This window comes from Pristis pectinata, chromosome 4 (genome assembly GCF_009764475.1).
Source record: "Pristis pectinata isolate sPriPec2 chromosome 4, sPriPec2.1.pri, whole genome shotgun sequence".
In the NCBI taxonomy this organism is placed as follows: domain Eukaryota; kingdom Metazoa; phylum Chordata; class Chondrichthyes; order Rhinopristiformes; family Pristidae; genus Pristis; species Pristis pectinata.
Genome location: NC_067408.1, coordinates 94,736,282 through 94,964,446, shown reverse-complemented (window position 1 = coordinate 94,964,446; position 228,165 = coordinate 94,736,282). Strand labels below are relative to the sequence as shown.

Genomic DNA, 228,165 nt, shown 5'->3' with positions numbered 1-228,165 from the left:
ATGAGGAGAGGCTTAAGGTGCTAGGGCTTTATTCACTGGAAAGGAGGAGGATGAGAGGAGACATGATAGAGGTATATAAAATATTGAGAGGAATAGATAGAGTAGACAGTCAGTGCCTCCTTCCCAGGGCACCAATGCTCAAGACGAGAGGTCATGGCTTTAAGGTTATGGGTGTGAGGTTCAGGGGAGATGTCAGAGGGAGGTTTTTCACCCAAAGAGTGGTTGGTGCATGGAATGCACTGCTTGGGGTGGTGGTGGAGGCAGATACATTGAACAGGTTCAAGAGCTTGTTGGATAGGCATATGGAGGAATGTGAGATAGAGGGATATGCGGGAGGAAGGGGTTAGGTAGTGTGAGGGTGGTCTGATGGACAGCACAACATGGTGGGCTGAAGGGCCTGTTTTGTGCTGTATGGTTCTATGGTTCTATGGTTTATTCTTAAAAAGTCAAAAGGGAACCTCATAAAGATCTTAAAAAGCCCCATAAAGCTAGAAAGACAATACCACCATATGTCACAGAGCATTTCATTACACCTTTGCCAGGTATTCATAGCAGAAATCTTGAACATTTATTAACTTTTTGTTCCACTTTGAAATTAAAAATTGGCAATAGATAGGATTTCACTTAAAGTTTGTGTCATCAAATTCTACTTTGATTACTTGATTCATTTAGCAGTTGATAGCAAAGCAGGCATGAGATGGGGGTAATGATACCTGGCTGTACAAGTCTTCCCAATAAGTTGAATTCATTAAACAAGAACACATTTACTGCTCAAATTTGAAAAAGGCTCAATCCAGAAGGCCTAATCTAACTATTTTTAATTTAATCAGGATGATTCATAATTTTAATGTAACCAATTATCTTCAAATAAAAACATAATAATACCAAATGAAATTTCACAAATGGTTCAAAAGTAGATACTCCTGTAAAAATTTTCTGTCAAGGGTTTGAGTATCTGTTTTCACTACTATGCACATAAACAGTCATTCTGCTGCTTGTAGTTGCAGCTTATATGATGAAAAATGGGATCCAAAACTAGTTAACACTGCCCTGTTTAGAAATAAAAAAAATCTACAACTATGCAAAAAAAAGAGTATCAAAGGTAAATGTAGGTGTCATAGACATAATGATATGAGAAATTGTAGAGGGGAATGAAGAAATGGTTGAGTCATTAAATAAGTACTCTGCATTGATCTTCATTCCAGAAGATAATAAATGGTAGGGGCTGAGGTTGGGGGCTGGAGGGGAAAGGAAATTCTAATTAAAGTAACTTAAAGTAATTAGTATCATTAAGGAGGAAATAATAGAAAATTAAGGGGACTAAAACTGAACAAATCCCCTGGAGCTTAAAACCTGGATCCTGGCACCCTGAAAAAAAAAGAGAACTTGGAAGGTATCAGTGTTGACCTTCCAAGTTCTCTTGACTCTAGTGCAGTCCTGGCAAGTTGAAAGCGGTAAATGCAACACTGGTGGGAGTAAAAGATAGGAAGAGAAACATCATTGGCAGTAAAATGCTGGAATCTATCACTAGGACAAGTAAACTGGGCAAGGCAGGATCAACATGATTTTACAATGGAAAATAATACCTGATGAATCTAATACAGTTTTTTAAGGATGTAACTACCAGGGTAGGTAAGGGAGAACTAATCAATATGGCACATCAAGAATTTCAAAAAAGGGTTGTTAGATAAAAGAAGGGCTCACTGGGTTGGAATCACTGAAAAATGAAGCAACAAACAATGTGCCGGAGGAACTCAGCGGGTTGAGCAGCATCTGTGGGAGAAAAGGAATTGTCAATGTCCTGTCAGTCCTGATGCAGGGTTTTGACCTGAAACGTCAACAATTCCTTTCCTCCCACAGATGCTGCTCAACCTGCTGAGTTTCTCTAGCAGATTGTTGCTTCAGATTCCAGCATCTGCAGGTTCTTGTGTCTCCACTGAAAAATGAAGGATTATTAATATACTTGTATACATGCTCTGGGTGATTTCTTAAATAAATGCAACTGTTTAGCTCTGATGTGACCACTGACCCTAACAGATGCATTCAGCAATATGTGAAACACTCAGTCAGCTGAACCAGAATAGTTTTTGCAAACTGCAGTTAATGATTCGTATTTTATTCCTGCAGAACTGGTGATATGATCAATATGAAGACAATGGGGTTTGCAGCTTGACAGACTGTTACTGTTGGGATACCACAGGGATCAGCACTGAGCCTCAGTTAATCAATATTTTTTAATGACAGATAAGAAGACTAAGTTTGCTAATAATATGTTAGGAGGGAAAGTGAGTGATGAGGAGGACACAGAAATCCTGTAATGGAATATAGACTTCAAGTGAGTTGGAAATAGGGCAGCAGATGGACAGTAATGTGGGAAAATGTGATGTCTGCACTTTGGTAAGAAGAATAAAATGTAATAAAATATATGCTTCTAAGGATGCTGAAAGCAGAATCAATCAGGGCTTTCAAAAGAGAATTGGATGGACATGGGGAAAAATAATTCACAGGGCTCTGGAGAAGTGGGGAATTGGAACTGATTGGGTTGCTCCACAAGGAGCTGCCTCAGACTCGATCTCTGAATGGTCTCCCTCTGTGTCATTACTATACCATACCATGTTCAAATGATGGCAATCTCTGGCTAAAAAATGTCCAATTTTTTTTGATTGTTACAATTAATTATCTCTGATGAGCTGGTATTTCTATTGTTGAAATGTTCCATTTCCTTACAAAAAGCCTGGTGGTCATCTGTTTTCTGCAAAGCGATTGGTTTCATTTGTGGAGGAAATGCAGTAAGATATATATGAACTTTTTTTGCTGAACTTTTAATTCTAATACTGGTGCCAACATTAGTGGGGATACACAGGATAATACTTAGTGACTTTCTCTTTAGCCAAACACAGTGCTCCTCTTGTCTTATCTACTACATCTAATTACATTTGTATTATTGAGATCGTCATATCTAACTTCCTCTAGATGGCGCACATGGAAGCTAGCATGTCAGTAGGCATGAAATATTTATAATCCTATCTTGTGGCGGCCTGCACACGCGGAACTCGAACCGCCGTCGGGAGCCGCAGGCACAGAAGCGCGTTTTGAACTACCCATTCGGGGTGGACCTTCTGGGAATGTTCTGACGTTACGTCCGCCCTGCGGGTCGCGTGGGCGCTTGGGTAGAGAGTTTTGGCGCGCTTTGGGAGTTGGAGTAAAGATTCTGAGTTCGGCACTCCCTGCCTCCGTGTCATTCTTCCGTAGTGCGTCGCGTTCAGCTACAAGCCATCTAAAAAGGATAAATAGCTTTAGCCTTTACTTAGTTACCCTAGACACATTACTTGCACATTGCCCTAGTCGGTCTACGTTAAGTGAACCCTACGACTTTGGATGTAATGGGTCATTGTTGAAGAGCGAGGGAAAATTTGGCTTGCATTTTCTTGCAATTAGACCTATACTGTAAATGTGGCAAGAAACTTTCATTTTAATACTGAAACTCTCATCATGTGATACATACTTACTCATATTTAGCTTAATATTATAATTTGTACTTATACAATGGGCTGTGATTTTCCCATCTAATTTCTGATACGGAATTTTACCCAATGTTCTAAGGACATATATGCTCTCTTTCTCTTTCAAAACAAAATAGCTGTATCAGATTACAACATATTTTTCACAAATTCACGTTGATCCTCTGTGGTCATTCAGTGACCTTTAAAAGTTACTTTAAATTTTAAATACATTTTACATTTTTTACTTTATTATATTTATTGTACCTGTTTTACTGATGATTGATAGCTCATTTTATTTCACTTTCCTTGTAAATACAATATTTTTAATGGAGAAATTTATTGCTCTTCACTATACACTAATAAGATTTTTTAGATGTTCATCTGAACAATCAGAATCATAACTAATGCCTCATTGAAAAGCAGTACCCTCAACAATGTACAATTCACTGTTGGTTCTGATTATTTCAAGGAAACTGAAATTTTCAGGAAAGATATATCAGAATTACTGATATGTTCTGCTCACCTTGTCCAATAGCAATTAAATAAATTTCACCTTGAGTCCAAACAATGTTACGTTTGTTGTTTAAGTTAATGTTGTTTATAATAATGGAACCATATTTCCTAAATAATGTAATTTTGAAACTGAGGTTCAGTTACAGGAAGAGCTTCTCCAATTAAATATTGGAAAATTCTTTACAAAGGAGAAAATAAATGAAAATGTTTTGAAAAAGCCATGATTAATCTATTATCTTGTCAATGGGTCTGAGTTTAGCCTGTCTTGTAATCTCATCAGGTTCTGAATTTCATTCTGAGTCAGCCAGCAACTTCAGCACAAGGAAGGTTTGGATGCTACAAGAATCTTCAGCACCCCCAGGCTGGAGCAGGGTATAAAGAATGGCCGGCACCCAGTTTTAATTACTATTCAGCAACTCCTGATGAAATGTTCAGATGGAAACCAGCATGTTCATTCAAAAGCAAAAAACAGGAACTCAGTGGGTTGAGCAGCATCTGTGGAGAGAAAGGTTTGCATAGTGTTACGGATTACATTGCTATTTGGTGAATGTCCCTTTAAGACATAGTACAGTTGTGTGTGTGTGTGTGTGTGTGTGTGTGTGTGTGTGTGTGTGTGTGGCGTTATTATGACAACAACAGGAGATAATGACGTGCTGACATTTTGGTTCAGTCAGAGTCAGAAGGAGAGGGAGGAGAAAGAGAGACACTGACTGCTGGTCTCTGTATCGATGGCTGAAAAACGATAACTTTGTCTGTCACTACAATCCACGTATGGATTTTTGGAATAATCCAGTGGAGTCCACTTTGTCATTAACCTGTAGAAGGAGACAGGTATTTCTGTGGACGGCCACCTCTCGAATGCCTTTCTTTGGAGTAAAGCAGTGGAGATCATCAGTGACTGAGGTGTCGTATGGGTTCCATTGTGGAACATTTGGATTTCATAATATCTCTATTCTCTCTCTACATTTTCTCTTCAGTCAACTGTGGTTTTGCAAAAGCCTTTGCTCACGTTTCACCTTATGGCTTGCTGAACTGAACTTTGAGAACTATTCCTGGACTTGGAGTTTGGGAATTTGCCACACACACACACTTTGAGTTTAGTTTTGGGGGTTAATGTTTAATATCTAACATTTTTACTTTTAACATTCTAACATTTTTACTTTTATTTTTCTTACTATCAGAAGTAGTTATTGATAAAATAGTTTCTAACACTTATACATGACTCGGTGTGTTTCTTTTGTTGCTGGTATGTAACAATAGCCAGACCTGATGACTATATGCCCATGTAATTGTTTCTCAATAAGTCAGAGGTACTTTGAGCAAAGAATGAAACAAAAATGAGAGCTGAGCCTAATTATTGCTTAGTTTTTAAATATTTTCAAATTTATTAAACTCCCACTTCTTTCCAGATGATTGACATTGAAACCCAGATGATGTTTTTCTGTGATATCCTTTGTTGGGGTGGAGGTAGATGTGAGGCCACTCCCCATCTCAGGATAGCACACAGCCAAGTGATGCCATCAGTGGTTTCTATTGTCTGTGAAACAAAGGAAGTGATTCCTCTGTGTGTGTGTGTGTGTGTGTGAGTGTGTGTGTGTGTGTGTGTGTGAGAGAGAGAGAGAAAGAGAGAGAGAGAGAGCGAGAGAGAGAGAGAGAGAGAGAGGCCTAACCATGTGACCTCCATACATGCCCATGAGGATTGAGTGGTGCACAGTTTACTGCAGAGTTAGTCTGCCATACTCAGCCAGGAGTTCAGCAGGCTTGTCTATAGATGGAATAGGGTACACATTGCAGCTCTAACTATCAGAGTCATAGGGAGACATCCAATTTGGCAGTCCCGTCTACAGGACAATATCGTGGTATACCTTTAAAGAGTGACACCTGGACCATCATAGTCTTTTAAAGAATTCTCAGACTATCTTAACTCTACACGAATGTTCAATCCTGAGCCACAGGCTCGGTACAATAGCTGTATTTGTTGAAAAAGTGCTTAGAACACAAATATTAAGGTCTAGGAAGCAACATAGTGTTGTACGTGGGAAAAGAAAGCAATTGCAACAGGTAGTTTGCAAACAACAATCCCCCCCCCCCCCCCGATACACACACAAATGTGATGATGATCAGGTAATATATTTTTGTGAGGTGACAGAAGTCCAAGTATTGTCTAGGACAATGAAGATAAAAAATAACCTGCATTTAAGCAAAATAGCCATGAGATTTTTTTATTTGTCTTTGAAAGGGGAGATCAGGCTTTGGGTTAACTCTGCTTTGAAGGACTGCACCTTTCAACATTGCAACACTTCCTTCAGAGTATGTGGATTTTGGAGCTTATTTCTCTGGAGTGGAACACAACTTTTGACTTGGAGATGAGGGTGCTGCCAACTGAATCAATGCCAACTTTAAGCCTTCAGGTACTAAGCTGCACAGCTGCAATATTCAATAAAGCAAGGGTTAATACTAATACATAGATAAACCAACGGCAAGCACTTCCATTATCAGTATACATAGCTTTAACAAATTCACTTCAACAGCATATCCCAGCTCTGCAGTCTCTACTTCATCAGTTCTCAGTTCCCATCAAATCATTCTGAATTAGAGACTCTGAGTGATAAAGCTGAAATCCCCTGCTTTGCACCATTGTGCACCACTGTCAGAGAGCTATCAGTACGAAGAACACAATGGTTCGAGAACTCTTGCCATCTCAGGGTCATCCTCATTCTGAGACAAATGTAGAGATAAGTGATTACAAAAGCAAAGAACTATGGATGCGGGAAAGCTAAATTAAAACAGAAAATCCTAGAAATATTCAGCAAGTCAGGCAGCATTTGTGGCAAGATAATCAGAGTTACTGTTTCAGGTCAATTAACTCTCATATGAAAATCTCATGCTCCACCATACTCCAGTACTCTGGCATTATTGGAGACTGACAAGCACTCCAGCTCCTCGATAATACTGGGAGGAGCTGAGCTAACACAGGGAATCAGAATCAAGTTTACTATCAGACATATATGACGTGAAATTTGTTGTTTTGTGGCAGCAGTACAGTGCAAAGACATAAAAATCACTACACATTACAAAATAAATATTGCAAAAAAAAGGAATAACAAGTTAGTGTTCATGGGTTCATGAACCATTCAGAAATCTGATGGCAGAAGGGAAGAAGCTGTTCCTAAATCGCTGAGTGTGAGTCTTCAGGCTCCTGTATCTCCTTCCCGAGGGTAGTAATGAGAAGAGGGCACGTCCCAGATGGTGAGGGTCCTTAGTGATGGATGCCACCCTCTTGAGACACTGCTTCTTGAAGATGTCACTGGCATGCCTTCTTTATGTTGGGCCCAGGATAAATCCTCTGAGATGTAGATGTCCAGGAACTTGAAGCTGCTCATCCTTTCCACTGCTGACCCCTCAATGAAGACTAGTGTGTGTTCTCCCGACTTCCCCTTCCTGAAGTCCACAATCAATTCCTTGGTCTTGCTGACATTGAGTGCGAGGTTGTTATTGTGACACCACTCAACCAGCCAAACTATCTCACTCCTGTATGTCTCCTCGTCACCATGTGAAATTTTACCAACAACAGTGGTGTCATCTGCAAATTTATAGATGGCATTTGAGCTGTGCTTAGCCACACAGTCATGAGTGTAGAGAAAGTGGAACAATGGGCTAATCACACATCCTTGAAGTGTGCCTGTGTTATCAGTGAAGTGGAGATGTTATTACCAACCTGCACTGACTGTGGTCTCCCGGTAAGCAAGTCAAGGGTCTAGTTGCAGAGGGAAGTAGGGAGGCCCAGGTTTTGAAGCTTGGTGATTAATACTGAGGGGATGACAGTGTTGAATGCCGAGCTGTAATCCATAAACGGCTGCCTAAATTCTTCAAAAAGGAAGATGGTTCTAACTGGACAAGCAGAGAGAAGGTTACTGAGTGTTATGTGCTGATAATTAGCATGGTTGGCTAGTGAGGTACTTACATACACAATTTTGCCTCAACTCGTGTTGCAGAATATGCAAACTGTAACCAGGAAAATGTAACTGCACAGCTGGACGTTTCCTAGTGATTCGTTTTGTAATCTTTTAAACATAGAAATGGGTTCTGCACATGACATGCCAGATATACAAAATAACAATTTAAAAGGATCGCTTGTTACCATGAACTATCATGAAGGCTGTGTAAAATATTCAGAATAAAATGGACTACTTGAGGAATAATGCTACAGTATATTTAATAAGTAAACATTTGCAAGAATAAAGTCAATGATTTTGAACTGGATGCACATTGTGAGGATCAATAATACGAATGAGAATTGCTAATAATTGACATTTGCAATACTGAAAATGGTACTGAATTTGCAAATAGTAATACTATCGCGCAGCGCTGACTGGGTGTTATTGTTCTAAAGGGTAACGCTCGGCTGCTGACCATACGGCTCGTTGGTCTAGGGGTATGATTCTCGCTTAGGGTGCGAGAGGTCCCGGGTTCAAATCCCGGACGAGCCCGATTTTATATCAAGTTTCACCGCCGCACTTTTTTTGCTTTTCAGAATAAAAAGGACGAATCAGTGCAGAAAATGACAGCGATAGAACGACAACGTCATGCACAAATGAATTAAAATGTTCAAAACACCTTTTGAAAATAAAATCGGGCTCGTCCGGGATTTGAACCCGGGACCTCTCGCACCCGAAGCGAGAATCATACCCCTAGACCAACGAGCCAGCTGCCATCTTAACCACCGCCAAGCCCTTTCTCCAGCTGCTCCACCTTATTGTTGTGTCTGCATTGTTTGTTCTGTCGTTCAGTCTTTGCTGTGAGACTGACCGGAACCTTATTCTGCGCCCCAGCTCCGATTAATCAGCTTCGGCGGGGTATCGGCAGCGCGGAACCTGGATGGCGGCAGCGCGGCAGGGCCTCGCCCACGCCGTCACGGCGACACCCTGAGGCACTCGGCAGCATTGCAGCCTCAGAGCAACATCTCCAGGCGGTGACGCGCGGTATTACAACAATGGCACTCGGACGCCGCCCAGTGGCCGAGCATAGTACGGCGACTTTGGCGGCACAATGTGGCCGAGTGGCTTCGCCAGCTATGACAATCTTATCATCGCAGAATCACAGCAACAAAGTGTGAATCGAATTTTGCTGCGCTTCAATCCCTAACACTCAAACCGAAACTACCCGCTGCAAAACCCTGAAGTCCAATCAGATAAAAATGGAAAAGCAGAGTTGAGATTACAATCAATGCTGATCTTATTAAATAGCAGAACAGGCTTGAAGCCAATTCCTGTTCCTAATTTGCATGTTCATATGAGTCATAGAACCGCAGAGATGTACAGCACAGAAACCGGCCCATCTGCCCACCATGTCCATTTTGCCCATCTGCAGCTCATCCAACTTGCCTGCATTAGGGAATCCAGGGAAAATAAGCACAGACCTAACCAGCCTGGTGAATCTTCTTTAAAGCCCAAAGATTCTCCACGCTTTGAGTGAAGAAATGTTTTTCTGTTTTCAGTGCCAAATGGCTTACCTCTCATGGTGAGAGTGTGAATCCTGGGTCTCTGCTCGTTAGCCAGGGGAAACATTCCATTTCTACCTTGTCAATCACATTTACCCTGTACATTTGGATGAGCCAGTCTTCCAAACTCTAGAGATTTACTCAATCTCTCCTCATCCATCAGACTTGCCATTGTTACGAGCCAGGTTGCTCTTTGGTGAGTGTCCATTTAAGGCAGTGGTTTTCAACCTTTTTCATGCTGCAGCCCCCCAGAATATGTCCTTGTTAGATGGCAGACCCCCAAAGCCCACAAAATCAAACAATTCATGCATACAACACTTGAATTACTGCACAAAATCACAAAGCCCACAAAATCAAACAATTCATGCATACAACACTTAAATTACTGCACATAGGCCCTATTGAAATAGTGACTATTTCGACTATTTCAATCACCAATTATTACCAGCGGTGTCTTTCAGTTCAAGGTGAAGGTTGTGCCTGTTTTGCACTGCAGAGTTTGTCCAAACATGGTGGTATGTGTGACAAACATACGCGTATGTCATCCTCAATATTACGTCTTGATCTGTATTTGGTTTTCATGGCAGTGACTGCAGAAAATGCTATTTCGCACAAGTAAGTGTTGCAAATGGTAACAGAACATTGACAGCTTTGCTGGACAGCAGTGGATACTCCTGGGAACATGCTATCCAGAACGACAACAGTGACATTCAGTTGAACTGCAAGCGCAAAGTCCTGTCAGATGACAGTTCAGCCAATTCTTCTTGTTTGCGTCCAGTTAAATCAGTCAGCATGCATTCAAATGGATTTCGAATCCAATCAAACATGCTCGTTTCAACGTCGCCGAAATACTCATGGAAATAATATGACAGCTGTTGAATATGGTTCAAAACAGAGCTTGCAATGGCCTCTGTCTTAGTCTCTTTCACTGTCAGAAAGTCAGCCAGCAATGGAAACATATCATAGATGCCTCGCTCGCATCTTCCCTTCCAGATACGGAGTTTTTCCTGGAAGGCATTGATTTTGTCATGCGTTTTCAGAACATTTGAGCCAGGTTCTTGCAATGATAGATTTAAGCTGTTAAAAATGTTGAAAATATCTGCAAGATAAACTAATCTGGCAACCCACGTCTCATCTGTCAAGAACTGTGCCACTGATCCGTTATGCTCATTTAGAAAAATGAGCAGTTCATCTCACAATTCATATACGCGCTGTACAACGCGGCCTCGTGACAGCCATCTGACTTCTGTATGTAGCAACAAAAGCTTATGCTCGGCTTCCATTTCACGGCATATGTCTTCAAACAAATGATGATTGAGCGGCCTGGCTTTGATAAAGTTAATGATTTTAATTCATGTGGAAAACACATCCGCAAGATTTTCATCCATATCCTTTGCAGCCAAAGCCTCACGGTGAATCATGCAGTGGGTTGCTGCTACATGTGGAGCTACTTCTTTCGCTCATGCGACTAGACCCGACTTCCGTCCCGTCATTGCGGCAGCACCATCCGTGCATACTCCAATACACTGTGTCCACGCCAATGCCAATCGGACAAAAAAAGTGTCAAGCACATGGAAAAGTTCTTCACCGGTTGTACGCCCTGGGGCCGCCTTGCAAAACAAAAAATGATCCAAAGCCTCTCCTTCCCAGAAATATCGAACATAAACCAACAACCGCGCAGCACTGGCAACATCAGTACTTTCATCGAGCTGAATCGCAAATCTGACTTGCTGAAGACGTGCTGTCAGCTGGCTCTGTATATCTTCCGCCATATCACCAATTCTGCTTACTGTGTTATCAGACAGGCTTTCAGTTTTTGACTGGGTTCTTTTCCCAGTACAACTTCGCACATATCTACTGCTGTAGGTAGTATAAGCTCTTCTCCAATTGCGTGAGGCTTTCTAGAATGTGCTATTCGTAATGCTACCAAATATGATGCACGAAGAGCCTTCTCATTTACAGTGGCGCAGGCTGTCATTTTGCCTTTCTGCTTGAGGTACAGCTCCTTTTGCCGCTCAAGATATTCCTTCGGCTTACTGGCAATATCTGGCTGCACTGTTGTTAAATGGTGCATCAATTTTGCTGGTTTCATTGCATCGTTGGACAGTGTTTGCAAACACACAACACAGAGAGGTTGGTCCGTATTCGTTCCCACTGCGATGAAGCCATATGAAATGTATTCTGGATCGTACTTGCGTTGTTTTCTCCTTCGGTCACCCTTATCCCCCTCGTCATCAGAATCTTCCGGTTTCTGGTCAGCTTTTCTCTTCAGAAATTTCTCCATACTCAGTAATACACGCTGGACAGTTTAATTACTATTACTGAAAAACAAAATTATCAAAACTAATCTAAAATTTACACGCTTGTGCACTTTTTGTTTAACAGTGACGTCACTGTGGCGTAAATGCACGGTAAGTAAGCAATATTATTAAGGCACACCAGCAACGTCACTCAGTCTCGCTAACACTACAGTGCACGACAGAATAGTAGTGAGTAGTGAACACTACTGTCTACTCTGACTACACAAATCGAATATTAAGCAGCAGCTTACCAGAAGGGAACACCGTCTAAGTCTCTAAGGTTGTCGCCTATAACAGATAGAATAGATATGGCCAATTTTCTGAATAGTGGAAAACTGGAGCAAGCAAGTAAACTACGTCTTTGTAACAGGTCGCTTTTCCATTTTTTTCTTGGCTTGCTCGCGGACCCCCTGGCAACCCGCCGTGGACCCCCAGGGGTCCACGGACCACAGGTTGAAAACCTCTGCTTTAAGGCACCTGGATGGTAGTGCGGTAGTGCGTGTGGCTTTATCTGACTGCTACGAGTGGGAGCGATTAAGCGTCTATAACTGGAATGATGTACGAGTCTGAAGGCGGATTCACTAACGTGCTGGCAACTGCACAGACTGAGGGAGAGAGACGGGAAAGTTGGTGGCACTGACTGCCAGTCTCTGTGTCTACCAGTGAAGCACAATCGTTGTGACTGTTACTTTACAAATCCATGTATGGATTTTTGGAGTAATCCGAGGAGTCCACCTTGTCGGTAACCTGTACCAGGGATCAGGTATATCTGTGGGCGGCCACGTATTGAGCGCCCTCGGAGTGGCAGATATCTCTAACTAAAAGCAACAGCGTTCTTTGGTGAGTGTGGCGTCGTATTGGTTCCATCGTGGAACTTGTGGAATTCGTAAACTCCTGCTCTCTACATTCTCTCTACATTCTAACGTGGTTTTCAAAAGCCTTTGCTCATCGTTTTGCTTCATGACTTGCTGAACTGAACTTTAAGAACTGTTCTTAGACTTGGGGTTTGGGAACTTGCCACACACACGCACTTCGGGTTATTTTGGTCAGTGTTTGATAGCTAACGTTTTTATTTCTCTTATTATTACAAGTAGTTATTGATAAAAAGATTCTAACATTTAAACATGGCTCATTGTGTTTCTATTGTTGCTGGTATGTAACACCATCCAAGAACTTATCCAACAAATCTTTGCTACAGCCCCTTTTCAGCAACTATATCCTTTTTTGTTAAGGTAAAAAGACTACATTTGTACACAATACACCAATATGGTCTCACCAAAGCTCTTCAATAAGAATCTTTATTCTTCTACTTGATTGCACTCTGCACCAGTGTTTCTGCTTTCAACAGCTCGAGTACAAGAATTCTCAGGTCCCACTGAACATTTATATTTCCCAATTTCTAACCATTTTAGCATTTCTGTTTTGTTTCCTCCTAAGTGGATAACTTCACCCTTTTCCACATTGTCCTTTTCTTTTTGACTGAACTTGCAATATCTCTTGTCATCCAAGGTCCTGAACCTTTTCATCCTCACAGAAACATGCTGGTCCTGAATGCTAATCAACTGGCCTTTAAAAGACTCATACATGTCAGATCTAGATTTGCCCTCAAACAGCCGTTCCCAATCTACTTTCTCTAGTTCCTGCCTAATATTGTTGTAAGTAGCCTTTCCCCAGTTTAGCACTTTCACCCGAGCACAAGTCCTATCCTTATCCATAACTATCTTAAAACTTACAGAATTATAGTCACTCACTGTTCACAAAATGTTCCTTCACTGAAACTTCAGTCACCTGGCCAGGCCCCTTCCCTGGTTGGACTATCTACATATTGTTTCAAGACACCTTCCTGGATGAACCTAACAAATTCTGCCCCATCTAAGCCCTTGGCACTAAGGGAGTCCCAGTCAATATGGGAAGTTAAAATCACCCACTACAACAACCCTGTCATTATTACAGCTTTCCATGATCTGCCCGCATACCTGTTCCTCCAGCTCCCATTGGCTGTTGGGAGGCTTATAGTATAACCTCGAGCATAATGATTGCACCTTCCTTATTATGGCCTCATTGGATGAGCCCTTCAAGATGTCCTCTCTAAGCTCAGCTGTAACATTCTGTGATAATCAATAAAGCAACCCCCTCACCTCTTTTATGTCCCACCCTATCACATCTGAAACATCTAAACCCTGAGCTGCCAGTTCCTGCCTTCTCTCAACCATGTTTCTGTAATGGTGGCAACATCACAGTTCCATGTAAAAATCCAGGCTCTAAGCTTATCTGTCGTACCCATTATACTCCTTGCATTAAAATAAAGACACTTGAGACCATTATTCCTGTCATACTCATTATCCTGGCACTGACTGTTCTTCCTATTAGACTTACTTGACTTAACCTGTACCTTCTCCCCAATCACACCATCTACTGACCTACTGCACTGGTTCCCACAGCCCTCTGCCACATTAGTTTAAACCCTTCTGAGCAACACTAGCAAACCTGCAAGGATATTGGTGCCCCTCCAGTTTAGATGTAACCCGTCCTTCTTGTACAGGTCCCACCTGCCCTGGAAGAGAGTCCAATGATACAGGTATCTGAAGCCCTTCTTCCTCTTTAGTCAGGCATTCAATGGTACTATCTTCCAACTCCTTCCCTTGCTAGCACGTGATATAGGAAGTAATCCCGAGATTATAATACTGGAGGTTTTTTAACTTTCTAACCTAACTCCCTCAATCCCCTTTGCAGGACCTTGCCTCTCTTCCTGCCTGTGTTGTTGGTACTGGTATGGACCACCGTCTCTGGCTGCTCACCCTCCCCTTTCAGAATGTCCTGTAGTTGCTCAGAGACATCCTTGATCCTGGCACCAGGGAGGCAATACATCATCCTGGAGTCTCACTCACGGCCACAGAAATGGCTGTCTGCGCCCTTCCATCACTACTGCTTGTCTAGTCCTGCTGTACAACCGAGCCAGTTGTGGCGCCACTGATCTTGCTGCTGTTGCTTTCCCCAGAGAGGCCATATCTCCCACATCTCACAGGAGGAGCGTATCACTCCACTGCCTGCCATTACTGCCCCTCTAGTAACATTAGATTCAAAGGAAGACCTTATTTTACTTTATCTTAATGCTGCTCATCTTCCTCACTGAAGCCCAACGTTCACCAAAGCCCACACTTTGACTTCAACATAGCCCCTCTCAGAGTGGCTGCTCCTGCTATGATTGTCGCTCTGTCACCTGCTGCCAGTAGGAAATAAACCTCAATCTCACTTGGTACCTGCCTTTTTAAACAGTGGCTACTGCTCCTCCACTGCTGCTGGGCCTGCCGGTAGGTAAAACTCACATTCCCACTTAGTTTCACATCTCAGCAAACTTGTTGATGTAACATTCGGTTCCCCGGCCAAACCGTCAATGTGGATTGTGAATAGATGGGGCCCAAGCACTGATCACAGCCTCATGAGCCACAGCCTGTCAACCTGAGAATAAACTTTTAACTTTCTCAATTTTCTAGCTGTTAACCAGCCCTCAATCCGTGCTCTAACTTTGTTCAGCACCCTCCGTTCGGGGACCTTAATAAAGGTCTTCTCGTATTCAAATGCACCACACTACCTTTACTAGGTACGTCCTCAAATGGATCAATTATCACCATCTTGAAATGGTTCATTTCCATGTTTTAGTAAGTACCCAGTGTCTTGTGACACTGTCTTATGCTGAATCCAATCTGGCAAGTGGAAGGTCTTCCATCAAGCTCCTTGTTTGTGCCTTGTAGGTAGTGGAAAGGCCTTGGAATGTCAGGAAGTGAATCACTCGCCAGAGATGTTTTACAGAGATGTTTACTGTTATGAGGGGTTTTGATAGGACAGATGAGGAGAAATTGCATCTAGTGGTGAAGAGTCAGGAACTGCAGACACCAATTTAAAATTTTTACCAGAAGTTTCTCCCGGGAAATTCATTTCATGTGGCAGTGCCTTTTGTGATTTGGGAAGTGCACTTGCTGAGAAGTTGAGGGAAGCAGATCTAGTAAGAAGGGGAATCAGATCAATTCACGAAGGAAAGTGGAAGTCCCCTACAGCCGTGTTCAAGCAGGTTGACTCCCACTGCCACAGGTGAGTGCAGAGGAACCCGAGCCACACACCAGCCCACAGTTCCCCAATGCTGCGCCTGAGTGCACATACCCCAACCACTGTGTGTGAGTGCACAGTTCCACAAATAACATGTGCCACCCGTTTTCCCCACTGGTGCATGTGAGCACACCTACCACCAACACTGCATGCGATTTCACAGATTCCCACCAAGTAAAAGCTCACAATCCCCACTGCTGCAGGAAAATGCACAGCTGCCCACCACACGTGAGCGCACAGACCTCCTTTGCTGCTTGTCACTCCACAGTTCTCCAACCAACACATGCAGTCAAGCAAACCCCTTCCCATCACCACATGCAAGTGCACAGATCCCCACCACTGCATGTGTTCACACTGTCCCCCACTGCTGCATGCCAATGCACAGACTCTACCACCATGTGTAAGTGCACAGATCCCCACAGACTTCCAAGACTGCATGCTGAGCTACAGATTCTACCACTGTCTGCAAACACACAGACCCTCTACCATTGCATGCACGTGTGTAACTCAGAGCTGGCAAGCTGGAAACCCAAAATTAAACGACTCAGAGTTTCCCGCCAGGTACGCAGAGCCCCAGTCATTTTCAGAAATTATTTGAGACTGAGTCACCCAGAGAGTTCCTGAGCACCCTTCCAGTAACAGAATCCAATATCTGATTCTAAGGTGGGTGGAAGTTTGGCAGTTTTAACTTACATGAAAAAAAATTCAAAACAACTTGTTTTTACTTTAGAACTTTTCCATGCAGTTTGCAGATAAACTATATGGTTAAATCCACACCCAGGCTGAGCTGTATACATAGTTGCATAGGCCCAATACAGCTGGGCTGGAAAACAGCGATGAACAGGCCATTGCAGATTCACAGACAGATCACCAGAGGGCAGTACTGTGCTCTCTACGCGACAATCCTTTTAAATTGAGAGAGGCCATACCTGTAGTGCAAGCACCAGTGCAGGTTGCAGCCAATCAGGTTGATGCCACAAATCAGCTGACACAAAGCACCTGACCCAAGGATATAAAACCTTGAGAGTGCAAAAGGCAGTGGGAGTGGAGTGGTTTTGTACTATGTGTGAGTTTGCTTTGTTAGGAGACTTGATATTGCTGGAAAAAAAACAGCAGATACAGGAAATCTGAAATAAAAGCAGAAAATACTGGAAATACTGAGGAGGTCAGACAATATCTATGGATAAGGAAACAGAGTTAATGTTTCAGGTTGAAGGCCTTTCATCAAAACCGGATAAAGTGGGAAAACAGCATGGTTTAGGGTGTGGAAGGTGGTGGTGGTGAGAACAACAGGAATGTCTGCAATAGGGTGGAGACCTGAGGAAAATGGAGAACACGTCATTGAGGTGGTAGCTGAGTGTGGTGAAGGGTGGTTGATTGCAGCTAATCTGTCTTGAGGAGGTGTAAATAGGGCGAGTTGAGTGAGAATAAAAAAGAGTGCTGGAACTGAGAGAAACAGCATAGCTGTTGCTGTAAATCAGAAATATAGTAGAGTGCTGGAAAAGCCCAGCAGGTCAGGTACAAGTGGGGAAAGAGAAAATCTGAGTTAATCCCATCAAGGAAACACATAGGTCCAAGGTATATTGTCTTTTGAGGTGTATGTGGAAGTCCTTATTTCAGTCCTAATTGTTCCCCCTCTCTCCTGCTTGTAAGAACTTTGTTCCATTCTCCTTGTTTCTCCAGCTACTTGCAACCGTTATATGTCACCTTTCTGGGATGTCTTCCTTTTTCCTCAATCCTCTATGCCAGTCAGCAGTGTGCTAAAATGCATCTGTCCCGTATCGTGTGTGTCTGCTCTCCTCCCGCCTGGAAAGATAGGACCCTTCTCCACACTTTCCATCCCATTCAATGGATCATTCATTGTAGTCTTCATCGCCTTCTACAAGATGCCACTACTGGAGACATTTTACCTGCGCCACCCCTCTAAGCATTCCAAAGGGAATTTTCCCTCTGTGACTCCCTGCTTCACTCTTCCATCTCCACTGACACCCAGAAATAGAAGCTGGAAGCTGATTTGTTCTCTCCTGGCTCACCACCATTCAATGAGATCATGGCTGATCCTTCACCTCAGTGCCTCTTTCCTGCTTTAATTGTGCATCCCTTGATCCTCTGAATATCTAATCTATCAATCTCTTTTTTGAATATACTCAGCAACTGTACCTGCATGGCCCTCCTGGGTAGAGAATTTAAAGATTCACCATGCTCTGAGTGAAGGAATTTCTTCTTGCTCCCGTTCTGAATGGCTGATCCCTTTTTTGAGAATATGAACCCTGGCTTTAGAAGCATGAACCCTACATTTATCCTACCAAACCCCTGTACAATTCAATGAGATCAACTCTTAATTTTCTAAACTCAGAGATCATAGACCAGTTTGCTTAACTTCTTCTTGTATGACAAACCTGCCCTCCCAGGAATCAAATCTGGTGAACCTTCACTGCACTCCCTCAATCACAACTATGTCCTTCCTTAGATAGAGGTCAAACCTGTTCAGACTACTCCAAATAGGCTCACAAGCACCCCATGAGATGCCTATGTACCTGTACATAAATCCTCTTGCAATAAAGACCCATGTACCTCTTACCTTCCTAAATGCTCACTGAATCTAGATGTTAACTTTCAGCACCTTCTCATGCAACACCTACCCTTTTATCTCTCCTTTCGCACCACTCAGGGACCTAAACAATCAGTTCAGGTGAAGCAACAATTCAACTGTGATTCTTCCAAATTAGTTCAGTGTTCACTCAAATTTGGAGGAACCAAAGACAGATTGAGTGACTAGAATCCCTCCATTCAGTCTGCAAGGGTGATTCTGAACTTCCATTTGCCTGTTATTTTAATGCTGTATCCCATTTTCACTTGCCTTGGACCTCTTGAAGCTCAAGGCACTTATGAGGAAAAACAACTGGCCAGTTCTGATGTGAGGCCGGCAATCTGCAATGTTAACGGCTGCCTGGCCTGCTGAGCTTTTCCAGCATTCTCTTTTATTTCAGATTTCCAGCAATTGCCACGTTTTGCACTTTACAGACCCAGCATGGTTCTTTTATTTTAACTCTCCTCTATTTTCACTCATCTCCTTCCAAATACACCTCCTTCAGACAAATTGGCACCAATTAACAAACCTTCACCACCCTGTCTCATCCAACACCAGTAACGTGTGTCATCCAATTTCTCTTGGTCTCCACCCTATAACACACATTCCTTTTCCTCTCCCCACCCCTACCCTTCCTTTGCAACTAAGAAAAGCAGCATGGTTTAAATTTTTCCTAATTCTGGTCATCGACCTGAAATGTTACGTGTTTCTGTTTCCACAGATGCTGCCTGACCTGCTGCTTATTTCCCCACTGTTTCTGTTTTTATTGCCAACTCATTTGCAGCTTCAGTTGAGATTGTTATTTCCTCTTTCTCCCTCCCTCAACAATCTCAAGTATATACAATGCACCAGTGATTCCCAACATTTATTTCCAGAGGAAGTCCATGGAGCAGAAAGACCATCTGTCCACTCTGACTATGCACACTCAGTGCTAGAGAAATCCAAACTGAGTTTACACCATACTCACCCTCAGAACCTGAGAATTAAAGTGTACATCACTGACAAGATAGTGGATGAAAAAAATTAAAACTACAGATTTTGGAAAACTTAAAAACAAAAATTGCTAGGAACACTCAGTAGGTCAGGCAGCAGCAGTGATGGAGAAACAGTTAATATTTCAGCTCAAAAACCCTTCATCAGACCTGGGATGGAGAGAAAATAAGCTAGTTTTAAAGTTGCAGAGAAGTGGACAGGTCAAAGAAAATATATCTGAAGCAATGCCAGGGTTTCCAGAGTGAAAAGTTGTTGATGAAGCTAGATAAACATTTGAACTACTGAGGCACAGAGGGCAAGAGCAAGCGCTGGAAAATGGGATTAATATAAATGGGTGATGATGGGCCAAAGGGCCCATTTGTGCTATATGACCTTATGATAGTGAGAGCGAGAGAGAGAGCACAAGTGGGAGCACCTGAGAGAATAAACAAAGGAACATTAAGCTGTGAAATGCAGACCTTTAAGAAACTGGTCAGGCTATGTTAATGAAGACAGAAAAACTGAGTGACTATTACAGATGAATGGTTCTGATACAAAGAGATGGAGAGATACCCAAAATTGTCACAACTCAAAAACAACTTCTTTTCAGTTTTCCAGTTCTGATGAAGGGTATTTTACCTGAAATGTTAACAGTTTCTCCTTCAACAGATGCTGCCTGACCTGAGTGTTTCCAGCTTTTCATAGTTCTGTTTCAGGGATAATGGAATTAAAGATATTGGTAGATTGGGATGCTCTTCAGCTTTTCCCCTATGACCTTCTTCTCACCCACTATTATGTGACCTCGGGTAGAGTTTGAAAAAGCTGAGCAACAAAATGGGAAGGTATGTTGAAGACATGACATTTATTTTGTTGTTTTTTTAAAATCATTTCTGCTTTGGCCAGTGTTAGTCATTTATGATGAAAATTACTGATACAAACTGATCAACTTTTATCATGTTTTTTTTAAAAAAAGCTAGTAATATTCAGTTCTTTTGGAAAAGCAGATCAAAACCTGAAATTTAATTTCCTACAGCCCCGAATGTTGACTAGAAATGGCATATAGAAAACATGGCATACTGGATCCTGTGTTAATACAGCTGAAGGATTAGGCAAAGGCTCTTCTCCGTTACAATTTGCATTTGTTGAAGTTCTACCTCAAAAAGGGCAGATTTTTCTTTAGCAGGTGGATCGTTGCAAGTTGCATAATAGAACATCTGTAGAAATGGATATTGCAAAACCTGGTGGAAGTTGGGTGGCAACATTTGAAAAGCAGGCTGTGCAGACTCACCCAGTTTAAAGTAGATCCAATATTCTACTAAAATTTATAGGCATCAGAAACTGCTAGTTTCAACTTCCACATGTTCTACCTTACTCAACAACAGTGGAAGATGTAAGTCTTGGATTTCACAATGAAATGTCTTATTGTCATTATAAAGTAAGCAGCAGGCATACATTTATAAATCATATTTTATGAAAGATGAGAAAATGCAAATACAAAAACATTTTCTCCTGAAATACATTTATTTCAGTAGGGACAGAAGAAATATTTGCCTTGAAAAGAAGGTTGAAATCTGGATTCACACTTTTTCATAATGCTTTTATTTTAAGTTAAAAGTGTACAAAAGCAGTTGTCATAAATTTTATCAAAAGAGTAGAAAGCACTCACTTTTGCATACATCTCACTCCATGGAAAGTTCCACATACAGCAATATATAAACACTTCATATAAATCCATGACTTGAAACTCTTATACAATACAGTATTAATTGCAAAGTATTGCAATAATTGGTGCAGTAGTAAATCTAATGTTCTGATTGTGAGTCACCATCTGAATAAAAGCACATTATCTGGCATGATCAAGGGACGTATTTCCTTTGGACGATGGTGCAAGAACATGTTGTTAGTTGTTCTGATTATTTCCATTAATCAGGCCACCGCTGCAGTAATCTAATAACACCAATATCCTACTGGAGCCAGATGACATGCCCTTTACAAGGAATATCTAAATAACAATGTCCTATTTAAGTGACAACGAGAAAGAGCCTCAAGTTTATATACACAAGTAGTTGTGCATGATTCACTATATTCTATTTTTCAATAATCTGCTTTGAAAATGTGCAAATTACCAAGGTGAGTTTTATAGAACATAAGTAAATAGTTCATGTTAGGCTATCAGATAAAATGCAGGTTTTCAATTCCAGCTTGTGACAAATTGTAAAACAAAATTTTTCATTAAATCAGTATCCATACCCATCAGTAAATTTAGAATAGCTAGGTTTTCTGCTGCTTAAACAGTTACCCAACTGTCTAGATAAAATCACTCTTTCCTGCTGATAGTTTCTCACTTTTTCTCAAACTTACTGTTATTGATAACAAACTCAAGAATCTAGTTGGGAAGACATATTATTTATTTAGACCAACGTGTGAAACACTGACCAAAATGTCTTGCCACAATAAATTAAAACCATCATTTTGGAAGACAGTGATATAGAGATTATTTAGTGAAAGACAAAACTGGTTAATTTAGTTATGATAATTCACAATGATACTGTACATTACTTGTAGACACCAATGTAAAAAGTCTTCCAAATAGGAATAATATCTTGTGGTTTGGTTACACTTTAGTGGCAAAATTGGAGGATAATTTTATTCGACCGAATATTTTAGTTGAAATACTGGAATAAGTTCAAATTTCAGATTTTGGCATTGATGCTGCAGTCCAGGCAATCATATATTGGCACAATTAATAGACTATTAAGCAGTTTTACATTTCTACAGCACATTTCTCAAGTCACATTCACAGGATTGGGGGGGTCTATGTTACTTGACCTCTTAAGCAAAAGAAAGGTTACACTGAAGCTGCCGCTAGTGGCTTGTAATAACGTCAATTTATATTTGCTAGTTTATTTTACTTGCTACACAATTATCTCATCTCTCCACTTAATGATTTAAAAACCATTGACAGGATTTGGAACTGCATCACACTCCTTGTGTTATGGGAAACAGAAAAGATCATTTAGAATCAGTAATGATGTTAATAAATATCTTGTATCCTTGGTCATTGTGACAGAACTCAGGATGATGAGCAGTGCACAACTGCAATATTAGGTACAAGTTCAAGGTAGTCATCACAGTGGAAAAAACAAATGGAAATACTAACATGCTCATTACATCCAGATTTTGCTTTTGCATAGGTAACATTTCTGAAATCAGTAGAACAAGCCCCATCATAGGCACTGTAAAGGAAGACAGTGAACTAAGAGGAACATAAAATACAAGCAGCAGCCACATGCCAGGGGAGCAAATCAGGATCAATTCATAGTGGTGTAATAAACGCAGCATCAAGCAATTAACATGCAGATTTGAGCGTGGGATCATACTCCCAAGTGCTGTGGAAAGAGGTAGGTGCTATGGGGTTAAAAAGGTACATCAGCTGCAAAGTAAACTTTGTGATTTTCATTACATTTATAAAATCAATTATGTCATAAAACGTTTGAGAGAGGCAGAATTTTGATGTAACGTTCTTAATCCCCTTTCCCAATTGCAGACTTTCAACAAGTTTTAGAAAATACCTTACCAGGATGATAATTTGAATTTCTAAGTTAGGCCAAATTAGGCCAGACTTGTGTTGTTTTGTTTTTTTACACAAACGAAAGAACTAATTCAGCAATGAAGTATAACCACATCATCATCTTAGTCATCTGCTGACGTGCTGTTGGAAGATAATGAACTGCTGAATGGCCCCTTTCATTGGGAGGGTATCAAAATTCTGCCTTTTGATATCAGGCTGACAATAAGACCCCACAACATTAATTACAATCATCAAAGAATTAAGCCTTCATTCAATGTTACCATGAGTAACCTCTTGAGTGCCTTCCTTGTTTTTTTTATACACACATTGCCCCAGTTAAAGATGCACAAATACTTCTGTTAGTGGTGAGCACATAGACAGAGACTGAAACTTTAAGGAGAATGGGAAACATTCCGAGGGATTGGAACAATATTGATGTCACATTCATGCAGAAGTCTGCTCATCCTCTTGAAACAAAGACAACACTGAAGGGGAAATAACAAAGTACCTCTCAGAACACGTGAAGTTACACATTTATTAAACTAATTTGAATGATAGCTTAGTAAATGCTGAACTTAGAAAAATATACTTTGTGGTTTATAGTAGAGGTAGCTTTCAAACAGCAATCTAGGTAGATTTTGAAAGCTTTGTTTTCAATAATGGGGCATTTAAAGATAATCATCTTGTTAACTAAACATTTAGTAACTGAACCCTTGCCTTCATCTCTCACTGCCTGACTAATTATGCCAGGTGGACAATTGGAAGGGCTTGCCCATTCCTTCCCAGTCTCAATTTGACAACAGGCATGATCCAGAAAACTTTTAACCAGAAAGACAAGTTATGGAGCATTGATGGTTCTCCCTGCTGGATCTAACTGCAGTGGTCAGGCAGTGGTTGCTGTCATGTTTGAGTGAGAGTCTAACAAACAGGGAAAACAAATTCCAGGATCTAAAACCTCATCAGGTCTCAGCAAGAAACTGTCCTGTCCTTATTTTTTCCATCCCAAGTCAAAATAGTTGTCAATATGTCAAGTTGATAGGAGAACTGTCATTTAAACATGTTTTGCATTAAAAAGTCATCTTCTCATTTTTATATGTAGTAATGAGCCAGTAGTACCTAGCACATGTACACACGTTTCCAACACATTTATCTTTAAGACTCAAACTTTTCACAAAATGGCAATTCAATTTTATTTTGTTGGATGGCACCCCCTATAAATTAAATATTGGAATCTTGCTTTGCTGAGCAGATATGCAGAACAAACTGTGATGGCAGGTGAACAAGTACAACCCTTAGCCACCAGAATAAGCATGGATGTGCAGCTAAATCGATACAGGAATGCAAACAAACCCTAGCAGATAAACAAATGGAAAGTTCTGCAAGACAAGAGTAATCTGTTCTCTTCCACCTGTCATCTGGAAGGGTGATAAAGAAATCGATTTGCTTCAAAGCTCAGAAGTCTCCAATAAATGCTGACTTGGTGGAATCTATTTGGCACATCCTTATTATTCAATTGCTTCAGAAGGTTTTTCCTGAAAGATACAAAAGGTGACTGTATTAAATACACATGGGACATTGAATCCCTCAGGGTTATCCCAGATACAAGGACAGTTTACCCTTCCCAAAGTCACTATGCACACTTGAAGTCTGATTTTCTTTTTCACATGGAACTTGCCTTTTTGGATTTATGCTGTTACTCACAGGAAAATCCTTCCAACAGAGAAAGCAACATAACTCTGCAGCAATGGGTTTAAACGCTCAGTTATACTGCACTATGCCAACCCTTGCATAACATTACCAAGCTAGGCTCTAATTGCTCATTGTGAACTGGCCCCCTTTACAGAAATTAGCTGTTCGGCTTACTTCCTGTTGTGTCATTGAGCAGAAGAGGACTGTAGGTCTGCAAAGAGCACTCTGAAGGCACTTATAGAAGGTAAGCAGCATCACAACATACAAGTCACAGAAGCAATGTCCTATTTGTTTAGATGTCTGTTGCCCTGTTTGCATCCTAAAACATTCAAGGAAGTTGCCACGAGGCCAGGAACTATAGCAACATGTCAGGTAAGAAGGGGATTAACAGTTTCCCTCAACTCACTCGTCCTTCCTGTGGAGGAGCAGGACCAAGAAGTTACAAATTTCTTGCCTTCAATTCACGGGCAGCACCACAACACAGCCACACAACTCACCCAACTGGTTCCATCTACCCATCATCTCCCTCCTCACCTGGTTCCACCTACTACCCACTAGTACCTGCCTCACCCTCCCTCTCATCTCTGGATACTGGCCATCTCCCCTCTACACTCCCAGTCCGGAGGCAGGCAGGGTCTCGACTATCCCTCTGCCTCCACAGATGATGCCTGAGACCTGCTGAGCTCCTCCAGCAGTTTGTTCTTTGCTCCAGTCAGTGGAGTTGCTGCCTCACAGCTCCAATGTCCCACATTCGATCCCGACTTCTGGTTACTGCTTGTGTGGAATTTGCACACACCGTGTCCGTGTGGGTTTCCTCCAGGTGATCCGATTTCCTCCCACACCCAAAAAGACGTGGGTCTGTAGGTCAATTGGCCACTAAGTTGCCCCTATTGTATTTGTGAATAGTAGAATCTGAGGTGGAGCTGATGAAATGTGGGGAGAATAAGTAACAAGGGAAATAACTGGGGGGGGGGGAATGGGATTGATCTGTGAGCCCCCCTAGACGATGGGCTAAAATTCCCTCCTTCTATGTTGTATGGAAATGTAGGAAATCCTCACAAAGACCTATGGTAACATCTGTGTGGAGTTTGCACATCCTCCACTTTGCACACTTGGAATATCGTGTGCAGTTCTGGTCACCATGCTATAGGGAGGATGTGATTAGAGAGGGTTCAGAAAAGATTCACAGCAATGTTGCCTGGACTGGAGGGCTTGAGTTACAAGAGAGATTGGATGGGCTGGGACTATTTTCTTCAGAGCAAAGGAGGCCAAGGGGTGACCTTATAGAAATTTATAAAGTTACGAGGGCCATCGATAGGGTAGATAGTCAGTCTTTTCTCCCCCCCAGGTTAATGGAATCTGAAATTAGAAGGCACAGGTGTAAGGTGAGAGAGGAAAGACATAAAGGGTTCCTAAGTGGCAAGTTTCTCCCCCACACACTGGGGCGGTGAGTTTACGGAGAGAGCTACCAGAGGCAGGTTCAATTACGATATTTAAAAGACATTTGGGCAGGTACATGGATATGGGCCAAGCACAGGCAAATGGGACTTGCTCAAGGCAACACATTGGTCGGCATGGACAAGTTGGGCCTTAGGGTATGTTTCTGCACTGTATAACTATGAATCCAAATTCTCCCTATGAACACATGGATTTCCCCCAGTCATCAATTTCTTCCCACATCCTAGTGATGTGCTGATGGGTTAATAGGTTGTTGTAAATCGCCCCTAGTTTAGAGTAGCAAGAGAATTGGGGGGGGGGCATTTCTGGGGGCTGTACTTGGTGTTTCTGGTAGGAACAGTCCCACATTCCTCAGAGCCTCATTGACCGTGAGTTGATGGGAGAGAGAGCGCACGCGAGAAAACAGGGGAAATAAGTACAAGAATGGGACTGATGCAAACACACTGAGAGCTGGCACAGACCTGACGGCTGAATGGCCTCTTTCTCTGTTGTAAGAAAATATGGAAATGAGATAAAAGCAGCCCAATATGATGTGATTAGACTATAAAAGTAAGGGGTGATTTTAATAGCCTTTTGTTCTCTAATTTACAATTAAAATAAAAAAAACTCTCCAAGATACTGGGAATCTCAATCTTAAGAGAGGACAGGAAATTTACTAAAAAGTGCACACCCAAAGTAAAAGGATGAACCTTTCTGATGAAAGTTGAAGAACTGCAAGAAAACCTAGAAGATTCAGCTGTCCTGCACCAAGTCAGATATTCAGACTTTTGCTGAAGATCTGAATTTGCTGTTCCCCTTTTGGAATCCCCCTATCAGAACAGTACTAAGAGTTCTTGAACTAAAAGATTTGGATTGTTGCTGGCACAGATTCTTAGTGAGTTAAGAACTTGATCAATACAAACATTGGAGTGATGTGACTTGGTTCACAAAACCCTTTCACCTACCTCTGCATTGACAATCTGCTGCTCATTGTCTGTTGCCTTTACTTCTTCAGTTTTCAGTTCTTGATTAGACATCTCAGTAACAACTGTTTCACTTCCTGCTGGGTTATGAACAATATTATCAGAGCTCTCATTGTCCTTGTCTGCAGATTCCAGAATCATCTTTGAAGCAATATTATTGTCTTCGGCATACTCATCTTGGTTAGCAGTACATGTTTCAGATTCCTGGCTTTGAGAAGACAAGGGGTCACTGGGCATCTTTTGTGCTGGTTCTCCGGGTGAAAGGTCAGCCGAGGAGCGAGGTGTAGACTGGGCCTCCCCCTCAGCCGAGGAGCGAGGTGAAGAGTGGGCCTCCCCCTCAGCCGAGGAGCGAGGTGTAGAGTGGGCCTCCCCCTCAGCCGAGGAGCGAGGTGTAGAGTGGGCCTCCCCCTCAGCCGAGGAGCGAGGTGAAGAGTGGGCCTCCCCCTCAGCTGAGGAGTGGGCATCTCCATTATCAATTTGAACCTGGTCAGTAAAAACCTCATCATTTCCTTCCTCTGCTGCTCCCCTTTGTTTGGGCTCCACTTCCTTGGCAGAGTTGTCCGACTGCTCCGTTTCTGGAGAGTCAGCATCAGTGGCGGATCTTCTAAATCGCCTGCTGGGTGGGCGGCGCTTCATTGATAGACGAGCTCGATTCTAAAGGAGGTCAAACCAAAAACAACTGAAATGCATCCATGCAAAATCTAGGATATGAAAAATATATGTTTATCTTGCGTGATGGGAATAAACAAGGTTGATAAATGCTTATTTATTATTTTGCAGTCTGTCCTGAATCAAGTCTATGCCTCTCACCTCCAAGTTAGGTCTGGTGCAGATTCAGTTCCTATTAATGGAGAGATTTGGCTTCCAAGGAGTTTCAGGTAATTTAAATTTTTAAAAAATTAATTAACCTATGTATTTAAATGTTAATTAAAAAACAATTACATTTAAAAATGTTTTCTAATATTAAGCACGAATTATCTTTAAACTTTAAGACAATTTTTACAATACAAATATTTTTATTGTTTCTGAATGCAGAGGTTATGACATTCACCATTCTGAGACCTGGTTGGCCAAGTGTCAAAGCATTTCTGGGGGCAGCACTTGGTGCTTCTGGCAGGCAATGGCCCCGTACTCCTCGTAGCCTCAATGAACAAGAGCTGGTTTCATAGACCCAGATGCAGCTTCAGGTAAAACCTGGTAGCAGAATGGCAAGTACGGGCAACTCACTGTTTATGAGGCAGGCTGACTAAAACCAATCACTTACTGCATGTTTTGCTCTATGGAAAAACATCACTTCCCCAATTCTGCAACACAGCCCCCTCAGAGTCAACGTCCCCTTAGTTGTTCATCTTTTACTGATCTATATATGTGAACATCCAGATCCTTTTCCTCCTCACACTGCTAGTCTCAGGCACAAGTTTAGTCAAATCTACCAAGATCACCTCAATTAATTCAGGGCAGCACCAGAGGGGACGACAGGGCTATTATCATCTGTGTAGTCTTGAATTCTTTTTTTTAAAGATATGTTGCTAGTCCTGCTCAATATTTTCTGCACATTCAATTTTTGTTTCACAGTTCAGTGGCCCTGCACATTCACAGCTCCAGGGTTGACAGCTTTGGCTTTGAAAACAATGGATTGTGCTTGGCCTGACCAACTGGTAATACCAATTACAGAATGTACCATGGATAATTAAGTGGATTCCAGACACATCTAATATGTTTCAAAGAAATTATATCAGCTCTCAGACATAGGATGGAAGTAATTGAAACTCTGCTGTGAACAGCAACAGATACCAGGTCAATGATTAATTTTAAAATGGAGATGGATTTTTATATTCCTTAATATTTTTGGTTTACAAGACAAAGGGGGGTATACCAACCTGTGCACTGAATAGCAGCTATTGAATAGCACAGACTGCATGAGGAGTTAATTAGCCAACTTCTATTCCCAAGTATAATCAAAAAAAGTCTAAGATAAGTTCACATACTCAAACAACACTTTAAACTGGTGCTCTGAATTTACCTTGTGCAAACTCTGCAAAGGTTCTGCTTCTCTGGGTTGGTCAATTGTAACTACACTTCCATCTGATTCACTGGAAAGCGAGTGCATTCCAGGGCTTTCAGGAGTAGAAGCAGGACTAGCAAAAGGCGAGAAGGAAGATTTTAATGGGCTCTTTGGACCAACTCCAGGCACGAGAGCAGTCGGAGACAGAAGCAAGGTAGCCTATATATTGAAAGAGAAAAAGGTTATAGTGCATTTTCTCTCCAAGTTCTTTTTTGAACCTATCCACCAGCAACACCTGTACATGGCCCTCCAAATCTCTCTGCTCCTCTTAGCAGCTAGCTCCTCACCAGTGAGAAAAAGCACTTCCAAAAAAAAGTTCAACTCACATTGAATGGGATTGGAACATTTTTTTTAAAAACCTGAATCATCAATATTAGGAAAGTTCATGCTGCTGTTGGTTTTCTTACTCAATTTAAAAATTTTAAGAGATGTGCAGTTGAAACCAAGTCTGCTTGTTAGACATCACATAGCAGTTCATAATCTGAAGGGATGTAACATATTTCCTTAGTTCTCAATATTTGCAAAGTATAACATCAAGTGTAAGTATTCATTATATAATTATATATTTAGCAAGTAGTTAAGTCAAAGGGCATAAACTTAAGGCTGCAAATAAGCATATACAATTCAATTTTTGTTTTTAATGCAGTTCCTACTGCTTTTGGAAAAGAATAATTTTCAGAACGTCTTCTCCTCATGGATATTCTGGCCCTGTTTGGATGGCATATCCCATAGCTCTCCTCCATTAAAAGGATCTAGCACTCAAAAGGTCAACCTACTTTTCTCGATTGATCCTGATGAACCCATTATAAGTCAGCTCAAGTTTCTAATGCTGCTTGGTATTTTACTGTGTAACTGTGCTACATATCCATTACCCTACAGACAACATACAACAGTTGCAAATATTCTCAGAAACACACCTGGAGCTTTTCAATGAGAGGAGAGGAATTTTTCAATTTCAGCTTTGGAGGACGAGAGGCTTCATTAATTGGTGGCTTCTGTGTACATAAAATTTAAGAAATACGTTGAGATGCACTTAATACTTTGACAATTTCAATTCCTTTTGGAGCATTTTTGGCAAATAAAGCAGTTCATGCAGTAAGACCTTGACAGTATTTGGGCATGGGTCAATAAGTAGCAAGTCACATTCATGCCATTGAAGTGCCAAATAATGACTTTTTCAGAATAATGAGAGTCAATCCACCTATTTGCCATCACTGAGACCCATCGCCAATGTCTTTGGGGTTACCATTGAACCAGAAACTCAACTGGATCAGCCACATACATACTGTGGCTACAAGAGGAGGTTGGGAGACTCAGTAACATGTGATGAATAATTCACCTCCTGGCACTCCAAAGCCTTACCACCATTTACAAGGCCCAGGTCAGGGATATGATGGAATACTTTCCACTTGCCTGGATAAGTGCAGTTCCAACACTCAAAGTACCATCCAGGACAAAACGGAATGCTTGATCATGTTTGATCAGCTCCCATCTACACGTCCACTGCTAATGCAATATGCACCATTTACAAAATGCAGCACAGTTATTTATTTACCCAGGCTACTCTGGAATTTCCCAAACTCTTGTCCTTTTTTTGTTTACAGGTCAAGGACAGCAGGGGCATGGGACACAAGATGCTGCATATTCCCCTCCAAGTTGCACACCATCCTGATTGAAAATATACCACACGTCATCCCTGGGTTTAAATCCCGAAACTCCCTATACAACACCATTTTGGGACCATCTTCAACAGAAGGACTGCAATGGTAGCACACTCCCAGAACTGTCTTCTCAAGGACAGTGAAGGATGGGCAATAAAGATTGGGCTTGCCAGCCATGCCCATATCCCAGAAAATGAGCCAGATTTCACAAATGCATGGGCTTCAAGTCTAAGGGATAAAGTCATTTACGGGCTATACTTTATATGGTAGTTTAATTAGATACATATTAAAATATTAATGTTTTACCTCATCTCCATTGTGGTCTGTTTCAGTTTTCACATTATTTTTATTACCATACAAAGGAAGAGAGCAAGGAGGCTTTCTACGAATTGGTCCCCTGGGGCATTTCTGTAGAAAGAATGAACAAACATATTTTTAAAAGCACATTTCAAAACTTTCACCACGTCTTAAAGGGCTTCATAAGAAATACTTCCAGGTAGAGTGGCATAATAATTGAGATAATGGACTAGAGGTCATTATTCCAAATTATGAATTGAATAAGAATCATTTGATAATTTTTTTGGGGGGGGGAAAGAGGAAGGAACTGTAAAAATACTATTAAAAATGCCATTTCTTTTTTAAAATCAAATTAGTTCACCGATACTAAATACTTCAATTTTAATTATCTCAGAATGTCAGACATATATAGCTCACCCTCAGATTTTCTGGCTTTCAAAAGGGGTGGTTAGGGGACAGGGCCCCACTGCATTCTGGAGGTTCCACTGTTGACAGCACAAATATGGGACTCTGGGATGCAGAGCGTCAGGAAGAGATTACCCTTTGTGCCCGGACAAGGTAGGTGTGGGCATGGGACCAAAATGGGTCTGGTCCTTCATACATTTGTAGAGTAGGCTTAAACAATTTAAACTTTTAGTAATTGCGTCACTATTAACATCAACTTTTTTTTAAACTGGTAATTCATTAAACCATTATAAACTTATTCTTGTAAGATGATTTGAATACATGCCTCATCCTTTTCCAAGGTGTCACTTGTTTTGTGATTGAATTTTGAAGCTAATGCAGCAACTGACATGGGTTTTTCTTCCATGGTTTGGATTGGTTAGGAGTCTCCTAAAATGGAAAAGAGCAGAAATACAAATGAAGAACTCACTTTTTATTCAATGGCTCCTGGTCAAATTAAGGGGCAGTATAATCATAGGCATCCAAAAGCCTGCGTTTTCATGGAATGTGAAACATTAATTTTAATTAGCCAAAGTTCAATGGACCTTAACAACAGTTTCCCTATAATCAATTCCACAATTTAATTCAATCAGGAAATGCTGAAGACACTTGGCAGACCAGGCAGTATCTGTAGAAAGGGAAAAAGAATTGCCATTTTAGAGTCAACCCTTGTGAGTTCTCAAGAAGGATCTTTGACCTGAAACATCACCTTTATCCCTGTCTACAGGTACTGCCTGGCCTGCGGAGCCTTTCCAACATGTTCTGCTTTCATTTTAAATTTCCAGCATCTGTAGTTTCTTTGAATTTCAGTTAAGTTCAATGCATTCTTTTGGCCTTGGACTGCTGAAACTTCCAAATTAGTGTCACTTGGAAAGTCAATTAAACATCAATTAGGATTTCCCATAAAAGCCAGTTGTACAAAACCCTCATACCAATTGAATGATACATTTTTAAGCTCAGTTTAAAGGTTTTTAATCAGGAGGTTCTCCTCCGCCCCCCCCCCCCCCACCCAGCCATGTAATCAAGTTGAAAATGTAGACACAGTGTGCAAGGGTGGCTTTTATTCCCCTCCTTTTGTTATGTTTAAAAAGTGATTGTGGGGATTTTCAGACCACTGACAAATGCAAGCAAGTAACTTAGTTGTTTTATTGTGCCAACTTGAAATATTATTTGCAAAGGCATATTTTAATCACAGCTCTAAAGAAATATGAACGGGAAATAACTATCATAAACATTCTACCTCAACCTATCAATATAAAGCCTCAATAACAGTAGTGATAATTAAATACATTTCTCTCAGTTGTTCATTGTTAGATTTCTGAACCCATCTGTGATTTTCTAATATTTGATTTCTTGGCGAATTGGCTGCTGCTATTAATAACATACGGCAAAGATATTAGCCTAGAAACTCTGGTCAGCGGAGGAGGGATGGCACGTGTCACGGACCTCAATGAAGCTACCTGCATTGATTTAAGGAGTCTATGGCAAGGACTTTTCTTTTTCAGACACTGACAGTTGCATTTTAAATCAGGGATTTGCACAGTTCAGTAACAACGATATCATCAAGCAGTCCATCAGATTGAAGAATTTTCAATGAATTAAGGTTTGGTGCATATACCTGAGATTAAGGAATCTATTAAAACAAACTTCAAAATTAAAAATCTCAAAAATTATGGAATTTTCAAAATGATATTCTGAGGGAATAATACCTCACATTTACAATTAGTTTCTCAGGGGAATAGGTTGTTGAGAAGTAATTATGACCTTGTAAGTTGTCTAAAACTCCATCACACTTTATTCAACAAATTTTCCACAGTGAGAATAGTATGTAATAAGTACATATCAAAATGCTTATTCCAAGTAATGTCTGGATTTTGTTGCACATGTGTGGACTCCAGAGTAATGCTCACATGTGCTGATGAAACTAACACCAATTTGGGGCCAGTATGTCATTAGCCATGAAGCAGGCCCTTCTTCCTTTGCTTCCCAACTTAAATGTGGCAGAGTACCATGGTAACAAACTCATGCCCATACCCCTCCATAGTATTAGTATTCATAATCCACACGACTACATTTTCCACTGACTGCAACATAATCCTAACAAAGTTTGTGATACTGAAGCCCTATAGTGCCTGACATTAAATTAAAGCAGTGGCTCTCAGAGCAAGATTTTAGAAGATACCAGGATGCAAGTTGTTAGTTTCAATATGTTTGAGATGTATTATAACGACATGCCTCTGCCCACTGCGTGCTTCTTGCGAATTTCCTGAGCCTTGTTTGGGGAAACAGCTACCCAAAGAATGGCCAAGGAAATTAAGTAAGATTAATGACCAACACAAGCTCAGTCCACATGTTCAGGGGGAGCCAGTGTCCATCTGTGATCACAGGAAATTCACTTCTCCTTTGAGAGTGCACCCTAGGAGGGTTGAAAGCCACTAAACTGCTGACAGGTCAGTGTACTTCCAGGAAAGAAGAAAAGGTGATTGATGATGCAACAAAAGATGATTAGACTTCAGGAAACTCTGCAGTGAAATCCCAGGGTTATGACTATCGGCCTTTGACAATCACAATCTTCTTTATAAGCATTTGGAAAACCTTCTTTGTGCTATGCTTGCTTGATTGGTAATTTGATGGGAATGACTGTCATCGGGCATCCACTTCAACTGTCAGGCTTGGGTCAAAGCTGTGTCAAAATGGAAGGGTTCTTTTTCAACTCAAATTGAGCAGTCAAAAGCTACCCATGAAAAATGTTATTGATAGTGATGTTAAGAATTCATTGCTTTGCTGATAACTGGAAAAGATGAGAGGGGAATGAATCCCATTTTATTGGATAGGAAATAGCTCGGCAATTAGCACTTTGGCTAGAGCCGGTAGCTCAGATACAGTGGACCAAACTTGGCAGGGAAGTGTGGAAACTATGCTAACTACAATATGATATTGGGTAAAAATGGATTATGACCACACTTATGCAGCAAGTTTGTAACCTACTCCTTCACCATAGAGGCATGGGTCAAAATTCAGCCGAAACAGATAGGGCAACTCTCATCTCTGGTGGAATTCAGATTTGGAGTGTCAACCTTGTTCTAGCAAGTGTGCTTCCTGCTACAAAATTTCCCAGAATGTTAACAAATTACATTAGATGCAGAGGTATCACAAGAAATGAAGACATGTACATTAACACGTCAGGAATAATGATAGCACATGGCATCACAAGCATTGCTTAGTCAGCAGGCCAAGGTATGGTTAACACCGGGTTTAGGTCTCTCAATGGAGAAGAGTGCATTGTTTCCTCATTAGTGGTTTTCTTCATGTTACTCATAAAAAAACTCTGATCAAAAATAAACATTTTGTACAGTTCACAGTATGATATGATCATCAGACAGATATCCAAACTACTTCTCAAAATAGACTGAATCATGGCACAAAGGATTAAAAAAAATTGAGCTGTAACTGAATGGTCAGACAAAAGGCTAATCATTAATATTTCAGTCCTCATTTCATCTGTTTGCAATGTGTTTTCTTTGGAAGCCAACATTCTGTCTAGTGACACTCCCACCTGATGCATCCTGTTCACACTTTTAAGCGTATTTTTCCTTCCATGTATGGGGGATATAAATAGAAAAGTTCTGGTTTAAATATACATCCAGCTGTAAATACACTGAAGGAGCTTTAGGTTCACATGACCTACAGATAAAAAGAACTCGTGGCTGAAAATATCTTAGCAATTCATGGACGGTCGCAGCAGCAATGTCTTTAAATAAGCACCATTAAATTCAGTTTTCACATAACCATCTGCATTGTCTCTCACAATCATTTCTGAAGTTCAACCAGAAAGCAACAACGGGAAGCCCAGCCTCTGCGATGGCACTCTGCCAGAAAAGCCATTATCAGCATTGTCGAGACTGCAGAACTATCTCAGAGCTTGGTTAGAATGTCATGCTGTACTTTTTCCCAATGCACTAGGAATAAAATAATACAACTTTGCAAAAATCTGATGCAAAATTGGTTCTCAAACTTCAACACATCTTCAATCCTCTTAAATACTTACAACTAACATTGCAAGACACTCGTCAGTTTGACAAAACAGTTTACAAGGGAAGGAATTGAATATGGGCAAATGTTGCAAAACAAAGTATTTCATTAGTTGCCCAATGGAATGCCCAGCTTGATATTTGGTTTTGTTAACCTCAGCCATATTGAAAACTGTGTGCGTCATATAAAGCTTTAAATAACAGCACGGCTTTTGAATAAAATGTCATCAAGTCACAAACATTAATTCTGATTTTTTTCCTCTGCAGTGCAGCCCAACCCACTGAGTATTTCAGATTTTGAACATGTCTTTTATGTGCTGCAAGAGTTCTGCTGCAGTCTACCCATCAATACAGAGTCGTTTCTTCATACAATTAATTGCTCACGAGATTTTGTAAAATTATATTCAGTGTTACTAACCACATTAAGCAGAATGAAATGTGAATTTATCCTCTAAAAATAAAACTACTGTGAATATTTTGTTTATTCTATAAAATTTCACATGGTACTGGAGAAAGTAATTGCTTCAACCAGTGGGTTACCTTTAATTTGCAGAAGTGGTGGGATTTGGATGGTTTGGACAAAAGGAACATCTTTTATAGACTTGGGCCAGAATTGCTGTAGTGAAAAGCTGCTTATGAAGCCATCTAGTTTATAGGTTAATGAGGGAAGTTAGAGAGAGACAAGATAAAAAGGAACATGTAAAAGCTGCGAACTGCAGGACAAACTATAGGATATGCCCAACAGATCAGGCAGCATCAGTGGACAGAGAATAACTGAGTTAATAGTACAGATTACTGATGTATCACGGCTTGGTACGACAACAGCTCTGCCCAGGACTGCAAGAAACTGCAGAGTTGTGGACACAGCCCAGTGCATCACGGACACCAGCCTCCCCTCCTTGACCTCTGTCTTTACCTGTCATTGTCTTGGTGAAGCAGCCAGCATAATCAAAGACCCCACCCACCCGGGACATTCTCTCTTCTCTCCTCTTCCATCGGGTAGAAGATACAGGAGCCTGAGGGCACGTACCACCAGACTTAAGGACAGCTTCTACCCCACTGTGATAAGACTATTGAACGATTCCCTTATACAATGAGATGGACTATGACTTCACTAACTACCTTGCTGTGACTTTACACATTATTGCACTGCACTTTCTCTGTAGCTGTGACACTTTACTCTGCACTGTTATTGTGTTTACCTGTACTACATCAATGGACTCTGTACTAACTCAATGTAACTGCACTGTGTAATGAACTGACCTGTATGATCGGTATGCAAGACAAAGTTTTTCCACTGTACCTTGGTACAAGTGACAATAATAAACCAATACCAGATAGGTAACCTATACCAGAACAGGGCAGTTCTGCTACAAGTAATGAAAGCAAATTACCCGAAATTGTTGAATTTGATAGTAAGTCACAAAGGCTGCAACATGCCTAGACAGAAGATGAGGTGCTTTTCCTCATGTTTATTTTGGGCCTCATTATACAGCAAGTCTCAAACATATGGAACAGAGTGGGAGTTGGAGAATTAATACAGCAGGCAACAGGAAGCTCAGGATCACCCCTGCAACTGAATGCAAGTGCTTGCAAAGCAGTCATCCAATGTACATTTGGTTTCTCCAATAAATAGAGGTCACTAGAGGCATCAAAAATGTTTGTGTCAGATTGGAATAATGACTGGAAGCTGACACAATAAAGTGGATGGCTTTCATGAGCTCCTAACTCAGTTGTTCTCATATTATGTTTATTCACAAAGATAAATGCAAATTAATTATTCAATTAATGTGGCTGAAGGCAAGATATATTGCTACACTTTTTAAAATGTCACCTAGTCTTTAGTTGGAAGAAGTCAGATTAGAATTCTCCTGCTTCCCAAAAAAAATCAGATTATTTTAAACCATTATTGTTTTAATTTAAAAATATTCCAGAAGACAGCAAACAAACTGTTGCAGCATCTTAGATATTGCAATCAATTCCTTAAAGAAATGATGGTGAAAGGTTGTTTCCTCAGACTGCAGCCCATGACTACTGGCGTGCCTCGGGGTAAAGTGCTGGGCCCATTGTTGTTTGTCATCTATATCAACAATTTGGATAAAATGTACAAGGCATGATTAGTAAGTTTGCAGATGATACTAAAATAGGTGGTATAGTGGTCAGTGAAGAAGGTTATCAAAAATTACAGGAGTATCTTAATCAGCTGAGTAAGTGGGCCAAGGAATGGCAAATGAAGTTTAATTTGGATAAGTGCGAGGTGTTGCATTTTGCAAAGTCAGATCCAGGTAGGACTTTCACAGTAAACAGCAGGGCCCTGGGGATTGTTGGAGTACAAGTACATGGTTCACTGAAAGTGGAGTCACAAGTAGACAAGGTGGTGAAGAAGGCTTTTGGCACGCTGGCCTTCATAAGTCAGGGCATTGAGTATAAAAATTGGGAGGTCATGGTGTGGCTGCACTTAGAACATAGAACAATTACAGCACAATTCAGGCCCTTCGGCTCACAAAGCTGTGCCGAACATGTCCCTACCCTAGAAGTTACTAGGCTTACCCATAGCCCTCTATTTTACTCAGCTCCATATACCAATCTAACAGTCTCTTGAAAGACCCTATCGTATCAGTCTCCACCACCATTTCCGGCAGCCCATTCCACGCACTCACCACTCTGAGTAAAAAACTTACCCCTGACATCTCCTCTAAAACTTCTCCCCAGCCCCAGCACCTTAAACCTATGTCCTCTCGTGGCCACCAATTCAGCCCTGGGGAAAAGCCTCTGACTCTGACCTCTGACTCATCATCTTATACACTTCTATCAGGTCCCCCCTCATCCTCCATCTCTCCAAGGAGAAAAGGCCGAGTTCCCTCAACCCGCTTTCATAAGGCGTGCTCCGCATCCCAGGCAGCATCCTTGTAAATCTCTTCTGCACCCTCTCTATGGCTTCCACATCTTTCCTGTAGTGAGGCGACCAGAACTGAGCACAGTACTCCAAGTGGGGTCTGACCAGGGACCTATATAGCTGCAACAATACCTCATGGCTCCTAAATTCAATTCCCCGATTGATGAAGGACAATACACCATATGCCTTCTTAACCACAGAGTCAACCTGCGCAGCCACTTTGAGCGTCCTATGGACTCGGACCCCAAGATCCCCCCGATCCTCTACACTGCCAAGAGTCCTACCATTAAGACTATATTCCACCAACATATTTGACCTACCAAAATGAACCACTTCACACTTATCTGGGTTGAACTGCATCTGCCACTTCTCAGCCCAACTCTGCATCCTATCTATGTCCCTCTGTAACCTCTGACAGCCCTCCAAACTATCCACGACACCTCCAACCTTCGTGTCATCCGCAAACTTACTAACCCACCCCTCCACTTCCTCATCCAGGTTATTTACAAAAATCACAAAGAGTAAGGGTCCCAGTACAGATCCCTGAGGTACACCACTGGTCACCGACCTCCACTCAGAATACGACGCCTCAACAACCACTCTTTGCCTTCTGTGGGCCAGCCAGTTCTGGATCCACACTGCAATATCCCCTTGGATCCCACGTCTCCTCACCTTCTCCATAAGCCTCGCATGGGGTACCTTATCAAACGCCTTGCTGAAATCCATATACACTACATCAACTGCTCTCCCTTCATCGATGTGCTTAGTCACATCCTCAAAAAATTCAATCAGGCTCATAAGGCAGGACCTGCCCTTAACAAAGCCATGCTGACTATTCCTAATCATATTATACCTCTCCAAATGTTCATAAATCCTGCATCTCAGGATCTTCTCCATCAGCTTACCAACCACTGAGGTAAGACTTACCGGTCTATAATTTCCTGGGCTATCCCTACTCCCCTTCTTGAATAAGGGAACAACATCTGCAACCCTCCAATCTTCCGGAACTTCTCCCGTCTCTATGGATGACACAAAGATCGTCGTCAGAGTTTCCGCAATCTCCTCTCTCGCCTCCCACAGCAACCTAGGGTACATCTCATCCAGTCCCAGCGACTTATCTAACTTGATGCTTTCCAGAAGTTTCAGCACCACCTCTTTTCTAATATCTACATGCTCAAGCTTTTCAGGCCGCTGCAAGTCCCCACTACAATCTCCCAGATCTTTTCCTGTGGTGAGTACTGACATAAGGTATTAATTAAGTACCTCCGCTATTTCTTCCGGATCCATACACACTTTCCCACTGCTGCACTTGATAGGCCCTATCCTTTTGCATTTCATCCTCTTACTCTTCACACACTTGTAGAACGTCTTGGGGTTTTCCTTGATCCTGCCCGCCAAGGCCTTCTCATGTCCCCTTCTGGCTCTCCTAATCTCTTTCTTAAGTTCCTTCCTTTTAGCCTTGTACTCCTCCAGATCTCTAACATTACCTAGCTCTCTGTACCTTTTGTAAGCTTTTCTTTTCCTTTTGACTAGATTTATTATAGCCTTCGTACACCACGGTTCCTATATCCTATCATGACTCCCCGTCTCATCGGAACATGTCTGTTCAGAGCTCCACACAAATATATCCTGAATATTTGCCACATATCTTCCGTACTTTTCCCAGAGAACATCTGTTCCCAATTTAATCTTCCAATTTCCTGTCTGAGAGCCTCATAATTCCCTTTACTCCAAGTAAACACCTTGCTAGCCTGTCTGTTCCTATCGCTCTCTAATGCTAACGTAAAGGAGATAGAATTATGATCACTATCACCAAAATGTTCACCCACTGAGAGATCTGACACCTGACCAGGTTCATTTCACAGTACTTGGGAGTACTGTGTTCAGTTTTGGTCACCCTGCTATAGGAAAGATGTTATTAAAGTGCAGAAAAGACTTACAAGAATGTTGCTGGGGCTGGAGGGCCTGAGTTATAAGGTTGGACAGGCTAGGGGTCCTTGGAGTGTAGGAGACTGAGAGTGATCTTATAGAGGTGTACAAGATCATGAGGGGCTTAGAAAGGGTGAATGAACTCAGTCTTTTTCCCAGGGGTGGGGAATCAAGAACGAGAGGGCATAGGTTTGTGACAGGAGAAAGATTTAATAGGAACTAGAGGGGTAACTTTTCTTTTAAAATGTATACACAAAGATTGGTATCTATATGGGGGGAATGAGCTGCCAGAGGAAGTGGTTGAGGCAGGTACAATAACAACTTTTAAAAGACAGTTGGACAGGTACATGGATTGGAAAGGTTTAGAAGGTTATGGGCCAAACACTGGCATATGGGACAAGCTTGGTCAGCCTGGACCAGTTGGGCCGAAGGGCCTGTTTCCATGCTGTATAACTCTATGACTCTATAAATCTTACTTTTAAAAAAATGGGCACTAGAAATAACTGAAACATTTTACATTTGGGAGATTTTATAGTAGATTTATTTACATAATATACTATTAGCACTGTGAAGAGGAAAGAAATGCTGCAAGGTCCATTGAGCAAAGAGAGTTAAAATAAATAATATTCCTTGGGTCATGACTAAGTGATACATCAGATAAATGTGTGCCATCGCCTTTGTGGTACACCACAAAATAGATGATGTACAACTAGAGAGGTGGGGTAGAGGTGGAATTGAATGCAACTTTTTTCCCCTGTTTGCATTTCAAAGATATTTTTACTTGAAATACAGTAAATATTGAAGTAGATAGTAACAGACTGGTAAAATAAGCAGATACACAAGGATGAAATTTCAGGCAGAAAACTATAATCTGATGTATTGACTGGGAAGAATGAGGATTGGCAGTTTAACCTAAAAATGGCACAAAATTAAGGGCATGTTGGAAGTGAGAGTAACTGCCCCTGACATCCAGCGTGGCATCAAGGAGCCATAGCTAAACTGGAGTTAATGGGAATCAATGGGTAAACCCTCCGCTGTTTGGAATCATACTTAGCGCAAAGGATGCTTCTGGTGACACAAGAGACCACAGATGCTGGAAGCTGGAGCAACAAACAGGAAGCTGGAGGAATTCATTGGGTCAGGCAGCATCTGTAGAAGGAAATGGACAGCCTGTTTCAGGTTGAGACCCTTCATCTGGACTGTAAGATAGAGGGGAGATGGCCAGTATAAAGAGGTGAGGGTGTGGTTGGGGGGGTGGGGGGAGAAAGAAAGAGCTGGCAAGCGATAGGCATTGTAGTGTTTGGGGGTCAATCGTCTCAGCCACAGGACACCTCTGTAGTAGTTCCTCAGGGTAGGGTCTGAGGCCCAACCATTTTCAACTGCTTCAATCGCCAGGACAGAAGTAGGCTCCTATGTAGCTCCTATGTAGCTCCTTAGCATGTAGCAAGGCCTGAGTAACATTCAGACACAAGCCAATAAATGGAAATAACATTTGCACACAGAAATGCAGGCAATAACCATCTCCACATACTCTTGACATTCAATAGCATAACTATCACCAAGTCTCTTGCCATCAATATCCTGCAGTACAAGAGCAGGTCAGAGGCTGGGTATCCTGTGGTAAGTACTCACCTCCTGACACCACATAGCTTTTCCACCATCGACAAGGCACAAGTCAGGAGTAGAATGGAATCCTCTACACTTGCATAGATAAGAGTAGCATCAGTAACTATTAAGAAACTCTACACCATCCAGGACAAAGCAGACCTCTGGATTGGCATTCAATCCACCAACCTAAATATTATTTCCCTCCATGTCCAGCACACAAGCAGTATGTACCATCTACAAAATGCTGAGGCTCCTCTAACAGCACCTCCCAAGTCAGCGACTCCTACCATCAAGAAGGTCAAAGCTGTAGGCACATGGGAACACTACCATCTGCAGGTTCTTCTCCAAGTTCATGCCATTCTGATTTGGAAAAATATCATCCGTTCCTCATTATCGCTGGGTTTACTTGATGAGGTATACAAAATTATAACCATAGATAGCATAGGTAGTATGAAACATCCCTATAGCAGAGATGTCAAAAACCAGAGTAGAGGTTTAGGGTAAGGGGTTGGAAGCTTAGAATGGACCTGAGGTGTTGGGAATCTGGAACACGCCTTGAATGGCCAAGGTATAGAAGGCTATGGGCCAAGTACAGGTGGATACTTGATGGTCAGTGTGGACCTGGTGAGTCAAAGGACCCACTTCTCTGCTGTTTGACTGTAGCTCATTACTCTAAAATCCAGAATTCCATCCCCAAATGGAAAGTGGGAGATTGCAATCCTCATGGTGAACAATGTCAAGATGGCAGCTCGTTACCACTTTCAAGAGCAATTAGGGATGCACAGTAAATGCCGCCCTTGCTGGCGGTGGCCAGATCCTGAAAATTAATTAAAAAAAAAGAAAATTTAAAAACAGCTATGCATACCATTTGACATCATAGCACATGCCAGTGACCTCCACGCCTATGTACATCAGACGCATGGAGGACTCAGATTTAATTCCAGGAAATGAGCTCAGTGCAAAGTAGCCAAACACATTTTCTCAAAACAAAGTGTCCCATCATTGAGCACAAGTATAATCGCACTACATAGACTGTCTAAGCCTCCCTGCTTTGTAAACAGAGGCTTAAAAAAATACAAAGGAAGGATGAATATCAAATCTTATTAAGCACTGCTCAAGTTTTGTATCCAGTTTGGGAAACCACATGCAAAGAATAATGTCAATACTGAGAAGCAGAGATTGTTCTTACAGACAACAGAAGTTCAATGGAGGCATTTCAAACTATAAGGAATTTAACTGAAGAAAACTGTTCCCAATGGTAAAAGGGTAATTAAACAAAGAACATAAATTTAAAGGTACTTAATAAAAAGGACCAAGGTACAAAATATTTAGAAAGATTGTTGCGATAGTCTTTGAATGCTTATTTTACCAGTTTTAAAAATAAATAAATAAATTATTCTTGATAGTTTTGTTCAGTCTTTGATATCTGCAGCGAGCATATTTGTAAAACAGATCATCAGTTATGAATAATTGATGCATTTCACCTTGCATGGGTTGCAGCTTTACTATAGAACCCTGGTAGATCCAGTACTAGAGGTGGCAGCTTGGAAGCTCCGATTTATGCAATAAACACTTTACTTGTGCTTTTTCCTCTTTAACTATTTATCCTTTTCCATTTTGAACATTCCTCCAGAACCTCCTCCCAGTGTCCCCAGTCAATATATTCTAAATTGCAGTATGCGATGCAAAACAAAATATTTCTTTTTGTTGCTTCTGGTTCTGTGGCTAATGACCTCCAGTCCTCATGCTCTGGCTCCCAATCCTTCCAATCACTTCAAACCAGTTTTACTTGTACTATCAAAACCATTGTAAATTATGAATGCCAGAAAATTCCAAGTTTCCAGCTGTTGAAGTCCTAGCTTCTCCGATCTGTCCACATCAAAAGAAACCTTCCAGACCTTATTCAAGTACATCTCTTTTGAACCTTTTCCAAAAGCTCAATAACCTTTCCAAGATGTGGTGCCTAGAACCAAAAGGCCATGATCCAACCTAGGTTCAGTCAATTTTAAGTTATTTAACCCAACTTCCTTCCTTGTTTTTCAAAACTCTTCCAAGTTCTAGGTAAAGATCATTGACCCAAAACATTAACTGTTTTTCTTTCTCCACACATTAGTCTGATCTGCAAAGTATCTCCAGCACTTTTTGTTTTTTTATTTCAGATTTCTACCATATAATGCTTTGGAAAGTCCTGTGTTCTCCTCTCAGATTTCCAGCAATGGCTGTGGTCTATATCCTCACAGTTCTAGCATAGTTTCCATCTCCTCCAGACTAGCTGTCATTTATAAGCCTTCACCACCCTCTCATAGTTGACAATAATCAAAGTCATCCATTTTCTCTTAATTCTCCCTATTTTACCCCTCTCTGCCATATCAAACATGCCTGTTTTCTAACTTTCTGATGAAAGGCCTTCAACCTGAATCATTAACTTCTCTGTCTACACAGATCCTGCCTGAACTGCTAGACATTCCTAGCATTTTCTGTTTTTATTTCAGATTTCTAGCATCTGCAGTTCTTCACTTTTTGATTTCTTACTTTTGTAATCAATTGTATCCTATGTGACCTTTTTAACCCGTCAACTTGTCTGACCACCCTCCAGAAATATTATACAAATACACCCTCAGGGCTCATCATCTGCTTTCCCTTTGAAATCATACCACAGATTGGCAGAGGATGTTCCTATTGTAGGAGAATCTAGAACTATAGTTTACCCTCTTAAGACAGAAATGAATGAAAATACCTCACACAGAGGTTCCCAAGACTTTGGTACTCTTCCTCAAAGGGCAGTTAAAGAAATCTTTTTTGGGGGAACTCTGCATTCCCGTTTACCCTCAGCAACCTTTAACACCTTTGCTGCTTGGTTATAGGTTACTGGGGATAGAGAGCAATACAGAGTTGAGATTACAATTAGATCCATCATGATCTTACTGAATCACTGAGCTGGATTGAAGGGATCAAGTGGCCTACTAAGTCATACTTCACATGATAATTCATTTCCTTATTCTTCCTACTGCTTCATACTTCTTGCCATTAAATATCATCTACCAAATAAACAATAATTTCACCAGTCTAAGTCCTCTGGAAGTCTGCTTCTAGGGTCTTCATTATTTCCAATGCAAATTAATTATATGCCATACTAAACAAAACGTCACAACTCTCAGGTACAGTAAGCACAATGACTTACCATGACTGATTAAACACATTCTTGCTGTTTCTAATTTTCAAGTATTTCAAAAAGTGAAATGTAAGAGAAATAGAGCTCATTGCTAAAGTCAGTAACATTTCTGTCAATTGCGAGTGATATCACACAGATGTTATCATCAATTGTTTTCTCCAGTGGAACAACACTTTTCTTCACACAACCATGCAAAATTAATCAATTGAGAGTATTATAAAAGCAATACATTTTCTTTAGAACTGCAAATTTTACTTGCATTTCTAGTCTGGGGTAGTTCTGTATACTCATTTAATTCTCAAGCTAAATAGGTGGAATAAAGTGATAAAAAGTTGCTTTATGAAGGCAAAATAAATGCAGATTCCAGAATTAGATCGATTGAAGGAAATAACAATAATCAGATAATAAGAGGAGACAGATTATACAAAGCAGAAGCTACTGATTTCAGCTTCCTGTTCTACTAAATTTGACGTAGGACTCTGAACAGAGGAAATTCAGTTTCTATTCCTATTTTTGCATTTTGTTTTCAAACATTTTTTTGGTAAGAGTCTTATTCCTACTTTGTGAAACAATAGACAACATTTGTTTTCCTACTGTATAGCTCAACATTGTCTGATGGCAAATATGTAAAAGGATTTTTGGATTCCCTTTTCAAATTGTTCCCTTTTTAACATGAATGATCTGTGATATGTTCTACAAGAGAAAATAGTTCTTACTTTAGGTAATTATGTTCAGATGATTACCTAGAAAAGAATATTTTACATTTTCTGCAAATTCCTTAATAAATATCTTTTATCGTGCACTTATGGTGACAATTCTTTCAAAGTTGAAACTCAAATACAGTGATCAAAGCTAAGCCACACAAAAAAATACATTAAGTCCTACTGACAACATAAATGTGAAAACTATGCAGTTTGTGGCTTACTAGGTGTTACAAGCATACATTTAAAGAGCTAGATTCAAGAGCTAAATCTTCAGTTGTGGAGGCACATAAAGGACAATACCCACTCTGATGCAAGAGACCACTGTCGCAGCAAACAGGGCTATTTGTTTGTAACCTATGCTCAGAAAGTAGGCCTCATTGAATTAATTTTCTTCCCATTGGGCAGAGAATTATTGGTGTAGTTCCTCATTTCTAGGCAAGTAATAGTCTCTGAACGGTGGACACCTTACTTTGATCTTAATGACGTAATGGTCAAGTTATTCTGTGTCCATACTTGAAGCACCCAAAAGCTAATGATACCTCGACCAGAAGCTCAGCTGAGAATTGACAAATCTTCCCAATGATAGATCTGAATACAACCAAAAGCTGGTATTCAGAGTCACAAATTTGTGCTTGCAGGTTTACATTGTCATGATTACACATCAATTTAAGAGCTGTGAATATCCTGAAGACTTGTCCAGCTTAAGAAGGAGGAAACAGTAATATTTTACAATCAGAGCCATCACACTTAAAGTACTTCAAGATTATCTTTATTACCATTTGATAACTATTCACTATCAGTATAATTTTATAATATTTAGTTAACTCTTATATAGAATCCTCTGACAGCAGTGTTACAAGCACCTTGAGTGAATACTTATTAGTTCAAAATAGAATGCTTATTTATTTCATGAAAACTTTCTTAAGAAAGTCAAACTACTTTCATTAAAAATTTAATCCTTCAGTACATGTTATGTGCTGAAAGTAGATGCATTTAAATGCAGATTACATTCTTAATCAAAAGGTGCAATAGGCATCCAAACAACCCACTAACCAAGCAGCTCAGAGATAACCCAACAGACTAAGAGTTTACTGAAACTAAGTAAGTTGTGTGAATTACTGCAGTTTTAAATATCAAGTCATGTTCTTTCCATAAGGCCATTGCTATTCTGTAGATGGCAGAGAATGAACCCCAAGAGAGCGGGAGTGATCAATTGTGCTTCTGAACATTGTTCAATCTGCATCTCCCTACAATAATGCTCTACCACAATTCTAAGGGACCTGTTGACAAACAACTCAAATAATTAAATCTGTAATCCAACTGAAGGGTTCACAAAGTTTAGTTAAAAGTGCCCAATGATTCTTTACCAATTTCTTGGTTGGTGACAATTCCAACCAAGCTCCTGGCAGTTACTCAATCTAACCAAACTCCCATTAAGCATATCACAACCTCCATCCACCTGGTAGCTTATGCACTCAAACACAGATCATTTCATATAGAGTGAATGGACATGAACACAAGAGGACATCAAAGAAGTCCATATTTGCAAAATTTAAATGAAATTAATAAAATGCTCACATATACAAAAAGGAATAAATTTATGACAGATACAGGGTATGTGATAGATTAGTTGGCTGGAAGTGTTTGCACTGTCACCTGGAGTTGGGCATGTGGAGATGAACACATTTATTGGAGCAAAGAGAAGTTACATCCTTATATTCCCCCAAAATCCACCATTGCCTGAGTTATTGCTTAATTTAAGTAGGGACAAAGTCATAGAACTGTACAGCACAGAAACAGGCCCTTCAGCCCAACTCACCCACGCCAACTGTGATGTCTGTCAATGTGAATCTCATTTGCCTGCATTAGACCCTTATCCTGTTAATCCATCCTTGTCCAAGTGTCTTTCAAACAATGTAAATGTATCTGCCTCTACTGGCAGCTCATTCCACATAACCACCACCTTGTGTGTGGAAAAACTTGACATTGTATCCGTCATTTCCAAGCTAACATAATAGGTACTACCACAAATTAAGATAAATCTTGGATTTAATTGACCCATGTCAATTAAATACTTCAATTCAGTTTTAACAAGCTTTTAATGTTATTCTTTCTGAAAGATGAACTTCCTAACATTTTGGATGCAACAATGGAAACTAGAACAAAATACAACTTAGCTAAGCCTTTGCCTTCCAACTATTGGCCTAATTCTAAAAACGTGTTCCAAATACACGCACAGAGCAGATTAAAGGGAGAATTAGTGTTTTTTCCCCTTTATGTTAGCCGATCTGTTGTGTAGGAGTTATGGGCCAAATGTCAACCAATAGATTCAAAAGGGTACAATTGGAAATATTTAAATTATTGTTGAAAGACTTGATAAAATGAATGGTTTACTTCTGTGCTATAGCATTGTGAAGCTGTTTTCTAAATGATAAATTATCACTTCCATTGTCGATCCAGTCATGAATTACAGTCTAATTTTGGCAATTTATAGTTTTCCTTTTTGTACAATATAAACTGAATTAATCAGTACAATATTTTGCCTTTATATGTGAAAATTATGAAAGAACTCATTGCTTAAAGGGGGAAATGTGTTTTAATTTTACCCCATTGTTAAAACTCAAGTAGCATTTCACATTTTTATTTTTAAAAAATTTAACATTGTTATATAATCCAGCAGTCTATATTGAAAGAGCCTGGGACTACTAATCAGAACAACACAAATCAGAATCCCACAGTGACCAAACACTTAAGCACCACCACTCTCATTCCCAACATTCCTTCAGTTCTTGGCTAGGCTGTTAAACATATGAGCAACTGACGGAAAAAGTTTGATTCTAAAGGGATTGAGGGGAAACAAGTTGTCGGAAATGGAATATGCAGTCCAGGTCAAACCATTCTCCCAGTGGAACATCCTGAACTGGGAGTGTTTTGGTAAGACTGATAAATTGGGATCAAGTTATTCTTTTATACAGTTTTGTATGGCCAAGTTAGTTCTCAAAACCATAGCAATGTTACATAGCAAGTATTGCTAGGTCTGTGATTGTTTCATACAAATTGCTGTATCCACCCAGTTAACAGCTGTTTCTACATTTAGTCTCTTACATAGAGTTGGTGGAAGTGAAGAGCCTTGGAACAGAATGCAATTGTGCAAGATACTATGACTTCAGTTTGAGGTCTTGCAATCTACTTAGCTCAGAGTAGTGGTAACTTGTTATCTTGGAAAAATCTGAACAAAAAAAGTGTTGAGCAAACAAAAAAAAACAGAAGTCTGCCCTACTCAAAAATGTTGTCCCTTCCTCTAAATGTGCTAAAAGAATTGCATCACAACTCTCTAGGTCTGAGATCATATGGCAAATTTTAGAAGAACTAGGGTACAAACATTCTTATCAAATGTGTTACTGCATAAAGAACATAATTTCCTGAAGGCAAATGCCAGGTAGCATTCTACCCTGCAGCTGAACTTAAAAATGCAAATTGGTTCAAGTTAGAATGATTTCTCAAGTATGATGGCAGAAACTTTAACAAATGATTTTTAGGCACAAAAAAAACCACACACATTTACAGGAGAGAACCTGATGAATGGATATGCACAAAAAACCCGAAAAAATCATTCAAGTGCCACTTTATTTAAAAAAAAACTACAGATGCTGGAAGACAAAAAAAAACAGAAAATGCTAGAAATACTCAGGTCAGGCAGCATCTGTGGAAAGAGAAAAGGTGTTAACATTTCCTGATTGAAGACCCTTTATCAGAACTGGGAAAGTGAGAAAACAAATTAGCTTTATGCTATAGAGGGTGGGGAGGGACAGATATGACAAGGGCAAGGCTAGGCTGTCTGAGGTGATTGCATGTAGACTCAGCCAGCTTCATCACAGGCACAACCCTCCCCGCCATAGAGGTCATCTTCAAGAGGCAGTGTCTCAAGAAGGCGACAGCCATCATTAAGGACCTTCACCACCCTGGACATGCCCTCTTCACGTTACTGCCATCAGGGAGAAGGTACAGGAGCCTGAAGACCCACACTCAGTGTTTCAGGAATAGCTTCTTCCCCTCCACCTTCAGATTTCTGAACGGCCCATGAATACTACCTTGTTATTCCTCTTTTGCACAACTTATTTACTTTTGTAACTTATAGTAATTTTTATATCTTGCACTATACTGTTGTCATGAAACAACAAATTTCACAACATATGTCAGTGATAATAAACCTGATTCTGAGCAGTCTAGTTGATAGATTAATGAGGGAAGTTAGAGATAACCTGGGATCAAATGATTCTTTTGTACAACTTTAGTATTTGACTGCTTCTTATGTTTCATATTGGCATTAATGAGTTATATCATTATGTACTAAGTATAGCAAAATAACGTTTTGCAGTCTCAAAGCCATTCTGCTCAAGCACAGTGCACTGAGTATCAGCACATCGCCATGTCCTCTTTGAGCACTTTTTTTTCCAGGAAATAACAAATATCGTGTATTAAACACACAAACTGTGTTCAATTTTGACATTTTATTAGTGTGGTCTTTATCCCCTGCAGCATTTACAACTTAGGAACCAAAGACCAGGCCCATAGGGCATGAGGGAAGTAGTAGGATGGTAAACATTCACATCACTGTCCAAACATACCTGGATCCATCACTGATAGCATTCAAGTTATAAAAAAAATTGCCTTCAGCACCTTCTGATTCAGACCAAAATCAGAAGTCTAGATTTGAACTTGGAAGATAAACAAATATTCAATAACAGAGCCACTCTTATTAGTGGAGCAATGACAGAATTAGTTTGCAGCATTAAGTAACAGCTCAGAGCTCTGTTCTTAATTTAAGTATTGCACACATAGGGAGGAAGTATCATGTTGAATGCTCTGGGGCAGAAGATACAAATGATATGATACCCGGGGTGGGAAAATAACAATCAGGATTTTGCCATATATACTTACAGGTGAATATGGAAAGAGTGACAATCGGATCAAGTTTGTAGTTCTTTCGAGGAGCTGGCAAGGACTTGATAGGGTGAAAGGACACCTCCTGAGCTATAAGATTCTGTGATTCTAAGACATTATTTGTACCAGTGTGAAAGAAGATGATTAAATATCCATGGTTGATTTTAAAAAGAATATGCAGGACTTCATTGATAGTGGTCTGTGGACTTATCTTGCCCCATCATTTTTTTTTTAAATGATATGCTTACATTGATAACAAACAAGACACATTTGCTTTATTGTACCTTGGTTCAATCATTCCAAAAGCTTTCATCCCAGCAATATGAATCTATTCTGCCTTTATACTTATGATATTAGCATGAGGGATCAAACACTACAGCCTCATTCTTGCTCACAATAGCATCACTCTGGTTTCAGTGCCACTTATTTGTGCATCTGTGTAGAGGATGGTGCATTTAAGCAAAAAGGCATAAAACCAGTTTCTTCATATGTACAAGTCATATATTGTTCTAGTTTTGTGCTGGTACAATTTCATCACCTCATTCTCACACAGCCAGCAGCAACACCATAGATAGGCTTGGAAAATTTCACAGAGGAAGACTGTTGGGGAAGGTCTATTTATAAAAGGCAGCACATCTATAATAAGTGTAATTTAAAAACTGGAGGGCAGTTGATGCCAATTTAAACAACACATCTGGCCTCATGTGGTCTATATCCTCAATACCCTGCCTGTTCGTGTGCCTGTCTAAATGCCTCTTAAACATTGCTATCATATCTGCTTCCACCACCTCCCCTGGCAGCGCATTCCAGGCACCTACCACTCTGTGTAAAAAGAAACTTGCCTTGTAAATCTCCTTAAAACTATGCCCTCTAGTATTTGACATTTCCATCCTGGGAAAAAGACTCTGACTATCTACCCTGTCTATGCCTCTCATAATTTTATATACTTTGATCAGGTCACTCCTCAGCCTCTGACCCTCCAGAGAAAACACTCTCTCCTTAATGCTAATACTGTCTTATCCAGGCAAAATCCTGGTGAACCTCTTCTACACCCTCTCCAAAGCCTGCACATTTTCCCCATAACATGGGGACTAGAACTGCACACAAGACTTCAAAATGTGGCCTGACCAAAGTATTATACAACTGCTTCATGACTTTCTGATATTTATACTCAGCACCCGGACTGATGAAGGCAAGCATACTTTACCACCCTATCTACCTGTGTTACCACTTTCAGGGAGCTATGGACTTGCACCTCAAGTTCCCTTTGAACATGTACAAAAAATCAAATTAAATGCCGTAACTTCAAGAAAGCCCAATAATTATCAATCACAGTCAAGTTTTGAAAGCAAGTTTAAAGATAAATTTTCTTAGATAGATACTTGTTTTCCCTTTCCATCCAGGGATGCCCTGACTGCTTGTTGCTTGGCCAAGTTCAGCTGGCCCAACGTAAATTGGAAACTGAAATTGCATAAACAAGTAGACTGGAGAATATTTCTGGCTGAAATCCTGAAACAGACTTGAACACATGGCACTTCACTGAAATATCACCTCAGGTTAAGGATGTGGCGCCATTGTTTGTATGAGATATTAAGCTAAAGCTCCAAAAGCCTGCTTAGAAAGAGACATTTTGGAATGCCAACATAAACCAATCATCCATTTTCTCCCCCCACTGCTTGTGATACGTAGCTTCACATAAAGTTTCCATCGCCAACAATGTTTACCTAGATTACAGAATTAAGTTCAAAAATAACCCATTGATGAAAAAGTACATTAGGAAGTGACAAAGTATTATTGACTTTTTAAAACCAAATTGTCCTCAATGTTGCACATGCCACCATTCATTGTGGCCTCATTAGGGACAAAATTAACACTTTCCCTCCCAGCATTTTCATAATTCTGGTTCCGATCACCAGTTCCAGCAGCAGCTGTTCATGAACTCATCCCCCTGATCACCAACCTAACTCCTGGAGTTACTCAAATCCCCCACTCCCCAAATAAAGCTTCAACTCTCAATCCTCTTTCTTCTGTGACCTCCCTCCCCCAACAATGCTCAAATCTACCCAAGCTCCTCTGCTCACTTCACAATGGCAGAGTGAAGAAAATATTTTGTGTGCACGAACTATGCAAGGCCAAATCATTGCCTCCAACAATAACACAGGCCTTTGATGCTACAGAATTTTATAACAGAGGTGATCTGTGCACAAAAACACCAGCAGTTTTCTTGACATAAGAGTTTCCAGGCCAATTTTTTGTGTCCATCACAATGAGTTACTCAATGATCTAGTCATTTATACACAAAAACTAATCGATGCACCTACACAACTTTTACGTAAATAATTCATGAAGATATAGCTTCAGGTACTCCAACAGGTTCACTCAAGTTATATTGTTCCAGTAATACAATCTTAACTGATGTAATTGTTCTTATCCTACATTAAAGAAGTTACTATATATAAAGTTTTCCTTCTCTCTGATCACCACTGTTCTTATACTTACTGGACAAGATTCACACTCATAGATTTGTTCTCAAGTGAGTTAAAAAATTATGTACTGCTCTGCAGCACAGCATGTATAAACTCCAAAGCAAGATTACATCTGTCCAAAAGGCGGGTCAAAACGTGACTTGGAAATTAAAATCTGTGGTGTCACACTCTTTTAGCAAAAGGAAGAAAAAGTAGCTGACCTGAAAAGGGAATAATTATGAACAATGTTCCATTTTCCTGTTTCAGAATAAATGTACCTAAAATGTTGTTTTGGAAAGGAATGTGTTGTTACATGATGTCAATAAATATTTAATACCAGATGTATAAAATGGGAAAGTGCAATTTTTGGCAAGTATCTGGAAATCCAGCACAAACTGGAACTATTTCATAATTCACTTTGCAAGAAATTAAATCATGCTGCAAGGCTCAAAAGTTGAAGTATGTGGCAATTTTGAAATTAAACACGAGAATTGAATCCTATTGAGTACTTTAAAGCAATACCCGGTACAACTTACTTTTAGATAGAACAAATCCAAGATATGGAAACTTGAAACTAATTACACTCTATATTTCCAATGGACACATGAAAGTCCCCAGCAGATTAAGAAATTACAGTGCAGGACTGAAATAACAGGCCTCTTTGTATTGTGGTTTTGGAAATACTTTGCATATTATCATATTCCACAAGACGGAAATTAAGCAAACATTTGTTTCCCTTATAACACAGGTAGCTTTTAACATGGATGTCAAGGAATAAATTTAACACCTGCATTACATGCAATGAATAACTATATAAAACTGGCAAACATGGACCAGATGGCACGTTAGTCTAGAAACCAGCCTGTGCAACTGGACATCAAGAACATTTCCAATTAAGAAGGAGGGAAGGAAGTGATCAGGAGGATTCGTTTTCAGCATTCAAGTAACTCTAACCAATGAGGCGTTTGATGACATTTTCACCATTATCTTGATTTTAGTCCATGTAGACCACATTTTCTTGAAACCTAGCACAAAGCTCATGGTCTACTGTATTGTAGTGATCCCTGCCCTCCTATATGCTTCCAAGACTTGCACTGCATAGAACAGGCACTTCAAGTGCTGAAAAGATACTAAAACCATCATCTCCCCAAAATACTCCAAATCCACTGGAAGAATAAATGCACCAATGACAGCATCCTTTCACCAGCAAACATCTCCAGTAACAAGGCCCAAATTACATCCAATCAGCTCTTTTGGGCAAACCATGTTGTTTGCATGCCCAATACCAGACTCCTGAAAAAAGATTCAATTCCAACCCCTATCAGGGAAAGACATTACCAAGCTGACATAGGAAAATGTTCAAAGATGTGCTCAAAGCCTCCATGTGAAAATACAACCACCCCACTGACTCCTAGACATCCCTAGCCCATGATTGCTCAAAGTGGAGAAGAAGCACTGAGAACACGTTAGGAGCATAGGCAAGCTCCATGTAAATGGCAGTAGTGCACCACTTTTCTAACAACCCACACACAGTCTCATCAGGAATTTCCTGCCCAATCTGTGAAAGAGTCTGCCATTCCCACTTTGGCCTCAGTGATTTCAGAACCGGAATGGATACTCATCACCATTGGTCCAGAGGGAGTGCCCAAGAGGGAAGCTGACAATGACACTTCTTTACCTATAATATTTTGTTGCAACTACATTCAAGAAAAATCAAATTTGCAAAAGGTTCCTAAAACATGCATTAGGCTCCTGTCAGCATATCTAAAATTGCTTTAGATCTGTTTTGAACATGGGTCCTATACGTCTCTTTAACTGCTTTTAGTTATGTAGCAAGATGGCAAGAGCTACAGCTCTGACATGGAACGTGTGTGTATATTCAGACTGCCATTCTGCACTTGCAGGCACCTGCTTTCATGCCGACAACACAGGTGTGCCAAAATCTAGGTATTTAGGTCAGTCTGTTCATGATTTGTTTTTATTGGTGTTTTTAAAGTCATAAATTTCCAAACAAAACCAAGATATTATAAAGTTTTAAAACTATTCTTAAAATGTTCAAACATTTAACATATTACTTGGAAATATTGCACTATATTCTTCATACACTCCACAGATACCTTTCTGATCATTATACCAGTCAATTGTTACATTTAAGAAAGATTATCACTTTTACTTTCAAACGTAGTGTATTTATATATTATGTATACTTTCAAAAAGTTAAGTATTCTAATTTAGAACCAAGAAATGCTATGCCTTTTTTTATTGCTTAATTTATTATCCAGAAAGGATTGGACTCATTATTTACAAATATTTAAAGGCAGACTGATTTCAAGAAAAGCCTCTGGAAATCTTTTATCTTTACAAGGGAGTGGAGTCAGAATAATGGTGCAGTTGACATGAACAAGTGATAGTGATCCCGAGATAAACTTCATTTTACATATACACACACAACATACAGACAGAAAATTGTTCCCAATCAAGAAAAATGTACTTCTTTAAAAGTGCAAATAGTAAATTGTTTAATTTCTTTTGTATGTAGTTAAATGTTGGATAAAATGACAAACAACAAGAAATGTTATAAAATAAACTACGCAACATTCCCTTTACTCTGTTCAAGAGTAGCACAACATTAGAAAATAGCTAGCAATTTAGTAACAAAAAAATTTGAAATCATTATGATCACAAACTGCAGTAGCTTCTCCATATATAAAAAAACACTATTTTTTAGAGAGACTTACAACAATATTCATTTCCCCAGAGGCTTGTCAGTAGATTTAACATGCTTGTGACTGAAGGCAAGATGTTTCAGCTGTAAACTAATCACTAAATGCCATCAGTCCTTATTTGATGAACTAACAGGAAACACACTTACTTCAAATAAAAGGTCAGCACCCTGAACTATTACTCTAATTCTCTTTCTCTTTGCAAATACTGTTTGGTGAGTATTTCCATTATATTTTTATTCTTGACCTCACATTGATTCAAATTGCCTACAACAGGTATTTTTTTACATTTCATGAAACTACCTTTTTTGTTTGGAGATCTTATTGACCACCAGCCAAAATAGCAGATTGAAGCAATTTCATGCAATTTAGTTTCATTTGTAGAATGATAGCAAAACAGCCAAACATGCTTCATAATCAAAGAGAAAATCCTTAACCACTGTGTGATAAATATGACAGTTATTTCGTGTTTGATTGTATCAAACACAAAACAACAGTCATATATATTAAGATGGCATACTTAAACAAAAGAAAAGCTTTTCCAGAGAACAAGATATAAGGTAATTTGAGAAAGAACGGAGGGAGATGATAAGAAATTCATTTTATCATGCTGTGAACAGCTAAAATCTAATATACATTTGCTTAACAGGTATTGGATACAGACATATTTAGTAACTTTCAAAAGGAAATTGAATATACATTTGAGAAGGGGAAAAATAAAGGGCTGTGGGAAAAGAGCAGAGTAACAGATTTAAGTTTACAAAAAACCTGCACAGACATAATGGTTTGAATGGCCCTATCTTAAGCAAGCAGTGGATAAATGGCAGAACAGATGGACTACTGACATCATGGACTTCACTAATTTGTTTTGAAGAGGTGAGATCATGAGTTAAAACAGAAAATGCTGGAAACATTCAGTAGATCAGGCAGTAATTTTCTATTTGACCTGCTGTTTCCAAGACTTCATGGTTTTGTTGCAGAATTTCCAGCATCTGCAGGTTTTTTAAAAAATATTTTACATCCTGAATTAATAAGACTAATTATGTCAAGCTGATGCAATTCACTCATCTAAAAATAATGCTATAGTCCTTGACCTATGACTTCATTAGCTAAGGGTCTTGAGGGAGATGAGTGGACTTTTCAGAGGGGTGAGCAAGAACATAAATGAGACAGAAAAAGTAAACTAGAGCAAAGTTTTTACACAGGATAGGACTGTACATCCAATCTGGAGTTGTTGTGGTCAAGATTTAAACAGACATCAAGGAATATTTCTTTGCACCATGGAGTTAGGAAGTAGACAAAGTCAGGTCATTGGACTGATTTACAGAGAAAAAAGACAAAATTGCATAAGATGAAAATAGTAAAATTTGTATCTTGAGACATTTTGTCTGAACGTATTGTGAGAGTTGTGTAAAGTAATAATCCAAAAGCAAAATACTGCTAATAGTAGAAATCTGAAATTAAATTGGAAAAACCTGGAAACACTCAGTAGGTCAGACAACATCTGTGGGAGAAAATACGTCAAAGGTATGAGATCTGAAGAGATTGAGCATATCTGCAGACCACTTAAGAGGTACTAAGTTGCTCTAATGTAATGATTTGCACCATACCTTACAATGATTTGTTCATGCCTGCAGATTATGTACAAATACTGAACTGCATTATAATATATACATTTAGAAATGTGCTTAGTATTTATAATGTCCATTCTGTCCTATTCAGACAAAAAGAATCTTCAAGTAGACCACAATTTCATAGTTAAGAGAGCCCTATTATTTGAATGAAATTAATATTTAAGTGCTAAGGTGGCTGATTATAAGTTCAGGGTGACTAAAACGAGGATCAATCTGCTTGCTATTCCTTCTGAGTTGTCGATTGATACTAACCTGTGGAAGCCTATATTCCATTGAAAATATTACACTATGTTGAGCAGATTCTTTTCTCTGTACACACCCAGTGAAAGTGTTTGTAGTTAGGTTGGAACAAGAAGCCAAGGCTGGTTTCAACTTGTTTGCAGAATCCTTCTTTCTCATCATCTTTGGTTCTACATCCCTGACTACAGTAGCTGTTTTTCTGCTGTACAGACTTTTCCCTGAACTTTCATGGCACCACTAGTTTTTCTGAAAAGCCCAAGTTGAGGCAGAGTCCATGGAACAGTTAAGAATGCAGCACATTTACTAATTTTCCTAAAATCTACTGTAGTGCTCCCATCTTGATTGCTACAAGAATCCGAAGCATTGCTATACCACCTGATTCCTTCTCAGTAAGACCCTCATTTGTCTATATGCTTTCTTGTAGTAATCTATCTTGGAAAATTTAAGGTTGTACAGAACAAATGTAGGTTATCATTCCACTTGGATACCATAGCTCTAATAAGTCAATTATCTTCAAATTGCTGAATAATGTTTCATTCATTCAAATGTCTTCTAAAGAAAACTTGTACTCCTCAGGAAGCTGTCATTTATATAATTATTTCAGTTAGAATTAAACTCTGTAATATAAGCAGATGCAACTGAGGTACACCATAGTGTCTAGAGGTGAACAAATGGCACCATACACATAATCAATTATGTTCTCCACCCTGACAGGACAACAATGTGGTAAAATTAGAGCAGGTTTAAATTTTGTGCTCACCAATGATTGTTGAAACAAGTCTTCAGTCCCCTGCCTAATATGGCTGTGGGCAAATGGGTGCAATGAAGCCTCCTCTGAATGCTTGAGAGATTTGTACAGTGATGCTATGCTCAGATACTCATCGTACAGAATCCTATAATGATAAAGCATAGAAGGAGGCCATTCAGTTTATCATGTTGAACATAGCCCCCAAAGGTTTGCCATCTTCTGATCCTCCATATTTAACTATTGCTGTAAGGTTTTTGTGTACCATGAAACACACAACCTCATCAGGCACCTGAGTTTCAAATAATGTGAACTATATACTATATTCCATTGCACTCCCAGGCTGTGCTCCCAACACTGTACCAAAGGAACTGCACCCATACTTTTTTACATCTTTAACTTTTAAATGGTGTTCACCTATAACTTCCTAATTCAGAGTTTATGTTCAAGGTTTACTTTTAGGTTTTTGTACCAATTTCTTTGCCATATGTTTTACATGATTTCAGCAATCGCATATTGGAATGGAAGCAAGATTTAAAGCGATAGTGCAGATAGACAGAAACACTATTACTATATTCAATTGTGCTGGATGTTCTGCCCTGAGATGCGAGTCTGTTTTCTGCTATAATTTTTTTGTCTATCCATTAAATTTGATGCTGATAAGTGATGCACAAGGAGCGCATTTTAGAAATACTGGAGTACCATGTACAGTATTAGTCTCCTTGTTTAAGGAAGAGCGTTAATGTATTGGAATCAGTTTAGAGAAGGTTTACTACAAAAATATCTGGAATGGGCTGCTAATCTTATGAGGAAAGGTTGAAAAGACTAGGTCTGTAGATCCTGTGCTTTATCATTTTATAATTCCTTGAGATTTAGTCTCTGAGATGTGTGTGGGATGGAATTGAATTAATATTCCTTTAGGAGATGTGTACCCTGTAGGGAGAATTACAGAATGGCTCCATAAGGCTTAATATTAATTAATGCCTGAAATAATGAAATATTCCTAAGTTTTGTATATTTTTAATTGTATGTTAAAATATGCTAAAAGAATAAAATGTGTCTTCTGTGAATGAAGTGGTTGTTGGACCACAGGAATGTAGAAAATTGTCTCAATTGAATTTTGGTAACAGGAGTCAGGAATTCACAAATGGAACAAGTGGTCTTTACACAGCAGATACTAACTCAATGTGATTCTGTGGTTATGTGAAGAAAGATTGGTTATGTACAGGGACACTGATCTCTCACATTTTCAGTAAAAGCAAAAGCTACAACCTAACAAATCACAACTGAACTTCAAATGTTGCTAACCCCAAACAAAGTCAGAACATTGTTGTTTACTCTCCTAACCAATCCTTTCTAACTGCAGATGGAATTATTATTAGCTATATTTACAGCTTTATTCCTATTAACTGTGTACAGAATAGTACCAAAGTTATGATGAAATAACCAAAATCATTGTTACTATAATTTCTGGGCCGCTTAAGTGTTAAACTCCCAGTATGTGCTGTGAATAAATTTGACTGTCACAGTTAAAGGTTTGATAATAACAAAATTAAATAATCTTAATACAGATGTATTTTGCACAGCATATCTTGGTTTTCTTCATAAGCATTCTTATTGTTATGAATGATTTGTTTATATACAAGAGCTTTGTACCTGCCAGTTCCACAGTATAGTACTGTACAATGATAAAATTTAAGATTTCCTGAAATGTCACACAGCCTATTCAGGCCAACTTTTATCTGCTTTTAAACTTGTTGAAACGTGTAGATGATTAAGAGCAAGAAAAATAACAAGTAAGGCAAACAGCGTTGCTTTATAATGACAGTAACAAGCTGGAATTCCATTCCACTCCATTCCATTCCACTGCTAACAGCAGCTCTCCCAAATGACCATTCCTCATGCCCAAGTAATCAATGCCAACAAACGATTTATCAACATGCAGCATTCCTGACATGTCCAATCGTATGCTTATGCAATGTTCATGTACATGCACTTTCCAGCAGGAGTCACTCGGTAATAACTAGGAATGGGGATCCCCGGCTGCCATTAGTGTCTCCAGCCAGAACAACCCTTTGCTGACCCTGCTGAGATTTGCGCATTCAACACAGGCCCAAGAATGAATCTCAGATCAAACCGATTTGAATGGGCTGTATCACACCAATGTTGCAACCGAGCAATTAAGCCACTGAAAGCACAACTCAGCACAGGCCAATAGATCTCTCACTTCTCCTTCAACAGTATATTGATGGAATGCGATGAATTATTCAATAGTTGGGATCTCACCGTTAACGTTTTTGTTAATTCCTTCTCCAATCAGTGGAAGGAATATTCAGCATTAAGCGCATGCACAGAATGAGATTTTAAAACTAACAGGGAATAGATGACCAGGAAGAGACCTCAACATTATTGGGCAGTATGGAACAATATCCGCGGTATCACATTTGATGACAAAACATATCTAATTATGTAAGAAGCAAATCGAAAATATGGACAGAATTACTTTCCTTCATAAACTTTTATGTAAATATATGCTCTAATTGTTTTCTATGATATTTTAATTGCAAATTATTTTCGCGTATTATGAATATTTTAATTGCAATATGTATGATTTCCCCCTTAGATCTGCGGGATCATTAAACACATTGTACATTAGTAATACACCCTAGCCTGCATACCAGTTCATACATGTTTTTTATCCGTGTCAATTTAAAGGGAGAAGAATAAATCTTAAAGTATCACATTTCAGTCAACCAATCTACCTGACTCCTAACATCGCATTCACTTCTAAATATGATAGGGGAAAAGTTATCCAAAATTGCACTGAAGATTTGCATTTACCAACGTCAACTGAACCCAAATGTCTATTAAAATTATGGTTTCACGTGCAACTTATACTAAGGGCAGTTTAAAATAAACAATTTGCCGAGTGGAACACGATCACTTATTTCGACAGGCATGAGCGACATGGAATTCACAAGAAATTGAACCAACAGAGTCTCCGAGCAATGAAACGGAGACATTTCTCGGCAACAGGGATCTTGCAATACTGCTGCTAGTTTGACCTTACCTCCGTATCCCCCAGTCCTTACAAACAAATTGTCTTTGCGTAGGGTTGCCCGAGAGAACTTGCTGTGGTGTTCTATCTCAGATCACAAGCTCATAGTCTGTCAGGACACCCACTCTCTCAGAGCCACACTCATCCCAATGACACAACACTGTGGTCAGAGTTTGATCAGATCCAGCAGGCAAGTCTACCATCGGACACGAGGGGGGCCTTGAGTATTTTAAATCAGAGTCAACTCCCAAACAGCTTGGCTATATAAATATCTCTAATCTGCAAAATTAACTTCGTGTTTGTGGGATAGCGCAGTACTTTACTCTTAGCTGTCGCTCCCGTGGAGTATAAACCAGTAAGCATGCAGTCAGAGAAGTCTTCCTCAAAGAGACAGTTGCTGGTCTCCTCTGAACAGCGTGTACATGTCAGATTCTTAGCGAGGCGTTTTTCCCTATCAGAGTAAAGTGGCCACAGTTTTGGCTTTTGATCAAAGTTTGTCCCTAACAGTTACACTACCCGCGGCAAAGTATGCAATTATTAATTCATGAAATGTACACCATTAAAAGTTAAGAGAAAAATGTTTTAAATTTTTTCGACCTCACCTGATAACGATGTAAGCTATATTTACCAGCCGCTGCAGTTAGGAGTACATAACCGAGGCTCTATTTTTAAAATATTAGAATTAAGTATTTGCGAATCAATTTCATTCGTGGTACTTTCGCATTAGTAATTTTGGTTTATCTGCTCAAACAGTAAATTGTAACGCTTGATGTCACTGGTCTTTCTCAAAGTTTCAACGCTCTCTGCACCGTTGAGCACTTCCTCTTTTCGTTTTTGACACGAGAAGTTCGGTTGTTTGTTTTGCTGGAAGGAAGCCATTGAACGGAAACTACTCAGCATTTAGGCCAATCGAAGGAAACGCACTGCTGTGAAGATATGATCGGCAAACTGAGATGACCCATAGGCAGGAGTTAGTAGGTTTTGGTCACTGTTGAAGGCAGGGTAGCACAGAGGCGATTACGGAGTTTATTAGAAATGCCGTTGGCAAAAGAAGGGAAAATATATTAGTGTAATAATAGAACCAAATCCCAGAGAAACAGAGAAAAAATCTGAAGACTGTAAACTTTTAGGGTATTTCTACCTTTGTTGATTTGGATCTTTTTTTTACTTCTATTCCAGCCACTCATTGTTCCTTTTGACTTGGTTATATTTGCCCTGGGAATGGAAGGCATTTTGAGACCAAACACTAAATAGAAATTTGAGGCGCAAGAGACTGCAGATGCTGGATGGATGCAGTCCTGATGCAGGGTCTCGACCCGAAATGTCGACAATTTCTCCCCCCACCCCCCGCCACAGTTGTTACTCAACCCACTGAGTTCCTCCAGCAGATTTGTTTTTGCATTAAATGGAATTCTTTTCTTTATTGGACGCTCCCCAACAAATATTTGTGCAGATGAAATTCATGTTAATATATCGCTTGCGCACATTTTTGAACGAGTTAGCACCAGAGGTTAATAAGGATGGACTTACTGGAGTCAGATTTATGTGAAGCCCAGTGCTACTTTTCGTTCAGTTCACCCAATTGATGCCAACAGTAGTGGAACACCCAGAATTAGTTTCTGGCAAAATTGTCAACATATTGATCGGAGTCATGACTGGTGCTGGATAAAACAGCTTTAAATAACACTGAAGACTCAAACTCAACATTATTTAAATACTCAGACACATCTTTGATGAACTCATAGGCAGAGTGCTGCACAGGTCTCTGGTGAACCACAAATAGGCAGGCCCACAATGGGATCACAGTCATCATGCCCCTAGATAGTTTCTGCAGGCTGCCCCTCAAAATGAAATAGCTAGAATTGCTTGAAGAAATCCTGCAAAAAACAGAGGAGGTTCCATATTCACCATATCAAAATGGCTAAAAGACTGGAGCACACATCTGACAAAAGAGATGGCATTCATAGCACACACAAGAGACTGCAGATGCTGGAATCTGGAGCAACAAACAATCTACTGGAGGAACTCAGCGAGTCGAACAGCGTCTGTACAAGAAAAGTAATTGTCGACATTTCAGGTGGAAACCCTGCATCAGGACTAAGATGGGGAGGGAAGATAGCCAGTATAAAGAGGAGGGGGGAGTGGTGAGACAGGGGCCAGAGGTGATTTGTGAAGTTTAGGAGGGGGCGGGGGGCTGTGAAGGATGACAGGCAGATCGAGCCAGCTTCCCTCCATCAGCTGTCTCCACCTTCACCCTCCACTCCCCCCTCCTGGCTCCATCTTCCTCTTTTTTTCTGTCTGCCTCCATCTGGCATTCATAGCTGGAAGTGTGTGGCAGGTGTCTCTTAGACTAAGAGTGCCCTCTAATGGAAAACAGTACAGGCAATTATGCTTAAGAACATAAGAGAAGGTGCCAGCTATGTAACACTTCAAGCCTACTCCACCATTTATCAAGATCATTAGATGATCTTCCACCTCAGTACTATATTCATAACTCTTGATTCCCTTAATGTCCAGAAATCTATCAACCTGTGCTTGAATGAACACAATTTCTGAGCCTCTACAGCCCTCCAGGGTGGAGAATTACAAAGGTTCACCAACCTCCAAGTAAAGAGATTTCTCCTCACCTCAGTTATAAACTGCCTTCATCTGTGCCCCTGGTCTTAAGACTCCTCAGTCAAGGAAACCATCCTATCTTTATCAATACCTTTAGGAATTTTGTAAGTTTCGATAAGATCTCCTCTCATTCTTCTAAACTTGTAGAAAATACAGGTCCCTGTTGATTCAGTCTTTCTTCTTGCAATTTGAGATTTTGCTGATTTACCTAATGTCAGACAATACAGCACTGATGGGTGTCAGAGAAAAATAAAGCTGGGTTCCGGAGTCTTACTGGTGTCAAATGTTATCTGCTAAAATGTCTGTTAAGTGAGGACAGTCAAAAAGGCAGTCTGAAGCATGCTGTCGCTCTCATACATGAAGAATATCCAATAATGTGAGCCCAATACAGAGACAAACAAAATAGTACAAATCTATGACCTTTGAGCCCAGAGTGAAACAAAATAACCAAATTATATGAATATTGGCTCAAAGTTCATCTCAGATGGAAACAGCCATGGAAAGGATGATTAATTAAAGTTTTTAACAAAACTAAACTCTGACATATGGACTTATCCAAATACCTCAATAACAGCCATGTCTCACCATAACGAAGCAGATTTACTTATCCTCATCCTGATAGAATATCTGGTAAAAAGAGAATTTAGGAATTCACTGGATCTTATCCTGGTAAACCATGAATCAAAGGTAACAAGATATAGTTGGGTCAAAAGATTTGGGAGGGAGAAGGAATGATTTTACTTTGCAATAACAACTCAGTTTTTGGACAATCATCTGATCTGAATCAAAGACAGAAACAATCATTGCAATGTTTTCAACATGTAAGTAAAATAAGTTCCTTGTGTTGCTTTTTGGTTTAATTAATGCCTAGAAATGTTTACAGCTTTGAGTCACATTTTCCATTTTCGGGATCCATGTGCACTATGTACTTAGATAAGATCTTGATGTATTGCTGTATTGATGTAATGCAACAATGAAATTGACTGTGTAAGCTATTGCAGCATTAGAAAGGTATGACGTTAAATGTATGAGCTTACAACTACTGGACATTTTATCTCTGTCAGAGGTCAAGGTATAGACCTTGCAGATTAAAGGTGTTCAGGAATTAATACTGGTGTGTAATGTGAAGTTAATTTATGCTAATAAATGACCACCATGATCATTAAAAAAAATTGGATGAACAAATGTATGTAGTATTCACTGAGTTGGTGTCATAAGAATTCAGTTTCCATAATAAGGTGAACATCTTAATATAGTTGACCATTTTAAATATACTGTATGTTTGTGGAACGTAGATGCAGTGCAATTTTTTTTAACATAGTGAGAAATGGCAATTAAAGTCATATTTATCCAGCTGCCTTGGAGGTGGAGTGTCAAAAAATCACTGAAACGCAAACAGTTTGATGGGAAGAAAGAGAAACTTTTCCTGGTTGGAAGAAAAATGATCGAAAGCAGAAAATATCTGTAAAACTTGGGAACACTTTGATATTTATATAACTAAAAATGAAAGGAAAAATAACATGAAGTGCAATACAAAATAAAGGATTGCCACTGACACAGGAACAGGAATGACAGTTTAACAAAAGTGTGCTATTATCTTCTCTTATTAGTGGCCTTCTGTAGGTGGGAAAGATTAACTTCCATGAGTAATATCAATATTACTTACCCCTTTAGCTTTAGGTATACTTTGCTCCAGGGTAATAGATTAAACTGGAAAATGTTTATGCTGCATACCAGTAAAAATGTAGAGGAAAAACTTTCTTTAAATTGATTTGACTGCAGGTTTGATCACATGCCTGCAGGGGTTCTTTTTTGTCTTCAGAAATTAGAAGAGTGATTCTGTACCTGAGCTCAGATTAGACCTTAACTGGTGAAATGTAACAGCCATGAATGAGTGAATAAATAAGAATCTTCACATGCATTTGCGCAGTCATTGATAAACTTTTTTAAACACATTAGTTATAATAGAAAATAAAAAGTTTATAACACCTTGCTAAAATGCAGATAGTCAATTTCCTTATTTAGTAAGTAACCCTTGATCTCTGCCACAAACTCCACATTATTACCAATGATTCTATTCCCTTCTTCAGCTTCACCAGACCAGCAATAATTTCAATTTGCTGCTCTGTCCTGAGCTGAATTTTAACACATCATTAACATCTGTACTTCAGCTCTAGTAATCTGCCTTTTCTCCATATTGCTTAAGACTCTTACCTAACAAAAACTCTCATTCTTAACTCTGGCTTTCTGTGCATCTCCTCCTCACTTTGCCCAACCTCTATTCACAACGCCATTAGTCAATGCACCCTACTGAATGGAAATTGATCCCTACTTTCCTCAAACAACTTCATTTTTTTAATGGCCTCCTTAAAACCATTGAACTAAAAATCAAGAAATTGGGTCTAAAAATAATTTTAAAGATTAGAATTCAAAACCCAACACAGGAAATTGAAAATTTGAATTTAATTTAAAAATACTGGGAATAATACATTGGTTTTAGTAAAAGTTAGCAAAAAGCTATCAAATTATAGTAAATATCAAACAAATGCCCCTTAATAAATGAAAACTGTTGCCCCTGTCCAGCTTCGTCCACATGTAACTCCAGTCCCTCACCAACATTGTTTTTGTTTTTTTTCCATTGCTTTTTCCATTATAGCCAGTCAGTCATATCAAACTGCTGCAATGTTTCAAGAAGGCCCACCTTCACCTTCTCTTGGGGACTAGGCATAAGCAATACATGCCTGTCTTTCCAGTGAAACCTGCATCACAAGCCAACTTTATTAATAATGGCATAGACTTGGAAGCTTTTGTTTTTTAAAACAGCAGGATTCAATGCAAGAAATGTGCATAGCTAATAATGTACAGCTTCTGAGAACTAAGCATAAATTCAAAATGCTGGGAACCTGAAGTTTAGTTTGTTGTAGGAGTAAGTTATAATACTCTGGAATATGTTACCTCCTAGCCTTAATATGTATATGTTCTGATAACAAAGCTTAATTATGGCTACAATAAAGAAGTTTTTTTCATTGATATTTAATAATTCAAGCCCATTTTTGGCATTTACTTTGGAATAAAGAAGTTTTTTTCATTGATATTTAATAATTCAAGCCCATTTTTGGCATTTACTTTGGAATGTTCCATCTAATACTTCCTGTGAAATCGACTGGTGACATTTCTTTCCTTTTATAAATACTTAGTAACCATTTTTACTTTACTACATCAATACTAAAATTTGTCATAGAGGTATTTCGATTTGAATCTCCATCCATTTGGATCACTAAGTTTCCTGTTGAAATTAATCAGAAAAATATCATTGTGTGTTGTGATTTATTAATAGTATAATGCTATCAGCAAATCAGGCTGCAGGCTTAGGGTACTTGAGCAGTAAAAAATAAGGCAATAAATATTGCTGTAATTGTGGCCAAAATGCAAAGCTGCCTTATGTCCAAAGCATACATCCTGTGGCAGAAAACATGTATTTATGAACTGTACGTTTTCCTTCAGGAGGAATTATAAACTGACCTAAGTGTGAAGAATGAACTTGGGGAAGGTAAAATACCCCAATGTACCTTAATGGGTATGTATGAATTATACACTGTCATGTGTGATTTCCAAAATAACCCCAACTTGCCATTCATTAATTTGTGCCAACTCATTTCAACTACTGAAAAGCATATATACTAAGTTTTTGTGGGTCACTGATTGAAAGTGTTTTATTCAGTTATAATTTTTCACAATTTAAAACAATAATAAGCACTATTTTGTGACTTGAGGGACTGAGTTATAGGGAGAGGTTGGACAGACTAGGACTTTATTCCTTAGAGCGTAGGAGACTGAGAGAGAGATGATCTTATAGAGGTGTATAAAATCATGAGGGGTAGAGATAGGGTGAATGCACTTGGTCTTTTTCCCAGGGTTGGGGAATCAAGAACTAGAGGGCATAGGTTTAAGGTGAATGATTTAATAGGAATTTGAGGGTCAACTTTCTTTTACACAAAGAGTGGTATTTATGTGGAATGAGCTACCAGAGGAGGTGGTTGAAGCAGGTACAATAACAACTTTTAAAAGACAGTTGGACAGGTACATGGATTGGAAAGGTTTGGAAAGTTATGGTCCAAATGCTGGCAAATGGGATTAGCTTGGATGGGGCATCTTGGTCAGCATGGACCAGTTAGGCTGAAAGACCTGTTTCCATGCTGTAAACTCTATGACTCTAATTATTATTAACCCAACTCTGTACTGCCTATTGGTTACAAGTGTTCTTGTAATTGATTGACCAACAGGCATCTGCTTCAGAATCAGGCCCTGAAAACACAAGTCCACATTGCCATTGTCATGTAGGGGCCCTGCAAAAATGGTTAGAAGGTAACACTGAGTCTTGATGATGTGAGATAATTTACTTCAGGCAGTGCCATTGAAAGCAGTGCTATTGTAGTTGAGGTTGTTCCCAAGGTAGCTACTACATTTACTTTCCCATTTCAATAATAACATTTCAAAAGCATTAATACTGTGCCAAAACAAGTGAGTCATATGGATATGGATACAGAGTAACTATTCTGTAGCCTGTTTATCACCGTGAATCCTTCTCTCTGTGTGCTGGATAAAATGAAGTTGGCTTGATGTAGTTCAGATTCAGATTTCAGAATCAGATTTAGATTTATTATCACTGACATATGATGTGAAATTTGTTCTATTGTGTCAGCAGTAGAGTGCAAAGGTATAAAAATCTCTAAATTACAAAAATAAATAAATAGTGCAAGAAACAAAAGGAATAATGAGGTAGTGTTAGTGGGTTCATGGCTCATTCAGAAATCTGATGGCGGAGGGGAACAAGTTGTTCCTGAATTGTTGAGAGTGGGTCTTCAGGCTCCTGTACCTCCTCCCTGATGGTAGTAATGAGAAGGGGGCATGTCCCAGATGGTGAGGGTCCTTAATGATGGATGCTGCCTTCTGAGGCACCACCTCTTGAAGCTGTCCTTGATGGTGGGGAGGATTGTACCCGTGATGGAGTTGGTTGACTCTATAACCCTCTGCAGCCCCTTGCGATCCTGTGCAAGTGTAGAGAGAGTAGAGCAGTGGGCTAAGGACTCATCCTTGAGGTGTGCCTGTGCTGATAGTCAGCAAGGAGGAGATGTTATTATTGATCCACACTGACTGTGGTCTCCCAATAAGGAAGTCAAGGATCCAGTTGCAGAGGGAGGTACAGAGGCCCAGGCTTTGAAGCTTGGTTATTAGTACTGAAAGAATAATGGTGTTGAATGCCGAGCTATAATCGATAAACAGCAGCCTGACGCATGTCTTGTGGTTGTCTAGGTGCTCCAAAGCTGAGAGATTGCCAGTGAGATTGCATCTGCTGTAGACCTGTTCTGGTGGTAGGCAAATTGTAGCAGATCCAGGCCCTTGCTCAGACAGGGGTTAATTCTAGCCATAACGAACCTCTCGAAGCACTTCATCACAGTAGATGTAAGTGCCATCGGGCAATAGTCATTAACGCAGCTCACCCTCCTCTTCTTGGGCACTGGAATGATTGCTGCCCATTTGAAGCAGGTGGGAACCTCAGACCACAGCAGTGAGAGATTGAAGATGTCCTTGAACACTCCAGCCAGTTGGTTGGCACATTTTTCCAGTACCCGGCCAAGTACATTGTCAGGGCCTGATGCCTTGCAAGGGTTCACCCTCTTGAAGGATGTTCTGACATCGGCCTCTGAGACAGAGATCACAGGGTCACCAAATGCTGTGGGGATTTGCACAGATGTGGTGTTATTCTCCCTTTCAAAGCATGCATAAAAGGCGTTGAGCTCATCAGGGAGTGAAGCATCACTGCCATTTATGCTTAGGTTTTGCCTTATAGGAAGTAATGGCATGCAAACCCTGCCACAGCTGTCATGTATTTGATTGTGTCTCTAGCTTCACTCAGAATTGCCTTTTCGCTCTCACGATGGCCTTCTTTAGGTCGTACCTGGACTTTTTGTAGGGTTCTGGATCGCCGATCTTGAACGCCACAGATCTAGCCCTCAGTAGACTGCGTATTTCCTGGTTCATTCAGGGCTTCTGCTTTGAGAAGAGTCGGTATGTTCTCGAAGGCACACACTCGTCCACATAGCTCCTGATGAAGTCAGTGACAGTCATGGCATATTCTTTCAGATCTGAAGATGAATCCCTGAATATGGTCCAGTCCACCAATTCAAAGCAGTCCTGTAAACAATCCTCTGCCTTCCTTGACCATACCTTCATGGTCCTCACCAGTGGTGCTGCAGTCCATAGTCTCTGCCTATGTGCTGGGAGTAGAAGTACAGGCAGGTGATCGGACTTGCCAAAGTGCGGGTGTGGGATGGCATGGTAAGTGTTCTTAATGGTGGTGTAACAGTGACTGAGTGTGTTGGCTTCTCTGGTTCTGCAGGTGACGTGTCGGTGGTAGTTGGTCAGAGACTTATTCAAGTTAGCCTGGTATTGAGAACAGGGAAGAAAAGTACATAACTTATATTAATTGTCATAAACCACCTAGAAGAAACAAATGGGAGGACTTCTGCCACTTTTTCTTACTTAACCTGCCATAATATCACCTACAAATCAGACACAAGAAGAGTACAAAATCCAGGCTGTTAACACTTGAATTGACAATTCTTTGAATCCAATGAAAGGAGACAGACAGACAGACACAGACACAGACACACAGACACAGACACAGACACACACACACACACACACTCTAAAGTTGGGGTCTCATATTTTGGAAATGCTGCCTTAATTTCAAACCTGTGGCATTAATTTGTTTTCAACATTTTCAACTGTTTTCATTTCTAACTGCTGGAATCCATTAAGCATGATGTGCATGACAAGACAAAATATCTGACTAAAAGCAGAACAATCCTAAAGCAAACACGTTACTTTTGAACTGTTATAATCTGTGACAACAGGGTGGTAAATTGCCATATAGCAAAGATCCACAGAGTGAGATAAATATCTAGATGATCTCTTCTGGACGTTCGTGGAAGGTGAGATATTGACGACGCCAGCAGTGGAACTTCCCTGCTCTACAGCTTTAACAACACCTGTGAGGTGACATAATCTTATTAAAATGCACTGCCTGAAAGACAGTATATGAAAAATGGGTGCAATGATGTAGAATTTAAAACCATCTGTTGTGTCAGATAGAACATAAAACATAGAACAGTACAGCACAGGAACAGGCCTTTGGCTCATGTTGTGCTGAACTAATTAAGCCAATGATGCCTAATTACATTAATCCCTTCTGCCTGCACATGGTCTATATCCCTCCATTCTCTGCATATTCATGTGCCTATCTAAGAGACCCTTAAATGCCTCTATCAAATGTGTTTCCACCATAACCCCTGGCAGCACATTCCAGGCACCCACCACTCTCTATGTAAAAAAAAAACTTGTTCCGCATGTCTCCTTTGAACTTCCCCCTCTTGCCTTAAATGCATGCCCTCTAGTATTAGACATTTCAATCTTGGGAAAAAGACACTGGCTGTCTACCCTACCTAATCCTCTCATATTTTTAAAAGTTTCTATCAGGTTCCCCCTCAGCCTCTGCCACCAGAGAAAACAACCCTAGTTTGTCTAACCTCACCTGATAGCACGTGTCCTCTAATCCATATAGCATCCTGGTAAACCTCTTCTGCACCCTTTCCAAAGCCTCCACATCTTCCCTAATAATGGGGGCGACCAGAATTGAATGCAATATTCCAGATGTGGCTTTACCAAAGTTTCATAAAGCTGCAGCATAACTTCCTGACTCCTGAACTCAATGCCCCAACTAATAAAGGCAAGCATGTCATATGCCTTCTTAACCACCCTATCAACGTGCAGCCACTATCAGGGAGCAATGGACTTGGACCCCAAGATCCCTCTGTACATCAACGCTGTTAAGGGTTCTGCCATTAACTGTGTACTTTCCCTTTACATTTGATCTCACAAAGTGCAATACCTCACACTTGCAGATAAGGAATATAAAAACTAATTATATGGTTCCAAAAATTCCCATGACTGTCCAAGATAACAATGTCTGCAAGTGAACCCTGCAGGGATAGGGGTTTTTAAGGATGTCCACCACAATCATTTTTTTTGTTACAATTTACTTACAGGCTGTGGTTTCACTGGCAAAAGATTGGTTATCCCAGGAATCCTCAAAGGACATTAAACGAGTTTTCATCACCTTGCTCTAGTCACTGGGGATACACCTCAGATGAACACAAAAATAGTAAATGAGCAAAAAAGATATATATTAGGAATGTGCACAATTGTGTGTTTCAGTTTTCCATGTTCAACAAAAATGATTGTTAAATGAAAAATATTGAACTGTCTTGGCGTAGTAAATAATGACAACATTTGCTGCAGAAAGTATGCAGTATTTGCCATGATTACCCATAAAACCTGAGTGCAAACCCAGGATTTTATGTGCAGCTTAACCCTATAGTTGCTGTCAGTGACCCAGTGGGCTTTCATCACATCTGTAACTTCCTTGACTGGTGATCTCACAAGCTGGATGTTGATGACAGCTTGGTGTTCAGGATTTCAGTAACTTTCCATAGCTATTAGGCATACTATGGATGTCCTGATGCAATGCATAGTTTAACTCATTCATTTCCACCTTGGAGAAAAGAATTGTCTGGCACACTGATTCTATTAAAACTGAGGTAGTATATCCAGTCCCTGAATCTTCCTATTGTACAAGGCCTTTTCTGACTTACTTTCTACTATTGTTGATTGTGCAGCAATCTACACCCACTCTTTGGCAAAAATCTATTATAAAAAATCAATATAACATTCTCCAGTTGAAACACAGAGCCATATTAATGAAACAAAACCAGAAAATGCTGGAAACAACCAGCAGGTCAGGCAGCATCTGTGGAGAGAGAAACAGAGTCAAAGTTTCAGGTCAATGACCCTTCAATTCCCTTGTACTTCATCCAATTTAGTAAACTGCATTTGGTGTTCACAATGGGGCCCCTCGACATTGGAGGAAGCAACATTTTCTGTTTTTGTTTCCAACTTCCAACCAATCAGATTTTTGTTTGAATTCATATTAAGGGAGATGGGCAAACTTTTGAATACCACTGCTTCGCTATAACTTCTGAATGTTAGGTTAATGAAGTCCTGGTTGAAATTAAGATCCAGAGAATTAGTCCTTAATCAGACACTGGATCTTTAGTTTGCTATAAAATTGTCCCTGTGCTTCCTACGGATGCCTAACAGGGCCACTTTAAAAAAATTCTCAAGGAGAATTTAACAGTGAAAAAGTGGTCTCTGGCTATCACACTGCTAAGTTGGTCATTGGTCCAATGAAGCTGAACTTAGCACTGACTGTTAAATCAGAGAAGTATTAATTGTTCCAAAGGTGTATAATGTAAAGGCTACAAATACTGAATTAATTAAGGTTACTTTAAAGCATCAGATATTTAAGTTATAAGAAAAGTTATGAGAAAATTAGAGTCATGGAGATCATACAGCTCAGAAACAGGCCTTTTAGCCCACCACATCATCCATTTTACTCATCTACACCAATCCCATTTACCCATATTAGGTTCATAGCCTTCTATGTTTTGACGATTCAAGTGCTTGTCCAGATGCTTCTTAAATGTTGTGAGAGTATATGCCTCCACCATCTTGTCAGGCAGTCCATTCCAGATTCTCATCACTTACTGTGTGAAGGAAATCCTCCTCAGATCCTCTCTAAACCTCCTACTTTCTACTTTTAATCTATGCCTTCTTGGCTTGTACACCCCAACCAAAGGTAAAAGCTTCTTACTGCCTGCCTTATCTATTCTCCTCATAATTTTGCATACCTCTATCAAGTCATCCCCCAGCCTCCTCCACTGCAGGGAAACCAAAACTAGCCTATCCAATCTCTCCTTACAACTGAAATGTTGCAAACCAGGAAACATCCTGGTGAATCTTTGCTGCACCCTCACCTATAGTGTGGTGACCAGAACGCAATACTCCAAGTGTGGCCCAACCAATGTTTTATAAAGTTGTAACATGACATCCCAGCTCTTACCTTTTATGTCACAGCTGATGAAGGCAGGCATCCCTTTCTTCGCCACCCTTCCACCTGTACTGCCACTTTCAGGAATTTTTGGGTTTGTGCCCCAAGGTCCCTCTGTTCATCAATGCTCCCTAGAGCCTTACCATTTACTGTGTATGTCCAATCCTTGTTTGGCCTACCAAAATGCATCACCTAAGTTGGGAATTTTCTTTGGAGTTTCTGTGTACCCTTATTTTCAAGATCATGAAGAGGATAAATAAGGAAAATAGTTCATTGTGGCAAGGGATTTAAATACCCAAGGAAAAGAAAATATGGTGAATTTTCATGCACTATTTTTACTCATAAAACCATAAATGTGCATATCAACTTCTCTGAGAAATGCAAATGAAAGCAATGGTTGAAATGCAAGAGTAGTCTTCTTCCTGGGCCTAAGTATTCCTGAGCTCTTGCATTTTAATTTTAAAGTCAATGTTGCAAATAAGATGAAATGTATATTAAGTGCATAAAGCATTTTTCATCTGTTACTTGTTTTCTTTACAATAAAGATTGCTAACCATTTGTTGTAATATTCTTATTAATATTTGGGTTAACATTTTTTTTAAGAATAGAAATGAGTCTGCAAATGCAATGACTCATTGACTTAATTTGAACAATTTCCTGCCTTAGTTTTCTCAAGGGAAGGAAATAGAAGTCACATGCAATTCAATATTGAAAAAAGCAAGCTGTTGTGTTGTAAATGCACACATCCTGTTGGCTTGGTGGAGGGGTGGGTTGGTGGATCTGTTTGGAGACAGCTACAGCAAAACAGCACATCAGTTGAGAGTTGAAGTGGAATGCTTACTTAAATCAAAAAAGGAGGAAAAACTTTCTGGAGGTTACTGATCTGTTCTAACACTGATTTGATGTGTTGAAGTACAGGAATATGAGGGAACTGAAAAGTGTAGTTGATTAGATATTGACCTCTTACCTTTGATTAGAGAGATTGAAAATAAAGGGGAAGATCTTGCTGATCCAAGTCTGCCTGTCCAAGGTCCCTCATAACGTCCTTGACTGGTCCAGATGAGGAAGGCCTATTTTGCTCATCCAAAGTCTCCCAGATTCCAGTAGTGCAGTGAGGAAGCCTTGCTCTCAAATTGCCTTTGAAGATGGCAACAGCTGACAAAGTCCCATCACCATCTTTATCAGCTATAAGAGCCGTGAGTAACTTTTAACATTTTTAAATACCTCTGACATTCAGAGACACTTAAAATGATTAAAGTTGAAAAATTAATTTTAAATATTAAAACTATTTAAAATTAAAATAAAGAAAGAACTTTAAAAATTTAACCTACCTTTTGTTTTGCCTCCTAATTCACAGCCCTACAATCTCCATTTGAATCAATGAGTTCTCAGACCAGGCACAGGATCCAAGAGGGTTATGCTGGGGAGTTTCAGCAAGATCTTGTTCTGCTGCTGGACTCCATGTAGAGTTAGGTGGGAGAGTGAGCTTAGGGATTCAGTGCTGCTGAACAACTCTCGCCTATAAAATTCCTGAATAAAATGTTGGCTAATGGACAAACCTTGCCCTCTTAACAGCTGTCAAGCCTGGTAAAAACACATTGAATAATTTATAATGTTTCTGACATTCAGAAACAATTAAACTTTAAAACAATTAAACATTACTGCAAATTTAAAAAATGAAAAATAAAACTTAAGGGCACTTAAAAACAATTATGAATAATCATAAAAGGTTTTTAATACATATTTCTTTTTCCCATTGGGATTTATTTTTGCCATTGGACTGCATAGTAACGTGAACTGATTTTGACAAATTTCTAACCAATTTTTCTCTTAGGAATTTTAAACTGGCTGGGTTATGCTGGCAGTGAAGCTGTAGATTGACCTCTGATTCTAAACCAAACATTACTTTTTATCTTAGATAACGAGGGCTTCCTGAATCATTCCTCAATCACCATCCGCACAACCCCACTAGACCTCTTCCCATAGCAATAGCAAGAGAAGATGGCTGTTCTTTTACCTCCTCGATTCCCACCACTTAGGGCGCTAACACTCTTTTTAGGTGAAACAGGAATTTGCTTGGTACACTTTGGTACACTGCATTTTAGATAGTCAGAGTCTCTTTCCCAGGGTAGAAATGTCAAATACTAGAGGTCTTAGCTTCAAGGTGAGAGGTGGAAAGTTTAAAGGAGAGTTGTAGGGGCAATTTTTTTTTACACAGCGTGGGGTAGGTCCCTGGAACGCACTCCTGGGGCGGTGGTGGAAGCAGACACAAAAGTGATGTTTAAGAGGCATTTAGATAGACACATGAACATGAAGAATGGAAGGATATGGCAGGCAGATGGGACTAGTTTAATTTGGCATCACGTTTGGCACAGACATCATAGGCAAAGGACCTGTTCCTGTGCTGTACTGTTCTATGTTCTACTGCTGTCTCCCTTACATTGGGAGATGAAATGCAAATTGGTTCACTGCTTTGCAGAAAACTTCTGCTTGTTCTGCAGATGTGACCCAAAACTTATGATTTGTCAATCACTTTGATTTACTGTCTCATTGCCACCCCAAGCTCTTGGTCCTTAGCCTTGTACACTTTTCCAATGAAGCTAAATATAAACTCAGGGAACAGCATATCATCCTCTAATTAGAAATTTCGTAACTTGCAGTTTCTGGTTAGGCATCCTTTAGACATATGTCTAGTTCCTTTGCTTGCCCCATTACCAGCCCCTTTGCTAGCATCCTTTTTATCATTTGCCTTCCACCTTTTCATGGATCTTCCCTTGTGTTCTCCCCTTCTTCTGTATCTTAAGTCTTGCTATTTTACAGGGAGACTATTGGAAGTACCTGAAATGTTTATCAGTTTAGCTGATTTGCTTTTATTCGAATGCAAAAGTTGTGAAACTGTGCAATTTGTGACGGTGTGCTGAGGTCACGTGACAGTAAATTCAGGCTTTTCACATAAAGCTGTGCAGAAATCTGGAAGATGCTGACAGTTTTATGGTGTAATGATAATGAAAGCTAACAGTTTTGCCCCCCATTATGAATACAACATTTGGGTCTAAATGTTTACATTAATATTACATGCTTTTTTTTACAATATTACTTCAACATATAATGGTTTTACTTTTAATGTCTAAATCCAATAGGCTGTCAATTTAACAATTCTTGATCATGTATTAGATGATAATAAGTTCCTTTGTGAATGAACACTAAACATTGTAAGACCCACACTTTGTAAGAATACTACTGCTTTACTTTTTTCAAATGAGTCTTTAACACTGCTCCGGTTTATGTTTGCAAAGCTTGCTGTGCCAAATACTAGAAGCCTTGGACACAAAAACAGAAGAAAATAGGAAGAGGAGTAGGCCATCTGCCCCCTCAAGTCTGCGCTACCATTCAATATGATAACGGTGGGTTTACTCCAGGCATCAACTCCTCCTCTGTGCCAGCTCCTGAAAGCTCTCAATTCCCCAAAGTTTCAAAAATGTATGTACATCCACTTTAAATACTTATATTGGTGTGCTGTTTTTAATATGAACAATGTTTATTGCACTGTATTTATTGTACATTTAAAGTACTTCAAATTAATCCCTTGAACCAGTTTCCTGTTTGCATTCATATTATCTTTGGGTATCCTCTCAGCATTTTATCCATCATCATGAGTTCAAAGAATGTATAAAACTGATGGTTATGTATTACTTTTTTCACTCTGCAGATTGAAAAGATAATAATGGAGTAATAACAGATTGCTATAAATAAAGTGCAAGATAATAAAGTGTTACCTTTTAAAACCAACATTTCCAGCAGCAGGCTGCAGCCAGGGAATCTTGTAACAGGCAACTGCTAGAACGGAAGTCAACATTTGGAGCTGAAGGCATAGAAGGGGACAAGAGAATTTTTGGGGTTGGAGGGAGAGAATCATGGCAAAATTGTTGTACTTTTCAATCGCTTTCTGTATTATGAATGCAATCAAAAGGTTTGAAATTATTGTATAAATATATTATACAGCTAACAATACTGAGTGGCAATATTGCAAGGCAGTAACATTGTACAGGGACCATAGCAGGAGCGTCCACACAATCCGAGAGACTTTCTGATTGCTGATCCGGGAATGATTATTCACCAGGTAAACCAACACTTTGATCTGTCGGTTGAAATACCTCTCACTTTGGTAAAAAAAGACATGACACGGGCAACGTACATTTGATTAAACGGTTAGCAAAAAAAAATCAAACCCCTAATCTGATAGGTTTGTTTTGGATATTTGGCTCTTATTCACAATATACCAGAAATCTTCGGTAACTTAAAGTAACAATAAAGGTACTTTTATTCATGAAAGTGCTTACAGAGCAAGGAGGAAACTTTCCATCCCGCAATGCTCTTGCGGCAACAGAAGCGGCTAGTCACATGTCACGGTCCTGAGAGGGGGACAGTGTTGGAAAACAAATTATCACCCCAGCTCCAACGTTACATGTGGCACATGTGTTGGGGAAAGACTGAAGTACTTCAAGGAACAGGCAAATGTCGCTATCGCGGGCAGGTTTTGAAAATACTGACAATTCCGTATGCTGCCATTCACTGCGTAAACTCCAGCGGGTGACCAGGTCGTTGGGGAACTCCATCCCGCCTGCAGTAATAGTTTTAATTCGGGGATGGCGGGCAGAGAGACGAGTGGGAGACTAACTTGTGCGGAGAGAACCGACATGAAACCGCCACCAACTAGTGTCCCGTCGCATCAACGGTTCGGGTCAGGTGACGTTCCCGGTCAGGTGACGTAGCAGGCCGGGTCATGTGTCGCAGCTGGTCGAAGCGTGTGATGTTGTAGTTAGCCTGGCAACTTGCACGTAGGTGAGCCATGGCGTTGGGCGCACTCGGTCCGTTCCTGCTCCCGCTGGCTTTCCTGAGCTGTGTGGGCGCCATCCCCCCTCATGACGAGGTGGCGCGAATGGCGCGTTACGTGGTCAATAGTTGTGACTGGGCGTCGATGGCCACCATCTCCACGCATAAGCCGGTGGTCGGACGGGCTTTCTCTAACGTCTTCTCGATCAGCGACGGGCCGCCGCAGAGGGGCAGCGGGGTGCCGTACCTCTACCTGACCCCGCTGGAGATCTCGGTGCAGGACATAAAGGTGAGAGGAGGGGAGGCTAGAACTGGGTCCCCCTGCAGCACTCCCCTCTGTTTAAAGCATGCATGCAACCACTTCAACTTACTTTCGGGCGCACTTGACAGTTCTCGAAGGCGTTGTGTTACCTGCAGTGTTACCTGTTTATCACAGATGTTGTACTTCGTTTTTAATCAGGAATTATGAACTGTAATCACTATTGTAATATAACAATGCCATGATAATGACCAATAATTTTTAAAATATTAATTTTTTGAGGGTGAAATATTGGACAGGGCAATGGGGATTACTCACAGCAGAAGAAAAACCTGCAGATTCTGGAAATCTCAAGTAAAACAAAATGCTGGTCATGCTCACCAGGTCAGGCATCTTTGGGGAGGGAAACAGTAAACATTAACTCTGTTTATCTCTGTGTAGTAGCCTCCGGACGTTTTGAATATTTTTATTATTTTCCAATATCATAATGAGGATAGTTTTCTTTCTCCTAATTTGTACCATTGGATTTTGTTGTTATGCCCAGCTGGGAGGGCATATGGGGTCTTTGGTTTAATAGCTTATCTGAAAGACAGCATTGCTGCTTGTCACGCACACCCTCAGTATAAATTTTTGTACTTGAGGCTCTGTTGTTTGACTTGAACCCACAATCTTCTAATTTGGAGACGAGACTGCTACCTCTTCAGTTATTTGTTGTTTTACTTCAAATATGACATGAATGGAGCTTTGGTCAGTGAACAGCCTTTTAAATGTACCATTTTTTTTCTCTCTGCCATCAGTGATTATTGGATACATCATTAAAATGTTGTCTTTGACAGATTAGCTTAATTTTGCTGTTAATTTGTTATACTTTTAAGATTACAGCAAGCTTCATCCTCACAATGATCAAATGAATAATGTATTTGGTACAAATCACATTTATCAGTGGGGTAATGTCAGTTACGAGCTATTACGTATTGGTATAATGCAGAAGGAGGTCGTTCAGCCCACTGCGTGTGTGCAAACTCCCTGCAGAGCTATTCCATCAGTCTCATTCCCCTTTTGTTTTTTTATATAGCCCTGTAACTTATTCTCTCAAGTTCTTCAACTTTCTTTTCTTTTAAATTGTTACATATGTCAAAATAACTTACAGTGTCCAGTCTTTGGGAGGAAACCAGGGCACCCTGTAGAGACCCACATGGCAACGAGGAGAATGTTCAGACTCCACACAGGGCAGGATTGACCATAGGTCCCTGGAGCTGTGAAGCAGCAGCGCTAACTGCTGTGCCACTCTCCCGACTTACACTGTCAATGTTACTGATGGAGTTAGATGTGTTATGCTTGCTGTCATTACCTTTAACCTTGCTGAAGTCCCTTTCTCCTGAAACTTGCAAGCTTTTAATGTCTCAGGCTTTATGGAAAGAGAAAAACAGAAGTGAGGAAAATATCGGATGCATAATAAATAAGATTTGAAATATTAAAAACTACAAATTTTATGAGAAAGGGGGAATTAGATTAAAGGTTTCTTGCTTTCAAAGTCCCATGAAATAAAGCTTAAGTTGCTGACCCTAGACCCAACAAAATGTGGTAATTCAGCTCTGTACTTTACGAAACTCTGTTTGATCTGGTGTCAGTGGGATAAACACTTGACCAGGACTTCAACAGGATCCTTTTTCAAATGGTTAGGTCTTTAAAAATTACAAAAGCGCTGCTGTCATAGTTTATTATCACCAGCAAAAAAAGCAGACTGCCAGAGGAATTCAGCGGGTCAGGCAGCATCTGTGGAAGGAGGTTTAGACTTATAGATGAAGGGTCTCGACCTGAAACGTCGACTTTCTATTTCCCTCCAAAGATGTTGCGTGACCCACTGAGTTCCTCCAGCAGTTTGTTTTTTTTTGCTCCAGATTCCAGCATCTGTAATCTCTTTTGGCTCCCATAAGATCACCAGAATGGGTGTAACCCGCTGATATGAATGTTGACGTAAATTTAAAGACTAAGCAGCGATTGTAGAAGTTTTGCTGAGTCAGGGTGAGCCACATTTTCTGAGTATAGTTTTTAATTTGATTATTGCCCCACACTGTTAAATTTTACTAAATGAACCCAAACGCAGCTGAAAAGTCTTAACTGAATTGTACGTCTTGTTTTGAAAATTTCAAGTGATTAACATTTGTTGTTTTCACTCCAAGTATGTTTTTGGGTAACTATCAGAAGATACTAAATGCTTACCTGTATTTTTTTTTAATGAGACTATAGTTCAGGGTACATACAATGATATGTAACCCGAACAACTTCACATTTTTCACAGTTTAATTCCTGTGTGTGTTTTTTAAAGCTGGTGCAATCAGTTCATTGAAGAATGACTTCATGTTCATCCAACATTATTGCCTTGTAATACCCAATGTGGATGATAAACTGAATTGAGGATAACTGATAATGAAAGTCTTGAAAGTTTACTTCAGAGCAGGTGAATGATGTAAGATCAAATAAATAATGAAAAGCAATGTCTTACCAGCCAAGAATAAAGCAGGAAAACAATTTGAAGGAGATTTGAGTAAAAAGTATAATTTTTACTTTACAAACTTGATAGGTTTCTTCAGTGAAATAGAGGAATGAAGACAGTGCAACTGATGCTATAACATGTGCTTTCAAAAAGTATTTGATAAAGTCCCATATTACAAAACTTGTAGCAAATTTGAAACACACAGTATTAAAGGGACTTGAACTGTGGATATAAAATTGGCTAAGACAATTTTAATGGTGAATGTTTTCTTTCAAAATGGAGAGAACTATAAAATAGTGTCCCAAGGAACTGGTATTTACAGCCACTGCTTACTTGGATACGTATAAGTGACCTAAACTTGGATGAGGGAGCACAACTGCAAAGTCTGAGGATGACACAAAACTTAGAAATGGCGTTAATGTGGATTGTTTGCAGAATTTCACACACAATGAGTAGCAGACTTCAGGAGGACATAAGTTTGTGAAATGGCATTGAATGTAGAGAATGGTGAAGTATAAAGAAACAATATATGCTAAAGAGTATATTTCAAAATTGGAGCAGAAGTAGTGATCTAGGATTGACATTAATGTGTTCGAAGGTGGGAAAATGAGTTGAAAATCTGTCAGTAAAGATTGAGCTGTAGAATAAAAGCAAATAATAAGTGTAGAATAATGTATGCATAATGTTGGGGATGTTATTGAACTACTAAAAAGTTCTGGCTTAGGCTTTAGTTGGACTAATGTGTCCAGCTCTAGGCACATTCTTTGGAAGACTTGCAAAGAAACTTTACCAGGGATTATTTTTACCAGTTCAATTATTTAAAGAGATTGGAGCAGTTAGAATTGTTCTCCTACATGAACAAAGTATACTGGATATTAAAGACTCCTAATTTTGGGGCGGCACGGTAGCGTAGCGGTTAGCGCGACGCTATTACAGCGCCAGCGATGGGGTTTCGATTCCTGTCGCTGTCTGTAAGGAGTTTGTACATTCTCCTGTGTCTGCGTGGGTTTCCTCCGGGTGCTCCGGTTTCTTCCCACATTGCAAAGACGTACAGGTAGGTTAATTTGGGTTTAAAATGGGCGGCACGGACTCGTTGGGCCGGAAGGGCCTTTTACCACGCTGTAAATAAAATCTTAAAAAAAAATTGAGTGCAGGAGACACTGCATCTTCTTGCAGTGTGATTAATAACCAGAGCACGAGTATTAATAATAACTATCAAAGGAATTAAGTGAAGTGAGATGTTTGAAGTCGACACTCTTCATAAGAGCATGTGTGGACGAGTGTGTACCCACAAAGACATTCTGACATTCCCCAACCAGAAGCCCTGGATGAACCAGGAAATTCATAATGTGCTGAGGGCTAGATCTGTGGCACTTAGGGCTGTCGACCCAGAGTCATGTAAGAAATCTAGGTATGACCTCTGGAAGACCATTGCAAACAGGCAATTTCAGACTAAACTAGATTCACAGATGGATGCTCAACAGCTATGGCAGGGCTTGCACAATATAACTTGCTGCAAGGCGAGATCGGGTAGCGTAACTGGCAACAACCCATCACTCCCAATGAGCTCAATGCCTTTTATGCACGCTTTGATAGGGAGAACTATGACACACCCATGCGAGCCCCCATCTCTGGATGACCCTGTAATTTCAGTCTGTGAGGCTGATGTCCAGGCATCCTTCAAGAGGGTGAATTCATGAAAGGCGTCCGGTCCAGACGGCGTACCTTGCCGAGTACTAAATCTCTGTGTGGACCAACTGGCTGGAGTATTTACAGACGTATTCAACCTCTTGCTTCTGTGGCCTGAGGTTCCCACCTGCTTCAAAATGGTATCTATTGAACTGGAGCCCAAGAAGGGCATGATGACTTGCTGCAATGACTACTGTCCAGTAGCACTTACGTCAATTGTAATGAAGTACTTTGAGGTTGGTTATGGCACGAATCCACTCCTGCTTCAGATGACCTGGACCCGCTCCAATTTGCCTACTGCTACAACAAGTCACAGCAGATGTGTACGTCAGGCTGTTATTCCTCGACTACAGCTTGGCATTCAACACAACCAGCCCATCCAAACTTATCAAGCATCAAGACCTGGGCCTTTATGCCTCCCTCTGCAACTGAATACTCAACTTCCTCATTGGCAGACCTCAGTGAGGAATGGTAACAATATCTCCTCCTCGCTGATCATCAACACAGGTGCACCTCAAGCCTGTGTGCTTGGCTCCCTGCTCTACTCTTTATACACACATGCCATCTTCAAATTTGCCAATAACACTACTGTCGTTGGACGAATAACAGGTGGTGACGAGCGAGAGAGGACACCTGGTTGAGTGGTACCGCAACAACAACCTCTCTCAATGTCAGCAAAACTAAAAAGCTCATTGTTGACTTCAGGAAGGGAGAGGAGGGTGAACGTGTACCAGTCTACATTGTGGGATTGGCAGTTGAGAGAGTTAGCAGCTCTAAATTCTTGAGTGTTAACATATTGGATGACCTATCCTGGGCCTAGCACATAGATGTAATCATAAGGAAAGCACGCCAGTGTCTTCACTTTCTTTAGGAGGTTTGGCTTGTCACTGAACACTCTGACAGACTTCTACAGATGTACTGTTGAAAATATCCTGATTGGTTGCATCATGGTTTTATACAGCAGTGCGAATGCATCGGAATGTAAGAAACTGCAGAGAGTTGTAGACTCCGCCCAATATATCATGGGCACATCTATCACCACCATTGGAAGTATCTGCAGGAGGCACTGCCTCAAGAAGACGACACCTATCATCAAAGATCCCCATCATCCGGGCCGTGTGATCTTTTTGCAGCAACCATTGGGCTGGAGGTACAGAAGCCTGAAGTCCCACACCACCAGGTTTAAGAACTGCTACTTCCTTTCAACATTCAGTTCTTGAACCAAGCGGCAAAACCCTAATCACTACAGTTCAGCAACTCTATGACTACTTTGCACTAAAATGGACTTTTCTTTGACCTTTGTTCTTTCTTGTAAAAATTGTGTATAACTTGTGTTTTTCTTGTGAATGCTGCTACAAGTAAGTTTTTCATTGCACGTGTGCATACATGTACTTGTGCATATGACAATAAACTCGACTTTGACTTGTAGTGTTGTGATCTGGAATGTACTGTCTGTGTAGGGATTGTTGAAACAAAATCAATATTAAATCCAATTCTTTTTCCTCTTTAATTATAAATTTTAAAAATTGTAGAAGGGAAAAAAGTTAGGGCTGTATTCAATAAAAGTACAGTAGGTGAATGGCTGTCTTCAGAACTGTATACCTCAATGACCTTAATTGCTGAATATGAATTGCTGTGAACGATTTGACACTTGAATTACTATTTAGTCTTAATGTTTCTCACTTTTATCTTAGATTAATCCAGAAGTCTCCCTGGCCATGACCTTGGCACAGACGGACTACTGTAGGAAAAATGGGTTTGATGCCCAAAGTCCACTTTGTTGTCGTGTGATCCTCTGTGGAACAATTGTGACGGTATGCTCCAACGTAACATTAGGGCTTCTGCACCATCAATCCTACTTTCCTTTTGGTTTGAGGATTTTCCATTCCTGGTTATCTGTAAATGAGTTCAAGCTGATTGAAAATATGGAGTGTTAGTCCCAGTGATTTATTTTTCTCTTTCAGTCATGTGACAATTTATTTAGTTGCCAAAAACTGATTCTGCATTCCACATTAACCCGAAGGGCAAAGTGATGATGTTCAATGACACAAGTTCACTTTTCATTATTTTGTTTTCCTATTGTGTTTATAAAGGTTTGTGCATTAAAAGATAGAACATAGAACAGTACAGCACAATTCAGGCCCTTTGGCCCACAATGTTGTGCCGACCTTTAAACCTCACCTGAAACTATCTAACCCCTTCCTCCCACATATCCCTCTATTTTAAATTCCTCCATATGCTTATCTAGTAATCTCTTAAATTTGACCAATGTACCTGCTTCCACCACCGGCCCAGGTAGCGGATTCCACGCCCCAACCACTCTCTGGGTAAAAAAAAAACCTTCCTCTGATATCTCCCTTGAACTTCCCACCCATTACTTTAAAGCCATGCCCTCTTGTATTGAGCATTGGTGCCCTGGGAAAGAGGTGCTAGCTGTCCACTCTATCTATTCCTCTTAATATTTTGGACACCTCTATCATGTCTCCTTTCATCCTCCTTCTCTCCAAAGAGTAAAGCCCTAGCTCCCTTAGTCTCTCCTCATAATGCATTCTCTCCAAACCAGGCAGCGTCATGGAAAATCTCCTCTGCACCCTTTCCAATGCTTCCACATCCTTCCTATAATGAGGCAACTAGAACTGGATGCAATACTCTAAGTGTGGTCCAACCAGAGTTTTATAGAGCTGCATCATTACCTCGCGGCTCTTAAACTCGATTCCTCGACTTATGAAAGCTAACATCCCATAAGCTTTCTTAACTACCCTATCCACCTGTGAGGTAACTTTCAGGGATCTGTGGATATGGAGCCCCATATCCCTCTGCTCCTCCACACTACCCAGAATCCTGCCATTAACTTTGTGCTCTGCCTTGGAGTTTGTCCTTCCAAAGTGTACCACCTCACACTTCTCCGGATTGAACTCCATCTGCCACTTCTCAGCCCAGCTCTGCATCCTATCAATGTCCCTCTGCAATCTTCGACAATCCTCTACACTATCCACAACACCACTGACCTTTGTGTCATCTGCAAACTTGCCAACCCACCCTTCTACCCCCTCATCCAAGTCATTAATAAAAATCACAAAAAGCAGAGGTCCCAGAACCGATCCTTATGGGACACCGCTAGTCACAGCCCTCCAATCTGAATGCACTCCCTCCACCACAACCCTCTGCTTTCTACAGGCAAGCCAATTCTGAATCCACCTGGCCAAGCTTCCCTGGATCCCATGCCCTCTGACCTTCTGAAGAAGCCTACCATGTGGAACCTTGTCAAATGCCTTGTCAAATCCACGTAGACCACATCTACTGCACTCCTCAAAGAACCCTATCAGGCTTGTGAGACATGATCTGCCCTTCACAAAGCCATGCTGGCTGTCCCTGATCAGACCATGATTCTCCAAATGCCCATAGATCCTATCTCTAAGAATCCTTTCCAACAGCTTGCCCACCACAGGTAAGGCTCACTGGTCTATAATTCCCTGGACTATCCCTACTATCTTTTTTGAATAGGGGGATAATGTTTGCCACCCTGCAACCCTCCGGTACCATTCCTGTGGAGAACGAGGACTCAACGATCCTAGCCAAAGGCTCAGCAATCTCCTCTCTCGCCTCGCGGAGCAGCCTGGGGAATATTCTGTCAGGCCCCGGGGACTTATCTGTCCTAATATTTTCTAACAGCTCCAACACATCCTCATGCTCTAGAACATTACCCTTACCAGCACTGTCCTCAGCGTCATCAAGGCCCCTTTCCTTGGTGAATACTGAAGAGAAATATTCATTGAGAACCTCACCCACTTCCACAGCTTCCAGGCACATCTTCCCACCTTTATCCCTAATCGGTCCTACCTTTACTCTCGTCATCCTTCTGCTCTTCACATAAGTGAAAGATGCCTTGGGGTTTTCCTTAACCCTACTCGCCAAGGCCTTTTCATGTCCCCTTCCTGCTCTCCTCAGCCCCTTCTTAAGTTCCTTCCTTGCTACCCTATATTGCTCGAGACCTATCTGATCCTTGCTGCCTAAACCTTGTATATGCAGCCTTCTTTCTCCTAACTAGATGTTCCACCTCTCTTTTCACCCATGGTTCCTTCACCCTGCCATTCTTTCTCTGCCTCACCGGGACAAATTTATCCCTAACATCCTGCAAGAGATCCCTAAACAACAACCACATCTCCATAGTACATTTCCCTTCAAAAATGTCATCCCAATTTACACTCGCAAGTTCTAGCCTTATAGCCTCATAATTTGCCCTTCCCCAATTAAATACTTTCCTGTCCTCTTTGCTCCTATCCTTGTCCATGACAATGCTAAAGGTTAGGGAGAGGTGGTCACTGTCCCCCAAATGCTTACCCACTGAGATCTGTCACCTGACCCGGTTCATTACCTAATACTAGATCTAATATGGCATTCCCTCTAGTCGGCCTGTCAACATACTGTGACAGGAATCCGTCCTGGACACACTTAACAAACTCTGCCCCATCTAAACCTTTGGTACTAAGCAGGTGCCAATCAATATTTGGGAAGTTGAAGTCTCCCGTGATAACAACCCTGTTATTTTTGCACCTTTCCAAAATCTGCCTCCCAATCTGTTCCTCAGTATCCTTGCTGCTACCAGGGGGCCTATAGAATACTCCCAAGTAGAGTAACTGTTCTTGTTCCTAACTTCCATCCATACTGACTCTAGCGAGGATCCTGCTACATTATCCACCCTTTTTGCAGCTGTAATAGTATCCCTGACCAGTAACGCCACCCCTCCTCCTCTTTCTCCCCACCACCCCTTTTAAAACACTGAAATCTGGGAATATTCAGTATCCATTCCTGCCCTGGTGACAGCCAAGTCTCTGCAAGAGCCACAATATCATAGTTCCATGTAGTTATCCAAGCTCTCAGTTGATCACCCTTGTGCCTGATGCTTCTTGCATTTAAGTTAATGAATTAGCCCATCCACCCTACTACTTTTATACCGTATACTCTGCTTCTCCTTCCTCAAAGCCTCTGTATATGTTAGATCTGGCTTTACTCCATGCACTTCTTCCAATGTCCCTCTGGTTCCCATCCCCCTTGCAAACTAGTTTAAACCCTCTCGAACCTAGCAAACCTGCCTGCAAGGATATTGGTTCCCCTCGAATTCAGCTGTAACCCGTCCAATCTGTACAGGTCCCACCTTCCCCAGCAGAGATCCCAATGAATCAAAAATCTAAAACCTTGCCCCCTGCACCAACTCCTCAGCCACGCATTCATCTGCCATCTCCTCCTATTCTTACCTTCACTATCACGTGGCACTGGCAGTAATCCTGAGATTGTTACCCTTGAGGTCCTGTTCTTCAGCCTTCTGCCTAGCTCCCTAAATTCACTTTTCAGGACCTCATCCCTCTTTCTACCTATGTCGTTGGTACCAACATGTACCATGACTTTTGTCTGCTTTCCCTCCTGCACAAGAATGCTGTGGACCTGATCAGAGACATCCTGGACCCTGGCACCTGGGAGGCAACATACCATCTGGGATTCTCGCTCATGTCCACAGAACCTCCTGTCTGTTCCCCTGACTATCGAGTCCCCTATCACTATTGCCCTCCTCTTCTCCTCCCTTCCCTTCTGAGCAGCAGGACCGGTCTCAGTGCCAGAGACCTGGCTACTGCTGCTTGATCCCTGTAGGCCATCCCCCTCAACAGCATCCAAAGCAGAACACCTGTTTTTGAGGGGAACAGTCTCTGGGGTCCTCTGCACTGTCTGCCTGTTCCCTTTCTCTTTCTCTCCCCTGACAGTCACCCATCTATCTGACTCCTGGACCCTAGAAGTACCTGCTCTAACTCTCTCCCTCCCTGATACTTTGCAGTGTTTGAAGCTGCGACTCCAGCTCATCAATTCTGAGCCGAAGTTCCTCCAGCCTCGAGCACTTACTGCAGATGTGGTCACCGTGCACCACAGCAGGATCCACTGGCTCCCACATCGCCTTGCCCTTCATCTGAACTATTTTTTTCCTTACCTAGCTGTAGTCTACTTAAAAGTTATAACAATAACAGTAAACCTTACCTTTACTTACCAGCTACTCACCAGGATTGTTGCAGATGGCCTCCGCCTCTTGATGCCAAAGCCTGTTGTGCCAAAGCTGCTCACATTTGACTCTGTCCACTCCGACAATGGCTGCTCCAAAATGGCTGCTCCGCTTGACACGACCTCCTTTTTATTGGCCCTTCTTAATTCTGCAAGAACAAAAAAGCCCGCGAAAACACGTGAGCTTTTTAAATAGTTAGCCCGTACCTGTGAGGGACCCACTGCTCCAATGTCTCTCGGGGCCGTTTCTGTAAGAGAGAGCCCGCGAAAACACACAAGTCTTTTAAATAGTCAGCCCGTACCTGTGAGGGACCCGCTGCTCCAATGTCTCTCCGGGCCGATTGCTGAATTGTCTTGTAACAACAGTGCATTATTACAGAGTAGCATTAAAAAAAAAGATGGCCATTGAGTTCAGCTGTACTCATAGTAATTTTGCAGTATCTTCAGTCCTATCCATTGAATCCATATTTGCCAACTGCTTCATGCTCATTATGGGAATAGGACAATGTGGTGCAATAAACCCACATCCACGCATTTAGATAACTTTGTGTTTTTTGAGGTATCCTTTTAAGCATAGTAAACTCAAAAATATTCTTGTGACACCTCCAATTTCTGAGTACAATGGACTGGAAATGTTTTATACATCAATTTTTCAGGTGAATAAGACAGAAATTGGAATTGCCAAGAAGGCTCTTTTTGAGCGTCATCCAGCAATGGCCAGCTGGCCACCTGATCACGGATGGTACTTTGCCAAGCTCAATATCACCAACATTTGGGTCCTGGATTATTTTGGTGGATTGAAAACTGTAACACCAGAGGAGTACTACAATGCCAAGCCGGAATATGAGAGGAATTTGACTGGTAAAAAGTTTGTACTTTTTTATTACTATTGCTAGGTTCCTGCTTTGGTGCCCAGTCCTTGAACAACTGCCCAAATTTCCCAACAACAAAGCCGGTTGTTATTCATCTGTTCCTAACAAAATAACAATACAGGAATTATAAATAATTATCGTGATTGATTTGATAATTTGAACAATATATCACCTCTCTCCCAGTTAAATTTCCTTCGGGATGGTGACAAAACTATAACCTCATCGTTCATCTTTAAGATCCACTGGGATAACATGAGTTGATGCTATTCAACTTAAGTCTGCCAGTTATTACCATGTGATTACTTGGCACGTTCAGCACAGAAAGAGGCCCAGTCACCCCATGTTGGAATTCATGGTCCATGGGAGGCTCCTCTCAAAGTGTTGTGCTCTAGCAACGTAACTTTTTTTCCTAAATATGCTTATCTAGCTTCTCCCTTAAAGACATGCAGACTATTTGCCCTTATCTACACCCTGTGGGAACAAATTTCCTCACTCTCCTTATTCCTTAGATATTGCAAAGAAATTTTCAAGTAGAATGTGAAGAATGAAAATAATTATTTTTTAAAAAGTAAAAAAAGCAAATTAAATGCAGCACTCTTATTTGGAGTGCTCATTCTACCTCTATAGAATAATAATTTAAATTTAAACATGCAATGTGAGTGTTACCGGCAAGGTCAGCATTTAATATCATTGAACACAATGCTGTGCGACCACTGTAAACTTCTGTTATTCTAAAAATGATACTTCTGAAGGTCTTGGATTTTAACCAGTGAAAATGAAGCTATGGGGAATCTAGTGAGTGACTTTGAAACTTTCGGGTGGTCACATTCCTATGTAGCTGCTGCTCATCTTTTCAGTGATAAGAGGGTGCAGGTTTGGAAGATGCTGTCAGACCTGGTAATTTGCTGCGGTGCATTTTGTTGTTGTCACTGTAGCCACAGTGCACTGGTAAAAAGTGAAAATGTCGGATTTCAGGCATGTAAGCTGCTAGGTAATGTTGAGTTTCTGGAGTATTTTTGGAGCTGCACTCATTCATGTGACAGACATGGAGTTATACAGTGTGGAAACAGGTCCTTTGGATCAACTCATCTATGCCTACCAAGATGCCTTCCTGAGCTTGTCTCACTTGCCTGTATTTGGCCCATATCCTTTTAAACTTCTCCATTTCCTGTACCTGTCCAAATGTCTTTTAAATGTTGTAATTGTACCTGTTTTTACCACTTCCTCTGACAGCTCATTCCATATATCCACCATCCTCTGCATGGAAAAACTTGCCTCTCGGGTCCCCTTGAAATCTTTCGGCTCTCAGCTTTAACCTATGCCTTCCAGCTTTAGATTCCTCCTATCCCAGGAAAGAGACTGTGACCATCCACTAAGCCCCTCATGATTTTATAAAGCTCTATAAGGTCACCCCTCAGCCTCCTTCACTTCAGGGAAAACAGTCCCAGCCAATCCAGTCTCTCATTATAACTCAAGCCCTTCAGTCCAGGCAACATCCTTGAATATTTTCTGAACCCTCTTTAGCTTAAGTCTGTACTCTTGGTGATGAGTATACATCCACTCTATATTGACTTGGGCCTTACAGTTGCTGGAAAGCATTTGAGTTTTGAAGTGAGCCACTTGTTGCAGAATATGTGACCTTATCCTGCTGTTGTAGGTGATGTATTTACGCAGGTGGTTTAATTAAATTTCTGGTCATTGGTGATCTGCAGAATGATGGGGGATTTGGTGACTATCATGGATCTGGTTGTCCAGGGGAGATGGTTTTACATTGGAAATGACATGTTATATTCCACAGAGTTGAATGCCGTCCATGTTATGCTTTGTATCATTTGTCTATGTATCTAATTTTGCCTGTTTACATCTCTCTGAATCATCTTGGTATTTGGATTCTATATTTAAGTATATAATTATGTAGGTGGTTTTCAAGTACAGTGTACATCAATAAAGTGTAAAGAAAACGAATGGTAAGGAATAGTTTGGAGGGGACTTGACTGAACTATTATCAGTATGTTTAGAGGCCTGTTGCTGTACATGCACGTTTGAGAAATAACTTGAGTGAATCATCTTCTGTTAGTGGAGATACAAGAGACTGCAGATGCTGGAATCTGGGGCAAAAAACAATCTGCTGGAGGAACTCCAAGTCCAGCAGATTCTATAGAGGGGAAAGGAAATGCCATTTTGGGTCAAGACCCTGCATGAGTCCTGATGTAGGTTCTTGACCTGAAAATGTTGACAATTCTTCCTTTCCTTCCCTAACCCCCCTTTCTCCCCCCCCCCCCCCGCCACTCTCAGATGCTGCTCAACCTGCTGAGTTCCTTCAGCAGATTGTCTTTGCCTCATCTTCTGTTAGTATTTGCTGTCACTAGTTGTGAGGCATTCAAGAGAAAATCTTATAATAAAGATGGGTCCAGAAACATTCTTCCTCTTGTGAATGTATAGCATTTGCTACTGCTCCGTATGTCATCTGAATTGGAATTTCAATTCAATAAACAATAGGAATTCTTTTAATTTTTAGTTTCCTTCTTAAAATTAACTGGCAGCTTTTAAGTGTATATTTGTTGCTGGATTCCCAACCCATTCTACATGCATGCTTTGTGCATCAGAAGTGTATATAAACTGGCTGCCTTTACAGCATATTAAGGTAAGCCATTTTATGATTATAAATGATTAGATTGTTTCTAACCAAATTTGAAATCTTAAATCTTTTGCTGTTGTATTGGATTCCATAAAACTGATCTACCTTTATCTCACTTTGCATTTATGAATCTTTGTGCTACTTGAATAGAAATTTCTTACGGTGCAGTTATTGACATTGAATTTTGGCAGTTTGCACATTTTGATTCAGTTGCCACAGTAAGTTCATAAGTTATTCTCAGCTTGTGATCTATCTGGTATAATTCTTCCTGAATTAAAGCACTGTATAATGTACACCCTGTATAATGTTCTAACATTCTGGTTGTTTATTTGCAGGTGGATGGAAATTATGAATGTTGTCAATCAGAATAAAGTGCGCTGACTTTCACCAAGACTTGCTTTCACTTAAGACTATTATATTGGAAAAGGAATTACTAAGAGTACCTCTTCAAATCAATGAAAATAAATGAATTATTAAATGTGGAATTGAATATTTTAAGAAAATGTTGGTGGAATGAATAGTCTTGAAGTTTTGAATATTACAGTTTTATATCCTTGTACTTAGAGGGAAAAGTGGTTAAGAATTTTGAGATTGTTTTCAGTAATCTTTTTACTTTATATAATGTAAATGGAATACACTAAAATGAGTTGGAATAAAGTTACTTATAACCAGTATCGAAAAGCAAAAAAACTTGCTGATAGAAACCTGAAACAAAAACAAAATGTGAAATACTCAGCATTTGTGCAGAGAAGAGTTAATGTTTCAGGTTAATGACCTTAAAGGCCATCAATCTGAAATGTTAACTCTTGTTTGTTTGACAGATGTTGCCTGATCGGTTGAACATTTATACCGTTCTGCTTTGATTGCTCATAACCTGATATTCCTATTAGTGGCCTTGTATAAAGATGAGAAATTAAGATTTCTGCACTGAAACATTTGCTTAAATTCAAACAAATTCTTTAGTTATGCAAATGAAAACAAGGGAAAATCACATTGAGCCAAAAATCTTAAATGTATAATGCTGTGTTCATTTTAATATTGCATTAAAATTTTGCTGTAGTTGTAAGATATATCAAGTGCCTATTTTTGATTAAATATTTAAATGTACAAACCTGTAGTTCTTTTAAAATATTCAATTGATTGTATGTTGCTCTCCTGCTCCACCCCTCCCCATGCCCATAATGAAATATTAGGCTTTCTCCAGCAGCCTGCCTTATCCAAATGGTTAATGCACTTCAGACAAAGGTTTCCAGTTGAGCATTATTAGAGACGTACAGGTTAGGAGCTGTGGGTGTGCAGTGTTGGCGCCAGAAGAGTGGTGACACTTGCAGGCTACCCCCAGCACATTCTTAGCAATGCAAAAAGACATATTTCACTGTGTTTCGATGTACATGTGACAAATAAACATCTAAATATTTGGGGGGGGGGGTCCTAGAAAACCAACTGTATCATGATTTTCCATAACAGGAAGCTGTGTCAAGAAGTATGAATTAGAAAAAAGTATGCTGATTTATTTACTTTTCTCCCCCACAAATTCCATGAGTTAACTTTTGGGTAATGATTTGGGGGTACAGAATTCTGTGAGGATGAATTTCTGTAACAAAAACATTTGTAATGTGGGGGTGATCTGGTAATGGAAAACTTAGACTAAATTTGTAACTGATTCGTACAGCTATTATGTATTGACTTTTTCCCTTTGGCATCCTGTTAGGTTGAACTAGACAGGTTGATTTTTTTCAAATTTCCAAACCATAGGGAAGATGTAAACAACTTAAACTTTTTTCAATAAAATGTTTCATATTAAAACAGTTTAAATAACTAATTTTGATTTAACATTGGAAAGCACTGATTGTTCTTCCATAACACAGACAGAATTCCAAAGATTTAATACCCTTATTTTAGTCCTAAATGGCCTGCTACTTAGCTTGAGATTATCACTCCTATTTCTAGACTCCTCAGTCTCGGTGGTGGTGGGGGAGGGGAGGGGGGGGGGGGGAGGAACAACCTGCACTGGTCAGGCCATCTAAGGATTTTTAATATTTCAGTGAGGTTACCTTTATTCTTAACTCTAGAAAATAGAGGCTGAGGCTACTCAAACTCATGCTGAACCTGCCTTCCCAGAAGCCAATCTGATGAATATTCACTGCACTTTATCTAGAATAAGCATCTTTTTTGGGGTAAATAGACCAATTGTGTACCAATCTTATAGTAATGAAAGCCAACATTGCCATTTGCTGCCCTAATTTGCTTTTTGGCTTTCAGTGACCCGTGCACAAGGATATCTGGTCCATTTGATCATTAGCACTTACCAATCCCTCAATATTCAAAATAAAAACCATTTCTCAAATGGATAACCTCATATTTTTCTCTAACTGCTATATTGTTGCATATTTCCTCAAATCCTCTTTGCAACCTTATCACTGCTCACGTTCCATTTAGTTCCATACAAATCTTTTAAAATGTTTTGCAGCAATCCATTCAGAACTTTTGTACTTACCACAGAATCAACCATCGAACAATACAGCACAATACAGGCCCTTCGGCCCACCATGTTGTGCCAACCTTCGAACCTCACCTAAGACTATCTAACCCCTTCCACATTGCCCTCTATCTTAAATTTTATCTACTTCATTAGATAACTTCAGTATTTTCCTTTTCAAATTTACATGGGCTCATCATATTAGTTTTGTCATCCAATATCACATTCACTTATCTCCATGGGTAACAGAAGTGAAATAGTTATTAAACATTTCTGCAATCTCTCTCGTTAGATGTAGCATTGTCCATCACTTAATGCATGTTCCTTTTTTCTTCTTTAAAATACTTTGTTTTTCTCCTTGATAATTTCATTTTTTTAAATTTTCCCAATCTGTTGTCCATGTACTCATTCCTTGCGTCTCATATTCCCTTGCATTTTTATTCATCTGTACAGTCACTTCAGTAAATAATTTGCTCTTTTAGGATATCTCTTTCCTGTACTCTGTTGGACAACACTACGTTTCCCATTATTGTTCTGCATTGTTTTTTGCCAATATTGTTGCCCATTTTAGTTTTGCATACTCAGACCCACACAATCAGCTTTTCTCCAATGTATTTCTGCAGCCATTGTCAAGCCCACAGCACCTCCACTTTGTCTTTGGAACACGTTATACCCTAAAGTGTTGAATTCCTGGTCCTGATTGTTCTGTGGTCATTTGAGCAATTCCTATGTCTGATTGCTCCAAACACACTTGCTTTCAGCTGTCCTGTTTTATGATCAATACAGTGTGCATTGTTGTACAGACAAAAGAATACAACGAGAAGAATAATTTTAATTTATTCCAATGTACAGATCAATTATATTAAACAATATCAAAATATGAAAGTTTAAAAATAACTTCTACATGACAATTTGAAATGGTTTCCTAACTTTGATAAATCTCTAAATTACTGGATTGAAAAACAATCCTCAACAATCATTTATGATCCATATGACAATTTTTCCTGCCACTGTCTAAAATACATTCTTAAAAGATGAGATTTTTGATAGATTTAGAAGGTACAGAGTAACTGAAATATTTACTGGTAGCTTCAAAGTAATATACATTTCCTCAAAGACAGGAAACCTCTTACTCTCTGGACTGGATACAAACCCAGGTGTAGGTGAGATAGCTGTCAATTCCCCACTAAGTGTACGTAATTTAAAAAAAAACTAAATTATTCACCAACATCCAATTGTACTTTGTCTATATCAAAATCAGTAAGAATGAAGTAAGCTTCCTTGTCAAAGATTAACAGTTCCTGTTGCAAAGTTATACATCTCAAGCACAGCTTGAAGTAATATACAAATTGGGGCTTTCATTATGTCCTGTAAAAGCCATGAAGAAAAGATATGCTTAAAAGATAACAGAGGTCACCATCTGTACTTCAACATAACCAACAGATCAATTGTGGAAAATGACGTGGAGGTTTCCATCATATCACAACACTTCTACCGCTCCGAGAACTTCCACGTCCCTATGAAAAAAAAATGCAATTTGATTCTTTTTCTGAACAGTAACATTTCAGTAATATTTTAAAAAAATGCATTTTCTACAAGTAACTACTTAGAAAATTAACAAGAGGAAAAACCAAATTACAGGAGAATTAGTGTAAAACAGCATTTCAAGTTTCAGTACTTGCAAAACAAAACCTTCAGTGCCAAACCAGGATGTTTTATACCCTGCCTTTGGTCAGATCTCTGCTTTTGTACACTTGGTCTGGAATTTAATTGACAGCAAAGAAATTATTTTGTCTGGCTCATTTGTGTTATATTCAGGGTGCAGGAATTCTTTTTTGATATGTTCTGCTCAAATTCCACAGCTGACTCAGTTATGAATAGAAGCTTTACTTTAGGAAGATGCACACTTACATTCTGCACTCTAAATAACCCAAGCTCTGGGCCAAACTATGCATACCCCTGAAAGGTAGTTCTATAAAGAACAGCTGGGAAGGTCTTCCTCATGGGTCAAGCTCATCACCAACTTCCACGCCTGTGGAAGTCAGAGATGAGCTGGAGGTTGGATATCAGCACAACTGACCTCTTGCCCCACTGTTGGATTACCAACTCCAGCAACAAAACACAAATGTCCTGAGCCCAGGGACTGGAAGATGTTTCATATCCTGCTCCTCAGCTTTAATAGTTCATTTGGGTGGGGTTACCAACCTTGAATACAAAGGTCAGTCCAGTTAAGTGGCTTATTTAGTTTACTTAGTCTTTATATTTTTAACTAATTTCTAGAACTTCGAGTAGGGGAAAGTATACAGTTAATGGCAATACCCTTCACAACACTGATGCAGAGAGGGATCTTGGGGTCCAATTTCATAGCTCCATGAAAGTGGCAACACAAGTAGACAGAGTGGTAAAGGTGGTGTACGGCATGCTTGCCTTCATTGGTCTTGCCTTCAAGTGAGTACATGAGTCATGAAGTCATGTTGCAGCAGTATAAAACTTTGGTTAGGCCGCACTTGAAGTAATGTTTGCAGTTCTGGTGGCCCCATTACAGGAAGGATGTGGAATCTTTGGAGAGGGGACGGAAGAAGTTTACCAGGATGCTGCCTGGATTAAAGAATATCAGCCATAAAGGAGAGATTAGACAAACTAGGTTTGTTTCCTCTGTGGAGTATCAGAGGCTGAGGGGAGATCTGATAGAAGTTTATAAATTTATGAAAGGCATAAATAGGGTAGACTGTCAATCTTTTTGCCAGGTTAGAATTGTCAAAAATTAGATGGCATAGCTTTAAGGCGAGAGGGGGAAAATTTAAAGATGTGTGGAGCAAGTTTCTTTTTACACACAGAGTGGTGGGTGCCTGGAACGCACTGCCAGGGGTGATGATGGAAGCAGATAATGACAATGGTATTTAAGGGTGCACATGAATATGCAGGGTATGGAGGGATATGGATCATGTACAGGCAGAAGGGATTAGTTTTGTCTGGCATCATCATTGGCACAGACATGATGGGCCTAAGAGCCTGTTCCTGTACCGTGCTGTTCTATGTTCTACTTTTAAGATATTAACATTAATTTTTATTTAAATGTATTTGAACTTTTTAAAATGTCAGATTATCAGAGATACATAACACAGTGAGCTGTGAAAAGCCGTCAAGGTGTTCTGGGGATGGGGTCTCAAGATCCACTATCTGAAGCCGAGCTGCATTTGTGATCTTCTCTACTTCATGGGGCAGCCACAACACCTAGGCCTCCAGGACCATTCATTGATTTCACAGAGGTCAAAAGGCAATAAAGCCAAGGAAGCAGGTGGGATTTAGAGTGCAGGTAATAGGCTGGTCAAGCATGAGCTGGTGCAATATGACTTAATATGACTGTCAAATAAATCTGACTACCAGAATCTGGTTACATACAGGGTATTGGGAAAGTTTGTAAAACTGCACTGAGATAGAAATGAGATATACTTTAATACAAAAACACAAACTTACTGAGAGGCGTCCACTATTCGATCTTCGTGTACTACTTTCTTGTGATGCCCCATCTACTGAATGATAGCTTGGGGGCTTCTCATGATATTTAAATGGCTTTTTCAGGGTTTCCAACCAATCAGCCATTCGATCATCTTGCTGAATTCTGTTTGGCCGAGAGCGGTTTTCATAATCATCCAGAGAACTCCATGATCCTTGACGCCTTCCACGAGGTGGAGGTGAATAGCTTCGGTCTCTGCGCCTACGCCTTCGTTCAGGTGAGTAGTCTCTATTACTTCTGCGATGTGATCGTCTATCCTCCTCATAACCTCTTCTGCCATTCCTCTGATTTGAACTGCTGTGTCTTGATCGATCATAATCTGAATCATCATCACTATAATCTCCACGACTTCGTTCTCTTGGAAGTAACTGACTTATCTGTCGTCCATCTTCAAAATCACCCCTCCTGTTCCCCGGATTTCGGTTAGATCTTCTGTCTTGTGAGCTCCGACTGGACCTTGATCCTCCCTGTGACCTTTGATTTCCACGAACCTCTGATTCCAAAATGTCCTCGTGGCTTCTAGCCCTTCTTTGATAATTCCTTCGGGATGAGTTGCTGGTTTGTTGTGATGAGGGAAGGCTTGTTTCACGGATTGTCTCCAATATTGGGGGCAGGTGGATAACACGCCGATCTACCTCTCTAACTCCAATTTCATTTAGAGATGAAAGCACACTGGGAGGTGGGCTACCACTTGTACGGATTCCATTTTGTAGAGGCTGTACAGTATTCAAGTTTTTCACCTCGTTCTCTATGTAGTCCAGCATCTTAACAGAAGAGTTTGGATGGGCACTGTAAGGAATCATCGTCAAAGGTACACTGTTCTTTGTGGAAAAATCTACATAATGGAAAAAAAATTGGAAAGATTACATTTTTGTGTCAATACTTCAAAGTACTTTCAGACATGCATGAATTCTATTAAGTAGTCTTATAGATCTTATAAAGAAAGAGACAAAAATATGTCCATAACTTCCAAATGACTGGACTAATGTAAAAAAAAGATAATTTGAGCAATCACTCAGTTTTAGGGCTAAAATGTCACATAATTTTCAGGCAAACTATACTGCATTGCAAAAGGAGGAAGAGGGAAGAGATCAAAAATTGGTAAAGTCTCCAAAGAAAGGGGGAGAAATGTATCCTATGTAGACCTCATCCTTTGTGTGTGGTTGCATCAAGCTATACATAGGGTCTGGGTGCACAAACACCGAGTTCACTATTGCTGAGATTCTACCTGTCCCAGGTATTGTGAAGGAAGGGCCAGGCCCTGTTACGACAGAACATTTCATTCACTTGGACTATGCCACACCACCTGTCCCTCATAGAAATGTTTCTGCAGACTACAAGTCCTAGAGGCCCGAACAGTCCTGTCAAATGGTTCCCTGAACAGTCTGTCGGTCATTTGGCTAAATTCTCAGTGATGAGGCCTCTTAAGCAAACACCAAGTCCTCACTTGGCTGGTGGTGAGAGGGGGCCTCTGAATCATGTCCGTCATGCACAGCTGCTGCCTCACTCTAACCACACACTATGCTGAAGATGGCTGCAGTGAGGATGTGACCCCATCCACCACCTTGTGGACTGCGTATGTGCTAAGAATGTCTGGAAAAGAATGCAGTGATCTTTATCAAGGTTCACACTGAGTAGCTTTATGAGCCATTCCCAGGGACGTACATCAACTGCTGCTATAAGACTGACAACTCAGTGAAACTTGTTGGTCCTTGAGCGTCAAGTTGTCTGCAACCAAATACTGCCAACTGGCACATTCCAAGGTGCAGGAGTATGTACTGAGGGATGCACTGAAGTATGGTGCAGCCAAAGCAAAGGCTCCACATGAAGGACCACAGGCTGGGGTCTTCCTGCCACTGGACATACAAGGGCTGAGGCTCTCAAATGTTTCTCTGATGGAATGAAAAATCAGTGACATTGACATATTATAAATATTGCAAGTGAATGCAAGCCTATGATCTGTACACTGAATGAAAATAATGCCCAGACATGAATGTATAACCGTATTTTCATGAATTTAAAAACAAAACAGCACTGTTGCACTTTGCTGATGGAATGTTTGGGAAAGAAAAAATTATGCCACTTTGACAATGGAAATATCATAACTGAATACATTTCTGTGAATGAAAACAATGTCCTAAATTGTGCAATTGCAAGTTTTATGGTTAAGGTATATTTTTTGTAACTAAAATCTCTGGCAGTGCAGGAACTTAGATCGAGGCCTCCTTGTACATTCGGGGACACAAGAGATTCTGCAGATGCTGGAATCTAGAGCAACGCACACGAAATGCTGGAGGAAATCAGCAGGTCAGGCAGCATCTGTGGCAAGAAATAAACAGTCAACGTTTCTCAGCCCGAAACATCGACTGTTTATTTCTCTCCATAGATGCTGCCTGACCTGCTGAGGTCCTCCAGCATTTGGTATCTGTTGCTTCTTGTACATTCAAGATGTTTGCTATCTTCTGCTCTGATCCATTTGTAGTCTGTAGATTGATAGGTACTTATGAAGACTTCCTATTGGCCTCAAAGACCCAGAGTGAACTGCAGCAAAAGCAAGGCCATGTTTTTGGCAAATGATTTGACCAATCCTTTGTTCACTTCACTGTCCGATCCTATCACCCGAAGGGGCTGCGAGTATAGCTTGGTAGCACCATGAGCTCTGTAGACAATTTAGCTACGGTGCAGAAAAAACTAGAAACTGAACTTAAACTAGCATGGCTCCCTCAACTATGGGAAGAAACCTGGTCGCTAGGTGCAAGGTGCTCTCACTGTTGCTGTGCAATGTGCAGGTATAATCCCTATGCTATTCCTCTGTTGCAGCAATCATATACACCACCTTCAATTTCATCTGGGGATTAAAAATTGATTATATCCAAGGTGTTCTTCTGCACAAACATTTCTACAAGGGACAGATAGTCAAACTGAATGGAACATTGCATAGCAACATAACCAGGCCCATTCTTTTCAACAGGGGACAGACAGGAACTCACTACAAGTCAGGCAGTGATCAGGACAGAATGTCCTTGAGGCCCTGCTGGAAAGAGGGGTGGTGGGTGATAGATTCCCAAGCATAGCGCTGAAGGCATTTGGCATAATGCCTCATAACCAAATTTTCAAACAGGCACAAAGACCTTGCTTGGCCGGTGGTGAAAAGTGCCCTCCCGGTCACATTCTTCCTTCACAGTTGGAGGCTTAACGTCATCACATGCTGCTTTCAAGGCGTCTACATTGGGAATGAGACCATCATCCATCTACTTCTGGAATGTGCATGCCAAGAAGGACTTAAAGTGACCTTTGTCAAGGTTCATCCTGAATGGCAGCATAACAAAGTACTTTCTGCACGTTGAGCTGTTCCCAGGGATGCACAGTAAGACAAATTTCAACTGCTGCTTAAAGATCATCAATTCAGTGAAAATTGCACTTTGTGATGCCTGATTGTTGCTGGGTTTCCAGTGCAAAGAACTGTTCATGATTATATGCTGCACACATTCCTAGCTGCAGACCTATATGCTGAGGGACTTGCTACAATATGGAGGAAAGACAAATGTTTAGGGCTCTCCCCCCCACTACTCCCTCTCACCCCAGCACAAAAAGGGCTAGAATCCTTCAGGGCTTACTGATGTCATACTGATATACTGCAAGTGTTGTAAGCAAATGGAAAGGTATGGGTGGCACAGCAGTTAGTAATTTTGCCTCTCAGCTCCAGAGACCAGGGCTTGATCCTTTGCTCAAGTGTTAATGGTGTAGAGTTTGCACGTTTGCCCTGTGAACACATGGGATCCCTCCAGGTAGATTAAATGTTTCCTGTAAATTGCCCCTAGTTTAGCTGGATGACAGGAGAATCAGGGAGAGTTGATGGCATGAAAAAGCGAATAAGTTAGAGGAAAAATAAGTGGGGGAACAGGACTGAAGGGATTGCTCCGAGAACAACTATTTCGCAGTAGTCAATTATGACTGCTCCCATTATTGAGCGATCCAACACCAGAGGGCATGCATTTAAGATGAGAGGGGGTAGGATCAGAACAGACGTCAGAGGTACGTTTTTTACTCAGAGAGTGGTGGATGCCTGGAATGCGTTGCCTTATGGGGTGGTGGAGGCAAATTCATTGGGAACTTTTAAGAGGGCCTTGGATGGGCATATGAATAAGAAGGAAATGGAGGGATACGGGCATTCTATAGGTAGAAGGGATTAGCTATGTTGGCACAACATTGTGGGCCAAAGGGCCTGTTCTATGCTGTACTGTTTTATGTTCTATGTTCTAACAGGCATGAACTCAATGGCCAAATTGCTTCCTTCTATGGGGGAGGGGCGGGGAATGATAGGCCTAATACCATGGATGCAACATCTGTATGTCCTACATTATTCATATGCAACTTTTAAGTATAAAGTACATTTTTGAAAAAAATCTTTATTATTGCTATTTGTTTTTTTTGAGTGTGGCAGTTACATTTCAAATTTGAGTCCATGCATGAGTGTGAGTGATTGTGAAAGGCTCTTTTATAAAAACAAAGCGATCTCATCTAATTTTATGCAAAGTAGGAAGGAAGAAAGGAAATCCAAAGACAATGCCAGCTTAAATTTTGTTTCATGATAAACTGAGATGGCACTGAAGTCACTGATGCATGGATGCCATGTAAATGGTATGTTACCATAGCTTATTTTTGTTTCCTCCCATTTACTATCTGTAGATTTCAACAGTCCAAACATACAGTATGCATTGGTGCATTAATAGTCAAACCACATACCTCTTTGTGATGGCCCATTCATGTAGAATGAGTTTAACTGTGAATTCCTTTCTTCCTCACCATATATAGGCCTATTGTACATCCAAGGTAATAATCCCTGCTTTGCCTGTTTGACTAGTTCGTGCCTTGCAAGAGCTGTTTATTAAAAAATGCACAAAGAATGCAGTTAACAATCTTATGCAAAGGATTATACAACAGCAGAAGCTTATGAATACAATTACTACTATGTATATAACAGAATACAAGCTAAAATTTGTTGGAATTTCACTTAGTTGCCAGTCATTGTCACTTACTTTGTACATTACTATCAGTTCTATATTTCTCAACTAAAAACAGCAGTGTCCATATTTAATAGGGAGAGTTAGCAAACTGTTCACTTGTATTTTAGAGCAGTAGATCCACAAGTAATAGCTAAGTTATGCAGGTTAAGATGCTAAATATTTCAAAATCTATCTTTAGTTTTGTGCCACTGATGTAGCAGTTGGAAGACGGTTAAACACACATGCACGTTCATCTTCTCAAATGCATCATATTTCAGTCCACTTCCTGGAAGTTTCCCAGTCATGCTTGTGAGTTTAATATCCTCCCACCTGTTTCATCAATGGAGTAAATCTGCAGAAAGCATACACATTTGCTAAGTCTTACGAATAAATATACAAGCAATTTTACATCATTTCTTCATTTTTCTGCTTCAATAGAATCAAATCAATTTATTAGAAGAATAATGCACCATACATCTAAAGGCAGAAGTCTGACTCCCAAAACTGCAGGATTTTATTTTAGTGTTTCCTGCTTATTAGTTAACTGGCCTACCACAAAACCATTTATCTTACCATATTCTAAAGAAGAAACAAGACACCATGGAAAATCTTATCCTAACTTTGCAAGGTGACAAAAATAAGTCAGTACTTTTTTCCAAGAATCACACAATTACCATTGTTATACCTAAAAAATAAGTGGCTCCATAAATCCCATATCGCATACCCCTTTGGGATTAAGTTTCATAATAAATACAACACTATGTGCCAACTGGACTGTACATGATTATTCAAACTGCCACTGTTTATTTGAAAGCAATGGGGCTTTCTGAATTCTATGGACACGCATACCTAATGTCCAGACACAAGGTGCAAAACCTGTATCCAAATATCAATCATTCCATTGCAAGCTAATGTTTGTCTATGTATTTTCAATGGAGACAAAGATGACGTGCAAGTCAATTCAGTTACACAATTTGCTATTGTGGAGCTTAAATATGGGTTACACAAAGTAATTATGATCCAGAGGTCTGAATAATATGTCAGATAAAGGAACACCCATCAAATTCCACCTATTTGAGAATTGTAAAAGAAAATATAAAAATCAGTACAAAGAAAATAACCTCTTGGGTTACTACAGATGGAGCAATATACATTAACGTCACCAGCATAAGGTCTGCACTGACAACACACAACTGAAATACTAGTATGATGTGCACAGATCTTGGAATATCCTTGCATTGCGCAACAGTGCTCACAGAAGAATGAGATCATTTGCGTCAACCGATCAGCGCATGATCGTAACTAGTTATTCATCAGATGCTCGTCAGAAATTCTTCTGTTATCAAGCATGTTACCCAGCTATTTTTGCATGGGGAAGAGGAAAAAGATGACTAATGGAGAAAATAAAAAGATAGTTTTTACCTTTCTCTGGGCAACAGCAGCGTTTTGGGCAGCAAATACATCGAACATAGCAACAGCATCGTTGTGGACAGCATTGGCACCAACAGATACTAATCAATATGAATAATAGTAAAAAACCCATGACAATAAAGATCACCGTCAGCCAATCTGGTAAAAAAAAGGAGAAAAGATAGAAGTATCAGCCTGTATTGTAGAAGAATCTACTCCAATAATGTATTTTGCCCTTTGGCTGTGGGAAGTATTTCTTACTAACAGAACAACCTTAACAAAAAGGGCACAAATACATTATTGCAAATAAAGCACAATGCAAGTAGATATTAGTGGCATAATACTACAATCCTGATAAACTGAAAGAGATCTCTCCATTATCTCACACATATACGATTATCTAGCCTTTATTGCTGTTATTAGCATGATAAACCGGTGGCACAGTGGCAAAGCTAGCAGAGCCACTGCCTCGCAGTGCCAAACACCGGGGTTCAATCTGGTCCTCGGGTGCTCTCTGTGTGGAGTTTACATCTTCTTCCTGTGACCTTGAGGATTTCCTGTGGATGCTCCAGTTTCCTCTCACATTCTAAAGACATGCAGGTTAGTGGGTAAATTGGCCATTGTAAATCACCCCTGGTATGGAGGTAAGTGGTAGAATCTGGAGGCAACAGATGACAATGCGGGAAGAATAACAAATGGGAACATTGGTATAAATGGATAGTTGGTGTGGACTCGGTGGGCCGAAGGGCCTGCTTTTGCGCTGTCTCTCTCTATGACTAATGTACATCACAACATTTTGAGTTAGAGAGAAACAGAGGCAATCACACCAGTAAATATGTAACTTTGTCTGACTCTTCCATTGGTATCTGTATGAATTACAACATTCCAAGCACATGCAAGTATTAAAAAGTAACAGAAGGTTTAAAAGATACACAGCCAAACATTCAAACAGCAATATCCTCAGGTGCTTGTGGTGTACAATTTCTCATGGCTGTCAGCAGTGTCTAAGAATTGCTTCATGCTTCTACATGTTTATAATGTCAGAAAAGGAAATCTAAAGGATCTAAAATTCTTAAGAATTTAAAGTGCCATTAAAGCGGTTCGGGAAACAGGGTCTCTGGGACCTGAGTGAATACAGCATTTTAGACAATGACATTTAAAGATCAATAAATAAATAGTAGAAGAGCTAAGGAGGAGGAGGAGAAATTAAACGGGATGAGTTCAGAAACTGAAAGAGGAAGAAGGAGAAGGAAAAAAAATATTATTGAAAAGAGTGAGAAAGAAAAATGGAAGACTTTGTTGAAGGCAATTTTCAAATCTCCTAAAACAAGCCACAACATCACAAAATGAAACCTGACACTTATAATTAAATCTTTGGAACTGAGATATTGAGCAGTCGTCATTAACACCTATCACACAGAGACATTTTTGTTCTAAGGGCATTCTAGATATCTCTACCAAGCTGAATTTTATCAACAGCACAAACGCAACCTCTGAAAATTTGATGCATTTCTGTAAAGATGCAGATAGTGAAATGTCAATTTTGCAATGTTCATAAATTGTATAGTGACATTTGGATAGTTGCATTTAATCTGCTTTCATCAGTATCGTTTATAAACAAAAGACAGCCAAGTCCCGTTAACCATCATTATCCAAAACTGTTTGTTCAGTGGGTTGCGTAGCTTTATAGAGACAATTACTTAAACTACCTTGAGATTTTTGTAGGGTGGTATTTGGCTTTGTGGCAATTGATAGAAAAAAGTAATTTTATGGGTTATTTCAAAGTCAAAATCGAGTTTATTGTCATATGCACAAGTACACGTATGCACGGGTGCAATGAAAAACTTACCTGCAGCAGTATCACAGGCAGATAGTGGTAAACTGGTTGTTATAGAGGTTTCCCTACCCGTTACAATTGCATTCAATAAAAGATCTTGTAGTCAATCATGTCGACTTTTTCAAATAATTATCAATTTAGTCATTTATCATCCTGAAGATTTCTTAAATGAAATGATTTAGATGATCAAGTGTATAAAGAGCGCTAAACATCTGTGGAATTGAAACACTTTAACAACGTACGTAGAACAATAAGTCGAACTTCTTTGTCAGAGTCCCCTGTTGTATCACCTGGTGCCTCAACAGTACAGAAATAAACACCGTGGTCCCACCACATCACTTCACTGATCCACAAGTCAGCTCCTGTAAAGCAAACATATACAAGTCACCCACAAACAATATAGAATAACAAAATAATATCAATGACAACTGAGTTCAAAACAAAGATTCTCAAACATATTCTCCTGCACTCTGAATCAGTAACAATTCTCTAGTAACTCTACTTCAGTGGTGCTTGAACGTGGGTATCTCCTTAAAAACTGCTCTTTTAAAGCAGAGGACACTTGCTCATCACCTGGTCTTGGTTAAAATAGGTAATAGTTATCACCGTTTTCCAGATCTCGGACAAAGAAATCTGCTGACATGATAACACATGCTGCAAGCTCAAGAGTTTCTCTTAATTTTATGAAAGAAATTAGTACAACTCTTGCAGCACTGCTCAAAGATAATTTTGCATCTTCAGTGAAGTTAAGAGTTTATCTACAAATCTGGTCTATCCCCAAGTTCTCTAACTTAATCAGAGAAATCTAAGTATTTACTAATTGGAATATTCTGATCATTTAAAGGGCTAGATTTTCAGTAAGTCTAGTCTGGACTGTTATTGGTGTTGATAGGGAACTGGGTGTCCATTGAGAATTATCATTCAGGTACAGTATGGAATTAGGAATGCAAACTACATTTTGACATCAGTACTGATGCAGGGTCTGGATCCAAAACGTCAACAATTCCTCCCCCACCCACCCCCACCCCCTCCTCCACAGGTGCTGCCTGACTTGCTAAGTTCCTCCAGCAGGATTTGTTTTTTGCTCCAGATTCCAGCATCTACAGTCTCTTCATCTCTGTATGTTGACCTTTATTGCAAGATGAACTAAGTACAAGAATGGGGGCATCTTGCTCCAATTATATAGGGCCCTGCATCTGGAATCGTGTGTACATGTCTGGTATCCTAACACAGAAAGGATATTAATATGATAGATCCAAGTCTTGCACTTAAAACAAGGATGGACACTAAATTTGCAGTAACATGTTAGTGCACTATACATCTCTCTCATCCAGTAACATGAGATCTTTTGAATTGTTATGCACAGAGGCTTCAGGCAGATACAGACAAGTTAAATGAGGGCACAACATAGCAAACAGCACAATGTGGGAAAAGGTGAATTTATACAATTTGGTAAGGAAGAAGAAATGCTGAGTTTAAAAAAAACGATGAGAGATTGATAAACGTTGATGTTCAAAGGGACCCACATGTCCTTGTATACCAGTCACTGAAAGTTAATATGCATGTGCAGTAAACAATTTGGAATGCAAATTGCCTTATTGTCAGAGTACAAAAGTAAAATTAACTGCAATTATACAGGGAGACCGTGCCTGGAATATCGTGTACATTTTTGGCATTCTAACATGAAAAAGGCTCCTGGGATGTCAGGTTTTTCATATTAGAGGACAGGGAGTAAGCTAGGCCTCTATTCTCTAGAGTTTAGAAGAAATGAGAAGTGAATTCACTTGAACTTAATTTCTGATAGAAATCAACAGGTTGCATGCAGCGCATTTCTAATGGCTAGGGAGACTATAAAATGGAGTCATAACGAAGGCCACTTTGGACTGATGAGGAATGTTCAAGCCAGAGGGTAGTAGAAGCCCAGTTGTTGAATTCATTCAAAGATTGATCGATTTCTGGATGTTAAATGAATCAAGTAATATGGGGATAGTGCAGGAAAATGGTAGAGGATCAACTATTTATCATATGGAGCCATAGAGCAATACAGATGGATACAGGCCCTTCATGCCAACCACAGTGCCCACCCGGCTAGTCCCAATTTCCTGCGTTTGGCCCATATCCCTCTAAGCCCCGCCCCTCCATGTACCTGTCCAAGTGCTTATTAAATGATACTATTGTACCTGCCTCAAACACTTCCTCTGGCAGCTCATTCCATATACTCATCACCCTCTGCGTGAAAAGCTTGCCCCTAAGGTCCCTTTTAAGTCTTTCCTCTTTCACCCTAAACCTATGCCCCCTAGTTTTGGACCCCCCTACCCTGGAGAAAAGGCTGTTACCATTCACCTTATCTATGCCTCTCATAATTTTAAACACTTCCAAAGGTCATCCCCTCTCATTCCCCTATGTTCCAAGGGATAACGACCCGGCCCGGCCAACTTCTCCCTACAACTCAGGCCCTCTGGTCCTGGCAACACGCTTGTAAATCTTCTCTGTACTCTTTCCAGTTTAACCACATCTTTCCTATAAGAGTGACCCAAACCGTACTTAGTACTCCAAGTGCAGCCTCACCAAAGGCTTGTACAACTGCAACATAATGTCCCAACTCCTATATTCAATGCCCCGACTGATGAAGGCCAGCATGCTAAATGCTTTTTTCACCACCCTGTATACCTGTGACGCCGCTTTCAACAAACTATGCACTTGTACTCCTAGATCCCTCTGTTCCATTACACTCCCTAATGCCCTACCACTCATAGTACAAGTCCTTTGCTGGTTTGATTTTCCAAAATGCATCACGTCACACTTATCTGTATTCAAATCCATTTGCTACTCCTTGACCCACTTCCTTTACTGATCAACATCCCCCTGTAATCTACCATAACCTTCTTCTCTATCAACACCACCTAATTTAGTGTCATCCACAAACTTACTGATCAAGCCTTGTGCACTTGCATCCAAATCATTTATATAAGTAACTAATAACAAGGGTCCCAACAGCGACCCCAGCGGCACATCACTAGTCACCGGCCTCCTTTCTGTGAAAGGACCTTCAACCACTATCCTCTGCTTCCTACCTTGTTGGGTGGCGGTGCAGGCTCAAGGGGCGAAATGCAATCAGAATATTCTGACCCACATTTAAAAGATTTCGGTATTTACATCAGAGGTCAGGATTTTCACAATTCTACCTGATAAGATTCATGCTCAGCATGCAAATCCCTAGACCCAGAAGGACATATTTGCCACCTAACGCTGTCATATTATTATTACAGTGCACATGTAATCAGAATTCTGTTTGCACCAAATTGCTACTTGGTGGTAAAACATTAAAATGAGGACAGCATAAAAAGTAACAACACCAAAGAAAATTAAGAGGCAATAACTCATGTAATGGATTATATCATTTTAAAATCAGTTTCCCAGAAGAGGAACTGAAGCTCTTCTGCTGTAAGAGGAGATGGAACAGGAGGTGAAATACTGATAACAGATTGCCCTTCTATTGCCTATAATGATTGGCGTCAACATGATGCTTACTATTTTGAATGGTGATCTTCCTTTGTCTATATTCGTTCCCCAGTATCGGCTCATTCTGGCCCCGTTTCTGAATTACAATTCGCACCTGTCGCTGATCATCTTGGCAATCATTGGTTGGATCTTGGCCCATACTCAACATAGCAATGTACGCTGCAAGAGGAACACAAATTCATTCTTATGCATTTTTATGTATTACGCATGATCATATAATTTTATACAGTACACAAAAATAAACAAATTATATTGTTCTGTTTCACCAAGGAGACAAGTATTTGACACCTGTTTTACTTCTGTTACATTTCTTAATTCCTGATTTTTCCTATAAATAAAACTATTTCTCCTAGCAGCTTGCCAATTGAAGATAATCATCGAGATTCCTGGCTGGTAGCCTGTGGCCATTTTAGAATTACTGAAATATGGTCACCAGAGCTGCCACAATCAGGAGCTGCAGTGGAGTACTTGCTATGCAAAACAATTTCATTAATTCATTCTCTTTCAGAAGAGATGAATGGATAGAAAGAATGTTGCTGAAATGTTTTATGTATGCAAGTGTCAATTGTGTCAAAAATCACTTCAAATTACTTTTATCATTGCATCCATTATGGAGTCCAACATAACAATCATTTTGCACATACCAAATGCCAAGTTAGCTTCTAGTGGTGTTGGTTGAGGAAGGCTTATTGAAAAGGTGAGGGAGACTTATCTACCTTTCTTCAAAGTGTACATTCTGTTTTTAAATGTCTACTTGAAATACTGGAGCAAGTTTGGTTTAATTGAAGGATAGCATCTCAGCAATGAAGAACTCCCTCAAGTACTACAATGAGGGATTGTCTGAAATTTGAGCCTAAATCTTCTTCGGATGCTGCTTACTGAAGTAGCTAAACTAAGAGTATTACAGAATACTGTCTAATACTAGTTCTATTGTAGTTATAAGAGAATAATGACTGCCCAATATTCAGAGCAGAATATTACATGGAGTTATAGAGCCCGAGTTATACAGCACGGAAACAGGCCCTTCAGCCCAATGTCCATGCTGACCAAGATGTCGATCAAAGCAAGTCCCATTTGCCTTTTTTTTGGCACATATCCCTCTAAACCTGCCCAAATATCTTTTAAACATTGTAACTGCACTTGCCTCTCCCACTTCCTCTAGCAGCTCATTCCATAATTCCACCATACTGTGTGAAAAGCTTGCCCCTCAGATACTCCTTAAATCTTCCCCATCTCACCTTAAACCTACGCCCTCTTGTTTTAGACTCTCCCACGCTGGGAAAAAGACTGTGACTATCTATCCTATCCATGCCTCTCATGATTTTAATAACCTCTAGGTGGCCACCCGTCAGCCTCCATCACTCCAGGGAAAATTGTCCCAATTTATCCAATCTCACTTTATAACCCAAGCCCTCCAGTCCAGGCAACATCCTCATAAATGTTTCCCACACACTCTCTAGCTTAAGTACATCCTTCCTATAGTGTGGCGACCAGAACTACACTCAATTCTCAAATTGCAGCCTAACCAACATTCTGTACAACTGTAACATGACGTCCCAGGGCAGGCACGGTAGTGTAGTGGTTAGCATAACGCTATTACAGCACCAGCCCCCGGGTTCAATACCTGCCGCTATCCGTAAGGAGTTTGTACGTTCTCCCCGTGACTGCGTGGGTTTCCTCTGGATGCTCCAGTTTCCTCCCATATTCCAAAGACGTACAGGTTAGGAAGTTGTGGACATGCTATGTTGGCGCTGGAAGCGTGGCGACACTTGCGGGCTGCCCCCAAAACACACTACGCAAAAGATGTATTTCACCATGTGTTTCAACATACATGTGACTAATAAAGAAATTTTATCTTATCTCTTGTACTCAATACCACAACCAATGAAGGAAAGCAAGCCATAGACCTTCTTCACCACTGTATACCTGTGTCACTACTTTCAGGGAACTACTTGAACCTCCAAGTTTCTCTGTTCAACAATATTCCACAGGGCCTTGCCTTTCACTGTGTATGTCCTCCACTGGTTTAACTTCCCAAATGCATCACTTCGCACTTGTCAGAGTTAAATTCCATCCATCATTCCTCTGCCCCTTTCCCAGTTGATCAATATCCCATAGTAACCGTAAACAACCTTCTTCACTGTCCACTTTACCACCAATGTTGGTGTTATCTACAACTTATCATGCCACATGCAATCTCATCTAAATTGTTAATATACATGTCAAACAACAAGGGACCAATCTGTGCAGCACACCACTGGTCACAGCTTTCCAATCTGAAAACCAACCCTCCATTACCACTCTCTCACTCCTTCCAGCAAGCCAATTTTGTATCCAATTGGCTAGCTCACCCTGAATCCCATGTGTTCTAACCTTCTGGACCAGCCTACCATGTGGGACCTTGTCAAAGGCCTTGCTGAAGTCCATATAGACAATGTCCACTGCCCTGCCAACCTCCACAGCACAGAGGCCCTGTAGCACTTAGTTGGCTACGTTGGCAGCCACTTTATTCACATGCTTGACACCAAACGCCCTTTGAATCTTTTCTCTGCCCACCAGTGGACAGAGAAGAGATTCAAGGACATTCTCAAAGGTTCTTTGAAGAAATGTAACATCTCCACTGACTCCTGGGAATCTCTGGCCCATGACCACTCCAAGTGGAGGAGCAGAATTCAGGATGGTATTGAGAACCTCCATCTGTTATTACTCCAGTTTTTGGGGAGAAAACCACAAATGATCATGAACCAATACATGTGTTTACAGCCTATTTTAAGATACAATTAGATATAAAATTAGGACGTGTTACTGGAGCTGATCAAGTTCAGATGCACGACCGTTCCAGGGAACTCTAATGCCCATCCACTCTCTAATGCGACACAGAAGTCAGAAGTGCACAGGTGCTGGCGCATTGAGCCTCAAGCTCTATTGCTGGACTCATCACCAAGTTTCAGATCACATGCAAACAGCCCCTCACTGACCTTCATTAGGAAAGTACTTTCAGATTAAGTTTTGTTGCTTATTTTTCTTAATTCCGGATGGCAGTCAAGTCAAGCACAATCTGGCTCATTGAATCATTGCTTAAAAAAATACATTCACTGAATATTTTAACCCAACCTGTGAAATTTAAAACCTATCATTAAATGTGAAAAGCATGTAAACTTTTATTGACCAAAATTAACAGTATTTGATATGATATACTGGCAGTTCTTAACTTATGTTGTACTCCCATGTTTTCACATCAGAGGGTGCTGTTGCATCATTAAACTTTCACCACAGATATGATTTGTTTTTACTCCAACAGAAAGTGGTTTCTTTGACTTTGAAACTGTACAAGGAGAATAAATAATTCAAAGAAACAGCAGATAACATTTGACTTGAATAAAGAATAGAATCACATGAGTGTTTAGAGTAGTGGCATGTGCTGATGCTCTGACAGAGGGCAGCCAAATGTTACAGCATAGCAGCCGCCTGTCCACCTATCCCCTTCCCCAAATGAAGTTTACAGCACTCACTAGCTTGGACATATGCATGAAAAATTGCGGCATACCCCAACTGATACCATAAACTTCTTTGGTCTATGGCAATGCCTTCACGGGAAAAATGTCTTTTAAGCTGGGTATTTAACACATGTTTAGAGTCAGCAGATCATATAGGAGCAGGGCTTGGTTAAAATACTGTGCAAAAATTGATTAGAAAATATTATATCCAGCTTTGACATTTATGGGGCAAAACACTTCCATAAAATTTTTTTTAAAAAAAATCAAGGTTACAAGAGATCTTCTCCCGATTACATAAAAGGGTATTAGCAGTGATGGAGAAAAAAAAAGAAATGTCCAACAGTAGTACTTACATGAAGAATAGTATTCAAATATGGGGTCTTTGCAAAATGTCTTGAAACGCCAGGTGACAACTACATCTTGAGATTGCGAGGATGTGGAATAATCACATCTTAGAGCGATTGAAGAAAAAAGTGTGGTTACACGTCGGGTCTCCGGTACAGTCACCAACAATGCAAGGCATGCTGCAAGATAAGATGGTTGCAGATGGTCAATAGAAGGTCTATGGAGATTAAAATACTACAATGTAATTAATTTGGTTTCAACTTCATACAATAGAGCACAGAAATAGGATCTTAACTGACCATTCCAATGCCCTCATTAATTTTTCTTGTGGCTGAGCCAGTCTATTGAATATGAAATATATGTATATGAAGTACTGGTACCAGTACATTAAGTCTTTCTTTCTGGACAAATACTCCAGAAAGAAAGACTTCAGAGATATCTTGAGTTGGTAAAAAGAAATTCCCATAACTGGGATAGACTGTTATGGCAAGTGGATTTTCACTGTTTTGGATATTGCTATGAAAGAATCATTCTAGGTCTCAAGGGGGTGAGTGTTTACCTATGCCCAAGTCAGGTTTATCTCTGCCAACTTCTACACAAAAGGTATATGAAATCGTGAAGCAGGCCAGTGTTAAGGAATCACTGAAGTGAAAATTGTATAGTTATTTACTCTACAAGCAACTCTCCCCCCAAAGCATCAGAACTTGCAGAATTGCAATATTCCAGCAATAATTCAGTTTTACATCTGCTTGAATATTTAGCAAAGTTGAATATTTTGCATTGATAATCAAGACTAAATGACCATACAAAGATTGTTCCCTGATTTTTAAAAGGAAAGTTAAAAGAAAATCACTAACCAGGAATGGAAAATTTGTTGTGAGAATTCCCTTCAAGATTAAGGAAATGACATGCCAAAATAGGGCAGAATTATTTGGTCTACGTGCTGGATTTTTGTTCCATTTTTCTTGTACATTTATAAGGACCAGAGTCTGGCTTACCAACACATGTGTATGATTCTTATGATACTATATCTGTCTTGTTTATCTGGGCTTTTCAAATGTCAAAACTTGTATTTTAAGAGCTCCTGGCCCTCCTTTTCATATTTTTGTGGCCAACAATACAAATCACGATAAGAAAACAGTAGTTTATTTATACCTAAAATGCCACCAATATGGACTTAATCTTGGGCTTAATCAAAGTGGACCGTTAGCAGTCAATCATTTCAAGTAAACTAACCCCCTGACTTGTATCTGGGCCTTAATAAGTGAAACATCTGTCACTGGACCCTAATATTGAACATGGAGTTCAGAGATAGTGCCACTCTTGCTGAGATTCCCCATCATTACACTGGGGAGTTGTGGGTGGTGGGGGAAGGGTGGGGTGGGGTGGGGTGGGGTGGGAGAAAGAGGGAGGAACAAAACAGCACAGATCCCACTACAGTCAGTCCACTCAGGAGTCGAGACCTTGATTCTGGGTCTGCAAATAAGGAGGTAAAGATCCATTTTTTAAATATTATTTTACTTTAGTTTAATGTTTTTAATTACTTTTCAGTGCTTTTGTGACTTTATTTTTTATAATTATTTACTTCAGTTTAAATGGCTTTTGAATGTCTCTGATGCAAAATATATTTAAAAACAAACTCTAAGATAGCTTTGATAGGAGACAAACTTCTTGTCCCAGCACTGCCAGCTGTCAAAGCCTGTCAGGGTCAAGGCTTTTGCACTACACCACCTGAGACCTAGTCACTAATTGGACCTCATTGCCCAACTTGAGAGTGCAGAGATCCAGTAAAATTGGCATTCTGCATCATCCCAGGTAAGTGCAGATGTTGGATCTGCATGGGCATCAGTCTGACTAAAGGTGAAAATAGAAATGTGTACAGTGAAATTAAGAAAGAATCACACAGCATTCACATCCTGTGTTACGAAATATGAAGCGCAATAGATCAGAGATTTTATGGAGAAGGTGAAATCAGAGTGAACAATCAATGATTTTTTTCAACCACATTTTGAAAGAAGTTCAAGACGACATGGAGTTATATATTAACTTTGTTTTTAATTGCCTATGTAGCTTTTGACCAGATGATATGAGCATGATGCTTTATATCTTTGAATTACATAGCAATGAACTGGTGGTTTAGCACATCTGGCTTATGCCAACTTTTATGCTCCATTATGAGCATGCCATCTGACAACTGACCCTTTAAGCTTCTCCTTTTTTTCCCCTCATGTGATATCTAGTATCTGTTTAGGTCATTTTTTTCCGATTTTTCTTTCTCCCTGGCACCTGGCACATAGTGGAACAATATCAATTATCCAAAATACAACAATGCCTTCTAATTGAGACACAAGAGACTGCAGATGCTGGAATCTGGAGCAACAAACAATCTGCTGGAGGAACTCAGTGGGTCGAGCAGCATCTGTGGGGGGAGAAGAATCGGTGACGTTTCTGATTGAAACCATGTGTCAGGACTAAGAGTGGAGAGGGAGATAGCCTGTATAAAGAGGAGGTGTGGTGAGACAGGGACCAACAGTGACTGGTGGACTGGGTGGAGGTGAAGAATAACAGGTGGATCGAGCCAGGTGTTGTTCCTCCAGTTTGCATTGGGCCTCACAAACCAGAGGAATACCTCATATTCCGCTGAGGTACTCTGCAACCCAATGGTATGAACATTGAATTTTCTAATTTCAGGTAACCCTCACCTCTGGTTTCACCACCCCTCACCATCTCCTTCTGATTCTCCTCTAGTCACCCTATTGCTGTCCCCTTTCCCTACCCCCCAGTCATCTAATTTCATCCAACATACAAAAAGCTGGAGGAGCTCAGTGGGTCAGGCAGCATCTACGGAGAGAAATGGACACTTGATGTTTTGGGTCAAGACCCTTGATCAGGACTGGAAAGAGGGGAGATAGCCAGTATAAAAAGGTGGGAGGAAGGGGTGGACCAAGAGCTGGCAGGTAATAGGTGATGTGTGTTGCTTCAGATTTCCAGCATCTACAGTCTCGTGTATCCAATTTTGTCTGCCTCCCCCACTCGGTTCCATCCACCTACTACCCACACATTTCACCCACCAGCTCTCCCCCTGTCCCCCTCCCATCTTGTTCTGCTTCCATCTGCCCATCACCTCTCCCTGAATGGTTCCCATTATCACCGTCCTTACTAATCAGATTCCAGCACTGGTAGCCTGTCTCCACTTTACCTTCTGCTCCTGGCTCCATCTTCCTGTTTTTTTTTGGTCTGCCTCTACCAATCATCCACCTGCCTCTGTCTCTCAACTCCACCCCTCCCCCTCCCGGCTCAATCTGCCCATCATCCTCTCTGCGCGCCCCCCCCCAACCCCCACCCACCCCGAAGTCCACCAATCACTGCTGGCTGTCTCACCACTCTCTCTCTCCTCTTTATATTGGCCATCTCCCCTCTCCACTCCTCTTCCTGATGCAGGGTAAATGTGCACAATGCCTTCTGATTATGCTTTCTTGAAGTTACAATAAATACTAAGTTTAAGCATTTCTCCAAATAAAAATAAAATTAGACATCAAGCTTACTTGTCATTTTCTTTTAATATAGTAAAATGAAATGATCAGGTTGTTCAAGCCAATAACAGACCTAACGTTCAGCTCTGAACCCTACTAGAAGTTACAAATCCATCAATGAGAATCAATATCAGGCATCACATACCCATATTCCTCACCCTACTACATTTCTTCCGATCCTAGCATAGACTGCAACAAAATAGGAGGCACAGGATCTGGAACAACACCTGCAAACCCACTCTTCACTCAATGAGCCCCTAGTTCCTGGACACACACATTAGGTCTTAATTCAAGAGCTGGACAGGCCCCATAGGGTGACCTTCAGATAACGTTCACTCTGAACAGATCATTATCTTGGCCCCCTTCTTAACTGAGTCTTGGAGCCACTAACAGGTTGTAGAAACCCATCTCATCTAGAATTGACCAACCATTGGGCCAGCCCAAGTAATGCTTTCCACTCAACAGTCTAAATTATCCAGTACATAAACTGCCATGATCCAGTATTCGGTCTCAACATGGTATTTAACACCTTGTAATCCAGTATTTCATCTCAACATACAATCTGATATTCCCCCGATCCAGTACTCCGTATTACTCCAATGCCCTGTTCTCCACTTGGTCTTGTTTCAGTGCATAGTACTCTGTAATCCAGTACTCAGTTTTAAATCCATGCGTAATAGTCTGCAATCCAGTACTTGGACACAATTTATACATTAAAAAAATCCCAATCTTGATACTTAATTCAACCGCTCTTGCGGTGACATGTTCTACATCCTTACCATCCTTTGGGGGGAAGAAGTTTCTCATGAACTCCACCTTAGTTTAATTTGTTACTGCTTTGTATTTATGACCTCCAATTTTGGATTTTGCTACAAGTGGAAACACTTTCTCCACATTTTCCTATTATCCAAAGATATCCACTGAGTTATCTCACTGACTTTTCTAGCAGAGAAGTTCATATCTGTTCAATTCTCCCTGTTGACAACATACCCTGTTCTCATAGATCAAAAGACTTCAACCAAAAGGCTGACACATTATTTGAGGAGCTGCCAGTGGAACACGAACAGTGGATGCAATATGTATTGCCCAGGGTGCTTATTTAATCCTTATAGCCTGTCCTGGGGTTCCTGCTTCAGATGCATTTCCTGCAGCAAATAACTACAAATAATCAATAAATGGACAGCACATTCTGTCATTATAGTAGACTTCTGCAATTTAAACAAGCCATATTTTGCTGTATGATATATTCCATGCAGAATATTTCAATATATCATTAATAAATGCAAAGTATATGTGCGGCACAATAGTGCAGCAGGGGTCATTACTGCCTCACAGCTCCAGTGATCTGGATTTGATCCCGACCTCCAGATTGTCCACTTGGAGTATGTACATTCTCCCTGTGACAGTGTGGGTTTCCCCCTGGGTGTTCTAGTTGTGCCCACATCCCAAAAATGTGTTGTTTAATTGATTGCTGTATATTACCCCTAGAGTGGATGCATAGCAGGAGAATCAGGTTGGAGTTGATGGGCATCTGAGAAAGAATAGGTTGCAAGGAAATAAGTGAGGGAGTGGGATTGCTCTAAGAGCTGGCAAAGGCTCTATAGATGAAATGGCTCCTTCTATAGTGTAAGGAAATGTATATTAAGATTTCTAATGAGAGAGTTAGGAAAGAAAACAAGGTCCACACGTATACAAAACTAATTCTGATGAAAGGGCATTGACCAAAAACATTAACTCTGCTTCTCTCTTCATGGATGCTGCCTCACCCATTTCCAGCATTTTATGATTTTATTGTATGTAAAACTAGACTTGGGCACATTTTGGAAAGCAAAATCAAGGATGCTGAAACTGGGAAAATTCAATTAATTAAAATGTTAAGGTCATATAGAATTCATGGTCAGCGAATATTGTCCTTAAAAGTTGTCTTAACATGATTTTGTCTTTGGAGGCAACTTCCAATTAGAAAATAAAGATTAAATAAAAAAATAATCTGAAGCTTTCAAGTTTAACACTACAAGCAGCATCCCAGTAAGAATAATTGGCCTCGTGTAGTGTAGCATAGCATAACAAACTGGACTAGAAGTGAAAAGGTTTAAACTAATGATCTGGTGTCACAAGTACAAATTGCTCCCTGCCAGCTGTGAAATACAAACTGAGTTAATTAACTAAACAGAAAAGCAAGTATCAATTATGATAACCAGTTTGTTGTAAATATCCATCTGTTTCACTACTATCTTTTAGAAAATGAAACTCAGCATGCCAGTCAGTTAACTGCAGGTTTGAAATGAACAATAAATGCATCAGAACCCACATCTGGTAAGGTAAAAACAAGGGTGTAGTAAGATGTCTTGGAGTCTCATTGGTAGCAGTTCAATCATTAAACTGAGAATTTTGGAACTCCAGATCTTCTAGGTAGAAAATATACTTAGTTCGGAGTGTGGGGAAAACTGTCAGATATGGCAATTATGAATAGAGAGATTGAGCAATATATCATCCGGATTCACCACTGAAATGAAAATCACATTATAAATAATCTACTGTCATTAAACACTCATTTGTAATTCATTCACAGGTTGGGGGCAAGACTGGCATTTATTGTCCCAATGTCCGAGAATTGAATGGTTTGCTGGGAGCCTAAAAAGACTGAGACCAGATCAGAAAAGGACAGCAGTTCTCCTCCCCTAAAAGGTCAAAAGTGGACCAGCTGAGTTTTACTTATATTAATGTTTACTCATAGTTAACTTTCATTCCAGATTTATTTGATTAATTTTGCTTAAATTCACCAGCTGTCTTGGGCCATATCACCAGACCATTAATTTGGACTACTAATTCACTAAATCCGTAACATAACCACTATGCAAATGTAAGTATTAAATATTGTTCAACAGTTCAGATACTTAAACAAGTGTCAGCTCTCAAACTTGGAAAAGCCATACAGAACCCAAATTTCAGATTGGATTGTCAATCAACAATTAAGAGACAGAAACTCAGTAAATAAATTGTCTGACATCATCGGGTATGCCTAATATGGTGATTCAATAAACTTTGTAAAATACAATATTAAGTTGATTTTCTTCATTCCAAGACTAGCAAAATAACATAAAACAAACACGATTACACAAGGGTTAAACAGTATATTTGGAGACAAAGCTCAAACAATATTTAATCTAAAGGTCAAGTTTTGACTGCCCGCAGTCACATAATCAGAATCTTTTGATTCCATTGCAGCCTTAATCAAGCTTTACTTAATGGCATTTACACTAGATTATTTAATCTTTCTTCATCATGAGGTGTAAACAAAGGCCTTCAGCATATCAACATGTGAAAGAAAGCCAAATGGCAACAGTATGTAATGAATCAGTTTATGAATGAATCATAATATGACTCTAATTGTGACACAAGGGATTCTGCAGATGCTGGAATCTGGAGAAAATGTGCTGGAGGAACCCAGCAGGCCAGGTAGCATCTATGGAGAGAAATAAACAGTGGACGTTTTGGGTTGAGACCCTTCATCAGGACTGGAAAGGAAGAGGGCAGAAGCCAGAATAAAAAGATAGGGGGAGGGGGAGGAGCACAGGTGATAGGTGAGTCCAGGTGAGAGGGGGAAGATAGGTGGGTGGGGGAAGAGGGGATGAAAGGGAATGATGCAAGAAGAAGTGATAGGTGGAAGAGGCAAAGGGCTGAAGGAGGAGGAATCTGGTAGGAGAGGACAGTAGACCTTGGAATGACGGGAAGGATGTGGGGAATAGGAGGGAGGCCAGAATAAAAAGGGACGGGGAGGAGCACAAACTGGCAGGTGATAGGTGAGTCCAGGTGGCAGGTCAGGGGAAAGAGAAGGGGTGAGGGGGCCACAGGAATGAGAGAAAGCAAAGGGGGGGGGGAGGGGTTCAAACAGAGAGGAGGGGCTCCCTCCCCTATGTTGCCCCCTTCACTCCTTTTGTTTTCCCTCATTCCTGTGGCCCCCTCACCCCTCTTTCCTCTCCTCCGCCCTCATGACTTGCCCACTACCACCCTCCTAGTCCCCACCTCCTTCCCTTTATTCCATGGTCTACTTCTTCAGCCCTTTGCGTCTTCCACCTATCACTTCTCAGGTTCTTACATCACTCCCTTTCATCCTCCTCCCCCACCCACCTACCTTCCCCCCTCACCTGGACTCACCTATTGCCTGCCAGCTTGTGCTCCTCCCCATCCCTTCTTATTGTGGCTTCTGCCTCTTCCTTTCCAGTCCTGATGAAGGGTCTCGACCCAAAACTTCGACTGTTTATTTCCCTCCATAGATGCTGCCTGACCTGCTGAGTTCCTCCAGCATTTTGTGTATGACCAGATTAAAAATTTACAAAAATTAGTTAGAAATGGTTGAGGTTATAAGGTTTTATAAACTATTTCCCAACTGTTTCACCATTGAAAGCTACACTGGAAAGAGAACATATCAAAAATAACACTATAATGAAGAAAGGCTGGGATCCCCATCATAGATTGAGATGCTATAAAATCATTCAAGCTAGAGAGAGCATAAATGTCAGAAAGCAGAGTTTGTAATACCTTGAGTTAATAGGAATGTGGGGAAAATGAAAGGGGATTAATGTAGGGTCAATATAAACGGGGACTTGATAGTCAGTGGGACATACTGGGCCAAAAGGTGTGTTTCCCTGCTCTGTGAAACATAGTTACTTGAAAAAGGGAATGTTAAAACTTATCCAGAGTAAGGAGAGCAATTATACCTGAGCCCTGATGTTAACCCATGGCATGAGTTCAATGTAAGGAATAATGGTGCAAGCTTTTAGCTTGCCTAGCTGAACTACAACTTGGGTTATTTTAATTCCCAAATTCTTGCTTCTATTTAAAGTGGTCATCCCAACAGATATCGGTAGCCAGCGGGCAGAAGGGAATGGAATTTTGGTGGAAGAATATTCCTCAGTGATCAAGCACATACATTGGGTTGAGGTTGGAACATACAGGGGCTGGGGTGAGTGTAATGAGTTTCTGGAGGCAGTGTCAGTCAAAGGGAGATAACAAACATCTGCTCATCTTGGACCATAAACTAAACAGATATTTAAGTATTTTCCTTTCTTGACCCTCTTCCCAACAACCTTCTCTGGCAAGTCTATCATGTGCTTGGGTCACACAACTGCGTGTTAAGTATGTGTCAAGGTTCAGCTTTTTCTGCATTTGGCAAGGCCTTCCAAGATGCCAGAAATATGCCAGCTAAACTGATATCTGGTATACATTCAGCACAGAATTTCATATCTATTGTAACACTGTCTCTTCTCACTGTCCTCTGCCACAAGGGGTTAATCACATGTCACATAGAGAAAAACACCAATCGGACTTGATTAACTTGTTTCTCTACTATTACGTTCTTCTTCATTCCTTGATTATGTCAGGTACACTTTGATGACGCATCTTATGATAAAACATGAGTGGTACAAGAACACAATAGGAGGAGCAGATCATTTGTTCTCTTAAGTCTACCTCGCCATTCAATATGATTATGGTTCATTTCTGCTGGCCTCTTCCATGCCTGTTCCCCATTGCCCTCAATTCCTTGATCTTCCAAATAATTATTTATCTATCCATCTATCTATCCCCACCTCAAATATATCTAACGATCAGGCCCTCCGGGGCAGAAAGAAATTTCTACGCACCTAGTTTTAAATGACCCATCCCTTACTTTGTAGTCATGTTCCCTTGTTCATGACCTCTTGTTAGTGGTAGTTTTTAAAAAATAAATACAGAACTGTATAATTACAGGTCAGTGACATCAATATATTCAAATATTAGTAGCTTTTAGCACAGTGAACGCTCCAGATTTAAGAAATAGAATGAATATCTAGTCCATTGCCCTTAAAGGGTTAACAGAAACTTTGAGTTTCATTTGAAACTCAAACCGAGTGGAACAATCTGTCATTGCACAATCCACCAAATGACTGTGAACTAGAAATGCTTGTACTACAGCAACTAGTTAACAATTACCTGCAATAAATACTTGACATGGTTTTTATATAAAGAATCCTAATAAAGGCAGATGTGCTGTTCTCCCAATCACAATTTTCAGGAGGTTATAGATAAATTGTATTGAAAAACAAATCATCTCATTTAATTAAAGGAATGTAATGTAACCAAGGAATCAATTAGGAAATCATAGAAATGCACTGATCTATATTTGAAAAGTATACAATTGGACTTAAAAGTGAAAGCAAGAACAAACTATAAAATGGAGACAGAGTATAAAGGTCATGGATCTACACGTCCCAGTATTCCTTCTTAAACTTAAAAAAATGTTTATAGATAGTTTATTGATTCCAATATAGTTAGGATTATTTTAGACCCAGATCTGAAGCAGTTCACTATCCCTTGCTACAACTGACTTTAGCAAATTAGAGGCAACGAAGATGGAAGCTGCACCAGTGCTCTGAGTTCTCAATGTTTGCCAGCAATACCCAGTCTGGAAAGTACATGTCCAGACTTCAGATGAGTTAGGATCAAACTTATTAATTGAAAAGTTGACAGTCAATTTGCCTATTTTAATATTTGGCACCAAGAAGTATTCATGATGAATCATGGATGAAATACAATTTCTAAGTCCTTGGAGTAAGAAGATTTGTTGCAGCCAGATGAAGAGAGAATGAATTTTGCTCTGGAAATAGTTACCATAGTGACACAGGGATCAATCTTTCTACTGTAACATTGTGGTTTTAACTGTAATATTTAACAGTACAGTAATTGAGCAAGCAGTGCTTGTTGTCGGTCTTATTATTTAATTCTTAATGGTTTGAAGCGCACAAAAAAGGCCAGGATGTTTTTAAATGGTAAGCATAATGGTAATTCACTTTTAATGGTCAACATTCAACTTTTATTAAATATAATCAAATGCTGCCAATGCACCAGGAAGCGCAGAACTTACAATTTTAGTACAATTACACGCAAAGAAGAAAGGCACGAGACCAGAAGAATTCCACTAATAGGAACAGCTTCCACTATCCACTCTGTCAAGACCCTGTCATCATTTTATTTACTTCTATCAGATCTCCCTTCAGCCTTCTCTTCAAAAAAAGCAGTCCCAGCCTCTCTAATCTGTCATCTCAGGGACCATTCACATAAATCTTCCCTGGACCATCTCCAGTGCCTCCGCATCCTTCGAGTAATAAAGCAACCAGAATTGAACACAGTACTCCACATGAGGCCAGACAAGCATTTTAAATGACGTCTCTGCTTTTATACTCCATGTCTCTATTGATAAAGCAATAACCGGTGCATACCTTATTAACTGCTTTCTCAACCTGCCAGTAGTCACCCACAGGAAGGATAATTTACAGTAGCCAATTAACCTAACAACCGACACATCTTTGGGATGCAAGATGAAACTGAAGCATCTGGGGGAAAAGGGAGATTATGCATACTCTACACAGACAGCACCAGAGGTCTGAATCGAACCCAGGTTGCTGTTAAGAGACAGCTGCGTTACCTGCAGCACCATTCCAGTGATGCTTTTGTCCCCGCCCCTGAACTGAAGTGACCCTAATCAAAATCGCATTTGCTCTGTGATAGAGTACACCTCATTTGACTCCTCAACCTCTCTGCAGTCCTTCAGTGTCAACCATAGTATCCTTCTCCAATGCTGCTTCCCTAGCGTTTTATCTGACTGGGACTGTGCAAGGTTGGTTCTGGTTTTGCCTATCGAGTGCCTGCATCAATGGCTTTTCTTCTAACTCTTAAAATGTTTAAATTTATAACTACCCAACCATGCATCTTTGCCCATTCTACAGGCTGTCTATTGGCTACACCATTTGATGATATAGGATCACTCTTCTTCCAGCTCCTTGACTATCTTACCTAGAGTTAAGAAGTTCTGGGTTCAAATCCCACTGGAGAGAAATGAATTGCCATCCAGTACTGAGAGAATAGTGCATTGGATGAAGTATCTTCTACCAGATGAGATAGTAAACCAAAATGTTAGGATGATGCAAAAGAGCCATGACATTGTTTCAAAGAGCATGGGACGTTCCAGGTCAATATTGTTTTCCTTCATCAAAGTTAGCAAAGGAAATTGTGTGATCATTACCACATATGTGCCATTACTGAATACCTGTTTCCAACTTTATCATGTGACAAACTCTATCTGATCTCAGCTTGTGTGGTATTGAAACTCTCCCAATTATGCCTTTCTCACTTCCAGGCATTACATTTCTAATGATCTTTTGGATTGCCTCCCAAGATGAACCCTGCATTACTTAAACTTATAAAAAAATGTGCTATTGTTTTCACACGTTGCCCTGCCTCCAGAATCACAAACTCCAAATTCTCATTTAGTTAGAATCCCTTTTACGGTTTCACCCCTACATCTCTGTAACAATCCTGAGTTCTATAATTTCCCAGATATGATGTCAGAGCTGCATGAACTTGTATGTCCCCTTTCCTTTAGACCCAACTGAAGTTGTAACATCAAGCCTAAGTGAAGGAATTCCCTTCCTAAATCACCCTACTCCCTCGTTATTCCCTCTTAAGGTAGCATACTGCATGATTTATACTATGTGAAGAGAAAATAAGTAGTTGCCCTGGGTGTCTTGGCCATTATTTATACCTTAACTAATTATTTGGTAAGTATCTCATTGGGTCTCTGGAATCCAGTTATTGCTGCTGTATTTCCTTACATTCCAACAATTATTACACCTCAATTAATTTATTGTAATTTCTTGAGTATGTTTTGAAATCACAAAAGACAGTTTATTACTGCAAGATCTATACTTTCCTATCTCTATTTAAACCTGATACTCTCCAGTCCTTGAACATACCCTTGATTCTCCCCCTAACCACCTAAAATAAGGATAAGTTGCAGTAGCCAATTAACCTAACAATCAACGTATCTTGGGGATGTGGAAGTAAACTGGAGCACCAGGGGGAAACCCACACAGTCATAGGGAGAATATGCAAACTCCATACAGACAGCTGGTGGGAGAATTGGGGGTATATTAATGGCATTATGAGAGAAAATAGGTTGCAGGGGAGTGGGATTGCTCTGTGAGCCAGCATAGACTTGATGGATTGAATGGCCTTCTTCACTGCTTTAAGAAAATATGGAAATTTAAACCAAATAGCAGCATGGATTTGAGAGTTGGTGATAGGCTCAAGTAGAATGGAGATAGTGACCATATATTTTGAAGTGGCTGTATCTTTTAAAGTGGTTATGGAAAAGGATAGCGATGAACCAGTAATCAAGGTCTTAAATTGGAGGCAAGATCAACTTCATTAACACGAGGACAGATCTGGCAAAGCGAGATTGGGAGCATCTATTTGCAGTAGGTCTACATCTGCACAGTGGGAAATGTTCAGAGGGGAATTAGCAAGATTTCAAGGCCAACATGATCCTGTAAGGGTAAAAGCCAAGGGTAGGTAACAAGTGTAGGGAACCCTAGATGTTGACGGATATTAAGGATTGGATAAAAAGAGAAAAAGAAAGCATATGACAAGGTACCAGGAACTAATGATGGGGAGGCCCATCAAGAATATAAAAAAGTGTAGGGAGGAGCTTAAAAAGGAAACTAGGAAGGTTAAGAGGGCTCACAAAAAAAAAGTCACTGGCTGACAGGATTACGGTAAATCTGTAGTTATTCTACAAATACATTAAGGGCAAAAGAATAACCTGGGATAATAAGGGACAACATGTACATGGAGCCAGAAAGTAGAGGTGAAGTCCTAAATGAATAATCTTCATCAGTATTCACAATGGAAATGGATTTTCTAGTTGGAGAATTCAGTGAAGGGGTAGGTGAAAATCTAGTGCAGGTTTCAATAAAGAGGTACTCATTGCCTTTGAAGGCTTAAAATTGGATAAATAACCAGGATTAAATGAGATTTATCCCAGGCTACTATGGGAGGCAAGGAGACAGATTGCTGAGGCTCTTACTGAGATTGTTAAATCTTCTCAAGACATAAGTTAGGTACCAAATGACTGGAGGACAACAAATGCGGTTCCCCTTTTTGAGAAAGACAGCAGGAAGAAGCCTGGTATCTAGAGACATGTGAGCCTAACATCAGTGGGAGGGAAGATACAGGAAAGAATTCTGAGGGAAAAGACTAAAGATCACTTGGAAAGACAGGAACTAATCAGAGACAGCCAACATGGCTTTGTGAAGGGCAGACGCTCTCTGTCCAATTTCATTGAATTCTTTGAAGAGGTAACAAAGTTTATCCTTGAGGACAGGGTAGTAGATGTGATTTACATGGACTTTAGTAAGGCCTTTGACAAGGTCCCACATAGAAGACTGGATCAAAAGGTTAGGGCTCATGGGATTCAGGGCAAGATAGCAAACTGGATCCAAAGTTTGCTTGGCAATAGGAGACAGAGGGTGATCGTAGAGGGTTGTTCTTGTGATTGGATGTGTATGACTTGTGTCCCTCAAGGATTGGTGCTGGAACCCTTGCTGTTTGTATGTGGATGACTTGGAAGCAGATGTGGGAGACAAAATCAGCAAGTTCGCAGGTGACAAAGATTGGTGGAGTTGCTGATGGTGTGGAAGGTAGTCCTAGACAGCAGAAAGATATCAGTGTGTTAGTGAAATGGTCTGGAAAATGACACATGGAGTTTAATTTGGACAAATCTGAGGTGATGCATTTTGGGACTACTAATGAGGTCAGATATACATTATGAATGATAGGGTCTCAGGCAGTGTTGGAGTACAAGTCCATAGATCCTTGAAGATGGCAACAGAAATAGATAATGAGGTTAGGAAGGCATATGGAATATTGACCTTCATTAGTCAGGGCATTGAATACAGAAGTAGGGTTATGCTCCAACTTAATAAAACCTTGGTCTGACCTCAGCTGGAGTACTACGTGCAGTTCTAGTCACTGTGCTATAGGAAGGATGTGATAGCATTGGAGATGGTGCAGAGGAGATTCACCAGGATGTTTACTGGGATGGAGCAGTTCAGTTACGAGGAGAGACTGAAGAGGCTACGTCTGTTCTCCCTGGAGCAGAGGAGGTTAAGAAGGTTTATAGGTGTAAGTTGTGAGGGGTATAGGCAGGGTAGACTGCAGGAAACTTTCTCCCCATATCAGAGATAGATAAAACTAGAGGACATAGGATTAGGGCAAGGGGGAAAGAAATTACAGGGGACTATGAGGGGTACCTTCTTCACCCAAAGAGGCAAGTACCTGTAACGTATTGTCTGAGAAAGTGGTTGAAGCAGGGTTGTTGAAGAGCATTTAAGAAGTATCTAGATGAGCACTTAAATCCCTAAGGCATAGAAGGCTATGCACCTAGTGCTGGGGGAGGTGATTAATAAGGGTGTCCACATGCCAGTTAGGACAAGTTGGGCCAAATGGCCTGTTCCCATGGTGGTTCTCTATTTCAATAGGTACAGCCTTAACCATTTAGGACACATGAAGCAAAAATACATAAATCTGAGCATTTACATTATTAAACACCAGAGAATTGGGATACAATTGCACAACTCATCTGTTCCTAGAGCAGCAAGTTTATAGAAACTGATGTAATTGATCTGCAGTCACATGGTAGGTAGTTAGGTATATATAATGACCCCTTTTAGAGTGGATTCCATCAGCACTTGCATTCTTGGGAATGCATCCCAAGCACTTGGGGGAGGTATTTGCAATACACTCCATGGAAACCTGACCAATGACCAGAGCTATTTACCAAGTTGATATGCTTAATATGAGAGGTCTTTGGAAAATGATCAACCATGATGCAACCTAACGTTTGGGAAATTGAATGCGTCTTCGTTCTTATTTATTCTGTAGGAGGTGAACAGAAACGAGAATAAAGTGTGTATCAGAATATTAATTTTCATTGTAATGGAGCTTAATTTGATTAAGTTATTAACATAGAAAGCAGAATTCCAAAATACGACGACAATAATCGGGCTTTTAAATGGATGGTCAAAAATAATCCAACAAATCACGTGGGAGAAAAACCTTCAGAGGACAGCAGTATTTTGCAAAGTGACAGTAGTTAACCGAAAAGCAGCGTAAGAATCTATTGCGAGTCTGGCTGGATCCACTTCAAAGCAGGATGCAGAATTCCAAGCTGAGGCATTTCCTATTATATCGAGAGATGAAAGAATTTTAAGAGGAAGAAGAGTACTTTTTGTTGGAAGTGGGTATTTTTCGTTGAAGGCAGTTTTAAGATACTAGGAACAAATATTTTATAACTAATATAATCCTACAATTTTCGTAACATTGATGGACAATGCATAATCCTTTTAGCAGTTCTGCACTTAAGCTTCTCCATCAGCTTTTCTGAATACACCAAAGTGCTAAAAGAAATTAGCTGCATAGCGCAGGTGGCGTTTGGATCCGCGGCGTCGCGCAGTAGTTGTAACCTTTCGTGTTGAGTAGTTCCCCGCCCCTACCCTCCGTCAACTAAAAACGTGCATTTAAAATCAACTCACTTGAAAAATAAATGTCAATTCAAATCCTGAAATCCCACCCCCCACCCACATATAGTGACCGTTTACACAGCTGCTTCGGATTGTTGCTTGCCCACTACCAGCCTCATCTCTTCAAAAACATCCAGTGCGTTCAATCAGGAACCTGGATCCACTTATTCACCGAGGCTTCTGTCACTTGGAGAACTCTAGCCATCTTGAAGCTGGCAGGCGATGGCGAACACCTGATGCTTTGTTCCCTTAAAATGGGGACCCATTCCCAACTCACCTGTTGCAGGCGCCAGTGCGCAGGCGCGCTCAGGTAAAACAAAGTAACTACAAATGGGGGTTATAATGGTGGAAACACCGAGACAGCGGAGCTCAGACACGACCTCCCACTACCGAAGGCCTCATCCTTCCCCGCCAGAAGTGGGCTCTCCACGCTGTTCCCCTACCTACCTACCTGTCTGGCTGAGCGCCAGGGCCATCCAGCCCAGCAGCTTGTTCCCTGCCATTTTCTGCCGAATCCCCCCTTATCTTCAACAGGCGCCTGCTCCACTTCTCCCAAACTCGTCACAAGTTGATGGCCCTTTGGATTGTAGATCGCCAGGGGGCCAGCAGAGTGACGGCGGCTCTTTCCCCCCACCCCCCTCCTCCGTGAACCGGGTTCGCTGGGCCAGGCCGTCCCGTCCCGTCCCGCCCCGCCCCTCGCTGTGGCGGTTAACGCCCGCTGCCCGCGCAGCCAGGTGGGCCACGTGACTGCGGAGGCTCGGCCCGCAATGCCAGGCGGCCCCAGGCCGAGAATGGAGCCGAGGCATTCTCCGCCTGTCGGCTCTCCAGGTACGGAAAATCCACAACGGCAAATCGTCTCTGAAACCTGCAGGGCGTCAATCACGCCATGTTCTGGGCGCGTCAGAGGATCTAGGTTTGGCACTTGTGACACAGGAAAGTTAAGGCCCAGCTCTGCATTTTGTTTGACTTGTTGGGCTTCAAACTGGGTTGGCAGCCTCTTTAGGGAAGGAGAATAGTGGAAGACCAGGGGGAAAAAACGATCCTCTGAAGTGACGTGTGACAGAAAAAAACACTTTGGGAACTTCTTGACAAGGTTGTGCCGCAATGGGCATGGACTGTTTCATTATCTGAGATGCATTGAATAAAATTGAACATTATGCAATCGGCAGTGCTCTCCCTAGGAACTTGTGTCCATGTTTGGCTCAAGGCTGTAATGAAGTCTGAAACTGAATGGTCCTGTCCAACCCATTTCCCCAAAGTAACAGATGAACAGTTATTGATAAATGCTGATAATTGCAAGATTATAGCACAATAGTATTTTGATTAGTTGAGCAATAGGACAGTAATTAGTGAGTTTGTATTTAAGATATAAGATATTTATTAGTCACGTGTACATTGAAACACACAGTGAAATGCATCTTTTTGCATTACTGAGAATGTGCTGGGGGCAGCCCGCAAGTGTCGCCACTCTTCTGGCGCCAACATAGCATGCCCACAACTCCTAATCTGTATGTCTTTGGAATGTGGGAGGTAACTGGAACACCTGGAGGAAACCCATGCAGACACATGGGGAGAATGTACAAACTCCTTACAGACAGCAGCGGGAATTGGCGCTGTAATAGCGTTATGCTAACCACTACACTTTCTGTAGACAGTACATGCATGGACAATTTGTCACATTGGTGCTTAAATGACAGTGTTGTAGCTGAACTGGAACAGTTTGGCCAGAAGCTCATCTGGTGCTAGAGTCTTGCAGCAGGGATCCTGTCAGGTCCTGTTGTGTTTGCTGCCTTGCATTTGATCAGCTGTTCCTTGACATGACAAGGGAGTCTAATAGTGCTGAAAATTCTGGGTTTCTGTGGTTGAGGGGACCTTGAATGTCAAGTTCTGTCTTTCATTCCAAAAGCAAAATTCCACTGATGCTGGAAATCTGCCACTTTTACCTCAACACTATTTTCCTGTTCATTCTCCATATTTAATATCCTGCAATTTATTGACTTCTGTTTTAAACACAGTGACTTAGCCTCACTAGTTAACACTGTTGCCTCACAGGTTCAGGTACCTGGGTTTGATTCTGACCTTGGACGCTATCTGTGTGGAATTCGTATGTTCTACCTCTGACTTCATGGGTGCTCCAGTTTCCTCCTGTACGCCAAAGATGCTGTTAGTATGTTAGTAGGTTAACTGACTCCTATAAATTGCCTGTAATGCAAGTAGGTGGAAGGAGAATCAGTGATGGCAGGCTGTTAATGGGAATATGAGAGGAAAAAATGGGATTTGTGTAGATGGGTGCTTTATGATTGGTGTGGACTCAGTGGGCCAAAGGACTCCATAGCCCTTCAGGGAAAAGAATTTCAAAAATTCACTACTCTCTGAATGCAGACATTTCTCTTTATTTAATTCTTAACTGGTCTACCTTTTATATTGTGATCATTACTTCTAGATGCCTTTTGGCATACTCCCTGCATCTATTCCGTCAAGTCCATTAAGTATTTTGTAAATTTCAATGGGTCACCTCTCATTCTTCTTGACTCTAGAAAGTACAGCTGTAGCATACTTAATCTTTACCCATAGGATAGACCTGCCATTCACAGGAACCAGTCTGGTGAATGTTCACTGCACTGCCTTTAAGCCAGTATATCCTTTTATTAAGTAAAATACCAAATTTGTACACAACACTATATAATTGTACTGAAATCCTCAAGCAGTAAGGCCCAACATATCATTTGTCTTTTTTTTGTTGTTTGTGAATGTTAATGCTTTCCATTTTTCATCACTTAAAAAATGTTCACCACTTCTACATTTTCTACTGAAGCAGCTCTTTACTAGCACCTTCCACTTCTGAATGCTCCAATCTTCGCTCGTGAAGAAATCTCCTCTATTTTCTGGAGGAGATTTGCAGATTAGAGGACCTCTTTGCAAAATACTTCCATCAGTGCTTCCAGTTGCCTTAATTCTTGGTATCATTCTCATTGTGACCTCTCTGTCTTTTAGTTTTCTACCTTGTTCCAATGAAGTCCAACATTGGCTTGAGGAACAACACTCCTTCTTCTGACTACCTACATTACAGCCCTTCAAACTCAGCATAAAGTTAAACAATTTCAAATAATTTCCAATCTTTACAGATTTTAGTAACTTCTGATAATTTCAGATAATATCTCCTACTTACAGCTCCTGCAGACCAAACCTTTGTCCCTCACCATTTCCTCTAGTGCACTAACTTGTGGTTTACCAGGCTGCAATGATCCCTGCCCTCCTGCAAACTTCTGAGACTTGGACTACCCCCAACCAAATGAAGGAGCAAACCACTTCCCCTACCACCCATCTGCTTGTCCTGATAGTACTCACAGTCTCTGCCACAAATGGTCTGTAGGACCCACATTGAACTGATGTTTTGATGGCAATTAATGGAAAAGAGAAACCAAACTATTCAACAAGTGAGGGAGCTTTGAATATAGTGCTTATTTGGGATGTGTAGCGGTTAACGTAATGCTTTACAGCACCAGCGACCTGGGTTCAATTCTGGCTACTGTCTGTAAGGAGTTGATACATTCTCCCCCTGTCTGCGTGGGTTTCCTCTGGGTGCTCCAGTTTCCTCCCACATTCCAAAGGCATTTTGGTTAGGAAGTTGTTGGCGTGCTATGTTGGCACCAGAAGCATGGTGACACTTGCAGGCTGCCCCCAGAACACTATGCAAAAGATGCATTTCACTGTGTGTTTTGATGTACATGTGACTAATAAAGATATCTTAATTTTAACCTTTGTTAAGAAGACAAGTATCATTTGCCACACTTCATTGTTTCTTTTAAGAGGTTATCTCGTTCTCTGCTGGGAGATGGGAGTCACTGCTGGGAATTAACATGTTCTGATGTAGTTACTTAATGTGATGTTTAGAACTACAAAGTCCCTTGCCAAAAGAGGAGAAAATGTTTCATTCTAATGCTCATGGGCTCAAATCTGTGCCTCCTTGGAGTGTAGTTCCTTTCGCTGCTGAGCTTTTATTCCCTGTGAAAATTATCTTGATGTACTAAGTTACACAGGAACAGAACTTCCAGATCACTAGGATTGGACTTCACTGTGCCGTCAAAACATGGAGATTAGGCAACTTAGGTTCATGAATGCAGCCAAAGGAGTGCAAAACATTTGCACTTACCTGCACCAAAATAAAATAGAATAGAATCCTCAGTAATCTCAATCAGTCTGTAACAAAAATGAATATATCTGTACTAAACTTGGGACACAGCTGTCTTGTGTAAGTGAGTGGCAAGCTGTACTATGGCTCGGGACACATCACTCAACACTAAAGATCATATGAATATGGCATTGTCACCATTTTAATTGAGAATCAAGAATTTTGTCGGACTGATTTCAGGGAAGGTTAGTGTTTTTGCAATTTGCATCTCTTAAAAAGCAATTTAAATAGTTATATAAATTTGGGATCTTCTCAGTTAAGAAACAAAGCCATTTCAATGGACATTACAATTTGATTGTGTCAGATTTGTGTCAGATTTCTATGACTGAGAAATATAATTGCTCACTGCCTCCTCTCTTGGCTGCATTCAAATTGGGAAGTATGCTGCAAGTCAAACTTGTGTCTATTGGAAAATGCAAACTATATAAAGATGTTTATTTCCATGAATACATTAGGATCTGGGTAAATAACATTTACTCTTTTTAAACAGTAAAAATAATCTAAAATCTTGCAAAATGTATTCTAAAAAAACTGTAGGTATTGGAAAATGTGGAGTGAACAGTTGAATTACAATTCAGATGTAGCCACCGTAACTGAAATGAATGGACTGAATTTTGGATGCAGAGTACAACACTATATAGTGTTTAACAAATTTCTTGGCATATCTGCACTCTCCATCCCCACCCCACCCCACCCTATTCTTACTGACCTGAGGGCTTCCAGAAAATTTTCCAACAGCTGTGTGTAAAACTGGGACCCATAAAATTAAAATAAAATAGTTTCTGGGTGTAAATTTATGAGTAGTTGCAAACTAAACAGAACAATTCATTTGTTATAAAAGCAGAAGAATGAAGCTGTTGGGAATGAATGCTTCTTTGATAGTACTATATAATTCCCAGGCTTATATTAGAATGTACATATTGATAATGTATTAATATGCTTATTTTTGATTTAAATCAAACTTGCAACTACCCAGCAGATATGAACTAGTTTTGAAAGGTCATGAGTATTGAAGAACAATTCATTACTGGTTATAAAATAAATCCTTCAGGACTGGTCATGTAAACTTTGGTATCGAGGCAGTATTATCAATGGTGTGTTCCAATTCCTCTGTGTAGTCACAAAATCAAGATTTGCATTGACTGTGTGCCAGCTATTGTATTGATATAATCATTATGCAAAAACCTTACATGGCTTACAGTAAGGCAAACTAAATAGTATTTGTTTTGTGAAAACTGATAGTGAACATAGGGCAATAAATTAAATTGGTAAACAATTTATCTCTAATTATGAATAAAAAAAGACATTCACACAATTATAGAAATGTGTGAGTTGAAATGTAAACTTTGTGGTAGTATTACATTGGTTCAGTAAACACATTTGCTTATGTATGAAGAATTCAGTTCTGAGCTAAATCCAGTTATGAGCAGAAATGTCTGTTTGGATCCAGGCAATGTAAATAAGATCGCCATTAAAACCATAAGCTTAAACTGAGCAGGAAGTTTTTTTTTCCCTAGATATATAGTACTTCTGTGAATGCTGCTATTTCTGTGCTGCTATTTAGCCCCATTAGGAGCATGAGCATCTTCCTTTTATAAAAATTCATCAGCATTGCTCTTTACACAAGGTAAAATATAACCAGGAGGTATATGTGTTGGTAGTATCCTTTTGAGGCAAACTGGATGCATAGTTTTTGGGTTTCTTCAAGTCTCTTAAAAGACAAACCCAGTACATGGTCAGATTAGGTCAGACATTAATGGTTAAACTGCTTTATTGCACTGTAACTTCAACCTGTGGAATAGCAATCAGACTCATGTAATTCAATCTGTGCAATTTATCTTCACATAATAATACAAAATAAAGAATATGCCATGTTACCCTGGTTCAGTGGATCTTTTCACTTGACATACAAAATGATTTCTAAATGTCATTCAGCATTTCTAAACTCTCGGTCTCAGCAAATTCTTTCACAGATTTTCCCTGAAAACATGATTGGCTGACCGTATTCCTTCTATTTCTTAACTGACCCACCCTGCTCCTCTAATCTCTATACACAGTGGACAAAGGAAAGAATCCATAGAACCAGAGATTTGCCAGCACAGTATATGAGGTTTTTTTTACTGAACGCTAAGACAAAATAATGAACTTCTTATTTACTGTCCATAGGTAAACAACATTAAAGCCAGCTCATTGGCATTTTATTTCCATGTTGCTTTGAAGCTTTTATTTAAATGTGTAAATACACAGAAAATACTATTTTTAGATCTAATTCTTTATTTCCGTTACACTTGTGGAAAAATGGTCACAAAATTTCAAAATACAATAGTAAACAGATACTATTTTGTCCTTAAGTGTATGCAATTAATCAACAATTAATAATCTATAGCAAAACCTTCAACATAGACTTATCTATTAATATTGGAGAGGCAGCTGGCCTTAACATTTAGGAGTTAATCAAGTGAAAGGTTTTACATGCAAGCCCACAGTAGGATTCACAAATTTGAACGTTTAATTTGCTTCAGTAGAAATTTACAACTGAATTGTGCATTGTTATGTGCTGAAAGATGGCTTAGTTTTGCTTTCTGTGAATTTATTACATTTTGGAAAGTGAGCTTATATTTAGCACTGACAGGCCAGCAGATAGGACTAACTACTTTTAAGTATGATCTTAAATAAACATCATAATTTTTCATTTTGAAGGGTGGAAGACAACAATATGTTTAGATTTTGGATAGTTATACCTAGTTAAAGGATATAAAATGGATCTAACTGATCAATGGAATTAGTAGCCAGTCCTTCAGTTAGGTTTAAACTGGTACAAAGATATTTATTACTCTTTGGTTAATCACATTAATAGTAAATTATTGTGTTCCTTAATGGCATCCAATATTTACAACCACTCACACAAATTCTATATCCAGTACTGTTAAGGAACAAATTTTAAACAAGCACACCTCAAAAGCTTTGCAGAATTTTGAACTATTCCCGTTATTATGGAGTAGCTTTTTGCCATGTTTTGGCACTACCATGTTGGATTTGCTGACAATACGTCAGCAATGATTTCCAAATGGAATAGCCTTTTGGAGGAGAAGCAGTCAAATAATATCAGCAAGGTCAGGCAGCACCAGAAATACACTCTGTTTACCATCTGGTAGTTTCTATTTAATCCCCATGTGTAGGTTGAAGCAGACTACCAGAGCTGTGAAAGGGTGGGTACAGGGAACATGTGTTCTGTAGCAGTAGGCAGCCAGCTGAGCTGGACCATCTGCTGAAGACACCTTCAGCCAGTATGTAGTGCAGCTGATATACCCAGCAGCTGTGATGATCAGCCACATCCTTGAACTTTTCCTTTTCCTTCCATCTTGTGGCAGTGCTGCTCTCTGAGAGTGGGAGTTGGGAGGAGGGGTAATGGCGTGTTCTGGAATGGCAAACACCACCCTTCTTGCGACCACCTTATTCTACCTCATCATCCCTTCCATTAAAGGGTGTGGTGATTGTTATTGCTGTGACTTGGCTTCACAGTTTCTGCCTCCATAATTGTGCTAGCCATTGAGTTTTTCTCTGGAATTAGTTATTAAGATATTTTTAGCAAAGGCTGAGATAATATCAAAATATTCACAACCTTATTACCAAGGGTAATAAATTAATCATTTAAATGTGCATCCTTGTAAACGTACATAATATTTTTGTCACCAGATCTCCAGCATGCAACTTAAAACAATTTCCAGGAGATTTTAGCGCTAAATCTGTTATGGACAGGAAGGGTTGGACTAAATACTTACTGCCTTTCCATTGTCCAGTTGAAAGCTCATTTTTAAAATCCAACCTCTTGTTGCTAAGCACAAAACATGAGAATGTGAATGTGTATGAATTAGTAGTCCATATTTTTTCTACAAAAGATCCCAATGTCAATAATTTATGCAGTTTTTGTGACAGTGATATTTTAATATTTGCTTTGTACAATTTCATGGCTTTCATTGCCATGCTACAGCACAATTTATTGGAAACTTAATTATCAGGATTGGAAAAAAAAACAAATACACAAGCACATTTCAAGTATAGCTTTTTGATGGTTTGATTTTCTGTTGGAACTTCCGTTAATACAGTTTAAAGAAAACACTTGTAGGTACTACAGTATCAGGCTAATTAGTGTATCCAGGTCCAAATTACAATAATCTGGACTGAAAAATAAACAGTTAAGCAATTCTAAATCTTATAGCCAAAGATATAAGGGTAATATTAATTATAAACACGGTATAGGTGCAAGTTGAATTCAATCTCTATAATCAAAAGGTTTTAGAGAAATTTAATATTGTAAATAATTTAATACCATTTCAAACAATACAATTATATAAATCTCAGATAACTTTCATTTTTCTTGCAACCTCCAGGTGCTTTTCAATCATTTCCTCTGATCAGAAGCAGGGCCATCTTACTTACAGGTACTACTGGGATTTGTTTTTTTGAATGAATTAGAGATTACACTTGCGCTATTTTTGGCTTTCTCTCTGATCTATTGATGAGCATTACTTATGAGAAAAAGCAATAAGAGCCAGACTCAAACACCAACGTCCCCAGATGTGGTCTTTAACTTTGATCAACATTAGGTAGGTGCATTTTATCAAAGGTGCTTGAAGCAATAAGCAAATTACATTATTCTGAGTGTCACTTTGTTTTGCTACTACAGCATATCTAACCTGCTATTCACCACTTACATTAGTACTGAATATAAATACAATATGCATCACTGAAGTGTCCTCCCCTTGTGATAGAACAGTTATAGGCTGTGTTTTTGACAGACACCACAATAACATTGTAGGTGAATTAATTTCACATTATTTGATTGTATTTATTGGGTTCCATCCAGTATTTTCTTATATTAGCATAAACTGGGGCATGATTTGCTTGATTGTGTTACTGATCTTTGGTATCTGTATCAACTCAGACTTAATATTTTGGAACAGGTCCAATAGTATTACATCAAATTAGGATATATATTTTGGGAAAATGTTGTAAATAATGGAAAACAATTTTTGTTCCTTTTCTCTAAAGCTGCCTGATATTGTATAATTGTTTGGGGAGGTGATATAATGGGAATGAAGCTGAGAGAGGAAATGATCATCTTAATTACCTACAATGTTCTTGGTCACTCTTCTCAGATGAGTTCTGAAAACACCAACTTTGGAAAACATTCAAGTGAAACATTTTTTACTTGATTTTTCTTTCAGTTTCCTCTACTAAATTTCTCAAGCATTGTTTGCCTTCTGGTACATCCCAGATAGTCATACTTGCATGGATATGACAACCTAATGTTCACTGAGAATCTTCACAACTGTCAATTCTGTACCTGCACTTTGGTGGGGTTGGGTGGGGTGGTAAGAGTATGTGATTACTAGACTGTACAAAGTCATTAAAATAACAGTTATGATAAGGAGATTGTGATCAATTTTCCTCATCCTGAAATAGGACTATTAAGGAAACTAGGACAATCACTACCGTTGCCCTGGCTAAGGCAGATTGGATGGAGATTTAATTGGACTTTCTAAACTTGCATGGTTATTCAGTGGATAGACTCTGTCATTGAAAATGAATGGGGGAAGAAAAGGAAGGGTGTGGTGGGGATCAACGTGGGTAGTCGTCACTAAGTAACACAATTTCACTCTTGGCATTTTGAGAATTTTCATTGCTTGTTGAAAGAATATTGAACAACATTATTAAAATGAAACCTGTTTTAACCAGTTGATAAAGGGTTTGAATTTAACAGAGAGTGAAGAAAGAGTTTAAGAAAATATCTTTTACCGAATGACTTGCTGGAGCATTGAATACTCTGCAGAGGGAGTGGTGGAGGCAGAAATAAAGAAAAATTAAAATAAACTTTGAAGGATTAGATACAGGGTGATAGGAAAATGTGCTGTAGAAAGAGAGTTTTGGATTGTTCTAATAAAGACCTCCAGCTTCTGGAGTGTTTCTTATTGGTAGTCAAAGTTCTGGAGCACAATTTGTTTAGTGTTTTCCCTCTTTAGCCTGAAAGCACCATAGCCAACCAGTTCAGTAATACAAAACTTTCACTGATATAACACACTGCGGCAGGCATGGGATCAACTATTACCCACTTTGTAATGCTAAAAGGTACAGACCTAATGTGCAGAATATTTGTGGTAACATTTTCCTACTACTTTGTGATTTGCTTAACTATTTTTTGTTCTTCACCTAGTCTCTTATTTTCAGTTCTTTAGGCTTATATATTGCAATTGCAGTAGAGGATTTTACAAATTGTTCCAAACCAAAAGCAATCCCTTGAGCAAGAGAAATGTTGAAACAAATTCAAATTGTCTTGTTAAGATACAGAAAAGGATCATTGTTTAAATTGGAAGAAAGTGGGTAGCTGAGCATATTGGGGGAAATCTGTGTAAAGGTCATTATAATTTGTTGCATATTTGAGAATGAAGCAAGAACATAGCTGTATAAATTCAATGATGATGTAAAACTTAGCAGGGGATTGCAAATAAGAGTGAATGAATGTAAAAGACTTGATTACGTTGGTGGACTGAATGACCTTTATATCCATTTGTGTGTGTGAAAATGGTGTTTGAGATTTAGTACGAGCAAGCACAAGGTGACACTGAGCAAGCAGACTAAGTTTTAGAAGAGTTATATTGTGTCCTTTCCTTTCAGCATGACCCAAATATAAAATGAATATCAGCTGATTTTGTAGTGCCCTTCCAACATTTGGTTCTATTGCCAGTATCTGGAGAGAAGTACAATGGTCTTCTGACATTCTAGCACTTGCTTATTTATGGCAAAAAAGGATTTTCTGCTCCTTGCTGTCTCCATTGTGGTTATATGAACCCTTATGCATAATTCTTTATTAAAAGTGCTGGTTCTAGTATGGCAGGCAGAATGAATAGAATTATTTTTGTATCCAAGAGATTGCACGCTTAAAAGCTTATCAGGTGCAGAATAAAGGTGCCAGCCATTTATCAATACGTTAATGAGAATTTTCTACTTTCAGAGGTCAGTAGATCTTTGACATTCTCCTTCCAAGGGGCTGTGGATGCTCTGTCATTATATCTAACTAATAGATTTTTGAACATTGAAAGGATCAAATGATGGGGTTGGAAAGTGATCTTGAGACACAGGATCAGCCATTATACTGACTGGTAGAACAGTTTCAAAAGGTAGTATAGCCTTCTGTTGTTACTATTTGCAATGTTCACTCTGTTCACTTTCCTCTGCAGTTTATCACCTAAATCCATGTGGCCTAATAGAATGATTATTCTTTCACTGTCTGAACAGTGGAGGAACATAAGAGGAGAAATGGAACAACAAGAACTCGTATTTGACAATGATAACAAAATGGAATAAATTATTATGTGATTATTTTTTAGTTTGTAGAAAGTAAGTTCTACTTAGATATTGAGTTCAAAAGAAATTGGTGGAGTGGGCCATACAAATACAATAAGACTACTTTGCCAATGCTTTCTAATAGGAACAAACATGAAATACAATAGACAATAGCAAACACTAAAAAGGGCATATAAATTCAATCTCAGAAGGTGAGCAAAAGGTTTGGATTTAAATGCTTCACAAAGAAAACAAAAAACATGAAAAACAACTGGCATGGCAGTAAAGACAGTTTGTATCAGCAATTTTAAGAGGAAATAAGGCAGATTTTTAGAGAAAGAAACTATTCAGAGCTTTGAATTGGACAGGAAGATGAAGTTGGATTTATATTGTGTCTTTTCCTTTCAGCATGTCCCAAAGCAGTTCACAACCAATGAATTGCTTTGGAAATGTGGGCATTCTTGCTGTTTGGCCAAACGAAGCAGCATGATTCCACAAGCTGCAAGATAAAAGACTAGCTCTTTGATTGAGATTTTTGATCTTTGGGGCCAGTTGGATAGGACGCAATGGTCTGTCCATTGTTCTGTGTGCCAGAGGCAGAATAGTTGTAGATATACAAGTTTATTGTGAGATTGTGCATTCAGAGACAAGGCCAGCGGTCGTAAAGAAGATTCAAAGGTTATAAATCTGCCTAGACAAGAGAACTGCTGAGGCAGAAGAGAAGGGAAGACAAAGAATTGGGAGGGAAAGTGAAGAAGATGGTGGGTTAAGGATAGGAATGCAGACTGTGACAGGAAGGGGAAGAAATGGAAGATGGAGAAGATGGATGTGAAAGGAGGAGAAGAGGAATGGAGCTAGCTGTCCAGTGAGTGAGTTTGATATGCTCCTCAGTGGGGACGGGGCAGGGTGGTGAGATAGGGAGAAAGGAGTGTCAAGTAATTATTTAGCTGAGAAAAGATAATGGTAATCACTGTAGAGAAGAGACATTAGATGATGCTCAGTAGAAGGGTGTCGAGGCCATTGGGGATGCTCAGTTTTGGAGAGGGCAAGTGGGTGTTATAGAAAAAGTGTAAGAGCTGCTTAGAAGAATTAAGAAGAAATATGGATATTGCAGAAGTAGAACAGTCTACAGTTCTGTACGTTGAGTGAAGGGTTGGCAATGATGTTCATGAACTGTTCAGTGGTGAGAAATGGGCATGAATTGGGCTGTGTCCAGGTAAATACAAGACAACAAACTGAGGAGGTGTTAGATGGGTGGGCATCTTTTAAAGGTATCTGCCAATGAACAATCACACAGTAGTACTCAATGGGGAAGGGGGAGGTTGGCATTGGGGGTTGGGACTTTAATGTAGGCTCCATCACTGTTTTCACAGGCAACAACATTTATTGATCGTCTACAGATGAAAAGTAGGCAAGTGCCTGAAAGGTTTTGGAGGTTTGGGGGTGGGCATGGGTAGAGGATGGATTTGATGGTGATCAGGTTGAAGTTCTATATGTGTAAGCAGCAAGATCAGTGGTCTGGACTGGATGGTTAGGCTACTGATGGATAAGAGGGACATGTTAATCATAGGGACCATTGGAAGAGGCTGTAAGTGGCACACCTCAAAGGATGCTCACAGTGAGGTAAATATAGTGAAGCCTCAGAGGCCTGCAAAGAGACAAAACTATTAAATGCTTGAAATACTTATAATAATTTTCCTTTTCTTAGCTATGCCAAAACAACAGCAGCTACAAGCGGACTATTCCAAAGTGTGACTCAGTCACCAGATCATGAAACTGGAAGGAAACTGAACAAGTTTGGTATTAATTCTCAATATGGAAAGTAGGAGCTTTTCTTTCAGGAGCTAATGATATGTGAAATTTAACACTGAGAATTTCTATCACATCATCTTACACTGGAGTAGTTGATGCTGATAAACGGCAAAACCGTATTGATGGCTCCTGTTTTGAAGAAATGTAGGTTATGATTTTGAATTCATTTTGTGGAAGAATATTTCATTCTAATATCTATTCAGAATATTTGGTAGCTATTTTGCTACAAGCAGTCTTAAGGTCAATTTGGAAATCCTGCTGGCACAAACTAAAATATTAAATAAGGCCCGTGGTGTTGTCTTTGGCCAGTTGTTACATCATTCTATACAGACTGTATAGGCAGAACTATTGTCCTTCCTAATATAGTACTGAAATACAGAAAGTCCATAATATCCTAAGTTACCAGTTCAATAAATCCAAGCAAACATACTACTTAATTTGTTCATTTCATTTTTTTCCCAAAAATGACAATAGTGATTATGGCAAGACTTTAGTCACCAACATCATAAGGTACAATAATAAGAGGTATTCAAAGAGAAATACTGTACTTAAGAAAATAAGATTTCTATTTTACATATCAGTATACCAGTCAAAGGTTCAGAATGACTATTAATACAAGCTCTTCTAGCAATTACACTCTTACCACTAGTGTTCAGAAAATGATTAAAATTAAATACAGCAGATTGCAAAATATTTAATATCTGACTACATATTAAGTACCTGATAGAACTACACATTCACTACTACTGAGAGATGGATAAATTCACTGGTCATATTAACTGCATTTTCAGATAACAACCACAGGAAATCGCATCCATTTTTAAAAAAAAAATCACTTATAACAGAAAATGGAATTCATGATGCTCTAATAAATCCATCTTTTAACGTGTTAGTCTATAATATATACAGATATGCATGTTCTCTCCCAGATTACATGGCTTTTGGCTGGGGTGGAGAGTATATTGATTGTGGTGCACAAGACATTGCAGTCATGTGGGACAGGTTGATTGATGCCTGTCAGTTATTTTTCATACATAATATATTTAGCCTTGAGAAAAAGATTGGTAAGTATGAACATGGAGAAGACCTGTTTCACAGTCTATATTGCTATATTGATTCTCTTCCTTTTTTTTGCTTCACCAAGATTGTCATTGAGTTAAGCCCCATTTTTATTTTATTTGAGTGTGGTTGCCATACCGCCAACTGTCCAATTTGAATTAGGCTATATATTAGTGTATAGCACAGAAGAAAAGCAGCAGTAGATTGCTAGACCAAAGTGCTAGACTGACAACAGTTAGATCAACTTAGAGAAAGATAAATCAATTATGGTAAATCTGGCATTTTAGATTTTGTGAAACTATGAGACTGCAGAAATATTGTTTATAATGAAATATGACAGCATTTGATCCATTAGAAATAACCTTGAGGTGTGAGAAATATATTTGTGTCTAGGCTAAAGAAGAGGCTTTTGTTGGTGTTTTAGTTGATTAAAAACAAAAGAGGAGATACAAGAGACTGCAAATGCTGGAGTATGGTGCAAAAAACAAACTGCTGGAGGAACTCAGCAGGTCAAGGAATGTCTGTGGAAGCAAAAGGATGGTCAACATTTCAGGTTGAGACTCTGTATTATGCCCAAGTTGAGAAAAGGATGTATAACTTGATATTCCAACGAGTTCCTAATCAAGCACCAATCTCATGGCATAGTGAAGACTGAGCACTTGCCTGAAGGGTGTGAAGGACTGAGGGATGTTTTTTGACACTCCTACACACCTCTCGGCAATTAAGCAACCATTATGGCTTCTAGACTGCAGGATAAACAAAGCCCCGGAGGGCAAGGTAAATCTATGCAAACCTCTGGCACATCAGTGAAGAATTCAAGTCAAGTGATTAAAATTTGAGATTCAGTTGAGAGTATGAGATCATGGTTTTCTTTTATAAAGCAAAGAAGTAGAGAGAGTGTGGAAGTGGGATTATAAGGAGTTTATTTGTAGCAAAAATTGGTGGAATTTGGTCAGAGCAAGATATTTTGGGGGATGGGTTTGATAATATGTTGTAATACTCATCTTTACCCATAGGCTTCTCCTTGATTACTTCTCGTGTTAATAGAGTTAAGAAGACAGACTTATGGATAAAAGATACCATGGCTGAAGGATCTTACTTGGCTTGAAAGTCGATAAATAGGAGGGAACTAATTACGTTGAATATTGTGCATTAACTGAATAATGTTGTGTCATCAGATACAGTGTATTCAGTAGGAAAGATCGTAGTCTCTAATAAACTCATCCAATATGGAAACAATGGAAAATACAAAATACTTTAAGATTTTGGAACAATTCTATGGGTAACAAAGCTCATAAATTATTATAAAGGGTTCAGTTCTCATTGTGATTTTATGCTTATGCTAGCTTTTTGGAAATTTCATAATAGCTTATAAGAGATGGGAAAAAAGAGAAGAAACTTGTTGTGGAATTAGAAGGAAGTAGTTTTGGGATTGGAACTGATATGGAGAGAGGTGTGATGAATGGAGTATTCAGAGGGTATAAGGAAGGTGAGAATCACATTGAAAAAATAGGGTTGAGACACTACTGAATGAGACTCGTGGGGTCTAGGCTGTAGGCAGAAATATTAGAGATGAAGAGCACGACCCTGGTTTTGCTGATATCCAGCTGAAGTTTTGGTTTATCCAGGTATTTTGAATTTGACAGCAGATAATTAGAAGAAATGGAAAGTTAGTGTTGGGCACCACTAGCACACATTGGTGAGAGTGATACCAGGATTCAGGGTAATGCCACCAAGTCTAGAATACAAAAGTGATGTGGATGAGGGCACATGAACCTCTCGTGTGCTCGAGTAAGTAAATGTGCAGTGGCAGAGTAGCTGTTGGGAGCAATATATTTCCTGTTGCAGACGGGTACAACCTATTAGGTAGGTTAAGAGGAAGTAGTCTGCAGTATCAGAAGTGTTGGAGGTTAAGAAGGATCAGGAAAGATCATGAATCATTATTATGGACATACAAGGTATCAACTGAGATTATTATAAGTGAGACACAAGAGACTATAGATCCTGGAATCTGGAGCTACAAACAATCTGCTGGGGGAACTCAGTGGGTCGAGCAGCATCAGTTCTGATGCAGGGTTTTGACCCGAAACATCAACAGTTCCTTTCCTCCCAAAGATACTGCTCAACCCGCTAAGTTCCTCCAGCAGATTGTTACATTGGTTAGTTGGCAACTAGGTTTGGAGAAAGATGAAAATGAAATTTTCAAAGGTAATTATTATGAGTAACTACAATGCTTTAAGGGGATTTCTCAGTCATGGCATATCAATCCCTTTGGAGATTCTACAGAAAATACTGCAGATCATTTATTTGGTTAAGCGACTTGGATATGAGTAATCTTTTAATTCATCATAAATGTTATAAACTGTATATATCATCTGCTCCAGTGAATGAGAATAACAAATTTTGACAAAAAGAAAACTACATTTAACATGATTGTAACCATACCAAATGGAATAATACCAAGGTAAAGGAAAAACAAAATGCCCCAACATAGTGCTTAGACCAGCATTTCTCATCTCTATGAACACTTGTTAAAATATCCATCCTGGCAAATTGGATGAAGAAGTTGTGGGGATGTGGATATTACATTATGTTTAGAACAATGTAATAATTTCCTGAAATTGGAAAGCCGTGACAGTGAAATTGGTGGAACAAATAACAAAAGTCAATTCCTTGAAAGAATGCAGTCGAGGTGTACATAAAGTGCATTGTTATTACTCAAACAGATTGAACATTTTCTTGACCATAACAGCAGTAAAACATCCAATGGATGGTTCCTAAAATTGCAGCAAAACATATTCTAGGGCTGCCATGTATTAGCAGGATCTCAAAATGAAATATAACTTTTGGTTTTTCCTCCACTCAATGTGTCTGGAAAGGTTTCTTAACGAGGAAGCAGCTAACTAACTTAGCAACAGGTAGTGTAGTAAACAAAAGAGGCTATTACATACAGCATATTATGTACGTTGTAAATTGAAACCATGGCAATGCCAGTAGAAGTACTTCCCTGTCAAACATGTTTCTGACAGTGGTAGATTATATCTGCAACCCATGTTTTATGTGATAAGAGTTGATAAAATAGAACACAAAAATAATGACCAGTTTAATCTGACCCAAAGAGAAGCTGTAAAGAACAAAGAAAAATAAAAGGGCTAATGACTAACAAATTTTTGTTAAAAAAACCGATAACTTAAGAATAGTCACTTCATGAATGAAGGTGCAGAGCTGCAGATGGTTCTCATGGACTTATGAGAAGAAAGGAATACAGAAATAATTAATATAAATCCAGGAAAGCAACTTCCTAATCTGTAGTTGAAGATGATTTATGGCGGTTCTAATTTGTTCAGATTTAACAGTCTTATGGTGTTCTTGGGAAATAGACCAATACATCTACCATGAAGTAAACAGTGTCCTAACATTTAAAAGATAATATTTAAAAGCCAAGACTCAGCCCACCCAGCAGCATGAATAGGAAGAGGAAGAATGTTAAAGTTGCAAGTCAATGACATCATCAGTCTGAAACATTGGCCTGGAGTTTTGTGGTTGTACTAAGTGTGAATATTAGTGCTCAATTATTGTATAAAACCAACAGCAACCTCTGCAATGCTCAAATGCATAATTAATAACTGCAGATAAAGAGAAATTGTTGTGAGTGATATCCTTTTCCTCCAGAGGGTGTGCTGCTATAGCCTTTGCAGATGTAGTGAATGAGAAATCAATATTTTGATGTAAACTTTAAAGGCCCATGCCCCATTCTCAATGAAAATATGAAGCCTTTTGAATAAGGTGTTGACTTTTTAAAAAGGGAGTCTTTTTTTACTGTTAATCCCCCTCTAGTTCTGAAAACTAATTTTACATTCATGGAGTCTCATTCACTCAAAAGGGCATCAAAATAAAACATTAGAAGAATACTCTTTGCATCCCAACTTGTTATGAAGATCTTACAATCTGACTAGCTGATCACCTTGCATGATGATATCACTGATGCTGGACACCATAGATCTTCTTAAAAATAGCACCCAATTCAAAGCCATGTTGAAATAGAAGAAATTGATGCTTGAGAGACCACTAAATTTTTATGGGTGCCTTTTATTCTCTCAAGTCACCAGAGAGCACAGACTCTTTGCCACTGATTGTAAAATCTGGGTTGTTAATTTTGTTTCTGCCCTCAAATGTTGTCTGGCCTGCTAAGCCAGCATTTTCTATAAACCTATTCTGGATGAAAATGCTTTATCAAGCTGCGTTTTTCAGGCCCTTCACTTCAAAAACTAGACATGATGCATCTTAAAAATGGCAAAACAAATTATTACACTATAAAAATAATAGACATTCACATGTAACATCTGTTATTGAAAGAAAACAGAACTACTTAACAAAATATTTAAAACCTTAAGAAGCTGCATGTTGGATTAGTTGGTTTGGTTTTGGCATGGCTCTCATTAAATATTTTTAAAATTGACTCATTCTTCACTGTTGAACAAGATAAATAATTTGTTATCATTATCCAGGGGTATACATTTATTTTAAAAATAGCATTCTTCATTTGTTTACTGTCTACTCCTTAATTTCCCTTAGTTGAACAAACGTCCAATCCTGATATAAAAATTCTTTAAGCAATCTCTTGGAAATGGAAGAGCTAACTTGCAATTAAATGTCAATCAAGGGAAATTAGAGTGGATTTCTTGACTGAGGTATAAAGGTGGAAGGCATTGCTAACCAAAATAAAATGTTTTAATATCAGAAAAAATGAATGAGAAACTTTAAAGTTATATAGTAAGTGGTATTTATCAGGGGAAACTTAAAAATACTGCAGCAATTTTCATTAGAAGAATATTAAGAGTTTGACTTTAAAAGAGTTTAATTTAAAAGACACTGATAAAGTAAATGGAGAAAACTGGTCCACGAAAGAATAGCACAAAAATTTAATTTTAATCCACAAAAGAATTGATAGAGGCTGGAGTTTCTTATTTTCTTCGGTAGTGTATGGTTAGGATTGGGATTCCACACCAAGAAAGTGAGGTGGAAGTGGAATCCATAATGGCTTTTAGAAGAAAAGTAAGTAAGTTTTAGAAGGATAAAGAAATTGAAAGAGCACACAGGAAATAACAAATTGGTTAGTTCCTTCAGAAAGTCAGCATGGGTGATAGTAAATGCATGGTCTTTATTTGTGTCTTAACATTATTTGATTCTCTGGCTTGTGTTTGATTTATAATGATTAATGATTATCATTACCTGGGACAAATTGGCATGGTGATAACCACACTCTGCTGAACTGAATCAGTCACCAGATACAAAAAGATTATTCCTAAATTCCAGAGTAATAGCATAAAACATGGCATAAATTGTGTCATGTTCTAAAGCCACCATATTAATGCTGTATACTGTACATGTAAACCAATGTGACAAATCTGCCAGAGACTCATAATACTGGAAATATTAAACTGTGGCAAACAGCTCCCAGAGTTTCGCAACTTGTTTTTGCAAGTGTTGTTGAGACCCACGTTGAAAATAAAACAGGTCTTCAGCATCCTGACATCCTTGGCATTTCCCATGTGTCAAATAGTACAAACTTAGAGGCAAAATCTTCCCTTCATCCTTTTTACTTTATACTACAAGAGCATCTCTGGCTGGAAAGTGATTCTGCAAGATAAAAACACAATGAATAACAATCTATTCCTTCAAAGTATTTGTCACATAGTGTCATAGAATTTACAGTACAGGTGAACCCCACACTACAATCAATGTCAAAATTTGCCCTTATGGAATTCACAAATGACTACCCAAAAATTTGAGATACAGAATAAAGTTCACTCTTATGGAATTTATCAGGGAAAAGATAAATAAACACAAAATACAGAAGAAACAACAAATTTCATCCATTTTTAGTTTTAGTCACTCAATACTGTGGGGCAATAAGATTTGGATATGACGTCACAGTGTCCATTGGGTTGGCAGTCACAGCCGAGCCCCTCCTTTGCCGCGCCCTCCCAAGTCCGAGGACATGTGAACAAGTTTTCTCAGAGTGTAACATTGTGGGGAGCCACAATAGCCATGGCCAGCTCCTTAAAGTAACCCCTTAGCCTTTATTCCACTTCCACTAAGTCACCGTGCTTTAACCCATTACCCTTCTGAACTCCTTCTACACCACCTTTCTCCCATGAACCCTGATCCTCAAATCCCATCCCTTTCCCTGATATCCCAACTTCCTAAACCCTTTCCTAATCCATGGGCCTTGCACATCAGAGAAAATGCCTTGCAGATGAAGAGTGCAGCAACACAAAAACGTAAAGATTTGGTGAATTAATTAGAGTCACAGAGAGATACAGCACAGAAACAGGCCCTTCAGCCCACCAGGACTGCGCCAACCATTAACCACCCAGTTATACAAACCCTGAGTCCTGAGGAAGGGTCCTGACCCAAAACGTTGACCATCTGCTTTACTCCACAGATGCTGCCTGGCCTGCTGAGTTCCTCCAGCATCTTGTTGTTTTTTCATCTAGATTCCAGCATCTGCAGTCCTTTGTTTCTCTACACAAATTCTGCATTAATTCCATGTTCTATTCTCCGCACATTCTCATCAACACCCCCAGATTCCACCACTCACCTACACAAGAGGGTCAATTTACAGTAGCCAATTAACTTACAAACTTGCACATCTTTCGGATATGGAAGGAAACTTGAGCACCTGGAGGAAATCCACACCATCACAGGGAAAACGTGCAAACTCCATGCACGCAGCAACCAAGTTCAGGAGTGAACTTGGGTCTGTGGCAATGTGAGGCAGTGGCTCTGGTAGCTGCACCTGCTGTTCCTTTTTCAAATGTGGTGGGAAGACAAGGAATGCCAAATCTTTTCAAATGTGTGTTGTTTGATTGTGGCAAAATAAATTCTAAGTATTAAATAGTTAAAACAAGAGTTTTGACTGCTGTGGAATACGTACATTCCTGAGGTAGAGGAATTGTGCAGCAATGTTAGCAATGGAGAAACACAGATGATTATTAATGGATTGTGAATACTTCTGGGCAGTGCTCAGTCTGCTAGTGGCTAGAAAATAAAGGAGGGCAGGGCAATCAGTGATTCATAGTTGCTGCACTGATGGCAGCATGGTCTTTTCTTGCCAGGGTCAGAGCTATCTATGATCAAACGTGGTGCTTAAATATAGAACCTATGAGGCTGGATTTGTTTCTTTTTCTTCTTCAAGTAATCTTAATGTTAAGCTTTTACTTATCGACTGTAGAGGGATATTTTTATAGTTAGCATCAGTGTTAATTTATTCTAATGTACATAAAAATCACAACTATAACATTGTTACAATAACTAAAATATGAAAATAAATTACTGCCTAATTTTTACTATTTCTAAATCTAACAGGCCACTTTTTGCTTTAGTTGGAGCTAAGAAAAACTTAATGGTAAATAGTCATAATTAAGCACTCTGTAAAAAATGCAGATTGGTCTGACCATGCATTAATATGTAAAACTTCAATATTCCATTTGCCTGAGTGATGAAGATCATAAATGATATGTTTTCCCAAGCAATCTTCCTCTGATAGTCAGAATGGAATTTCCTAATATCACTTCCACATCTTTCTCTCTAAATGCAATGGATTTTCTCTCACGCTGATGCCAATTATGAAAAGTTTCACAGTCCACCCAGGAATGATTCCCATGCAAAGATAAGTTCAAACCAACTTCACACTTTTACCAGTACCACCACTGATGAAGGATCAAGGTTCATGCTGATAAATTTGGATCTTGACTGAGAATGGGCCAAGGTAAAAGGTACATACTCTGTATCAGCCACACTAAGAAACCTGACTTTAGATATTTTGCGTAGTTCATCAAAATTGGGAAAATATTATTCACCAGAATTGACATAATTCATCAGCACAAAATTAACTAACACAGAACAATAGTATCCCAGACTAAGTCAAGCTTAAATTAAGTGAATATATTTCAAAGAAGCTGTGTAAATTCCAAAAAGGTATAGATTTTCTTTTACTTTTTATTGAAAGAAATCAAAGAACTCACGGTTTTCTTCTGTCTTGTTTGCTCTTTTCGCTCATGAACATTCTCCACTTTAGGATAGTAGATTCTTGCTGGCAGTTCTTCTGGCCTAACCTTCTGCAAGTGCATTTCAGTGTATGGAGGCAGTGTCTCTTCTTCTTCTGTCCTGTAACTCGGAGATTTCCCATAGTAATGGTCATTTACTCGCTTAATACTAGCTTTGGAAGGAGTTTCACTGCTGTAGCTTTCATTGTAAGATTTACATTTGGCCTTCTTCTCCAGAATACTGTTCATGAAAGCATCATCGTAGGTTCTACCACCATCATTTGTACACCGTAATGGATATTCTTCCTGCTTATTTCTCTTCCTTTGACTATTGTAAATATGTCCCTGGTCAGCGTCATATAGTTCATTCCTGCTCCGACTCCTTTTGTTGTAATAATCATCCAAGGAGCTCCCTTGATAGTGGTATCGATCTCTGAGTGCTCTGTAATACTGCCCTCTGTCAGCCTCTTTTCTCTCCCGTCGTTCTGGCTCAAGGGAATTACCTCTCCTCCCCCTGTAATGATAAGATTCTGCAAATTCTTCAAGTTCGTCTAGTGACTTTGCTTGTTCTTTGTCGTGCAGTTCAATTCTTTGTCTTTCACAAGATCGAGACCGTGACCTAGTGAATAATTAAAAATATTCTTAGCATCTTGTTACAGCTCTTCAGAATGAACCAAATTTTAATGTACGGTAATTACTACCAAAGTTCATGTGATTTCGTGAATTATGTACATAGTCAAAATTTATTCTGATTTCTGAGACTTCACTAAACAACATACACACCATTCCTGGTAGATCTCATTTCATTTTAACCTTAGTTTTGGAGTTTGAAAGCTATTAGCCTGCTCAGATTTTGAAGTCACAGGATATAAATTAAAATCTTGTTGTTCTTGGAAATGAAACATGAAATGTTACAGAGAAGTTCCATCTGTATTCAGAAGTGTGTGCAGGAACCATCACTATTCTGACTAGAACTTGCATCAGTAGCACCATTTACAAATAACAACTCCCTTCCAGAATAACTGGTGTCCATTAGATTTACACATGTCCTTTCCCATTTTAGGTAAAATCCACAAAGAGCAATGGTCGTGATAATGTTATTATGAGTCTTCTAAATTTGTCAAAATATTTATACAATAGAGAATTACTTCCCAGCATGATACTTAAGAGATTTTTTAAAAAAAATTACATAAGGAAAGTTCATTTATTCATTGGCTGTGGCATAGAATATTAAGAGCTGGAACATCATGTTACAACATTACAAAACATTGATTAGGTACCCTGGGAGCTTTGTGGGCAGTTCTAGTCGCCACACTATAGGAAGGGTGTGATTGCACTAGAGATGATTCAGAGGAGATTCACTGGATGTTGCCTGGATTGGAGCACCTTAGTTACAAGAATGGATTGGATAGGCTGTCTTCGTTTTCCCTGGGGCAGAGGGGGCTGAGAGGTGACCTGACAGAAGTGTATAAAATTATGCAGAGGATAAATAGGGTAGATCGTAAGAATCATTTCCCTTTGGTGGAAGAGTCTAATTCAAGAGGGCATAGGTTCAAGGTGAGAAGCAAGAGCTTTAAAGGGGACCCGAGGGGGAATTCTTTCACACAGAGGGTGGTTGGAATCTGGAACACTCTGCCTGAGATAGTGGAGTCAGGTACTCTCACAACGTTTAAGAAACATCTAGACAAGCACCTGAATCACCAAGGCATAGAAGGCAATGGACATAATAAGGGTAAATGGGATTAGTATAGGTAAGTACAATGGTTGACATGGGCACGATGACTGGTTGCATCATGGTCTGGTACAGTAATTTGAATACGCAATAATGTAAGAAGCTGCAGAGAGTACATCCCTCCCCACTATCGGTAGTATCTACGAGGCACTGCCTCAAGAAGGCAACATCTATCATCAAAGATCCCCACCATCCGAGCCATGCCATCTTTTTGCAGCTACCATCGGGCAGGAGGTACAGAAGCCTCAAGTCCCATACCACCAGGTTCAAGAACAGCTACTTCCCTTCAACCATTCGATTCTTGAACCAACTGGTAAAACTCTAATCACTACAGTTTAGCAACACTATGACCACTTTAATCACTTTGTACTAAAATGGACTTGTTTTTATTTTGTTCCTTCTTGTAAAAATTGTGTATAATTTGTTTTTCTTGTGATTGCTGCCTAAATCATGCTATGTGCCTGTGAAGCTGCTGCAAGTAAGTTTTTCATTGCACCTGTGTATACATGTACTTGCGCATATGACAATAAACTCAACTTTGACCAAAGGGCCTGTTTCTGTACTGTATAATTCTGTGACTATGGAGGTTAGGTTCAAATGTATGTACAACTGTTTGCTACTTGTGTATTTTGTTTTGTCTAACTCATTTGCAGTAATGTTTTTCCATCATCAGTCACATGTCAGACATGAATGCCAATTTTCAATTTTAGAGAGAATGATATGCAAGAAAAAGCTGATAGGAATAATATGTCTAAGAATAAAAATGGCTGCAAAGGTTATAATGAAAATCAACTTTAATACCATTAATACAAATTGAACATCGCTTTTGTTGTACCTGCTACTGCAGCGTTCATTGTCTCTCTTTGCTCTGCTCTTGAAATGTCCTGATCCTCTCACAAACTGCGTGCTGAGTGCCAAGTCAACATCCTGGTCAGTAATTGGAGGTTGCGTTTGTTTTCGAGCCTGGCAGAAGTTCTGGCAGAAATCGATGTTCTGATCATGCAGTGAACTTAACTCTGACATGTTGCTCGCTGTATAATACAAGTAGTTTGGATCATTTATGTCATTTTCTTAGTACTTTCATGATGGGTTAATGTTACAAACAAAAACAACTCAGAATTCTTCGAAAACTAGTTCAAAATGCAAATCACTGATGCTGATTTGCATGTGAAAAGGGAAAGAGACGCTGAACTCAATTAAAAACAGTGAAGGCTGGGATTTCCCACAGAACTGTTCTTTGAGTAAACGTGTAATGGCATCAGATCAGTATAATATCATTCTGCTCTTTGTTGAACAGATATTTAGTGTTAGATCATTGTTCACAAGCTGGATCTTGGAATTATAAAGGCTATGAAAAACCTAAAAAACTAATGTCCACGGTGTAAACTGATAACAACATCAGATATTTTTAAAACGTATGGATTTACCCTGCAAATTCAAACAGCTACACAAAAATCACCTCAATAGTTTGAGATCCAGCACAAGTAGAGATTCCAACAACAAGACTGGTGACTGTGGAATCAAATCTGTAAAACAAGCTGTTTATACATTTTCCAAGAACTGTACGAATTCCAGACCAAAATATCTCTGAAAGCAATAATGGCTGCAGAAAGAACAAAGTGTTTCTTATCAAATATAGTTCCCATTGAAGAGCACAACATCGACACAGGCTAGTCAGCCCATTGTGCCCTTTCAAAGATCACTCCAACTAGTCAAACTCCCTCCCTCTATCACCACATCCCTGAAAATTTTCATCTCTCAATTTCCCAGTTCCCTTTTAACAGCTACTGTTGGATCTACTTCCACCAAAATATAAGGCAAAGCATTCCAAATTTTAACCACTTGTTTTGTAAAGAACTGTTTCTTCTGTCAGATTCTCCTAAATTTTCACAACATTGGTGAAGTTGGCAGGCCAGTGTTTTGTCAAAAGGTTTAGCATCATTCCCAACATTTGTATTCAGTGCCTCTATTTATAAACTCATGGATCCTATTTACATTATTAACTGCTTTACTAACCTGCCACCTTCAAAGATTTGTGTGACTGATATCCCAGGTTTCTCTGCACCTGTGTCCCCCCACTTAAAATTATTCCATTGCATATGAAGTATTCATTCTTCCTATCAGAATGTTTCACCTTCTGGTTTCCTGCACTGAACTAAATCTGCCACGTGCTGTGCAGTTCATCCACCCGTCAATGTCTTCTTGACCTCTTTTGATTTCATCACTGATCATAACACTGCCAGGGAGCTTTGAAATTGTCCCTGGTAATTGGAATGTTGCTGATGTGAAATTCAGTTCATCTTCTAGTATTAGAGATGGCTGAATTTGTTTATACTTCCATCTTAAATATAATCAATAGAGATATTGGTGAACAATTCACACAGTTGTGCAAATATTTGGGGGACCCCACATGATTCAATTGATTTTTGCAATAACTACAAACAAGTGACTTTGATAATAGTTGACTAATTAAGTCCTGAAATCCATGTTGCCTGAATTTTTGCATTTCAAATTAAATACTTTAAAATCCAGGAGATTCCATAGAAGATAGCCTCATTGAGAACTGAACCTAATTCATTATGATAGTACAAACTGAAATAAGACAAGGGTGGCTGCAAGGGTCCGTGAAGATTAGCATTTTGCTGAGCCAGCAGATTCATATAAGAAATCAACTGCGATCATCTCTTAAATCTCAATACCTATAACCCGTACATTGTTCATACTTTCTCCGAGAGGGGTCAAACTGCGCCAGCTCCTTTTCCACATAGTAAAGGACTTTCATGGAGTCTTGCTCTTTGTTGGCTTGAATCCTGTATCCACTGCGTACTGAGGAGGAAATAGAAAAATTATGGAAACCCTGCCCTCAAATCTTAAAAAGCTAATAGCTTATATAAACAAGGTTTGTAAGTCGAAGTTTGGAGTTACTACTTTCTTTTTGAGTGTTTCACTGTGACAGAACAAAATCAGAATTTTAAAAAGGTGCAAGTAGTAGACTTATATCATTGTGACAGTTTGATATTATACACCTGTATTTGGAGGTGCGTGTGGAAAAGGTTTAAGACCTATTTATTCTTTCACACAAACAAATCGGTAATGATGATATCTATGTCTTCGAGTTGACCTTTGTTTTGAGAGAAATTCTTCTTACCAGATTCTCCCAGATCAGTGTCGACATGTGCCGGTGGAGGCAAAGACTTTGTATCAATTACACTTGACGAGATTGGTATCCTTGAAACACTGGGGATGTAGTATGGTGGATAGTCTGCAACATTGGGAAGATGTCCAGCTTTTACTGCTTTTCCGGCTTCATATACTGATAAACAGGGGGATAAAAGTGCTAAAACTTATAAAAAATCATCTTGTGTACATATACATATATTCACCTGTTGTTTTTCAGCAACTGAAGTCAATTATTTTCTGGAATGAAGTGTGACAATATCCATTTCTGGAATATTTTGTCATTCAAGAAATCCAACTATATCCATTTCCAGATACAAGTCGCCAAAAGTTATTGATATGTTTTCCACACCAGGGACACAGAGGAAGACATTATTTCCCAAGTGATATTCCTTTTGAAGCACTGCAGAAGAACTTGGACCATGTTTTCCTGGGAACAGTTGTCACTCGACACTCCAAGGACATTGTGGCCTTCTTAGCATGGCACCAGACTAGAATGCAAGATTCAATAACCTGATACTATGCCTCACCACCACCCCCCCACCCCATCCCCCAAACACGGCACTGACACTCCATTGTCTTCCCAATGCACCTGCCTATCATCTGTTGTCTCCACGATTTCTCCCTGACTGTGAGGCCAAGGTTCCTCTCCTCCCCCCTCCACCACCATCCAAGTCAAACATCATTGTTAGTATCCCAATGCTGCCATCCTCATTCCAATATAAACACCTGTATCCCAATTCCCATCCAAATACAGTCCTGGTATTCTAATTTATCTCTTCCCGTCAACCATTCATTCATCTGTGTCAGGCTCCAATGACCTCAACCTCCAACCCCTTGGCACAGCACAGGCTGAGCCCGTGGTCAACAACCATCCTGAAACTGGCTTCCAAACTGAGTGTTGAGGGGCCTTAGGCATCACTGATGCCATGCCAATCCAAAGAAAACTATTAAGGTGTATTAGATTTTCTAGACAATTAAGTTTCTTTCTTAATTGTCAACAACTGATAACTGGTAGGCATTGCATGTACTTAAATAATTGTGTGATTGGTAATAATATGTTACTGCTCACAAATGACTGTCTTGTTCCTAATTCAACAATGCCCTAAGTTGCATGGTTTGTTGTTCCAATGTATAGTTCTTATAGTAACATTTCTATTTCAGTGAACTTTATCAAGTATAGTTTTAGTTAAGAGATAAACTTTTGGAAGTTTTTAACTTATCTCCTGACCATCCTGCAAACTTGATTTTTGTGGTGTCTTAGGACTTGATTTCCATTTTACATGATTCTATATGCTCCCATACATATATTTTTATTTTGGCATGTAACATAGCATAAAAAAGACATTTGTCTGGTGAAATACCTTTTAGGCTGTTTCATTGCTATATTCAATCAACACAATTCCCACTCAGGTAAGGGTATAGAGTATATAGTTTATGCAGACTTTTGCAATGAGAAAGCACTGAATCTGTCACGTTCCATGGCAGGCATAAATGTAGAAGAATATGAGCAATTACATGACCCTGCTTATATTACATCCTAAACTAAATTAAGCATCCCTACAATACCAGAACACTGATACAAGGGCAAAATAAATAACAGACAATAATCCTTTTAACAGTTGCAGGGTGGAAAGGTATACTTACAGGCTTGAGGGCAACAGCAGGATTCTGGACAACAAGGGCAGCGGACGTAACAACAGCATGTGTGAGGGCAGCACTGACACCAACATACACCAAGAAGAATAAGGAGCAGAAAGGATCCAGAGAGTACTAAACCAACAAATGCCCATTCTGCAATACAAAAACATTTTAAAATGCATTATACAGCATGAAGAATTATCTTGACATGAATGGCTAAATAACAACTTCACTGCTATGACATGTTTTAAATAGCTTCCTATCATCTAGTACACTATAAAATCTGCTGGATTATTCACTAACACTTAAAATAAAAATTGTGTTGCTCAGTACAGATTTTTTCCTTTTTCTAAATTCCTAGAGGTGTTTCCTAAAACAATTAATTAAACAATAAAATATTTCTGAAAGGTTTAGTCTACCTGCAAGGCCTAATGTTCTTACAATAAATGATGATACACCATTCTTCTGAAATCTATTATTCCTGGGATACGGTTGGGAAATGGTTCCACTAGGAGCATTTCCAAGCCATTTCTATATTAACATCATTTTTGTTTAGATTCTAGGAGCATGAGTGAGCCTACTCCAGATATTTCGAGTAAATTCCAGGATCAGCCTGCTAGACCTACATAGAAACAATGCTTGAATGGTTTTATCTTCCTACTGTCTTAATTAGGCTCATCTTTGCCCTTCCCCAGCATCTACTGAAGTGCACAGAGGAAGAGGATTCTGGAGAATTATTGAAGTGTGATTTCTAGCTGGTTTTCTTCTCTTTAAGCAGTTGCCACTGAGACCAATCACAATCACAACAGGTGCCACTGACCTATTATATTGCTGGTCAACTGCTCTGGCAGAACTCAGCAGATTTGATTCATACAGGGAATGCAAGTCTGATTCCATTTGGCTCAATGCCACAAGCTGAAGTGTGTGTATCTGCAAAGGCCAGGAGGAAGCCAACATTACTATAGGTTTAGTGAGGTCAGAGTGAACTAATGGGAAACAGTTCAAACCACAGTGACTACATTCCGAAACCAAGGTTACCAAGACCTTAGTAATCAAGCTGCAATATGCAATTGGAATTTGTGTTTGTGCATCTTTGGAAGCCGAATTCCAAGGCATCATCGACGCTTTCACTGGAGCTTATGAGAGAATGGGCCTCACACTCAATTTCTGCAAAACAAAGGGCCTCAACCAACCTGCCACTTCTGCACCACACTGCCCTCCAATAATAAAGGCTCACAGCAAAACCCTGGAAAATGTGGACCACTTCCCATATCTCAGGAGCCACCCCTAGGGGAAAGCAGGCATTGAAATAAAATTCAATATCACCTTTGATGCTCTTGCACAGCCTTTGATTGATTGAGAACAAAAGTTCAAAACCTCAGACTTGGCACAGAAATCAACGTTTACCAGGCAGCAGTGATCCCTAAAACCTGAACTACTTACAGCAGACATCTCAAGACAATGGAAAAGTACCATCAACACTGACACCAAAAAATCCACTAAATTCACTGGTAGGACAAGCAAACCAATGTCAATACCCTCTCTCAGGCCAAGTGAGGCTCTAATTAAGCACATTTCGTCATGTTAGGCATTGTTCACATGCCCAACACTAGGCACTCTCCTCTGAGTTCTGTCATGGGAAAGGATTAGCAGGAGGACAGAGGAAAAAAATTCAAGTATGTAATGAAGATAAATTGACTTCAGGGAATCTCTGGTCCAGAGGAGAAGGGGCCTTCCAGATGGTATTGAGAACCTGGAGTTCCTGCATCAGAGGCCCTGTGTAAGCAGCAAAGGTGCAGACCACTTCACAAGCTACCTTCAGCCACCACCTGCCCCATCTGTGGAAGACTGCAGTTTCCACCTCTAAGCTCACAAAATTGGAATGGAAGCAAGTTATTCTCAATCCCAAGGGGCTGCCTCATTTTTATACACTTATCCTTGAAAATTTTGGGGAAATGGGGGATGGTGGTAGTTTTAAAGTCGGGAGTGTTAGTTAATGTTCAAGTAATTTGGAGCCGGATAAAAACTGCTGTTTTCATTAACTTGGCCTTACTTTTATTTTAGAAATGTTTGCTCTTCTCGGTATGGATTACTAGTAGAGAGAACCTAAGAATCAGCATCCAAGGTTTTTAATCAAGTTAGAGCCCAGGATAAATTAGGATCCTGGTGCACCCTTTGATTTCTAGGACACATTGAGCAGAGTGAACTGTTGACAGTTCAGATCTAACTGGGATTAAATTTAGGTTGAATTATTTATCACAAAATTGAAAGAATAAAAGGAAAAGATTATTAAAGTTAAAAATTGAAATATTTTCAAGAAAGGGTTTGATGGATATGTTTGGGTGGATAGTTCCCACAGATCTCCTTTCCAACCTTGCTTGAAATCCATCACTTCAATCAATTTTTTTGATTAACCCTCACATTTTTAGCCCTTATTTTTTTTGACATACTGTCATTCCTTTTCAGTATCGAAGCACTATATGAATACCATTATTGTTTCTGTATATCTATGAAAAAAATCTGCTAACTAATAAAAAGTACACCAAAAATTCTACCAATTACATCAAAGTGAACAAGAACCAATGCAACAACGTACATACTGTGTTCTAAGAGTGCTAAGGAAATATAATCACTCCATTTCAAGGTGGGAGATAGGGCTTGTTGTTACCTACTGTATGTTGAAATCACACCTCCCTCCATTCTTAACCATTCTGGATAACAACTGGAAAAATCAATATTACAATAACCACATAATTCCAGAGACTTATTTTAATACTTGCCGAACCCACTGATTGAAAACCAAAAGGCCTCTGTAGTAAAAGAACTGGTTTTAAAAAAACACATGAGATAATGTAACAATCTTCAGCCCTCCCTATTGCAAATGGTAATCCATCCATAAGCAAGGGGACAACAGGCTGCTTGACCTCATTTGCCAATGCATCAGAAACCAACAGAATGAGGAAATAGAGAATAGAGAAAATATAGAGAATACTTCAATAGAGAAATCCATTTGCTTCTATTGCAATAGAGAGTATTGCAAAGGTATTCTTGGATACTTTCCATATTCACCATCTCCATTGGTATTATAAAACTCATTGCACAGGAGTATAACAACATAGAAATGGGAGTAGGCCAATAGTGAGGGTGTTTTACTAATAGGGACAGAAATTCCTAAACAGTATAGTCTGATGGTGCCCCATTCAGTACTTCTTTCTGAACCAGTATCATTAAAAACATTCTTTCTTTTGTTAGCCCTTGCTGAATTCCAGTTGGCAGTCACCTTGCCTGCATTACAGAAGTGAGCATGTCAGAAGTGCTCAATTGGCTGCAGGATATTTTGGGAGGTTTTGAGGTTGGAAAAGGCACATTCTTTAATATTATGTATACAAAAAGTTCTGAGAGTTCAGTCACATTTCTGCAAGTGCAACATTTTTCAAAACACAATTTTTAAATACTACAGGTTTTGGAAATCTGAAATGGAATCAGAAGATATCAGGAATGCTCAGGGAATTAGGCATGGAACAGAAACACAGTTAACGTGAATTCGCAGAGAGTCCATATCCGTGAATGCTAACATTTGATGGGCTGTGTATTTCCAGCATTAAAATGTGAAAAGGTTTCAGACATCCCATGCTGCTTACTTGTTCCCCAAAATTCAGAAATTTTAGGCTTTACAGAAAAAATTCACCTTTTCCAAAGTGGATAACTGTAGCAAATCAAACCGTGACCAGTGACAAAAATCCTCCGGTGTCGAGACTTATTCCTAACATTTCTCACAGGGGTACCTGAGCAGAGACTTCAAAAAAATGACTGACCAGGTTAACAGTGTAAAAAAAACTATGCTTGTGATTACTTATTGCTCATAAGGACCATTTAAAACTAATTTGTATGCATAAATGAGTAGACTGTTAATTATAAACAGAATGCCATCATGGCAACCGACGACATTGATGGGAAGTTCAACTCAATTATCCCATCCAATTCCATTTGTTAATTACTGCATCATGTAATTGCTCATTTTCCATTATTGATGACATTGTAGCATGCTGTGAAGGGCCATAGGCACAAAATAGCTGGCACATTTAGTTGTATAACCCCATCTAGTACTCTTCTGAAAGCGTAATTTAATCTGAATTGTTAAGAGGTGTTTCTGAAAGATTTGAATAAGATGCCATGTAAATGCAAAGAATATTTTTTTCTGAAATTTAGCAGTAAAATATTTCAGATAACATATACAACTCTCCTTGGAGCAGTGTAGAATATATCTTGTAACTATTTGCTTTGATCAGATCATTCTGATATAAATGAGCACAATCAGGATGAGAAACTTTAAAATAAAAACAGAAAATGCTGGAAATACTCAGCTGATCAGGCTGCATCCATGGGAAGAGAAACCGTTAATGTTTCAGGTTGAAGACCTTTTCCCAGAATTGGGAAGGAAAAATAGGAAGCTTACTTCAGCTTCTTTTGTCTCTGTCCCAGTTCTGATAAAGGGTCTTCAACCTGAAACATAAATTCTGTTTCTCTTCCCACAGATGTGGCCTGACCTGCTAAGTATTTCAAGCATCTTCTGTTTTTATTTTAGATTTCCAGTATCTTCAGTTTTTAAAAAAAATTTCATGAGTAGCATTAAGGCAGGCTACTAGCTGGAAAGTTCAGGTATTTGTTGTAACCACAAACTATATTTTCACCTCTTTGAGTACACAGCAGAACAAGAGGCCTACGTTCTTCTCTTCCCAGCTATCAGTACTATTTGCTAGGAAATACTTTTTTTTTTGCTGTGTCCTGGGTATTTTTGAATGCACTGGTTTCTACTCTCTCTTAAATAATCTTTAGTTTCTCTTCAGTGTAATCTTAGTGCTCTTATCTCAGGATTCAAATTCTATTTGGGGATTCTGGTGACTTATCTGAAATTTTAGTGAAGCACTGAAGCAGTGTTTCTTACTGGAATTGTCATCAGCAGATAAGATTAGGTTAAATTGTAGTTCTGTCTGTCTGTTGCCACAATGTTAAGGATTGCAAGATACTATTGGGCCAACAGCTTGACCTCAACCTACACCCATAAAACCAGATTATACTGTCAATCATTTCATCATTGTCAGGAATCATGTGCTACCCATTAGCTATCCATGTTTACCTGCATAACAATAATTACTACTGTACACTTCCAAGAAACTATTTTAATGTGAAGTGTTTTGGGATGTTTCTGAAGGATGTGATAAGATACTATATAAATGCAAATTTTTAATTAACTTTGATTTTGTACTGCTGTAATTTATGGTATCCAGAAGTAATTATCTTCAGTAAAAGCAGTTTCATGTTAAATAGCAGTTCTGCATTCATGGTTGGCAAGTGTGATTAGGGAAAGCAAAATTAATTTTTCCTTGGAGCACATTAAATTGTAAATCCAGTTGCATTATCTTCCAGCAAGTTGCTCTCATATGGGCATTCTAAGGAATAATTGTTCCTTTGCTCCAATAATTATTCATTCAAGATTGTCTCATTGCACTTTTGACACCAAATTGTTCTTATAGTACCATGAACCTATTTAAAATGTGGCTATTCAAACACAGAGAAGAGTTCTTGATCCTATGAAGTGAACAGCCACATGAGTCAATAAAAATCAGTAGAACTGAAAGTAAATGATAACCTGGACTGGAATTCCAGTTTGTCAATAGTGGCAGTGAATCAGCATCTCTGGGGAAATCTGTCCACAGTATTTCTCAAGCTATGTAGATTAGAAGTAGGTGCAAGAGAAATGAGAGCATGCAGAATTATCTGGAACGATTATCCCAAAGGACCGCATGAAGATAAATGTAAAGGAATGAATGTTGAAACAGGAAATATTTATTATTTCACAATGGAACAGTGGAATGTGGAACCCAGTGAAACCAAAGGATTCCTACTTTAAGCTGTCGGCAGTTCAAGGGAGTAAAGATCCTTAAGGCAGAATGGTTGGCATGAGCTGAGCTTTTCTGGGCAGCATAAGCAAGTTACATACTACCTTTACTAAATAAACCAGTGGGGAGGCTACAAAGGCAAAGATAGAAAAGGAAAAGGACATTGATGATATTGCTGGTCAGTCATGAAAAATTTACAATTAATATAATAGTTATTAACAAAACTAAACTAAAAACCAAAATAGATTTAAAATTAGTCTCTGCAAGTTTGGGTTAATCTAAACAAAGTGGAACCTTTATCTTAGCTTTGCTTGACTGTGGTGCCCACAACATTCTGAATATTGCTGGTGGCACGTATACCCTGGCAAAGAAACAATTTTTTCTTTATCCTCTGGAAAGAGGCAGCAATGAACAGATTGAGAGCTCAGCCTAGTTATCGAGGTCAAAGTACAGTTTCTTAGCTGATAGCCTGTAGGTTTTCATCACAAGACTTAGTCATCAACGGTGCATGTTTGAAGCAAAATCATTGCATGAGAAAACAATATTGTAGAGTATTTGCATTCTTGTGCTGTATGTGGAGTATTACATAACTTGTTTAGACAAAAGCAGTAAGGAATAATGTCTATTTCTTGTGTAGCTGACTCTCAACAGAACCTGAAGCATGGTACATACAATGCTGGAACAGTTAACCAGGTGACACAGTTTCTTAAGGTTGTAGCTACCCCCAACCTTAAAGCAACAGTTGCACTGAGCAGCTAATATACATGAATCACAAACAAACATTCCCTATAGAAATAAATCCTTTCGTGTTTCACTTTCTACACACTTAGTGAGAACACTTTTGACAGCTCATTTAATTGAGAATATAATCTTGTTTGTGAAAATGGCATTTACAAGTGGGTTTTATATTGTAATCTGCCAGATAATGTATTATCAATTTCACCAGCTGGAGTAAGTTTAGGTTGAAGGTTAGTTTGCAACATGACTTAATATATGGCATTTGTTGGTTTAAGGAGGCAGTCCTCAAATCATCTAGCCCACTAATCCAAAGCATCTAATTCTTGCTTTTCTAAAATGTGCAAAACAGCTTAGGCCTTAAATGCTGACAAAAACTCATCCTTTTTGTAACCTTTTAAAGCTCCTTTCTTGTTTGTGCTAGTGATCTGTTCCACATATCACATTTTTAGTTTAAAAAAGGTTCTTCCTGCATTTCCTGTGGTTACTTTCTTTTCTCAAATTTGTCCAAAACCTTTCATAAAAAGCGTAAAATCCCAGCCAATCTTATTTTATGAATCAATCCTTTCAATTCGGAAATCAAACATATCTGCTAAAAGTTCATGCCCAGCCAATAATTGCAGCATACAGCAGCAACATGTACTGTACTTCCAAAATTCATTTTGTTCCTTCAATGGAATGAATTTTTCAAAGCAGAGTACAACATGCTGCCACTACTAAACAATGTATTCAGTGTTACTGATCATAGACGAATTTCCAGAGACTGGTATCTCTCTCTCTCTCTACCCCATCAATAACTGGAAATGTGTTTTGGGAATCTGCATGCAGAATTCCAGATGTGGACCCACAAAGGCTAAATACAGATTGAAAGTGATCTCCTTCGTGTTATGCATCCCAATATTCTGCATCCTTTTTTTAAACAGCCTGATAATATTGTGGTGATTTGTCATGACCTGTTCTTCAAAAACCAAAGATCTCTCTTCTGGTTCAATATTTCAAGTATTTTCAAATTTATGATATAATCTGAAGCAGCCATTTTCTCTGCCAGATCTCAAACTTTCCTGTGTTAATGCATCTGCCGTGTCAGTCAGATTCATTTGATACATAAATTTCAATGCAGTTAGAAAAACATTAAGATAACAATTTGCTTGAAATGTCAGGCTTTGAGGTACAGATAAACGGCATAATGATGAGCACAGTTTGTGGGGAAGGGATGGGGGAGTGAATGGTCTTCATGAGAAATACCAGTACCTGGCATAATCTCTACATCAAAACTGGGTAACAGATCTGCAACCACTTCACTCCTACCTAGGAAATCAGAGAGAGAGGTAGAAAGAGAGAGAGAGAAAAGAAAGAAATATGATTACTATGCATGAAAAGAGTACAGCTTAATCTGTATCTGTGACTGATACATGTTTAGGCTTTGTAACTACTGCATGCTGGATGTTATAAACACATTTACTAATGATTGCATTAGTTCAAACCAATGTCCTTCTCCCCATCCACTGTCTTCTCTAAAACCTGCAGTTTCAGATCATCACACTGACAGTACAGAAAAGAGGAAATCACCCGAAAGTCATTTGAAAAAAATCTGGATAACCATTATTTTACATAATCCATAATAAACTCTCCTTCCACTTTAGTGCAAAGGATACTAATAATTATTCCAAATTATTCAGAAGTTTAGATTAAATGACTTACTTTAATTAGTTTGTATATGTAGCCAATTTTTTTGTTTATCAAGATGAAGAGCGGTAAGGTAAGGATATAAAATATCCTCTCCTTTTTCTTTAACCAATGGTCAGGACATGTACCCATAGATTCTTCTTAGAATGACTTAGGATGAATAGAATGCAATAATCCTCCCTACCCAAGAGCACTATCACACTCTCAGCATTGGTCTAAATCCTGGGTATGTTACTAACATGAGGGGGTTTAATCAGCACTTTACTTTAGTCTTTACTTGTCACAGTTCTGCACCAGTGACAGCTACTTGTGAAACTGCATATTGTTGGAGCTGCAGCCTGACAGGTCCCTGGGTCCTGATGGATCATCCTGGGGCCACAGAAGAAGTGGCTAGTGAGGTAGTTGATGCAATTGATCTTAATTTTCCAAAATTCCCTTGATTCACACAAGTTTCCATTAGATTGGGGGTAAAAAGCAAATGTAACTCCTTTATACAAAGATAAAGGGAGACAGACAGAAAGCAGGAAGCACAGGCCAGTTAACTTAGGGAAAATGCTAGAAGCTATTAGAAAATGTATTATGGGAAGCCACCTAGAAAAAAAATCAAGGTAATCAGGCACAGTCAACCTGATTTTGTGGAAGGGAAGCTATGACTGACCAATTTATTAGAGTTGTTTGAAGTGGTATGTACTGTGGATTAAGGAGATGTGCAACACTTAGATTTCCAGGAGGTATTTGATACGATAACGCATCAAAGGTTATTACACGAGACAAAAACTCATGGGAGGTAACATTTTGATGTAGTTGAAAAATTACCCGGCAAACAGAAATCAGAGAACATGTGTAAAAGGATCTTTTTCTGATAATGAGTGGTGTGGCACAGGGATCAGTTCCGGGGTCTCAACTTTATACAATTTATATAGATAACTTGGGTGAAGGTACTGAAGGTGTGGTTGTTAAATTTGCTGCTGACACAAAGAAAGTCGAGGGATACAGAAGGATATATATAGATTAAAAAAGGTGAGCAAAAGTTCTGATTTTTCCACATTATACTCCATTTGCCAGTTTTTCATTTTGGCAGGAAAAATGAAAAAATGGTACTATCTAAATGGTGACACATTGAAGAGCTCTCAGATGTGGTTTTTTTTAATGCATGATTCCCAACATATGAGTATGCAGGATATTTCTTATTGCAGGATAATTGAATGCAAAAATGGGGAGGTTATGCCTCAGTTATATAGTCTACATCTGGAGTACTGTGCACAGCAACGGTCATCTTATTTAAAGAATAATATAAAGACATTAAATTCTATGAATGTATTCTAACATCTTCTATTAAAGCAATTAATAGATTTATTAGACAGATAACTGGAATGGGCAGATTGCTTTATGAGAAAAGATTGGTCAGGCCAGGCTTATATCCACTGGAGCCAAAAACAAGCTCCTGGAGGAGCATCCTCCAGGATGGGTCAAGCAGCATCCGTGGAGGCAGAGGGACAGTTGATGTTTCGGGTCGACACCGTGCAGCAGGACTGAGGGGAGATAGCCAGTATAGGAGGTGAGAGGGAGGGTTGAGGTAGGGGCTGGATCAAGAGGTGGAACCAGGTAAGGAAGGGGATGGTGATAAACACCTAACTAGTGGGTCTCCCATCCCTCCCCCAACTGGTTCCATTTGTCCATCATCCCTCACTTATCTGATTCCATCTTATCACCTTCCTTAGTCATCAGATTCTGGCATTTGTAGCCTCGCGTCTCCACTTATCACTTTCTAGCCTCTGTCTTTTTTTTAATATGACAGTCATGAATCTTTTGAAGTCTCTTCCTCAAAAGGGTGGTGGAAACAGAGTCATTGAATATTTTTAAGGCAGAGGTGGATAGATTCTTTATAATACGGGGGTGAAAGGTTGCCAAGCAGGATTGCAGAATAGATGATAGAGTCTAATCAGCCATGATCTTTTTAAATAGCAGAGGAGATTGAGGGGCAAAATGGCCTCCCTGCTTCTAATTTGCATGTTCGTAAAGGAAAGAACAGATAATAAAAGATGGGTTAATAGAGCAACTGATCCAGCATTTTATTTTGTAGGTTCAGCCAGTGACAAGCCTCATTTCTGCACCACCATGGACTTATTTAATTCTTTTTAATGTGACCTATCCTCAAGTATGCTGCTGAAGACCACTCCTCAGCCAAGAAGTGATCTACCAGTGCTCATGGTGTAGCCACTGTGGGTTGGCTTGTACTAGCTGACCGGCCAATGTCATGTTCTAGGATTCATTAACTGCATCTTGTAACTCCTCATATGTTTTAATCAATTAATGAACTAAAGCGAAATAAAAAAAAACTGTTAGAAATTTCAGTAACATTTCCTCAAAAATTTCCAAAGGATTGGATGGAATTAAACCATTTTGTTTTGGATGATTTGACTTGGATTAGCCATTTTAAAACAGCTAACCTAAAATCTTCTGTGTAGCTTTGGTTCATGGTTCTTTATCGAATTTATTAAAATAGTAGGGGGCTAAATGCTTGGGTACATTAAAGGACAAACCTCAATGAACCAAACTAGGCTAGATCACAAGTGCTTAAACACATGTGAAACTAGAAATTGGAATTCACCTTCTCTTGTTATGCTAAACATGTGCTACGTATAGCACCAATGCTCACCGTCATCACCCAAAAATTTGAAAGGCTGTCTCACAATATACATTTAGCACACAAATTCATTGACCAAAATGAGACCTCAGCAATTCCCATTGGGATCTGTAGGCAGAGCTTGTAGCTGCCACATCATTGGCACATTGACTGCTGAGAAGCAAGTCAATGCTTAAAGAACTCTCATGGCAACCATAGTACAACAGCAAAACTGACTGGCAATCAGGCAAGGAAAAACTCAAGCATTGGGAGACTGACACGGTCCGTTCCCGAGTCTGCAACCGTTCCTGTACAACACAATGAATTGGCCTGGGGACAGCTATACCACAAGTGGCCCCAAGCTGCTGTAAACTGTGGGCTGATTAATGGCCAGTGATCACTGCATACACAACACATGATTGCCAAAATAAAGGCTAGGATCAGTGAATGGAAATTCAGTGAATTATTCAACAATGTACAGAGCATTGAAAAGTAGTTTGGGAGATATTATATGAAGAATATCTATGTGATGGTGCAGACCTTTTAATTGATGTCAAATATTCCCAACCCCTACGTAATCTGCTCCTGGATGTATCACAAAATAATAATGAAAGTCAAAGGTTTCTTCAAAAGCTTCAGTTTCAGCCAGTTGAAATGTGCACAGTGTGGCCTATGATATCACCAATTGCCACAGGTGCAAATCTCAGCCGCAGTAGGGTGAATTGTGCCCAAACAAATTTCCTGATGGTCTCTGATTAACTAGAAGTGATTGGTGGCTTGATGTGTGCAAAGCTGCTTTTACAGCTCATTAAATCAAACGCAAACGAGTCCGGTTTCTAAGTTGGAGAACGTCAAAGTTGTTGGGGATGATTCAGAATGTTCAAAAATTATTGGCATTTTCTATCATCCGGAAGCACTAGATGGCACTGCTACATTAAAATATGTTCATACCGTAACCTGCACTTAAATGATGCTTAAAAAAAGGTTGAGCTTTTCCTTAGACTGTTTGCAGTTACTTTGATATATTGTGATTCTTTAAGATAATTTCTTCTTAAAATGATGGGTTAATTTTAATGGTCCACTGTTGTGAGTCTTTCCAAACTAATTAGAGTTACTAGAGCAAAAGAAATAATACATAACTATCAGAATTAGATGAAAATGAACAACACTTGTAAGGGGAGGCTTGCTGTCCTTCTTGAATAAATACAAAATGCAAAATCATCAATAAATAATAGAAAATTATGTTTACTACATGTAAACATCAAAATCGGCAACCCCAAAAAGACTAATCTGCTTCTAAAGCTATCTTGCTATCTTTAATGCTAATGCAGCAACAATGCAGTTCAATTGATTTCAACTGAATTTACAACACTCATTTGGCCCAATGATTCATACTGATTCTTATTTTCCTCTGACGCCTCTTCCCATTCTAGCTGATCACTGAGAAAGCATCCAGCTGATGACTGAATGGGTTACAAAGACTTCACAAATGACACCACAATGAGTGGGAGTCTTATTGTGCGTCATTGCATATAATGGGATGATGCATGTTTAAATATAGCTGTCTGTGAATGATCAAAAACATGCTTTGCTTGTCAGTAATGAAACAGATTATTTGCAGGAACTTGCTGTGTATAAACTGGCTGTCATATTCCCCATGTTACAGTCATGACCAGGCTTTAAAATAAGTATCACTGGCTGTAAACTGCTTTGGGATCTCCTGAAGGGAGCAATCTGACTGCCAGTCTCTCTGATACCATTTGGGATAAAATAGTTTATTACTGGGTTTCTATTTGCTGTGTCTGTGATTATCATCATGATTACAAAATGTCACGTATGAAAGTGTACATTTATTAATGATTTTTGATAACTTTCTAAGAATTCAAAGCTATTTCTAAAAAATTCTAAGCTATATAAAATTATATTTTAATCTTTAGTCTAAAGCAGCATCAATGTATTTCAGCTTCTTTTAATGAATCCATAATTGTCATATTTTCTTCTAGGACAATATAGTGGCACAGTTAATAGAGCCACTGCCTCACAGCGGCAGACACCTGGGTTCAATCCTGATCTCGGGAGCAGTCTGTGTGGTGTTTGCACATTCTCAATGTGTGTGTTTCCTCTGGGTGCTCCCACATTCCAAAGATGCACAGGTTGGGATGTTAAATGGCCACTGTAAATTGCCCCTGGTATGTAGGTGATTGGTAGAATCTGGGAGTGGAGTTGATGAGGATGTGGAGAGAATAAAGTAGTGATTAATATAGGATTAGTGTAAAATGGGTGGTGATTGTCAGCATGGACTCTAAGGGTTATAGGGACCGTTTCTGTGCTATATCTACATGGCTCTATGAATCTTCTGGTCCTCTTTTACCTTGAGCCATGCAGTTATCATTTGAAATACTCCTCTTGAACTCAACAGATAAACCAAGCTGACGTTTCTGTGCAGTCTGAGCAAGTGCTGCTCTTTGCATGAGACATTGAGCCAGCTTGCTGGTTCCAGTGAATGTTAGAGATAGAGTAGCATTAAATAAAGAATAAGAGATGACTACCATTGTTATTCCAACCACAACCATAAATGAACAGCACCAAAGATAAATTGACTGGTCATTAATTTCACTGCTTTTTGAGTGCTCAGAAAGCTTGCTGCATTTGTCTTCATCACAACTGTGGTACTTCAAAGTACTTTATCAGTGGATTATTTCACAGAGAAACATTCAACTGGCTATCTAAAGAAGCCAGATATGAAATACAGTATGCCCGAACTAAAGGCAATGAGAAAATATGAACTGCTACTGTATATCCACTGTAACTTGCATTCGGTTGGGTTGTAAATGGTGGAAGTGAAACTAATCCTTTCCTCCGGAATAAGTAACATCTTAAATTATGATGAAAATTCCAATGGTGAAAGATTATTGACATGAAATATTAACTTGTTTTCTCTCCAGAGATGCTGCCGAACCCGCCGAGTATTTTCAGCATCTTCTGTTATGTTTCAGATTACCAGCATCTGCAGTGTTTAGCTTTTGGATCTTAAATTCTTGCCTTGTTAATAATTATTTCTTATAAATGATGCTTTATCAGAAGCTCTGTCTTAAAATATATTTGAGAATTACTCGTATTGCATATTTACTAAAATAATTGCAGATATCCTGTTTACTCTAATTCTTGGACCTGGAAATTTGACAAGAGCTATTCTTAAAACTGTTGCCTCACTGATGGATAATTCCAAAATGAGAATACTTGCAACTGCAAATACATTTAAAAACATACCTCAATTAATATTGTACATTTCCTGCAGTGCTCTATACTGTGCACCTAAATACTAAGGATAAAAGCAGCTTTAGCATTCTTGTTACCAATATATGGTTTGTGAAAACACCAAGTGTTTGTGTATCGGAACAGCTGGACTCTATCACCACAGAAAATAAACAGCCTCAGGGATACCAAGGAGTGTGAAAGCAATTTGATGGATAGCCTAATTAAGACTTCCTTTGGAAAAAGGTCTGAAGGGGTTGGCTAAGGCTAGAGGTGCACCACCGACTCCCACTCTCTACTCCTCCACCCTTCTCCCCCACAAAGTCCTTGCTGCTGAAGGAACATCGGTGTCAATTTAGTTTGTAACCAAGGCTAATGTGTACAGCCATTGGATTTTTGTTTTGGATACAGAATGTCACAAATAGCTTAATTTATCATTCCATTGCCACACATCTGCTGTCTAAGCTAGTTTTAAGATCTTATCCAATAATCTTTAAGACATGCCAACGTGGATGTATTCTGAGTCTGAGTTGTCATGTACAGCATATAATGTCCACTCAAGCACCTGTTATGCATCTCATTTTGTTTATGGAAATATGTACTGGGCATCCAAATTCATAATTACTGGGTTTACTCCGTCTCCCGAACAAAATGACCCATGACGACAAACTAAAATTTATTTATCTATCCTCAAGGTACATGCGAGCCAAAAGAAGATTTTTAAAACAGAAAGTGGAAGAATGCATTTCAGTTATCTGTATTATTCATCTTTCCAAGAGGCTGTAGAGTTGCAATAAAAGCCTTTTTATTACACTAACAACAACAAGCTTGTTTATCTGCTTGCTGTGTGTCAGACATGGAGCAGTAAAATCAACAAGGCAAGGAATATTCAATGAGATGCCTGCAGGAGAGACTGATGGAATTCAACAGCCTATGAGAGTTTTCTGTTCATCTGAGCATGCTAAGGTAATGGAGACACTGTACTGATAAAGAAAACTTTATAAAAACTTTAATATGTTTAGATTGCTATTAGAGAGTTAGTGTAGCATTTCATGTTTTTTCTTAACCTAAAGAATTGATTCCAGCATCACTGAGTAGATCCGATTTTGTTTACTAAAAAGTGAGATATCCACTAATAGCTTTTATTTTGACCAGCTGTTGTTAAAGGTGTTTAATAATTATGTAGACTATGCAGATCACCAGTAAAGCACAGAAATGTAAAATTACTGCAATTGTTTTACAATGTAATCAGTAATATGTGTACCAATGCATTAGCAACACAGGACATTCAAGCCACTGAACCATTTCATGACATCTCAGACCATCTGTGTATCCCAGTGCCCAGTTAGTTACACACAGCATCATCGAAATATGATGGCTAATAAAATCATGATGTCCTTTGGTAGTTTTGGCAATCTGGGGTGAGCAATATTGATTGATGGGTATGTTTATACTGTACTTTACTATAGGGGATTACATTGCCTGCCATACAATTACATAATTAGGAAGCAAATACCCATGTTAGGACAGAACAATTAATTATTTTAAAACCTTTTAAAGTCTGGCAAACAGCAATTATTTGTCCCCACATGCCAGCAGGCAACTCATCACTCATTCTACATTTTCCAAGCAGTGCATCTGGAAATGGTGTCAGTGATGGGATATGAAAGGTGGCACAGGCAAACAGCACTTTAAGAGTCACAGTTTACAAAAATGGGAATTTTAAATATTGAGTTAATAAATGTACATTGTTTTTTAATATTAAATGTACTCCTGCCCTTAGTCAGAAATGTAGGTATAACAGCTATTATCAGAATCAGGTTTACTATAACTGACTTTCATTATTATTTCATTTATTATTTAATTTATTACTTCTTCTTAAAAAGCAATTCATGAATTCAATATTAATTCCTTTAACATGCATCTGTATATAACAAAGTATATGCAGCAATGTGGTAAAGTGCTTATAATTTGCTTATTGAATGATTCAAGTAACATTTTAAAAGCTTTCCTGGGACTGCAAGCTGTACGTTATTATAAATTGTATTTTTCACATCATCAGTTTTCTTATTTTACTACAGCATTCTAAATGTAGGAGTCCAATTCATATTTGACCCTTGGCTCTACCCTTCACTTAACCCAACTGTCGTCATACCAACAGCAGATGTATTTGAGAGACCCAAGTGAGTGAAAGCTCCCTGATTGCAAGTTAGTTTTCTTTTGAACTCTTGAGCACAGCAGGTCATCACAGACACTGGTGTGTTTGTTTATTTAAGAAAACATTCTCCACTGTGAGATAAAAGATGGTTACAGATTTATTGCCAGATATATATGTTCAATTAATTTGTTTATTTCTATTTTCCTGATTTTGATTCTCTACAAGCTTTTGCAGCCTTCAATAAACCAGCAGAGGGAGGCAGGCACACAAAAGAAATACTTTTGAAAAGATCAAAGGCCTAACAAGCAACAAGAGCCTTGCAAATGTGGTTGCCATGGAAACTCTGGAAGCAGAGACCTTAATCAACAAAACCTTCACTGCTTACAGCTTATTATTTGTGTTCTTAAGAATAAATCTGAGGCTGCTGTATCCTGGGATAACGGAATTTGTTCCAATTTTGTGTTGAGAATTGTTGAAGAGTGACTGATAAGATGACCAAAACATTGGCTCTAATTGCTGTTTAAGGAAGGTCTGTACAATTACTCCATTTATGAAAATAATTTAACTGCCTTAAATATATTATGTATATATTTTAAATCCCATCATTCACAGGATAGCTGGTTATTTTCTTTCTGTTGCTCAGCTCAGTTGGAAAAATAATTCCAGGCGCCCTTATTTATTATGGATGAAGCATCACACAGAAGTAAGGTTTAGAAATTTAGGAATGAATGGGGGAGGGGAGCAGGAGGGAAGCAAAGCAAAATTCTATGGAGACCGTCTCTCCTCAGCCCAGACACTCATCAACACCAGCAGATCTAGTGAACAATGCTGTAAATGCTGGGCACTGTTGCCTCCCAGCTTGTGAGCAGTTCAGAAAGGCAAATGAAATAAGCTGGTGCAGAACAATAAACGGATAAGCTATTGAGTATAATGAAAAACTTACTGACCCACCAAGTCCAATCACTGAGTGGCAGATTGTTGTTAATTATCACTATCAAATTTGGTAGCCCAAGTCTGCATTTCAAGAACTGGCATTTCATTACTGCCAATCCTAAATCATTCTGCATATGTTTTGATAGTTAAATTGCTGCACTTCTGTACCAATTACACTTAAATTACAACTCTCTCAATTCGAGTAACAGACCACTATAATTGATGAACATTATATGGACTTAATCCACTTTCAACCAAGACTGATGAGGAGGAGTCAGCATGGTTTTATACAGGAGAGATCATGTCTCACAAATCTGATTGTCATTTTGAGGAGGTAACCAGGAAAACTGATAAAGGCAGAACTGTAAAAATGGTTCACATGGACTTTAGCATGGTAAGTTGATTCAGACAGTTAAAGCACAAGGAGCCAAGGCATGTTAGCAAACTGGATCCAAAATGGGATTGGTGATAGGGGGCAGAGGGTACTGGTAGATGGATGTTTTTCTAAATGGAAGTCTGTCATAAGTGGTGTACACAGTGAACAGTTCCGGGCTTTATGTGAATGACTTGGATGAGACCGTAGGTGGCAATGATTGGTAAATTTGCAGACAACATGAAAATTGCTAGAGTCGTAGATATTGAAGAAGGTTGTCTAAGAATACAATGGGATATAGATCAGTTGGACAGAGCAGTGGGATGGAATTTAATGACTTCCATCCAGTAACACTTAATGAAGTGCTTCAAGAGATTGGTTATGGCGCGAACCAACTCCAGCCTCAGAAATGACCCGGATGTCCTTCAACTTGCTTATCGCCTCAAAGGGTCATCAGCTATCTCACTGGCTCTCCACTCTGTTCTGGACCATCTGAACAACAGTGATACATGTCAGGCTGCTGTTCATCAACTACACTCAGCGCTCAACACTATCATCCCCTCCAAACTTATCACCAAGCTCCAAAACCTGGGCCCCTGCATCTCCCTTTGGCAGACCTCAATCAGTACAGATTGGTAACATCTCCTCCTCACTGACCACCAACACAGGTGTATCTCATGGCTGCATGCCTAGCCCCCTGCCCTACTCTCTTTACACCAGCTCCAATACCATCTACAAATTCACTGACAACACCACTGTTGTTGGCTGAATCACGGGTGGTGATGAGTCAGTGTACAGGAGTGAAATAGAACATCTGGTTGAGTGGTGCAATAACAACCTCTCACTCAACATCAACAAAACCATGTAGCTAATTGTTAACTTCAGAAAGGGGAAGTCCAGTGACCATGTGCCAGTTCTCACTGGTGGTTCAGAGGTGGCAAGAGTAAGCAGCTTTGAATTCCTGGGCCCAGCACATTGATGTAATCGTGAAGGCAGTGCTCCAGCACATCTACTTTCTTAGAAGTTCAAGGAGATTCAGCACATCACCAAATACTCTACCCTAACAAACTCCTACAAATGCAGTGTTGAAAGTATCCTGACTGTTTGATTCATGGCCTGGAACGGCAATTCCAACGCACAGGAATGCAAGCAGCTGCAGACAACAGTGGACACAGCCTGGTCCATCATGGGCACAGCCCTCCCCACCATTGAAAGCATCTGCAGGAGGTGCTGCCTCAAGAAAACAGCATCTATCATCAAAGGTCCCCACCGTATGGGTCATGCCTTCTTCTTGCCACTTCTGTCATGCAGGAGATGTAGAAGCCTGAAGTCCCACACCACCAGGTTCAGGAACAACTACTTTCCTACTGTAAGTTCTTGAACTGACCTGCACAACCCTAACCCTATCTCAGCAATGGAACACTACGGACCACCTCTTGCACTACCATGGTCTCTGACAGTGTGGTTTTTTTCCCACTAATGTCTTGTTTTACACGGTCATTTTTTCTCTTCACTGTCATGGATAATTTATGTATAATTTTTTCTGTGTTGTCTGGACCAATGTGCCTGTGACACTGCTGCAAGTTTTTCATTGTACTTGTACCTCACCATACTTGTGCACATGACAATAAATTCTACTTTACTTGACAGTTAGTTCTGGAGTGCAGGTCTTCAATATTAAGTGGGGATGTTGTCTGGTCCAATAGCCTTGCTCTGTGCAGTGCTCTCCTGATGTCACATGGAGTGAATGAAACTAACTGAAGACCAGCTTCTGGAGATCATTCACTTGGGACTTCTGGCTGAACATTACTGCAAATATTTTAGCTGTGCCTTTAGCAGTGGTATGCTGGCCCCTGCCATCACCGAGGATGGGGATGTCCTTGGAGGCTTTTTGTCCTGTTGGTTATTTAATTGTCTGTGATCATTGACAGTTAGGCGTGAGGGGACTGCTGAGCTAGGATCTGATTCGGTTGGTTGTGAGACTGCTTACTTATGTGTACTGCTTATTGTTTCTGTTGTTCAGCATGCATACAATCCTGTATTGTAGCTTCACCAGGTCAGCACCCTTTATTAGGGCCACCTGGTGCTGCTCCCAGCATGCCATTCTGAACAGTCCATGAACCCATGAACACTACCTCGTTATTCCTCTTTTGCACTATTTATTTTTGTAATTGGTAGTAATTTTTAATGTCTTTATGTTTTGCACTGCCCCATGAAACAACAAATTTCACAACATATGTCAGTGATAATAAACCTGATTCTGATTTCTCATTGAATCAGGGTTGAAAGCAATGTTAGACTGAGGGATGTGCTGAGGCCCAAGGTTACAGATTGCGGTGGTGTACATTTCTGCTGCTTCTGATGGTCCTCATGAACTATTAACCATGTTGTTTAGAATAAGTGAGTACACAGTTAAGTATTTAGAGCCAGATTTATGCAGGCTTCAGATTCAAGTGGCTATGTGAACTAAAAATAACATGCATCTTATCTTTTACAGTGGAGGCGTGGTCTCCTTTTAAATTTCAAAATTTTCATAACCACCACATGCTGCTTCTTACCAATGATAGTCATGATTTGGGAAACTAAGAACAGAACTAACTAAAATAAATAATCATGTACAATTAGTAATTAAAATAGGACAGGAATACAAGAAGTACGAGGAGCAGGCCTCATGACCTCTTTGACTCTGCTTGACATACATGACTGATCTTGAACATCAACTCCACTTCTATATCGTATCCTCACCTCCTTTGATCCCAGGAACACATTCCCGCTTTATTCCCAACCTCCCTTGAACCTGCATTATTACTGTCTTGCCAGGCTTGGGATTCAAAATAAAATGCCATTGCCTCTACCAAACCTAGTTTCCAAGGTAACAGAGCTTAAAATCAGCTTCAAGACCAATAGATGCATGGAAAGTCTCTGGCCCAACTTCAGCAACTGGATCACAGGGACCTCCCCGCCACTTAAACTTTCAACCCTGTCACTGGGGGCTGGCCTCCACCAGTTGCTCATTTTGGACTGCTGTTTATATCAGCTACCTTCTATGTCTGCCTGGACTGTGTACGTGTGCCATATTCTGCTGTGTGTTGCATTTAGTGTGATGAAGTGCCACACTTGAGACATTGATTGCTGGTTCCAAAAGCATTGTTATCATTACATTGGTTCAGTGCCCTTGCCCCTGGGCTGGGGTTGCTGTAATTTCCTGAACCTTAAGAAATGGATCAACTGAGGGTGTGTGGGGATTTAGGGCAGATTAAATGGGCTAAATTTTATTACTTTTCATTTCAGCAGGCCCTCACAATGGCCTGGTGGACCACGGGGGATCAGTAAACCACAGGCTGGCAACACAGCTTTCGAGTTTGGTTTAAAGAAATCCTGGCAAAGTGCAGAGTAACCTACCAAGATAGATCACAGGAGTACCTTTAGTCAAATGAAAATAAGTCATCTGGAAATCTGAACCTTTTTTTTAAAAGAAAGGACTTATGATGCATGGAGATCTTTAATTTTTAACGTGAGAATTAAAATCCTTATAAATCAGTGTAAGATGTTCATAAAATACAAAAATCTCTCTATTCAGAAAAGATTGGACATCCACAGGCACAGTTATTCTCTATTTATAATAATATTAGAGAATCTGTTTCTCATCTTGTAGCGAGTGACAGCCATATTTTCTGGGGATTTTCTGACTGTTGTCGCAACTGCATTTAATATATTTCAACTGCTTGACTGTCTACGATTTCAGTTAGTAACTGCTTTCTCAGAGTCAGAGTCACTCTCGTGCTTCCTTGGCTCTTTAAAGGGAATTTAAAGGAAATGTGGAAACTGGTAAGTTTAAAGAGATCATGGGAACAGAGGCACCAATGAGTTTCATTGGTGCTGGAAGAAAAGGTATTGGCGTCTTGAAAGGAGCACAGGAACCGGATTCCAGTGTGCTGAAGGGAGCATAGGAAGCAGGGCCCTGGTGTGTTGAATTGGGCGCAGGAACCAGGGGCCCTGGTGTGTTGAATTGGGCGCAGGAACCAGGGGCCCTGGTGTGTTGAAGGCAGCACGAGGAACTGGGATCCCAATGTGTTGGTGGGCACAGGAACTAGGGTCCTGGTGTGTTGAAGTGGAAACAAGAACCGGGCCCTAGTATGCTTAAGAGAACAAGGGAACCAGGGCCCCGATGGGCTTAAGGGAGCACGAGAAACTGGGATCCTGATGTGCTAAAGAGAATGCAGGAACTGGGGCCCCAGGGTGTTAAAGGGTTCAGCACCAGATAAACCAGATGCTAAACCATTGGGATTTCTGAACAATTGGATAGTGGGTTTTTGGTGTTTTACTGCAGTTTGTTTTTTAAAAAAATGCAGTCAATGTTAAGACCTCAAAAAGTTATGCTTCAATCAGGCAGCAACATTGCACATTGTATCATATTAAAGTATTTAAAGATCATCTGCTGTGCTTTCTCTGGTACCAAGGCTTATAGGAGACATTAATTAGGGGAGAAAACTTCCTATTCAAGTGATACCCATTTTCTAGGTGATTATAGTGCAAATGGATTTCATAGAAAACAGAAAAACCTACAGCACAATTCAGGCCCTTCAGCCCACAAAGCTGTGCCGAACATATCCCTACCTTAGAAATTACTAGGCTTCCCCATAGCCCTCTATTTTTCTCAGCTCCATGTACCTATCCAACAGTCTCTTAAAAGATCCTACCGTATCTGCCTCCACCACCGTTTCCGGCAGCCCATTCCACGCACTCACTGCTCTCTGAGTAAAAAACTTACCCCTGGCATCTCCTCTATACCTACTCCCCAGCACCTTTTATCTACTAACATTTTATCTGTTATTCCTCCTAAAATATGATTTGTAGTAAATTATTTAATAGTTAAATTATACACCCATATCATACTCCGTAGCGGTTAGCGCGACGCTATTACAGCACCAGCGATCAGGGTTCGATTCCTGTCGCTGTCTGTGAGGAGTTTGTACGTTCTCCCGTGTCTGCGTGGGTTTCCTCCGGGTGCTCCGGTTTCCTCCCACATTGCAAAGACGTACGGGTAGGTTAATTTGGGTTTAAAATGGGCGGCGCAGACTCGTTGGGCCGGAAGGGCCTGTTACCACGCTGTAAATAAAATCTTAAAAAGATTAAATTTAACTAGTACAGATCACATCATTTAAAAATACACTATGGCAAAGTAATGATAAGCCAAACATTAACTTGACCATGGTATCTTCATTGCCTGAGATATCAAAAGACTCAGCATGCATCTAGTGTTTATCCTGGTGATGAAACTAGCTATGGTCTGATGGTACTAAAGTTAATGTTCAAACTGTATCTTTGCAGTGTTCTAGTTTAAGCTTGGACTGAGATTGTTGTAATGGTGCACTTAACAATAAATGGAACTTCAAATATTCAGCAGAAATTATCCCTATTCCTTATTTTAGCTAGGTAATTCCAATTAAAGCAATGAAAAGGGATATAGTGGATACTTTTCCAAGGAGGGCGTGTTAAATGTATCTGGTTTAGTTTCTGTTTGCATGAAATTGTGATTCTGGACAAATTGCATCCAAAATTGTGCTCATTTCTCAAATGTTTTTTGTCCACCCAGCTTTGTGCTCAAACTTATTTGAGTATCAGTAAATAAATCTTACATGAACTAGTGAAAAGTGGCGGAGTTTTAAAAACTACTTACCAGAGTAACTTTGCTTGACAAATAATCTTTAATGCACTTCAAAATAATTATTTAAAGCAGTTTCATCAACATAGCTGAGAAATTACTTCATGGCTTAAAAAAAGATTTTAAATCAGTATCAACCTAAGCAACCGTGAATAACTAAGTTATGAAATTCTGAAAAGCAAAAGAACTGCAAATGCTGGAAATCTGAAATAAGAGCAGAGAATGCCGAGTACTTATAGCATTTTCTGTTTCTTTATTTTGGAACTACTGAAAGTGACTTAAACAGAAGAAGTATTTCTAGTTAAACAGGAGTGAAGCAACGAGTTCCTTAGTAAATTTTAAAAGTTCATTCAAATGTTTTCAAAACATGTCTATTAGTATCCTTGACCCAAAACCAGCTGCTTAATTTTTGGAGTCTTGCCAAAGGCCCTCAAAAGAATGCAATTAACAAAATCTGCCAATGGTGATTAATTCAGCAAGGATGTGGCCAGTTTTGAATTGGAGAGAGTGGGTTGGTGGGACCAGCTTTTAACATTTTTGTTTCAAAACTTGCACAAAAATTTCTGGAGCCTTAATACTCATAATTTGCACCTGCTATGCCAATACCAGGGAGAATTACGCTGGATTGAAAAAAAGTAAAATCAAATGGAAACTCCAGGCTTCTATTGAATTTGAAGCTAGTTTTGATATTGTGAATACTGTATAACTGTAACAAATAAGGTTACGTGAAGACGATGGCCTTAAATTTGGTAATTTAATATTTGGACCAATTTTTCTCCCCCAAAGGACTAACACTTCATATTACCACAGTTCATTGGAATGTTTAATTTTTACCCTACTTAATTCTATACAACAGAAGAAAATGCATGCATAAATCCAAAACAAGTGTCTTGAAGGTTATTCCAGTTTACTTTTGGCTGCACCCACATTTACAGTTAGCTGCTTAAATACACCAGCTTTTTATACTCACCCAAGACAAGAAGTTCCATTCTTTCCTCACTGTTACCTACAATATCATCTGGAGTGATAACTGAACAGTAATAAGCTCCACTGTCTCCCCAGTGTAACCTTCCAATCTGAAGATCTGCATCTACAAGAGACCCAACCATTGTAGGTAATTGAACTAGACAGCAGGGAAAAAAAAATCAAGCTTCAGTCTACAAACACACACATACACAGTATGTTCCCATTAACGTCCTTTTATCATCTGTATTTCTTGTTGGTGATGAATTTGTTTAATATTCAATGCACAGTTATATTACAGTAGGAAGAGCATGCAATTTAGTAGCACAATTGACAGTATGAGGCTGTTCTTAGCAGACAATGGTGGGATTATTTTAAAATTTCAAGTTTGATATCAGCTGTAAAAATTATTAACCTAATGGCGTGAAATTCATCCATGACAATGGCATAAATCAAACAAAATTAAACATGCTGATTTATTTTTATCTGTTTTGCGATACTGCTCAAAATTTCTATTTCTAATTTTTATGGTACAAGAATATTTTCATGGAATTTCAAGATAGTTTTAAAGAGACTAGTGTGGAGTTTTGTTACTTCAACTTATATGATGTGCACTTGTGGTTCCTTTTGTATTGAGACCATCAATACAAATGTGTTCCAATCAATTTACATAATTATGACCATCAAGATTTATACATTCAGTATTGAAATAGGAAAGTTAAATATTTTGGCTCTGCAAATCCACAGCTAAGATGTTAAGTGAAAAGGCATGAGAGCTTCTGGAAACCCATCTATAAACACAGGGTGCACAGGGCTTTCTAGGAATTACAAGCATACATTTACTGCCAGCAGGTTACAAGGTATTGAACTTGTGGAATTCTGACCAGCACTATTACAGTGCAATGATGACAGATGAAGTTTACCCCCAAATCTTTGGGCCATTGATTAGATTTCACCAGTAATGAGAGGCCAAGTGTGCTCTCTTATTCCAGTCACATATTTGTGCTAAAGAGAAGGAAACAGAATATGTATATTCTCCTCTGCCACCATTCACCCAAGCCACTGCTTTAGTTCATTCTCAAAGGAAAATGCAAATAAAATTGTTATTCTAAATTAATCAAACATTGTCTTTCAGACTTTAGATTTGTCATTCAGTCATAGATACCAGTTCTCACTTGATTTTTACTTCAGTAGTTTAAACAGTAAAGGGACACAAGAAGATTATATTATATTCAATTATTTGAGCGCAAAACAAAATTCATCTTGCAAATGGTCCAAAATTTATGTTAAATTGTGTAAATTGGATAGATTGGGATCTTTACTGACCAAGGTAGGAAATTCACTGCTGTGCAAGCTGTACAATGCATAATTGTTCTAATGTATAGTAATTTAATCTTATAAATAACTATGCAACAAAAACAAGCAACACCAAAATCCAATTAATTTATCATCATATATATAAAATTAATAAGCAAGTTACTGGAAGTGAAAATCCTTACTGTTGATGATGGTTATTTCCCTCCCTTTGTAGTACTCTCCTAAGGTGACAGCAGAACCTTGACGGGAAGCCACAATCCGTACTGTGCGACTGTTGTCTGCACAGTCTAGGTATGGATCCCACGTGGGAGCCTGTTCTTTCTGGCTGATGACGTGTGTGGCTGTGCTGTGGATGCTGAACGCATCTCTGGTACGGTCCTTGCAGTATGACTTAAATCGCCATTGCACAACAGGTTGTTGGATAGATGTGGTGGAGTACTGACATTGCAGAACCACGGGCTGGAACAACATGGCTATCTTTTTATATTCTGAAATAGTCACTTGAACGCCAAAGGATACACCTGTAAATATAATGAAAAGTGATTTATATTAAAAAGAACTAAGATTGCTTCATATGTGTTTCCTTAAGGGGGCTTCAAAATTTTATAATTCAGATCTCTTTAATACAATTTCAACATGCCCTCATATTACCATTATATCATCATGGGGTTTCCTGATGTAACAAATGCTACTTAAGAATAATTCTGAAGAGAATTCCCCCCCAGAAGCTTCCATATGCTGCACTAACATACACAATACCAAGAGAAAAGTGCTTTTTGCTGGTATAAAAATTTGGATAGTACAGTTCAGTTGTTCCCATACAGGATGGGTGTATTTTCAAGGGTGCTTTATTTTTTAAGAAAGTTGACTCACACTGACTTATATTTCTACATTGTGGTAATAGTAACCCACTTGAATCCTTGATATTTACATTGGACTCCGAGGAGGAGCCACTCTATAGCATCATCAGTGAGAACTTCTAGTATTTCATAGGCGATCAAGAGTAGATTGTGCCAGATTGGATTTGTCCTACTTTTTATGAAAATGACTCAAGTGGACAACTTTCCACAATATCATATAGATGCTGGTGTCATAACTGTGCAAGAACAGATTGTTTAGAGACGTATCTACTTCTGGAGCTCAGATCTTCAGTACTATAGCTGGGATGTTGTCTTGTCCCATATTGTTAGTTGTATCCAGTGATCTCAGCCACATGGAATTGAATTGTCCAGAGATGATTCAGACTTGCAACTAGAGGTGGTTTGCAGAGCTTCCATCTGATTCATTGATTGCATACATTATTTGGGGGCTGGGGGCCATGCAAAGGATCAATGTGCAATCAGTCCTCTCCGTGGGTCATGGAGTTCTCCATCTGCTGATATCCCTCCTCACTCCCCTTCCACCCCCAATTTTCCACAAATCCCCCCCAATGGGTGCCAGGGGAAAAGTTCTTTATAATAGCGATGACTCACTTCCCACGAGCAGCCCACTTTATGGCCGAGGTTGGTCTTTACTGCTATTGAAAGGCAGGAGACCACAATAACAATTTCTTAAATTAAGGATGTTCTAATTCTGGAATTTCTTTTAGTGCCATCCTATTTGGCATTATGACAAAATAACATTCATTTAACACCCGAACATCAGTAAAATAAAATTTCTAACCAGTTACCTTCAAAATATTCACCAGCATTCCTAGGATCTTTGTCCTAGAAACTTGAGATTTGTTAAAGCAGACTTCCTCTTGAAGTCTGCTGCCCCTAATTCTTATTTCTCCTTCTCTGCCTTCAAACATTACAACTTTGCAAATATTGTGGGTAATTTTGAATGATGTTATGCCCATTTAGTTTCTGTTTGCAGCTAAGTGAGAACACTAATGAAAAGCTATTATCTATTGAAATCTTTCCTTGATGTCTCCAACTGCTCAACTGCCTTGAAAAGTCATATTGTCAGCAGTTCAAAAATTGCTAGTTAGGCAAGAAAACAATGTGTCAGAAGCAGAGGCATTTTATGAACAGTTTGTCACAGTGGGGTTATACTGAGTAGTGCCCTTGTTGCAAAGAGCACAGATTTCTTCAATGGGTGGGGAGAATATTGGTTGTCAAAATAAAATGCTGAATTTTTCTTCTTTCCCTATAAATTACAGCCAAGGAAAGTTGACCACCCAAGATCACAGAACGTAGAAACTTGCCCCACACATCCCTTTTAAACTTTTCCCCCTCTTACATTAGAGCTATGCCCCCTAGTATTCAACATTTCTAACCTATCTATGCCTCACGTAATTTTATAAACTTCTATCAGATCTCTCCTCAGCCTCTGACGCTCCAGGGAAAACAATCCAAGTTTGTCCAACCTCTCTTTACAGCTCATACCTTCTAATCGAGGCAGCATCCTGCACCTTTTCCAAAGCTTCTACAACCTTCCTGTAATGGGCACAGTACTCCAAGTTCGGCCTATTCAAAGTTCTATACAGCTGCAGTGAGAGCTCCTGACTCTTATACTCAATGCCCCAAGTGAAGGCAAGCTTGCCTTCTTTACGACTCTATCTACTTGCGTTGCCGCTTACAAGGAGGTATGGTCTTGGACCCCAAGATCCCTCTGTATATCAATGCTGTTAAGGGTCCTGGCATTTGTCCTTACAAAGTGCAACACCTCACACTGGCCTGGATTAAACTCCATATGCCATTTCTCCACCTATAACTAACCGATCTATATCTTGCTGTGATGACCTTCTGTACATTATATGGTCAACAGGACCAGATTTTGCTAGATCTTCCTGGAACCTCGCATGTATGGACATTGAAATCAGGATGTTGCAAACTGAGATTTTTGCTTCTCCAAAAAAAAATGTAGGAGACTTGCCATCAAAGTTCATGGTTAGGTGTAAAGATGTATTAATTGCAGAAATGAATTGGCACCATATACTGTAAAGTTGCTGTGCTTCACTGATTTACCCAACAAACTCACCAAAAAAAATTGTTGGAGATGAATACTTCTTTTTAAATATTGCCTTCCCTCTCTGATCTTGCTTTCAAATATTTGAAGCAAATATTCTAACCAATACTAACAGCATGGCTTTACGTATGGGAAATCACATCTTATGAATTTTATTGAGCTTTTGTTTTGAAGAGGTGACCAAGAGGGCTGACAAGGGCAGGACAGTAGACATTGTCTACAAGGTCCTGAGCAAGGCTTTTGACAAGATCCCACATGGTAGGCTGGTCTGGAAGGTTAGATCACATGGGATCCAGGGTGAGCTTGGTGGAAGGAGTCAAAGGGAGGGACTGGAGGGCTGTTTTTCAGATTGGAGGCCTGTGACCAGTGTCATGCCACAGGGATTGGTGCTGGTTCTACTGTTATTTGTCATCTATATTAACAATTTGATGAGCATAGAGATGGTATGATTAATAAAAGTTTGCAGATGACACCAAAATTGGTGGTATAGTGAACAGTTATCCAAGGTTACAACAGGATCAAGATCAACTGGGAAGTGGGCCAAAGAATGGCAGATGGAATTTAACTTGGACGAGTGTGAAGTGTTGCAATTTGGCAAGTTAAACTAGGGCAGGACTTGCACAATAAATAGCAGGGCCATGGTTGTAGCACAGAGAGACCCAGGAGTACAAGCACATAGTTCGCTGAAAGTGTCAATATAGGTAGACAGGGTGGTGATGGCAGTGTTTGGCATGCTTGACTTCATTCGTCAAGGCACTGGATACAAGAGATGGGATTCATGTTACAAATGTACAAGACATTGGTGAGATCACACTTGGAGTATTGTGTGCAGTTCTGGTCGCCTAGCTACAGGAAGGATGTCATTAAGCTGGAAAGGGTACAGAAAAGATTTACAAGGATGTTACCAGGACTGGAGGGCATGAGTTATAAGGAGAGGCTGGATACACTGGGGCTTTCTTCCCTGGATCATAGGAGACTGAGGGGTGACCTTATAGAGGTATGTAAAGTCATGAGGGGCATAAATAAGGTGAATTGTCACAGCTTATTTCCCAGGGAAGTGGAGTCTAAAACTAGAGGCATAGATTTAAGGTGAGGGGGAAAGATTTAAAGGGGACCTGAGGGGCAATTTTTTCCACACAGAGGGTGGTGTGTACGTGGAATAAGCTGCCAGAGGAAGCCATAGGAGGTGGTGCGATTATAATGTTTAAAAGATATTCATATAGGTACATGGATAGGAGGAGGTTTAAAAGGATATGAGCCAAACACAGGCAAATGGGACTAGCTCAGGTAAGCAACTTGGTCGGCATGGATGAGTAGGACCAAAGGGCCTGCTTCCAAGCTTTATAATTCTATGATTATGACTTCCTGTTTCAGATTTGCTCCGTTCATTAATGATTCTTCAGTCAGATTGGTTAAGTTGTACAGTTGTGTTCATTGTTCGTAAAGATTCCAGAGCTTCTGGAAAGCCAGCAGGCAACTGTAAATAAATGCAATGAAAGCTTGGCACATTTTCTTCACAGCTGAGGGAAACACAAGACTGCCTATTTACTACCAATACAAGAAATTTGATTATAAAAAAAGAGCAAATGCTGGAAATATTCTGCAATGTGAAACAGCATCTGTGGAGAGAAAAACAGTTATTGTTTCAAATCAGTTTCCTCACAGATGCTTCCCTTCCAGCATTTCTGTTTGTATTTTGAATTTCCAGCATCTACAGCATTCTAGAAATCTTCACTTGTGCTGGGAGTTAAGTCATCAAAACATGCCCGGTATCTTTCCCCCATCTGGATTTCCAAAATGAAAAGCAATACCTTAACCTATTTTTTCCCAAAAGAAATAGATAAATACATAGCGGTAGACTCCCTGTCTCTCAAAAATCAGGTAACAAATGTAAAGTAAATTATTAATAATGAATCATTAAAGATATCTCAATTCAGAATCTGAATCAAATATTATATTTCCCCATTCATTCTGCAAAATTAACTGCAAATAATACGTAAAAATATTATTTTCAACAAAGACATTGGTTATAATTAGTGGCCAATATTTATAATACTGCTCTGAATTTGATATTTAACATGATTCACTGAAATGAATCCATTGTGTCCGGTTATAAATAGATCTATGTTACAAAGTAGTGCAATTGAAATTTTGTTGCTATGCTGGGAGCATCCTGTAGTCTGTTTACATCCACTAACACACAATTTCATTTCAAAGAATGTTCACCAAATTGCCTAAATAGTTTTCTGAGATTTATGGTAAATTAATTCATACATCAGTATGGAGCTTTTCACCAGGTATTCAACAAAAGCATTTCCCAACATAGGAACATGGTGTTGGGAATGTTATGATACCACTATGTCAGTCCCAAACAATTTACTTCTAAAATGGAAATAAATGGAGATCAAAATCAGTGAACTTCTCCAATCCAATTCATTGGATACAACATCATCTTTAATTTGTTTACTGTTTCTTTAACTTGTCTTTTTTGTAAAAAAAAGATTTTGAAAGTAGTTTTAGCAATTTAAGCTATTGTTCTATTTTGACATGTTCGAAAATTTTTTTATTTGATGGTATATGAAAAAATGGCAATTCTCTGTAGAATTATATAAAGGATAAACAATATGCTTGTACATGTTATTTTCACATGCAGGACCAATACTTATATTAGTAAGTACAGAAATTCAGTAAATCTAGTCAATGTTGGGGAAATCCAATATTTTTCAACATTATTGTAGTACTAATTCATGACAAGAGAATTTTGACAGTGTAATAAAATGTTCTTTTTGAAATGAGTTAATTTTTTTTTAAAAACAGATCATGAAGGAATTCTCTCTCACCTTGAAACGTAGTTTTCACCTGACAGTATATGTTAACCTAAACCCTTGGAAAGATACCAGGACAAGTCTGGATTTTGCCAGTGTTACCCAGGTCAATTTGTTTTTAAAAACATAATACTTCTATAACGATAGCATTTCTGTAATCCCAATAATAATCCAGCAGCCCGAGATCAGACTCATTTATTAATGCCCCCAAATCATTGACACTCTATGCAAAATTGCTAGTATTTCACAACACTGTGAGAAGATGGATTTCTTGTGACAGCCAAAGACATGGTTATTGTTCTGTTTCATTCACAAACCAGGGTGCTTAGCTAAGCCTCATTCTCATATATCAAAGGCTTTACCTTTGATTGACAGATTCTTAAGGCTGACCTAAAGAAGTCTCTCACTCCTTCCCTCTCAGATCCAAAGTGGCAAGGAGTGCATTGACGTCTAGTGTTATGTTAACAAAAGTGCAGTTGACAGTGGAGATGTGGATGGAGTACTGAAAGAGGTGGAAGGGATACAACAGTATGTGGTTTGCATAGTAAATATGATATAGGGTTTGCAGTTCAGTTTGAGAATGCAAAAGTCAGCCAGAGGTGCATCATCCCAAAGCACTTAAGAATAAAGCAGCAGTGAGAGACAAGACCATTGCGATTTTAGTTAGAGCTAAGCATGATTTAGGTTTTCTCCAATATTCAAGAGGAAATTTATAGTCACCTATAACTTAATTTCAGATAATCATGGGATGGTATAAAGGTGAGTGGAGTGTGGGGGGGGGGGGGGGGGGGTGGTGCTGAGCACCAATCATCCTAACAATGGATTCTACTGCCATTTAAAGTTCTACTATATTTATAAACTGAACCAAATGAGATTAATAACCCAGATTTAATTATAATCTACCAGATATCAGTTAAAACAACCCAAAATTGAGAATGAACCTTTAACTCAAATTTTAGTCACGGTCCACGAAATCAGCTATTTTGTGGTTAAACTAAGACAGTACTTGATTGTTTCAAGTTCTTATACTGTTCCAATATAAATTATAAACAAAGAGGACAAAGGTTTTTTTGAGACACTGAATTATATAGATAAACAATCGTTCCAATTTGAGAGTCTGTTCCCTTTGTTCCATATGTACTTACAAGACTTTAAATGACATGGCAGGATTGCAAAGCATTACTCCCCCATGCATACTTCTTGAAAGGCCACAATGGTATCCTTGGAAACAAACCTTCTGAACTTTTCTTTGGTGATGCATAATGAAAGTCATTTTAATCTTGAGTGGAAAAACTCATTTGTGATTTTTTTTAGACTTTTTGAAGACTGCTCTGAACTCTTCACTAAAATAATAAAAACAAGGATACCAAATTAATTTTAAATTATAGAGATGATCAAGTGTAGTACTATCCATTGCGCTTATTCTGCAGTATAAATATTAGAAAGTTGATAATCATTACTGGGAGTGTTTCAAAAGGAAAATCAGTACAAAAGTGATTGTTCCAGTTGCCACAAACTAACAATGGCCCATTGTAAAAAACGTTAATAATAAAAGTAGCGTATTGTAAACTCCTGGCAGAGAAAGAAGGAAATCAAAATGTTATATTGTTTGGTTACTGACTGTTAGCTTTTAGCCCAAATATATCCACCAATTCTTTAATACATAGTCACTTTAAATTGAATCTCCATATCATTAAAACAATGATAGCGTGTTATTGTAAGATAATATTTGTCAATTTTTTCAAGTTAAGAATGAATATGGAGAGGTTCACTGAACTGATTTCTGGGATGGAAACAGGGGCAAAGTAAAAAGATCAAGCAGACTTCTGAAGAATGATCTTATTGAAATATACAAAATTCTTATGGGACGCGATGGGGTGGGTTTTCTCCTGGCTGAAACGTCTAGAGCCAGGGGTCAGATTCTCAAAATATGGGGTCAGCCATTCAGGACTGAATACAAGAAGAAATTTCACTCAGCAGAGGTGAACCTTTGGAATTCTCTACCCAACGGACTGTGTAGGCTCAGTCACAGAGTATATTAAAAGGCAGAGAGTGAGAGTTAAGGGAATCAAGGGAAGTGGGATTAGAACAGGAAAATATCGATGAATTAAAAGATCAGCTATTACATTAATGGCCAAATGATCCATTTTGCTTAAATGGAAGGATCCAATACCCCCTACTACTTTTCCATGGTTCTCTCAAACTATATCATGTTTAAACTTGGAAAAAAATTAGGAGTGGTACTGTTGATCCTTCGCTTAAACTTGAAGTTATTTGGAATCCATTTATTCAATATTTTCACATGATGTAGATCCCCTTTCAATAACTTTCCAACTTAGAGGAACGGAGTTGATGACATAATATTGCTCTGTTTCTACTGAGAAATTTTAGCCCAGTTTTTTTTTTCTTTTTTTTTGCTGTTTGTTTTTTTTTAGAAACTTTTTTGTTTAGTTTAGTTTATATTGTTTACAATTTTTCTTATTGATTTGGGCTTTTTTAAATTTATATAATAAATCTTTTTCTTTCCTTTCTTTTATATTATATTCATTTATTGAGAGAGCATTGCATCTACAGATTTTTTTATATTTTATTGTTCTTTATGATTATCTATGCCATGATTGTTATCCTGATCTCTTTGTATTACATGTATAAATATTGATGCTATATATCAATCTGCATTAATTTGAAAACTAATAAAAAGATTGAAAAAGAAAGAAAGAAAAGATCAGCTATGATGTTATTGCATGGCAGAGCAGGCACAAGGAGCTCCCATTTCTTATGTTAATTTTTAATGGTATTTTAAATGTTTAATTAACTGTTTTCTCATGAGGATGCCTGGAGGTGAGATATCTATGTCTATAACAAGGTCTAGAATGACAAGTAGATGCGTAATTAAAAATGATTCAATAAAAAGGTGGTTAATTGCGGCAGACTTCAGGTGGATTGTCAGAAGAGGGACATAAAATTTGAGGACCAGGCATCATTTCCATTACTCAGTGAACAATAAGTGCTGATTGGGCATTGTTGTCAATGGAAGGATTGGGAATATTAGTGGATCCACACTGAAAATGTTATCCTTGGCAGTAGGAAGGCAATCACGAGACAGGCAGATGAGTTGGTAATAGGCTACGATTATTTTTTGCATAGCCAAGAGAAAGACACAAGTTCCTGCTAACCTACAAAACTACCTAAAAAGTAAAAGCAAATCTGGACAGGTCACACTGGCATGAGCCCATCATTTGTGGTTACTCCACACCAGAACTTGCCCAATTACCAAGGGTCCAAAGCATCCCAAACTCCAGCACTGAGCAGGCCCTGAACAGCTACAGAGCCTCTAAAAGGTGCACTAAGGTAACACCACAAATGAAACATACCAACCGCACTGAGAGCTGGTGGCACACAGCTTTACTGGCTGTCAGAAATGTCAGAATGTGATGTTTCTGAATGAGGTAAAGAAATTTAAGGCATAGAAAAATAAAAATGTTCTTAATAGAGATCAACTAACATACCAAGTAATTTAAAACATACTGCAGAAAAGCTTAAATAATTTACCCCTTCATACCTTGCTTTGCTGCCATTCGCAGTGAAATTAGTTACATATTTTGGTTATTAATCTGTGAAGTCACAATATAATGAAGGAGCTTTTATTATCATAGAAAATTAATGAGGCTGGTTTACCTGTCTAACCAAATTGAAGTTGAAACCAAATAATTGAAATCATAAAGTAAAGGATATCTGACATTTGGAAATGAGTCTTGTGTAGCCTCAACTAGTTGTGAGAACGCAGAAATAATAGGCAAGAACACTGTCGAATCTGGTTATTTTCGAATCCGCAGGTACTTTCAGGAGTCCAAGAATGAGTTGAAAACAAGTTGGTGCTTCACAAAGTTTTATTGTGAAAGTTTAAAACAAAGAAACAGTCACAGAGCACATGGCACTAGCTTTACTACTAGGAGATGAGCTGAGACAAAGGAACTAAAATGAGCTACGGGGAAGAGAGCAAGAAAATGATAAGCAACAAATGACACCTTTTATACCTGAGATAGGAGGTACTCCTTAGCTAACAATAGTCCAAATCAGAAAGCCTATTGGATACCTGTGGCAAAACCAACCAATGAGAAAACACATATTCACCTGATGGATGAACCAATAAGTTAAGAAGCGGTTATACCGTGTGCAGCCACTTAAGGTATATTAAACACTATACGTGTTAAAAAAAACTACTTAACACAGTTGAATCCAACAATCCCCCATTTGATTCTAAATCACACATTTAGAATTATTATATCTGAAAATTCAGAGGCAGAAAATACTTAAAATATGTACAAGAATATACATGTCCTTCAAAGCATTTGTAGCCTTATGTCATGGTTAGGTGGGTCAGTGGATACATGTTTTCTCATTGGTTGGTTTTGCCAAACCAATAAGCTAGGAAGCAGCCATTCCTTGTGCAGCCACTTGATGTTTTAAAAAAAACTACTTAAAACAGTTGAATCCAACAACACTAACATAAGAGTGTACTTTGCAAAGTGTGTACTCAAAATACACCAATTGCACAACTCCCCCTGAACAGCCTGACACAACTTGTGATTTATACCAATACAGGCAGTCTCCGTGTTACACAAGGGTTCTGTTCCCGAGAACTGTAAGGCAATTTTTCCGCAAGTCAGAAATGTCCGTTTTCTAAGGTAATCTAAGGTAAGGTATGTTCTGCATACACTTCCTATAATTCTTTCATTTCATCCAATATTCACCCCAACAGTACCCATGATTAAACTAACAGAATATATACTGTATCCAGTCATTATGAATACCATGAAACATTTTATTATTATCACTATCTTGAAGTATGCTTTAAAAACATATGGGAGAATTTGTATGGAGTCGGATTTCAGTAGTCAGGTCATCTGTAACCCAGGTTCAGGCACCACCTCACTTGGCAGAAGTTGCCCACAATGGGAATGGGAACGGACGGTTATAGGCAAACCTAAGGTGTGCCAAGGAAGGGAACATCATTTCTAAAATGCACCCCGAGCTTCTCAAAAATGCATTAGCATCAAATTGCTTGCGGAAGAAATCAACTGACTAATTGCATTTCCAAGCCAATTTCCAACTGACAGCAATATCCACTGAATTCGGAACCTGTCTAAGACCCAAAAAGTCTTAAGTTATTTCTTGCCATTTACCAGAAATGTTCTTTCCCAGTGCAACTGCTGACATTTCACCTTCCCCATCTGCACAAGTGGTTTAATGGAAATATGCTGCCAAAGTACTTAACAGTGCCTGGTAGCTTCATGATGGGTCAACCTTGTGACTTTAAGCTGTCAATAGCGTGACAGATGACACATCTAGTATAGCTGCTGTCTCAAAGCTTGTGCTGTATGTGTGGGGTTTACGTGTTCTCCCTGTCATTCCGTGTGTTTACCCCAGATTGCAGGTTTCATCCCATATCCCAATGACATGCAAATTGGTAGGTTAATTGGTCACTGTAAATAGTCCCTTGTGTGTAGGTGAGTGGTAGAAACTGGAGGGGAATTGATGGGTATATGGAGAGAATAAAATATGATTATGGTAGGATTGATGCAAGTGGTCAGCATGGACTCTGCAGGCTGAAAGGCCTGCTTCTGTGCTGTGTGACTCGTTGATTCAGCAGGTCAGCACCTTCTGTGGTAATTTTATTACATCCACAGATGGTGCTGACCTGCTGAATATTTCCACCATTTCCTGTTTCAGTCAACACCTTTAGCTTTTGACAATTAACAGATTTATGCAAGAGCACACAAGAAATAGAATAGACCACTCAGCCCCTAGGGTTTGCTCTGCCATTCAACAAAATCACGGCTGATCCCTTATCTCAGCACCACTTCCATGTACTCGTCCCATATCACTCAATTCTCTTACCAGCCAAAAACCTATCAATCTCTTGTCTTGGTTATACTTGGAGACTGAACATAGAGTTGTCTTGGGCAGAGAATTTCAAAGATTCACTGTCCTCTGGGTGAAGATGTTTCTTGGAATTGGGTTATTGTCACTTGTACTGAGGTACAGTGAAAAGCTTGTCTTGCATACTGTTCATACAGATCAATTCATTACACAGTGAATCGAGGAAGTACAAAGTAAAACAATAATAGCTTGCAGAATAAAGTGTTACAGCTACAGAGAAGTGCAATGCAGGTAGACAATAAGCTGCAAGATCATAATGAGGTAGATTGTGAGGTCAAGAGTCCATTTTATTGTACCAGGGAACCGTTCAATAGTCTTATAACAGTGGGACAGAAACTGTCCTTTAGCCTGTTAGTACATGCTTTTGTATCTTCTGCCTGATGGGAGAGGGGAGAAGAGAGAATGTCCAGGGTGGGTGGGGTCTTTGATTATGCTAGCTACTGTACTGAGGCAGTGAGAAGTACAGACAGAGTCCATGGAGGGGAGGCTGGTTTCTGTGATGTGCTGAGCTGTGTCCACAATGCTCTGCAGTTTCTTGCAGTCCCAGCTGACCAGTTGCAATACCAAGCTGTGATACATCTAGATAGGATGCTTTCTATGCTGCATTGATAGAAGTTGGAGAAGGTCAAAAGGGGACATAACAAATTTCTTTAGCCTCCTGAGCTAACTCCTTATATTGAGAGAGTGAAACTCAATCCTAGCACCTATGGCGGCATGGTAGCGGTTAGCATAACACTATTACAGCGCCAGTGACCCGGGTTCAATTCCAGCTGCTGTCTGTAAGGAGTTTGTATGTTCTCCCAGTCTCTGCGTGGGTTTCCCCCCACATTCCAAAGACGTACAGGTCAGGAGCTGTGGGCATGCTATGTTGGCGCCAGAAGAGTGGCGACACTTGCGGGCTGCCCCCAGCACATTCTCAGTAATGCAAAAAGACCCATTTCACTGTGTGTTTTGATGTACATGTGACTGATAAATATCTTATCCTGTCAGTCAGTGTAAGAATTTTGTACGTTCCAAAGAGATCATCTCTCCTTTTTCTAACCTCAAGGGAATAGCTCCATTCTGCTTCATTCTTCCCCATCCTAGGAATCAATCTAGTGAATCTTTGTTCTACTCTTTCTATCACAAGTAATATCCTTCTTCAGGCAGAAAGCAAAATATTCAGCACCCAATATAATTTCCGTCAGGCATCTTTACTCTCCAACTTAAATCCCATTGCAATAAAAGGCCAACACAATGTTTACCTTCCTAATTGCTTGCTGTATTAGCATGTTAACTTCTAGTGATTCATTTACAAGGACAACTAGATCCTGCTGAACACCAACAGCTTTCAATCTTTCACCATCCAAAAAAAAACTATATTTCTACTTTTTTTTGTAACAAAAAATGATACAGATGACTTCAAAACTTTGCCATGTAATAATACCTATGTGACGTCCTCATGCATTCACTCAGCTTGTCTACATCCTCCTGAATCCTTCCTGTCCTCCTCATAACCCACACTGGCAGCTAGCTTTACATCATCAGCAAAGCTGCATGCACTACACTTAGTCCCCTTATCCAACTTCGATTCTTGTTGAGAAATTTTTAACAACAAAAGTAATTTTGGTGAGAAACATGCGATAAATTGCAGATGACATAGATTATCCAACCCACTTTGGGCGTGTGCTGTTGTTAAAATTCTCCTACAAGGAGAAATATAGATTTTTTTAAAAAATGTTGTTTTTGCTGATGATCCAGGGTGGAGCACATTACAAAAAAAAATGAACCGCTCCCAATTGAACTCATTATGTCAGCAAACAAACCTCAATCATCCATGGTACATTAGTGTTTTTATAAATAAACTCAATGCACTCTCTTTCAGTGATAACCTCACTGCTGAGATTTAGAAGAACCATGATTTTGTGCTGCTTCTTATCGAAGTTACTGAAAACTAATCCCAGTTCCCATGGCCTTGCAGCATACTTTGTTTCAAATGCTAATCCATTTTCTTTTCTTTTAAGGATCCAATAGTTCCAGCTTCAATTACTGCCCAAGCCCAATAATAACCCTTGGTGATTTTAATCTTCTAATTTCTCTCCTCGCTCTCTTAATAACTATTCCACATTGAACACCTGCTATTGGATTCTCCAGAGGAAATATTATTTTCTTTTTCATTTTTCAATTTAAATTTTGGGCATTAAAATTGGATCAGTGTCGCTTGGTTTTTGAGAGCTCAAAATGGCATCTCCAGTCACATGTACACCTGAGGAGTAGCACTATTTAAAGGGGAAATCTGGACTGATTTATAATTTAGTTGCTGGATGATCTCATCTGACATTGGTTAAGTTTTACTAGAGCCTTCGTGGTTTCTGTAAGTGCTTAAAGTTGCAAAAAGTCTACAGGGAATGGTGTACAAAGTGCAAAAGGATGTTTTGCTGATTTGGAGTCTTCTGCAGAAACTAGTTGCTCCCAGAAAAGGTCAGATTAGTGGATGTTCCCCATGAACTCCAGGATGACTAAGAGGATGGGTAGTCAGCATGGGATAAATTACTAAAAAGAGTAAATGAGTAATACAAAGGGCAGCAGGAGACAATGACCATTAAAAGGTGTTCATTGAACAGTTCTACCTAAACCTCAGGAAGGAACAATACTGAGAGGCTGCTACAGCCACAGTAGCAAATTCAGAGTAGGGCATAACTGTATTGCCATTGGCAATGGGGTATCCGAGCCAAGCTTCTGAGTCCTTCCAGGTTGGAGCTACAGGTACTTGCAATAGTTATCCACTGTTGTGGAAGGGAGTGATTGCTGTTCTCCAGTCAATATTTCAGTTTCTCTTAGCAGAAGCCAGCAGGCAGAAAGAGTACAAGGAGTTACTCAGATTTTCAGCTTCCCCACAGTGCAGAGTACCATTGACAGCAAGCATGTTACATGTCAAATCTAACCTCTACCAAACATGAAAGGGATTCCACTCCCTCAACGTCCAAATGATGTGCAAACATAGACAGTGAATAATGCAGGTCAATGTCTGGTGTGTTGGTAACAGTCATAAAACATCCATTCTATATCGCATTCAACCCCCTGAGAAGCCCACATACTCTAGTAAAGCATGCTTATAATCAGAGCCATATGAGATATCATAGAGTAGGTCCCTACTGTGCTGAGACCATACTTCCTTTCTTGCAGTATGCGGCAGAGTGGCTATTATGAAACATGGAGGTCGACTGCATGCTGAACAACCTCAGTAACAAGAGGGAAGAGCCCATGACACCAGCTGTTTGGTGAGCAGCTGAGGAGGAGTACGACAGGATGGGAATGGTGTTGGTGTTGGGGAAAGAGGAAGAAACCTAAACAGTTCCTTGCTGTCTCTTCTAGAACAAGCTGTTCTCAAGACTCATGGCATGATTTGCATTTTCAGGGAGGAATGAAAAATTGTGACTGGAGTCTTTGGCATTTCCTTTCTGAATTCATTTGGCATTTTGGGTCAGGTGAGTTTTAGAACATAGAATACAGAACAGTACAGCACTTCTTATACCTCTGTTTTTCAGACCCAGACGTACAGTTAGTCATCAACCATTTCGTTTCTACCTCCACTCCATAATGACCTCACTTCCTCCTTCATTTGTAAAAAGCAAACAAAAATCTTTATTAATTGTCAGCTTCCTCCTCCCAAATTACACTTCATTCTTTATCACAAGTGATCCCACTTGTCAACCAATGTTTGCTTTTACTTGCTTTTAATTGCTTTTAATGTTCCACAGAAATCTCTTTCAACTTTCCACTACAATTTCCACTAACTGATTATCCTCATTATCATTTGCCCTAATACTCATATCTTTGAAATTTTCACTTCCTCATTGGTCAGGGACACTATTACAGCTGCAGAAAGGGTGGATAATGTAGAAGGATCCTCTCTAGAGTCAGTATTGGTGGAAGTTAGGAACAAGAAAGGAGCAGTTACTCTACTGGGAGTATTCTATAGGCCCCCTGGTAGCAGCAAGGAAACTGAGAGGCAGACTGGGAGGCAGATTTTGGAAAGGTGCAAGAATAACAGGGTTATCATCATGGGAGACTTCAACTTCCCAAATATTGATTGGCACCTGCTTAGTACCAAAGGTTTAGATGGGGTGGAGTTTGTTAAGTGTGTCCAGGACAGATTCCTATCACAGTAATGTTGACAGGCCGACTAGAGGGAATGTCATATTAGATCCAGTATTAGGTAATGAACTGGGTCAGGTGACAGATCTCAGTGGGTAAGCATTTGGGGGACAGTGACCACCTCTCCCTAACCTTTAGCATTGTCATGGACAAGGATAGGAGCAAAGAGGACAGGAAAATATTTAATTGGGGAAGGGCAAATTATGAGGCTATAAGGCTAGAACTTGTGAATGTAAATTGGGATGACATTTTAAGGGAAATGTACTATGGAGATGTGGTCGATGTTCAGGGATCTCTTGCAGGATGTTAGGGATAAATTTGTCCCGGTGAGGCAGAGAAAGAATGGCAGGGTGAAGGAACCATGGGTGAAAAGAGAGGTGGAACATCTAGTTAGGAGAAAGAAGGCTGCATACATAAGGTTTAGGCAGCAAGGATCAGATAGGGCTCATGAGGAATATAGGGTAGCAAGGAAGGAACTCAAGAAGGGGCTGAGGAGAGCAAGAAGGGGACATGAAAAGGCCTTGGCGAGTAGGGTTAAGGAAAACCCCAAGGCATTTTCTCACTTATATGAAGAGCAGAAGGATGACGAGAGTAAAGGTAGGACCGATTAGAGACAAAGGTGGGAAGATGTGCCTGGAAGCTGTGGAAGTGGGTGAGGTTCTCAATGAATACTTCTCTTCAGTATTCACCAAGGAGAGGGGCCTTGATGACGCTGAGGACAGTGTTGGTAAGGGTAATGTTCTAGAGCATGTCGATATCAAGGGAGAGGTTGTGTTGGAGCTATTAGAAATTAGGACAGGTAAGTCCCCAGGGCCTGACGGAATATTCCCCAGGCTGCTCCGCAAAGCGAGAGAGGAGATTGTTGAACCATTGGCTAGGATCTTTGAGTCCTCGTTGTCCATGGGGATGGTACCGGAGGATTGGAGGGTGGCAAATGTTGTCCCCTTATTTAAAAAAGGTAGTAGGGTTAATCCAGGGAATTATAGACCAGTGAGCCTTACCTGTGGTGGGCAAGCTGTTGGAAAGGATTCTTAGAGATAGGATCTATGGGCATTTGGAGAATCATGGTCTGATCAGGGACAGCCAGCATGGCTTTGTGAAGGGCAGATCATGTCTCACAAGCCTGATAGGGTTCTTTGAGGAGGTGACGAGGAAGATTGATGAGGGTAGTGCAGTAGATGTGGTCTACATGGATTTTAGTAAGGCATTTGACAAGGTTCCACATTTTAGGCTTCTTCAGAAGGTCAGAGGGCATGGGATCCAGGGAAGCTCAGCCATGTGGATTCAAAATTGGCTTGCCTGTAGAAAGCAGAGGGTTGTGGTGGAGGGAGTGCATTCAGATTGGAGGGCTGTGACTAGCGGTGTCCCACAAGGATCGGTTCTGGGACCTCTGCTTTTCGTGATTTTTTATTAACGACTTGGATGAGGGGGTAGAAGGGTGGGTTGGCAAGTTTGCAGATGACACAAAGGTTGGTGGTGCTGTGGACAGTGTGAAGGATTGTCAAAGATTGCAGAGAGACATTGGTAGGGTGCAGAGCTGGGCTGAGAAGTGACAGATGGAGTTCAATCTGGAGAAGTGTGAAGTGGTACACTTTGGAAGGACAAAGTCCAAGGCGGAGTATAAAGTTAATGGCAGGAATCTGGGTAGTGTGGAGGAGCAGAGGGATCTGGGGGTTCATATCCACAGATCCCTGAAAGTTGCCTCACAGGTGGATAGGGTAGTTAAGAAAGCTAATGGGATGTTAGCATTCATAAGTCGTGGGATCAAGTTTAAGAGCCGTGAGGTAATGATGCAGCTCTACAAAACTTTGGTTAGACCACACTTGGAGTACTGTGTCCAGTTCTGGACACCTCATTATAGGAAGGATGTGGAAGTATTGGAAAGGGTGCAGAGGAGATTTACTAGGATGCTGCCTGGATTGGAGAGTATGCATTATGAGGAGAGACTAGGGGAGCTAGGGCTTTACTCTTTGGAGAGGAGGAGGATGAGAGGAGACATGATAGAGGTATACAAAATATTAAGAGGAATAGATAGAGTAGACAGCCAGTGCCTCTTTCCCAGGGCACCAATGCTCAATACAAGGGGGCATGGCTTTAAAGTAGTGGGTGGGAAGTTCAAGGGAGATATCAGAGGAAGGTTTTTTTTTTACCCAGAGAGTGGTTGGGGCATGGAATGTGTTGCTTGGGGTGGTGGTGGAGGCAGGTACATTGGTCAAATTCAAGAGATTGCTAGATAAGCATATGGAGGAATTTAAAATAGAGGGATATGTGGGAGAAAGGGGTTAGATAGTCTTAGGTGAGGTTTAAAGGTTGGCACAACATTGTGGGCCGAAGGGCCTGTATTGTGCTGTACTGTTCTATGTTCTATTCATGGTCTGGCATATTTTGATGCACAGTCCTTTCAGTTTACACTGTCACTCCTAATAGACTTTTCCTGCTGAGCTGTCAGATATCCACATCAACTTTTCTGGAAGTTAACTTGGATCAAGAGGGTAGAGAGCAAAATGAGAGGAGTCAACGAGCAGACCACTGGGATGGAGACTGGGAGGAATAAAGGCACATCCAAAGGCTTCAACTTAAAAACAACTGAAGCAGAGAGTCGGTGATAGAAGAAATCAGACTCTATGGATGAAAAGCAGCGTTTGTGACAGGAAACTTTATCGAATGGAATTCAGCTCAGGGTCAAACTAAACATGGAGGCTGCAAATGATCTAGTGAAGTCAAAGAAAAGCATAGCAGTCTTAAACCTGCACATTGTTACCATTTAAGATGAGTGAACAATACAATTGCCACCATTTAAATGTATTCATTTCATTCACTGAATCTCAGTGAATTTTTAGTTACATTCAGTATCTATATTGTTTCATTGGTTGATAGTTTAAAGACCTCATTCAAAAGGAGAGGAGCTGCTTTAATCCAAGTTACTCATTAGACCCAGAACCTCTGCATGCTGATCTCAGGAGGTACATGGCAATGACAGACGGGAGTTGCAAGTCACCCAGCCAGAGGGACCTGGCAGGAAGCAGCCTGCAGAGAACAGATATGGGAGAAGCAAAGGAAGCAAAATCGTTATTTCAAATTAGTCAAAAAAATAAATAGGTAAATGCAGTGAAGTACATCATAATTTAATGTCTCTTTTTTTACTTGTAATCTTTCTGTAGGAAACCCTGATTGAAATACACATCAGAATCAAGTGGATCTTCTCTTCATCAGCAGTATTCTGCTTCCATTTCCTTCATAACATTTTACCCTTCAGCTAAGAACCTGTCTTATCTTTGGCATTTTTACTTTCAAATGCAGGCAATTTTACAGAAGACTGCACACCAGTTGGCTGGGAGTGAATCCACTTAATGATTCAGGGAGATTTGCTCAAATTTGCATCCTTTCTCATCCTGTTTGAAAATTCTATTTAAAAATGCCTGAGAACAAAGAGTCATTGCCATTAAACTATTCTTGTCTGCAGGATAAAATAGTGCCTTTACTGCTAGGAGTTCATTTGATATATTTTCAAACACCATAGGATTTACACAAATAATACTAAATATTTATGGAATGTCTACCTTTTTTTAAAAAAAGTCTAGATACAGGTATTACTTCTCTCTTGATAAAGAGTTGTCATTTTCTAAATACATTGCATCCCAAGAACATCATCCCAAGCATTGCACAAATGTTGCAATAATGTGTGTTGAGAGCCATTGGAAAAAGTTCTGGTAACATAGATTTCTAAGGAAAAAGGTCAGCAACCCGAGATGTTAATAGTTTCTCTTTCCTCAGATGTTGCTTGGCCTGCTAAGTATTTTTTCACATTTTCAGATTTCATTTCAGAATCCGTTACTTTTTGCTTTTCAATTAGGTTGGATCTTGGGTGTTTGATTCCTAAAAAACTCATGCTAGTAATACAAGGATATTCTGCCATCAAAACTTCACTTAATTCATAAGAAAAGAATTCAAAGTTTGTCATTAAAAATTAGATATTTTAAGAATATTAAAGCTAAACAATGCTTACCCAGGCATGCATTACTCTTTGTCAGAACTGACATAATTGTCATCAACTTTTAAAAACAAAATGACTTTGTTAATAAATATTGCATTATGAATGAATGTGACGTGCACAACAATTTGTTAATAGCTTAGTTGCTGTCTTACTTCTGATATCAGATACCACATGTCATGTCCTTGGTCTGGATTGTGCCTGATCTGGGCCATACCCAACTGCAACTAGACCTCAGCAGATGGATCCTTAGGGCCTGGAGCAGCCTGAAGGCCTTAGTCTGTCAAAGGCATTTAATTGTTTCTACACATCTAAGATCAGAGACATTTAAAAAGTCAAAATATGTTTAAATAGTTAAAGTAAATCAAAACATAAAAATAAACATCTGTGTAAATTAATTAAAAATATTAACCAAATCAATAATACAAATAAATGATTTGGACAAAAATGTAAGTGAGCTGACAAGCAAGTTTGCAGATGGTGCAAAAACTGTTGGTGTTGTTGATAGTGAGGAAGGTTGTCAAAGGATATAGACCAGTTGGAAATATGGGTGGAAAAATGGCAGATGGAGTTTAAAATCAGACAAGTGTGAGGTCTTGTATTTTGGGAAATCAAATACAAGAGGAAAGAATACAGTTAATGGCAGGACCCTTGGGAGCATTGATGTACAGATGGATGTTGGGGTGCAAGTCCATAGCTCCCCAAAATTGGAAAATGGATAGAATGGTAAAGGCGGCATATGGCACGCTTGTCTTCAGCGGTCAGGGCATTGAGTATAAAAGTTGGCAAGTCACGTTGCAACTGTACAAAATTTTGGTTAGACTACATTTGGAGTATTGTGTGCAGTTCTGGTTGCTGCATTACAGGAAGGATGTGGAGGCTATGGAGAAGGTACAGAAGAGTTTTACCCAGGATTCTGCCTGAATAAAAAAGTATTAGCTATAAGAAGAGGTTGGACAAACTTGTATTGTTTACTCGAGAGCATTGGAGGCTGACAGGGCGTCCTGATAAAAGTATACTAAACTATGAAACGCACAGATAGAATAGATAGTCAGATTCTCCACCACCACCACCACCCCCCCCCCCCCCCCCCCCCCCCCCAGAGTGGAAGTATCAAATACTGGAGGACATGCAAGAGAGAGGGAAAGTATAAAGGAGACTTGCCAAGTTTTTTTTTAAAAAGCACAGAGGGTGATAGATGGCTGGAATGTGCTGCCAGGGGAGGTGGTGGAAGCAGAAACTAAAGCAACATTTATAAGACAAGTAGACAAGCACATGAACACGGCGAATGGAGGGATATGGACCAAGTGTGGGCAGATGAGTTTAGTTTGGCATCATGGTCAGCACCGACATCGTGGGTTGTACTGATCTAAGTTTTGTGTTTTAAAAGACTTACCTTTACTTATCTCTGTCTTACAGGTCAGTGATCCCATTCAAATAGATGGTCCGTATCAGATATGTCAGTGGCTAACATTAAGCTAAGGTATTAGCCACATGGTGTAACCTGCTCCTCAGGTTAGGACAATCTGGAGTTGCCCTGGACTCTCTGCAGACAGGGAAGTATGGAAAGTGTTGTCTCATGAATAATACTTCACCAGCATCTCTTCTCTGAATTGCTGGCAAAAAGGTATAGTTTGGATCATTTATATCAATCATTGGAAGGAATACTTATATAGTTCTCTTATTTTCACATATCAATTTACAAGGAAGTAACCATTTCCTATGGAGCTTTAAAAGCCTGTTCAAGTAGTAATGGGCTAAATTGCAGAAGAGCAAGGTTGAGTTGCCATCTGTTGATATTGCACACAGAAGATGCTTGGGAATATTATATGCATACACAACACAGACTCATCCTCTCAATATCAAATATTGCACCAGGCTCCAATCATTTTCAATGGCTCAAATGTTCCTGGACTATCATGAAATCAATTGCTGACTTGATGATTCAGGTCAATGAGAAAGTAGACAATCTGATGAGGTACCAAACTAGACAAACCAGAAGATAAATGTTAACAGATGTAATGTAGGTACACAGAATTGGACAAGTGTTTAAGCCAGATGGAATTTCTATCTTTCACTTTCACTGTCTAAGTGCACATGTAAAGAGCTTCTCGGGATAAGGTTCTTAATTCTTCTATGCATTAGACATCAAGAATACATTTCTAGTATTCTCCAAAGAATATCCAGGAAATGAACTGCTTATATAGGGAGACTGGCAAACAATATTGAAGGATTTCAAAAACATATTTTCATATTTGGAAAGTATTAATACATTTTCAATTAGGGTTCATTATCTAACTAGAATCATTGATGTTAACACACCTGCCTTTGAGAAATGGTATTCTTCTTTGATTATGAAGAACATATCCGTTTATTAGAATTTCTCTGCTTTTTTAGTATTCATTTAAGACAATTTCAATGAACATCTGTACAACATAGATGCAGCTACCAAAAAGGCATGAAGTTAAGGCTTTTGCACTGAAATGGAGTATTAAAGAATTACAGCAATGATAAATTTGATGACATATTAAACCCTCTTGTTTTCTAATTATTCCCAATAATATTTTGGCAATATTTAATTCTGAATTCTGATCTCAACTGCCACTAAACCTGATGAATATTTTCCAAACATTTCAAATGTAACATCTGTCTCAGCTGTGGCTGCTTCCTTGGACTTTTGTGCTGTTTAAGTGCCTTTCATTCAATTGTTTTCTGGTGGTTAAATTAATGCAATTCCAGTTAAAGAATAAATAAGTCTGTTGGGGAAATATTTTGATGGAAATTAATCCAATTTCCTTTAGATATTTGAGGAAGAGCAACACGTGCAATTTGATGCAGAACATCAGAGTTCACATTTATTCTCTGCTGGATTTAATTAATCAGGACACCTGCAATGTAAATTTGCATTTCTGTCCAGCTTTGAACTGAGAATGCACTCAGGCAATAAACAGAGTTCAGGAGTTGATTCCAGTGATTATATTACTGCAAGGTGCTGCTTTGCTGAAATCAAAGTGGGACCCACATGTACTGAGGATGCACTAACAAAGTGACAATCAAAATGTTCAGGACACAACTGTGATGATCAAATTACAGCATCCCCACCTGTCAGCACATCTGAATCAAGAAGTAACACTCACTTATGGCCTCACAATTAAGCTGACATCTTTGCAGCAATTCTGGGGTAATTAAATGTAAATGTGATCTTTCTTTGTTTAACCTAAGATTTCAGATACTGAGAATTAGCTTGCAAATAAGAAGTCTCCAATCCAAGTCCACCCATCTTGAAAAACTGTTAAAACTGTTTTTTTAACCCTTTTCTCCAACAATGAGAGAGCAAAGCCCTCCCCCTCACATATAAAGGCAAGGATGAGGAAAGATTTTATTCTGTAGAATTCCTTCAAGCCTTGTCATACATTAGACACATACCAAAATGGTATGAAGATGTGTCTGTAGGCTACCATCAATAATGACATTTAGTTGAATAAGGAGTATAAATATCAAGCTAAATAAAAAGCTGTTTTATTCAAATCAATTTAGTTATGTCAAACTACTTAAAATATTAATCACTCACTGTTACATAAAGTAAAGCAACTAGAAGAGAAAATGACAACAAAGAAAAATATCTCAAATAGAGGATGAGTCACAAATAAAGTCACAAGGCAAGATGACTAACTAGGAGCAATACAATGGGAGATGTGACAGTTTTTCTTTCATGCTAGTGTTAAGCATATTCCAACATATGGTGAAAGAACATCTTTTCCTTCTTTGATGAATTAGTGAACTTGCTGTTTCAACTGTTGGTATAAAGTGATCACATTATTTTTTTTTAATTGTGCTTGTTCCTCCCCTTCCAAATAGTCAACCAAAGACAGACCTAATACAGCCCCTTTATTTCTTTTTGTCACTGTCTGCCAATAATCCCTTCCACTGCTAATGCCCTAGTCCTTCTGATGCTTTGTGAAAGATTACAGTAGTAGCAGACCAAAGAATTCCTATATACAATTTACACTTTACGCTACAAAATAATGCCAACAACTTGTACTGTGCAGTGCATTTAACACAGAAAATGGCCCAAAGTAATTCTGCCTGACGTCCACAAAGAATCACTTCTATTGGGGTTACTGGATTATAACAAGGATCTATAACTCTTACTAGTTTTCTCTCCCCGACTAATTTTGCCACACTTTCTACCACCAAAGCCAAGTAGCGGGACATAACTCAAATTCAGATTTCACCATCTGAGCCTTTTGTTCCCTCCATCTATCTCCTCCCAGCCTCTGTCACCAATTCCATTCTTCCCTCCTCCATCCACCTATCATCCCTCGTCACCCAGATCCACCTATTACCAGCCAGCTCTTGCTCCACCCCTTTCCCTTGCTTCTTTATGCTGGCCATCTCCCTCTACTTTTTCAGTCCAGTTGAAGGGTCTCAACTCGAAATGTCAACTGTCCATTTCCCTCCACAAATGCTGCCTGACCCACTGAGTTCCTCCAGCATTTTAATTTTTTGCTCCAGATTCCAGCATCTGCAATCTCTTGTGCCTCCGTGACCCATATGTTCATTAGATAAACTTGCTTAGCTATATCATGTTTGGCAACTCAAGAATATTTTGTTTATGAAGTAACTAGCAGTGTAGATAAGTGTAAACAGCAGTTACAATATCCCTGGATTTTCGAATGGTGTTTAATGAGGTAACAAAAAGTGATCACATTAAATAAGGGCTCTGTGTTGGAGACAACAGATTAAAGGAATAGTTAAAGGGTAGGAAACAAAGCAAGAATTAATGAGTCATTTTGAGGATGGCAAACAGTAAGTTATGGATTGGTACTGACTATCAGCTGTTCACAATTTATATTAATGGATAATTAAAAGATAGTGTAATATATCCAAATTTACTAATATAAAGCTGTGAGGAAAAAGAGAGTTTGCAAAGAAAATGGATGAGTAAGTAAAATAATAACAGTTGAAGCAATGCGAGGTTATACAATTTGTTAGGAAAAATAGAAATTTTTTTTTAAATAGTGAGAAATTAGTACATATTGATGTAGAAGGATCTTGATGCACAGAAAATAAACATACAGGTAGCAAGCATTTAAGGAGACAAGAAGGTACGATGACCTTTATGGCAAGGGAGTTGGAATGAAAAAGTAAAATTCTGAGATGGATACATGGCCAAGTTGGATGCCAAGGAGTTACATGCTCCTTGCTGAAGAGTCTCGAACTAGTGGGTATATGTCAAGATAAGAGGTCACCCAGTTAGAGTGGAGATTAGGAGACCATTTGTACTCAGCAGGTTATAAATCTTTGGAATTCTCCACATTGTTTTGTACCTTCAAGGCTAAAACAAACAGATTTTTGGACACCAAGCACAGGAGTGGCGAAAGCAGGCGGGAAAGTGGACGCATTGTAAGCCATGATTTCGTTGAATAGTGGAGCAGGCTTCAGGGGACATACAACTTACTGCTGCTTCTATGCTCTGTGTAGCAGTAGGCGTAATGCTATTACAGCAATAGTGACCTGTGTTCAATTCCCACCGCTGTCTGTAAGGAGTTTGTATATTCTCCCAGTGTGTCTGCGTGGGTTTCCTCCAGGTGCTCCAGTTTCCTCCCACATTCCAAAGACGTACAGGTTAGGAGCTGTGGGCATGCTATGCTGGCGCCAGAGGAGTGGCGACACTTGCGGGCTGCCCCCAGCACATTCTCAGTAATGCAAAAAGACCCATTTCACACTGTGTTTCGATGTACACGTGACTAGTAAATAAATATCTTCTCCCATGTTCTTTGGCCATATTTGTAGTGTTGATTCCATATTAGGGAAAGGATACAGTGGGAAATTTGTGAATGTGCAAAAAGAGATTTATTGGAATGAGAGGTTATACCCATCAGGGAAGATTAAACAGGCTGGTCCTCTTATATAGAAAGATATCAAAGATGTTACCTTACAGAAGTCTTTAAGATTATGGATGGTCAATATGGCATGGGAGACAAGTAGGTCCATAAATCACTGACAAATCCAATATAGAATTCAAAAGAAACTTCTTTACTACTAGAGAGTATTTAAAAATACAGAATCTACTACCACAGTGAATACTTGTGGAATTCAAGGGAACATGTGTCAAACAGAAGGAGATAAAGGAATACAAGGACATTTTGATGAATTCAGATAATAATGAGCAAGTGGTAGTTTATACTGAGTACAAACACCAGCGATGAATCTGGTAGGACAAATGGCCTATTTCTATGCTACATTTGCAAGCTGTGGATTGCAGGTTTTATCACTATTAATAATGCCCAATAATCCAATTAAAGAGTTAATGGGACCCGAGTGGTAGTGCTGGGACTGAACTCAAAACATTTCCATCAGGTTGCATCTTGTGAACAGGGTTTTTAAATATGAAAAAGTGAATGATTAAATCTTTGAGAAAGAGAGAAAAAAAATTCTTAAAAGACGTGAACATTCCATTTTATCTGGATGAATTTGTCTGTTTAATCAACTAAATGCTTGTTAAAACCAAAATGTGCAGTTTCAGGGCCCAAAAACCATTCAAGGATTGCAGAGTTTCAAATCTTTAATACTCTGCCAAAGAAAAGGGCCACATCACACAATCCCAATGGGCATTTAAAGAAAAATAATGCAATGTATTGGATTAAAACACATTCTCCATAATGTGGTTCAGATTTTGTTCATAACAACCGCCACATACGGAGAACTATTGGTTTCAACCTTGGCAACATTCACTATTCAAAATATCTTAAATTATCCTCCCAGCTAGCCAGAAGAAAGCAGCTATGTTATTTGTGATAACATTTATTATGCACTGGTCCTAAATTTTAGCAATGCATTGTATTTATAAAGACAAAAGGATTTTCACACCCAATTATTTGTTCCACATTGCTGCCCCATAACTTGGAGGAATCCAGTACTTCTAAGACCTTGATTCTTTCTTGACTCAGTGACTATAAAGAGCTCAGGAGTAGTAGAATGAATAAAATTGTGAACACTGACTCACTAGAGATAACACATAAAAATCAAAAGAGCAAATTTAAGGTCTCTTAGTTGGTTTCACGGGTAAGATGAGTTATACTTAGAAAAGATTCCTCTGCACATATTTCCCAAACCTTGATGCTAAATGAATATTCCCATAACCAGTGTCACATTTCACTCACTATATGTCATCCATGTATCTTCTCTCAGTGGATCTGGTAATTTAGTGCCAGAGGTTCTGAATTAAGATTTATTTTATGCCATGACCCATGCCCCCAAAATGGGCAGTATTGCTCAAGCTTGCTTAATTTAGAACTTTTATGGAAATAAAGAAGCTTCCATCTTCAGTTTTGAGCCTGATATTAAACCAGATACTAGAGATGAGTGAACATTGCCAACTGTACCACACAGTTTTCCTTGAGCCGGTACTCTTTCCAAAGTTTAATCACTCAAAAAACTGTGGCATGGGACAGAGTATTTGCCATTCTTGTGGAATAACAAAATAATACAACAACGCAAATGTCTGGGAGAACATAAAACTTCAGAAGATCATCTGGCATTCTAAACAACGTTGATGATGTCATACCTGCGAAGATTTTGTAAGAAATTACAATGAAAAAATAAGCTTTGTGAATGTGCTCCTGAATTGAAACGCATTCTTAATAGATAACAAACTATTGTTAAATTAAGCGTCACAAAAGTTTTAATTCTAGTTAGGCAGGTTATAAGTGTCAATAAAAATGGCAGTAGGGCCATAGTTCCATTGACACCTGGCTCAAGATGCCCATAACTGTTACTTTTCTAATTCCCAATCTCTCTGTGAAAGACCAACAAAACAGACCTTGTCTGTCATTAGGCTGAACATGCTAAAGCAGAATGGAATGTAGGACTGAAATGACTGTTTGTGCTCCCTAATAACTGAATTAATGAAACCTCACACAACTTGGAGAAGGGCCATGCTGTAGTTACATAACCAGAAAATGTAAATTAGAAATTAATGGTTTCCCTTTTCCTAATTAGAGAACACATAATTTGTTAGACTGAAATGCACTTTTCCCAAAACAGCAAATTTCCTAGTTCAGATGTTCCTCAAGATTCCTCCCATACATGCACCAAGAGGCAACAATGTTCTTTCTCCAGCCCGAGCCACATCTAAGTTAGCCATTAGGAACAATGAGGCTGCCATGGGCTGATTTACGCTGTACTTTATTCTCTCTCTCCCTGTCTTGAAAAAGACAGCATGCAAGATTATTTTACCATTGTCCCACAAAGTGACTTGTGGAACAAGATCATAAATTTTAAATAAAATGAACAGAAAAGTTGCAATTGGAGACTAAGTCTTATAAAACCCTATATTTAATGTTGTTAACAGTCTGTTCCTTCCCCATGGTTGTCAATCAATGTGAAAGGAACATTGTTCAACTGCTTTCCATGCAACATATGTGCTGTGCTAAATTTTTTTTGAAATCATCTCTTACATTTTAATCAGTTCCTCACAAAGGAGGGTATGAATAGATAATGCTTTACAAATACAAAAGAAGAGAAATATTCTGTTTAAAATCCTGAAAATGGCACAAGAAGAGAAATGCAAACTATATACAAATTAAGTAATACGATATGCTTAAACCAAACTAATGTTGTCAATAGTATTACACTTGAGGCACAGTGCTGGAAAGAAGACCTGACTACAAATTCTTCAGAAGCATCTGTGCCCAAGACTCTGCATTCCAATGTTACACAAGTATTTCACAATTGCTTTGTATTGTTAATTTAAAGTCAGAAATTGATCTATATCTTTTATATTAATTTTCAGGATATAAGCATTGCCGGTATGGCCGGCACTAATGCCCATCCCTAGTTGCCCTTGGGACAGCTATGGTGAGCTGCATTCTTGAACTGCTGCAGTCCTTCTGGTAAAAGTATTCCATGGTGCTAGTGGAGTTCCAGGATTTGGAATCAGCAATAGTGAAGGACCAGTGATACATTTCCAAATCAGGATGGTGCAAGACATAGAGGGGTACCTGCAGGTGGTGGTGTTTCCATGCACCTGCTGCCCTTTTCTCATTGGTGGTAGGGCTGCAAGTTTAGGAGAACCAGTTGGAGCAGCCTGACCAAGAAACTCCACTCTATTTTCCACACACAAAATGCTGGAGGAACTCAGCAGGTCAGGCAGCATCTAATGGAGGGAAATAAACAGTCAACGTTTTGGGTTGAGACCCTTCATCAGGAGGGCAGAAGCCAGAATAAGAAGGTCGGGGGAGGGGGAGGGGCACAGGCTGGCGGGTGATAGGCGAGTCCGGGTGAGAGGAGGAAGGTAGGGATGAAAGGGAGTGATGCAAGAAGCTGAGAGGTGATGGGGGGGGGGGGGGGGGGTTGGGGGGGGGGGGGGAAGAGGCAACGGACTAAAGAAAGAGGAATCCAGTAGGAGAGGACAATAGACCATGGAAATAAAAGGGAAGGAGGTGGGGAATAGATGGGAAAGTCATGAGGGCAGGGGAGGGGAAAGAGAAGGGGGGCCACAGGAATGAGGGAAAACAATGGGGGGGGGGGGAAGGAGGGGAGGGGTTACCAGAAGTTAGAGAAATTGATGTTGAGACCATCAGGTTGGAGACTACCAAGGTGGAATACAAGGTGTTTTTCCTCCAACCTGCACCTGGCCTCAACATGGCAGCAGAGGAGGCCATGGATAGACATGTCAGTATGGGAGTGGGATGTGGAATTGAAGTGGGTGGCCACTGGGAGACCCTTGATTTTGTGGCAGACGGAGGAAAGGTGCTCAACGAAGGGATCACCCAATCTTCGTCTAGTAAACCTTGTAGATAATGGAAAGGTCTTGGAGTCTCAAGAGGTGTGTCAATCACCACAGGAGACCCAGCCTCTGACAAACTCATAAAGTTATGGAATTTATGTGGCTGGTTGGTTTGAGTCTCCGATCAATGATGTTCCCCAGGATAGTGACGATGGGCATTCAGCAATGGCAAAGCTATTGAATGTCAAGGAAAGATTGGTAAATTTCTCTTATTGGCAATGGGCATTGCCTGGCACTTTTGTAGTGCGGATGTTACTTGAGAATTATCACTGCATGCCCGAATGTTGTCTTGGTTTTGCTGAATGTAGGCATGGACTATTTCATTTGCTGGTGAATTGCGAATGGAGTGCTTTGGAGGCTTTGATGAATTCTGGAGACAAGTGATCCTGACAAAACCCAAACTGTGCATGAGTAAGTGCCACTTAATAGCACTGTTTAAGATGGCTTCCAGCACTTTGTTGATGATTGAGGGTAGACTGATTGGGTTGTAATAAGATGGATTGGAGTGGTCATGCTTTTTGTGAACATGACATTGGTGGGCTATTTTCCACTGTCGGATGGATGCCAGTGCTGTTACTGTACTTAAACATCTTGCTCCAGGCACAGCTAGTTCTCTACTGCAGGTCTAGAGTACTACAGTCAGGATATTTCACGACCTTTGTAGTATACAGTTCCTTCAGCCATTTCTTCATAACACATGGACCAATTTGAAGTGACTAGTGACCAGATTATCATGTTTGCTCAGTGGTCTTTTTAATTATCAATTAAAATAAATATGAATACACCACCACCAAAGGCTTATCTGCCAAGTAGTCAGACAAGGAGGATCTAAATTTGGTCACCAGTCTGGGCTGAATTAGTGGATATTAACCAGGGCACAGGTAGATTAATGCTGAAGCAATTGGATTTAGCAAGGGCAGATTAGTAAGGGAGAGAGACTCGTATGAGAATTATTTGCTCACTGTTGGTGGAGAAATGAGTAGAAAATAAAGTTGAGAGATCATTCCATATAAATTTTCACCCTTTTTTAAAAAAAATCTTTTGCATACCTGTGATGAGCTTATCAGACAAGTAGTAGTGTTACCTCCCAGCTTTGTTTCTTGGATTGTTTGTGCATACATGTATAGGTGGCAATGATGATTCTTATAAACTCTACAGTGGCCTTGACTGTAAAATGGCTACAGAGTTTACAATAATCCAAGACATATGAATTAGGAGTCAGCCCCTCCACCATTTGATAAGATCAATGTTGATCCCTCACCCCCCAATAATCAAATATCCATCTTATAAATATGCTTTATAAATATTCAGAGACCCTGCTTCCACCACCCTTTAAGAAAGAGTGTTACAAATACACTCAGAAAGACCCTCCATGTTAAATGGATGACCACTTGTTTTTACAGTTACCCCCAATATGAAGAAACATTCTCTCCACGTCCACCTTGTCAAGATCCCTCAGAATCTTGTATAATTCAATCAAGGGCCCTCTCACTCTTCTGAACTCCACTGGCTACAAACCTAGTTTGTCCAACTTTTACTTATAAGACAAACCACCCACTCTAGGTAACAATCTAGTAAACCTTCTCTGAACTCTGACATTCATCCTTAAATAAGACCAAAACATAAATTCTTCACTTCTGAATTCCCCTAGCAATAAACAATAACTTTCTGTTAGCATTCCTAATTACTTATTGTATCCTCATACTAGCCTTTAGCAAATCATGCAATAGGACACCCAGATTCCTCTGCATCACAGAGCTCTGCAATCTCTCAGCATTTAATGTGCTTTTTAATTTTATTCTCTTTACATTTCCCACATTATACCCCTTTTACCAGGTCTTTATTCACTCACATAAGCTATCTATAGCCCTCTGTAGCTTCCTTATGTCCTCCAGCAACTTACTTTCCTACAAATCTTTGTGTCAGCAGCACATTTAGCAATCATACCTGTTGTGCCTTCATCCAAGTCATGTTTATAATTAGTAAAAAAAAAATTGAGGGATCATCACCATTACATCTTGCCAACCAGAATAAAACCCATTCATGCCTACCCCTGTTTCCTGTTATCCAGCAACTTTTCTATACATGTCAATATGCAATTCCATGATTTTATAATGTTCTACTATATTCTTTGATGTAGCACCTTATCAAATGCCTTCTGGAAATCCAAGTACACTACATCCACTTTTAATCAAATGTTATTTCTTCAAAAGAATTTCCTTTTCATGTAACAAGGTTGACTATGCCTAATAACCTGGATTTTTTTTCCCCTGTGTATCCTGCTATAATGTTTTTAAATAACGTTTTTTAATAAGTTTTCCCCATAACAGATGATTAACTAACTAGCCTTAGTTCCTTGTTTTTTTTTTTATTTAGGGGGAAAGAGGGGGAAGATGCACACAGGAGTTATATTTGTTATTTGCCAATCTAATGGATCCTTCCCCATGTCTAGAAAAAAACATGCAGTTGACTGCACGGAAGTTAATGCTTGGCTATTCTAAAGATCTAGCTCAACATATTCTGCCTTTCTTAGTCTGGACTAACAAGAATATATTTTAAGTGTATTCAACTTGTCAAGCATGTTAGAAGTGGGGGGAGATACAGGAAAATGAATGTCAATAAGCCTTTGTGATCAAATACCTAGTGAGATCACACACAATCAACATTTCATTGAACATAGAGATGCAGCAAAAGGGTTTTGGAGTTTAATCATATTTATTTTTAAATGTTTGCAGTACCAATACAACTCCTACTCAAAGAGTGGGAGTGTTGCTTCTGGAAATCAATGGGGTAGATACTTTAGCAATAAAATAGCTTGAATCTCATGAATGTTTTTGGCAATTTGGAATTACATAAATAAATGTATTAGAAGGATTTTTCGAAGCAAGACTTTCAAATATCATCGACATTAAGAATCAGCTCCTTGAATAGGAAATTGCCTGCAGTGCTAGATATCTTATTTTTATGTGAATATGATGGCGGTATAGCAGTTATTAATGATATTTCAACTTAAGAATAATGATATCACAGGACATCATGGAAACTAAAAGACTTAGCCATTGGCATGTGGATTGATATGAGAGTGGTTCAGCAATTTAACTCATTACTTTTGAATTTTCTTATGCTACCTCCTCCCTTGCATGCAGTTGCAGGTGCAGCAAGCAACTAGGAAGGCAAATGGTACGCTGGTCATTATTACAAGAAAATTTGAGTACAGGAGTAAATAAGTCTTATTACAGGCTACACCTGGAATTTCGTGTACAATTTGGCCTCCTAACCTGAAAAGGATACACCTAAAAAGATGTAACGAATAGGAATGTAGTGAAGATTTACAAGTTCAGTGGATCTGTTGTACAAGGAACGGTTGGTTTAAATGGACAAAGAGTGCTTGTTATGTATTGAACAAATCAAAGAAGATTTAAAGATTCGGTTCCTGGTGTGTGCTTATTCATGCAGCAGAAAACATGTGCCAGATTTTGTGGTCAGCAGTAAATCAACAGCGCCAGCCATCCATTACACTGGAACTTGCCCACAGGTTGTGAAGCTTTACACTGGAACTTGCTCTGATTTGAAAGCCATTGCAGTGCCCTCTAAAAGGGCTCTGGAACGTCTATGGTTAAGAAGATATGTGATCCAGACAGTCAGAAGGATTGTTACTGAATGGTGTAGAGTTTGAACCAAGGATAAATAAAGACAGAATTAAGAAATGAAAAAGAAAGCAGTTGGTTCTCACAGTCAAAAGAAATAAGTCTTTTTCAGGCTGGAAGGATGTAACAAGTGGAGTTTCCCAAGGAACAGTTCTTGACCCTCAATTATTTACTGTTTGTATTAATGACCTAGAGGAGGGGGCAGAATATAATGTATCCAAGTTTGCTGATTCCCAAAAATAGGTGGGATGGCACATTGCAATGAGAATATTTGGTCTCTTCAACAAGATAGTAATAAAAGTGAGCAAAAATTTGGCAAATAGAGTTTCATGTGGAAAGTGCAAGATCTCACACTTTGGTAAGAGTAATCAAAAAGGCAGGCTGTTATCTAAAAGGACAAAGATTGTAGTTGAGTGAAGTACAGAGGGATCTAAGTGTTCTTGCACATGACTCACAGAAAGTTAGCAGGAATATTGACCTTTATTGTAAGATGGTTGGAGTTTAGAAATAGGCTTGTTTTTGTTACAATTGTACAGGTTATTGGTGAGGCCACTCAGAGGACTGTGCAGTTCCAGTTCCCTTATTTAAGAAAGGATATAGTAGAGTTAGAGTCAGAGTAATACTGCAAGGAAACAGGCCCTTCGGCCCAACTTCTCCATACCAACCATGGTGCTAGTCCGAATCTGGTCCCACTTGCCTGCTTTTGGCCCATATTCCTCTAAACCCCCACCCTTCCATGTCTTTATCTGTGTCTTTTAAATGTTGTTACTGGTATTGGAAGACATTCACTGGGCCAATTCCTGGGATGAGAGAGTTGTCCTATCATGAAATTAGATCTGTATTCTTTGGCGTTTAGAAGAATAAGCTGTGACCTTATTGAGACACACAAGATCCTAACAGGGTACGACAAGGTAGATGCTAAGGCGTTTCCACCAGTGGGAAAATCTTGTGCAAGTTTACAAGATAAGGGGGGCAATAATTTAAAACTTGAAGTGCAAAGGAACTTCAATTCGCAGAGGGTGATGAATCTCCAGAATTCTCTAACATAGAGGGTTGTGGAGGCTCAATCACTGGAGAGGTTAAAGAGAATGTAGATGAATTTTTGAAAGGAAGTTTGGGGAATTGAGAGCATAGATTATGGAAATGGGGAGAGCAGACTGGAGGAGATAGGACTCCTGCTCCTATTTTCTTATATTCTTAAAACGAATTATTTAAATCTCCAACAATAATTAAATCTGATGGAATTGGATTCAACACTTCCGTTCTGGGGTTGTTGTTAGCGGTAATTAAGACTTGTCACAATGTTAAAAATTTACTTATACTATCTTTTCTTAGTGTGCTTCATGAATATATCATATTAGAACCAGAACTTCTTGTGATTGCATGTGTTTGAATGGTACACTTCACAGTGGGACACTGTCATTACTTGGCTTCTGGAGGATGGAGAGGCAAGTTGGATAGCAACTTCCCGATTTCCTCATTTCATTTCACTGATGTGCTTGCCACAAGTTCATTCAACTCATACTTTAAATAACACATGCTGATTAAAAACATTGTTTTTATTATGAAAATCTGAGTGATTGTTACTGACTTCAGCCACGCCATGCTAGATGGAAGGAACTCATGAGAGTGACTGCTTGAAAGTGCTTGGTGCTGCAATGTCCATTTTAATAGAATTGTTTGTTGATTATCCCTGCTAATGATCAGACTTAAAGGATGAGAACTGGGATGGAATAACACAGGGTTATCCTGTTATTGGAGCTGTGTCCCAGAAAGTCCGTCTTTTCAGGAAATAACAAAATAAACAATGCAACAGTTTCACCAAAACATCTGAAAACTTTCCAGACCTTGAACTGGTTAGCTTAAGTCCTTTCAATTTTTTTTTCCACCCTTTCAATCTTCCTGTTCTGCTACACGGAGATGTTCAACATGTGGCAGTTTCCCTCCTATTCCTCGTTTAAGCAACGTAGAACACTGCAGCACAGTAAACAGGCCATTTGGCCCTTCTGGTCTGTGCCGAAACAGTATTCCGCTAGTCCCATTTACCTGCACCCAGTCCATAACCCTCCAGACCTCTCCCGTCCATGTATCTATCCAATTTATTCTTAAAGCTCAAGAGTGAGCCCGCATTTACTACATCAGATGGGAGCCCGTTCCATACTCCCACCACTCTCTGAGTGAAGAAGTTCCCTCTAATGTTCCCCCAAACCTTTCCCCTTTCACCCTAAAGCCATGTCCTCTCATACTTATCTCTTCTAATCTAGGTGGTAAGAGCCTACTTGCATTAACTCTGTCTATACCCCTCATAATTTTGTAAATCTCTATCAAATCTCCCCTCATTCTTCTGTGCTCCAAGGAATAAAGTCCTAACCTGTTCAGTCTTTCCCTGTAACTCAACTCCTGAAGACCCGGCAACATTCTAGTAAATCTCCTCTGCACTCTTTCAATCTTACTGATATCCTTCCTATAGTTAGGTGACCAGAACTGCACACAATACTCCAAATTTGGCCTCACCAATGTCTTATACAACCTCACCATAACATCCCAACTCCTATACTCAATACTCTGATTTATGAATGCCAGGATGCCAAAAGCCTCTATTACAACCCTGTCTAACTGTGATGCCACTTTCAGGGAATTATGTATCTGAACTCCCAGATCCCTTTGTTCCTCCGCACTCCTCAATGCCCTACCATTTACTGTGTCTGTCCTACCTTGATTTGTCCTTCCAAAATGCAACACCTCATACTTGTCTGCATTAAATTCCATCTGCCATTTTCTGGCCCATTCTTCCAGTTGGTTCAGATCCCTCTGCAAGCTTTGAAAGCCACCCAGTTTACAACCTTTCCATGGATACCTAGTGCCTGAACCTTCTGAACTAACCTCCCATGTGGGACCTTGTCAAAGGCCTTACTAAAGTCCATGTAGCCAATATCCACAGCCTTTCCTTCATCTACTTTCTTGGTAACCTCCTTGAAAAACTCTACAAGATTTGTTAAACACGATCTACCACACACAAAGCCATGCTGACTATCCTTAATCAGCGCAACATAGCACAAGCAATTCTAGACAGGGCCAATAGTCTATTTAACTATTGAGGTCTGGTTGCTCCAGAGAGCCCCTTTTGCACCCAAAGTTAAAACATTAAGTCAACACCAAAGTTGGCGTGAAGAGATGCATCAGAGTTTGAACCTACAGAACCATTTATCAATGTTTCAATTAGTACAACTAGGAAAGGAAAGTATTAAAATCGGAAAGAACCATGCAAAAGTCCTGCTGGAAATATTGTCGATGACAAAATAAACCATCTAGGACTCAAGATTTCATATAAACAAACACAGCATGAATAAGTGCAATATTTTAGTTTGACACACAAGCTTTACGGAACATAAACTCATCAAGGAAAACACAATTCAAAAGGCATAAAAAAGGGGGGAATGTGAATTAGAAACATTGAACATGCTACAAAATATTCAACATAATTAAAGTTGTCAGAGATGCAAATGTCATAATTATTCACAAAGGGAGAACCTAAGGACACTATACAAAACCTACCTGAGCCAAATCACAACACAGTTGCATTTCGCCTCTTCACAAAATGGCCAAAGTCTTAGCCATGGACGTATATAGTACACAAACTTGTGCTAAATGAAATCTTCCTTCTAGAGCACTTTTATTCTGTTTTGCGCTGGCATATTTGCTCAAGGAATATTTGGGCAGCCTAGTAATACAACTGGTAGAACTGCTGCCTCACAGCGCTCGAGACCTGGGTTCAGTCCTGTCCTCCGCTGTTGTCTGTGTGGAGTCTGCATATTCTCTGTGACCATGTGGGTTCCCTCTGGGTGCTCCAGTTTCCTCCCACATCCAAGACGTGCGGGTTGGAGGGTTAATTGGCTACTGTAAATTGCCCCTAGTCTGTAGGTGACTGGCAGAATCTGGGAAGAGTTGAGGGGAATGTGGGAAGAATAAAAAATTGGATTAATGCAGGATTAGTGGAAATGAGTGGTTGACTCAGCATGGACTTGGTGGGCCAAAGGGCCTGTTTCTGTACTGTATCTCTCTGTGACTCTGGTCAAATCAATGGTTGAACATAATAGCAGTACAAAGACTAGATATTCTGCAACAAGTAGTTCACCAGCTAATCACCATTCACAAAGCACTATGCAGGACTAGTTTTTTTTGGAAGGTGATGTGATTCTGTGCTATAAAGTCACATGTAATTATATCCAATAACATTGGCAACTTTAAGTAATTAGTAATAACTCAATAACACATCAAAATTAGTGGTCTATTACATTACTGGAAACATTCAGCAACATTAATAAAACAGCCCCAGCCACCTCTTTGGCTGATCTTACTCAGTGAACCCACCTTTGCCTCCAATTATACACCTCCAAATCTCTTTGCCCATTAACACTCGCCTCTACATCACAGATTTATACTACTGGCCAATATAGTCCTTCCCAAAAATGAATTGCTCATGGCTGTTACAGAATCATAGAAAATTAAAAACACAAAAGGAGGCCACTTGGTCCATCATCTCTGTACTGTTTAAAAATTAGCCATCCTATCTAATCCTACCTGCCAGCACTTGACCTGCAGATCATAGTACACAGCTGTTTAAACATGATGAGGGTTTCTGCCTCTACCACTCATTTACAGTCCGAGTTCGAGGTGCCTACCAGCCTCGGGCTGAAAAGACTTTCCATCATCATTCCGCTATCTCTTCTACCAATTACCTTAACACTATACTTCCTGGTTTTTGACCCATCTGCTAAAGGAAACAGAGTAAATGGGAAGGCCCTTTCTAGGGCCCTCAATTAATTCTCCTTTTGGCCTCTGCAGTGTGAGGGAAAACAACCCCAGCCCATCCAGTCTTTCCTTGTAGCTAAACTTTCCACTCCTAGTGACATCCTCATAAATCTCCTCTGATTCCTCTCCAGTGTAATCACATCTCTTCTGTGATGTGATGACCGGCTCTGGTCTAATATTATACACATACAGTCATTGTCTTCAGTGTAAATTGCTACCCATTCCTTGGACTCCTTTCTTGCTCTAAATTCTATCACTTACTTTCCACAGTATTTAATCTCGTCTGAAAAGTGAAGATTGTAAGAAAAATATGAGCTTTCAATGGACTTGCAAAAATTAAACTTGTTCATCCAATGAAATATTTTGTTTTGAAAAGTAATATCTCCGCAGAAATTGAATCTGAACCCCATATACAACAAACTGCAAAGCTCAGTTGATCTTAGAGCACGTTGAACATCCTATTTTCTAAACGCTGCTTTCCAAGTTATTTTTCCTCACATAGGAAAAGCAAAAGACTATTAAACATAATCAGTGATAGCATTTAAAGTTTTAACTTTAACCCACTTAATTTCACTTTAACAAGCTTATTTCCACATTTCCAATATTTTCGTTTAACTCATTTCGCTGCACCGTGTGCATATTTCCTTACTGGTAGGTTCATACAAAAGTAAACTGAAAATGAGAGCGCCATAATATACACTATTAATATTTTTTAACCAGTGTTCAAACGGAGAACCATATTTTCAATCTCTGTTAGCAGAGATAGGTCGGTAGGTGAAAAAATAAAATCTCCATTTATGGTTCCGCACAACCTACCAACGAAGATGTATGAGGGGGGTACCACCATTTTAACAACTAGTTGCGCTTGCGTCCAGTTCTCCGGGAACTGCAGTAAAATAGCAGTAGTCCTTCTGAAAAGTTTTGTTCTAGCCAGTTCAAAAGATAAACAATCTAACATTTTCGTGAATTAGAACCAATCGTTGTTTTTGCTGCACACCCCTAGCACAAATTGAACCTAACAGTTCATGCACAACAAACTAGAAAAGCTTTGGTTCTCTTACTACAAGAGAAATTTGCCACAAAAGGTTTAAGGCTTGCAAAGACGTGGTTTTCAGACCAGACACAAGCACGAGGTATAATTCCTATCGGTCGTGTTCAGTTACATTATTCAGAATTCTCGAAGCAAACGTACAATTTATTTGGAGAAAGAGTTCGTCTATTGCAACTGTAGCAGACCAAGTCTTTGCATGTGTGATTCAGTGCTTCATGCGAATCAGAGCATGGGATGAATCATAGACAGTCTAGGATTCCAATGGCGAGGATTTCAACAAACCGAAACATGTCATTGGAATAATACAGGATTTTTAATTTAACATGAATAGTTTAATGCTCTGCCGTTTAAAAAAATGTTACGATTGTAGCGAGCTTTTAATTAGGGTACCCTGCTACTAAAACACAATTCATATCCTTTCATTTGCCTCTGTTGCATATAACGGTTTCACTAATTTCAGAAAATGAAAAACTTTGCTTTGAAACACTGTGAGCGATTACATACATCAATTTTCAAATGGCAGATTAATAACATGGGGACGAAGTTACACGTAGGATAATTATCATTTGGTGTAGGCAGTCAAGAGAGGGTTAAATGGAAAATCGCGAACCATCTCGCAAACAGCAGGTGATCTAGCACACAAGGTACGAAAAGAACGATGAACTCGTCTTTGGACAGCCATGTTCATTCATCGATTTTTTTTTGCGGGAGCTAGCGGTACCATCGCATTTACTACAAAGTTAAACGTAGTTTAACTCTTACCTGACAGGCAGAGAAGAGACATCCACCATGAGAATCCAGATAGCCACATTTTGAACGTCTTTTACATCCCAAATATTTTGTTATGACTCGATATCATTTAATCTTGGATTGTGAATTAAATTCCGATTTCCCATTGTAATCCCTCTCTCCGTCTTTCTCAACACTGGCAGACACTAAAGTATTGGCCAAGCTTTATCTGGCACCTGTTACTCGTCTACCCCGCAAGGGCTGTGCGCTCGTCCGAGCCTTGACAGAAACACGTCTGCAGAAAGCAATATGGCCTTAGAATTTCCGATAATGCCTTTGTTATGTATATTTTTTATTGGTTCGTGTATCGGCTTTAAAGAAAGTCTAACACAGAAATTAATTCACTGCAAAAGTGTCCTGGACCCCCCTCTCTACCGATGAGCCTTTCCAATCACATGGCTTCATTGATGCTGCTTTAGGCTCCGCTGTGGTTGAAATTGACAGCGTTCGTGACGCTGCTATGCGAATAAAGTACAGGTTATTTTATTCAGTTGGTTTTTTTTACAGAATTTCTACCGCCATCGTTATTTTTGCATTTCATTTGTGTATAACGTAATGTATAACCTCAGAATTCTTATTAAAATCTACCAAACGCATGAAGTTTCGACTGCATGAATGGTGCTGGTATTTCTGTGTAACTGTGTGCATTAACAGAAAGCCATCATACCGAAGTTAATGAATTTAGTTGAGAATTCCCGCTACATCATTCCCAGAAAATAACCTTGAAGACATGTATTGAAAAGAAAAAATGACGCTTGTTTCTTTTTGTGGTGCATCTGTACATTCAATGTAGCACAATTTTACTGCAACACTGTAATGAACTTGCGGTATTCAGACATTTATTGGAGGCAGAACCGAGCTGAGGCATGACCGGAATTGATAACCTTGTCAGGAAAATGAAGCAATAGTCCTGATTCCAAACGTTACATTTCAAGTAAATGGATTCCAGAACAACTTAAGCGAAATAAAAACAAATAATTGTGAAAATATTCGGCAGATCAAGGCAGCATCCGTTGAAAGTTAACCTTCCAGGCCGATTATTCTTCAACAGAACTAAGCTAAAAACTAGGAAGGTCGTTCTGTCTAATTTGTTCGCCCATTCAGTTAACAATTCCACCCCCACCCGATGTCTTATGCAACTCCATCTTGAATCGAATTAAGATTTTAAGTCTGCAAGTGACATTTTTTTGGCAAAAAGGTATTATTTCTCCTTATCAATTGTCATTTGACCTTTTACCACTTAAAGACATGTATACACATCCTCTGACAAAAAGCAAAACCTGCCGCTGAAAACCTCCCAACATTCAGTTCTGATGTAAAAGACGCTGGGCTCCAGACAGTACCAGCCTTGTTTTAGACGTGAACCCAAAAGTTGAAAGCCAGAGGAAAAGTGCAAGTATCTGCTCTTGGCTGAGAAACACATAAAACTGTCTTGGCAACTAGTGATAAAAGGAGAAACACTCTCTTTCGTGGATTCTTACCTGATATCAGGGAAGATCTCTTGTTTATTCATTTTCAGGATCTGGGCATTGCGGGTAAGGCCAGCATTTATTGACCTACGTGCCAGTGACTAGATAGTGATGTGACACATTCTTGAACTGCTGCAGTCCCTCTGGTGAAGGTACTCCCACTGTGCTATTGGTGACAGAGTTCCAGGAATTAACCTCAGCAACAGTGAATGACTGTTGACATATTTCCAAGTCAAGATGGTGCATGATTTGGAGAGGAACCCTGAGGTGGTGGTGCTCCCACACATCTGTCTTTCTTGGTGGTAGAGGTCACAGGTTTGGGATTTGCTGTAGAAGTACTGGGCGAGTAAATGCACTGTATTTTATGGCCACTATGATGGAAAGAATGAATATATAGTGTGGTGCCCACCAAGGGGACTGTTTTGTCCTGGATTCTGCTAAATTTCTTGAGAGTTGCTGGCACTGCATTCATCAACCTAAGTGGAGAATATTCCATCAGGCTCCTGAATTTCTCGTTGTAGTTGGGTCAGGTGATTAATCGCTTGCTGTAGGATAGCTAAATTCTGATACTCTTGTAAGCAGCTGGTTTAGTTGAGTCAATAGTGATGCCCAGGTTACTGATGGTGGAGGATTTGGCAGTGCTAATTCTGAGATGATCTTGGTTGATAGAGGCACATAATTGAAAACGTGGAACAGTTATGGTGTGGTACCTGGTGATGGTAAGATTGTCATGGTTGGTAAATCCAACCCCAAAACATTGCTGAAATTCCTAATTGCTCACCCCAATTCTTGAACCACTGTTATTCTTCTGAATGAGATTCTCAAAGTGTACTTGGGTAGGCTATTCCAGAAATTAGACATTGATGATAGTCGCACGCCTGGGTGGTGAGCAACTTGAAGGGGAACTTGGAGATGGTGGCAATCCTTTGTGTCTGCTACACTTGTCCTTGTCTGTGGTGGAGGTTTGTGAAATACTGTTAGTCATCCACAAGCCAAGAACGAATAATAAAACACGTGATCTGCTAAGTGCAAGGTCCATCACCACCCTCAGGTCCTCTTCCAATCAGTTGCCTTTTGACCCTTCACCACATTTTTTCTGACTCACAATTGCCAAAAAGTAAAACTTCATGGCTGAAAACCTCCTGATATTGAATTCTGACCTCATCCTTAAATGGTTGTGCATCATCCTTTCTTTTCAAATGCGACTCATTTAATTTTCAAAGTGCAGTACTTTCCAATTGCCCATATCATTTCATTGACACAATTTAATGCAGCACATTTTACAAGACAGTGCCAGTTCCTTATCTTAGCTGCTCACGTCATTTAATACCATGGGGTAAATTTACGAAAGTTGCAT

The 228,165-nt window shown here is 39.5% G+C and overlaps 4 protein-coding genes and 2 non-coding genes across 16 annotated transcripts; 2 read left to right on the top strand and 4 right to left on the bottom strand.

The window, feature by feature from the left end:
- The first annotated feature begins 8,434 nt into the window (after window positions 1-8,434).
- On the top strand, window positions 8,435-8,506 carry trnap-agg (transfer RNA proline (anticodon AGG)). The gene has a single exon. It is a non-coding gene; the product is annotated as a tRNA-Pro (tRNA).
- Window positions 8,507-8,650: 144 nt separating this feature from the next.
- On the bottom strand, window positions 8,651-8,722 carry trnap-cgg (transfer RNA proline (anticodon CGG)). The gene has a single exon. It is a non-coding gene; the product is annotated as a tRNA-Pro (tRNA).
- Window positions 8,723-21,028: 12,306 nt separating this feature from the next.
- Window positions 21,029-78,196, bottom strand: LOC127569541 (capZ-interacting protein-like). 8 transcript variants are annotated; one of them, XM_052014284.1, is made up of 8 exons: window positions 62,381-62,612; window positions 58,736-58,868; window positions 31,916-32,019; window positions 31,195-31,296; window positions 30,145-30,222; window positions 29,186-29,386; window positions 27,145-27,816; window positions 21,029-24,585 (listed from the first exon to the last, which is right to left on the bottom strand). In XM_052014284.1, the coding sequence occupies exons 3-8, from the start codon at window positions 31,994-31,996 to the stop codon at window positions 24,559-24,561; spliced, it is 1,161 nt and encodes a 386-aa protein (XP_051870244.1). In that variant the 5' UTR covers window positions 31,997-32,019; window positions 58,736-58,868; window positions 62,381-62,612; the 3' UTR covers window positions 21,029-24,558. The 8 variants fall into 8 exon arrangements, with proteins under 8 accessions (XP_051870244.1, XP_051870246.1, XP_051870245.1 ...); XM_052014286.1 differs by lacking the exon at window positions 58,736-58,868 and adding an exon at window positions 39,484-39,575; XM_052014285.1 differs by lacking the exon at window positions 62,381-62,612 and adding an exon at window positions 61,791-62,123.
- Window positions 78,197-78,875: 679 nt separating this feature from the next.
- creg1 (cellular repressor of E1A-stimulated genes 1) lies at window positions 78,876-94,347 on the top strand. Of its 2 annotated transcripts, none has more exons than XM_052014290.1 (4): window positions 78,876-79,525; window positions 85,376-85,495; window positions 90,383-90,594; window positions 93,572-94,347. In XM_052014290.1, the coding sequence occupies exons 1-4, from the start codon at window positions 79,253-79,255 to the stop codon at window positions 93,615-93,617; spliced, it is 651 nt and encodes a 216-aa protein (XP_051870250.1). In that variant the 5' UTR covers window positions 78,876-79,252; the 3' UTR covers window positions 93,618-94,347. The 2 variants fall into 2 exon arrangements, with proteins under 2 accessions (XP_051870250.1, XP_051870251.1); XM_052014291.1 differs by having other exon boundaries at window positions 78,983-79,525; window positions 90,383-90,587.
- Window positions 94,348-96,536: 2,189 nt separating this feature from the next.
- Window positions 96,537-131,461, bottom strand: LOC127569428 (immunoglobulin-like domain-containing receptor 1). The gene is made up of 8 exons (XM_052014064.1): window positions 131,232-131,461; window positions 114,858-115,028; window positions 111,017-111,166; window positions 107,728-107,847; window positions 105,661-105,807; window positions 103,979-104,113; window positions 99,193-100,067; window positions 96,537-97,232 (listed from the first exon to the last, which is right to left on the bottom strand). The coding sequence occupies exons 1-8, from the start codon at window positions 131,281-131,283 to the stop codon at window positions 97,191-97,193; spliced, it is 1,692 nt and encodes a 563-aa protein (XP_051870024.1). The 5' UTR covers window positions 131,284-131,461; the 3' UTR covers window positions 96,537-97,190.
- Window positions 131,462-144,558: 13,097 nt separating this feature from the next.
- On the bottom strand, window positions 144,559-225,454 carry LOC127569427 (immunoglobulin-like domain-containing receptor 2). Of its 3 annotated transcripts, XM_052014060.1 has the most exons (10): window positions 225,313-225,454; window positions 185,582-185,920; window positions 184,090-184,209; window positions 167,675-167,731; window positions 159,795-159,941; window positions 158,119-158,283; window positions 157,683-157,796; window positions 155,806-156,001; window positions 153,218-153,857; window positions 144,559-150,827 (listed from the first exon to the last, which is right to left on the bottom strand). In XM_052014060.1, the coding sequence occupies exons 1-10, from the start codon at window positions 225,359-225,361 to the stop codon at window positions 150,792-150,794; spliced, it is 1,863 nt and encodes a 620-aa protein (XP_051870020.1). In that variant the 5' UTR covers window positions 225,362-225,454; the 3' UTR covers window positions 144,559-150,791. The 3 variants fall into 3 exon arrangements, with proteins under 3 accessions (XP_051870020.1, XP_051870022.1, XP_051870021.1); XM_052014062.1 differs by lacking the exon at window positions 158,119-158,283; XM_052014061.1 differs by lacking the exon at window positions 167,675-167,731.
- Window positions 225,455-228,165: the final 2,711 nt, after the last annotated feature.

Excerpts from the sequence above, each read along its gene's own strand:
- LOC127569541 (XM_052014287.1), bottom strand. The coding sequence starts at position 31,996 with ATGGAAGAAAAACCCATGTCAGTTGCTGCATTAGCTTCAAAATTCAAT. Across the intron at positions 27,817-29,185 it reads CTTTGCAGAGTTTGCACAAG|AATCGAGCTCGTCTATCAAT; the intron begins GTAAATTCAGAG and ends GACCTCCTTTAG. Across the intron at positions 24,586-27,144 it reads AGCAGATTGTCAATGCAGAG|GAAAAACCTTCTGAAGCAAT; the intron begins GTAGGTGAAAGG and ends TGTATCTTTCAG.
- LOC127569428 (XM_052014064.1), bottom strand. The coding sequence starts at position 131,283 with ATGGCAGGGAACAAGCTGCTGGGCTGGATGGCCCTGGCGCTCAGCCAG. Across the intron at positions 111,167-114,857 it reads ATTTGAATACTATTCTTCAT|CGTACATTGCTATGTTGAGT; the intron begins GTAAGTACTACT and ends TTCCTCTTGCAG. Across the intron at positions 97,233-99,192 it reads CGAATAGTGGACGCCTCTCA|GGACGTGGAAGTTCTCGGAG; the intron begins GTAAGTTTGTGT and ends TTTTTTTCATAG.
- creg1 (XM_052014290.1), top strand. The coding sequence starts at position 79,253 with ATGGCGTTGGGCGCACTCGGTCCGTTCCTGCTCCCGCTGGCTTTCCTG. Across the intron at positions 79,526-85,375 it reads TCTCGGTGCAGGACATAAAG|ATTAATCCAGAAGTCTCCCT; the intron begins GTGAGAGGAGGG and ends CTTTTATCTTAG. Across the intron at positions 85,496-90,382 it reads TCTGTGGAACAATTGTGACG|GTGAATAAGACAGAAATTGG; the intron begins GTATGCTCCAAC and ends TCAATTTTTCAG.
- LOC127569427 (XM_052014060.1), bottom strand. The coding sequence starts at position 225,361 with ATGTGGCTATCTGGATTCTCATGGTGGATGTCTCTTCTCTGCCTGTCA. Across the intron at positions 157,797-158,118 it reads CACTGATCTGGGAGAATCTG|TACGCAGTGGATACAGGATT; the intron begins GTAAGAAGAATT and ends TTTCCTCCTCAG. Across the intron at positions 153,858-155,805 it reads AATGAACGCTGCAGTAGCAG|GTCACGGTCTCGATCTTGTG; the intron begins GTACAACAAAAG and ends ATTATTCACTAG.